The sequence below is a fragment of the Amblyomma americanum genome, chromosome 9, assembly GCF_052857255.1.
Source record: "Amblyomma americanum isolate KBUSLIRL-KWMA chromosome 9, ASM5285725v1, whole genome shotgun sequence".
Classification (NCBI taxonomy): domain Eukaryota; kingdom Metazoa; phylum Arthropoda; class Arachnida; order Ixodida; family Ixodidae; genus Amblyomma; species Amblyomma americanum.
In genome coordinates, this window is record NC_135505.1 from 140,267,819 (window position 1) to 140,548,208 (window position 280,390).

The 280,390-nt window shown below is 46.5% G+C and overlaps 3 protein-coding genes across 19 annotated transcripts; 1 reads left to right on the plus strand and 2 right to left on the minus strand.

Annotated features, from left to right (window-relative positions):
• Positions 1-8,331: 8,331 nt before the first annotated feature.
• On the minus strand, positions 8,332-213,703 carry Prosap (SH3 and multiple ankyrin repeat domains prosap). 15 transcript variants are annotated; one of them, XM_077637751.1, is made up of 16 exons: positions 193,152-193,240; positions 169,365-169,454; positions 116,898-116,951; positions 44,291-44,447; positions 35,451-35,522; positions 33,982-34,107; positions 33,096-33,276; positions 32,005-32,303; positions 30,652-30,934; positions 25,953-26,222; positions 23,827-24,012; positions 20,938-21,121; positions 19,981-20,054; positions 19,642-19,766; positions 17,968-18,343; positions 8,332-16,070 (listed from the first exon to the last, which is right to left on the minus strand). In XM_077637751.1, exons 2-16 carry the CDS (start codon positions 169,430-169,432, stop codon positions 13,492-13,494), a joined length of 5,034 nt encoding a protein of 1,677 aa, XP_077493877.1. In that variant the 5' UTR covers positions 169,433-169,454; positions 193,152-193,240; the 3' UTR covers positions 8,332-13,491. The 15 variants fall into 15 exon arrangements, with proteins under 15 accessions (XP_077493877.1, XP_077493874.1, XP_077493875.1 ...); XM_077637748.1 differs by lacking the exon at positions 193,152-193,240 and adding an exon at positions 178,637-178,776; XM_077637749.1 differs by lacking the exon at positions 193,152-193,240 and adding an exon at positions 178,628-178,757.
• Positions 213,704-232,285: 18,582 nt separating this feature from the next.
• On the minus strand, positions 232,286-254,658 carry LOC144104630 (protein LTO1 homolog). 3 transcript variants are annotated; one of them, XM_077637764.1, is made up of 7 exons: positions 253,941-254,549; positions 252,352-252,411; positions 250,444-250,509; positions 245,174-245,279; positions 244,056-244,126; positions 243,801-243,915; positions 232,286-242,638 (listed from the first exon to the last, which is right to left on the minus strand). In XM_077637764.1, exons 1-7 carry the CDS (start codon positions 253,952-253,954, stop codon positions 242,549-242,551), a joined length of 522 nt encoding a protein of 173 aa, XP_077493890.1. In that variant the 5' UTR covers positions 253,955-254,549; the 3' UTR covers positions 232,286-242,548. The 3 variants fall into 3 exon arrangements, with proteins under 3 accessions (XP_077493890.1, XP_077493891.1, XP_077493892.1); XM_077637765.1 differs by lacking the exon at positions 252,352-252,411 and having other exon boundaries at positions 253,941-254,545; XM_077637766.1 differs by lacking the exons at positions 250,444-250,509; positions 252,352-252,411; positions 253,941-254,549 and adding an exon at positions 254,593-254,658.
• A 209-nt stretch (positions 254,659-254,867) lies between these two features.
• sotv (exostosin glycosyltransferase sotv) lies at positions 254,868-275,676 on the plus strand. Its single transcript, XM_077637763.1, has 11 exons — positions 254,868-254,946; positions 256,716-257,040; positions 259,168-259,365; positions 260,264-260,467; positions 262,290-262,485; positions 263,197-263,336; positions 264,692-264,917; positions 265,561-265,744; positions 267,232-267,398; positions 269,078-269,221; positions 271,353-275,676. Exons 2-11 carry the CDS (start codon positions 256,742-256,744, stop codon positions 271,701-271,703), a joined length of 2,109 nt encoding a protein of 702 aa, XP_077493889.1. The 5' UTR covers positions 254,868-254,946; positions 256,716-256,741; the 3' UTR covers positions 271,704-275,676.
• The last annotated feature ends 4,714 nt before the right edge of the window (positions 275,677-280,390 follow it).

Consider the following 280,390-nt stretch of genomic DNA (forward strand, 5'->3'; position numbering starts at 1 on the left):
ACTGTAGTTAGGGGCGACTTCAATGCGAAGGTGGGCAAGAAACAGGCTGGCGACCAGGCGGTAGGCGACTATGGGATAGGTTCTAGGAATAGCAGGGGAGAGCTATTAGTAGAGTTCGCAGATAGAAATAATTTACGGATCATGGATATCTTCTTCCGCAAACGAGAGAACATGAAGTGAACCTGGAAGAGCCCCAGTGGTGAGACTAAAAATTAATCGACTTCAAACTATGCGCTCACCTAGGCATCGTTCAGGATGTGGACGCACCCGGAAATGTGCTTTGAAGCGACCACAGAATGATAAGGTCTCGAATTAGCTTAGACTTGAGGGAACGGAAGAAGCTAGTGAAAAAGAAGTCCATTATCGAGTTAGCGGTAAGAGGGAAAGTAGAGGAATTCAGGATATCGCTGCGAAGATATTCAGCTTTAACTGGGGAAGACGATGTTAATGTTCATACAATGAACGATAATCTGACAGCTATCATTACGGACTGCACCGTAGAAATAGGCGGTAGGACGGCTCGACAGGATACCGCCAAGCTATCTCAGGAGACGAAAGATCTGATTAAGAAACGTCAAAGCAATAGGGCGTCTATCCCTACAGACATAATAGAACTAGCAGAGTTATCGAAGTTAATAAATAGCGGACATAAGGAAGTTTAAAACGAAAAGAATCGAGCATGCTCTAAAGAACGGAGGTAGCCTAAATGTGGTGAAGAAGCTAGGCATGGGTAAAAACCACATGTATGCGTTAAGGGACAAGGAGGGAAATATCATTAGCGATATGGATAAGATAGTTAAACTAGCCGAAGAGTTCTACACAAACCTATACAGTAGCCAATGCAATCAGAACGTTAATGATAGAAACAGTAGCGCACAGCAATGCGTCATACCTCCAGTAACGAAAGAGGAAGTAAAGAAATTCTTAGGAGCAATGCAAAGGGGAAAAACTGCTGGTGAAGATAAGGTAACAGCAGATCTGTTGAAGGACGGAGGGGAGATTGTGCTGTAAAAACTAGCCACCCTGTATACGCAATGCCTTATGACTTCCAACGTACAGTCGTCAGCACGTCTGTCTAGAGCGCTCGAAAGGGCCGCTTTTCCTGCACGCGCGATGCCTACCGATGACACTCGGTTCGAGATACCTGCATCTGAGCATGCACCGTTTCACTGATTACGCTGCCTGCTGCTTTATCGCCGTTTCGGTTCACAGCCGCTATCGCCAACGATCACTGGTGAAGGCGCTGCAACCTCAATAGCGAGATCGAGATAGCACGTCTAGGAAAATTTTTTCATGCTCTAAACTTTGACGCACATCATTTTCTTTGTCAATACATGCGCGCTTTGCGATGCGCAAACGCATTACTGCGCACTTGCAGTAGCTAGCAATGCATTTAAAAGCCATGTGCGGTTTCGAAAATGCTGCACATGGGTTTCAACGATGGCTCCGCGCTTGACGCTGCAGGAAAGCAAAGCCATCTGCCTAATGGGACGAGCGATGACTCAAAGAGCCACACGTGCAGCAACAGGGTGTCCGATGGTGACAGTGAACAGAGTCCTGCAGGCCTATTACAGAGAAGGTCGTCTTGCTGATGCCGTCCGAAATAGACATCCAAGGAGGACCACGGATGAAGAAGACCGATGGATAGTTAGTAGCAGCCGAAGTTGCGGACCCTTTTCTCAGTGCCCGCGAAATTCGGGACGAACTTCAGCTGAAGCATGTTTCCACGGACACCATCCGACGCAGGCTTCACGAAGCAGGTATACAGAACAGAGTCGCTGCACAGAAGACATACCTTCAAGGATCGCATAAGCAACAGCGCCTCGAGTTTGCTTCGGCTGTGGAAGAATGGACGCCCGAAAACTGGAGGGCTGTAGTTTTTAGTGACGAAGCTACTTTCTGGACACGCTGGGACCAGCAACAACGGGTGTGGCGCCCTGTGAAATGCCGGTAAGACATATATTCGCAAGACTTTTTTATAGTAGCTAGGCTTAGTCCGTAAAGACCGCAGTGATTAAGAATGGTAAAGGCGCAGAAATATAAGTCGGTAGGATTTTCATAGGCTCTAAAAAACCAGTGCACATTTCCGCTCTAACACTGCTTCTTAACTTTAAGGGTTCTTTAATTACCGCTTTAATCCACTACGTTGCGGATACGGCGAGGACTATGTGTTGAATGTGCGGTCAAGCGGCCGCACGTCAGTCAACGTCTGGGGAGCAATAAGCTACAAAGGACTTATGCCCCTGCATAGAATCGAAGGAAGAATGACACCTGCTTCCTACGTGGACACGATACAGACGGGCCTTTGTCCCCTATGTGCTGGATGGGCCGTTCCCGGATGGATTCTTCCATTTCCAGCAAGATGGAGCTTCCGTACACACTGAAAATGTTGTTAAAAGATTGTTTGCACAGTCTCGGCATTTATCCTTTGGATTGGACGGCAAAGACCAGATTTAAACATTATAGAAAATGTATGGGGGTTAAGGAAAAAAAAAGGCTTTCGCGACAGTCCAGCCTCACTACAGCGAACTCTGATCAGCTATGGGAGGCTATTCAAGGAGAGTGGGAACGTCTTCACAGAGATCCGACTGTAGTATAGAACCACTTTATGACTCGCTCCCAAAAAAGATTTTAGGTGTGAAGCAGTTTTTATTGAGGCAAAACGCTAAGGCGCCCGTGTGCTGTGCGATGTCAGTGCACGTTAAAGATACCCAGGTGGTCGAAATTATTCCAGAGCCTTCCACTACGGCACCTCTTCCTTCCTTTCTTCTTTATCCCTTCCCTTAGCGCGCGGTTCAGGTGTCCAACGATATATGAGACAGATACTGTGCCATTTCCTTTCCCCAAAAGCCAATTATTATTATTATGTGAAGAAGTCTGGAGGAGCCGCAATCGGCTACTAGGAGCCACGGACTTTTTCTTCCAGGGTAACAAGTGCTACCTGTTACTTTCTTAGGAAAGCGTCTTACGGGATGTTGTATTCGTTTTTTTTTGTTTTTCGAGCATGTTCACGCATGTGTATAGCTTTAATAAAGCGATATGAATATCTGCACGTTCTGTGCGACGGTATATCTGAGCGTGACAGTCAATCGGAGTGACCACAGTGTCTAATTCCTATAGCTGTCCGGCTTATTTAATGATCATGCTGAAGAGCACAGTCTGCGATCGCATACACAATATCCACCCACTTGCGACAACGACAAATTGCCAACCTCTGTTTGAAAGTCAACTCGCGAACAACTGATAAATATGGAACGAAACTGATGCGCGTCAAAGATCCAGATGAAAAAAAATTTCCCTGACGTGTTATCTCGGCCTTGCTATTGCGGCCAGCAGCGCTTTCAAGGGTGATCGTTGGCGATCGCGGCTGTGAACCGGCATGGCGATAAAGCAGCAGGCAGTGTAATCAGTGTGGCGGCGCATGCACAGATGCAGGCTATCTCGAACCGGGTGTTATCAGTAGGCGTCACGCGTGCAGAAAACGCGGCCCTTTCGAGCGCTCTAGACAGACGTGCTGACGGCTGTACCAGAAGCTTGTAAGAACGCAAACATTATCCTAATTCATAAGAAAGGAGACGCCAAGGACTGCAAAAATTAGATCTGCTTACTGTCCATTGCCTACAAGGTTTTACTAAGGTAATCGCTAATAGAGTCAGGGCAACCTTAGACTTCAATCAACCAAATGATCAGGCAGGCTTTCGTAAAGTGTATTCCACAATAGATCATATTCACACTGTCAATCAGGTGATAGAAAAATGCGCCGAATGTAACCAACCCCTATATATGGCGTTCATTGATTACAAGAAAGCATTTGACTCAGTGGAAACCTCAGCAGTCATTGCGGAATCAGGGCGTAGAAGAGCTTACGTCAAAATATTGGAAGGTATATATAGCAACTGCACAGCTACCGTAGCCCTCCATAAAATCAAACAAAACAATTCAGTAAGAAAGGGCGTCAGGCAAGGAGACATGATCTCGCCAATGCTTTTCACCGCCTGTTTACAGGAGGTATTCCGAGGCCGTATTTGGGAACAGTTGGGATAAGAGTTCATGAGGAATACCCAAATAATCTGCGATTCGCTGATGACATTGCCTTGCTGAGTCCCTCAGGAGAAGAACTACAAAGCATGATCAATGAGTCAGACAGGCAGAGCAGAACGGTGGGTCTAAAACCTAACATGAAGAAAACCAAAGTAATGTTCAACAGTCTAGCAAGGGAATAGCAGTTCAAAATTGGTAGCGAGGTGCTGGAGCTGTATTTTGGCTACATAGTGCCAAAATACATGCGCATTTGAGGAGCATGCTGGCAAAGCAGCACCTCCAGTGCACGTAATCATTCGAAATAGCCATATTTTGTCTAGCCACAGCGGCAAGAGTAATCGCGTTTTCTGAGTTCTAAAAAGTCGTATGGCGGTTACTAACGGCCGGTTGCAGATCTCGAATTTCAACCAGGCGCCCAACTCTAATAGAAAGTATCATTAGAAATTAGTTCATCCACTTACTCGTTATGATTCACAGATTTTCAGATGTCCGCCAACGCTGGAAATATCATGCCGCGAAAGCCATATTTTTACTTCAGAAATGCTATTTTTGAAAATTATTTAAAGCCTTCGCCGAAACCCCCAGTGTGCGGCTCCCTCGCTGGCTCAATACCTACAACTGAACTGCGTATTGTGAGCTAAGCCTAAAGCTGTATACGCGCCGCAAATCCTCGCTCACCACGCTTCAGTCACGAACAAAAAACCCGATGGCGACAACCCACGAAACCTCTCCTCTGCATGCTGCGTGTTTCTTGCTTACTATTAACCAATACTCGCGGAAGCAGGGCGAATGAACCTTAAGTTTGCTCTGACAGCCCCGAGAAGGTTTCACGGAAACACGTCGCCCTCGCCGCGAGGCCTTGCCTCGCACTCACCTTCGGTGCCGAAGGCCTGGCTCAGAGGTGTATTCCTCGGCAGTCGTCGGACGGTCGTGGGTGCAATGGCTTTCCTGAGTCTCCGGAAGACGGTGAAAAGTACGGCAATCCACAGGCAACGGGCACAAAGTCCCGTCCAGAAGCACTGCCGCTTGTACTACGGCGAAAATAAGTTCTCGCGGCTGGCACCAACGAAGAAAGAACGGCGGTCTGTCGCGGGCGCATTTCTCACACGCGAGACAGCCACTCGCGCATGCGCGTTAGTCCACTACAGGCCCTTTTGCAAAGGCGGTCTGCGCCGGTGCTTTTATCAGAGATAGAAGATTTCCACGTGGGCATGCAGGAGCCGGGAACAGTGACAGTGCACTGCGCCGCGCCGCTGCTTCCATGGGCAGACGGCGCGCATCGTCGCGTTTCTTGCGGCCAGACTTTTTTTTCCTTTTTGTTTTCATCGTCTGCCCCTGGCATGACTCGGTGAAGCGATATCAGTACTGCTTCGGAAGCGCAAGTTCCGCCATGGATGCGCATTCTAGAGCTTGGGACACGCTTTCCGTGTTCTCTCCTGCATGCGCTTTAAATAAGCGGACTGAAAGGAGAGGACTAATTTTTGCATCCCTTCGTGCTAATTCAAAAACCTAATGGGTTATAATTGGCGCACATCAAACGAAGCGCCTTCAATGACCATAGGAGGCAGTTGTGCGTAATGCATTAAAACGGCGAGACACTATCAACTTTTTCACAATTGCCTTCATGAGCGCATATTCCCTCTGGGCTGTGACAGCAGCGTTCTGATTTGCGGCTTTCACACATGCGTCTACTGCGCGTGCGCGTCACAGTCCAAGGCGCACGTGCGCTCAGTCAAGTTGTAAATAGTGAAAAGGTCTATAATAATAATAATAATAATAATTGGTTTTTTGGGGAAAGGAAATGGCACAGTATCTGTCTCATATATCTTTGGACACCTCAACCGCGCCGTAAGGGAAGGGATATAGGACGGAGTGTACGCTCGATTTTCTGATTTCTTCAGTGGCTCTAGACAGGCCGTGTTAGCTCTTCGTGTGTTCCTCTCATCTCCTTGCTTGATTGCTTCTACTAATGGGTGTGTGACGGCAGGTGGCTCTTCTTGCATCGGCTGTCTGCAACGGGTAGCAGTCCCCGAGCTTAGAGCTGGCGAGGAGAACAAATGTCTCACCTCTGAGCTCGTGAGGCATAAAGTGTTTTTGGACTCATGACTGCTTACGGTCGTGCTCGTACTTTTCTTTCCTTTCCTTTCTATTCTTTTTTCATGCATTTCTGCATGTTTTTAAATTCTTATATAAATTTTGCATTTAGTCTTAATAATAATAATAATTGGTTTTGGGGGAAAGGAAATGGCGCAGTATCTGTCTCATATATCGTTGGACACCTGAACCGCGCCGTAAGGGAAGGGATAAGGGAGAGAGTGAAAGAAGGAAGGAAGATAGAGGTACCGTAGTGGAGGGCTCCGGAATAATTTCGACCGCCTGGGGATCTTTAACGTGTACTGACATCGCACAGCACACGGGCGCCTTAGCGTTTTTCCTCCATAAAAACGCTAAGGCGCCCGTGTGCTGTGCGATGTCTTTCGTCATTATTTTTCGTTTTTGTTTAACAAGTTTCCCTCCTGCCCTGATGCTGCCATTGCAAACGGAACATGGGGTCAGTCAAGCTGCCTTCTTTGTAGCCTTTCCCCCTTGTTTTTGCTCCACAACCTCGTACCTGCTTGTTTGTGGAAATAAATCAAATCAAATCAAAATCTATACCTTCTCCGACTCGGAAGACATATAGAGTACGACAGTGGATGCCCCAAGGTCGTGGACGGACTCCCAAAAATTATGTTCCGCAAGATTTAGACCGCGTACGGGCCTCAAGTCTCCGAGCATTCCAGCATATACCAGGTGCAATGAGCAAGCATTTCCATTCACCTTAAGGAGGTGTCGCGGCAGCATCAGGCTTGAGTTCCTTCGACAGGAAAATAAACGTATAGCCTCTCCCGAAGAGATGGTTCTTGGGCAAGTTTACGAGGTCCGCATCAACGACATGGAGAATGCCCTGGCCAGCCTCGGACGCCCTGGAGTTCCTGTTGAGCTTCGGCGTATATGCTTTCATGTAGGGAACTTGCGCTGAAGTTTGCGGTTTTGATTGCAGCGCCATAACACACTGCCTAGCGAGAAGAGCAAGCAGTTTTGGGTAGTACTCTTAGTACTTTTCCGCGCAACCTTCAGGCGCTTATTGGCGTGAGCCTCCGCGCTCTGTCGAAGGCGCACGTGCCGCGCGTCAGCTATCTCGGCTACGCCGAGAGAAGCTGGGCAGCGAATGCTGTCAGCCGAACGCGGGTGCCTAATCGCGCAGAATGTGTTCTCGCGTTTGCAGCGGCCCAAGCGGCTGAAAAAAGCAGTTTTGAGTCACCGAATGGAACAATTGCAGCGCCACCTTGGCAGCGCAGGTTCCCTTGCTTAAGCCTACCGCGTGTACTCTTCGCCACTGAGGGCGTGTTTGTAATCTTGATCGTCTTTCTCCCGGCTTCCAGAAGATCTCACATTTCTATGCATACTGACTACGTTGGGTCTGCACTCCTGTGCTGGAATTTTTATGCTCTGACGACTGTATTTTCATGCATTCGTGTATTGTCCGCAACATTTTTTTTGTCTGTTTCATGTGGCTGCTTCATTATTAGTACGCCAGTGCCAAGACCAAGTTTTTTTGGGGAGGGCACTCTAATAAACTCTGATTGCTTTATTATTATTAAGTATTCATGATCCCTTTCTAACGGGCAACATGTTACAGCCTGCGAGAAATCGCAGTAAGCTCTATGGAGTGAAATGTTCGTAAAGAGCCACGGAGCATTTAACAGTCACTTCCAATGGTCTCTCGAAGTATTTTAAGAAAAATCATGGATTGTACTCTGATGATTGTGATCTCATTTCATTGGCGCAAAGACCGCCGTAGATATTGTGTTTTTGTCTGCATGAGGTGAAGTGAAAGACCCATTTCTCAAGCATTTCACTTTATAGAGAAGCCCAACACCAGCCCAGGGTAAAGCTTGTGGCCAGTGGAAAACCGGTGGGGACCCGGGGGCACTGGGTATCGAACCTTGCACCTTCGACTGTGAGGTGGTTGCTCAAACGAGTATGCCACCGGTGCAAGTAGCTTTGAGACAACTCTTTTTGGTATTGGTCGTTTGCTTCCTTGCCACTGGTCGGCCTCACGACGTCGACACCACAGCCAGCGAATAACAGAGCGTGTTTAGCAGCCAGTCACGACGTCACTAGTCATACCCACCAATAGCTGTAAACCCAAAGAAACACGGAAGAGAAAGCATAGCCAGAAAATTCGGCACCTAGGTTTAGCTGCTGGAAAGCAGATTTAATCAGGTAACAAATTGAAGACAACGCAGGTAATATTTTAAATCGACTTTATACTGTAATATGTGTATACATATTACATATACACATTCACGCGCCGGATAAGATATTTATGTACAATGCCACCGCAAATCAATCCGCGAGACTTCGATACATAGCAACACTCTCATCAAATATTCGGCGTCTATATGTACAGGCGGAGACGATATATTTAAAACTGCGTCGCACTACACGCATTTCCCTTTTCAGCAGGCAGGGATGCCAAATATATTTCTCTAACGCAGTAAATTCGTATAGACGTTGAACCTAAAGCTTGCTTTCGAAAAGGAGCAGCATAGATAAGCAAACACCTTTTTTAGATAAACAACGCATGAACTAATTTACACAGATAAAACGAAACAGGCGAAGGATGTCAGCTCAATATGATAATGCTATACAGGTGGGGACACATTTGCGCTATGCACACAAAGAAACCGAAACTATGAAACATTATTGCACAACAAAGGCGTAAGAAACTGAACTATCACACACTTTACGACCTGACCCGAGCATCTTCAGTAGCCTGACGTCGCATGGAGAAGACCGGCACAAAACATACTCTTCGCAGCCTTCCACTTGTGCTTCGATGTGTCCTCGCTCATAAAGTGCGCGATAGCGCGGTTTAAATGAAAAATCACCCAAAGACAATTTTTCCATCACTCTGAAACTACGTCCCTTTCAAGCCTCATGCCTCCGCAAATGGTGTTGCATTACCACGGCGGTTCATTTCCATGCGGGGCACCTGTCGATGTGCATTACACCGCGTGCAGACACCAGTGCGCCCGAGGAGCTAGGAATTCTAACTATACGCAAGAAATCATGAGAACATGGTGCACTCGCAGCATATATATTAATTTTCGACATTTAGCCTTCACACGTGATACTAGAGCTTATCACATCATAGTCTGGTTTCATAACGAGAAATTCGCTACCCGATGCTCAGCGGCAATCTGGAGGTGTAGAAAATGGGGTAACGTTGTTAGATTTCCTCAAAGGCTCCACCAGTTATTTAAGAGATAAGTTTCCTTAGTTTATCTCCAGGGCTGCATCATCTCTCCTGACACATGTATCGGCGCTTCCGGTCGGCTGTAAAATTTCCCTATTCTCTAGTTTCAAAAGTATGGATTTAATGGTAAACCTTATCACTCGCTGCTAAGTCAGCAACACCTTCCAACGTATTGCAAACTGCGTTTGTCTTAAACTTCTTGAACGCAAACAACGAAATATTACTTCGGAAAGACACAGATAAAATAATAGCGAAAGAACCACCGCTTCTGGCGAGTGGAAAATTTGGGAATGTGCCTCTCTCGAAGAGCTGGCACACGAGACAGCACAACTGGTTTGCAATGCTGTTGAACACGTGCATGCAAGATTTTGTTTCAATTCCTAGATCATTCCCAGGTAATGACAGAGAAGGCCAAGCGAGTGGTTCAAGAAATGAGACCTATTCTGAAAGCAGCCCCCAAAAAGAAACATTTCGCCACGTCCTCTTGCAGCATGGCCCGAGAAGCAGTTCAAGCAGCCGTAACATCCCAACCATTACAGGGCTACAAAGCGATGAATTGGGGCACTAGCATGCACTCGAAGAAACGGCAAAAGTGTTTTTTTTTTCACACGCACTCAATCAATGCAGTGCCGTTGGTGTGCAGCACGTAAAGAGCAAACCTTTCACTCATGCAACCAGCACACGGTTTCGACGACGTGTAACGCGTACTTCACTACTTTGCAACCGTTTACCCAGAGACGTGGGGCTTTTCGATTCGCCAAGAACTTAGACTTGTCCTGCCCGTACTTTGGCGGTGGAAGTGCTTTCTGAGGCATATCACGTGGCACGAAGAAATCCACACAAAACGATGCTGCCTAGACACTGTAGTAACCAGAGCAGCTCATCCGATAAAGTTTTAATGCAATATTAGACGATATTGCACTTTCTTTCTCTGTTGACACGTGGGTCCATCCGGGAATCTTTATTCCTCTCTATCTGGTCCTGTGCCTGTTTTCCAGTCCGTTCATTTCTCGGTACACTTGCCTTCATTTGTCCGCATGAAGTCACATGAAGACAAGAATGTCTTTATTTGCATGTCTGTCGGTTCTGTATATTTATTGATCTGTATGATGTCGGTCTGCCAGTCTGTAGGTCGATCAGTTGGCTCTTCATCCTGCTCATCTTGGAAGTCCGGTTTTCATTCTTTTCTTAGCGTCCATGTGTATTGTTCTGCCTTTTTCTTCCTGCATGACTGTCCGCCTAGCCGCCTATTTCTGTCTGTCCACCTCACTGTCATCCTTACAGTCGGCTTTCCCTTTCCTTTGCTCGTCAAGGTGTCCTTCCTTCTCTCTAAGTACGTCTGTCCGTCTATCTTTGTCCGTCTATCCCCTAATCTGTGTTTGTCATTCTCATTTTCTACATACCTATTCCTCTGTCTGGCATGCAGAACTTCGGATATTCGGAGTTGTCCTAACTTGTGACCGAGCTCTAGCAGTTCATCCTTTAGAGCTGCCTTCATCCCTAACTGCTCATTGTTACTGTTTCGTGCCTAACTCCGGTGCAGTTCATTCTTTAGAGCTGCCTTCATCCCTAACTGCTCGTTGTCAGTCTTTCGTGCCTAACTCCGGTGCAGTTCATTCTTTAGAGCTGCCTTCATCCCTAACTGCTCATTCAGTTTTTCGTGCCTAACTCTGGTGCACCAAGAGGTCCGTACACCCTCGAGCCAAGTGATATGCCCCTCTTCGCCTGTGTCTCCTTACGGAGTAAATCCATTTAGTGACTCGCAAAAGGTTGTGACCCCCTTTTTTCATGCGTCGCCGTAAGTTTCTCCACGAATCCGGCCCCGTATCTTTGGTGAATTGAGCATTGTTAGCGGCACGCTTATCGAAAGTGTTAAGCGCCTGCGCCGCGAACTGTATGTTTGGACCGACACTCGCCTAAGCGGCGGTGAGGATTTGCCAAGGTAATCGCCACTCCTACTCGAACATTGGCTTTTCTTTCACTAGAGAGGGAAAAAAATCTGGAAAGGGCTCCCACCGGTAGTGATATTGGGGTCGGTTAGCAAAATTCTCCATTTTTTTTAGATGCGCGCTATAAAGTAGCACACTAGACAAAACTGGGGGATAATCTCTTCATGCTTGATTAATATGGGTTGATATTATTAAAAGAAACTGATAGCCATCTGGGCGCCAGCTTCGCTACGTGAACGAAGGTAGGTGCCAGAAGTTCGCGACAAACTCCAAAACTTTGTGCAGAGTGTTGTTGATCTTCAGTGCCTTGAGGTTCCTGAGCAACCAAATTTTTTTTTTTGCAGGAGTTCCCGAAAAGTATAGTTACTATTGAGGTCAAATTTATATTTCCGCAAGACGTGAGCGATGACACTGATAAAAAAAATTTTCAGCTTCTCTCTTCATGAGATGAACGCCTATGCACCGTTTAAGCACAAAGCAAATAACCATCGTCTGTCAATTCACTTGTTCTCGTCGGTAAACGGGACCAAAAACAAACCTTTTTATTCTTGGGAATGGTTAAGACGATCGCCTTAAATGGAGGACGTCTCTTTGGCTTGTGAAGGTTAGCCATTATCTGACGTAAATATAGACTTAACAGGCATGTAGAGCCCGTAGTCTCATACAGGCAGTATTGTAGGCTCTTATCTGTAGATGTGAGATAGAAAAATTGGCGTCCTCATTCGGTACAACCCTGAGCAGGTCAGCCCATTCCTTGTACACAGTTTCCCATTGAAGTGCTCTAAAATGAACTTGAGGATGGTCGTGGCAGGTGTAAGACCATAAGTGAACGAAGAGCTAGAAACTTCATTTCCCGTTTCCAGGTAGCCTCAATAAATTATACAGCAGATGACCACAGAGAGAGAGAGAGATGGCACAGGAGACACAAGTTCAGCGTGGTGATCGCAAAGCTTTGGTATGCAATATGTTTTTCCGCAAAAATTAGGAAAAAGAAATACGCTTTTCTGCTGGCGCATCAAATTCACCACAGCACATTTTCACACAACAGCGAAACAAAAAGTTGGTCGATTGTACTCCTCACGTTGACATCGTTGCAGCGATCACCACACGCGTACGACATGGCAACAAGTTTGGACACAATATCACACTCCGTTATACAGGAACAAGCAAGGTAATATATTATCGATAAATTACTCCGGCAAGACGAAACGTACCAACAGATCGCACGTCACAACGGAACTCAGCTTACACAAAAAGCGTAGGAGCAACCGAAACGCCAAGCAGCGTCTGACAGTAGCGGGGATTATGACGGAACCTACACACTATTTACAAAAACTACGGCACAGGCGGCAAGTGTATACCAAGTGCTAGCTCGCATACAGTTGGCCGCAATATAAATAGGAACAAGGGCAGGTATCGAAATTTCTCGTCAAGCGTATCTTTAATTTTTTTGAACAACCAGAACTCGTCCGTTGTCATTCCGTGGAATAAGCAGCGCAGTGCCCTCGGCGTTCCGTTTTGTATTGTGGGCAACTGTAGAAGCATTCAGAGCGAAATAAATTACTAGCTTGCGGTCACGTCCCTGGCAGGGTGAGCCTTTTCAATGTCATCAAACAGGAAATACTAGTTCCGCGCGCTTCACCGCCGCTATGTAGTTGAATCGCCGCTCTGACACAAACCGCAATTCGCAAGGCGTTGAACACATTGCGAAAACCTCAAGCAGTTACGTGTCCTTGCAGCGACCACAAGTAATGAGTAAGCAGGAAGCACAATCAACTTCACTTAGAGAGTGCAAGCGATGGCGCCAGTGGCGAAGGTTTCATGGCGTTTAATAACTGCAGCCGCTATTTAACGTGTGTGCCCCAGAGTTTTCAGAAGACTGTTGCTAGGTGCGAAATCAAGCTCGTTCGGACAGGTGAAGGATGCTCCATGAGGAGGCGGAAAACACAGAGGGCACGTCTTCATTTTCTCTAGATGTTCCTATAAATTTTTAAGATTACATCTCTATTGTCAAGGTAATCAATTCTTATTTCTGAAATCGCAGACTACGGCAACGCTGTGATCATCGCTCCGCACGCCTCGCTGCGCACTCTCTAGATGTAGTCAATGTCAAACTGATTGGCTCAACTCGTAACCATGGCGCTATCGACTACAAAACCGTTCCGGCAAGCTTAGTGTTCGACAGGTACGAAGGAATGCCTACTTCATGTAGCGCCTGAGCGAACGCTCCATGTTGACCCTGTGGCCAACCTGCTTCACCCCCAGCCCCATGAAGTCGTTGGAGTCCATGTTCGCCAGCTTCACCCCCGTGATGCCGGCCTCAACGAAACGCGGTCTGTACTCCTGGAGGAACAGTGACTCCAGCCAGTCGCTCACGTCCCTGGCGCTCCATTCGACAAGGGGCTTCTGCCTGAATTCCCGCTGGACCGACTTCAAACGGGCCAGGTCCCCGGCCTGCCGTTCGATTGGGACGACCAAGACCTGGGGGTCGGTCCGGCGTCCCAGCGTCCCGTATCCCGGACGATAGACGTCGTGCACCGTGGGCCGCGGGTGGTGGTGCGCCGAGCTTGTGGGCCGCAGAGTAGCCGCGTGGTGCTGCGGAGAGCCGTTGTAGCGGCAGTACGCTGCTGGCAGGTGCTGCTGCTGTTGCGGCTGGTTCAGCTGGTGGTACAGGGCGGCCGAGTGGCGCGCCATCTGCTGCGACTGCGGGTGATGCTGCGGCGGAAGCTGCGGCTGGTGGTGGTGAGGAGGTGCCTGCTGATGGTCGAAGCGACGGTGGTACTCGTCCGAGAACTCGGGTGGCGGCGGGGCGATGGGCTCAGCCTGTTGAGGCCGCAGTCCGTGAGAGAATTCGGGTGGTGGAGGGACCAGTTCGGTGAGGAGGTCAGCCTCGTTGACAGCCGAGAGGCCCAGCGAGTCAACCTGGAGCCTGATGAACTGCAGGCTCTCGTCTATGCTGCGTTTGAGGTTCGAGCAGTCTGCGGTGGCGTCGGTCGCGCGCGCTCCCTCCGCTCTCCTCGTCGCGTGAACCTTCTGGTCCAGCCGGATTTTAAGCGTCTTCTTGGGAATGCCGCCCAGCACGGCCTTGTCGGCTTGAGGCTTCCGCACGGCCTGGTTGGCCGCCATAGAAGACGTCATGGACGCTGCTGACACCGGCGGTACCGCCTGTTGCCGCCCTTGCATGTTCCTCTGGTTGAGGTTGGCATCGAAGTTCGAAACCACAGGCGCAGCCAGGGGAACGAGGTTCTCGGCGGACTGCCGTCGCTGGAGGTAGTAGGCGCTGAGTCGCTTGGACAGGGCAGCCTGGTCGTACGACCGGAGGTCCTGCCTCTCCACCTCAACGTCCGACGACACGCCGCTGGAACTGTTCTCCGGCTCATCGTGGAGGTGGTGGTCCTTGTGCCCCGCGTGTTTTGCGGATCTCGGTGCTGTGTTGCTGCCTGCACTTCGCTTTTCGAAGGCGCTGATGTTGTCACGCACCGACCCCGCGGACACCTCCAGGACAAGCTTTTCGGACTCGAGTGGGTCCCTCTTGATGTGAATGATGGTCTCTTGAGCCCTGGACGAACGGGGCTCGAGCGTGTGACTTTTGGCTGCAATCACCTTGGCGTCTGGTTCGTGGCGCACTGGGACCGTCGTCGCCGTAGTTGTCGCAGCCCTCTCCGGCGGCGGAGGCGCCTCGTCGCGCCTTGAACCTCCGGGAGCCTTGAACGTCCCCATGTCTCCTGACTTCTGCGCCTTTGAGGCCTGCTCCTCTTCTTCATCGCTGCTGTCGTAGTCCGGCTCGGGAATGTAGGGTGGCTTGTCTGGAGGTGGTGGCGGTTCTTCCTGAACAGCCGCAGGTCCTCTTACCTTCTTGGTTTTGGCTCCGCCTCGCAGGGTCCCCGTGTCCGGCGTGGGCTGCACCACTCTGAACGTGGAGTAGACCACATTCTCGCGTGTCTCCGACGGTTCCCTGTTTTGAATCCTCGGTGGCAGCGATTGGGATCGCGTTCCGGACCCGGGCGGGGCTGGAGTCCTGCCTGGCCGCGCACCGCCGCGAGCCTCGGCACTCGTCTTGTACGCAACGTGAGTCAGGGACTCGGGAGACGCGTACAGCTTGGCGCTGTCTCCGGGCCTGAAACTGGACATGACCTTGGAGTCCGGGATGCCGTCCACGTTGGCGTAGTCACCAATCGCGTTCGAAACATCAACCTTCAGCACTTGGCCCACGGGCGGCGGAGGTGGAGGGTGGCTCGGAGGGGGTTTTCGCGAGCTCTGACTAGCTTGCTCCGCCGGAGGTGGTGCCGCACTGGGCGGCTGCTGCTTAACGCTCGTCTCGGCGTATATGCGCGCCGTGGGCTTCTTCCAGATCTCTTCCATCTTTTTCCAGGCTTCGCCGTAGATGGCGAGGTTCTCTTGACTCCGGCTCCGTCTTCGGGCGAGGTCCGGCTCTGCTGCGTTCAACTCTGGTTCGCTGTTGAAGTCCTTGAGGTTGGTCTGACCCGCTCCGCGGGCGGCCCTCTTCATCGCGGCGACGCTGCCGAACACGCGCGGTTTGCGCTCAGCGCTCTGACGCGTGAGGAACTCTTCGAGCTCGGCGGCTGTCATGCGGGAGGGTCGGCTGCGAATCGATGCCGTCTTAGGCGCCTCCGAGCCAGCCGTCGCAGTCGCGGGCGCGCTTGCGCTGTTCGAGACGGGCGCGGAGGCTCCGTTTTGCTTCGGTATGCTTTCGATGGAGCTGCTCTTGGTGGAGCGGCCCTCGGAGTCGTATTCGTTTAGTGTCCGGTCCAGGACCTCTGTGGCAAAAAGAAAGAATAGAACAAAAAGCCCTTGTTAGTGATGCGCGTATGCAGCATTGCACAAGGGCATCGAGAGTCCCTTATACGAGCCCTCTTAAAAGTTACATTCCTTGAAAGTATACTCATTGATAATAGATGAGGTTACAATGACATAGCCATGCAGAAATAGCTCCTGGCACTATGAGTGCATGCCCGCCGGTTTTTTTTTTATTTATTTATAGCGCGCTCACACCACCGAAGTGTCATTATGACTGCGGGAGAGCGAACTGCGTTTGCAATTAGCTGCTACTGCATGCTGGCAACGTTCTCTTGTCCTCATAACTCAAAATTCAAGACTTGCATATGCATGATGCATTTCCTGCGAGTTTTCAGACGTTCGGAATCCAGCACAACATTGTTTGCAGCCTACAAAAGTGCCTACAGGAAGCAGTTCTAGGCAGCAGAAGAAGAGACAGTTTCTGTTTTGCTGTCCCCTCACTCAGAAAACAAAGGCTATGTTCGGATTACGGAGGACCGTGAGGAAGTGAAAAAAGTGTGTGGCCGCCATACAAAATACGATAAATGTTAGACGAATGAAAGAGCAAACTGCGCGCTGAATGCTGGCGTTCCGAAAGCTTAGCGCCGCTCTTCTTTTCTGTTGAAGATTTGAAGGGCACACAGCAAAGAGCAGCATCCTAGGGCATTTCACACGGGGCTGATGTGCATTGAATGAAATGAAAATAGAAGACGGTGCAGGACACAATTGGCAAACACTTGGTATCATGAAAAGTGAAGCCATGCACATATGACAAAAGGGGTGGCAAGCAGGTTGTCCTGGGAAAGCTGCGTGATTGCGCACATAGGGATGTAATACAGCGGTTGCGCTTGGCACACAGTAAAATAACTTCTCTTGCTTCTTGTATTGAGTAGAGATTCCATATTCGACAGCCCCGGAATCCCAGAATTCCAGACAGCCACCACAATCACTCTGTGACATGCACCTGTACAGGTGGGAAGGGAGGGTGAGCTCCTTTTCTCTACCTTCAGGAACCCTTTAGTGAGACTGCTCTGTGAATCTGCCCAACAAAGAGTGCACAAGCTTCACCTGAGTGACCAAGGATTCTAAACAAATTAAAAACCTCCGAACTTGCGCACTGGACATTTAAAAATAATAAAAATTGGCTGATGATTACGATAGTCGGCAATATGAAATTTGAGCACAGATATTCACACGCCATCTGCCATCGTTGGCAGGTGGGTGTGTTACGGTGCTAGCCACCCTCCGGGATCTCCCCGTGGCAGGCACCATCCAGTTGTCTATTACTCCACTCTCGCCATGGCAGGTGGTGTTTCGCTCTGCTATTCCCTGCCAACACGCAGGAACCCGCCACCTGGCGTGTTACGCCGACGACGCCTATGACGCGGAACACAGGAATGGGCGCCTAAGGGCCCCGCTCTAAAAAAAAATTATGAGACACTTCGGCAACTTAAGTGTTGAGAGGCGAAAGCCGACCATTCTGTGACAATTTTCACTATGCCATGAGGAGTTGCGGTGGATGTGACGTCACACCGTTCCCGTGGCTATATTGACGTCCACTCTATTTCGACGCAATTTTGACATTCTTGACAATAATTAATTATCTAATTACTCTACAGTCATCAAACGTGGCTTCTAGGTTAACTTCTTCCTCCTCTATCTGAAGCAACCATTGGTTTTCTCCTATCTTTTTTTTTAGTTCTCGAGTTAACGCGTGTGACACCATCTGTTAACGGACGGACGACCGTATGAGCCATTAGAGGCTTTCGCCTTAAAAAACAGAAGCTCTCTCTTTCTCGAGAACGAGCCCACGCCACTGAGCGTTTGGTGACGAACGCCGCCGGAGGGCAGAGGGCAGCGAACCACACGCGCACGTACCAATGTCCGTGAGTCCTGCGACCATGGACTTCGCCCTAGCCCTTCCCACGGAGAGGGTCGTCTTGGGGTCCCTCTTGGGAGGGGCTGGGGCCTTCTTCGCCGACAGCTTGCGTGGCAGCGTGGCGCACTGCCGGTACCCGCCGGCGATCGAGCCGTTGGCCTGCGGCGGCGCCACGGTGCTGCTCGAGGGAGCCGCGCCAGCCTCCGAACCGGGCGCCGACGAGGGCGCCGAGGAGGGTGTCTGCTGCGGCGGACCGGTGGCCCCCGGCACGGAGCCGGACACGGAGACCACCGTCATGGCGATCAGGTCGCCCTGCTGACGGATGATGTTCACCACGCACTCGTGGGTCGCTTGAGACACGTCTTGCCCGTTGATCTGCGATGAGGAGTACGCGAAAGCAGGTCCCGTTAGGTTCGTGGTACGCGTGGCATGTGCATGAGTTGAAAAATTCTACGGAAGATTACGATACTCCATAATGCGAAATATGAGCGCGGCTCTGTAGGTGTCTCAAGCTGTGTAGGCTCATTGTTTTGCTTTTCTCGGTCATCGGCACGTCTGGCGATGATACTAGTTCTTATTGGTATCAGTAGATGAAGACAACGACGTGCATTGCACTAGAATCCGGGCTGCATCGCCCTGCAGGGTAACCATGACACCTTTCGCAAACATCTACTCAAGCACTTCATTGATAACGCTTAGCACGTCATTTATATAGTCACGATTCATATAACTTCGTTTTTAGCTGCTTGAGACAGCCTCTTTGTTCTGTTGATGTGCAGCTTTCGTCATGTATGCCTCATATACTCTTTTGCTTTTGTATAACTTTTTGTGCATTTCCCCTATTTTTGTTACATGATGCCTAGATGTTTTTTTACTTTTATCTCTTTTTGTGAATTGCGAAATCGTATCTGAACTCACCTGTTTTTTGTGTTTTGCTGTACTTTACTATGTTTTTTTATTTCTAACCTATTTTGCACAAACTTCTGTATTTTCCCCCCTTACACAATGCCTCTCCGGAGGCCTGTAAGGTATCTGTATATAAATAAATATGTATATTAGTCCGATAGCAGTATTAGTCGAAGAAGACTATGGCTCATTCGCATTCTCTTGGCCACACAGTGATCTACAAGTTCCGAAGCAAAAGAAAACACCCCTAGCTTTTGTCTCCAACTTCACAATCATCAATTCCTTTCTTCTTGTTCCAATGGATTCCGAATGAAGAGAGCAGCTCGCTCAATTCTATCCTATTCCTACGTTTCCTAATGTACTTTGTCATGTTTTAATGCTTCGAAGTTGGAGGTGCGCATCGCTATAAAAAAATACCATTTTCACCAGTTTCGTCATGCGAAACAAGGCAACTTGTTCTTCGACACGTCCCCATGGAATCTAAAAGAAAAATCGCAACACATCGAAAACAGACCAGTTTTTGCTTTCAAGTGTGATCCCAGCTGTGCTAGGAGAGCTCCTGAATACTCCAGCATATGCTAACACTAGCGAGGACAGAAGAATCTGCTGGCATAAAAACTGTAGCTTCATCAACAAAAGGTGTTACATTCTTGGTTCAAAATAATGTGGGCAATCATGTTTTGCGCATCTGCCTTCTCTCACAAAAATATAACCCATTTACTGTGTACTTCCAGGACCATATGGCGAATGCCCTTACGTACGCTCACCTCGAGTAGGAAATCTCCTTTCTTGAGGCCGGCAAGGTCCGCAACTCCACCTTTGTCCACGTCATCCAAGTACTGCAAGCTAGGCCAATTTTCCGTTGGCTGCCGTTCCATCAGTGGACTCGTGGCTGCACCCAAGAACAAACATTGATCAATCACCCTACCCTAATTGTAGCATGTTTATGATCACCCTCAAAAGATGCTAGCCTCGGGACAGGATCTTTACACCCTTAACGAAGAAAAAATTTGTAGAGCATTTCGTGCTGCACAGACTTCAATGTTCTCTGGCACGTTCTAGGGGCTTAGAAGCGATGCCTTATTTGTTGGGATCAAAGCTCTCACCTTTGACTCCTCTTAGGACGAACCCAAAACCCTTTTTGCTCCTGTGCAAGACAACCGTGCGTGGATCTCCATACCTGCAAAAAAACAACTATATGTTAGCAATCGCTCAAATTTCATCATCATGATGCAACATGGTTCAATGATGCAGTGGGATGATGCAATGCTGATGATGCAATGCTGATGATGCAATAAATCGCGCGAGGGCAGCTTTGGCCAAAGAGCGCCTTGGCACAAAGTGTTGGCGTCTACACAAGGTACGGTAGAAGAACTATTTTCCAAGCATTTCACCCCAAAGAAGCCGAGCATGAGGTCAGGAGAAAACTTATACCCATTAGGAACCGGTGAGCACAATTTTGTTCCAATTCAATTTCTATTCAAGTTTCAATTCCCAAAGCATGGATGACTATCCTCGGTGTGTACGTACGTGTGTAATGAAGTGCGACACCAAAGTCCTGTGCACATGTGGGTTGCCCCGTCCACGAAAACCTTGGTCACTTTTCACCCTCTTCAACGCTTACATCACAAAGCGGCTCCAAAGGTCCGGCCTGGCTATGACAGTGACTGAGCAGCCAGTCCCTTGCTGTTTTTTCAAACGTTTTAATTTTTCTTTGAGGGCTATGCAAGGGGCAACCGAGAGCTCAAAATGAGTTAGGATGCACGAATCACGCCTGTTTAGTGATTTCATTCTCGAAATTTCAACACCAAAATCTAGGCTTAAACTGCTGGCATATTCTTGAGGTTAGTGGACGACGGCGCTTCTATGATGATGATGATGATGATGATGAGACCAGCCCTGACCATTGCAGCTCAATGGCCAAACAGTGTGAAAGTCAGCTAGCCCGGGGAGTGTGGGACCAATCGAAGAATAAATTTATTCATGTGTGCATGAAGATGGGCAGTTCGGAACTTCCGATAACTAAGCTCTGTGTATGAAATGACAACTCGACAGGTACTCACAATCTCCACCGCCTCGGCAGCGTTGTAGCTCCCGATGTGACTTGCATTTCTCGGCGACCTTTGACGCGACCCTGGGAGGAGGAGCCCCTCATTTTCACTTCCTGGACAGCGGCGCTGGGGAACATCCCCTGTCGGCCGTCTCGCGTTCGTCCTTCCAGCATACCGGTATCGCTTACTTCGGTGACTGAAAAGAAACACAGAAAAGGCGTCAAGCAATCGAACAATTTTAGTCCCAAGTTTGTACCACCCTAATAAAGGTCGAATATGCTGGAGAGTAAATTCGCACACTACAGATTTGCTCACGATATGCGCGAAAACGCAGTCGCTGCCAGCACAAGAATAAAGCAGTAATTTCCGTTGTCACGCGAACTCTTCTAGATGGGCTTCAGCTCACAGCTTTGCTTGTAACTTTGACAACATTTATTTCGCAACCGGTGACCGCGTGAAGGCAACCTGAATGCCATTAAAGCAACCTGGTTAGCAGGCAAGGAAAGGGAAATGAGGGGCTCATTAGGGCACATAAAAAAGGAATCCAGCAGCCACTGAAGCCGAGGAAAGCAGAGGGCAATGTTCCTCATTTTTATTTCTAATGTTGATCAGTGAGCATTTAGTAGTGTAACCATTTTTTTTTTACCTGAAAGATAATCAACTGCTTTGAATGCAGAAGTAACAGCCGCGCCGTGTCAGTGAGATCTAAACCCACGACATCCGCATATCGCATGCGGTGCTTTACCAAATTCTGAGCTACTACGTCGGCTGTCCCGTTTTCTACTTTTGACGGTACTGTGCATGTAACCAAACGTTGGGAGTGTTCATCAGCGCCAACCTCGACCATAGCGGTGGACGTAACGTCCTGCTATAGCGCAAGTACCACGTAGAATATGATCGAATCGTGAGAGAGGCACCTGTGTGAGAACCCTTTCAATTTCACATGGCACCAAGACTGCTAGAACCGAGAACCCTGGCAAACCTATCTAGCAGATAAGGATAAGGAACCGAGGGAGCTTCTTACAACGCACAAGCATAGCGGAATGTTTATATATTTTTAATTTGCGGTGTACATGCGTTGAAGGTTGATGAAGGGTGTTGAAAAACCGCCACGTTTAAGCTCCCCATCAAGCAAGCATTCCTAGTTTTTCTTGCCAGTGAAGGCTTTTTATTAGAAGCGATAGCTAAGGTTTTAACGCGATAGCGTTAAGGAGCTCGTGTCGCAGAAAAGCCGGTCTCGTCGGCGTCGGCCATGAGCGAAAAGTCTCTCTTCCTCCCCGTGAGCGAAAAATCTCTCCTCCTCCTCCTCGCAAATGTACGCCACTGCCCCAACAGATGGCGCGCGACTGCAGCGCCTCCCGCTCGTCTCGTTCTGGCGCAGTGGAGCCGTGCGGGCACGCAGGAATCACGCGGTGAGCGGCGAACAACGCAGCGCACATCCAAAGCGCGTTCACCACGAAGCTTGCGGCTTGCCGCCCGTTCGTTCCGACGCGGAAGCTATGCTGGCGTTCGTGTCATCGGGTTTGTCGAGAACGATGTTCCGACGAACTACGACTACAGCTTGTGTCCCGCGCGTTTCGGCAAGGCGCCTGGCAGCGCTTCTACGTGGTTTGCCGCTCCGCGCGTCCGTTTCACCGTACGTAGCAGAGCGATTTGTCTAACGGGCAAGGCGTCGCGCCGAACAGGCGTTGGCGTTCCATGGTCTCCCTGGCAGTGCTGCAACACGCTGTCGCGTTTTAATAAAAATGTGTCCACAATTAGCGCAGAAACTTCCTTCGTTTTACACAGTGCCATTATAATAGTTTCGTACATATACCTGTAATAAGTTTCCTGTCCATGCGTTCTAATTGTCGCCTTTACCCCTTCCTTATTTCCTCATGCAGCTGCGGACTGGAACGACACGTTAAATGGCATCACTACAGACATGTGCTCTGCAGCCTTGCAAAATACTGCTTATATTTCATTCCGCTAAGGTTACGAAATCAGCAATTACCTCACGTGATGCATTTCACGGTAGCGAATGAACTTAAATTAGCTGACTGCCCATCAATGAAAACATAATACAATTAATCTTTCAGTTCTCTTCTGCTGCACTGTGCTTAGTCTTTCGTGACATTATCTGACGTTACATGTAAGTATTCGCAAGCTGCAGACAAGCAACTAGGGATGAAAACGCAAGACACCTGTGTGCTGTGCGATGTCAGCGCACGTTAAAGATTCCCAGGTGGTCGAAACTAGAGTCACTAAATAAAGACTCAGAGTACCGGCACTCTTTTCTCCTATTGTTCTGCGCCGCCGCCACGATCATTGGCCAGTTTGCATCACGTGATATCTGTTTACCCTGCGACGGTTCATGGGGGCTGCCATTTTGTGGCTTATGCGTTTTCAGTCGGGCAACTGTGGTAGTCCTAGTGCTGCCGGTGACCGACTCAGTGACCAGGGATTCCGCGCCTCGCAGCATTTCAGCTCCGCACGACGAAAGCATAAACTGAAGGCAACAGCTGTACCGTTTGCATCTGAGCGGCTCCATGCCGTACGGCTACGATCCCCGCCGCAGCGCAGGGTGGCTAACAGCGTTGTTTACAAAATGGCCGGGCCAAAGTTAGCGGCGAGGTCGCCGAAGCGGCAATCTGGCAACAATGATAAACAACAAAATGGCCGCCCCTGCTTACCGCCGTGCTGCAGTGACGGTACTCTAAGTCTTTATTTAGTGACTCTAGTCGAAACTATTCCGGAGACCTCCACTACGGTACCTCTTTCTTCCTGTCTTCTTTCACCCCCTCCTTTATCGTTTCCTTTACGGCGCGGTTCGGGTGTCCACCGATATATGTGAGACAGTTACTGCGTCATTTTCTTTCCTCGAAAACCAATTTTCAACTAGGGATAGGCAAGTACCCTCACCTTGGACGATGTCACCCGGGTTGAGGGACAGGTGGCCCTGGAGCGGGCTTTGGTACTCGGAGACGCAGACGCAGGTTGTGCCCACCGTGATCACTTCGGGAGTGTCGGAACTGTCCGTGCTCGAGTCACAGCTGTGCGCGCTGTTGCTCGTACAGACACCCGATGATTCGCTTGTGGCGCTCTTGTCTGCGGGTTGCACAGCGACACACAAGCAGTGAGGGCTTCTGAGCGGAATGTGCAGAACTTCGAGCGACGACTGCATCGCAGACCAACAAAGGAGCTTGAAATATGCAGTTGCATAAACGGAAAGTTGAAAAATCAAAAGTTCAAATGAACAAGGGTGAAGCCTTTTTTGCACGGTGACCCATGATGACAACTAAGACACTCTGCCGATTTATCATGTTGAGTTTCATTTTCGTAGTTCAGATTTGGCTTGTACAACATCGTCAGTCAGTGCTTAGGAGAAAGCCAACAATTAGACCACGTCACACACACAGATTGCAAATAATTTGAGACTTGGATATCTGCATCCCGAAAACCACCATACAAAATGCAATAGTTCCGTTAAATAAGACTATCTAAAAATTGTCTCCACACAGGTTAAAGGTCAACACAATTTAGAGACAGCAGTCAAGACTAGTCCATGAGAGAATTGAAGACGAAAAGGTAAGTCAGAATTATGCTGCCACTGCCTTTAAGTTCGTTGCGTCACAATAATGCTGCAGAACAGAGAACAAAGAAACGTAAATATGCATCCTACTCTACCGCCAAGAATTCATCTTGTATCTATGCAGCAATGTTTTGCACGCAACGCTGGCAAACAACTTTTATGCACATCAGTTCACTGCACGGAAAGCACCACATACTTTCTGACGACTTAAAACCAAATTTCATGCACACATTCAATCGCATGCATATTGTTGGACATTTGACATGCAGAAACCAAGCAAAACTCTTTCCAAACTGGCATCTCAGAACGGGCACGCTGAGAGAGCCAAAATTATGGTGGCCATCGTGCAAAAACTGAAGCAACAAATATATCTCCACATACAATCACCAAACACGGAAGGATCTTTTAACACACTGAAAAAAAATCTTTTGAACAAAAGATTTGATGCCCCATTGCAAACAACAAAGTTTATGCGTAAATTATCAACATCTGTTATTAGAAGAGCCGGCTTCTTGAAGCCTGTTTAGAAACCCTATTAAATTCTTTTTTTATACCCGGCATGGTCAATTCCTGCTTTAACTATTGGTAGTATGTGCCAACGGTCATTTAGGAGCACACAGCCTTATAGGTACTTCTCCTTGTGAAAGTGTTCAAAAGATTAACAGAAACACCGGAAAAAACATACATCATCACTGCTTTCCCAAGATTCTAGTTCCCAATATCGGGCTGCGGTTGCGGTCTGCCTTACAATACTGGACTAGAGTATAATATTGAAAGAGAAGGCCTCATATCGTATTCCCCAATTCAGCTTAATGTGGCCGCAATGGCAACATGCTTCAGCATTCCGTCAGCAAACTAATAGACATGGCCAAGAGAATGATGGAAATTAAACATTTTGGCACTAATTTGGGGGGCATACAGTTTACTACACTACGCTGGAGTTTATGTACTAGTGACAATAACAAAACAATCTCGTTCCTAGCATACTATGGGTCCTGTATCTCATCCTCTGTTACATCACCATTTCGAGGCCACAAAACAACATGCTTCGGCATTTCATCTGCCTTAAAACAACACAGGAAATCGACACTGTGCTGTCGGATGGCTTTTAGCTCAGTACGCACCATTAAACACAGCATATTTATGACCTAATTGATACAGATTACTGTAGAGCCCACCAGGAACCTGACCACAGGTGTTCACGCTGCCGTACATGAAAATCAACCACAATCCCCTTCTTGGATGGTACCAAGAAAAGCGAGAGCTTTACTCTCCTAGGCCTACTTTCCTAAGCCATCTTTCATAGGCCTACTTTCTTAAGCCTTCTTTCGTAAGCCTACTTTCTTAAGCCTTCTTTCATGGGCCTACTTTCTTAAGCCTAACCATCCGTCGAGCCCCCTTGGGACGCCAGCGAACAGAGCGCAGAGGAAGAGGCAGCGGCGAATGGAAAACCCACCGGTGGCCGAAGAGGCCGCCGTGCCCGAGCTCCCCTCGCTGTCGTCGGCGTTCGCGTGCGACGCGGCCGAGGAAGAGGCCATGGACGAGGCCTCCGACGCGGTGGACGCGGCCGAAGAGAAGGGGGGCAGCGACCGATTCGATGGACACGGCGACGGCGGCTTGGCGCCCAGCACCACAAGCTCCAGCCTCGGGTCGCTGTGCGTGCGACTCAGGGCGGCGCTGCTGGCCCTCCGCCGAGGGTTGTACGTCGGCGGTTCGCGGTACGGCACTGCGCCACACACACACACCACAACACACCACACCATATCGGACCAGCCCGACTCAGGTGGCGTCCCCTATGCACATGCTCTAGTACTACCACAGCTACTCACTACTTCTACGTATATCACACGCACGAGCCTCTAGAGGTGAACGATGTTACGTTGGTGTTGGAGCGGTGTGGGCTGTTAGCATGCGCAGTCTCTTTCGAAAGTAAGTAGGCCACTTAACACGCATCAGCACAAGAGCCATCAGGCCGTGTTATCGCACCTTACTGAATGCTGATGTTCCAACACTGACATATTTTCCCAAAATGAACATGTTTTACGTATTCTTGGAAAAACAAATAGACCACAAGCGTCCACCGGCTGCGATCAACACTGGACAGCAGCGATAAAACAAGCGAACAGAATGTATCCCAGCAAAAAGCGCCCGACACTGCGACCACCGTGTGCTACAACACAACGCAAAACCTAAAACTGAAGACTGGTGGATACCAAGCCCTAACTGCTTAAGTTTACTTCCTCCCAGTACAAGATTCATGCAGCAGGTGATAAAGCAACGTTATTTTTCACATATTTTTTTTCGCGTTTCGAAGGTCGCTTCGGCGCCTCCGCGCACTGGTTAATACCCCGAACGAGCACTCGGTGCGACAAACAACACAAGTGCAACCAAATCAACGGAAAATAACCGTTCCATTATGCCATCCTTGTTGTGCCTCTTGCATTTGCTTGCTCCATGCTTGTTCAGCAAAGCTAAGCCAATCTGCCCCTCAGTGCAAGGGTTGATTGTTCCAGGGTATACCCGATGTTGTGTTGCACGCTGGAAGCTAGCTACGACAGGCTAAGACTGACCAGCTTCAGGCCCGAATAGAATCTTCCACGATCGTGCATGATTGTCCTTGTAATGATAGTGGATGATGCGTAAGTTTGAAATTCTGCCCACTACGTGCAACCATCACCCGTTGTCGAATATTATCCTGCATAGCATGAAGAAGATCAGTGAATGTTCTGCTCAGCTAGTTCCAACACCTGTGTTGTCCGTTCCTCTCTTCGTCCTGCGTTTGCGCTGTTCCCTTTCAGTAAGTCACCAATCTAGATTTAGACCACAGGCTCAGCTATCCTTCAGTCTTAGGCCTCATGGCCAACCGTGCCCGCATCCTTTGTGTACATGCGCGAATTACATCGAATAACACCCCTACGTTCCACCGTACAACGTTGACAGACTGGCCGAAATGATACTGGCATGATGTCCTCAAGAGCAGACAGCATGAAATTGTAAGAGGGCCTCCCCATACGCGCACTAGCTGTCAAGAATTTATAGAACGTCGGGAGAGCCAAAGAATTCATAATTTTCTGACCCCATAAATCCTCTCCAACCATGCGCTAAGAGGCCTGTGAACCTTCGCAGGGTAATGCAGTTTTATCTATGGTTAAGAGCCTTTAAAGCGACCACATATTGAAGCCGGACAAGCTTACAAGGGATAAGTGCTTCAGTTTCCACACTAACTGCTCCACTAAAGATGCCTTCCGGACATGCAGCTGAAATGACAGCTTGCATAAACTTTGACTAGTTTGCAGCTTAAATTTACACACCTTATGCAGGCAGACAGCTCTCACTAAAAATGTATCCTTTCGAGACACGACATGTCATTTTTTAGTTGTGCATGTTAATTGTGCTTATGTTCAACGCGTAAACACTCATGTGTTTTCGATGTCGAGATGTAAAACCTTCAACTACATCAGAAACCAAAGGGGTGGGAGCCCTTTGTGTTGGGCTCTCACATTAGAGGTCTGATAAGCTGGAAGCTTTGTTTTGGTGTGGAGTTCACACTTTTAGAGTTCGCGGCGGATATCTCCTCAGGCAAGTGATTATTCCGTAAAAGTGCCTTTGCTGTTTACTAGCCGGCATCGCCAGTATTAAATCGTATATGGGCCTTTTTTCTTGCAATACTATTTTGTAGTCAAATTTATGCACGCAAAGCAAAAAGAACCACGCAGAGTAAAAATGTTCAAAATAATGAAATATCTAAAAGATACATAACTTTTCTTAACGATTGAACACAGTAGATGAAGTAGCGCTAAAAACACTCATTTTTGAAAATGAAGCATGCACCGTGAACTTTACAGAGCACGTGCGAAGGTACAGCGCTTAATGGTGCTTGTTTTTTTTCATTCACATCTGGATTTGGTTGATATAAGGAAGAGCCACAGCAAATTACTCTTCGTTGATTGTACATAAGTCACAAAGGTGCGAAAAACTTTTCAACATGCTCACTGAAGTGCGATTCATATAAAGTGTGATATATATATATGCTGTAAATTTCTCTACCACCAATTAAAAAGTTTGTGCTTAAATCCATATCGCAAAAATTGAAATCACGGGTACCTCAGCTTTTCATTCTACCTGTGAAAGGTTCTAGTTTCATGAAAAAATTCAGAACAATGTTGTAATTTCGAGCAAAATGTGGCACACACACAAAAAAAATATCTGTGCCTAACATTCTTCGAATGGTTCCTCCTGCACCTGTGTCATGTCACATCATGCACGCTCATGAGTATACATTTAGTAAGAAAAAAGTGCTCATAAGAAGCCGATTAGAGGCGCTCTTGTTCAACTACTGTAATAAGCCATCAATCAGTAAAAGAATAAGGTATGCTGTGAGTTTCATTTAAGCAATGTCCACTTCAAACTTTCCAGATGTGCAGAGGTTCTTAAAAGACCAATCTGACAACGAAAATGTATTTGTTCCTACAACTGAGTGACATTTCTCCAGGCAGAAAAAACTGTTGGTTTACTTATGACTCATAGTTGTAGCAAGGAAACAAAGCACTGCAGAAATAAGGATAAACTGTGTTCAGTCTATACTTATTGCCAATCTTGCATTTTGTCAGAACACAATAAATGCTAATTGTTGGCAGCAAAATCATTTAGGCAGATACTGACTACTTTCACAAAATGATGGTATTGCACATTTAGACATCATAAAGAAAGACATGATGCATACTACTAAGCAACAACACTGAAAATTAAGCACATGTTTCTTTTCGCAGTTCCCAAAGCAGTATTTTATCAACTTCATTTATCACCAAATATTTAACCCATTCAGCAGATGATGATGATAATAGAAGAGGTTCTAGTGATGAGTTCCTTATACAGAACACCTCTAATTGTATGTGCAAGTCTTTTTGCATCTGTTCTCAAGGGCTTGTACCAGTTTTTAATGAGGTGGTTTACATAAAGTCAGCCTCTGCCTTTTGCAGGGCTGTTGCATGAAATACCATAAACTAGAGAAGTAGTGACTGGATGCTAGATTTCAAAACTTGTATTATTTCAGAACTGAGAGTTTTAAAACTCTCTACTCTCATCATGCGATGTAAATAGATTCAAGGGTCATTTCACAGCAATGGAAATTTCATGACCACCAGTAAAATCACACTCAGACCATACCTGCCCCAGTGAGAAATTTTATATGTTGCATTAAAGGCTTCATTCAGCGAGATTCATTATCTTCTCAGCCAGACACAGAAAAAAAGCTACATATAACTTGCAATAACAGAGTCACAAGAGTAAATATGTACTCTAGAAATTATCAGGAGTGATCATAAGTTTTATATAGGAAATACCATCATCCCTTAAGGTTTTTATATTGCAAACTCAAACAAAAATGATGAATGAAGCATATATCGTTTAATATCCCAGAGCATGCATTTTTGTGGGAACATACATGCCCCATGAAAAGAAACAAATACAACAAGGGCATGCATATCGTGCATCGTTCATAATGTGTGCAGTAATGTTGGTGAGAAGATTCAATGCAAGACCACTTGTTCTGGTTCGGAGTCAGTTAATGGCCACTTGGACTTTAACGCAAAGTTATTGCGCACCATCAATGCCTGCTCACATCTTTTTCTGTGTAATATCTTTCTCCCAACACCAAAGCGTACCAATTTGGATACTTTATGAAAACAGCCAAAAACAAATTTCGTCTTAAATATTGCAAACCTCAGAATTTTGGACACGATGTAAGATGCAATGAACGTTGTGTACACCATGGACAAAACGTATCAAAGATCTGATGTGGATGCTGGTGATTTGCTTTCACAAGTTTTGCCAAGCCCACGAGCAGCGTTCTTTTAATTTATAGTGACTGTGCACTCCAAAATGTTTCCGATAATCTTTTTTTTTTCAAATCCTAGCCTACACGTTGCCTAGGCCCAAGATATAAAGGCCCACCAGTCATCGGCGCCATGCTGTTCCTCCTTGCAGAAGCAAGAGCCTTGCACTAAATGGTGGCGAAGCTCGCGAGAGAAGACAACAGGCAATGGGTGAAAAACGGCGAATCATAGTGGAAATGTGCAATGCGCACAAAATAGATGTGTGAGAGAAGATGCGAACAGAGATTGATGATTCCATTGGACAATAAAGCGAACACGCACCGACGTCCTCGGGCTTGTGGTTCCGGATGACATCGGCCAGCCCGAGGTTTCCGGCGATCACGGCGACCTGGTAAGGGTTCTGGTTGGCATAGTTGAGGGCGGCCGGATCGGCCCCCCGGAACAGCAACACCCTTGCACAGCTCTCCCGGTCGTTGACGGCGCACACGTGCAGCGGTGTGTTGCCGCTCGCATTGCGCGCGTTCATGTCCGCCCCGTAGAACAGCAGCTGCTCCAGGTGCTGAACCAGCCCGTGCTTGCACGCCTGGTGCACCTCTTGCCAGCCCTAGGCCAAGGCAGAGAGAAAAGAGGGATGTTGCCTCGTATTATCCCTTCTTTGGTCATGCTCACGTAAAACATGGCACTAGCACTAGCAGACAGAAACTATATTACGAGTTAGACATCACGAATTCTAATTTCTCCTTTGGTCCTGTTGCGTACGTTGCCTTCAGTCTTTGTCTGTTAATTCTGGTACCATGTGTCATCCAGTTCAACTAACTAACCCAGTTGAGAGCGTTGTATTTTCTGATGCAAATTAGTTGTGGAATAAACTTCTAACCAGTGCTTTGAACAATTCTGAACAATTCAGAGATGCATATTTTTGTAGTGTGCAAGACTAATTTCGGTGCATTTATTTTTTGATGCATTCTTGTTATTGGCCCTCTCCTGTGAGCGCCCTCAAAAGAGTCAGCACATTAAAAAAGAAATGAAAATAATGTTAGAAGAGTATTAAAGCTGCGATCATGGTGTGACTTGCGGCACCTTGGTGTCGCTTAACTGCAATCCTTTAGTGAAAGGCAAAACATCAGGATATCGCTGCTGGCATTCTCGAGTACAAGTACTCTGCTCTCCGAAGCCAAATGGTCATTAAATAAACAAATGTAAAGACAATAATAAAGCAGCTTACTATATAAGCATCGGCTTAACTACAGAAACGTCCCGAAAAGCATGAACCGCAGCAGTGCAGTTCTAATTGAAAAAGGACAGCCGCTCTGGTCCGTAAACTTTAAGCTTCAAACTTCAGTGCTCCGCGTGAAGTTTATGACTGAGAGCAACCTCGGCAGTCGCTGCTCGAAGATGCACAAACTAACGCACAGGGCCCTCCTATATGAAAAGGAACAACCGGTTCGCAAAAAAGCCGAACGTTTTGGTTGTTTCGCTACTAAACTCGAAAATGGCTTTAGAATATCATAAGCCAATATGAAGACTAGTTAGGAAATAACAAGAACTGTGCTTGTCAAATAAAATTATGGCGTGACCAGTAAATGCATGCGCAGAACTTGTTCCCTTTCATATGTGCAGTGACCTGTGCAGGCACATAAGTCCGAATGTTGAAAGCCCAACGATGGCGCCCACCTGAGGATCGGCGACTCCAGGCAGCGCGTGGTCGTGTAGCAGCGTCTCGGCGAGCTGTGGGTCGGCGTTCCACAGGACGGTGTAGTAGAGCGGCGTCAGTCCCCGGGCGTCCTTGTAGTTGGGCGACGCGCCCAGGTCCAGCAGGGTCTTGAGGGCCTCGAGGTTGTTCTTCTCCACGGCGCGGTGCAGCGCCGTCCGCCCGTCCTTGGTGCGGTAGTCGAGCAGCGCCCCTCCGTTCACCAACGCGATGATCACCTTGCTGGGGCTCTTGAGGCCGGAGGCCAGAGTCAGCGGAGTCTCTGCGCGCCGTGCGTGTGTGTTGTATAACAGTCATCAGATACGGAATACCGGGGGACTTGCAAGTTGCACTAACCAAAACCTCTTCTTGCCTACGGCAGTGCCCGCAGTCACGCTCGCGAACTAGACATTCACTTATGGAGGCGACGAGTAACGTCATCCCGGTAGACATTGCAGAAGTAGGCTCCGTTCCTCTCCAGCAACATTACGAGCACTTGCACATGGAAGTTTTGCTATCTATGTAAGCGACACGTTACAGGAGCTAAAGTGGCTTACGACAGTAAGAGTCTGTTCCCTCATTAACCGTCAACGCTGCCCGCTTAACGATATTACTTTATTTGGGCAAGACTCCTAAACGGCCAGTCAGAACCACCTTGCCCCTGAAGCGATGAAGTCACGCTCAGCTTTCCTCCTTCTTTTTATGGATTCGTGAAAGGATGCCCATGAAAACTTATCACATCCTTCGCGCTAAAGCTGACGTGTCTCAATATGACGTATGAGTAAACAGCTGTTAACCAGCGCTGTTAACCAAGCCAAACAGCCTCAGAGGTGAACATCAGCAGGGCGAAACCTGTTCCGCACGTATGGACCCAACCCTCAGCATTTTTTGGAACATGCACCACAGCGACATTGCACATGACCCCGCTAGTTTCAACTGGCAACATATTTCTGTATCTCTCTAATCATGGGCAAAAATAAATTAAACCAGTCACGCACAAAGCGTACCACCGCAGTGGGCGCGAACACACACATGCTGGGTTCATTGGGCCGCGATTAATGCCCGGCTCACTGACCTCCCGTGTCGGGACAGTGGAAATTCGGGTCGAGTCCCCTGGAGCAAAGCTTGCTGATCTTCTCCACGTTCGAGTTGCTCACGTGATCCAGCATTCGACGCAAGTTGGCCCGCGTGTGCAGCTGCTTGATCTGCTTCTCTTCCACGTTGATCATCTTGTAGACTCGCCGCTTATAGCGCAACTGCACGCACGCGCAAGAAACCGCGGGGATCAGAAAAGGCTGTCATTCATCCCCGAAGCAGAAAAGCACCGTGCCATACAAATTCTGAGAACGCCGGTAACCTTCAACAAAGATATATTCCCCGTGACGTTAAGCCGATGTATATGACGATGTATTATAAAATGGAATGCTTTTTAGCATGCCATCCATGATAACTATCTCAATAAGCTTTTGAAAAGCATACATTTTGTGTATTGTCTCGATAGCTCTTCTCTGGAGGCGTAACAAGCAACCCGGTCCTCTTTATGACAACCTTTCGTAACTAGTCAGTGAAGTATCATGGAATCAATAATATCAGCCTCTTCCAGTTGTGCGGATTTGCGGAGTGCGGATTTGTCGTACTAACGGCCCCATCGAAACGCAAAAAACAACATGATAGAAAATCAGTTCAGGGAAGATTGCAAGGTTATATCATTGCGTAAATAATCATCCACTGAAAACATTTACGAGCACCATTTGAATCCGATCAGGAACCGTCCCTGCGCCGTTAATTCAACGTCGAGAGTACATGGCATTTATCCGTGCTTCGTTTCAAACTAGCAATGTCCACAAAAGCGCAAGTTTAATGCATCAAGCAAACTTATCAGTTTTAGTGTGCTTATTGATTTGCTTCATAAACCAAGTTGTGTAAATAGCAGCAACTGTAGCGAAGAGAGCAGCGCTCACCTCTAGGTAGGCGACAGCGTCGGAGAGAGGGTAATCAGCGATCGGCCGCTCTTCGTCCAAAAACTTGCCCGCTTTGCCGTTCACCGGAGGGCAGTAGAGGCCGTAGTTGAACCCTTCCTTCACCTCCTGAAACAGGGCACAGGGGCGCAGGGCTTGACTGCCCATCTAACCGCACACAGCAACAGCACCCCTGAACTTCAAAGGCGCCTCCCGCATGTACAGTCAAGGACAAAAGTTTACGGGATACGGAATTATGTATTAAATAAATATACTGGAGCAGTCATGTAAGGCAAGTCAATGAAAAACACAGAATGATGACAGAACAAACGTTCTTTATCCCCTGGAAGGAATGCCTGCTGACTGACTAGCGAGGCAAAACAAAGATATTTTGTTATGACGCAAATCCACATCCTTAAACATATATGCCTCTAGGGGCACATTCCAGACTTAAGAACTTTTTGTACCTGGCTCTTGTAAACTGTCCAACTGCGATCGAGCGACCCAGGCCCAAGATTACGGACTCGAAGTCCCTGGATTTATGTAGTGCTTAATATGCAAGCGGGGGGCAGAGGGGGGGGGGGGGGGGGGAGAAGCAAGCGGTCCATAGTGTGAGCCTGCACCTCGAGTTTCTGAGCCTGCACCTGGAAGGGACATGCACTTTACTCTGTACAACTGCTGGAATATAATGCAAAAAGCTGTGCAGAGTAAATTGCCCCTCCTCGGTGAACACCTTAGCGGTACTTGCAAAGATGGATGCAAACAGCGAAATACTTCTTTGTCAAGGTTGCAATGACATACTCGTGCAGTCTGCCCCACCCACAAGCCGCAAACGCATCGTCAGAAGCCGTCTCACACCTCCGAAATGTTTCTGGAGACAACGAACCTGAAAACGTATATAATCTCCGCCCAGTGTCGCAGAAGCAAACAGCAAAGGTATCGGCTATACCCGCCAACATCAGCCTGACACGCGCGTCGGATTACGGGTGCCTAAAATCATAGCCCTTTGGTCTGCACTAGCGATGCCACCCTGCAATACGCTAATCCTAAAATAACGTCCCATTTGGTTATTACTAACATAGGCTCTCTAGCCTCCCCTCACACCGTTCATTCGTTGTCGTTGATCCCACCACTCCTGCATCATCGCGAGCCACCGACTGGTGTGAAGATTGTTTATAGGTCTTTTGTGATGCACAAGTATTCTCGATATCCACTGTTCCACTAATTTTCCTTCTCTCTTTGGATCTTTACCCATCACCCGCTTGTTAATGTAGACGATATCAGCCGGGTGTGGTTAGCATCAATGTTTTTCTTCCTAAATACGCTCTCTTCTCACTCTGAGACGTCCCTCCTACCAGCACATATCTCTTTATGTAACAGCACGATTCGCTTTGGTAACACAATCCTCAATCTTTCGTAAAACTGAAGTCCTGAATATACACTATAGTTGAAAGACTGCCAGCAAAACTCACCTTAGGCAGCGATGAGATAATGTGCTGCTTGATGTCCCATATTAGCTCGTCCTTTTGCACGTGGAAACATTTCTGAAAAGGAAAGAAAAAACACCCCGTACACACGTGTCAACGAGTGCACAGGACGTGCAAGGCGCCCAAGCTCCCGCAGAGAAAACACAGGCGTGCGTGGGGAAAAACTCCCCTAACGGTCACAGAAGGACAGTGGCAATGGGGCAATAGGGACGGACGGGAAGTGTCCAGGGACGACAGGGCAGTGCACGTACGCACACTTCCGGCGTCCTGGCCAGCTAGCCCATGTCCTTGCAATATTCACGGCACGTGAAGAATAAAGTAAAAACAAAGAAAGTACTTTCCGGCTGCCGCCAGGAGGCGGCTGAGGAAGAGTTGGTGCAGGCACGCCACCTAACAGCGGAGCCTTAAAGTATTCAGCGGTCCCACTTGTCCGCATGGCTCCCGTCAGTGCGGAGGGAAACTATTAACGCCCTGAAAGTGGAAGCAACTCACTTCCTTGCATCGTTGTTGTTTCCGCTGCGTGTAGATTAAATTTGCGCGACGAGGTAAGCAACGTGCTGCGCCGTACGCCGAGAAACTTTTTACGCAAACACGTAGAGCGGAGTGAAAGCTACGTGTAGCGGCAAGAGAGCAGAGGAAGTAAGCTCTTAATTGGCTGTAATGTGCTAAGTGAAATTAAGGGAGCAAAAGCGGGGCCAGAATGTTAGGAGCAGAAGTGAAGGGAGCGGAAAGAAGACGCGGTTTGGGAGGGAAACGACAAACACCCGCTGGGAGACTGGCGTCGATTCTCAGCGAGGTGTGCGCTTGTTCCGTGATCGAGGTCTGAAGAGACGCTGTGTCATCTGAGGAAGCATGCAAATCATACAGACGCGAGGAAGAGCTCTGTCCTATATTTTGGCTAGGCGACCGTCTGAATACGCACAGTATAAAAACCGAGGACGTGTTGAAGCTGCAGGGATATGCCTATATTGGATTTATAATACGCCTATATAGGAGTATTAAAGGAGTAAGCTATACTGAAGCGCAGTCCCTTTTATAAAAAGGAGTGCGCTAGCAGGTATGTTACTCCTTTTTTTTGCGGTTTTGCGTTTAGAGCGTACTCGACGTGTAGGACTGTACGCATTTCGTTTTTGCCAGTGCTGATTGCCTGCTCTTTAAAAATCGTCAGCGCGATGGCCTCTAAATATAAAACTTGTAAGGATTAAGTAAGTCTTCATGCACCATATATTTAATTCCCAAGACTGGTTCTGAGTCTCTGGGGCCTCAATCGCCGTTTCTAATGCCCGTCTGAACGTTATTTTTTTCTCCTTGACCAAAGCGATCACATATAGAAACTAGTCATGCTTCCTTGATGAGACTAGGGACGTAATTCAAGGCATTATTACAATAATTACTGAAGGCAGATTTGGCGTGCAGTTTACGGCGACTGTTTTGTGAAACTGTAGTGAGCTATACTGTTCACTCTTTGCCTCCCTGTATAATGACCGCTTAAGTAACTATATGGGCAGCGCTTTAAGTGATCATGAACAAATTGTCGCACAAAGAAAATTATCACATCAGGCGCTGCAGTTCATGCTGCCGCGATATAGGAGTAAAAAAGGCGCCTTCTCTGTTCAAAGTTCTGAAGCCAACTATGATAGTCCATAGTGCTTATGCGCCGTAAAACCCAGAACTAAGACCACTTCGGATTGCTTAGATTCGAACAAATTATGGCAGCACCCTTCGAGTTCCAATCGTAGAGAACCTGCCATAAGCGAAAGGAACTTCCAAAACACAGCTTAAGCCCATTTTATACGAACTGAAGACAAGTGAAATTGAAATGATTTAAATTCTGCAGTTTGGACCTTTTTTTTTGTTGCTCGGAGTGAACACGTATGTGGGCATAAAAGCGGACTCTCTCGTTAATGTTCCACCTGTTGTCACGTGGTCAAAATGCGCCTCGGGTTGAGTGGATTATAAGGGCGGGTGTTAGGGAGTGGTGGCATAGCTATCGCTATCACTTTCTAGCCGCCACAGAAAAGCTAGAAGTATTTCAGTTTTCTTCCGCCGTGACCACGCTATATAAAGATGCGCACGGCGGCGAAGTACCGGGCTACTCCGCTGGTCCGCCTGACTTGCCTGCCGCCACCTATCGCCGAGCCAGAGAAATGAGTTTTCGTAACGCTCGCGTACGCCGCCGCTCTTTCACTCTTGCCGCATAGTTCAGAGCTAGCCGCACAGATGGCGGTGCACTTCAACCCGCCATCGCGTGCGGCGGGCCATTAGCTAACGCCTGCGCTCAATGTGCTGAAACAGCAAGCAGTTATCGACGCTTTGCGAATAATATATTCTCAAGCTCATTCATGGCACACCGCAGTATCATGTACTGTGTGTGGATACGTGCTCTCTACAAATCTGAGCCGGTTAATGGAAGGACTTTGGGGTAAAGCATTGCCCCGAAAAAGAGATTTTATTTTTGTCTTCAAATTTCGACGCCATAGAAGGAGTCAAGAAGCCGTCGATTCAACAAATTATATAACCAGACCCTGCAAGAGCCCATTCCAGGTTATGAACAATATGATTACTGACAAGAACTAAGCAAACAAATTTAACAACACGGGTGTGGCGCCTCGCTCCACCACGATACTAAACAAAGCTCTACAAAGCGGCTCTCAGCGGAAGCGTGATTGGTTCAGGTGCCAAGAACCTCGCGCGAAACTAAGCAGCTGGAGAAATAAAAAAAAAGCGGTAACGTATGGATCGCCGCTGACACGCCAGAGTCTAATGGTCCTCAGGCACACCACCGCGTCGCGGGACGCAGAATACCTGCCCTCGACGCATGCTACGCGCCATTTTTCCAAGTAAAAAAAAAAGAAAAAGGGGTCTTCCTCTTCCGGGCTGAAGATCACTTTCACACAATTCATGGCGTGGTTACGTGCGGACAAAATGGCAAAACCTTTAGTTCGGCATTTCGTACATTGCACCACGACACGAGCCAGACGGCAACACGCGAACTCTCTGCTGATGGCATGCTCGGAGGCGATCCTGGCGGACACGCCTGAAGACACGCCGTGCTAAGGGTGTGGTTTGACAGCCACGTTAGTTCTCTCCTGTACACTTTTTTGTGAATTACAACCGGTTCTATGGCATAAGCATGAACTCAATGCATAGGGAACTGAGGATAGTACTGGTTTGGTTTGTCCCCGTTTAACGTCCCGATGCGACTCAGGCTATGAGGGACGCCGTAGTGAAGGGCTCCGGAAATTTCGACCACCTAGGGTTCTTTAACGTGCACTGACATCGCACACGAGGGCAGTACTAATATGTGTTATTCGTTCTTCTCTGGCTATGGCTTGTCCTCTTCTATGCCATGATAAACGTATGGAAAATGGCTGACCATGAAGTTACGGCCCCAGAAAACCGCCATGGCCCGGGAATATACAGAGGTATATGTATCCCACCACACCCAGCCTCAATAAGTGGGCTCATCAAGCGTCACACTTGAATTATAACACTAAACGCCCATTCCCGAGGACGTCTTTGGTCTAAGCCGACTTGGAGCCTAAAGGCCTAGAAAAGCGCTCTAGAAAGACGCCCAAACCGCAAGTGCTTGTAGCTAAATTTTCATAAGTGTGAGCCGAAACTACAAAGTTAATGGTCGATAGTCAACGGGTCACTGGGTGACAAAGATACTTGAGCTACAAAGAACGCCGGACAGTGGAGAGCTATACGAATGAATTTCGATTGAGGTGAGATTCTCCGGCGTCGAAATCTCAGGCCATTGGCGCCTTTGCAGTTTACCTCCATCGAAAGTGGGCCTACGCAGGCACACATATTTTAACCCCCTCTCCCTCTACATTCTTCGTCTTCGTTTCAGAGACAAATTAGAAGCGGTAATACCAGCGTTTTTCATGAAACAGTACAAGTAACTGCTAGTTTTTACGGCCAGCTGTCTCAATTGGAGACAAATTTCGATCCCTTTCCACATATAAGGCTACAAAGCCGCACGAGATTTCAAGCACCTTCTTGCCTATGCTGAGAGAAGCGGCACGCTTATAACAGGCCCTTTACGCCCTCTTCAACGACATCACTGCACGGGGGTTAGAGAAAACACACATAACATGCACATTGAACAGAGGACGCACTGAAAGGGGTCGAACATTGCATGACGGCGCGTTCCCACAGTCGAACTCTCCGATTCCAGTCATAACAGCGTACCCCGAGAGACCATGCAGACCACTGGCGCGAAGGTTTACGGGGAATGGAGGGGGGGGGGGGGGGGGTACATTTTTGGCGCTCAACAAAACTGCAGCGCGTCATAGAAAAGAAAGCATAAATAAAGAACACAGACAAGGCGCGGCAAAAAAAAAAGAAATAAACGAGTATGCGGCTGTCACCAACTTTAGCTGCGCCCGTCGCATCTGACATCTCCTAAAGACGGTAGCTGGCTAGTAGCCCCCACCAGTCTTTCAGATTTTCATATGACAATTTGTTACGCTGTCCGCGCCTTTTGATTGATTTCTGCGTGTGCGCATGCGCTATGTGTGTGTCATTTACATTCGCTATACCAGTAAAGAAAGAAAAAAAATGAAAATAAAAGGACGCGCCATTATGTCAGCCCTCTGCCGGCTCAAGGCATCGAGTTTCGCACGTATACAGTGCGAAAAGCTATTCACCGCGCTACTTAGTTCCGTGCAGCACTGGAACAGCCACAGCATGGCCCCTGGTTGGCGGATTCAGGACGAAAAAAGCACTCGCGTCCTTTATGCTCCCGCCTTCTACAGAGCAGATGACTAACAACCATAGGTATTAGGTGTACATAACTTGCTGCCAAAGAAAAGTGGCTGTTTTTTTTTTTCACATATCTCATGATTCGGTGCTTACTAGTAAAATGCCTTCCATGATAACGCTGCTCGAACGGAGGAAACACTACTTCGCGCAGGAAAGTAGGCGCGCCAGCTTCGCCGCGATACTCTCAGCCTTCGCCAGCGCTGCGCGGATTTAAGGAGGCGCCGTCGCGGGGTCGTGCGCCTGACAGGAGCCATCGCCGCGGGGCACTCCATTGTGCGGCGAGCGGGTGCGAACGCGAACGAAGCGCCGGAAATCGATAAGGAAGTAATAAACGAATCGATAAATGTCGCGCCTCCGGTTGTAAGGATGCATACCATGAGGTTCGTTGAAAAGAAAAGAATGTATAGAAGCACCAGTATACCACGGCGACTACTCTGACGCTAAACGAATGTTTTAGCGTACAGTTATAGCGTTACCACTCACGTCGGACACGGGAAGTGCACGTGTTTTAGAGTGTACCCGTAGTTAACGAGTGGATATGCACGTTGCCTGTACAGCACCGCACGCATGCGCAGTAACGGTAGCGGAGGTGCGGTAATGATTGGTCAACGGTCCACTAACTGCGCGTGCACAGCCAGCGGCCTACGGCAAACTTTCTGCCGCATCAGTCGTGTGTGGATAAAGAGGCGAACTTGGAAATTCGCATGCCAATGGCATGCACTTTAGACTCGGACCATAGAATGCTCTGTTTTACCCGAAAACTGTATTCAAGCTCTATAGATAGACAGATAAAGAGGAGGAGGGAAAGGCAGGGATGTTAACCAGAAAGGGGTTCCGGTTGGCTACCCTGCACTGGGGAACAGGGATTAGGGGACTAAAAGGAGGAAGAGAGAAGGGGAAAAAGGCATAACACACACACACACACACAACGCTGTCACAGTTTGTCACTCAATCCAGTCGCTCTCAAGTAGGCAAAGAGTGCCTAGTATGCCTTGAGGGTAGTCGACCGCTGTGGCCACGGACCGAGGATCTTTTGCTCTGTTAATGGGCGAGGATCGAGGCGGTCCAGGGCACAACACAGTGTATGTCTTGCACTATTGGCTTAAAAAACTTCTGCACTGTTTGAAATATAGAAATTTGGTGTGTGCACTGCTTGCTCAAATCTATCTGGTGAAGAAGACCGAATAAGCAAATTAACCACATTTGTGACTACTGATATAAGGAAGCGAAATCGAAACTACTTGAAAAGTGAAGCCGCAATCTGTCCTCCGAAACAATGACTCGTTTACATGCGTTACATGCTGAAACAGCGTAGGACATTTTTTTTTACTGAAAAATTATTGCGATGGACTGTCATACTGATGTCAAACCCGAAAACTAAAATAACCCCCGATGCGAACCAATGAAAGAGCGAAGCATTTTACGTCACGCCATTATTTCGCGTGATGCCCAGTTTGGGTCGCCAGCGTCGATAGGTATCCCTCGTGATTCCGCGGTTTATATATGCACTCTAGAGATTAAACTAAAGTTAACAGTTGTCTATGGAGTATACTGTAGAGGCGTAATATGACAGTAATTATTCACCAGCATCCACCTAAACGCATCCATACGGCCACAAAGGAAAGCTATACACCTTGCATAGAAACTTCGTAGCAAAAGAAAAATTCTTTCCGGGGTTCGAACCCGGGGCCACTGCTCCACGGCAGCAGTCGCTCTACCAACTGAGATAATCGGGACGGCAAGCTTATGGTAGGGCGACAGCGGATTGATCAACAACTCGAAGTGGGAAGAGTGTTGGTACAGCAATATATGACATGCGCCTTAATGTGCCTTTATTCCTGTAACACAGAGGTCGCCACTATAGAAGTGCTGCCATGCGCTTTCAATAAATAACGTTACCGATTTCGTAACTGTGTGTTCTAGAAGCACGTACTGCACTGCAGATTGCGTGAGTCTTGTTTCCTATTGTCACGCCGCACGAGAGCGTTTCGTGAACTCCCGACCGCCATGCACTCTCTGCACGCCCCTCTTTCATCTGACTTATCCTTTCCCATTTTTCTTCTACGGCTGCCTTTTCAGGCATCGCATGCGGTATAACCGGTGGCTGCAGCAAGTTCCACGCCACACACACCCTGCAAACAAACGCCCTCGTCCGAGTAAATAAGGGTCAGATAAACGGCCGTGTATTATACAACCACCCATTACGGGACAATATCCTGCAGTTGCAAAACTTCCCGGCCCTCTTTCTTTATTCGCCTCCAACGTCTGGACCCTGGCACGAACGAATGTGAGCAGCGTTATTTCGCGAGCCGCTCACCAAAAAAACTGTCTTTCACCTCACAATTGAACGCTCCGCAGAGTTGAAAAAGGCACTGTGTCAAGCCTGACCTTTCCGTGATCACTTCTTTTTTTCGTTATTTCCTTTTTCGTTTCTTAATCGCTTTTATTTATTTCTTTTTCTTTGGTTATTTGTTTACTTGGTTTTGTCTTCTTCCCTCTCATTTTTCTTTCTTAATATTTGCTATCTATATTTACTTTCTCTGTTCCTTAAGCTTCTTACCTTGCTTTATTTTCTCCTCGTGACAAAAGCGAAACCAAGTTGCTGGCAGTAAGCTCACTGCTGGACGTAATTCATAGAGACTCACTTTCACCGCCTTGCTTCCACGTAAAAAAAAAAAAAAATGCCACAGAAAGGAAGGAAGGAAAGGCCGACAATAACGCGACAGAATGACTCTCTCCTCCTCCTCTCCGTCTACGGGTCACATTCTTCGAACGCAACAATACGGCACCCCGCAGCTCTCGCAGTTTTCCCTGCACACTAGGTTGCCCGTATACGAAGCCGTTGCCGTGCGGCGTATGACTTCCTCCTCTCCCCCTGGAAACAGTAACGCACTGGCTTTTTCTTCCGCGTGGCCTTCTTAGCAATGCGGACAAGTACACACACAAGCAGGCACGAACGTATACAAGGCGACAGACATTTCCCGCGCCGCGGAATTCTCGGGAGCCTTGGGCGGCGCCTGCCGCCCCCGAAGCCATGCGCGTAATACGCAAATGACGGCGGCCGTGCCAAGATATAGCGGGCGTAATACACCACCGGGCCACGGCCTCGTGGTATTTTGCGCACAGCCAGCGCGCGCTCCACAGGCCAGCGAATGAGATAGACCCGGCCATAAGGCCGGCTCCAATGGAGGAAGGAGGAGAGGTCAAAGTATGTAATATCCTCGCCAATCCTCGCGTACTATTAAAATTAACGCTTCAGTCGGACGCAAGTCTAGGAAAGGGCAGCTTTTTCGTGTCGAAGGACCCCCTTCCAGACAATGGTGTCGGCCGATTCTCATGAACCTTTAGCGCGGCAATGCAGGGAACCCTAGATGAAAGCGGACAGTCCCCTCCCCACGTTGTCGGGGATAATTCCCTCCCTGCATTGCAGTGCTACTCACGCTAGCAGGCCCATGAAAATCGGCCGAAGCCATTGGCTGGATGGGGGTCCCTTGGACAGGCAACAGCCGCTTTTTTCATGATTTGTACCCGACAATAGTTTCTTTGTTTTTCGATGAAAGGAACGCCAGACAAGGTTGAGGTCCAGCGGCTTGAGTGGACGAACGCTTCAGTGCAAACGCGCAACCAGAAGGACAACATAACGCGATGGGCCTTGCTAATGAGCCTTGATAATGCACCTTGATAATGCGCTCATCGCCAGGCGCCCGCAAGCAAAAGCTCTTTACTAAAGACGTCAAGGCGAAGTTTAAGATAGCCCGTTATTGAGCAAGTCGGTCGTTCATTATCACAGATCTGGCTTAGCACGCACCAACAACGTCTAACAAGGGTACAAACAAGGCAACACTTATTGTGTTCCCTTCCCATCCTTCTTTGTGGATGCGCAGTGAGCTATGTGACAACGTCAGGACGTAGAACCCTACCACGGACTAGTTATTTTACCGGGTGTATTTTTTTCTACCGTACGGCAGCGGCATACTTCGCAGTGTTGTCATCGTTGCCATCATTAGGAACGCCGGAACGCAGACACAGCAGGGGGCGGGAAAGGTGCCGCTCACCTGTATGACAAGGTCCGGCACAAAGACCTGCAACGGCACCAGCTGGTCTTCCGTGGTCACGGTGTCATCGACGGTCTCCATGGCGACCGCCTTCATGACCGTGCCACCACCGCTGCTCGACGAGCCCACAGGCCGCGACAGGCTGCTACGCCGGCGCCTGTGCAGAGAAAAGAAGTACAAAGACTTATGGGACGTCCACAGGATGTCTCGTTATGCAAAGTACAAGAGAAAACAAGAAAAAGAGATAAAGCTTGATGGCACGTCCCCAGGATGTAACAGTGGGACGTCCATGGGATGTAACGGTGAGACATCCAAGGGACATAATGGAAGTTTCAGCGGAGTCGTGGTGACATGTAACAGACATTAATAGATCGCAACGGATCTTAATGGTTCAATGTTTTGCACAGTCTTTGTATGCTGCTGCCCTGTATACGGGCATCAGGCGCCCTCAAGCTGTCAATGACAGCTTTTTTGCTTGATGACCTTCCAATTATTCGTTGGAAAAAAGCACTAATATTTACTGACATTGGTACATAATGGGTCAAAGCATCCATTCATCACGCCACCTGTTTAGATCGATCATGCGACCGTTGACAACGGGTGACGTTACACTGCTGTGTGGTGACGTCATTTACTGCGGATGACGGCCACAAAATGTAGTTAAGGACTCCCAATAACAGCTGATCGCCGTTCAAGGTCCATGATATTGAACAGTCGGTATACTTCTTTCGCTAAACTGAGGATTCGTTCTAGCCGAGTAGCAGACGCAGAAATTCCAAACGGATGCATCTCAAAATGAATTCCTCGTATGGTGTGTCGCATTTGCCAACACGAACGGGTACAAGCATTGCAACGTATTCAGAAACGTTACTGGCAAAGCAACAACTCTGTAAATAAGCCGGGCTACATTTTAATAAAAACGTCTATTTCAGACGTTTATCCTGTAGTTCAAGGAGAATCTCGGGATGGGAACAAGTTAATGCAGACGTTGTTACGAAACACGACGTTGCATTTTTTTATTTAAAGCAGGTACTCTGCAAACAAACCTGCTTAAAGCGGATTTCTTTATCTTGTTCTTAGATTCAAAGGTATCAATTGCCGAAGTTTTCGGCTGAAGCAACACACGTACACTGCAGCAATTTCTGGTCCGATCTGCAATACTGAAGAGTGTCTATCGTTCTTTCCCAAGTGGGATGCGCGCGCGTTGCGTAAGCGCGCATAATGAGATACCGAGTCGTAGAAACGTTTCGAAGATGTCTTCCAGATCTGCACCAAAAACGCAAACCAAAGCGTCTAAGAGTACAGCGAAGCGCCAGCCCTGTCATTCCCAGGCCAGCGTTGCTGCTTTGAAGTCGCCGGATTCCAGTTGATAAGGTTTGACGGGCACGTCTTTCCAAACGCCCGAGCCACCTCGGGATTTAGTTTCGAACCGCGCTAAAGAAAAAAAAAGATAAGCAAGAACGAAGCAGAACACATCAGAACAAGCGCTTAGAATGATTGCAGCAAACGCATTGTGTTGAGCAGTACGCGGGCACAGGAACAGTGCGACGGAGAAACAGAGAAAGACCACAATACATGACAACACCGTCGTCCGCGGAACAAAGATTTCCTTCGGACGTAGAACAAAGGGAAATCGAAGTTTGCGGACCGTAGGAACATTTGCGCGGATAGCCGAGGCATGTCGGGGCGTAACGTAAAGTTTCCCACGAAGAAGCTCTTTGCCCGAAACTACAGTCCGAAGAACAAATCTGCCTTCAGAGAAACAAAGACTAGGATGAAGAGATAAACAGAAGGGACATTTCAATCTTCGGGAAGCGCCACCCACGGACAGCTAGCTGCCCGGTCGACCCGCCAGGATGGACAGCTCTGAAAAGTCTACAAGTCGAAGTACGAATTGTGAGCGAACGAGTTCGTTTGTTTTACTTTTTTTATTTACAGGAATTTTTAACATGATTTGGTGTGTGCTAGCGGCTAGTGCGACAGGCACAGCTTGGTTATCTAAAGAGATGAATGTAGAAGAAAAGATTTAGTATATTTGTTATAGCAACAGAATTGTGACTCGAATGCGGAAAATAAAAGCTTGAGGAGTAGACGCCAACTATCTCGGTGCCTTTTTTATCGGTGGTTGTGAGGAAGGAAGGAAGGAAGGAAGGAAGGAAGGAAGGAAGGAAGGAAGGAAGGAAGGAAGGAAGGAAGGAAGGAAGGAAGGAAGGAAGGAAGGAAGGAAGGAAGGAAGGAAGGAAGGAAGGAAGGAAGGAAGGAAGGAAGGAAGGAAGGAAGGAAGGAAGGAAGGAAGGAAGGAAGGAAGGAAGGAAGGAAGGAAGGAAGGAAGGAAGGCCTCAGACGTTGCTGGCACATACCCACTACGGGGGAGTGGCCAGGACACAGGCGGTTAATTGCTGGATACAGGAAATTGTGAGTTATGGTTGCAGGTTCAGTCGCCTTGAGATTGCATGGTGTAGCCCTAAAAAAATTCAATATATGCAGCCTATGAACTGTCTATGGACTTGTTATGGACTGTCGGAACAAATTTCTGCAAGAGGTAACCTCTTCCAGGCATAACGTTACTGTCCTACAGTCAAAATAACTCGGCTGATGATGATGCTAGATGGAATATTACAAGACCCTTGTTGTGCGCGGAAAATGAACGAGCCAACTCTACTGAAAGATAGATGGCATGATAAGGCGCCAATGCTCTTGTGTGTCTTGTCTTTGGAATGCGTCATATTTTGACAAATATGGGCCTGTAGTTGTGCGTACAACAGCTGCGCGCGAATAGTCTTCATTCTACCACAGAGTTAGCTGCATAAAAGAATAATAGGCTCCAACAAGATCAACTTCAAGCGGCTCTTATATGCACAGCAGACTTTCTCGAGGGGTATATAGGCGGCGTCGGCGTCGTATGTTGTAAAAGAACACTGTCACGGCGACATCTGTCGGCTGGTAAGAATACTATCGAAGTACGCCCTTAATAGGCCCTCTCTATGGTGCGCCCCCGTTGTCTCGTGATCAAGGCGATTCACTTTACTCCCGTCCTGCCTTGTCTTTGCCGGATTTCGCAACCATTCTCATTCAGATTACTCAGCGAATGTTCGGAGTTGGGTCATCATGGATGCTAGTTCACATGCAACATGGCGTATTTGCACGGGTCAGCGTACAGTCTTTGCCAAAAATACACAGCCCAAGGCGTTTGCTTCCAAGCTGTGTAGCAGGGCTCTTAAGCGCATTTGATAGTCCTATTCTAGGGAGGGTTGAGGATTCAAGTTCCTCTCACCTTCGTGAGATTAGGGTTCCTGATAATGGAAGAGAAGCCGCGCTGCGGGGCTCAGAAGCAGACCCCTTGGGCTGTAGACTTTTGTCAAAGGCTGTACATCTGACGGTAAGGAATACTCCGCAAATTTTGTTTTCCGTGGCTGTATAGAAAACATTTAAAATAGACCTATGATATTTTTTTTCACTATGAATACTTTATGCAGTTCTGAGAAACAAAAAGAAAGAAAGCAGCTGGTAGATCGACGCCCTAAGCCACGTAGTTCGGCGAGAATCCGCAGCGGTTCCGCAGTGTCGCTGCGGTCGCCAAGGGCAACGACCATGGTTTCCACCCTACTAATGTTCCTCCCTTCCTCCCCTTTCTACACATGCAGGCACGCAACCTGGCCGCTTCCTACCCTTCCCTGAAAATCGATCCCCGGGACCCGAGGAGAGAAGGAGAGAGAGAGAGGGGAGAGGAAAAAGACTTCATTCAGAGCGCAAAACGACACGGAAAAGTCGTACTACGTGCCGTAAGCCTGCACGTCTCATTCCTTTCGCCTCCACTCGTTCCCTCCTTTCCACCTCTTTCCTTACTTTCGCTACTTTTTTAACCCTGCGCACGCCTGGCCTCGCTTCCGTATCGACGTGGAAAGAAACGTTTTTCGCCTCGCCTGGAGATTCCGTAAACCCCACACGGCTTGGACTTTCCAAATGCGACCCTTTTTTTGTTTTGAACTCTCTTTCACCGAGTCTTTTGTTTAGAAAATTTTCATACTCTTTTCGGCTCTCGCTACAGTGTGCTTTCCCCTACGCGTTCCAGGTTTTTTTTTTTTTACGGTGAATTCCTGCGGGACTTCGGCCCGCAGTATAGTGGTGCCCTCTGCAGGGAGTGCCTGCACTCATGGTCCATGAAAATCCATTTACGAAGCCCATTGCGAATGAAACTCGTGAAAGATACTCTGTTGCCGTGTGTACTGTATAGAGTCGACGTGGGAGGCGCATCGCAGGTACGAAAAGTGGCGCTCCCTCGTGAGACTTCCTGCACTTGCGAGGAACAAAGAGTCTGTCGGTGATCGCGGAAGTTTGCCACACATCGCGATTTGAGCTTTATATACATTTTGTTTTGGCTGTCTTCGTTTGAAGAACAAGCTACCCCAAAATAGAAGCCCGACTTACGTCCACCTTTCTTGGTTTAATCATTTTAATGGCGCGAATCAAGAAACTTAGTTGCCACCCTTTCATGCTTATGATACGACCGTTTTTTTTTCTTTTTTAACACGTGCAGTCGGCAACAAAGGTTTAAGGGATGCAATGTGTGCCGGCCGGGAAAAAAGTTCTGTCCTTAGCCACTCACGCCTATTCCCTCAAGCGCCTCGATGTACTGGGGGCGTTAACGGTCTAACTGCTCGCGTCAGTACCGGGCAACTGGTCGCGAAGCAATGTAGCAGTAAGCAACGTAGCAGCACGCATCACATAAACTTTGACTGGCGACTGTACATTGGTAATATCTGCAGCAACATTCTTCTCTTCTGGTCTAGTATCCCAAAACCAAGACATGCCATTTATATGCTTCAAAAGCTAAGCCTAAACATCCAAAAGCTCTTAAGCTTAAGTCAGAACTGCGCAAGCAGCACAAGTTATGAGCGCAATATTGGTAATATATTGGAAAATGCCGGTCCTACATAGGTCCTGACTGAAACCATTAATTTCCAATATTTGGCCGATTACCTGTGCTGCTTGGGTGTTGTAACGACAAGCGACACCTTTCTCCCTGCTATATTTCAGCTTAATAAATTGATGCCCGTCTGGAAAACGAAGCTCTCAAGCTGCACTGACTAACATGTCGAGCGCATGTGGAGCACTGGAGAATGACAGAGCTGATGAGTTTCAACTTGGAAGGCGCATCACTAGAGCGCGGAATCACGATGAAATGGGAAGTATACCGCAGGCCGAAAGACAGCACGCCATGAACGCAGCATCCAAACTTGCCAGCCGCACAACGTAGGACATGTAAGGCTCTTTGCACTTCACTGCAGTTGTTAAGGCAAAAGCCTAACTAGCCAAATTAGACGAAATTCCGTCGGCAACCGTCGTGGTTAAGGCCGAGAGATGGTCCCAAAAAGATGGCGTCACAACAGACGCCCCAGCAGCACCGCAAATCGGCCCAATATTGGAAATTAATGGTCTTACCCTGACCGATTGTGAGACCAGCTTCTGCCAGTATAGATTCGATATTGGGCAATATTGGAAATTATTGGTTTCACACTGGCCCTTTGCAGGACCGGCTTTTGCCCATGTAGCTCCAAAATTAAGCTGACTATCTGTGCTGCTTGGGCACCGAAGAGGCGACTGCGATGATGGCATGCACAACATAGATACCAAGTACCAGATACTAGATTAAGTGTGCAAACAGATACCAGATACCAGGCCCCTCTACAAGGCGACAGTCAGCATAGACACGAAACGCGCAGATAATACAGCCTTCGTTGCTTCTCGACTTGTAAAAACAATTTTGTCGAATTATTACAGCATTTACATTTGAAACACCATGACACATCAGCTGCGAAAGACAACAAGGCAGATAAAAATGAGTACAAGCAACATACAAAGACAAGCAAAACATTATTTTTTAGTCACGTAGTGAGCGAAGCTGGCGTATTTCACATATAAGTAGTGATTCTTGAATAGAACACCGCTTTTATAGTAATGATTCAGGGGCGTCAATGTCAATTTTTCCATTAAGGAAATTGTTCAAGGACCTATAACATTCCATTTTTCTTTATGATAAGTACAGTATTCTGCAGTACTCACGTCTTATAATGATAATTCCCGTAGAAATATTCGATTCTGAATTACTTCGCATTTTAAAGCAAGTCAACTTATATTTATACTTATATGATATACCTATATTATATATGTTATACTTATATTAAACATATATTTATGTAGATACAGCAGTCGTCAAGAATAATCCGGAGTTATCTCCCACGCCATGCTTCATAACCAACAATGCTGCTTTGTTCCGAAAAGAAGGCAGAAGCCAGCCGTCACTTAACTTAATCACTACCCTGGTCCACCACCGATCGAACAGTAGTTGTATACAAAAAGCACCACGCAAGGCACCATTACTGTCAGTCGCGAACAAAGAACGCATTGCCACCAAGGGCCTAATGCACCGTTTCAACGCAATCGATGCCATACACGGCTTCTACAATGGCCGTAGGTAAGAAAAGACAGCAAGAAAGATGTAATTCGATCCACACAACAAGGACCGTCACGAAAAAAAAACAGAAAAAGAGGACATTCTCCGTGAGAACACGGCCACTTCATAAGAGGCCGCAGTATATAAACTCCCTTTGCAAGTTCACCCACAATCCGTTCTTTAACGGCCTTTTCGTAACGGCAGACCGGGACACAAATCGATCCGCTGTGCAGAACACGACGTTTTTCATTCATGGCTCCCACACGTTGCCGCTCTCCTCAGAAGACGAGCAGAAATCGGAGGATTGCCGCGATGGGTGTGGGACATCCGAGGGACATCGAGGTCAGTCGCAGCGGTGGCGCCATCTCGTAGCGAGCCGACGCGACTACAGCGGCAAAAACAACAGCCGAGGCGGCGAAAAATCTGGGCTATACGTTAGCAAAGCCCCGCCGCTCGGCACATGCCCCGTACATAGATCATCGATTCCAACGGGGTCATCTGCTCTCCCTCTGGGAGTATACGTTCCCGGTGAGGTCTTTCTATTGTTGCTCCGTGGTTTTTGTCTGTCTTTGTTTTTGTTCGTTCGTCTCATCGTGTGACGCTAGCGCAGTGCTGTGTTTCTGGAGCAAGGACGGTGGAGATAAAGAATTCCTCCGCTTTTGGGTCATTCCGCCGCTGTTAAACGGAGAAGAACTCATCGACCGACTGGGTGTTGTTCCGGCATGAAGAACGACTCTGGGCGGACACTCCCTCTCTTGTTTTTATTTCTTTTTCTCTCATCCTGAATTATCTATATCAAGGTGCAATCTGATCTGATGTAGAGGACTTGGCGAATGTGTTAAGGGTGTCAGAGAGGACTAAAATGCGAATTAGATTGACAATGCGACAATTCATATATAGCGAGTCAGTAAGGCATTACGCTTTCACCTCACTTCGGTGTTATCAGTGCAAGAGTGTCGTTAATTTTCAAGCGCGTTACGAGACAACGCGCGCACAATATCTATAGCAAGTATCTCCTCCATTAGTTAACATATATAGATGAAACAATGCGGCTTTCTCGTGACCATTAGCATACAACTCGCAGTACTAATCATATACACCGTCACTGACGACAGGATATTTCCTGGTTGCCCTTGATTTTCTGCATGGCCGCCGCAAAAAAATTTCGTTGAGTATTACTTGAGGGCACTGCTGTCAATATCATGATCAAAGGAAGCGCGCTCCAGCGCATGAAGTCCGACGTGCCAGGTCTTACAAAAATATTTACCTCAGATCCAACAGAACTCAATTGATTGTAAAACATTTTATTCGCCGGGAAGAGCTTGGCAAGAGGTCGCGTTAAGTGGTCGAGAGTACATAGCCCTCGACGACTTTGTCAGCCCACTCCACCGCCAAAACTTGCGTTCTGGGGTCAGAGCTAGCCAGCACGGTCTCCCACCGCTCGAGAGAAGGAGCTGTAACTAGATCACCCGGAGGTGGCTCTATTTTGCAGTCCCACAGGATGTGATCGTAGGTAGCACGTTGGCCACAGTGTTTGACAAAATCTTGAATTACACAGTTTCTATTTACCGCCGTAAGTTAAGCAGACATGTTAATTCAGGCACAAGCAGGCAATACGCAGGTTCATAATAACTCGGAAAACGAAAAACAACTTGCATTTCATTTAAATGATACTGAATTACGGCGGGTTCAGTTTCAAGCACTACCGGCGTTGACGGAAAGGATCACAGATGGCGCCACATGGATTCAACGTCATAACATCACGTGGCGAAGCGGAGACCACCAATCGCGCGCGCGTGCGCCATGACGTCATACCCACCTACAATGACTGCCAATGGCCGGCGCGGCAGAGGCAACCAACGCGCAAGAAGACGACAGAGCTCTCCTTGAAAGTCCTGCTCGCGATGACACCGATATAGCATGGAGCCTTCGGCATCATCGTCGTCAGCATCATCATCGAAGCTAAGCCAAACAGACATGTGCTAATAACAAATTATTCCACCCATGAAATTTCTCGCACACTGCAGTGTGCGAAACCGGCACAATGTGCTAGTGCGCAGCAGTTAAAAGCAGGTGCAAAAAGCTTTCCCGTACTCACTGCATGTGCGCGCAGCCGTCGAGACCTGGCTTCAAGCGAAACGCACCCATGCCGGCCGGAGCTAGCTGAAGCGAATGCGACAACGTGATTGTGGCCTCGAGCCAGAACGTACGACGCGCGATGACAGGGCAGATAGGATCTCGAAACAGAGGCGACCAACGGACGGTAAATAGAGAAAAAAGTAAAGAGGCGAGCTCTAGGACGCAACCGCGAATGTTACGTAGTGACGAAACAACTCGCGCCGCCATAGAGAGGATCGCTACCTGGAGCCCACGCGAGGAAATAGCCCCTACGTACCCGTACGCGGATAGCCCGCTCGGCTTCTATTAGACACCGGCTGTTGCGTCGTGCATAGCCACTCCTAAAATGCTTTTCCCGGATAAACGGCTGCAGCTTGCTCGCTCGGATACTTAGCATGCAAATGGTGCGAGGCAGTGAATTTGGCTGATACCAAGTTTTGGTGCAGTGCCTGCACAAAAATTATCAGCGCCATCTCTCGAGAAAAGGAAGCATGAAGGCAGATGACACGAAATAAAAAGTGCATCCCCCCCCCCCCCTTTTTTTTTTTCAGGCGGCAATGAATGACGCTGCCGTTGTGTGGTAAATTTATAGGACATATTTTGTTGCTAAGTGGCAGTATCCATCCGGATGCCAACCGTCCTTGCATCCCCGAGGTCTTTTAGAGATAACGAAATGGACGTATCTGTGGTAGACATTAGTAATATAAGGTTAAATAAGGTAATTGTCCTGCTTAAAAGCAGGACAATTACATTACGAAACAAGATCAGCATTTAAAATTGCTGAAGCCTAGAAGTACATAGAAATTGTATTTTAAAAGGAAGGGGGACTTTTAGTACATTTAATTTTGCCAGATTGGTTAGAAAAACGCCAAAAAAAACAAGTATGATTACATCTGCCACCACCTCATTTCAAAGGGGACGCTCCCAAAATTTATCCAGCAATCCATCAACAAGAAGAATGGTAAATAATGATTTCTCGTGTCTCAGTATGCCTGGACAAGGCAATTTACAAAATAACTATGGATTTCAATTTGTTACGCAATCCACCCTCCCCCCACTCCCTCGCCCGGAAGATGTTGGTAAAATCCAGAACTATTTTCTCTCTCCGGCATAGCCGCATACTGTGGGGCCTTTTTATTTATTTATTTATTTATTTATTTCAAAATACTGAAGGCCAATATATTGGCCCATGCAGGAGGGGCTATACAAGGCATTTCACATGACAAATACCAAAGGGATACATGAGATTCCAATCAATGAGAAAAACAACAAAATAAAACGCCCACTCACTCAAGAAAATGCTTCTCAACAGCTTAACTGTAATTGGAAGACTGGAAAATGGCCTCGGGAAGAGAGTTCCAGTCGGAAACAGTCCGTGGAAAAAAACTGTGCTTTAAAGAGTCAGCCCTTGCAAAAATGGGTTCGAGCAAATGAATTCGTGAATGGTGTGTATTCATCCCGACCGAGAGATGAAAAACTCCATCCAACACCCCGGACGCAACACAACATCAAAACGAACGTTGCATCCAACAATCCTCGCCGACAAATCCCACTGCCGCACAAAATCTGACCGCAAATTAGCACAGCGGTGCCGCCGGTAAAGTCATCCTAGGAGGGTCTCCGAGCGACACAGCACTCGTTAGTCGTTACTATACGCCCCATCAGTACAGCTCCTGCGGCAGCGGAGCTATAGTGAACATGTTGGCGCCGTCGGTGTAGTCGTATACGAGCTCGTGTAGCCCCGGTACGGGTATACGCCGGGACGTCCGATATCGCAATCAGGCGACGGCTCATGTAGCCACCACCAAACGCCATCCTATACAGAGCCCCGTGACATCCGCCGTTCCCATTGTGTGCGGAGGGGACGCACGCATTCAGGCCGGGAACGAACAACGCAAGTAATAAATGAGGATGAAGGTCTGCTGCCGATGTGAGGTTCGTCCTTCAGACAGGGGCGACACGGCGCGGCGGCCGAATGAAGCGGGAAAGCGAGAGCTGATATCGGCCATGCCGGAGGCAGTAAACAGGCATGAAACATGCACTACTAGCTGACTATCTAGAAAGCTGAGCCGGACTCGCGGATGCTGCAGATGGTGTCAGTCAGTGACCAATACTGAATGAATGAATGAATGAATGAATGAATGAATGAATGAATGAATGAAAGGAAGGAAGGAAGGAAGGAAGGAAGGAAGGAAGGAAGGAAGGAAGGAAGGAAGGAAGGAAGGAAGGAAGGAAGGAAGGAAGGAAGTGTTTTGGTCCCGGAGTTACATACTTCCAGGTTAGCAGGCCGATTGCAGTTAACTACCCACACTGACAACGGGCGGCCACGTTTCTATGGCGGCGGGACGCAGACTGCGCCCATGAGGTGTGCGATGTTAGTCCACGTTAAAGATCACCAGGTGGTGGAAATTAATCCCGAGCACTTCCCTGCTGCACCTGTTTCTCTATTTCTTTCTTCGGTCGTACCTTCCTCCCTTCCCCACGGCGCAGTTGAGGTGTCCACCGCGATGTGACACAGATACTGCGTCGTTTCCTTTCACCAATAACCAATTTTCATTTTTTTTTACAAAATAGCAGGAAATACAGAATTCTTTCCGGCACAAACTGGAAGAAGAGGCCGAACAACGCTTCCATAACAGGACTTGTCATCGCACAAACGAAAACAAGCGTTCTTGTCGAAACGTTCGTCTAGCGGACCGAGACTTTCCTGCCACCCCGTGTTCAACACACTAAACAAATTCTCACCCTTAAGGGTGCAAATCAGCTGTCCCCAGATGAACACTCTTTTGGGGGTTAAAAAGGGTGCAGAGATCACCACCCAGCACCCTTCAGGAAGGGTGTACAGCATGAAAGTTTAGAGGGCGCGCATCAGGCCAAGGCTTTTGCTTCATGGGTGGATCAATGTGGAGCACCCTTCCAACATGTATTCGTAGAGGTGTTATGAAAAAATAGTACCCTTTAATGAGGGTGCAACCATTACATCCTGTAAAGTATCATTAAGTGCATCCTTCCTTAGGGGTGCTGATCTCTGCACCCTTTTTAGCACCCAACAATTGGAAAAGGGTGTTCGTCTGGGCACAGCTGATTTACACCCTAAAGGGTGAGAAATTGTTTAGTGTGAAGTTTGCGCTTACCACTGAGAAATTGGGTTAGCGGGAAGCTCTTCCCCTACCGACTGACATCGAGAAGCCTTGATTTCACAGTGAAGGCACCCAGCAGTGAATCGACGCCAATCTGCTCGAAACTATTCCCACAAACAATGCAGGCACAGCGCCCCACTGGGAAGGCAACAATGAGGCGCAAATCATGGGAACGCGTCACATGTCTCGTCTTTGGAGGCGTCTGCTTAAGCGCCTCGCGTAAGCAACTCGCTGAAAGCGCGACCCGATTCCCAAGCAGCACCCGGCACGCATTCTCGAGGAGCCGAACGGAACACACTAGAGCCAGAAAGAGTATACATATTCATACAGGCGCCTCTGGGCTTAGTGCAAATGCACGTCCGCAAAAACACACACGCACACAGTCCATTTGAAACTCGAACAGCGGTCGACTCCGGCGCAGAGGCTAATGCAGCGAGAGCACTCTTCGTGACCGCTCATTGCACACAACAGGAGCAACGCACGCCCAGTAGCGCGCGAACGTCACGACACGACTGCAGCCCGACTTCTGGCGTGCCCAGCTAAAGCGAGAAAAATCGAGAGGCTGTGCTATAAAGCGGAGTGTCGGTAATTCAAGCCCGTAGGGGAAAAGAAAATGTGTTCGAATTAAGCGGAGTATGAATAAAAGACAGTCAGTTCGAGTAATCCGGGCGTTCGAATTATGCGGGTTCGAATTAACGAGGCTCCACTGTAACGACTACTCTTTTTTCGATTCCGTTTTAATTTCATCGCTAATTCTACGAGGGCGCAGAACAGCCAATGACGAAAGAGGACTAAAATCAAAATGGAATGGAATTACATTAGAATCGTCAGATTATCTCTGCCATGACCGTGTCTCTGCTTAGCGGGACGTCCTAAACGGCTGCAGTCAGCCTGCATATTCACAGGAGTGCCTAGTGGTAGAGGTAAAACGACAATTCAGCCCTTCAATTTTCTAACCACTTAAGTTCCGCAGTTTACAGCTTTGAGAGTTTGTCGATTTTCTCGCTTAAGACACTTCAAGTTAACGGATTTCAACTTTACAAAGAATCATCACAGGCAAGTCACAAATAAACATAATCCGCCCCGTGCCTGTAGGATGTAGGTAAATAATAATGAAAAATCAATCCACAAACGGAGCCGCCTGACCAATTTCATTGTGAAAACCCCTGGCAGCCACTATCAAGATTGCTGCGTATAATGACGCCGTAGCGTCGCGTATTGCTCTTACCGATAATGTCGAAAGATGTCACCCCACAGCGAGGTTTCATAACTCATTGTCATCCATAACAGACAAGCCACTTAAACGCCACCAACGGATCCAATTAACTAATGGTCACCTTTATGCTGACTACTGAACCCCAAAGTACAGTAACACATTCTGTGTTCACAGCGAGGTTTCATAACTCCTTGTCATTTATAACAGACAACCCACTTAAACGCCACCAACGGTTCGAATTAACTAATGGTCCCCTTTATGCTGACTACTGAACCCCAAAGTACAGTAACACATTCTGTGTTCACAGCGAGGTTTCATAACTCCTTGTCATTTATAACAGACAACCCACTTAAACGCCACCAACGGTTCGAATTAACTAACGGTCACCATTATGCCGACTACTGAACCCCAAAGTACCCTCTTAACACATTCTGTGTTCCGCATAGAAGGTTGAAAATTGTAGCATATTACATGAATCCCCCTTCAACTTTCTTTTTAGTTCAGAAATCCGTATACAGAGCAATAGACAGTAAGCCAGCTGACAGCCTAGGGCCGCAGTCGCGCTAACACGGAAAGGCCAGGCACGAAAACAAAAATGAAAATTGGTTTTGAGAAAAACCGCGTGGTTAGGGCGCTCGGCTACTGATCCAGAGTTCCCGGGTTTGAACCCGACCGCGGCGGCTGCGTTTTTATGGAGGCAAAACGCTAAGGCGCCCGAGTGCTGTGCGATGTCAGTGCACGTTAAAGATCCCCAGGTGGTCGAAATTATTCCGGAGCCATCCACTACACGGCACCTGTTTCTTCCGTTCTTCTCTCACCGTACCTCTTTTATATCCCTTCCTTACGGCGCGGTTCAGGTGTCCGCCGATGTACGGGACAGATACTGCGCCATTTCCTTTCCCTAAAGACCAATTATATTATAGAAAAACCGCGCCATGAAGGAAGAAATGAATGAGGGAGTGAAAAAAGAAAGAAAGAGGTGCCGAGAAGGGTGAAGGCGAGAAACATAAAACAAAACACAAAGAATAGACAGCCCCCCCCCCCGCCCCCCTTTCACGCCGCAATCAAGTTCGCGTTCGCGGCAACTACTACACGGCACGCCTGCTGTCTACTGCCGCTGACGCCGCCGCAGGCCCTCGGTGAGCTTACAGCGTATGTGTACAACAAGGCGGAGGCATCAAAGAAAATAAATAAAAGCCAAGCCGTGCCTAGGCGACTCTCCCAGCGACTCATTGCGGGAGTTAATGAGGATGTTTGGCCTGCGGCACCCAGCGGCAGCTACGTCGGCCTTGCCCGCTGTCACGAGACCCATATACGCACATCACCAAGCTGATGATGATGACGATGATGATGATGACAGCTCCGGCGCTCCCGTGCCCGTCCCAGCGAACCTGTCAAAAAGGCGTTTCCCACCGAGTTCTGACTTCAAAGGGACGCTTCGCGAGTTTCTTCATTATATTAGTATTTTCTATTACGCGTTGGGCGAACCTATCGCCGCTCAACGGTTTCCTGTCGGCAGAATGGAACCGAGTATAAAATGGAAATGCTCCGTTCCATTTACCTCCGTTCAATTCCGGTGTTATCGCTTTTAGTGTTACTTTAAGCGAGGATTTGCTTAATACGAAGAACGGTGAAACACTGCGGATGCTTTGGAACGCATAAACACTCCGCTCACGTCACCGAAGTGCTATAATGCGAAGCGTAGGCGTCGAGTTAAGAGGGCAAAACAAAAAGAGGGCGTGTCGGTAGAAATCCAGTAGGGCTCTACAGAAATTCGCTCCACAGTTCTTGGCGCACACAAAGCATTTCACCAGAACCCCGCTTCCCGCTTTAATACACGATACAGCTATATAGCGACAGATTCTCAGCGGTCTAATCCGTTATAAAAAATGGTCTATAAAAAGTCTATAGACTTCTTATAGACTCTATTGACCTCCTATAGATATTTCTTTTTGTCCATTTACAGTCTATAGACTGTCTACAGACAAAAGTATACTAATTGTATACGGCCGTAAATCTATAGATTGTCTATAGCCCGTCTAAGGGATTTGTATTGCCTATAGACTATTCTCTAGCATTTGTCCATAAACAGTCTACAGACTTTAAAGACAGAAGTCTATGGACAGTCTATAGACAGTCTGAAGAAATCTTTGTAAGGGATACGAGTGGTAAGACAACGTTCCCCCAATTTTTTTTTTCTAAAGAAAACCAGTCAAACGTTTCGCGCAACAAGTTTTCAATTCGCAATTTCAGTGGTCGTGGGAGGGAGCCGGAGACTCAAAAGTACGAGCAAAAAAAAATACAAAAATCTCGCACGCCACAACCACGCCTTCGACGCGTCCTTGAATCTAAACGAGTGCCAATGTAAATGTGGCAATTTCAAAAGGTCACACACGCTTCTCTCTCGCGAACGCTCGCATACGTTCACAGAGAGAGAGAGAGAGAAACCGCGGATACAAGGAAAGAATTCAGGCGGTGTTTACTTCGAACAAGTACTACTGCGCACGTCGCAATCTACATATTTGCGTCATTAATCTAACTGGCTCGAGTTTCAAGACCAGGGTATCCACAGGACACGTGCAGAAGGCTCCCAGGAATTTGAGTCCTGACGACGTCGTCAACGCATGCGTTCAAGGGAACATTCTCCGGCGAGTTTCTGCGCATTCAGAACGACCGGTTGGAATTCGAATATACATGCACACCTCTATACGGCACGTAGCGATAAAGAACTGCGCGAACCGTACACTCGTTATCATTTGCATGCCAACGAACGGGCGAGGCGACTGTAAATTACCGTTTCCCCACCGCACACGTCGTTAAGTCCATCTCCAAGTAAGCGCCCGACTACCTCGGCCAGAGAAAAGATCGACTCGCAGGTGGCCTTTAAAACGAGCAACGCGAAGCGCCACAGGACAAAAAAAAAGTGAATAAAAGCGAGGAGGTGGGGTCCAGGAGGGTGAAAGCTTCCCTTAGAGAACCAACCCCTACGGTCCCGCCAACGCCTTCATCAAGGTGAAAGCGAGATGTGAGCGAGTCACGAAAAATCGTGATGTGGATCGACGATTAATTTTTTCTTTATCTTTTTACCCCGGGGGCTGGTCGAAGACAAAGGCAAGTAGATACCCCCCCCCCCCCCCCACACACACACACACAAAAAAAAAACTAACAGGCTTTCTCCTCTGCACTGAAGGAAGTAGGAATGAAAACGGAAGAAAAGCTGGCGGTTGCCAATGAACCCTTCACGCATCGTATAATGCCGTGAATGCTGGCAGCGAAGTAGGGTCGACGCCTGCAAGAATTGACTCCAAGTTGTTCGTCGACGGCTTTTACGCGTTTTCGCGTTCAAGGTTGCCGTTCGTTTAAAAGCTTTAGTGCTATGCGTATTGAAGACAAAGCTGACAGAGTGCAGTAACGGGTCGACGGAGGGCAATTGTTTCAAAACGCGAAGCGTTCAACAATTGAGCTAGGTGCGATCCAGTACAGAGTACAATCGACGCGATGTAGAAAGAAGACAACGATCGTGTGGGTTATAACAATTATTTTCCCTCCAATTTTTTTTCTCTCTTCGCCGCCATTCAAGCTGGCAGATCCCGACGATAGCATGGACTTAACGCCGCTTGAACTAATGGCGCAAGGTGAAAAGAATCAAAATGCAACCACTAAAGAGAAGGTGTACAACATTCGAATCAGAGCGAAAGCACGGATTTGTGTTTTTATTCAATTATATTAATGCTTACGCACTGATATAATTGGAATGGGATCTTAATCCAGACCTATGATTGAGCGCTTCCTGAAGCGGAAGGAATAAAAACGAGTCCTCAAACACACACGCTTTCAATGATTTCGGGTCAAACTACTGCATCCTTCAAAGCGTGTTGCCCCCCCCCCCCCCCTCCAACCTTTCTTACCCTTCCAGAGAAGACGAAACACATTTTATTTTTTTTGTCTGACACGCAGTGCACAATAGGTGTAGCCGCTTTTTACTTTGCCCAGCTTTAACCTGCTCGAACCTACAAAAACGTCGCCATTCCGGTTTCGCGATTTGTCAGGTCAAGAGGATGGAGCCTCGGAAACGTACGGCACGTATGACAATCGAGTACACAAGGTCGGAACGACGAAGCGTTGTTTAGCCACAGCCTGAGCCGATGTATTAATTGATCACAGCAAAAATACTCGTGTCCAAATTTGAGAGGAAACACTTCTAGGAGCATACACGAGACGTCGCCATGTAAAGTACCTGACGTAATAGTATAGAACGCCATAGCAGAACGCCAAGATTGATCGGGGCCGTGGAACGCTATGGTGGAATCCCACGACGGATCACTTCGATCGATTCCGACAAACCGAGTTTAATAAGACCCCAACATTTTACTGCTTTATTGCTGTTTCCTTCTTGCGATTCAAGTCTGATTCCTTAATGCGGGTAAAATTCCAACCAGCGACCTCATTCCGTCCTGTCGCGCTCGTAAAAACATTAATGACGGCGGCTTACAATAAGAATGTCTTTCCGTATACGCAAAGCCAGCAACACCTCTCTACCTTCGATCAAAGTGGGTAGACATACGCAGCTACGTAGGCAATCGAAGTCTCGACGGCAACGCACGATACGGTCCCTTAGCACGCCACCTCAACGATTCCCACGCTGCCAATCTACACGGAACAACACGCGAGCAACCGTTCTTCACCAGCCCAGCTGCCCCCCACATCCGTATATATAGTCAAGCGCTTAACGACGATGCGGGAACGTTCTGACACAATTTTCCCGGCCGGCATCCAGCGCCTAGTTCCATTAGCGAAACGAGGCTTGTAGTCCGTGCATTTATTTCGCTTCTTTCTGGGAGAATCGAACCGCTACAGCACATAACCCCAAGGCAGAACCGAGAACACAAACACGCAGGCAGACCTGCGCCAGACGCGAATTGGAACACCTTTTTGCGCGGCGGTAAACGTAAACACATAACACGCACGTTTTCTACGGAAGTGCCGCACACACGCTCATGGGGAGCGTACGGAAGCCATTCGCTCGCAGCCGGGGGTATAAAGAATAAAAACAACGTAAAACTCGTTTCTGTCCCCATAAATCCTTCCGAAAGGCTCCCCTGCTAGCAGCCGTCCCCTGGACACTACCGCGGCGGGCTTTTATTTTTTTTTCCCCAAGAGCCAGTTGCCTGCCACTTCTTGAGTCATTTTCGCGGCCATTTCCTCGTCCGCGCCACGAATCGCCACCGCGCACTGTAAGAACAGCGGTCCACGCTGCCCAGACGCCCACCAACTACGGTAACACTTATTCACTGCGCCCAGACGCTTGCGCGGAAAGTACATGAACGGCCTGTGTAGCGGCGCAAGGCATATGGACTCGTCCGGTGTCCTGCCCACGTGATGAAAGTGAGTGCTATGGCTGCGTATGTCTTCTCCGACATGCCCGACGAAGGTAGTTCGAGACTTGACGTTTCGACGACCCGTCGCGGTTGCTCAGTGGTTAGGACGCTCGACTACTGATCCGGAGTTCCCGGGTTCGAACCCGACAGCGGCGACTGCGTTTTTATGGAGGAAAACGCTAAGGCGCCCGTGTGCTGTGCGATGTCAGTGCACGTTAAAGATCCCCAGGTGGTCGAAATTATTCCGGAGCCCTCCACTACGGCACCTCTTTCTTCCTTCCTTTCACTCCCTCCTTTAACCCTTCCCTTACGGCGCGGTTCAGGTGTCCAACGATATATGAGACAGATACTGCGCCATTTACTTTCCCCCAAAACCAATTATTATTATTATTATTACGTCTCGACGCCAGCGACGTCAGCGGTCCTGGTACTACGATATATGTCATTCAAGGATGAAATGCGATAAAGCTGTCTAGTACAGTGGACTTCAAAAACTCACCATTCGCCTGACTTCGCATCCAGCCGTTTGCACCAGCACATTCGGCTCATTCGTCCCATTACGATGGCTGACGAACGAGAAACTGAACTGGAAGGCGGAAGGGGACACACGAGCCCTGGCTCTCAAATGACACATGCACGATTTTTTTTTGCGTGTGTTTGGATAATCAAGCTTCGATAGCGATACGAGACGCTGTGAGCAAGCAAGAAAAGAGTCATAGCCTTGCAAGAAAATATCAGCCGTTACTGTACAAAACTGCATGCTTGCGCTCCGATGTCAGCTGTACAGATTATGTGTGATGGCTACTGCGCAGCGATACAGAAGAATGGACTAAAATAAACTACAGTTGTAGTTAGTTATAACGAAGTTGAAGAGGCCCGACGATCAGTTCTTTATAACCGTCGCTTCTTTATTAGCGGATGGAAATGTACAGCGCTAATAAAGACGAGGACCACAAGGAAGACACATGAAACACACGAGCGCTTGGAACACACGAGTGCTCCTGTGTTCCGTTGTCTTCCTTGAGTTCTCGTCTTTCCTTGAGCTATACATTTTCATCTCATGAATCAACAACATGCCCAAACTGCCACCTTAGTTCTTTATGGCCCGTGCTGGCCGAGCTTCCAGGGGGAATCGCCATTGATTCGCTATATTCATGACTTCGATATAAATAGTTTCGTTATAACGAGGTTCGACTGTATTCACTATTGCGTCACGCTTGGACGTCGAGACGAAGAAACTGGGCGAACAATAGGTGACAACGGGGCACTTCACTTCCTACTCTTGTACGCTCATAAGGAGGGGGGGGGGGGGGGGTATTGCAGATACGATATCGCCCGAAAAAAGAAAACAGAGGCCACACGAGATAGCCCAGATATGGGCGCGCGCGGCTTCGCAGGCTTGCATGATTGGAAGACTGCGACACTGGATGCTCACCTTATCATGCTCGCGCTTGCCCCTGGATACTCCAACTGTGAAGGCTGCTACACATCCCATCCAGAGATCTACTATCTACAAGATAATCGCCACAGCCCGGAGCCAACTTGCGCCGATAGCACGCGAACAAACGTGTATACGACTGGGACAAAAGGTGATACGTGGCGGGTGAATGCTATCCCCCCCCCCCCCTATTCCGATTGGAGGCGCTCAGTCGGCACGGGCTGCCCCAGCAGCACAGGTACACCAGGTACCGGCGAGCATTGTGAGCAAAAAAGCAACGAGGATGTGCTTCATTATCCCCGCAGGAGCACACCTATGTACGCCGCAGACCGGCGACGCTGTAACGAGCCACCGGTGTACGCAAATCGCGCGTACACCGGCACGCCGGCGCTCCCCGATTGCGGAGTGCGTACTGATGTAGTACAGGCGCGTGACCACGCCAGTGCAGGAGATGAGCCAAGGAAATGAATATACATACGAGGAAAGAAAAAACGGAAGAGAGAACTAGCGAGGAAAGAGCTCCCAGCCCGCATCTATAAGTGCCTAGACGTTCAATTTGTTGCGTAGCGTAGCATGCAGGGGCCGGCAGAAAGTTACGTGGGCGGATGAGATAAGAAGTTTCCGAGGATACGGTGACCGCAGCTGACAAAGGACACGGGAGAGGCATGGGAGAGGTCTTTCGCCCTGCAGTGAGCTGTCAGGCAGATAATGATGATGATGCGGGTGAGCAGACTGGCAGTGCTTGCGCCGTCCACTAGGATCGCTCTGTGCCGCAGTCTTATAAATGAAATGTAAAAAAACGCGGAAGGTAAAAACTGGATTAATTCAATGGAAAATTTTGTTTTGATTTGATTTGTGAGAACTTAACGTCCCAAAGCGACTCAGGCTATGAGGGACGCCGTAGTGAAGGACTCCGGAAATTTCGACCACCTGGGGCTCTTTAACGTGCCCTGTAATCGCACAGCACACGGGCCTCTAGAATTTCGCCTCCACCGAATGCAATTCGACCGCCGCGGCTGGGATCGAACCCGCGTCTTTGGGGTCAGCAGCCGAGCGCCATAACTACTGAGCCACCGCGGTGGCGATCCAATTCAATGGAAAAGAAGCAGAGTGTAGAACTAAGTCGATACTGGAACAGGCTTATGAGGAAGAAATCGTTCTATGACAACTCGAGAGCGTGTGAACAATACTCCATGCGGTTAATAAGGTCGTGCTCAGATCATGACATCTGAAACAAAGTGAGGCATAGCAAGCATGACCCGCATCCGTGCCCAGCGATCAGATACATCGATCGTGCCTTCAATGTGCTGCGAGGCGCAAACCGATTCTCCGCTGGTTCAGAGACGTCCTCCTTAAGCACGCCTCTTTGCTTCAGTGCCTGGCCGCTCGCGTAGTGTATACATAATAGGACACGGTCTGACGAGCGAGCGACAGGGCATTCGTTGGGCACGAGTTGTTGCGTTCGAATCGATTTGCTCCGCACAGCGAAACACGTGGACACGGCGCGCCTCGATGGAGTTGCATACAGCTGCACGACACAAGTAGCGAGCGCGTGAAGCGCAGACCAGCTGAGTCCGCGTAAACAGAAGGTACCCATGTGCATCCAACATTCTTGCACAAAAATTTTAAATATTGGAAAGCTGTGAGGAACTGCTATGGAAGTATTGAAGGTAATGGTTTTATTACCTCACGTGACTTTGGTGACAGGACAGCCGCCTGTTTTACCCTTTTATAAAAAAGATACACCACCGCATACAGCCTAGCGTGTGAAAATATTGTGACACACACTTCTAGCGTACAAATTCGCTTTTCTCCTAACTACGCAAATCTATCAGTAAAACACGTTGCGGGGCTAGTTGGAGATGAATTTTTCTTTTTTGAAATTAAACAGCGCCATTCGTCCATATATGTAGCGCTGTTCAATTTCAAGAAAACGCAAATCGGCTGTTAACCAAGGCACCCGCCACGGTGGCTCAGTGGTTAGGGCACTCGGCTACTGATCCGGAGTTCCCGGGTTCGAACCCGACCGTGGCGGCTCCGTTTTTATGGAGGAAAAACGCTAAGGCGCCCGTGTGCTGTGCGAAGTCAGTGCACGTTAGAGATCCCCAGGTGGTCGAAATTATCCCGGAGCCCTCCACTACGGCACCTCTTTCGTCCTTTTTTCTTTCACTCCCACCTTCCCCTTTCCCTTATGGCGCGGTTCAGGTGTCCAATGATATCAGACAGATACTGCGCCATTGCCTTTCCCCAAAAAACCAATTATTATTATTATTATTATTATTATTATTATTATTATTATTATTATTATTGTTTGTTGGCCACGCGGAGTATACAAGCTTCTATAGGCACCGAAAAGACAGGGTCGCAGAAAACCAAAAATAATAAACGGCCTTTAACGAGCGGGAATTCTCGGGTTTTAACCAAAAAGTGCGTTTCAAAAACATTCAATACGTGCTTTAACTTGAGTTTTCATAGTGATAAAGGTGGAGACTGAGCTTTCATGACACGAAATGTTGAAAGCAGGGCAAGAGGGACGTGCCTCTGGCGGCCTACAACTAAACAGTGAGGAAAGCACAGGATAGAACGAGCAAGACAGTGAATATGGGGAGGCGAATACGGCGTAATACAATGAGCGATACGCCCGAGGTGTCCGAGACGTAATGCACACGGCCACGCAAACACTAATTAGCAAACACGTAATGCAAAAGTTGTCGAAACACCACCTAGAGGTCACATTCCCTGGTGGTGTTACTCCGTCTACAGCGCAGCATTGTCAATAGTGTTGCAAGCTCAGTATCTATAGCAACGGTGCTGAAATAATAATAATAATAATAATAATAATAATAATTGGTTTTTGGGGAAAGGAAATGGCGCAGTATCTGTCTCGTATATCGTTGGACACCTGAACCGCGCCGTAAGGGAAGGAATAAAGGAGGGAGTGAAAGAAGAAAGGAAGGAAGAGGTGCCGTAGTGGAGGGCTCCGGAATAATTTCGACCACCTGGGGATCTTTAACGTGCACTGACATCGCACAGCACACGGGCACCTTAGCGTTTTTCCTCCATAAAAACGCAGCCGCCGCGGTCGGGTTCGAACCCGGGAACTCCGGATCAGTAGTCGAGCGCCCTAACCACTGAGCCACCGCGGCGGGTTGCTAAAACCTGCTGCGCAGAATTTTCCCAGCAGGGTTTTTACTTTTGCCTTCGTTGCTTTCATTGCAGTCATACCAGCCAGGGCACGCCCATTATAGGAAAAAAATCTCTTTCTCCTTGTTGCAGCAGAAAGAGACCTTTCTGCTGAAATATACCCACCTAACTCTTCAGTGTAGAAGCATTCAGTGTCTCTGTTATCAGACACCTTCCTCCTGACCAAAAAGTAATTCACGCCTTTACAGCCACCTCTGCATATTTAGAACTCGTGTCGGCCGGGTGAAGACGCTACCACGGATTGACTTTCCCGGAGGGTAAAAAAAAAATTTCCAGCCCTCCTGGCTATATTTATATTAAAACAGCACAGGACGTGGGAGGCCGGTAATTACTTGTCCGCATTTCGCCGCTATGAAATGTATAAGCACTTGCGCTGTTCTCAAGCAATTTTGGGCGTCGGCACTTAGACGCTGCGGAAAAGAAGCCGTTTCCTTACCGACTTTCTTAACGTCCACATTTCCTCACATTCGTACAGTCGTTACCTTAAGGACTTTCGGTAAGCCATACACTGAAATGCGCCCAAAAGGAGAAAAATTTTCTCTTCCCCCACAACCTGGAAAAATCGGTTAGTAGTATCCTCAGAGCTCGGCGCTTGCATGGCATGAAGGAAATAGAGCGTCGGATTGTCATCCGGTGTTATATGTGGGTGCCACGCACTAAGCTGCACATGGCTGAGAAACGCTCCGTAGTGCAAGACTCCGGATAAATTTCGAGCACCTGGAGGTTTTCTGCCGTGCATCGACACCGCGTGCACCAGCACAACGGCACTTTTGCGTTTGATACTGAACAATTCTGGACAAGGGCATTTTTGAGCGGGAAACTGTTCATGAAGGCAATTTTTTCATATAATGTAAGAATTCACTACAATAATCAATATATCCGAAGATCACCCGACGGAAGTCGTTTTTTTTTTCTTTATTGACGTTTTTGCTATCGTCAAAAGCGTTCCCCATTGGTTTCATATATGGCAGTCTTAACTGCTCGATGCGATCGATCGAAACACTTTAAGAAAAAGAATTTGCAACACATCGGAAGAATGGACCATTGTTTTCAATATTTTAACAAGAGTATCCTATAATTTTCTACTTTTCAAAATTTTCGTCCGGGAATGATGGGCATGTGCGTCCGAACTGAAGCCGCCGCGTCCTGGATCTGATATAGCGTCCTTGGGCTCATTAGCTAACCGTGACAACCATTAAGCTACCGCGGCTGGTAGGATTGCTAATTACTGTGACAGAACATAATACCATCGCGCTTTTTCATCAGAACCTTACAGGGCACCTCAGCAAGTTTCGTGCTGAAATTACTCTTTTTGGTTCGTTGGTTTTGGGGTGAAAGGAAATGGCGCAGTATCTGTCTCATATATCGTCGGACACCTGAACCGCGCCGTAAGGGAAGGGATAAAGAAGGGCGTGAAAGAAGAAAGGAAGAAAGAAGTGCCGTAGTGGAGGGCTGCGGAATAATTTCGACCACCTGGGGAGAATAATATATCCACTGCCTGAAAACAAGCTACCATAACGTCGCTTCCCTCACAAATGCTTTCGATGTTGGAGAGACCGTACGAACTGCACCTTAAATTTTGCGCAGAGGAATTGAGGGTGTGACGTCACCGGACACGCTCCTCTGTACTTGAATCTAAAACTTCTGGCTCTCCGCTGGCGCGCTACTTCCTTACTACAAGCGGTAATCAATTTCCAGTCGACTCCCGATTATTGGAACTCTAACGGTGCTGAAAACCTGCTCGAATGAAGCGCTAGCCTTTATTTTAATGTATCAGATGCTAACGGGCCAAATCGCAAATTCGATTAAACCGGAATTTCGAATTATGCAATTTCTTACTACCGAGATTTCGTTGTACCCCATACTCGTCGCGGTAGCTCAGTGGTTAGGGCGCTCGGCTACTGATCCGGAGTTCCCGGGTTCGAACCCGACCGCGACGGCTGCGTTTTTATGGAGGAAAAACGCTAAAGCGCCCGTGTGCTGTGCGATGTCAGTGCACGTTAAAGATCCCCAGGTGGTCGAAATTATTCCGGAGCCCTCCACTACGGGCACCACTTTCTTCTTTTATTCTTTCACTCCCTCCCTTATCCCTTCCCTTATGGCGCGGTTCAGGTGTCCGCCGATATATGAGACAGATACTGCGCCATTTCCTTTCCTCCAAAACCAATTATTATTATTATTATTATTATTATTATTATTATTATTATTATTATTATTATTATTATTATTATTATTATTATTATTATTATTCATTGTACCCAGAAAACCGCCCATTATAGCACAGCGTCGGAGTAAAAGCGGCATATACTTCATTCCGGAGGGCGTTTCAAATAGGCAATAGAAGAGAAAAACCAGACAGCTGATCCAGCCCTTCCATGTAGCGTGCAGAAAAAGGGCATTCGGCGCTGGCTTTTTCTTTTTTTTTTTTTTCAAAGCACCGCGCCGTAAACGGCATGGTGTGCGGGTGAGCAGAATGTGACGGCCTTTATTCTAGCTAAAGCGCTCGGTAGCTATATATATACGCCCACCTGGCGTAGATGGCTCGCACGGTTTCTGCCAAACATGGCGACGGGTACAGGGCGAAATGTGCCAGGAAAAGAACTTGGAGCGGAGGCCGGAGGTTCCTTGTTTCCGCGGAAACAAAATCCTCATTCGCGAGCGAGCTCCGGCGTAAGCCGTAATAGCGCACCGGACAGGCAGTCCTCTCGGTATTGTTTGGGCGAAGGTAAAATCCAGGAAGACCAGGGATATAAGACTAGATCTTTAATGGAGGCGTAGGTAGGCAGCTTGGGATTTCCGGGCTTTAACTATAAATAGAATAGCTGGAACATGGGGCGTTCTGCCTGGCACTCCATGCCTGACACACGTGTGGATGTCCCAGTATATATATATATATATATATATATATATATATATATATATATATATATATATATATATATATATATATATATATATATATATATATATATATATATATATATATATATATATATATATATATATATATATATATATATATATTTCAGACAAACAACACAGACTTTCTGTGAGCTCAGTACGGAAGTCGGGCTCAGAGGGTTCATTACAGTGTGTTTAAAAGAAGAATATTCAGAGTGAGTTCCTATAACCTATCACTGTACTGAGACGTATAGTGAGTGTTGAGAGAAATTTATTGAAAACAAGCCAATAGAAAAGAAGAAGTAACAAAGCATCACAGAGAAAAAAAAGATTAGCAACTCGACAAATGTAACAGTAAAGAGAATTCGTTCAAGTGGCGGGGCTTACGAAATTTCTTTAGTCGTCCTATAGAGTGTGCGTAGACCTGTGTCAATAACGTTTATAGACTTTTTATAGGTAAATCGTGCTATCATACAGACTAGCTTCTAGACAATAAGAATCCTAAAGGCAGTCTAAAGACAATATATAGGTCATGCACATTTAGCAGAGTTTTGTGTATAGACGGTCTACAGAACATAAATACAAAAAGAAACACGCGTATTTATAGGGAAGGAAATAGTCTATAAGAAGTCTGTAGAAAGTCGGCACACCATTTTGATAAGGGGCACTGGATAATTTATTCATTCTCGTGCGCGCACTAACCCTCACAGATGACCAACGTTCGCTTTCTCGATGCTCTAGTTAAATTTCTACGTAACGCATAGGAAGAACTTTTCGCTGTCACTGTATACTCCTTGGGTTTTCGTGTTGTTCACTTCTCGGAAGCCCCATTCCCATAGCAATACTATTTAAACCAAGGATGAAATAAAGATACAAAATAAATATCTAGACCTTCAAAAGTGCTACTGCGAGGGACCGTAAATACGCAGGCAGCGGCGGTGTTGCGGGGAAGCCTGCCTTGGCAATAACTGGCCCCCTTATTTTTTCCCTCATAGCGACTTTCTCCAACATGTAAGGCCTACACCGCGACATACAGTGCTGTAGTGTTACTGACAATCAGATGTAAAGGCAACAGACAAAGTCACCGTAATCAGTGATGCAAGACTCGACCGTATATATAAGCCTTAACAGGTCAAAATCTATGTCTGTCTGTCTGGTGCTGCCAGGAATAAAGAAAAGGAAATCGCACAGGCCTGCTCACTGGCTCAAGCCGAGCCACAATCGCTACCATGTGCAGATAGTAGGAGAGTTGAAAGATGGGTTAGAAAGACAGGATAGTAAAGACGCGCTAAAGGCAAGACCGATCCCGGAGGTAGTGCAATACCGGGCCAACCGGTGGCGGGAGTGAAGCATCCTTCAAACTCTCCGCCACATTTCCGAAAATAAGTCCAATTGAACCCATAACAGATACTCTACGGGGTCCGGTCAAAATCTACTTGCTCACAACATCCACCTTAAGCGCGGACCGGTCGACGAGCAAAGCACCCAAGAGGACCACAAGTTCGCTGAATGAAACATTGCGTAAGAAAGCGCACGTGTCGTCGCAGATAAATTAGAGACTTACTTTCTAACTTTCCCTTTGTTCTTTTTTTTTTTTCATTCCGAGCCCTTGCGTAAAGGCGCGACACGCCCAATTGGTCTCTGACGCTTTAAAGCGAACACTTTTCACGTCCCTTTCGTAACCGTTTTCACCCACGCTCGGCTTTCGCGGAAAGCCCGCCAAGGTAGCGCCGTGAACAAGCTCTTTCGCCGAGACCTCCTTGAGTGGTCTTCGAGCGAGCTCTCGGTGGCGTTTACAGGCCTGCCTTTTTTCCGCACCCCTCTTTTCGCAATCAACGTCTGCAGCCTATCACAAAAGTACACGGGTCACTGGCTTTGCTACTGGTCCGGGCAGCAGCGCGCCTTTGGCGTCTGCCTGCGCTCCGAATATCTCGAGAGTGGGGGTTAATACCGCCTTCAGTATCTCCGATTTCAAAAGTTACAGGGTTGCCTCAAGAGCTGTATTGCGTAACTCAGTAGCAAATAGCACTACATAAATTGGCGGTGGTTTAGCTCTGGTTAAACCTGGAGTGACGCGATAGCTACAGCTGGCAGAGTGGAACTTGGTCACGTGACCAACCACGTGACGAACCACGTGATCAGCAACGGCGCCGCGCCGCCGGCAGCTTCTCCGCACCACGTGACCAACCACGATGAAGGATCGAAATGCTGCCGTAATGTAGCTATCGCTACAAAAATGCGACTCTTCACCTTATGTACAGATAAGGAAATAGATAAAGAGGACCTAGATTCTGTCATTCTTGATGCCGTAGGCAGCATGAGAGGGTTATCGCAAAGCTTCCGCCTTCACCGTTCGACAACGTTCATACGTGGCACTCGCGGTAATACGTACAGGACCTACTACGTCCGCCGGTATGGACGAAGGTGGCGCTGGAGAACAGCCTCAAGGTTATGTTGCACTATAAATAAATGCCCCCGAAAGAAGAGGATTGGCCAACCGTCGCCTTAGCTTAGTTTGTAGAGCACCGGACGCGAAATTCAGAGGTTGTGAGTTCGGATCCAACCGGCGGCATTTTTTTTTTTTTTCAAAATACTGCAGGCAGCAGTGCTGCCCAGGAAGGAGAGGGTTACAAAAGGTAAGCTTGCAAAGAACGCTCAAAGGTATTAATGTTAGTACATTCAACAACCGAAGCAGGCAGGCGATTCCATTGTTCGATTTTGCATGGGAAGAAAGATTTTTGGAACTGCTTAGTCCTGGCATTGTATGGCCTTATCACTTTTGTGTGGTTCAGCCTTGATCATCTTTGTGGTGCACAAAGTAAATACGAATCACGTGGCAATCCTGTTTTGTTATGATATAGTAAGTGCAAAAATTTTAACCTGGCAATCTGTCTGCGCATCTGGAGCGTCTCCAACTTATGCTGCCTCAGCATATTAGTAACGGAAGAACGTCTCCGGTAATCGGATGAGATGAACCTGGCTGCATGACGTTGGATGCGCTCCACCTGCTCGATGTTTTTTACATGATATGGATCCCACACAATAGAGGCCTACTCTAGGACTGGTCGAATCATAGTGCGATATGCTACAAGTTTTACGCTCGATGGGGACCCTTTTAATTTCTTATGCGTTTGTTTTTTTCTTCTGTCTTCTAATCACTTATTTTTGACAGAATTACCAAATTAATCTCCGATAGATGAACACCACGGATTAAAAAAATCCCCTTGCCTTCAGTGACTGTTGGCTTCCTTCATTATACACCTCATGTAGAGTGAGGGGTATCGCTAGATAAAGCACTTAACAAGTGTAAAAAGGTTGTGTTGCAGGCAAGTTGGTTATCTATGTTGAAAAAAGTGTTTCAGTGCGACCAACAAGGACGAGACAACGGAAGTCTTTGGTTATATGTACAATGAAAAGGCGTCTCCATTTGGTCCTGCGTTGTACCTGTCCATTGTGAGATTTTTCTGCTAAATTTGAGCATCAGTCAGCGCTTCGCTTGACAGCTGCTACGTCGTGACAGTCTTAAGTTATGCTGGTGGTTTTGTTTGGTTATGTTAAGAAAGACCCGGGTAAACGTTCCTGAAAATTTGCCTGAAGAAGCATCATCTGTTCTCACTGACAGCCCTAATTCCTTCAAGGCGCTGCGTGATGTGTTTTCCTCCGTCGCCTCATTTTTGGATGTCGCACCGAAGCACTTTTTCAATATTCTCAACAGGTGCAAAACAATCACAACTGCTGATGTCAGTTGTTCCACGTGGGTATGACGTCGTGTTCACGTATACCAGCAGTGATCTCCGTACTTGTGATGTGACAATGCCGTGACGTCATCGCGCTTTCTGTCGCGCTCGTCCCGCTCACCGCCGGCACCGGAAACCTAAGCACGCGACTGATCCACCCTTTCTCACATTAAAACCCTCTCTGTGTCTCAAAAAGAAGAAGAAAAAACTTTATTGGCGCCAAACATTAGTCGATTCAGCGGGACCCGGGTGTATTCATGTTGAAGTTCCGAGTCTTCCAGGGGTGGTGCCCTTATTCCAGGGCCCGACTGAGTCTTGCTACCTCATACGCATGCTGGACCAGTCCTTTTTGGACCGCCAGCACGCTGCTGGTGAGCAGGCTCTCTTACTGTTCCGCATTGGGCTCTTTTAGTTTATGGAATGAATAATTGTTGTTACACTCCCATGTAGTATGGTATAAAGTGGGGGTGGCTCCACACCACTTGCATGTGTCCGCGTACTGGTTCGGAAACATTGTGTGAAGTATGTGTAAGTTATACAAGCTTCCTGTTTGCAGTCTACGCCAACCGACTGCCTCATATTGCGTTAATAGCTGGTGTGGTGGAGGATACGCAATCCTCTGCCCTTTGTAGTGATTTAGGATTTCCGCGTACGATGGTTCCACCGTTGTGGTGGGCTCAGGGTCACTTGATGTATCTGCTCGGTTGGTAAGCTCGCGAGCTAGATCGTCGGCCCTCTGATTCCCAGTCACCCCGGTGTGGCCCGGCACCCAGAAAATTTTGTGCTGAATTTCTTTGTTCGGGGGCCTCGCCTGAAACACACTCGCACACATTTAAAGCTATAGACACCCAATTTTAATGCATGTTTGATATTTAAAATGACGCGTTAGACTTTAGAATAAATGGATCGCCGCGTGGTATTGGCCACGTGATGCAGAAAAAAAAACTGCAATTTAAGCGCTGATACGTCGTTTGTTTTAATTCCAGCTCTCGAGAAACTACGTATCAGCGTTTATATTGCAGTTTTCCCGTGCCTCACGGTACCCGAAGTTCAAGCGGACGTCACAGCCATTGATCGGTCGATGAAACCAAAACAGCGTCAAGAAATTCAATTATAAATTATTTAGTGGTCCAAGGCGAATGCGACGGGTTACACCGTGTGTACCAATGTCTAAAGCATCGCTTGAAAGAGGAAAACAGGAAAACAAAAATTTGGCGTCTATAGTCCTTTAAATTAGGCCGCAAATATTTCGCGCGTTTCTCTCCAGCCATTTTCAGAGCGAACATATATGTCCACTCCGCCAGTGCATGGCAGAAGCGTGGCCCTATAGCGGGCGTGAACGCTATACGCGCAAGGAGGCGGTGCAGTTTCGCGCTTGACTTGGCTCCGAATGGGCGTATAAACAAACGTTCCACTCGACGTCTTCGAGCGGAGACCACCGGCGGAACGCGAACTGTATGCACATACATACATACCGGAGACCCGACGGACCGTTGTTGGCGCGCACCAACCAACCCAGGCGTAACTGGTCAACAAACCGTGCGAAAGGACGTTCGCCAACAACGGTGCCGCGGTCCTGTGCGTCTTTAGGCGGGCGCCCATGGCGTTACATGGAGATAGCGTCCCAGGTCTGCTGCTTTCTATGCACACACGTTGTGAGCACAGGACACCAGCTATGTTCTGTCTACTTCTTTCGCCATCCGCGTTCAAAAATTCAAACTGGCTCGAATATATGTACGTAGTTCTTGCCGCCGCGGTGGCTGAGCGGTTATGGCGCTCGGCTGCCGGCTCGAAAGACGCGGGTTCGATCCCAGCCGCGGCGGTCGAATTTCGATGAAGGCGAAATTCTAGAGGCCCGTGCATTGTGCGATGTCAGGGCACGTAAAAGAAGCCCAGGTGGTCGAAATTTACGGAGCCCTTCACTACGGCGTCCCTCATAGCCTGAGTCGCTTTGGGACGTTAAGCCCCCATGAACCTAAACCTGTACGTAGTTCACACTGCACAAAACAGTGCAAGGCGCCTGTGTGATGTGCGATGTCAGTGCTCGTTGAAGATCCCCAGGTCGCCGAAATTATCTCGGAGCCCTCCACTACGGCACCGGTTTCTTTCCTTTCTTCTCTCAGTCCCTCCTTTATTCCTTGCCTTACGACGCGGTTCGGGTGTCCGCCGAGATACGTGAGAAAGATAGTGCGCAATTTCTTTCGCCCGAAACCGAAACTTCCGTTTTTTTTTTGTTGTTGACGTAAAAGAAGTTGAAGCAAGCAATGGCGCGTAGCAGCCTCAAATGAATAATCCTGTACACAGATCGCTGTTTCAAAACATTTCGTTAGCTACAAAATAACCGACACAAGAAGGGAATGGTTCTCACTTACAATAAATCGCAGATTAAGTCTATTTTTCCACTTATGACAGAGCGATCATCGCGCAGAAGCTGCCTGCCTCCGCGTACAGCCGTAAATAGCGCTCTAGAGCCAACAAAACACAAAGTAACGCATTAAAACAAAGCAGCCCACTGAAGAAGCCAGAAACTGAAAAACAAAGTGCCCAAAAGAAAAAGCTGGTTCGTGCCACATCGACCGTATGTTTGAACAACGCGTCTAACCTCAGAGGCCGACAGTTTTGACAGGCGGAACACGCGTGACACATTTAACACTTCCACCGCACGCGACACGGAGAATTCCCTTCTGACAGCCCGACAGAAAAGGGAGGCACAGGCCAGCCGGTTTGTCGAAACACCCGGTCTTTACTCTTTACACGCTACATTTTCCTCCAAACGCGGGACTTTTTTGTTCTTTTAATTTTTTCCTTTCCTACGGGTGTCCTCGACACGAACCAGCCAGAAAGTTCAAAACATACGCACTTTAGTTTTCTTTTTTTTTGTTTTTTTCCACACCATCTCGGTGTTTGCAGACGACAGAGTTGACGTCATCGCCCTTAGGTTTCTGGGAACGGCCGTTTCGTCGTTTCGTAGTCGTCTGCTGCTCGATGAGGCGGACGCCATCTTGGGGTACGACCTTGAACGCGCTCGGCAGCTAGACGGGAGTCAAGCTGAAGGAAGACGCGTGTTCGTTGGTACGCGTCTGTCTTGACAGAGGAAAGCAGACGAGGCGATCCTTTCCTGCTGTCCCGATGGGAGCGTCAGTGATGGACCTCTTAAGAGCCGGAGAACGTTTGTTTGAACTTTCAGACCGGCTGCTACGGGTTCCGAGAACAAAAATAAAAAAAGAAGACGGAACAGACCAGCTGGAAGGGTTCATGAATACGTGATTGAACGCACAGAGAAACCCAGTCACAGATGGGCAAAGCCTCCAGTTCTCCTAGCGTAAAACCCGTCTTGAGAAAGCTCTTCCGTAGGTCTGCCTTCCAGACGCTTATAGAACATCCGAAGAGCTTTTACAAGGCGACCTTCCGAGTGGGACGGGTTGAGAGGGTGAGCCAGCCTGCTGTCCCAATGCCAGACTAAACGCTAGGGGGCGGGTCAGTGAGTGCCTGCACGTAATTATCTACGCCTGATGTAAGTGGCGAGGAAAAAGGAAAAACGCGCAGCCTGGTGCATGTATACTTACGCAAGCAACTTCGGTGGGAACAGTTTTGTATCGCGTGTATTCTTTTGTCTGCCGGGGTAAATACAATCGCGCGACTAAGTGACGTCGCTTTGCGAAGAATGTGAAATGGAGTTGCGCAACGACGCCTGACGTCAGGCCACTCTTTTCGGCTCCGGGTCAGCGATGCGTCCGTCAGGACTGAGGAAACAATGCAACATCCGAGACACGTCTTTCTTCGCTTGTGGTGTGGGTGTAGTCATCTATGTCCAACGTTCTTGGACAAAAGTTTTGAATATTGAAAAACTGTAAGGCACTGTTGCGGAAATGTTGAAGGTAATGGTCGATACTTCCGATGAGTAGTAAAATCTTGTAAAGTTTTTCCACCACTCGCATCGAGCAGTTAAGACTGCCATTGAAAAGAAAGGGGAACGCTTTTGACGATAGCCGTAGTGGAGGGCTCCGGAATAATTTCGACCACCTGGGGATCTTTAACGTGCACTGACATCGCACGGCACACGAGCCCTCCACTACGGCACCTCTCTCTTCCTTTCTTCTTTCACTCCCTCCTTTACCCTTCCCTTACGGCGCGGTTCAGGTGTCCAACGATATATGAGACAGATACTGCGCCATTTCCTTTCCCCCCCCCAAAAAAATTATTATTATTATTGACGATAGCAAAAACGTTAATGGCAAAAAAATGCAAGCCTGCCGACGGGAGATGTGTGGATATATTGATTGTTATAGCAAAATCTTACAATATATAAAAAATGTTTTCATTAAATATTTCACGTTCAAAAATGATTTTGTCCAGTGTTGTTGGGTACGTTAAGGATGCGAGTAAAATGCGATTGGATGGGAGCGGTGGGGGCCCAAAGGAGTTCTTAGCGGCAGTTCTTTCCAGGAAAGAAAATAGGATACACCTCACCTAATACAATCGTTACGGCCGATCCTCTACATTTCTTCATGGTATATTTATGCGTTACAGATCATTTCTTCCCATAGATCCGTCACCCGTTGGCCGATGTGTTCGCACCGCAAAGCCCCACGGCTTTCCAGACACTGGTGACCTCCACAGCCCAGCCAAATAAATTAATAAATAACCAACGTCAACGGTTGCACCCAGCTAATGATAGCTTGTTTTCAGGCAGTGGATATATTATTCTATCGGCAGGCGTCGCCTATTCCTTTTTATTTTGTGGGCACTGCTCGATGCAAGGTGTTATATTGACCGCCATGATGCAGAAGCGTATAGGGAGCTGCGACGCTTTAAAATATAATCGCTGTCGGTACGCTGATCAGGCAAAAAAAAAAAGGTTTTCCCACAAGGCAAGACTGTCTATTGTTTATTTTCCGCTTGTTCCTGAAGACGAGCTCAATTTGCGCTGTACGCCGCGGGGTGTCGCACGGTCCTCCCTTTTTCTCGTTTTGCTTTAAACCTTGAGGCGTCACGCCGTAAATTCCTCCCTGACACCACAGGCTGTGTTAAAAACAACATAACATCTTCCACTGCTATGTCAATGCAACACCAACAGAACAGCCATTGAGAATGTGAACAAAGGAAAAGAATAAGTATACAAACACGAACTAAGGGCAGATCACGGACCTACGATGACGTCTTGAATTTGTTTCGAAGCGTCTCCACATAAAGTAAACAGAGACCAGAACGCACGCAATAGAATCTCGGCGTTCACAGGCAGGGGGTGCCATAATTACTCTAATTAGGCGCCGCAGGGGGTCAGCACCGGCGGCACGCTGGTCCCACGGCGCACCCCGACTAAACAGTCCGCTTATCTACTACGACGGCTAGCAAGAACTGTCGCGCCCCACAGAAAAGCAAAAGCAAAAGATAGGGGGGGGGGGGGGGGGGGGGACTATCTGGGACGCCGAGCGGGTTACATTCGCCGGCGGCTTTTCGGCATTATGGTTGCCTAAGAAGGTACGACACGCGCATGCGCACTGACCCTACCCTTTTTCTCTCCGTCTCTTTGTAGCTTGTTTGTACCGTGCAGTGGACGCGTATGATGGAGAAGGGAGTCGGGTCAATGAAGTCGCGAAGGGACGCTCTCAACCGCAATGCACAGTTTTACCTCAATAATTGTTTTTTTTTTTGGGGGGGGGGAGGAAATGCGCATTATCTGTCTCATATATCGTTGGACACCTGAACCGCGCTGTAAGGCAAGGGATAAAGGAGGGAGTGAAAGAAGAAAGGAAGAGAGAGGTGCCGTAGTGGAGGGCTCCGGAATAATTTCGACCACGTGGGAATCTCTAACGTGCACTGACATCGCACAGCACACGGGCGCCTTAGCGTTTTGCCTCCATAAACACGCAGCCGCCGCGGTCGGGTTCGAGCCCGGGAACTCTGGATCAGTAGCCGAGTGCTCTAACCACTGAGCCACCGCGGCGGGTAGAGTTTTACTTCAATGAACGCGGGGTTTTTTTCTGAAATGTTCGGGCGTTCGTAATCAAACCCGACGTACTGACGGTGGCACCGGTGCTCGAGGCCTAGGATCCTCCGAACTCTCTGTACACGAACTCTGCACTTTATCCGAGCTCTGAACACGAACGAATTGTTTTTACAGAAGCCTGCTAAGAACCTCAGCTAAATCAAATTAAGTTAAACTCTGTTTATGTCAAACGTGCTTGCAGTCCTACCTAGAGAACGAGGTATAAAGGTAAGTGTATCGCAATTATGAGAGAGTCTTTGCGAAAATGACGAAGTCAAGGTTTTGCATACCGAAAGAAATCCTACTCGGTGGTTAAGAGGTAGCTTGCTGAGCAGTAAAAGAGACACTTTCAGACGCATGCTCTGCCTCCAACTGCCACATCGCCTTCAGCTTTTCTTTGAAATAAACACACGTGATTTTCCTTACTCAAGTTGCCTTGTCGGGTGTTCCATACCGCACACAAGTAGTTTTCCATCAGGAAGCAGAAACAATGAAAAAACCGTGTTTCAGACGTGCTTAATTAGATATATGTCTTTATCCTGCTTTTACCCTCGATTTATGTTCTCTAAAATTACGCGTGATTCCACCGTCGCACAACGTTCGAGAAAAGTATCTTCAACAAACTTTTCCTATTAGTATCAGAGCTGCCGTCATTACAAGTTTGCCCACACCTCGGCTGACAATCCCATTTGGCTGCGTACAGAAAAAAAAAATGAAAATCTCAGCTTTCTCGATTTCTTCAGCGGTCCCGTACGCGCCAATCGCAGTGGAAAATACTGAAATCTGAAGTTTCAGCTGATGTCAGCAAATGCTGAACGAAAACGATGAAATGCCACCCACTGGATAGAGCGATGCAAAAAAAAAAAACGAGGCATCTAGATAAAAATGCCACCTAAAGTGCAATCATATCCTTAATACCGAGCCACTTTCATTCAAGCTGTCATCTGGCACTAATTATTCGGGACCACCTCGCCCGTGCCAATAAGATCGCGGGGCGTTTAATTATTTGCAGACGCGAGCGCCCCCCCCCCCCCCCCCCCTTACCGAGAGCCAGTGATACTCAGATCGAGGCCTGTGTTTATATAAGGAGGCGAGAGGTGATCGATAGTTATCGGCTAATCGATGGAACGGCGCGGATCCATATATTACGGGCAGTGCTGAAACCTCGCCCTATAAGCGGGCGTCGGTGAAGCTGATATCAGGAAAGCTAGAGCTTAAAAGAACGAAAAAAAAATGATAGAGTAAGTTTCCGCAAAATACACAATCAGGACTCTCGGAATCGTTATTACGAGGCGATGGAAGGGAATAAAGGGGAAAAGAATGTTATGAGAGGGAAGTTTTAACGGTTTCGTCGACGTACGTATTAATTATCGAAAGACACGAGCGGGTAAATTTATCGTTTCTTTTTTCTTTAGGCTATGCAACTTACCGCACACAAAAGCGTTATTCCACGCTCAATACAGGAAATGAGAAGACGTCCGCGAGAAGAATGATGGAAAAGGAACAAAAATGGTAAGATGGCGATTATAGTTCATGAATGACAACTTGCCAATACTCCTCAAGAGAAGAGTGTACAACAGCTGCATCTTACCGGTACTCACCTACGGGGCAGAAACGTGGAGGCTAACGAAAAGGCTTCAGCTTAAGTTAAGGACAACGCAGTGAGCTATGGAAAGAAAGATGATAGGTGTAACGTTAAGAGACCGGAAGCGGGCAGAGTGGGTGAGGGAACAAACGCAGGTTAATGACACCCTAACCGAAATCTAGAGGAAGAAATGGGCTCGGGCATGGCATGTAATGCGAAGGCAAGATAACCGCTGGTCCTTAAGGGTAACGGAGTGGATTCCAAGAGAAAGTAAGCGTAGCAGGGGGCGGCAGAAAGGTAGGTGGGCGGATGAGATTAATAAGTTTGCAGGCAAAGGGTGTATGCAGCTAGCAAAGGATAGGGTTAATTGGAGAGACATGGGAGAGGCATTTGCCCTGCAGTGGGTGTAGTCAGGCTGATTATATTATGGTGATAGTTATCCCTAGTTCATCCCTGTCACTTAACTTATTTTTTCACTCTAGGCGAAACTGAAATTGTTGCCCTTACTTACATTACCCACATTCACACGAACGTGTGAACTAAAGCGAGAAAGTTATTAGTATTGTTTACGGAAAGAAAGTATCTGCGCAAATTGTAACCAACTGCTTAACTTCTTTAACCAAGGATGCTTCCCTTCGTTTAAAAGTATGTTGGTTTGTTGTTTGTTTCACGCATTTTCCCCGCCCCGGGCAAAAAAAAAAAAACCCGCCCAAGTACTCATACTCCTCAACAGAATTCTGGGTGCCATTTCGTCAACCAGACTGAGACAAGCTGCTTTAAGTCAATCACTTGTTTTCCTTCAAAACTGCACTAATCAATGGTACGCCAGCATTCTCGACGTTTTTTTTTTACCCACGAGCACCGCGCGAGCCTTCAGCGAAGCTGTTTAAGGTGAACGATGGGTCTCTGCAAAATAGTTAAAGGAAAGGTGTCTGGTCGTCTGCAAGGCAGGCCGCCAACCGAACTGATCCCGTACAAGAAAAGAAAAAAAAGAGAATGATTAGAAACATACAAACAAAAATCGCACACTAAAAACAGAAGCAAATAACCGTGTGCCCCCATTAAACGTCATATTAGAAGGTTTGAAACAGCGACTCAGCAGCACAACGCAAACATGTAATCAATTCCATTAACACATCTTCATTAAAACAAAGGAAAAAGAATTAGCTACCACATCACCATACATTCATTATTGTTCTGCATTTTTTCGCCGCTGCAACACCGCTATGCTGGTGAGTTCGCCTCGTGTTGTGGTGTTTCGGCATAATAAGCGAATTTCCGAGAAGGAACAAGGAACAGGAGACCAAAGAGAGGTTATTCGGAAGGATAAAAAAGCGAAATTATATTCGTATCTGCTTGCATTATGGAACGGGAATATACATAATTAGTGTGAGATTCGAAAAGGGAAGTCACCGATCAAAAGCTTTGATGGTGTCGGACGGGTTTTTCTGGCTTCGTGCTTATTTAATCAAATCAGCAGGTGTCCTTGTTAGGAACCGCCTGAATCACATTCTGTCGCCTGTGCCGACTACTCCAGTTTCTGTTAAGTCAGCTTGTAATGTATTACAGCAGGAACCCCTTTATTCGACTGCAAGGCAAGAGCCATGACACCAGTGCAGGCAACGAGCATGAACACGAAGCAGTCTTGCTTGGGGCCATCCGCGCTGCGACGAATTTATTGCGTGCCTGTTGGACTGAACTTATTTGTTTGCGGCATCAAACAAAGTTACCTCGGGTCAACGTGGGTTACGTGCTTTGCGCGCTCACGGGAGTTTGAGCCGACCGGCAGGCAGCCGGGTGCTACGCCAGCGGGGCAAGGGGGGAAGGGGGAGAGTGGCGTGCTGTGACAGTAACACTCCTTCCGGGAAGACCAGAAGGGTGCGTCTTCCTGTAGACTTGGATTGAACGGACATTACGGCGCAGCTCCCGAAGCTAAGAGGGAACTGTGGCATCCGGTTGTCCAAACAGGGGAAACCGAACACCAAGCGTCATCACTGCATGAACACTGCGGCGATGCGCTGCAACTCCGCTTCGGAAGCGGCACTCGTCGGAGTAAGACGTGGAAACTGCAAAAAGTTTCGACCTCAAAATTTCGACCTCACCGAATGGCGACCTCACTCAACCTTAAACTCACGAGTGTGGTTGAGGTCCGATTTGCTGACCTCACTCACAAAATTTCGAGCCGTCGCCGACCTCACCTCAACCTCACCTCCCGGACGTGAGGTTGAGGTCATTTTGAGGTTGAGGTCGACCTCATGAGGTTGAAACCTCATGAGGTTGCCCACCTCTTCTCCGCAGCGTCCCTCCAAAAGGCTCGTCACCTTCGATTTCCTGTCCAGCCTTCGCTGCAGTGCCACAGAAAGTCTTCCCCGAGTGTAGTAACGACAGATAGAGGTGACAAAACAAGACATTGTGAATGTGTCAAAATGTACTGTCAGAACAAAGAAATAAACGATTAATTTGGCATGACACTAGCAAATAGCACGACCTAGCCTGTTCAACCATCTATTATAGTTCATAGCAAGGACATTTTAAAGAACCCGCCCCGCAATAAATTTCATTATATTTATGTGATCCAGACGTGATTAGGTATATGCCAACGGGGCTCGAAACGTGCGTGTTACCCTAACGAGTCCTCTCATTCCTCATATTTTTCTCCGCGTGTATGCCCGTGTGTGAGAGTGTGAGGAAAATGCGAAGAAAGCAAATGAGACACAGAAGAAAAAAGAAAAACCGGCGGCGAACGGCGAGATACGAAATTAACGCCGTTGTAAAATTGATCGCTGTTTACGCGAATTTCTAAGCGCGAAAGAAGCGGCAATAAAGAAGGGAAACGAAAACTGATTAACGACCTGCGCGCGACGGCATACACACGCTCTCTCCGCCGGTGCACCGATATCGCCGCCCTTGGACTTAACGGGCGAACTGCGCAATTAATAAGTATCAATCTTTTACCTTTTTATCTAGTTCGGTTTTATTCACAAAAACGCCACCTTTTTTCCCTCAGAATCACTCATTTTGCCATCATTATACCTCGATTCATTTATTTTTTTCTGAATTTTTTATCTTTCCTCGAAACAAAAAGCGCTGCTGGTGTATTTGCGGAACAACATGAAGTTCATGTATGAAAGAAAAAAAAATCGACGGCTTCGTTCTAATGGGAGCATTTAGAAGACAATGAATGTACGCCCGCTGGAAATAGTGGGCGCTTTTAACGGCCAAGGTGTCGGCAGGAGCCGGCGCGGGATATTATTCGTAATTCGGGGAGACATTAATACTCTTTTAGCGCGCCTTCCGTTATCCCTTAAGACCTCACTGCATCAATCTTTCGACACCAGCTGTTCTTGCTGCCTGAGTCCGCTGATGATTCCGCGCACTTAGCACAGCGATAACGCGTGTACGAGGCAAAAAATAGTTATGTGCAGCCTGTAATGAACACACCTTTATAAAATTGGTCTGTATACAGTCTATAGACTTCTTATAGGTTTTATTGCCTTCCTGTACATGCTTCTTTTTGTCTATTAATAGTCCATAGACTGTCTATGGACAAAAATCTACTAAAAGTGTATGGCCATAAACCTATAGAATGTCTATAGACTGTCTATAGGATTTGTATTGCCTATAGACTGTTTTCACCGGTTTGTCTATTGAGAGTATGTCAGAAATCTATGGAGTCTATAGAAATTTTCGTAAGGGCAGCAGAAGAACTAACGCGTGCGCCATCGATGTCCGACCTGCAACCACCTTAGTCTTTCCGACGTTATGACGCCCTTGCGATGGCATATCACCGCAATTTTAATGAAAAATCTTTGTCTGTTAATCACTCGGCTTTCAGGAATCGCAAAAACGTATATACAGTCGAATCTCGTTATAACAAAGCTGATGGAAAGAAAGAATGGACTTTTTAGTACTATTTAGTGACATGAGCCAAGTGCGGCACCAATCTTCGATGCGAACAAGATCTTCTTGAAGGATGGTGATGTCAGTCTCATTATTAATTGGGCGGTAAAATACACAATGATAAGCAAATAGTCGAACATTTGACCTGATGTTGGAGGGTAAGTCATTTATGTAGATAGGAAATAGAAGTGGCCCTAAAACGGTACCCTAGGCAACGCCAGACAAGACATGCACGAGAGAGGCATGACGAGTGTGAATTAGCGTAGGAAACTACGATCATTCCGAGTGTCACAACCAAGCGATGTTTAAAAGCAAGCTCTTCAAGCTACACGCGTCAGACGCCTACAAGAATCGTCGCGTATCGCAAGTTGTGTACGGCTCGAAGGCCTCGACAGTTACTAGAGGTGAGCACTGATTCTTGTCCTATCTTTTGTCGTCGGCGCCATTTTGTTGACCCCTCACGGGGCACAATACACTCCGGTCAATAGAGATGCTTATCTCGATGCGTTCTACGCGCTTTTAAGTGGTCCTACCGATAAGACTGTTTGTTTATGGTCTGGAATCTCTCCGCCTGAGACGCGGACGGAATGCGGCGAACGTGACCCTGTTGTAGAGCGAAAAAATTTCCACCGGAGCAAGTTGCGAAAGGTCCGCACTGTTCTGGCGAAGTAAACAGGTATTCAAGACGGAAAACAAACGAGAAAAAAGAAAGAGCGAAGATAACGGTACGTTTCATGGCTCTAGGTTCGCACGCGCCGAAACGCAACTTCCACGCTGGTGCTTTTGATAACTCTCAACCGGCAACGTGTAATGCGAGTGCCGTACACTCAATACTTGGACATTTTACTCGTTCCAAACATTTTATAACACCTGGATCATACTTGAAAGCTTCTGGTTTCTAAGACATCCAGCTTCCTTTTCTTTAATAGTAATAATTGGTTTTTGGGGAAAGGAAATGGCGCAGTATCTGTCTCATATATCGTTGGACACCTGAACCGCGCCGTAAGGGAAGGGATAAGGGAGGGAGTGAAAGAAGAAAGGAAGAATGAGGTGCCGTAGTGGAGGGCTCCGGTATAATTTCGACCACCTGGGGATCTTTAACGTGCACTGACATCGCACAGCACACGGGCGCCTTAGCGTTTCTCCTCCATAAAAACGCAGCCGCCGCGGTCGGGTTCCAAACTGGTTTTTTAGTTAGGCAACGCTGCCCCTGCTGATAAAGAAAGGGGCTGTGTTGTGTTGTGTAGTGCAGTGTCTTGCTGTTGGGCTGGGTTGGGTTGAGTTTAGTGGCCCATGAGCATCAGAAAGGGTCCTCTAAGATTATAATATAATGCAGCAGGATACCGCCCTTCTGTTGGAGCTAGAGCCTGAACAGATGGCACGGCATTAGATGTACGCCGCTTCAAGCGTATACATTTATGCTCCTACTAGAGAGACAAACGGACGAACGGAAGAGTTTGCATATGTGTCGAGCAGGCAGTCCTGAAGACCTGACCATGGAAAAACTTTTCATTAAACTCCACCTTACTGTCCAATTCAATTCAACTACGGGCATCTCGCCCAGGGCTCTGACGGGAGGTGAAAGGCAACGTGAACTACCACTTACACCAGCGACAGCTCTCCGGGCATCCGGCCTTTCGCGCAAAAAACCGTTCGCACGAATCGTGGCCTTCGCTTGAGCGTGCAACATCGCTAACCCTTATTTACTTGCAAACTTTTTTTGTGTGGTTCTCTGCTTCCAACCTTGCTCCTCAACTCAGTATGTCTTATTAGTTTTCTCACTAGTTCCGTTCAGCGCTGCGTCTAGCCAGCTAGAGTTCTCCTCTCAACATCAACTCCCTCCTTCGCGGTCCGCATTCTCGCGGTCGCGAGATCCTCGAGCGAGATAACACGAGAAAGAGAGCGCACGAATGTATACTTCCTTCTTAACTTTACCCCCCCCCCCCCCCCCCCCCCCCCTCACTCACAGAAAAAGTAAACGCTGTGGGTTATTCACTTTGCGCCGAAGAACACCCCTCGCTACTGACCGGTTCAGCCTCTCGGGAAGACGTGACTTTCCTCCGCAGCTCTTTGATCCGTTTCTTGTTTTGATGCTTGTTTGTTTTAACATTGTTTTTATACCGCTCTTAGCGGACGTTGCGGCTTGCATTGAGAGAGCACCAAAGCCTTCCCCTGTGCTGAGACAATTGACACATACACGCTCGTAAATATCAAAACAAGCAAAATGAACGCCTCCGACGAGACAATGCAGTTCCGCGAACCCTGATGTTCGTAGAAGAAATGCGGCTGCTGCTGCGGGCATTGTGAGCTCCGGGGCATCAATTTCAGCGACGTGCTTGCGCATGTTCGGGATGCGCAGTCAAGGAAGGATGCTGAGATTGAATTACTCGGCGTCGGCAGCCTTAAAGCGCCCTTTCCGAGAAGGGTGTACAATGCTTACAGCATGTTAACGTAACATATATTCAAGGAGCTTGTTCGTGTATCCAAGACGCCGCGTGGCTCGAGCTATATAACGAAGCTTTTTAGCATACCATTAATGAGCCCCGCTACAATAAAGCCAAGACCTTCTGGCAACTGTGTCTTTCTCTTTAAGACTGAAATAAGCGAATGCGATTGACTGCAGGAGCGACAATAGTGCCAAACGGCGCAGTTTCTTCCATGGTCTTTCATTTCACCACCTCAAAACTGGAAGCATGTCTTCCTCCTTTAAAGTGACTGACAAATTGTGAGTGGTAGATTGTGAGGTTTAACGTCCCGATGATGGACGCCACAGTGGAAGGCTTCGCATTAGTTTTGACCACCTGGAGTTCTTTAGTATGCGCCGGCATCTGAAAACACACCCATACAAAAAATGTCCTATGGCCGGCTATAGAATTTTAGCCCAAATAGCTATAGACCTTTCCTATTTCTGTCTATAGCTGTCTATACAGGCTGATATATTTTTCTATAGAGAGCTTAAGACAATTGAATGGTTCCAAAGCTATAGCTTTAGTGGCATAGATTTTTCAATAGCTGGCAATAAGCACCTATATGGGTGCTTATAGACGGTCATAAAAGGCCATAGACGGACATAGCTTTTTCCATAGACGCCCATAGGATTTCTTTGTATGGGCAGGGTCATTTTTGTGCTCAACCTGCATTGAAATACGGCCGCAGTGGACGAGGTCGAACCCACGACTTTCGTAAAGAAAAAAACGCACATTTGAACATATTTGAGGAACGATTCGAAACGGTCTCTTCGGAATCAAAACTTTTTTTTCTTCGTAAAACATGGCCGGAAAACAACAAAAAAGTGAGAGGGATGTGAGGATTGTTGGCGACTTGAAATCACGTTATCACGCTAACCGGCCGATTAAGATAACCGCTCAGAACAGGACCAAGATAGAGCTTTGCGATGCCGACGTAAAGGGCCACCGAGGAAGCAAATGGGGCCTCCTTCTGGAGTCTGCCATCATTAACAAAAAAAAAAAGGCTTGCGAGAGCGTTAAAATAAAATAAAACGAAAACGTAAAAGTTTACACCGCTCCTAGCTCTATACAACTTATCAGATGGGACGTCCGCTCCATAAATGCCGCCTCCCGAGAATGAACCCAAGAGCTTCTTGGGGGTAGCCCTCCTCACAAAGAAGCCCCCATTGTAGTCCCTTATCTCTAGGCCGGTGCTCACTCAACTCCTTATCGCTCGAAGTGAGACACTTTTACGTTCGCTGTTTGGGCATGAAGCTGTTGGGATGCCCGCTGAGTGAAAGGACACGGCATCCGGTGGAAGAAAGGAGGCCTTTGACGGCGAATGCCCCTCTGGGGGGAGGCATCCAGACATTGGCACGGCGGTTCATCGCCTACAGGCAAGGGCGCCGGAACAGCATGTTCGGCCGCTTGTTTGTGTGAAACGGAACAAAGATTCGATATTGTTTAATGCTGCTCCTTCCGATGAACAAGCTAGGCATAGTTCCTGATGATCAACCACGCTAATGATACTGGAGGTTTCGTGGCGATGTCGGCATTTGTCCAGGAATCTTGTAATGGACAATGACCGGCTGTTAGATCATTTCCGGTGAGAGCGGGCCATTGAACAAAGCCATACCTACAGCAAAAGATGTCGACAACGGCGATATGGCCATGCTCGGTAGTACCAAGTGAATCGCTCGAAACTACCCAGAATGCCTTAGGGCGCCATGTGACTTTTGAAATGTTCCGTCGAAGACCATGAAGTTGGCCATAAATCATGACTGGACTCCAATAATCCTTGTGCTTGCTTGCACTGTGGACACAGTGAAGGGGTATACCCTTCAAGAATTGTGCTATTGGAAAGGCACAGCACACGCAGTTTTTCTGACGTGGTTTTGGTGTGGAAACCTGTTACATACGTCCTTGAGCGCAAGCGTTCGCATGAGTACTTCAGGTACCAAGTAACCACCGCTAAACACGGATTCCTTTTATGCATTTCAAATCATTTCAAATGGTGTCTATGGCCTCAGACTGCAGTCAGTCGCCTAGCAGGGTGCCGGAAATTTACCTTGCGACCTGTTAGCAATTGACAGGCAGGAAGAGAGCAAGAATCCACTTGACGTGTTACTGATAGAATGCCGTCCTTTTCCAAGCACTCAAGCAGGAGCCGAACATATCGAATAGGAAAGCAGTTTACCCAAAAAATCACACACACCGCTATAATGTACGGAAACCGGGCGACATCCTACGTCCTATACGAGTCTGGTCTACCAGGCAAGCTTGAACTCGGTACCCAGTCTTTAATTCCGTCAGAAAAAAAAAATGGAGGAGGGGAGATGCTTCGCACGGACATTATCTTATAGAAAGGAGAATATATACCCGGGCAAGACCTCTGAGCCTGCAAAATGAAAAAAAAAGAGGGGGGAACGAAGGAAGGAGGAAAGGGTACGTCTTTGCTTCCATCGGACGTGTTCCTGTGATGCGTTCCCATAGAGGACTCCTACTGCGTCGGGTCGAGAGAACAACCACTCCGTTCAGAGACTGCAGCTTGCCACAAGAGGGAAAGGCGGTGGCTCTTAGCACCAAACACACGCGTTCACTCTCCCTATCACTCAAATGCACGCACGCACACGCGGAGGCACTCACCCTGAATTTACATGCATACGTACAGTTCATAGCAACTTTAAAGGGAACACACAGTTCAAGTCAACTGACTTCATTTCCCAGAAAGTCCTGCTCGGCTTCCTATCGAAAAGTTTTATAAAGTGCGTATAAATAACCAAAGGTATATTTTTTCTCCACAGAGCCCCAAAAAGCCATTGCAGTCATGTGTCTACGCTAAAACTTAAATATTCTTCTTATTTGTACCTAGGGAATAATAGTTGACTTCATGTAATAGACTGTTCCCTTTAATGTTCCCTCGGTCTGTACGCGCGCGCGCGCACACACACACACACACACACACACACACACACACACACACACACACACACACACACACACACACACACACACACACACACACACACACACACACACACGCACACACACACACACACACACGCACACACACACACACACACACACACACACACACACACACACACACACACACACACACACACACACACACACACACACACACACACACACACACACACACACACACACACACACACACACACACACACAGCCGCCCAGCTCTGACTGACACACACACCCAGAAGGAAGCGTACAATGTGCCTTCGAGAATGCTCAGGCAGGGGGAACAGCGGCCATTTCCGGTAGCGCACTGCGGCAGCTCGTCGCCCCTCGCGGTTCCACAGCGAAGCCGCCGAAACAAAACAGCGCGAAAGGCGACACGCGCGTCGAGCTGAAGCAAAATAAAGCAAAAGCCGAGGGAGAATCTCGCACGTGTGGTGGAGATCGGCTTTCAAAGGCAAGACCGACCGGCTTCCCGTCCATCTGCGTTTGGGAGCACGCGCAGCAGGCAAAGCAAGGAAAGAGCCAAGCCAAGCTAGGCGTCCCGCGTGCCCGGAGGTTTATTAGGTGCGGTGAAAGCGCCCCCCCCCCCCCCCTCCCCGCTCCACGAAAAAGGAGAAAAAAAGGAAGGAAGTCTGGCTGGGCGAATTCCCGGAGGATATGACCGCACGGTATGCGGAGAACGAAGTCGATGAGCGGGCTGCTCGGAGGGAAAGGCGAATCAAAGCGCCTCCCTGGGTCTTTGGGGTTGCCGTGGGCAGCTGTGAGATCCCGGGAACGGATCACAAGGCAAGGGCGACGTCGACATGGACAAAATTGGTTGAAGAATTTAGGGCCTTTTCTTTCATGAAAACTACTCTAGGGAGATGAAGCGCTGATTTTTATAAAGTTCGCTTAGGAATAGTACAGTCGGGGACAAAAGTCTCTGGACCACGTACATGTTCCTCAAACGAAGCCGATCCCTTATAAGAATGGTCTATAGACAGTCTATAGACTTCATATCAACTCTATTGCCTTTCCATATCTATTTTTTCTCCATTCATAGCCTATAGACTGTCCATAGACAAAAGTCTACTAAAAGTGTGTGGGCATAAATATACAGATGCTCTATAGACTGTCTATGGGATTTGTATCGCATATGGACTATTCTCTAGGATTTGTCTATAGGCAGTCTATAGACAGAAGTGTATGGACAGCCTATAAACTGCCTAAAGAAAGAAGAAAGAGTAATCTGTCTATAGACTGTCTAGAGGCCATTTTTGTAAGGGCAAGCATTAAATACATGCATTCCACGGCGGTAGTTGTTGAGTGTATAGCCTCATATGATACCCTCAGCAATCATAACAAACCTCCTATCGCAGTCGTCAGCCAGGAACTAATGAGTACCTGTAGGACACAGTCGAACGCCAACGAAATGTTAACGGCACCATTCCACGCGGGCATTCCACGCGGGTAGAAGCATTGTGACCTGAACTAACCTAACCGGCTGTAATGACGACATGCAGAACATCAACAACTTCGCCATTGGCAGCAACGTCACGCAGTGCAGAACTCAATAACGACGGGAACCTTCCAGGCATAACTTACGCTCCACGCTTGGCCTGGAAATGTAGCGCAAAATGAGACCTCCGTTCACATAATGGCGGCGTCACCATCGATGCCATATCGTATAAGGCATAAAAAAGAGTGAAAAACACCGAGTTGACTGTGCACGTTGCAACACCGCCACTACCAGTACTTCGGGACATCGCCCAGATAGTGTAGCTAAGCCGTGGCCTATAACGTTCTGTTTTGCAGCCGGTCGGTCATTCTCTTTCTTTCCTACGTCACGGGTGACGTCAGTGCACTATTTTTCAATGTTCAAACACACGCGCCACGTGTTGGCGGCTAGGGAAACTAGAAGCGCTGATCCCGAACTCCTGGATGACGCGATAGCTACACCACCTCTGTTGAGCGGAAAACTGAGACGGTCGCAGTTGTTGTGAGATGTCCACATGCGACTGCGCTTGAGCGCTGAAGTGAAGTACGTGTGGAAATACTCGAGGTTTGAGTTCCAGGAAAGAAGCGCTATACGCTTTCGAACACTGTCATCACTAGTAAGAGGCAACTCTCTAAAACCGCTCTGCACAGATAAGACCCTCGATTCGATGACTGCCATATGTACCATGGAGTTTATTAGCTCCATACGCAGAAGAAAAAGAGGGATCAAAGTGGCTATTCTGTAGAAATTTTCCTTTTCAGAAGAGAGCGAAATACCTCCCCCCCCCCCCCCCCAAACACACACACTACCCCGCCTCCCTTACCCTTACAAAATGGTCTATAGACACTCCATAGACTTCTTATAGACTCTTTTGCCTTCCTATAGATATTTCTTTGTTTATTCATGGTCTATATACTAGACGCTTTTAGCATACCGGAGACGTGGTACCGGAGACGTATACCGGTTTACCGGACCCCTCTCGCGCATGCGCAGAGGCATTGTTCGGGTGAGGGGGAGCCACTGGGCATGCGCAGCCGGCGTCGGGTAAACCGGTATACGTCTCCGGTACTACGTCTCCGGTATGCTAAACGTCTACTGTCTATAGGCAAAAGTCTACTAAAAGTGAATGGCCATAAATCTATAAATTGTCCATAGACAGCTTACAGGACTTGTATTGCCTATAGACTGTTCTCTAAGCTTTATCTATAGTTTATATACATTATAGACAGAAGCCTAGGGACAGTCTACAGACTCCCTAAAGAAATTTTTGACAGGGTACATCCGGAGTTGCTCAGAAAGTTCAAGTGCATTTCCTTCCCTTGATTTTAGCTATAAGGCTATAGGGCATACACCGCAGCATCTAGACCGAACATCAACAGCGCGCAAATTACTATCGGGAAGGACCCTACACGGGCTGAACAAGAAGCAACCAGTGCACAAAAATGCGCTGCCACTTTAATCTCTCGCGTCCGAACACTCAAGGACAGCCCCAAAGTACACACCACTACACGCCCGCCCATTGGGTGTCCGCTCAAATCTTCGCCCCGGCGTGGCGGCCCAAACATTCCTGGACCCCCCGAGGGCCTCCCACGGCGTACCACTGCAGCACCCTCCAGAAGAGCACCTTCGGCATCGCCATCACCGCCCTGAGCAAACGAATCGCACTCGAAGCTTGCAATTACGGCCGAAGGCATGCGCCCTGCGCAACGCCGATGTCACCTTGCCTCGGGTCTATCCCACGCTTTTGGCTCTCCCGGTCCCTCGGGGCAAACCCACGGCACCGACGTATATGCTCGGCCTTAGCCTACAACAAACCGCAGCAGAGGCAGCGATTCATATTGCCCTGCCTCCCTAAATGTGTGCAGCATTGTTATAGCTACTGCTTCCAGGAGATGGCCTGACCATCATGCAGATGGCGCGTAGCAACTCGGATGTTCCTCTGCGTCACACATCTGTTTGTCTTCCCAAACCCTCGTTATGAAATTGTCTATAGACTTTCTATAGATTTTTATATACTGTATTGCCTTTCTATAGATATTTCCTTTTGTCTATTCATAGTCTAAGATTGCTTGTAGAAGAAATTCGACTAAAAGTGTATGGCCATAAATGTATAGACTGTCTATAGATTTCTAGAGAATTTGTATTGTCTATAGACTAGTATATAAAATTTGTCAATAGAAGCTCTATAGAATTTGTAGACAAAAGTCTACGGACAGTCGAAAGACTGTCTGAAAATTTTTATGTAAGGGACGACGCAAGCGATCCCACGTAGTAACCCTTAGGCTTGACTTGAACTTGATGTCGGGTTAGAAAAATTACTAGGAAAAAAAACAAACTTGGCGCTGCCCCGAATTCCTGTTAATGTTCCCGGTTCACCTCAGTACTGCGGGGCTGCAGTTAAAAAAAGTGAATTGGATCAACTATTTCGTATATAAAAACACGGAATAAAATATCCCTAAGTGATATATCAATATCAAAGCTGTGACGATAAAGGAATCCAATGTTTCGATTCGACGATAGATTCATTGTTTTCCGTGATTACCAGATCTCTACGCTGAATTTTAATCTTACCGCGTTAAGTTGTCCTGCGCGTTTTGCAGCCAAACAGGCTTTAACAAATGAGGAAGTTTTGACAAGTTTGTTAGGCGGGACGCATGCTGTATGTCAGCAGCCGAAAGTCGGAACTCTATCTTAAGCTCCGCTCTGCACTCCAGAGTGTTTCATTTCATTCAGTACACATTTTTAACAAAATGCATTGGTAACTACAGACCACTACTTCTCGCTAAGGGTTGTCTGAACTTCGTGCAAGCCTATTTGTCATTAATAACCGTTTATTTCTCTAACATATATACTAAATTCAATCTCATTATAACAAAGTTGAAGGGGCCCGGCGATTACTTCGTTGTAGCCGTAACTTCGTTATAGCCCTTGTTCAACGAGCTTCCAAAGGGAATCGTCATTTCTTCGTTATATTCATTATTTCTTTACAAATCATTTCGTTATAACGAAGTCCGAATGTACTTACAAATATTTCTGACGTAATTAGTATCAAATAACGTAAGACACCCTGTATATTGAACATTTAGTTGTGCATCGGAGCTGCTACGCCGGCGATTACTTCGTTATAGCCGCAGCTTCGTTATTGCCCGTGTTCGCAGAGCTTCCAGGGGAAATCGTCATTGTTTCGTTGTATCCATTATTTCTTTATATACCCTTTCGTTATAACGAGGTTATACTTTACTTACATTCAAATATTTCTAAACTAATTAGTATCGAATAACGCACAACACCCTGTATATCGACCGTTTATTTGCGCATCGGGGCTTCTTCGCCGCTGCACAGTTTTACTGATGCAGCGTGTGTGCGCCCTTATGCGTAACGCAGGCGTGCGTAAAACGCAGGCGTATATAAGGAACAGGCACACAGGCCTTCGACCTTGGCTATATGCCGCGCAACCAACCGACGGAGAGCTCTCGCACCGCTCGATCAAGGGCGCGAGCTGTTGCCTCAAACGAGAGCCGACGCGCGTTGCATAGCGGAGGTGTCGATCCATCAAGACCCATGCAAGACGGGTGCTGCGGGAGGGCGGCCTCCCTCCTCGACGGTCGAAGAGGGAAAATGCGAGGAGGCAGAAGTGCGCATGTATCCGAGGCTGCAGCCCTCGATCTCCGACTCTCGCGGCAAACGAGTCTGATGTGTGCGTGGGCTCTTCTCCATTGCTTTTCTTTTATTTCCGATACCGCAGGGTCTTTTCCGAGACCTTGGCATGCGGCAACCCTAGCAGGCGATAGCGGGTCCTATGTTATTTAACGAAGAAATCCGCAAAGGGGCGCATCGCGTGATGTAAGGATTAATGACCTCAAAGTGGGAAGGCACGCAAGAGAGGATATCCGCACTTACTTAAATCGCCTTTAGAGAAAAATGAAATATACCACCCCTCTGGAAGAAACTTTGAAAGTTGCTTCGAAGAAAAGTGATGGAAGTGCCAGGCATTTGTAGTAACTTACAACTCAAGTGTGTGTCCTGTGTACCCTGCAAGTAACGGCCAACGGACATGTGGAAAAGTGATCATCTCTCTTTGTTCTCTTCCCTTTCTATCTTTCCCTCCGTTCCCCTTCCCACGTGTAGGGTAGCATACCGGGCGCTGCCTAGTTAACCTCCCTGCCTTTCTGTCTTTCTCTCTCTCTACAACTCAAGAATGCAGCGGCGAATGCCCCTCAAAAGGTGCCTTTCAACAAATGGCGTCGTGCGCCTTTTTCCCCCAGCCTCTTTTCAACTTCCCTCCTTAACGTTACCGCATCCCTAGCCCGACCGAAGTAAAAGCAGCGGGGTGCGGGTTGTTCGTTGCTCGGGCTAAGAGTGGCAAGCGGTCAAGGAGGAAGTTGACAAGAGGCTCAGGGCAGAGGCCCGTGTCTTGGACGAAAACAGTGGCTAAAGGGCCTCGTTTGAGGGGTGTTCGTGGCTGCATTCTTGGGTTGTAACTGACTATATTTACCAGAGAATAGGGATTCTGAAAAGAAGGATTCGACCAGAGCATTAACAGAGGAGTTGGTGGCACCCGCCACCGTCATGTTTCAAAGGGATGCTCAAACCATGCATACATCCATTGAAACGGATCAGTGTAACTGTCCACGGTGACCAACATTGTATGGGTATAGGTTTCACAAGCTTGACGGATTGCGGGATTCGTCAGAGCGCATTTAACGTGAGTAAGACACGGTCGAAACGCAACGTCGATGCCATGGGGCCTGCAACAAAGCGACCAAAACTGCCAAAAATTGATCTGTTGTAACATTTGTGCTCTCGTGATATTCGAAACCTCAGCGATTCACTGATCTATAGTTGCGAAACGTTCGCAGAATTTCGCGGTCATATTGTTTTGCTTCTCAACCATATGGCACAGCAAAACACCGCATGCATGGCTGCTCACCCAGAACTAGGACGCGATTTTTTGCAAATATTCATGATTGTTGCAAAAGAATAACGACAAGAAAGGTCCCGTGCAGCTACGTAATAAATAAAGCCATGATCTAAGCCTGCGCTCTATGCTTCAAAATAATGCACGTCGTAGCTGCAAGTCTACGCACTAAGAAGTTTTCACAAGCGATATAGTTGAACCTCGTCATAATGAAGTTTAAGGGTCCCGGCGATTACCTCGTTATAGCCGTAGCTTCGCTATAGCCCGTGTTGACAGGAATTCCAAGGGGAAGTCATTCCTCCGTTATTCTTTTTATTTATGCGATTTTAACGTCCCAAAGCGACTCAGGCTATGAGGGACGCCGTAGTGGAGGGCTCCGGAAATTTCGACCACCTGGTGTTCTTTAACGTGCACTGACATCGCACAGTACACGGGCCTCTAGAATTTCGCCTCCATCAAAATTCGACCGCGGCGGCCAGGATCGAACCCGCGTCTTTCGGGTCAGCAGCCGAGCGCTATAACCACTGAGCCACCGCGGTGGTTCTTCGTTATATCCATTATGTCATTATAAAAAGTTTCGTTATAAGGAGGTTCGAGTTTATATAGTGAAGTGAATGGCTTGCATGGCTACAAAATGGAAAGCAAAGTCTTGCACGTTTCGTCATTCCTTCGGACGATGAAGAGGAGTGACAGGGGTATACGCGACTCCGTTTGCTCTAGAGAAAGTGCTCTGCACAAATACAGTTGTAAAATGCAAAACGGAGGATTGTTCAAGTGCCTCTCGGATAAACCGAACCATACAGTCTTCCCAAGCGCGTCCTCACATGGAGCCAAAGCCAGTATCGGCCACACGGCGGCTACAAAGGGGGCGATATTCACCGCCAGTGCCGCAGTCAAAACGCTCTGCGTAGCCGTCTTTTTCTCTCCCATGGCAGAGCGGCGCCGTCTATAATCGCTGGGAACGGCGTCTCGCGCTTGCGCGAAAACGCGTGAGAAGATCGCGGCTGATCGCTTCAGCAGCGAGGCATTTCTAGGTCGACACCAATGTATACCGCCGCGTGATTCGCCTTATGCCGCTCAGCTCGGCTGAACATATCCTTGACAGCCGGAGGCTCTCTGCCTCGCACTGAATAAGCATGCGCTCAAGGCTTTCTCACACATCTGACCGCTCGCAAACGGATACTGCACAAGCGACGTGCCATTCGTGAGGATTTAGTGTTGAGTCCGATGATTTTCATCATCATAATCATCATCATCATTTTCTTTTATAAAACAATACATAAAAACTTGATTGGACCCATATTGGTAACGCATATACTACATAGTACTCTGAGAAGTGATATCGACCTAACCAGCGTTGGGCCTAGAAAATTTACCGAAAAGCAAGCTGCACGGGTAGAAAAAAGAAACGCCATTATTTTTTAAACCTCTTATTATGCGCAGTTAGGCAGTGGATGGAAAAAGAAAAGCCTCAGGACCGCATTTTCACAGGAAACCGAAAAAAAAAACACTAATTACGCCATCTTTTCGAATAAAGCGCATAGCAGCCGCTTTAATGGGTGGCGCCATTTGACTGCTGCGCCTGTTTGTTGCCACCATTTCCCTGCTACGTTACTTTTCGAACACGATGCTCCGGTGGCTAGGCTCGGACAAATTTCGATGTGATGACGCCTGGTGCAACAAGCACCGTTTTCTTTCTACAAGCCGCGAGACGACCTTCTAAAATTACTTCTAGAAGGTGAGTTGGTGGCAACTCATTGTATGTAGCGTTCGGATGCCCACTGTTCATTCGGCTGCTAAAAACTCATTCATCATCTTCATCAGCCTAACTCGCCCAACGAAGGACAAAGTCCACCTTCATATTCCTCCAATCAACCCTGTGCTGCGCTTGATTGATATAGTCTTATATTTTTTTTTCGTCGAAACTTTTGTCCAGTGTGTGTTTATTTCTACAATGTTCGCCCCTCGCCAGACGGTATTCCGTCAAACTCTGGACTATATACCCACTGCCACCCCCTGCTATCTGCTTGGCTGCTCTAGGCATGTCTTTTGTTGTCCTAAGGGAGTATCTGTCATGTGTTCTCCGCTCCTTTTAACGTCAATCCGTACATTTTTCTGATTTCCATTTAACATTTTAAGCAAGAACAACCGGGCACAGCATTGACAGGGACAATTTAATGACAACCCTGTATCTTGTGCGATACTGCGGCCAAATTCATGAGCGCAGCCGGCCTGGATTATTTATTTATTTATTTATTTATTTATTTATTTATTTATTTATTTATTTATTACCTCAAAGACCCCGGGGACGGGGCATTACATGAGGGATGTGCATTACAGACTACAAGATGATGGCCTCGATCTTTTTCTTGAAAACCACGGGGCCGGTAAGGTGTATACGGCTTTTGGTGGCAGATCGTTCCAGTCCCGAGATGTCTTGAGAAAGAAAAAAAAGATCGGAAACGAGATGTAGTTCTTGCAAGGGAAGCGTACGCGGTCTTGTTGTGGTCAATGCGGCTGGAGAGGCGATGTGCTGCTGATATGATTGATGCTGCTAAAGATGAACGGTAAAACTTATGGAGAAGGCAAAATCGAGAACCTTTTCTTTCTCGCTTCCACATCATGAAAGGCGCTCTGTTACTGTCAATTTGCGTACTGGTTCTATTCCCTAATAAAAATTTTATCACCGGTGCAACAAAGTCACCGTTTAGAAATTCCCTCGTGTCAACACTCAGTGGCTAAATATATATATATATATATATATATATATATATATATATATATATATATATATATATATATATATATATATATATATATATATATATATAAAATCACCAAAAATTAAAGAAATATAACAGGATTTAATTCACGACGTTTCGGCTGGAGGACCAGCCTTTTTTGACACTCGAAAAAGGCTGGTCCTCCAGCCGAAACGTCGTGAATTAAATCCTGTTATGTTTCTTTAATTTTTGGTGATTTTATATTATATTGACCAAATCAGCTGCCAGAAATCATTTTTGGTATATATATATATATATATATATATATATATATATATATATATATATATATATATATATATATATATATATATATATATATATATATATATATATATATATGAGGGCAGCCCATTCGAGTATAAACTAAAATCTTACGCGGGAAGCGAGATCCGGCATTTAATGAAATGGAAGCAGGAAGGAAAGAAAGAAAGGTCCGAACGCTTCTTCGCGCTGTTTCCTCCCACGCTGTCGAGCATCGGCCGGCTGTACGACACACGCCGCCGCTCGTGAAGCGCGAGCATCTCGAAGCCATTTGGGGCAAGCGCTCTTCTTGGCCCCTCCATCCTTGGCCCTAAAAACAACTCGGTCTCGGCTCCTTCCTCCGCAAGCGCCGAAGCGTCCGCTCCGTTACTGGCGCCGCGAAAAGAATGCGCCGCTCGCACGTCGAGCAAAGCGCGCGCCTTCCCTGAGTACACACAAACTTCATTCTCGGCTCAGTGAAGTTGCGTGGCTTGGTTGGACGCTCCTGCACATTGGAGAAAGTTGCCAATGCAGGAACTTTAAAGCAGCCTCTTTTTTTCACGGAACGCTGAGCTTAATTAATTCTTTTCTCCAGGTATTTATGAACAGACGCAAGCTTCGCTTGAAAACTCAGGCGAGTACATTGCACTTGTCCATTTCGCCGCAGTCGCTGCCAAACCTTGAGGCGTGTGAATACAGATTCAGTAACTCGTTCAGTCGACTAAAGAAAACTGATTGATCTTGGACGTTCCCTTATAAATGTGGTCTATAAACTTACATACTCTAACGTCCTCCTATAGATATTTCCTTTTCTTCTATTCATAGCCTATTGAATGTCTATAAACAAAAGTGTATACTAAAAGTGTTTGGCTACTAAATCTACATATTGTCTATAGACTGTCCATAGGAGCTGTATTGCCTACACAATAGTGTATCGGCCGCCGCGGTGGCTGAGTGGTTATGCCACTCGACTGCTGGCACGAAAGACGCGGGTTCGATCCCGGCCGCGTCGGTCGAATTTCGATAGAGGCGAAATTCGAGAGGCCCGTGTACTGTGCGATGTAAGTGCACGTTAAAGAACCCCACGTGGTCAAAATTTCCGGAGCCCTTCACTACGGCGTTTCTCATAGCCTAATTCGCTTTGGGACGTTAAACCTCCATAAACCAAACCGAACTAGTATATCGAATTTGTCTATATAAAGTGTATAGACTGTATAGTCACAATCTGTGGATGGTCTATAAACGGTGTGAATGATGAAATGAGTTTATTTCCTCCCGTCAAGGAATCAGAGGGCGATGAACACTTGAGTCCTGGCCGCCGTCATATTCCGTTGTAAATAAATTTTTGTAAGAGAATTCCTCGAAATAATGACGTCCCGTCCATATCTTCAATAAAACGCCGCAGAACCCCAGCGTCAAATGCGCAGTCGTGAACACCGAGTGCAACGGACTACGCCGTGGTCCTGCCTCTCAGCGCCAACCAGGCCACGACACATCGCACTGACCTCTTGGCGATAAGGGGCTCTCGTAAAATGAAAAAAGAGCGGACTGAGACAAGAAGGAGAAGCCTTTATCTCAAATGACCCTTAACAACTGCTCCTTCACGCCGACCCGTCGTAAAACATGCCGGCCGGCACCGTCGCGAAGACACCATTACACCTCCGGCGCTAGTGCCAAGTACACGCATTGGAGCCCGCTCACACAATCTGACGCGGAGAGAACTACGTTCCCCAAATCACCACCTAGCGGGGCAAAAATCCAACACACGCGCACAAGACAGTCGGCGCTCGGCTCAAGGCGTTATCGCGCAATCCGTGTCCCAAGGTCGTGCGCTCGAGTCCTACATAACACCACCTCGAGCCGGCGCTGGAGAGACCAAATAGACTCGCACCCCTGCGTGCTTCTGCGTGTGTGTCCGCGGAGCACGCCCGGGGGTTCGAATGCCTTCCAATCTCCTTGCCCCCCCCCCCCCCCCCCCCTTCCTCCGCTCGTTCCTCAAAAGTGCTTCCACGCAGTCGACCGAAGCGCGCCCGTGCGGCCGTTCCACGCTCCATCGACGACTAGAAGAATCGAAGGGGAAAGTGTAGCACTGCGCGACAGTTCCCCCAGCCGTAGCTCGCTCGCGCGCTCGGCCGGCGGGGGGGGGGGGGGGGGGGGGGGGGGGGGGGGGGGACCTGCTTATCGACAAAACGGATCGCTGCTCGAGCACGCGCGCACGCATTGAACCGCTCCGGTGCTTATTCATTTCTCAGTTTCCCTTTCCTTCGACGCAGCCAAATTCCTCCTCTCCCTCTATTCGTACCCCTCGAATCGGTCACGAAACGGAGCTCCGCACGAGGCTGGTGGAGAGTTAATCTGCGAGCCAATTAGAGCGCCCTGGAGAAAGCGGTGCTGCCTCTGCTTTGTATATACAGCACCGAGAGGCAAAGAAAGAGAGCGGACGAAGAAGGAAGGAAAGACGCGAGCACGAGTTGACGGACACAATGAAATGCTCGGTGCGGTGGCAGGGCCGGCTAAGGGCCTCTCCGCCTCCGTTCGGCGCGATTCAGATTGGCTCCTTCAAGGTTCCAGTGTAAGTGGTGCCGCACGCGCGCACTAACTATTTATATATATATATATATATATATATATATATATATATATATATATATATATATATATATATATATATATATATATATATATATATATATAGCCACTGCGCAGCTCGGAATACCTCTTCTCGCCCCCTAAAACCCGCAGCCTGCTTGCGCATAGCGTGCAGTGGTGTCGAAAGGTCTCTCCTCGGCAGTGCTACGATGTGAGCACAGCCGGATACAACTCAAGAACGAAGGGGCTTTTGCCCGACCAAGGACCCGCTTTACAGCCAATGGCGTCGGTCGATTCTCATGAGCCCTGCTAGCGGGACAACACAGGGAGCGGCTTGACAATGTAAGGAGGGGACGATACCTGACCATGGAAGGAGGGGACCATCATCCCCTTTAGTGTGCCACTCCCTTTACTGACAAGCTAGCAGGCTCATGAAAATATGCCGACGCCATTGGCTGGAAGGGGGTCCTTTGATGGGGGAAAAGCCGCTTCATTCTGAAGTTGTATCCAACTTACAATGAAGGCGTTTGGCCCGCGAGACAGATTGCGAGGGCTCTGGACCGTTGCCGTCCTTAAGCATATGTTGCGAATGAAGATGCACGAGATTGTGTTTGTCAGGAGATAATCGTTGTTTCAGCTAAATTTGTTGGCCACGCCTCTGTCTCTAGAACCCTGTAAGTTCTAACTATACCTATAGAATAACTATAACTATAGAATCTTACTAGATTTAAAGCAGAACCTGCGAGGAAGGCATGTCCGAGCTCTACGAAGTATGCGTGGGAAAAACACGTCCGGCATCAGCGAATAAAACTGCCTTTCACAGAAAGGATGCCTACATATAGTAGATTCACATAAAATCTGCGCAGTGCTGTTACTAACGGGTTGTTCAATAAAAATATGAAAGCTAAGTGGGAAATTTCATTACATCTTAAGCTCACATCAAAAATTTAACGGCGTTTTTTTTTTAAATCACGGCATATCTCAGAGCCCTGTCGGTCACGCAGTGATGGGACTATGAAAGCCTCACAGCTCTTGGTCATTAGATTCACACCGTATAATTTACCAAAGCCAACGCTGCATCTGAGTCTTAACCACTCAAAATTGCCTGCCAGAAAGGAAACCACTCTTTGCACTGCAAGTCCTCGAACAATAAAGTCGCCATGACCCCCAAAAGTAGAACGGCCAAGTGTCACGCCCAGCGCCATCAAACTCCCAAAGCGGCGTCGTTATAATGCAAGTACCTGACACAGCAGCGTCACCGCGGGCATCCAGGTGAAGCTCTAACGGGTATATATGCCTCACGCATCACGGACCCTACCACAAGCGAAGCGGAGTCGTCTCGACAATTCCAGAGGGTCCCGACCTCCAACGACCTTGTCCGCATAAATGGAGACCGCCGGAGGACACGGCCATCCGACCCGGGCATCATCACACGGCGAGGTCAGAGCGGCCTTACGGTCCACACGCGCGACCGCTAAAAGACCGTATAAGCTCAGACCGACGGACGTACGCTTAGCCCCGACGGAACGCCCGTACACGTCTGGTCTGGTCTATTCCGGGAGGGAGATCGGGGGAAGACCGTTACAGAACGGCCCGCGCAGCGTGGTCTACTCAAAGGGGTGATTAAAGGTTCGCGCCCCGCCCACGCCTAGCTTGGCGGCCACGGCGATCAGGTCGACAATGCAGCCTAGGAGGAACAAAGCTTAAATGAGCGGCGGGAAAAACCGTTACCTCCAAGGTCCCTAAGAAGGGGAAAGCAGAATGGCGGAATGAACCAGAGCCGTGCTCCAGAAACAGCGCGGAACTGTTCGAAAGGAGCCGGCCGGAGACTTCGAGGAAGAAGCGTAATGCGTTACAGGCAGTGCTATGTCTAGCAAGGACGGAGGTGGGTTAAAGAAAAAAAAAAGGGGGGGGGGGCAGCAGCTGGTCGCACGCCTCATTGTTCGTATAAGGCGGTGATGACTGCCGTTGCATTCCTTGCACGCGGAAGGAGACGCAAAACTGGGGCGAACGTTTCGAGCCGCGTGGGTCAATGGCGCGCTTCGCGTACTCCTCGGGTTTTGCCGTGATGACTGAACTGTTCTCCTTTTGGAACGCCGAAGACGCCTGGGACAGGCAATGAGGAAGTGGAAAACGGTTGAGACGGCGTTTACTCTAAACAAATTTGCGTGATTTCATTCATAAAGGCTCCGGCTTTTAGTCCTGTACGGCCACTGGCCATGCTCCGAAATACAAGTCGAACGTGGCTTTGACAGGCGTGGCCTTTGAATACTGCTTCATTCAATGTGCAGTAAATGCAATAATAGTTATTAGTATTACTATAACTGTTGTTGTTTCCAGAGAAGGCGGGAGTTTTCAGGTGCGATATGTTAGGCGACACGGCTTACACGGGAGCAAGTTCCTTACACATTTGCTGCTGTAAATGAACAGTGCGGACATAGCACGTTGCTCAACTTAAGCGTAAACTCCTTCGCAGATTAATGCAAATATTATTTAATGCACGTTTTCTTCGACGATTGACGTACACTAATACTGAAAACGCATTAAATGGCAGATAAGCGTATAGACATACCATATGATGGTGATTATTTTCTTCTATTTGTACAAGGGCAGCTTCGCCAGAAAGCGTCATGGTAAGTTTGTTTCGCCTGCTGAAGGTACAGATATGATGACGTTAATTAATAACAGAGGTTATACATAGGAACTGGTGTGTAGGACAAGAGCCTAAAAACATCAGAAGGGGACATAGGAAAAATAAATGGAGAAAATTGCGTGTCCAGTAGCCTTATTGCAAACCCTGTACCTTCGCAAGAGGATCGAGGCTCTGGGGACACGTCAGTGCTCAATCGTGACTAAGCCCTGGAGGGGGAAGGTAGACTGATATTAATAACGGTATGTTATAAGATTAAGCAGCAGCCAGGCCTATGCTAAAATCTAATTAACACGGCATCAAAACGCGTTCAGAGCATGAACTAATACGACATCGTGTTTTTTTTGGCTCATGCATCAATTGAGAAATTCTATTTAAACAGCGCCAGCTATACCGGTGACCCTCTCCCTTGGTAAGTAGCATCGTCGTCAGCGTCCTATCTGGTGACTGAATTTGTGGTTCCAGGTCCGTAACAAAATTTATCTTCAGGGCTCATTTTGTGACCCGTAACATTTTGAAAATCAACTTTACCTGTAATACATGCATTCAGTTACAGAAGGCCATAAAAATAATTCCTCAAAGAGGAAAATAATTACATGCTTCATCTTCCCCTCCACTGGATGTAAGTTTGTTTCTCTTTCTCCTTGCCAGCTAAGAATTTCAAGCAACGCGTTTCCTATCAACTTAATTAAACATATTATTATATGTTCCTGTCATCAGCGGTACGCTGCAAAACACTCGATGAGTTTAATTGTACTCGCGTGCTCGACGATGTGGTGGTAAATGCTGCACTGCATGCTCTCAGGACAACGGCTATTGATGTGAGCTATATGCACCGCTGAATCATGGAAGCATCAATTCACGACGTAGCAACAGTAGGGCAAAATGTACTAAGACAGGCCGCAATCTTGCATTTCCGCATTGCCATTTTTCGCCACATTGCATCACCAAAAAAACGGTCCCCTTCTATACTTAGCTATGTGAAAGCAAGGTATAACAAATACGTCGGATAAAATCAAACAAAGCAGGGAATAAGCTCGGGCTGACAAATGGACAAGCCTCCAACAAGCAGCTTTCAATCTGCGACGACCAACGGCTACAACAGGGAACACTCCGCGTTCCAAGACGAGACGCACAACAGAAACAGGTCCGCACATTAAAGTCCCTCACAGAAGTGAACAGACACACCGCCGCCCGGGGAGTGGCGTCCTCGACAGGATGCCCTGGCGCACTCGACAGGACGGAATAGCGCACTCGACAGTGTGGAATGGGCGTCGAACGCGCAGCGCAGGCAGCGTGTCACTAAAGAAAAAAAAGCGGGAATGCAGGTAAAGCAAACCTACGGAGATGAAAAGATGATCAGAAGAAGGAAGCCACCCCCTCCTCCTGCAGCGACGGAAGAACGACTGAACAAAGAGACATCACAGAGAAAAAAAAAGCGCGGCGAGAGCATCGCTCGGAGATGATTTCAGGGTCGTGCAGAAGGTCTCAATCCCGCTAGGCGCGCCGGCGTAGAGATAACGGCCGTGAAAGAAGGAGGCGGCAGGGGGTAACTCGTGGAACGCATCTTCTTCCGTGTGCGGCCTGTCGTTGATGCAGCGAGCGCCCGCGCGGCTTCTAACTGCTGCCGCCAGGTGACTGGCCGCTGGTCGGGCCGGGCAAAGAGAGGAAAGGGCCGAGAGCGCATGCACGATAGCTGAGACAGCGGGCGGCACTGACAGCGCTTCTTCGCCGCGATAGAAATCAATGTCACGCATACGTCCGCCGCCGCCGCCGCCACCCGTGGCACTGCCGAGGAAAGGAAAAAGGAATGCGACCGCCGACGCTGCCTTGTGTCCGGGCTGGGAGAAGGCGAACGTTCGCTCGCGGGGGAGGGGTTGGGGGAATGCCAGAGGACGTTGATACCGGAATGCCCTGTTTACTAGCTCGCTCTGCTTAGAGCATTGTCATGAGAGTTTGCGTAAAGTGGGCAGTATAAGTTTAAAAGAAACATCAGCAGCAGCACTAGGCCTAACCACGCCTGTTACAGGACAAATGCATCTCCCATATCCCTCCAATTACTCTTCCCGTGATTCAACTGCGGCCACGTTATCCCCTGAGACTTCCTAATTTCATCCGCCCACCTGATTCGCTACCGCCCCCTGCCGCGCTTGCCTTCTCTTGGAATCCATTCTGTTACACTGAGAGACCATATCTTGTCTTCGCAATACATGACCTGTTCATGCCGGTTTCTTTTTCCCCAATTTCGGCTAGGATATCATTAACCCGAGTTTGTTGCGTGGCCTACTCTGTCTTCTTCCTGTCTCTTAATGTTACACCTGTCATTTTCCTTTGCATAGCTATCTGCACTTTCTCATTTTAAGATGAACCCTTTTCGTTAGGCACCACGTTTCTGCCCCATAGGTGATTACCGGTAATATTTAGCTACCATGTGCTTTCCTCTTGAATGATATCGGCAAACTGCTGTTCTACGCCTGAAAGCGCGTGCCAAATGTAATTCACCACCTTTTTGCTCTCCTAGTTATCTCATTCTCCTGGTCCGGTGGCTACACGCTCAAAGTAGATGCATTCCCTTGCCACTTCCAACGCTCCGCTACTTGCTTTAAACTGTTGTTCCCTTCCTGCCGACTGTAGATGCAGTCTGCCATTTGCAACGCTTCGCTGCTTGTTGTAAACGACTGTTGCCTTCCGAGACAGTTGAACATTACCTTAGTTTTCTGCGCGTTGATTTTTAGACCCATTCTACTGCTTTGCCTGGCTAGTTCCTCGATATGATTTGCAATTTGAACACTTAGTTACTTCATTAGCACATCTGAGATCTCTAAGGTGTCCTCCATTAGCTGTTCTCATCAGTTCTTCCCAATACACCGCAAAACAGTGCTGTTTGTCAGTTCATCGGAGATTTCTCGACAGTCTGAAGTTTCTTGGCCTTTGCAAAATGGAATGCATGTCGCGAACACCATATCTAAGCTTCATGTGGAGTCGATATTCTAATTAATAACATTAAGGAACAAGATTGCCTTATTCCTAGCATTAAATGCCGCGTTTTCCGACTTTTCAGTCACTGCGGCTGCTGCCAAAGAAAAAAAAACATTCGTAATGCGCGAAAAAAATTTATCTACCGGAAAAGAACACGGTATAGTAGGACAAGCATTCTAACTTGCACCAGTATAGGCAATGTCAACGTTTTCATAACCCGGGAACTTACCTAACCCAGACAAGCCACACTTATGCATGTTTAACTATGCAAAAAATACTAACGGGTGCCTAAGGGTCCCAACAGTTATTGCAAACAGAAAAACCCGAGTCAGGAAAGTGAACACTTAGGCGATTACATTGCGAAAAGAAAACAAGATCAAATGAACAAAGTTAGCACAGCGTAGCGACTTCCTTCGTAACGTAACAATATTACGCACTATTTCCGGCACGTCATCGTGACCTAGCTACAGCTCCTATTCTTGCAAGACCCGAAGGGAAAACTAGAATACACCTGAGCCGGCAACAACACGGGCACGCCGAACTCACTGGCATGCCCCGACACAGATCTACGTAGCGAGATAAAATTTTAATCAATGCAGAGCGGAGTTACCACGAGGAAGTCAGCGGCTGTACCTCGCAGGGGGCGCATTCCGCACTCCCTTTTTACAAGTACTATTGCACCGTTGTATCGCGGGCAGATCTACAGCGTAAGGCCCAGCCCGTGCAAGCGGTAGGACGCTGATGCCTCGAGGCAGAAACACCTTCAGGAAGAGGACGTAGCGGGAACGATGAAAGTTGCCGGGTGCCTTCCCCGTACGCAATGCGAGAGCGTATACGTAATGCCCGTGCACCGTGACACAACGTGTTGGTGCGTGGTAGCTTCGCCGGCCTAAGCGGGACGCCGCCGCTTGCTATTCGGAAACACTTCCGCGCATTAAGTGAGGGGCGCCGAGCCGAAGGCGAGACTGGTGGATCGGCTCGAGCGGTTACCGTATAAACGCGAATTTAAGCGTCTCATATATGGTTGGACACCTGAACCGCAACCCTTACGGCGTGGTTCAGGTGTCCAACGATATACGAGACAGGTACTGCGCCATTTCCTTTCCCCAAAAACCAATTATTATTATTATTAAGCGTCGAAGGTTTTTAGTCCACCACGCAACTATAGAGCGAACTGATACTACAGTTAACGGCTTTCATTTAAAGCGCTGGTTACAATATTGCTCCATGTGTAATTCCCTACGAACCCCAGGTGGTCGAAATTTGCGGAACCTTTCACTACGGCATCGCTCGTAGTATGTGTCGCTTTGGATTGTTAAACTCCCATAAAGTCATAAAAGTTATAATTCCCTACTTACGCCCGGAACACCACATCGCTGCCGTAACTTGCCCATCAATGTTTACGACTGCTGTCAACGCGTACCTTGTAAATCCCGCCGATTATGTAACACACCACAAGGGGTCTTTGAAGAAAACAAAGTGATGTGATGAGTGGTAGGAATTCCCCGTGGTCACGAGTGCGGGCAAAGCCTATCTTCCGATAATCCCGATGTTAATCAGTCGATATTGCTGCGTCTAATGAACGCGCTCGCTTAGCGCAGTGGGGTAAATTCCCCAGTGTTCAGATAAAATCCCGAATGGCTCCTGTCCTTCACATTAGTATGCGATTAGTCAGTGCTTTCAGTAATTAACAAGAAATCCCTACATATATTTTTTTATTTGCGAATTTCATAACCTCAATTTTCTTTCCCGCAGCTTATACAGATTAATTCAAAAGTATTTCGTGATATTTTTTTCACCTTTTTTTCTGAAGCGCAGTACTTGACAGAAAGAAGCGGGGAACACTATATTCCTTCGCACAGGAAACCGGCCAAATCCTAAAGAATTTCGTTCATTATCACTGTCCACTTTCTCCTATGCGAGATGCAAAAAAAATCCTGTGTAGTGGATACAGTACACAGAAGATACACTACTGTGTACTGTATACACTACACAGTACTGTGTATTGTATACACCAGTGTATACACTACACAGTAGTGTATACACTAGTGTATCCATGGTAGTGTATACACTACACAGTGGTGTATACACTACAACAGAAGCAGCCAGATGTATACACTACACAGTAGTGCATGTATACACTACAATAGAAGCAGCCAGATGACTGTCTAGGATGCTTAAATGTGTTAACATTCCTTAATGTCATTTAACATCAACTGCAGTACGCGCATTTTAAGGAACCTTATACTGGCGCTCCTATGTCGCAATGAAAGGTTCTGTTCGCTATTGACGACAACCTCTTAATTTCAACAATCGTAGCGGCTTCTCGAACACCTCGCATCAAGTTCTGACCCAACCGCGTCCTCTCCAGCTGCCACCTTGCGCAACAAATCTCGAGGGCCAGTTAAATCCGCGCTGACACGGTACTCCCACTACCGCCCTGAGCTGGCGGGGCGGAAGGAAAGGGTCATCGACGGCGTCCGCTTCAAATTGGGTCCGCGGGCGACTCACACGAACTTCGCCGGGGGCCATCCGCTGTTACCTCGGACCGAACAGCTACGCGTGGCCAGTAAAGTAGTCTAACGGAGCACTGCCGGAGCTGACCCCGTTTTCGGTGGCATTTTCACACGTGTCACCCGCCGACCCCCCGCTGGCGTGGTAAAAAAAAAAAAAGGTTATCCGAAGTGAAAGTTATCGCGCGCTCTATTAACGTTCTTTTGCAGGTGGTGTAGGGCGTTGCCTGGTAACCCTTCGATGGGGCCATGGTTATTTTGGGTTACTCATAAGGCAGAACGAACAGCGCTCATTTAGAGTCCGTCGGTGGCGCTGCAATCGGCACCTGGCTTTCGCTTCATTCGGGTTAGTGATCCTGGTTATAGAACAGCAGCGAGTTTTAGCTACCGCCGTCCATCTGGTCTAATCGGTTGCATCTCCAGCTGGGACACTGCAGGCTCTGACCGGACTGTTGACACATCTGGGAGAGTCTAAATATACCCGCGTTTCGTGTGGCGCACGCTGCGTACGGCGTTCTGATGAACTATCGATGGTAGCTCGACGGCCACTGCTTTTCAGAGCGCCATCACTATTTCAAGGCATAATAATAATTGTTTTAATATTAATTGGTTTTTGGGGAAAGGAAATGGCGCAGCACCTGTCTCACATAAGGGCCGACAGCTGAAAGGCGCCGTAAGGGAAGGAATAAAGGAGGGACTGAGAGAAGAAAAGAAGAAAGATGTGCCGTAGTGGAGGGCTCCGGTATAATTTCGACCACCTGGTGATCCTTAACGTGCACTGACATCGCACAGTACACGGGCGCCTTAGCGTTTTTCCTCCATAAAAACGCAGCCGCCGCGGTCGGGTTCGAACCCGGGAACTCCGGATCAGTAGTCGAGCGCCCTAACCACTGAGCCACCGCGGCGGGTGTATTTCAAGGCATAGCTCACAGTTTTGGTTTTTGATTACGTTTTATGGGGCTTAACGTCCCGAAGAGACTTAGGCTATAAGGGACGCCGTAATGGAGGGCTCCGGATAATTTAGACCGCCTGGGAGCCTTTAACGTTCACTAACTGACATCGCACAGCACACGGGCCTCTAGCATTTCGCCTCCATCGAAATTCGACCGCCGCGGCAGGGATCGAACCCGCGTCTTTCGGGTCAGCAGCTGAAAAACCATATACATGAACTGCGCCACCGTGGCGGATGGCGTGGCTGATAGGAGGCGGAGCGGTACCGCAGTCCGCTAGTGTCCAAAAGTTCGCCGTATTTCAAGGCCTGATTTCGATTGGGAACTGCCCAACCACGGCGAAATTATTAAAAAAAGCTCTGGTTGCAAACGTCTATGACGTCATCGTTGACGCCTCCAAGGAATATCGTTTGTCGACTCCGGTACCAGGGGTCGGGCTCGCTAAAGGAAAATGAGGCGAAGAAAAAAAATTGAATCTAGAAAAGATTTCTATCAAGATACTCCTCCACACCTATTATTGCAGCATCACTTTTCCTTCTGACCGTTAACATTGTGACCGCAGTGAATCAAACCTATCATAAATTATCTTTCGTAAGATCGTCGCCACAGCCCCCCCAAAAAAGGCCCAGACTCGTTTGAAAAAAGACCCGTTTATTCCCTGCTTTATTTCCCTATTTCTCCATCTTTTTCTTCCCGTCTCTTTCATATCTTCTTTCTTCCCTTTTTAATAGTTCACCTTTTCTTTTCGTTACGAAATACTGCTGGAATCCCGCTAACACCACCGTCACGGAACAAAGGAATCAGGCGCGAAGAAGAATCGCCTCCCCGGTTACGCCGCGATGACTCGATCGTCACCTCGGATCACTGCATCCCCACCATCATTCTCAAACTACACGCGGGTTCTTCGTAGGAGTTCAAAAGGCGCGGGGTCATCAGAGGACACTCGAAAGAACACCAAGCTCTACGGCGGGCCGAAGCACCCCGCACACATCCGCCTCGGCTCGCGAATTCGTGCGGGAGCGCCATTACGCCACATTAAACATCTTTTTATTTATTTTTTTCACTTCTTCCTTCCCCCTCGAAATTCGAGCGAAAAGTGCAAAGACGTAATACCGTATAGAACTCTTGATTACGTAACGTCGATTCAAAGGGTTCCAAAGCTAGCGCTCTCCGCAGCCTCGCCTATACATCCTTCTCGCTTGGTTGGATTGCTAAAGAGAGCCACGCTTGGTGAGGCAAATACAAAAGTGAGCGGGAAAGGGGATGACGTAGAGGAGGGTGGTAGGACCAAGCAGCGCCATCTATCGCCGATTGTCAGAGGCGCGAACAGCGGGAGCGCTTTCGTTCGCACGACTTTCTCTACTTGGTTTCTCTTTCCCTTTGTAAGTACGTGTTTGCCAACGGCCAGGGACGAAACAAATCACCGCCAGAGCAGAGTTGGGGCCTATGTGCGTTTGCGAGGGACGATGCGAGCCCGCTTCGGTATACGGCTCAAACTCCGCATGCGGGCGCGTGATAAAACGCAGGCCTATATGTATACGACTGCGCAAGCGGTGTCTCTTGCATCCGTCCTCCATTTCTGCGCTTTTCTTCGTCGTCTGCCCCAACCGACTTGCGACGCCATGTTTGCTGTACCCGCCAAAAATGTCAGTAAGCAGGCCCGAAATGAATTCGTATTGTAGAAAGCAGTGGGCCAGCGATGACAACGCCGAAGTTACTTGCGTCTACGTTATTTTTCATCGACTTGCGTCACTAGATTAACGGCAGCACGCATCCGTGTTTCACTGTCGTCTGCTCCAACCGGACACCGACGCCATATTTGTTACAAGCGCGCACCACACAAGTCAGTAAGCGGCCCTAATATGAAACCGGGTAGCAAAAAGAAGTAGGTAAGGGATGCCAGAGGCGAATTTACCTACAGTAGGGTTACTTTTTCACAATGTTAGTTGCTATCTATGCCTCCCCTCTCGACCTCTGCACGTCCGACCTGCCCCAGTGGTTTTTTTGTTTGTCTGTTTGTTTGGCCGTCTGCTTCAACCAGCATTGGGCGCCAGTTTTGCTTAGCTCTGCAGAAGTCAGTAAATAATCCAAAAAGGAATTCCCGTTGCGAAAATCAGCTAACAATCTCGCTGCCCCAGCTACGTTAGGGCCGATTAATCTTTACAAGGTTACAGCATTACTTCTACTCTACTGTTACCCCCCCCCCCCCCCGCTCTTTCTCAACTGCCTTCGCGTTTGTTGGTCGTCTGTTCCGGTCTGCCCCCGGGCATGCAGCGCTAAAATGAGTTCGGATATCAAAAAAGCGGTGAACCAGCGATGACTATGCTGAAGTTATTCACATCAGCGAGCATTAATTCTCACGAGGTTTCGCCATTAAAGCTGAACAGCGGTATAATAAGGAGCAGGAAAGTGACTAATTATGTGCGGATGCAGCAGCGCAACTTGCGAAAGTTGGTTTCGCGGACGTTGCGCCACCTCCCGACGTTGCGAAAGGTCCTTTTCGGAGAAGGTCTGGCACGGAATGTGTTTCTTGAAACAGATCCAAGCGAGGGTGTTAGTCATGGATGACGCATATCATTGTGGTCCTGGTGGCGGGCCTCAAAGTCGGCTCGTATACAAAGCCTAGCAAGGCCGGTACAGTTGTCAAAGTGGACTACAGATACCAAGATAAAGTATGAATCGGTTGATTAGACTTAAAGGATTTCTAATGTGCATTTCATACCAAAGGGGTAGATTTTGCTAAGAGCGAAGAACAGCTTAAGCTTCAGCAATTCCTGGTGAACTGCCATAAACTCTTTCGCAGTGCACCAGTGATTACCATTTTAATATCAACAGGTCCAGTGGTCGCGTCGAATGAAAAGTTTGAAAAAAGAAACAACAATGGGAGCTTCATAAAAAACCAAGCACATTGTCACTCTGAGCACTTTCTTTAGACTCGCGCAATATCAGTGACAGAGTGCAAAGCGCGAAAACCAACAATACAGCGGCGAAAAGACCATTCACTGATGTCGTCACAGTTCTGATGTCCTGCCAGTCACAAAACTAAGAATCAGTGTGACACGAAATACAAATTTGTAAGATTGATTGCGAGTTTTTGCACAAGAAAAGAAACAAAGCTGTGTCAGCTCAGAAAGAACAGAGACGGACATGTGTACGTGTGCATGCGGTTCTTAGGCTGCTATGAAGAGATGAAACACTAAAAAGTCAGGCTTAAAGACCCTTGATGGCTGCAAAAGCAATCCCAAAAATGTTCCTTGGTTACTTAACTACTTACGTTAGGTTTTATAGCGTTCATAAGCAACTGAAGCTACCGGCCATGAGCGTTGGGATGCTTGGCAGGCTCTATAGGGCCAAATTTAAGGGCGAAACCATTCATACGAAGTTACAAAAAGAAGAGCCTTTTCTTTCTTTTTTCCAGTCGACCCTCGGAAACAGGTGCCGTGATTCATGTCCCTGCGCCATGCCCCATGATTAACGCGCGTTAACTTAAAGGATCTGGTTTGCGCATCTGTGTCACAGGCCACGGCATACATCAAGTAACAGCGCGTAAAAACAAACGCGTTCGCTTTCCATACTGGCCCCATGGAATACATGGCGGCTCACGCGACCCTGCGCCCCGCTCCCCTCATTTTATAAGCGAAATTCCTTTTTTTTTTCTCCGCTAGGGCCTGTCAGGGCCAGCAGCCGCGCGCAAGCATATCGTTAGCGACGCCGTGGTGTGCACGCAAGGTTCAAAGAACAAGAGCCGTCGGAACCTCAAAGACCTGAACGCATAGGGCGCTCCTAAACTTCACGGCAGGGGGCAGGCGCGGCGCGCCGGTATGTGGGAAAGTTGTGATGTAGGGGGAGGGGGCGAACGCCGGCTTCCCGCAGTGCGTGTTAAGGGCGAAAGTGAACTCCCTCCACTGGGCTCCTGCAGTTTTATGCGCAGACCCTTTTACAGAACGAGATAAGAAGACAGAGAGGTATGTTGTCAGGCACAGCCCCAGTATTCTTATCTGATGACCTGCACTTCTCCATCTGTTTTCATTTCGCTTTTTTTCCTTCCTTAAACCTCTCACAGCCCGGCAGTTATTTCCTGTTTATATTATTCCTTGGCCAACAAGCCTTTCGATGGGCCCGCTGAAACAAGCAGTTTGCTATCGGGAACAGCGCAAACAACAAAACAAGATAAAAAAAAACTACGGGAATTTCTTGCATACCATATATGTGCAACGATATGCTTTCCTGAGGTATGGTGAAAGAAATCTTCCGGCTTTACTTTTCCGTTCCTTGGTTTACAAACAACTACAAATCAGAAATTTCGGTGTAACCTCGATCGTACGTGCGGCGATATATTTTTTGCTTACTTTTATCTGCGCACCTGTGATGAATGTGACACATAACCAGCACATGTGGTTAATCGCTACCAAACTCACCATTCATTCCTCAGCCCACCTTAATTATTCTTCTCAACGACCGTACTATGCTGTCGGCAGTCAGTTAAGGAAGTTCCAGTCAGCTGGTAAAAAGCTAGAAAAATATAAGCAAGGTGAACAGCCAACTAGAGAAACAAGCGTCAATGCGGTGGGACGCGTACATGAAGACCGACGAAAGAAGCGGCCTTTTCAGCTGATTCTACAAAACGCACGCACAACCACCTAAATAGTAATATGCCGCACTGCACGCAACCTCGACGGCAAGCAACAACGAAAGCAAAGAAAGACTGAATACTTCCACAGTCTCCAAGCCCCAGATTAGCCGCCAGCAGAAGCGAGGAAACGCAGCGCAAATCACGCCATGCACAGCTCTTAGATTCTCATCAAGACCAGCCGAGGCAGCCCGCAAGTTCCTGCCCAAATCAGAGAGGAATTCCTCTTCAAGGCAAGACCGCGGGAGAACTGCGCGGCAGAACAGCGCCCGGAAGCGGGAGAGGGGGATGACTATGGGTATTGGGAGGGAGCGCTGCATGACACACACAGGTGAAGCTTAAAGAAGGCAGCGACCTCAGTTCAAGCTCAGCCCCGTACGTACTTGGCGAAAATTCTCCTCGCAGCTGGCCCAGCTCGTAATCCACGGGGGGATACCCTATAGCGTTGCCGAAAGAAAAAGCTCAGAGTTAGTCCAGCACCCCCTCCAGAGCCCAACCCCCCGATGGGCATTCTAATTCTGTCTTACAAGTTCCGTGCATTGCACCCAAAGCTGGACCTCTCTTTTTCTGGATCATTCGGTGCCCTTCTAGTCATTGATCGCTCCAGTCTTTGATACGTCAATCAGCGAATGACACTGCGCTCAGTCGACTATCGTTGGTGTCACAAGGGGTCGCCACAATCTGCAGAGGTCCAACAATAATGACTCGTTACAAGAGTATAGTCCATGATGCTGATCTATCCCGACAAAGAAGACATGACGGATTATCCTTCCGAACACGTCCTCCCGAGGCAGTCCATGCCTCCGCAAAGGAGTAGCTGCATAGGCTTTTTTTATGATACAAAATTGTCGTATTTTAATCCAAATGAGCCTTGGTCTGCAGATTCAACCTAAAAACATCGCCAGACTAGAGGTGGTGGTTCTTAGAACGAAGGTACCGAGAACTGCTAGCATAGTTTGGCAGAGCGAGATCTACAACGATCGAAAACTCGAGGCGACCTAAAGGTCTGTGTTAGTCTAATGCGTTCAGGGCGCTCAGCGTGATTATAGGCTCGTTAGAAAGCTACTCTCTACCTCTCAGGCTCCCAGAGGACGCACCGCGGACCATTAGACAGGCCACGTTCACCGCGCCTGCGTAGGCCGATGGGATTGTCGCTGCCTTCCTACGATTCGCTACGATCTGTCTCATCCAAGCGAGATTTCGACACTGCAAATTTTCAAATTACGGGGGCCTTTCCAGTTGCCGAATGCGTCCGCTAGAGCGCTTCAAAGAGAAATCTCCAGTTCGACTTCCCAGTTCTGGTCATTACGCCATTGCGCCATCATAGTGAGCCGGCAGCCATGCTCGGGATTTCTTAGTTTCCGCTTGGCTGCACATAATTCGAAGGCCGAGGGTACCAGACATGGCTGCCGGTGAGCGCACCCCCTGTCGGCGATGCCATTAATTCCGCTTCCCCTCCGACTTCTCCATCGCCCATCGATGGCTCCGGTTGGGGAGAGAGGGCGCTGCGTCTCGCTAATTAAAGGCAGCGCTTCGAGCGCTGCAAATGCAAACGCGAAGACACAGGCTAGCTACCGGTGATATAAGAGTTTGCGAAAGAAGCCATGATGGCATGGCTCCTAGGGTGTGCCGAAACTGCGGCAAAATAGATTTGAAGTGGATACTCTGATGTCTAAAGGCAATCAGTGGATACGGCGCGTGACATGAAGTGGAGGACCTTCCTTGAAAACATCAACTTCACGTAACCAAATGGAACACGATGAAAACTAAAGGAATATGACAGGATTCTGCGCGGTCTTCCATAGTAAGGAGGGCACATCGCAATGGTCGACCCTCCGCGGCGAAGACGTGCCCATTGCTGGTGCCTGAGGACTAATAGGAGGGTGGGAACAGGTAAGTGCGGAGAGCGCTTAATTAAGCTAAACGTCATCAAACAAACAGCTGGTTAAAACCGTTAGCACAAGAACGCAGGTGACTGTCTAATAGAGCGCACGGTGGAAACGCTGCAATCATTTCGGCAGAGGCTGGACATTCCAGAGCCCGCATGGACCACATGGCCAGAGATAGCACACATTGGGCAGCGGACACACATCTCACAAGATTTCAATACATGATGATGATATTTTTTTTAACTGGCGTAATGGCAGCTTTGGGAATAGGGCACTATGGCACATGGAATTTTTTGTCTACACGAGGTGAGGTCAAAAACCCATTTTCCAAGCATCTCACCCAAAAAAAGGCGAGCACCAGGCCACGGGAAAAGCTTCTACTCATTGTATCATCGCTGGGTACCCGGCTGCACAGGGATCGAACCCCACACCTCCAACATATGAGGCGGAAGCTCAGACCCCCACGCCACCGCTGCGGTAAATTTCAGTGGGCTGTCTACACACTCTTTATGAACTGTTTAAAAGAATTTATGCCAGGGCCCACAGAAACTTCATAACACGGGCCCACCGCGAAGACCTTCTTATTGAGCTGGGGTTAAACGCTCAAGTTCGTGGTCACACGAAACGGTAACGTCTTCTACACCACAGAAATACCCATATACGCCGGTATGCAACAAAAAGAGCCCCGACAGTTTTGGCCCAAACTAATGGCTGATAGCAATAATGGATCTCCTCCGAAAGTTATTGTAAGAACAGCGGAAGACCCTCAAACCCTAAAAGACTCGGTGCAACAGTTCGCGCAGAAGACTGAGCGAAGCGCTACAACTCGTTCAACTGCTCTTCACCGTACTCTAAACAGAAAGGAGTAGAAAGGGAAGTAGACTCTCTTCTAGCGCACGTATTCTAAAGAAGGAAGAGCGCTAGAGGTCACTTTACTCCCTTTTTACTCCCATATAGGTGTGTTCCAGTTTAGAGCGATATACTCCTTCGCTTTGTCTGCCTAGCTTTAACTTTGTAATGCCTCGCCAAACTCGCCCGTTTTGGTTAGTTTAACCCGCCGCGGTGGCTCAGTGGTTAGGGCGCTCGACTACTGATCCGGAGTTCCCGGGTTCGAACCCGACCGCGGCGGCTGCGTTTTTATGGAGGAAAAACGCTAAGGCGCCCGTGTGCTGTGCGATGTCAGTGCACGTTAAAGATCCCCAGGTGGTCGAAATTATTCCGGAGCCCTCCACTACGGCACCTATTTCTTCCTTTCTTCTTTCACTCCCTCCTTTATCCCTTCCCTTACGGCGCGGTTCAGGTGTCCAACGATATATGAGACAGATACTGCGCCATTTCCTTTCCCCAAAAATCCAATTATTATTATTATTATTATTATTATTATTATTATTATTATTATTATTATTATTATTATTATTATTATTATTATTTTAGTTTAACGGCCTCTACGCCGCACACTAAACAAATTCTCACCCTTAAGGGTGCAAATCAGCTGTCTCCAGACGAACACCCTTTTGAGTGCTAAAAAGGGTGCAGAAATCAGCACCCTTCAGGAAGGGCGCACAGCATGAAAGTTCAGACGGCGCGCATCAATCCAAGGCTTTTGCTTCATGGGTGAATCAATGTGGAGCACCCTTCCAACATACATTCGTAGAGGTGTTATGGAAAAATAGTACCCTTTAATGAGGGTGGAACCATTACATCCTCTAAAGTATCATTAAGTGCACCCTTAAGGAAGGGTCTCTGCACTCTTTTTTAGCACCGAACAATTGGAAAAGAGTGTTCGTCTGGGGACAGCTGATTTACACCCTAAAGGGTGAGAAATTGTTTAGTGTGCGGTATGTGCGCCTAACTGCACTCAATTAGTGCGCGACTAGCAGTGAGCAAGCGCAGTGAGGGCGAAGAAAAATGAGGAGACAAGGCCGCCGCACGTGGAAACCATTGGAGAACAACCACGAAGACGTGTTTCTCTTTTCTCGGGGGACGCCGGCAAAGAGAGCTTCCGCACCTTCCGATACCCAAAGAGAGAGAGAGAGAGAAAAAGAAGTGGATGAGGAGGAACATCTTCCTCTCAACCTCCTCGCCGCATTCCTCGTAGGCCACATCGGCTCCGCAGCCTCCAGGGCGCGCCCGGAGCGCCAAGAACAAAAGCGATAATAGTAAAACTGAAAGCCAAGATGAAGCAGGCAGCGGCCGAAAGAAACTGGTCTTCTCCCCCGGTCTGCGAGAAGGAAGAGCGGCGCAAAAGCCAAGGAAAGCCTAGTGGAGTGTGGCGCCAGCAACACCACCACATCCACAGGCACCTTCTCCTAAGCCACGGCACGGGTTTCTTTTTTATTTGTTTGTTTTTTGTGCCGGAGAAGACAGCGATGCGGGATTCGTTTTCGGTCCCGCCGCCACCTTTCGGAGCTTATTTTGTTTTCTGGCTCGGCCGCCTCATCTCACAACCTCAGCTTATCTGCCTTTCTCTACATCTCATTGCATAGATTTCTTGTTCTTTTTTTTTTATGCACGTCGGATGGTCTGGCGTGCGGTTAATTCGCTGTCACGCCGCCGCCGCTGCAGCAACTTCGTGCCCCCCTCACCCCTCTCAGCTCCGCTCCCTTCGTTCTATTACCTCAGATCACCCTCCTCCTCCTCCCCCTGTGTTTCGCTTTCCTTCCACCTCTTCCTCTCTCTCTGCTGCGTTGATGAGGAAGGAAGCCCCCTGTGTGTGTGCCGCGTTCACTTTTCCCTGGCTCAGGACGCTCATTAAAACCCTCGAGCGCTCGGCGCCGTTCAGACCGCCGCCTCTCCTCCTCCTCCTCCTCCTCCTCCTCCTCCTCCTCCTCCTCCTGCGCATCCCCTCTCCCCCTCCAAGCAGGAAGGCATGTGCTGCGCGAGAACCCAGCACTGCTGAAGGCACACCCGGTTGTTTCTTCAACGCATATATGTTAACAAGCCGGCCTACCCGCACAACGTCTACACATACTATATAAGCCTCGCCACGGGTACAGGCATGTCTTATTTCGTAACTGGAAGGTGTTCTTCGTGTTTTTGAACGTCTTTCTTTCTTTTTTTTTTAGAGGGGGGGGGGTAGGAGAGGTCTCTTGGCCTCGAGCATTACATGCGAAATCCGCGCGGGCACATGTCTTGAGATTAGTGGGGCCGGCGTGCGCCTAAGTCGGTGGGATTTGGCGCCGGGGAACTAATTAGGCTTCCTTATGTCCCCTTTACGTGGATAGCGGAAGCCGGGATGTTATTTACTTATTTGTTCTTTTTTTTTTGCCGAGGTGTACGCTTCTAGAACTTTGCTCAACATGATCTTCGGCTCTTCACTGTTCGTTTCTTCATTTGCTGTTTAGCAGCATATTTAATTAAAACTAAGCTAAGAACTGTAGCAAGCGGCGAAAAATGTGGTAAGTGAAATTCACAAAGAGAAAAAGCACGGCATACACTAGAGACATACTCTTTTAAGCACATTTGACATGCGTCAGGATATGTCCAGCAAAAGAGCCACCAGTAATTGAAACCAAGGAGAAAGCACAGAGGAAGGTTAATTTTTATTCTTTTTAATTGTGGCGCTGAGTACGGTGAGAATTAACGGCGCGAACATTTCATGTAGAAGATGATTTTGCAGGCGGTAAAAAAACCCGCGAGCTGCTGGTGTGATCCGAACCCACAACCTCCGCATGCCGTGCAGTGCGTTATGCCAACTAAGTGCGTTTCAGTTTTGAGCTGGGTTCCTTTCAAGAAAGCAAGAAAAATTAAACAAATAAATAACCTGCCCAAAGCGAACTTTTCATGTGCGTGAAAGGCGTGGGAGGGATCAGATATCATCCGCTTGCGTACGCGTGAATGCGGTACCTTGATTATCTATTCAGACAAACGAGGGCGCTAGGACGTGTATTAAACCGTGGTATACGTCCTCTCCTCACCTTTAACGCTTACGTGGTGCAGTTCGATGCGCCAGGAATACCCGCCGCGCCGTCTTTTTACGGGAGGCTGTAAAAACCTGGCAACCGTTTTAAGTATCGCTGGCTCTCGCCGCACAGACCGTAACGCCCCTTACGCCCTCTATTTTAGACAGGGGACGTCAAATACTGCATGCCAGCGCGGCACAGCCCGATTCGAGACGCGAGTTCGGTGAATAAATTTAAGTTTCTTTTTTTAAATTCCAGTGTCGCATTAAGTAAAATTCAGTGGTACAACGTGTAATTCGGGGCGCTCACTCAGGCTTTATATAATTGTTCCAAGCTGCGTGCTAAAGCAGCGATGAACTCTTTTTTTTTCTCGCTAATATTGCGTTCGCTAAGATCCTGACTTAATAATAATAATTGGCTTTTTGGGGAAAGGAAATGGCGCAGTATCTGTCTCATATATCTTTGGACACCTGAACCGCGCCGTAAGGGAAGGGATAAAGGAGGGAGTGAAAGAAGAAAGGAAGAATAGGTGCCGCAGTGGAGGGCTCCGGAATAATTTCGACCACCTGGGGATCTTTAACGTGCACTGACATCGCACAGCACACGGGCGCCTTACCGTTTTTCCTCCATAAAAACGCAGCCGCCGCGGTCGGGTTCGAACCCGGGAACTCCGGATCAGTAGTCGAACGCGCTAACCACTGAGCCACTGCGGCGGGGCTAGATCCTGACTGCATGTGTACATTTATGGAAAGTAGGTACAGATTTCGTCAAAAGTCCTTGGGTCACGCGCGGTGTGCTTTTTCAAAGCCAAGTAATTCAACACTAGAGGCACCGCAGAAGCTCCATATTTCTGTAGGGTGCAGACAACCCTCTCTCTTTCACCTTTCAGTACAGCCTAAACAGAAAGGAGTAAAAAGGGAGTATGTCTCTTATATAGCTCACTAACTTTTATGCTAGGTGACACATTACTCCCTTTTTAATCCCATATAGGAGTATTCGATTTCTGAGCGCACCTTTTGGCCTTTAAAAGAAGTCCCCCAAAGCCCTCCGCTATAAAGCTCGAAGATTATCCGCTAAGACTGTCCATATTAAACGCTTAACAAAGCTGCAAAACAGTGCACATAAAACGAACAGACTCACAACGTGTTTTTTCCTTTTTTTTTTGTACGCGGCGAAGGTGAAATAAAAGGCAGCGTGTCCCCTCCCCGGCTTTGATGACAAGAAATAAAACGTGCCACGCCTCTCGTGAATAATTGTTTTTTTTTATATTACTTCTCCTTCAATTACCCGGAGTAGTGCGCAACCTGGTCCCGGCTTAATCGTTCGGATTGAATACGATGAGAGCTCTCTTATCTCGCTTTCTGTGCTTTCACTTGCCCGAGCCGCACAGAACAGATTAAAGCGAACACACGCATCCACGAAAATGAAAATGGTACCCTCGACGTTACACTGACAGACATATAGAGAGCGGGGTGGGATTACAGGAGAAACTCCGAGTTAATTATATACGTCCTAGCGGAAGCTAAAGGGAAGAAACGGATTCAAGTGAGTGCAATAATACGAAAGTTCGATAATCTAAGGCTCGGTTAGATTATAAAGATTACAGGCACCGAATTTTTCTTGCGTGTTCTGTTCAGAATGAAGCGTTAGACATTTGTACAGAGGCATTGGCCGCTGGTATTCGCTTCCGACCGCTAAATAACTGATAACTGAATATCTCCTTGACGTTGTTTCGGTATTGATTTCAAGAAACAAACAATGGCTGTGACGTTTAATAAGCATTTAGGTCACATGAAGCATGAAAAAGGCTAATGTATTTGCGGATACGTAGTCTGAATTCACTTCAAAGATTAGGCTAGCCTGTTTGCAGAGCTCAAACGACAACCTACGACGTATCAGCGATTATATAGTAGATTTTGTTATCAAGTTACACGTATTTTAAACACTTTTACACGGCACAACCACCGTTCGGTTGTTGAAACGGGAACGCAGTCAAATAGAAATTCAGTTGTAAATTATTCAGCGGTAGGAGGCGAACAGAGCGCAGTGATTCATCTATTCTAATGACTTAAGCCTTATGTTTTCTTCTAATGACTTACTCTAATGACTTACGCGTTACCGTTGTCTGAAGCGCTGTATGCAAATAGGTTCCGAGGCCTCGTCAGGCGTTTGAATACGATTTTTGCCTGGGCTGTGCAGACAGCATGAACAAACTTAATGTATATAGGCATGCACACCTTACCTGATTCTGTAGAAAATCAATGAACGAATGAATTACAGGGAAGAAAACATGAAACTAAAGTTAAGCGTCTATACTCTTTTAATAGAGTGTATTCGTTCTCGCATATAGCCTGGAAAAGATACGTCCAGCCTAATTCTGAATGAGTAAATTGCACAGTGAGTCACTAAATCTCAAGGAATGTGCCCCGCGTAAAAAAGAAAATAAATTCATTCCTGAAAATTGTACTATATAAATTTCTGACAAGGGCTGCGAATGTTGTGTTCGTATAATTTACTCCCATGTCTATTTCGCGCAAAGCTGCTTAGCTTTCTACTCTGCTGGTATGGATACGTTGAGGAAGATTTCATGACTAACTACTGCCATAATAGAGATCAAATGCGCACTGGTAAATTCGCCGGACCTATACGTCTAGATCTAGTATACCGATATTCCAAGAATTCTTTTCCCACTTCCATCGTGCTCTCCCCATTTTTTGCTCTGTTTAAATCCAGTAGCATGCGTCAAGAATCAGGAAAATAACGACTCGCATCTTACCGCCAGCTTTTTAAAAATAATTTTGAAACACTTCGTGCTACACAGGAGCACAAACTATACCTTCACTGTGCAGCTACAGCTGCACGCGTTTATATCAGGGTAAGATTTTTTTTTCTTTTGTAGAACAGGATTTCGTCCCAGACTTCTCGTCATTTCCATCATACATCCTCACAAGTAAACAAAACGCAACGAAAGCGTACTAAACTCAACCTCAATTAGTGCCCCGGCGGGACCCGTCTCCACGCTAATGACTTCACCGCATTACAACTCGGCTCAGACGGGGTTCATCAACATTCCCTCGGGTTTTCCCCGTTCCCAAGTTGTCACACGAACAAAGCTCTCCCCACTCATTAAAAGACTTCGCCTTTGACAAACAGTCGCCCAGCATACGAAAAACAGCAGCATGAATGCTCGGTGTATATGGTGCCCCTCAAGCCTTCCTCAAGTATAACCGCACCAGACGACAGGGTTGATGAATAACTCGCTTTTCCCTAAAACAATGTCGCTCTAATGGCGGCTCAGGTGTCCCGCAAGGTGGAAGCGGGAAAGAAGGGAACGGGGAAAAGGACGGGGGAGGGGGTTCGTTAACTAGAGGCGGGGAATTACGGTGCGGCACCGAAATGAGGAATAATTAAGACGCCTGATTCCAGCATCCATCCCCATACCATGGGGAGTATATACATCATTAGGGCCGACCAGCATACCCCTTAACAAACCTGGGGAGCAGCTTCCCGGCCATAGGGAAGAGGCTATGTACGATACCTAGAGATTGCGGACAGTGCTGGGGAGGCTATATAAAAACTACCTCCGAAGCGAGTCACTGGACGTCTGGTCTGGCCTGCTCAGCACCCCTTATATAGACTACATACTACACACAGTATTTGGGAAGTGTTGTCCGGGAGAGTGTTTTGTCCACAATGCACGCGATGTCGTCTGATCGAGAACAGAAGCAGACGATAATTAGCAGGCGGGGTTTGAGACCACCATTCCGAGTCCTTTCAAGTTCGTCGGAGAAAAAAATGCACGATGCGGGAGTTTTGCAAGCTAAGCAGGGCGCTTTGCTCCGCACTGCGAAATAGCCTGGAGTAGTTAGTAGCGTCCACAACGCTGCACGCTTTTGGTGGTACGGAGTAAGCATAAGCCCCGTGCACGCTTAGGCCAGACGCGCGCTCGCGGATGATGCCTGCCAGCGTAATAGGCCCCGGATGAGTCAGCTTGAATCACGAGGGAACGCGGCGGAAAGGATGCAGGCTTGACAATTGGGGATAGAGGGCGGAGGAGAGGGAATAAGAGAGAGGGAAAATAGGAAAAAGGGAGAGAGAGAGAAATGTTTGCAAGGGCAGCTCTGGTAAGAACGAACGCTTGGTTATCCAACCGAAGAAGGGTGCAAGGCGGTGGTAAATGCGCACGATATTATTATTATTATTATTATTATTATTATTATTATTATTATTATTATTATTATTATTATTATTACCGCCACCATTGTTACTGCTGATAGTAATTATATCTTTGTGATGGGCTTCTTTAATACAACAATTTATTGTCACTCCACCACGCGCTGTTTTAGGGAGCGTCTAATGATAAGTTGTATACTTTTATGCACGTCAGTCGTGATTACTCAACATTGTACTTCGGACTAAGCGACCTTCATTTTGATGTTTTTGATGAACGTTTAGCTCGCTGCTAGGTTTGCTTACCAGTTTCGGCCAGGTCTTTTGCCTCTTCGCTACGTAACCCACACCCGTTTCGTCATAAAGCTATATCCCGTACAATGACATGGCTTTATTGTGGGCCGTGTCACAGGGCCATGAGGGTGCAGTATGTCGGAAGCGAAAACCCTTGCGCTCACCTCTTAGCCAAATAGAACGGCGTCCAATCGTATTAGTGACTGAGTGCGTTCATAAGAACCATGCAAGCCTGGGGCCTATGATAACCTGGCTCGTATAGTGTTTGCAGTAGGACAGTATCATAACCGAAGGAGGCCTATAGACCTATGGACAGTCTAATGCAATTGGGACAATCACCCTGGGGGATATATATTTCAACGAGTAGACCAATTACACATTCACAATCACCACAGCTCACCTGCGGCAAAAATGCGGCAGTTTTCGTGACGTCATTCCTCTACAGTCCTGCAAAGCGTCATAAGCACGGAAATCTTTATGTGGGACCCCTAAGGCATCGTGTATGTCCAGTGGACAAAAGCTATAAACCATGCGTCCCATGGACGACAAGAAATTCTCCAACCCTAGGTTCTGAGTACAACCTTGGCTGATCCTACGCTGCACGCAACAAGAGTGATTAGGCGCAGGACTATACAGCGGCGGGACTGCCGACGCAAGAGCCACTGCACAGAGCGTAAACGTGGATCGTCCCCCAAAACGCTCCCCATGGGGAGAACAAATAGGGAAAGGAGGACCGAAAGGGAAGAGTGTCCTCTACGAATGGGGACAAATAAGGGCAAAGGGGGATGGAAAACTGTACACATAGGCCTCTTTCCTCTCCAGTCACAGAGAGGGAACTGAGGCGTGGGAAAGGGCGGGGGAGGGAGGGGAGATTGTGAAGGCACCGGTGGGGACGGTAGGGAAGTGCGCGCCCGGGCGTGGGGGGCTTTGCCTTGTCGCACTGAAGCGGGGAATGCCCTCGGGGAATCGGAAATGATGACGCGTGGGCTGCGCATTCGAGCGAGCCAACTTCACATATATAGCGTGCCGAGCGGAAACGCCCACCCAACTTACATTTTTGCACCGGTGAACCTTTCTCTGCGCGTCTGCGCGAACTTCCCGCGCTTCGCAATGTCCTCATTGGCGCGCGAATAATTGCGCGCGCATGCTCGCTCGACCGGAAAGCGCGCGAAAAAAAGAAAAAAAAACGCGGGTAGCGTGCAATCCGGTGAGGTTGCGCGGCGAATCAAAGGCACATATGGGGGATTCGATACGTGAAATGTGAGAGCTTATGCCCGCCGCGAGGGCTTCGCCGTCGGAAGCCTTTCAGTTCTTTCCAGTTTAGAAGCCTTTGCTTGCCTGCCTTCCCGCTCCATTCATTAGTAAAAGTTTTGTCTATTTTTTTTTCCCTCTGCGAAAAATTTCTGCGTAAAGCGAATCTTCTCAAGTTACTAGGTGCTGAAAATAGTTGATTGGCGGCGAAAAAGAGGGTTGAAAACGCAATTTCGCGCCACCAACGCGGGCGCGATGGTCGATAAATGAGGGTTGGAAGTGCAAAATGCGTTTCTGTCTGTTTTCTTTTTTTCTTTCCAGAGTAATTCATTTTTTCTTTCGCCAGTCTACCAGAATGTTTGCTTCGATGTCTAGCCGAACTTTCTTTCTAGCTTGTTTGTTCGCATTTGCACAGAATTCCAGAGAACAGTGATTACGAGCAACGCTCCTTTGAAGCTAATAACCCTACGCAAGTTTATTACCGACGAAAAACCTTTGTCACGCCTTTTCAGACCTAGCGAGTGATTTTGTGGACGCAATATCCTAAGGAGACGCCACAGGTAACATCGTCTGATTTACTTCTGGCCTTAATTAAATACGCACATGACTTTCTTAAAGGCCTTTTTTATCCCTTCCCTTACGGCGTGGTTCAGGTGTCCGCCGATATGTGAGACATAGACTGCGCTATTTCCTTTCCCCAAAAAACAATTTAAATTCAAATAATTTTTTTTAGATGACAGCGTGAAAATGACCCTCGGTCCCGAGCACCTGGTGACGCCAGTCGTTTACGAATAGGGTGTCGTTCCGGTCAGGATCGCATTCGATCGACGCCTCGAAAGCAGTTAACAAATGAAGGTACCAATGTGGATAGGAGAATTTATTTGAAAAAAAAATATGCAAGCCAGGTTATGAAGAAATACCCTGATGTCAAAGTTATCGCTTTTCTTGCCTGGTCTCAACACTATAGGCTTGCAAGGCTCTGGCCTTGCAGCCTCTCTTTTTTATTGGTTTTTGGGGAAGGAAATACCGCAGTATCTGTCTCACATCTCGGCGGACACCTGAACCGCGCCGTAAGGGAAGGGATAAAGGAGGGACTGAGAGAAGAAAGGAGGAAAGAGTTGCCGTAGTGGAGGGCTCCGGAATAATTTCGACCACCTGGAGATATTTAACGTGCACTGACACCGCACAGCACACGGGCGCCTTAGCGTTTCGCCTCCATCGAAACGCGGCTGCCGCTGTTGCCAACACGGCAACCAGACTGGGTGTTAAAAAACGCACACCACTCAGGACTGTTTCAGTAGGAACGCTACGGGCAGAAGGCTGAGAACAGCCTTTTGTGGGGCTAGTTGGTATTCCATGGTGTACGTTCAAACAGCGCCCACAGACAGACAGAGATTGAGCGAACCGAAACCGAGATTGAGGAACAGGCAGAAGGCAAAGAAAGGCGAAGTCTCTCTCAAGGTATCTGTCGACCCCTTTCCCTACGTGCACGACCCAGGCGCCTCGGGAGACAGCGCTAACGCGATCAGAGCCTTAGCGGCAAATGACTCGTGCCCCTGGATCGGCCAAATCAGTGTCGCCGCAATCCGGCGCGACAAAAGAAGAAAGAGCGAAGCTCGCCAGAAGCCGACGACAGATCAAAGCTCCATTTCGAGCAGTCCGTACCAGACGAGGACGACGTCACGTCCCCACCCCCAGCATACGACCACGCGAAGCCCTCGGACTTGTTCGGCTTGGCGTCAGTGGATAATGGCGGGTTCATCCATCACACGCGACGATTTCGAAACGACGCGCCAGCCTGCGGGTGCAGCCAAGTATAAGGGAACAAATGCGCCAAGAGTAATAAGAAGAGGGGGAATGGGGGAAGAAGAGGGAATGGACTCCGGGGCAACGCCTGAGGAGAGCGCGCGCAGGACAGCGCAGCGGTTCGAGCCCCCCCTCACCGGATCGATCATGGTCGGCCCGGCGCCAGTCGGGGTGCACTGCCCATTCGTTTTGGAGCCGCAGCAGCAGTCGCGAGCAAAAGTGACGGGCACGGAGAGAGGGGGAAGAGAGGAGGCGGGAGTCTCGGTGACGTCAGACGACGTCCGGTACTGATCACGTGACTTCCGGAGGAAACAAAAAAGCCTCCTGCACGCCACGCGGAACGCCCTGACATGAAGGAACGGGAAAAATCGGAAGCGATGCGAACAATGCTGTCGTCTGCTACTGTCTTCAGAGTCTCTTCGTTAACAGTTAGAAAAAAATGATTACGTATGTTTATCTATGATGAATTCATATCTCGGGGTAAAATGGTAGGAATATCTCCAAGCCACTGGCTGTTGATAAGGTGAAATTTATAACTGGAGCGCGGAAGATGTGATGACGTCAGACACGTCCTGTACAGATCACGTGACTTCCGGAGGGGGAAAAAAGGCATGCTGCATGCCACATGAGGAACGGGAAAAGTCAGGTGCGATGCCAGCAATGTGGTCGATGATGGGCTACAGCCTTTGGAGTCTCTTTGTGCACAGTTAAACAAATGACGAATACATACAATCTTCGGGTAGAATGGCAGGGATATCTCCAAGCAACGCTATTGATCACGCGAAATTTATAACTGGGGGCGCGCAAGTGGCGATGACGTTAGGCAACGTCCGGTACTGATCACGTGACTTCTGACAAACCAACGATTGCATTAACTGCACGTCACACGGAGGAAACAAGGAAAGCCACATGCAAGCAACGGCGGTGCCTTCTGCTGCTTTTGCAGTTTCCCCGTTTCGTGCAGGAAAAAGAATGGCGAAAACATATTTGCCGATCAAAAGGGAGAGGTATCTGTAAGCCGCGATGTTCAGGAGGCAGATTTTTTTACTAGGAGCGCACAAGTGACGGTGACGTTAGAAAACGGCTGGCACTGGTCACCCGAGTTTTGTAAACACTACTGGCTGCAGGCCACACGTAGGAAAGAAAGCCATGCCAGCAAGGGTGTCGTCTGGTACTGCCCTCGGAGCTTCGGAAAACAAATGACGAAGAAACAAATGTTATAATATCTACATATACAAGATACATGTTAGCTCACAGGTTGATAAGCAAAACATCAGACAATCGGAGCAATGAAGTCGCATGATTTTGTGTTGCACGCCGTTGTCGAAGGTTTCAACCCAGGGATTGCTTCGAATCTCACATCATGACAATCACGGAATATAGCGTTGCTTAAGCCAATTGGACTAAAATTTCAGTATTACTCTCACCAATAGACCGCATTGATCACACCATTGTAAAACTGTGCCTGCAGCCTGGATATCGAAATCTCGCACTCACTGACCCAAAGCTTTATGGGCCGCTGATTTCCAGGACACCTTCGGCTTTCGGAAGAACTGCGCACTTGTTTTCAAAACATGTATATGGTGAAGAAAGGAAATATTCAAGGCGCCATCTATAGCTGATTAGGCCATCGATAGGTGACGCTTCCCTCTGCTGACCTTCAGAAACTTGCCGCAGGCCGTCCCCGAATGTGGACCCACAGTTTCGTAACTTGCGGGTATGAAGAATCTGCGTTTTAGGTAAATATACCTCGCGAAAAGACCAAGTTTGTGGCAGTGACAGCTACTAAATGTATACACCTTTCCGTAACTGATTGTCCTAAGCAATCGTTAGGTCCCCACTCGCCTGCTCTTTTACGAGTAGCCTCAAGCCCAAACAGCGCTTTATTTCGATGACGGGTTTATTCACAGGGGATCGATTCGATCACTGTCCGCAACGGCAGCGAGATGTCAGAAGGCACTCGGCGCATTGTGTCAGCTACGAACAAAAATTTAAATAAACACCACCCCCTTTGTGCTTTCTACACATTTTCACCCTCGTAATCCTTTCCCTTTTATTTCCTTCTCCCTCCGCCTCCCCCTCATACGCTTCCTTTTTCCGCCTCTGCTTCCGCCGCCTGCTTCCGGTTCCTGATCTCTTCCGCTTGTGTCCAGCCTCAGATTCTTCCTCCGTTTATTTTTTTTTCTGTTCTTTTACTGACTCCTAGCGGTCCCTCGTTTTCCTCTTCTTTCAACCCTTTGAGGAAATGCCCGTTGACCTTCGGAATAATTTGAACACCCCTGTGTTCATCTCCTTTTCAGTTTGAGAATGTTTTATGCAAGCAACCGACCCTTTCACCTCTTCGTCAAAGGCGGTTCCTTCGTGGCATTTTTATCGTACCTTTACGATTAGTTTCTTTCTGAATTTTATGCGCCCATCTTTATGCAGTTCTCCCTTTCCTTCTGCCACCATCTTTCACTCGTTCTTCTAAGATGCCTTCCCGGCAACACGTGCGCCGGAGTACGGACGGATAAGAACCACGCAATCGCCAAAGTGAAGGTCACGTTTCGTACGCTGTTTCCTCAACATTACTCACCTCCCCCCCCCCCCCCCCCTCCCTTTTTTTCTCTAGTCGTAGAAACTGTTCCGCATCTAGCTGCAATAAAACAACCTATCCGAGATTACCGGCCGATGTGCCACGCTCGGGAAAGGTTTTTGCTTTCCCCGTGTCCACTCGACGGCGTATGAAAAGATTAGCGAAGACACGAAAGAAAAAAATTGCCGCTGAAGCAAGGCAAGGTGCTGGTTATCCTTCCACATAACTTGATTTTTTTTAATCTATTTTATTCACCGTGTTCCAGTTAAGGAACAGGGTACGAGGAAATAATAAAGAATAAAAAGGTAATAAAGAAAAATGAGTTGGGAGGCAGCATTTTCCACCAAAGCCACTACATGATCAAGTAATTAGGAAAACGAGCTGCAGAATTCTCTCGTGCAGTATTTCATGGTATACTATGAGAACATTTTGATTGAGTTTCTGAGGTTTAACCTCCAAAAGTGACTCAGGCTATGAGGGACACCGTAGTGGAGGGCTCCGGAATATTTCGACCACCTGGGGTTCTTTAACGTGCACTGACATCGCACAGCCCTGCACGTGCCTAGAATTTCGCCTGCTTCGAAATTCAGCCGCCAAGGACGGGTTCGAACCCGCATCCTTCGGATCAGCAGCCGAGTGCCGTAACCATTGAGCCACTGCGGCGGCTTAGTAGTAGTAGTAGTAGTAGTAGTATTAGTAGTAGTATTAGTAGTAGTAGTAGTAGTAGTAGTAGTAGTAGTAGTAGTAGTAGTAGTAGTAGTAGTATAAGACATTTATTCGACCATAATTTACAGGCCGAGCATATCCACCGCATGGGCGACAAGTCGACGCTGGTCAACTTCAGCGCCAAGCCAGTACAGCCAGGCGGCGATGGAAAGGGACGTTCGCTTTATGAACGCCAACATAATTCGCAGAAGCGTCCATGTTTAAAAGCGCGAATGCTTCTGCGAACACTACCGAGAACGGCCGTAAATGCAAACGCTTCTGCGCGAATCTCATTCTGTTCGTGACCCGAGGACACTGTAACCGTTGTATCGAGGTATAAACCCGGCGAAAGCGCCCACAAAGAAACAAAACAAACCAATTCGCACATAACACACACACGAGGGAGATCGGCGGCCCGGCGGTCGGAATGTCGAAATCTCGGAGGCCAGCACCGGTCACGTATTCCTCCACCTTCCCTCCCTCAGGGACACCGCACCACTGCGTATACGGCGTGGCAATAAAACAGGCTTTGCGTCGATGCACCCTCCCTCTCCCCCTCTCTTTCCTCCTAGCCTGCCTCTCGAGCCGAGCAAGATTGCGCGAGAGCCCCCAGCAAGCGAACAAGTTCGGCCATGGCGACCGAACGACCCGACAGGCACAAACACAACATACACACGTGTCGTCGTCGGCGTAGTCGTCTTTGGACGCCACGAGCCACTCTCCGGCTGATCGCGAGAGATTGCAGGGGGGAAGAGTGGGGGAGATGGGGGAAAGGGGGGTGGAATCGATAGCCTGCTTTCTGTGCCGCCTTCTTTCTTTCTTTCCGGCGATTCTTTCGCGTGCACTTAACGGAGTCGAGCGGTTAAGATGCGAGTGAGGAAAGCGGCAGGTTTCCCATGTCAACGAGGCTTCCCACGGAGGCACGGAAAAGAAAGGTGCGTGAAAGCGGAGACAAAAATCTTGCCACAATTCCAATTCTTCGCTCGCCCGCACTGACGACACGATTGGCAGTGACCAATGGGAGGACAGCAAATTATCCAGCACGCACAAAGCACGGTCGCACAGCACACGGGCGCCTTAGCGTTTTTCCTCCATAAAAACGCTAAGGCGCCCGGAACTCCGGGTTCGAACCCGACCGCGGCGGCTGCGTTTTTTGGAGGAAAAACGCTAAGGCGCCCGTGTGCTGTGCGATGTCAGTGCACGTTAAAGATCCCCAGGTGGTCGAAATTATTCCGGAGCCCTCCACTACGGCGTGCACCTATTCTTCCTTTCTTCTTTCACTCCCTCCTTTATCCCTTCCCTTACGTCGCAGTTCAGGTGTCCAACGATATATGAGACAGATACTGCGCTATTTCCTTTCCCCAAAAACCAAAAACCAATTTTCACCGGCCGCTTCGTCTCAGAGACTGAAATGTTCAAGTTAACTGTTTGTGAGCACGAAGTGGCGGATTCGGCTTTAACTAGCCTGCTTGTTAGTGGTTTCGCGGAAAGGAAATTGCGCAGTAACTGTCCCACTTCTTGGTGGACACTTCAACCGCGTCGTAAGAGAAGGGAGGAAGGCCCTAACAAAAATTTCTTTAGACAGTCTATAGACTGTCTGTAGACTTATGTCTTAAAGTCTATAGACTCGCTACAAACACTAGACAACATTCTATAGGAAATACAAATCCTATACATCTATAGCTTTATGGCCATACACTTTTAGTGGACTTGTCTACAGACGGTCTATAGACTAAGAATAGACAAAAATAAATATGTGTAGGAAGGCAATAGCGTCTATAAGAAGTCTGTAGACTGTCTACTGACCATTTTTTGTAAAGGCGGAGCGAAAGAAGAAAGAAAGAGGTGACGTAGTGGAGGGCTCCGGAATAATTTCGACCACCTCGGGATCTTTAACGCGCACTGGCATTGCAAAGCACACGCAGGTCTTTAGTGTTTCGCCTCCATCGAAACACGGCCGCCGCAGCCAGGTTCGAACCCCGGTGCTCTGGCTCAACTGAATTCAATGCGACGCGCCTCAACAAAAAACGAGCAAGACGACCGCAAGCGTAAAATAATCTGCAGGGTCACCTCTTGACACACACGACAAAAAGGAGTCAGTTGATGGGTGGGTGGGGGAAGCTCAGAAGCGCCAAAAGTGCTCTTTGTCGAAACCAAATCACCGCTCAAAAGAAACAATAGCGAGGGGCTCGAACGCGCTCGTTCAACCCGAGACAGCCCCGTCATCATCAACATCACCGAGACAAAAGACAAGCCAGAGTCGTTATTTTTAGCCGCTCCTCCAACACACCTCAGTGTGGCCGTCTCAACGGCCTCCATTAGCGCAAGACCGGGCAGAGGAGAAGGTCGCAGCTCGCGTGAACTTGCCTGGTCAGTGCCTTTGGTCACCCCGTTTCTGTGTCGCCCAGAGTACGGAGAAAGTGAAGGCGGTAGAATGGGCCCAGCCAGCGAACTACTCTTTTCTTTTCCTTCCTTCTTCTTTCTTTATTTCTTTCTTTCTTTTTCGCTCTCTCGGCGCGTCGTGGCAAAGGCCGAAAGCCCCTAAACTCCGTCTCCAAGCAGGCCCGCATTGTTGTGACCCTTCCTTGCTCAAAGTGGGGCGGACTTATTAACGCGTTGCTCTGAATGCGAATGAGCATAGGCGCTGAACCGTGCACGAGGAAGCGTTGGCGCTGAACCCTGTTGAATCCTTTTCTGTACATTTACATATTTTTCGCCACTATTTCTCTGTGTTTTGTCGGAAATGCTTCCGCCTAAGGTATTTTTAATGCATATGTTATGCAGCATCGTTATGAAAGAACCGGCGGCTTATAATTTGCGGTAAGTGTTTGCCAGTCCGTTCAGGTCACTGACGCGAATCAGACCGGTCATCTGGCGTGCCGTACAAAGCGCGTGACGTTTAAAAGTTGCGTTGAGATTATCTGGAACCTTCGTCGCGGAGACCACCTGCCGTCCGGAGGGCTCGATGATCTGGTGTTCAGTGCTTGACCATCGCCTTCCGCCCGAAGGCCTATCTAAGCTATAGACCATCAGCTAAGCAAGCTATGCACTATGCGAGTGCCTGAAACTGCACACACACACACACACACACACACACACACACACACACACACACACACACACACACACACACACACACACACACACACACACACACACACACACACACACACACACACACACACACACACACACACGCACGCACGCACGCACGCACGCACGCACGCACGCACGCACGCACGCACGCACACACACACACACACACACACACACACACACACACACACACACACACACACACACACACACACACACACACACACACACACACACACACACACACACACACACACACACACACACACACACACACACACACACACACACACACACACACACACACTTTTTCTGGCTGTTTGCTGCTCTGATAGCCTGACACTCTAGCCGTCGATGAATCCATGAGCAATGACTTATACTACGTCGTGCACCAGGCAGCGCGTAAGAAAAGCCTATCGTGGCTCTCTATCGAATCTTCGTTGTCTACCATGTCATCCTGTTGACAGATGCTCTCTTTGGAAAGACGGAATGTGAGATATCATTGAAGTAACACGGTGGTTTGGGCTAGTTGGTTGCTATTCATAATGGAGACAAGTTTCGCAGCATGAATAAAACGCACACAGAAGACAAGGAACAAACAAGACAGGACTGTGCTGCGGAATGTGAGATACTGTTCATATCACATAGTACTTTTTTTCTGCAACTAAGACGCGTTAATCTGCAAGTTACTGCACTGACAATATCCTCCAGAGTTCCCAGGATCAGTCATTCTGTACATCGCGTCTTAAAATCTGCAAGTATCTGTGAATTAATGGCACGTTTGGTAGCCTCCAAGTCGCCCCATAAACCGCATACCGGGCACTCCGCAGTCCGAACGTAGCTGCTCCTTACTATGACGTGCACGATTTCCTGAGCTCTTGATAGAGCCTATTTAACCATTAACATTTCATCACTGTGACTCGTTCAGTGAGATTAGCCTGAGACCTCTGCCCCAAACCGGAAGACCCTTATATAGCCGGAAGCTCTCGATGGCGCTGAACGCGTGCATCCCGAAGTCATTGAACGCCATAACACACACTACCACCAGCCCCGGGGGACGCAGAAAAACCCGTTACGAAAGCACTCTCTCTATCGGCAGCATTATGCAGTTAAAAGTGGGCCAGCAGATGATGCTCCCTTGTTCCACTATACTGCAAACTGCGTATGTGAAAAGGTCTATTGCATGACATTCGCTTCGGGCTACATACACGTGAGAACGAGTCCCGCTATGCGCGCGATCGCTCGGCGACTTCGAGACCCCAGAAACCCATTCCACAGCCACCTCCTCGCCCCCATGCTTCCGTCCCATCCTCCCCTTACCTCTGCCTTCTTACGTGCTCAGAATCGAAAGCGCAAATTAATGCAGCGAAGAAACGACCTAAGAGTCTCCGTCCAGATACGATACCCGTTGCTCAGTAAGAAAGATCAAGGGGGGGGGGGGGGGGGGGGGGTTCTAAGGCCGAACAGCTCGCATACCCGCTCTTGCAGTGAGACTTATATATAATAGACGGCAATGAAACGTGCTGAAATGAAAAAAAAACAACAAGAAACCGAGACTGCGTAGTGGTCGCAAAATCAAAGCAAAAAGAGGCAGTGGGTGAAAAATAGAGGCATAGATGGAGAGAGAAAGCAGGGATCAAGGAAAAGCAACTTTATTCCAACGTATATATCAGGTGCGAGTTAAGCGAAGGCTGAACTGGTTATACCAACGTGATGTGGTTTCCAAACGCATATGCCATCACGGAAGTATATATATACGAAAACAGACGACCGAAAACATACGCCCGAGTTATGTTTTCTTAATCATCTGCTTGCTCTATTTTCGTCGTCTGCCTTTTTGTGTCTGTTTGTAGTCTTTCTATCTATTCTATAAGACAATATAAAGCGGCCCACATAATACTCGATTCGTTTTTGAACAGAATACTCGAGGTCTGTGTTTTTTTCCACTAGAAGTGACGTCCGATTTTAGAAAGCTCTAAGGGAGGAAATGGAAACCCTTCCACGACCCAGCATGAAGTGAACACATCTTTGACGAGCACCTTCTCGAGACGACACATTTGAACAGTTCCCACGTTTGCCTCGCAGTATACCTGAAAGTTCGACACCCGTATACAGTGTTCATGGGCTTGACTAGAGATTAAATGGCACGAGTATGCGACCGGATAAGTCAAGGTCAAAAGACCACAATTTTTGCACCATATTAGTCGCAGATTTTCGGCTAATAATTAAAATTCGGGAGCGGCAAGATATGGATTATTTGGTGAACTCGATTTTTAGGGGACTGCAGTGGTTCGAGTGCAAAGTGGTTCGAGCATCCGCCAGTTACGCGGAAGGCGCGGGGTTCGACTCCAAGTGGTGCCGATTACCCACTGGTTATATACAGGTGCCCTTAAGCAATAAAAAATTCAACATCATAGTTATCATGGATTTTTATGGGGCAGGTAAACTTGACACTCAGCAACATATGGCATTTTAAGAGCTCGGCACTGTGTAATCCCGATTTATATCCAGCGCGATAAGACAGCCTGCGAACGCCTCAGCACCGAGGTTGCAACGCCATGCAAGCAAGGACTTCGCGCAGAAAGAATACGGTAGCGCCTCGATGTTATCTCCGACACCGCGATAAGATAACGCCAGTCTCATGCGGAAGGTTTCAGCTGTCGTTCATACGAACAACGTAAAAGCTTTCCGCCCACTGATCACTTGAACGGTAGTGTTACGCATCAAGCCACATCGTCGACGGAACTCAGTTCAGAATCAGAATTTTATTAGTCATATAGTTGATGATAAGAGATTGATATGCAGAAGTCGTCGACTCATAGTCGACGACTTGAAAGGGGACTTCCTCTTCTCAATAACCTTGAGATAACTAAAACAATGTGCAGCCCCTAAAACACGTGATCACGTCCTGCATCATTAGTTACTGTGAATGCAGTGTCATTCGTTAATCGCTTTGTCTTAATTATTCGCCATTCGCTTAATTTAAATATTTACAGTTTCGGCACCCGCTTCGCACTGATCGCCAACTTAAAGTAAGAACCGACTGTACACCGACAAGACAATTAGGGTAGTGGCGAGCTTAGATTCAACGTTCGATAGCAGTTTTCCTAAATGCCTCTTCACACGTTCGCGCCTTTGCAGTTCTTTGTTGAGCGAACTATGCAGACTTCTAGCTGCGCTTGTCAGGGCAGCACGGCAAAGCTTTGTGTTATTAGAGAGCAAATTATACCCCCCCCCCCCCCCGAGTCAGCCATTACTGTGAAAGGGGAAGAGGGGCGACCCCCGCCCTTTCCCCAAGCTATAAATTTCAAATAGGAAAACCTTTCTCAACCCCACACTTCGACGAAAAAAAAAACCCTGAAAAATGCATGGTCCAAATAGGACCGCCGCCCCCAACCGCCCCCTCCGAGAGAGACCCAAAATCCGCCCCCGAACCATCGAACGCCATCTTGTCAGCTCAAACATTCAACTATAGAAGCGGCGAACTAAGCTCGACTCAACTGCAGTGAAAACCTAGCAGCAATTCGCTTTGCCGGGTAACGCCACTCAACTGCCGTTAAAGAGCTCATATAATGCTATCCAGTCTAAAATGGCCTACACTCTTCGATTTCGCACCCTGAACACAAGTCCCAACAGCGACTCAGCTGCGCGCGTCCCCGCGTATCATGTCGGTACTCATCTCGAGCATAACGTCCCGTTGTAGACTTCCAAGCAGGATAACCGGGGTGTATGCGCACCTTTCTGATCCGCTTAGGCGCTATCTATACCCGCATACGTGTATGCGAACTGCCGCGACTACGCACTAAGCAAACCCGTCTCGGCGTACGAGTCAATGAAGTCGCCCCCGATTATCATACGACCCTGAGTCGCCCCCTGCGACCCCCTGCCGCGTGACGACACCTTGGTGGCGAGCTTCGAATCTAGATAAGAGTCTCACGGAGGGAGGGAGTGCTTCGCGTGTTACAGAGATTTGCGTAACGCCCTCGAAGCTCGCTCGCGCTTTGGCGAGCTTGTCACCGATATATAACGACAGCGCATGCGAAGTACACGCGCACGCTTCTAGGCCGGAGGCTCCTTATCTTGTCCTCATTTTGCCTTTTTTTTCTTTAACAGGCTTTGTTTTTGCCCCGTTCCCTCGGGAGCTTTCCATGTATTCAGTGTAGCATGCTCCTCCAAAGCCTCAACGAAGGCGAGGCGCTTCTGCTGCATGGAGCACAAATATGAAACTTTTTTTCTTAGTTTATCGGCTCCTCTTGACGTACCTGCTCTTATTTCTTTCTTTCCGCACTTATTTTTTGCTTCTTCATGCCCTCCGTATCACTTAGCGCGCACTCAAGTCGCCCAGAACTCGGGCCTCTCTGCGTAATGGAGGCAAAATGCAGGGGCCCTGTACTGTGTAACATCAGTGCAAGTTAAATATCACCAGGTGGCCGAAATCATTCCGGAGCCATCCACTATATGGCACCTCTTTCTTCCTTCTTTCACTGGCTCCTTATGCCTTCCCTCGGGCATGGTTGAGGTGTCCACAGATAAGTGGTACAGTAAATGCGCCTTTAATTTCTACCCAAACCAAAATATTGAAGATTGGATCATGATGAAAATACTTTATTCAGCCCAAAAACAAAAGTGCGGATACTTTATATCAGAAGTCCATTGGATTGAGCTACAGTCTTGGTCCTGCCCGTAGACATCACCTGCACCTGTAGGTCCGGGCTTGACAGGATCTCCTCCCATCGCTCAGTCGCATTATCTATATTGGACAGCCTTGGGTTCTTTTCGTAAGCCCGTATCATGTGGTACAGGTCTGCCGTCATCAAGCAGTGAGCTCAGTTGTATTCGTATTTTTCGCGGTCGATTTCGGGACTAGTTTGAAGACTAGGCCCTTAGCACCCAGTGTTGGCTGGCTTGCGCACTTTAAAGCACTGGCTTAGCGCGTCGACTCAGACCAGAGCTGTCCTCAAGTCGCTTGTTGTTGACACTCAAATCGGTCGCAACACCGTCGCACTGAGGCACAGTTTTAGAAAACTTCAGCTTCGACAGCCCAAGGTGGCGACGAATGTACGACAATCGCTTTGGGCCCACACCCTATAAACAGAAAGGAGTAAAAGGGAATAAGCTGTCCTTTTGCGCGCTCCCTTTTATAAAAGGTAGTGCACCAGATGACAACTTTTTTTTTACTCCCATATAGGCGTATTTGTGTTCAGAGTTTAATGAAACCGATTGCAGACACAACGACCAGCGGTTTCCTTTTTCACTTCCATAAGGCCAGATGACTTTAGGCAGTACCGCAGTGAAGAATTGATCGCACCTAGAGACACATGCGACCCTACACAGGACTATGGCACGACTAAATGCAGTTGTTCAGAGGAATGAAAAGGAAAAAAAAGTTTAGCACGCGGAAACGCAAAGCCCCACATCAGGAACACAGGCAGAAAAGGGCGTGCGCGGACACGGAATGGCGGCCGGTACAAAAAAAGCAAGCCCACCCCCGAACGGAAGGAGGCCTTTCCTGCCTTGGATCCGGAGGGTCCAACGCTTCTGCCCCTGCACCAGAGCCAAGCAGTTCTCTCCGAGCGTACAGCAGAAGCCCGGGGGAAGCAGTGAGGGGTGTGATGGAGGGCGAGGGCGGAGTACTACGCGTGTGTAGCGTGCACGGGTGCCGCAGGCGGAGGGCGGGGACCCCATCCGCGGAAGGGCGCATAGCTGGTCGTCGGTCGGGCGTTGAACACTTGCTCGCACCGTCGTGCCTGCTTCTCCCATGCCGTAGTGCACACACGCGCATGCCTACGGGGATTCCCTTGAGCGGAGTGAGGGCTGTAAACGCCTCCTCTGCCGGCCGTGAAGATGCGGGAAGGAGTGGGTAAGGAGAGCCTGGTTGCAGATGGGGCTTCGAGGAGTGAACTTGGGTGTACGTGCGTGTCACTCCGGAATTGAAACCCCCCGAGTGCGACGGCTTTTATTTTTGGGTCTCGGCAGCGGGCATGCGGGCGAAGCGGGCTCCGCTCTAGCCGAAACGAGACGGGCGTCCCTTAGACTTCTTATAGACTCCAGTGCCTTCCTATAGATATTTCTTTTTGTCTATTCATAGTCTATAGACTGTATATAGAAACAAGTCTACTAAGAGTGCATGGCCATAAATCTACAGATCGTCTGTAGACTGTCTATAGGATTTGTATTGCCTACAGACTGCTATCTAGGGTTCGTGGTTAGAGAGTCTATAAACTTTATAGAGAGAAGTATGTGGACAGTCTATAGACTGTCTAAAGAAGTTGTTGTGAGGGGTTGTGGTGTCGTGGTCCAAAGATCCTTGACACCTCTAGCGTAAGCGTCCGGTCCAAAACGGCAGGCAACGTCATCGGTCAGTGCATGACCAGAGGTCGAGCTCAGATCTTCTATTTCATCGCAACTCGTATAGGTGTCTCCTGAAAAGACTGTTACAACAGAGCGCAGAGTATACCAGTGAAAATTGTGCAGCAGGGTTAGTTAAAAGCTGTCCGGGACACGGGTTTTGCTTTAAGGCCCGCCTCGATGAGAGGTTTTATTTCGCCATCGGAGCAACGCGGAAGTTATCGGTCGGGACATAATACGACACAATTTACCTCAAAGATGGACCATCTTGAGCCTATAATTGAATGAAGAGACAAGAGGCTCAAAACAACAAGACTAAAGAAGGAAGCTTCGAGAAAAGAGGCAAAGAACACAATACAGCGGAGACAGGGGCAGCTGGGACCGTGAGGGTTCCAGGTGAATGGGTGACCCTCATCCAAGTCGCGCCGTGAACGAATGCCGCAGAAAGATCACTGTTCCGCTCCACAGCACGCGAGACCCCCATCCATCGCTATTCTACGCAGGAAAAAAAACGTAAAGCGTAAGTCTCGTCGCATGCCTGCACTTACGCCACTACCACGGTGACGTGCACTCAAAAGACAGCCCGATCGTCCTGAACGCAGTGGTTCGATACAAAATATCGCCGCTCTAAAGTCACGCCGCACACGATCTCCAGTGCGAGGGGGGGGGGGGGGGGGGGTGTTGCCGGCTTTGAAATGACTACCTCGGAAGAACGGCCAGCCCAGCGAACAGCGAGTGCGGGAGATAGCTCAAAACGGCGTCGGAACTGCATCCGAAACGGCGACAACGGAGTGGTGAATGCAGAATTCCGAGCACAGAGACGCGTCAGACCCGACCCGTCGATCATGGTGTTATCAAAGCTAGAAGACTGCCCCAGCAGGTGCGGACACTTCCGCGTCGTGCCACCGTGTCTTTACCGTGTCTTTACCTGCATATTCGTGCAGCTTCTTCTGCGGCAAGGCCCGATGACGACGTTTTATTCTTCGGTTTGGTTTCCCTTGCGGTGCTAATGGTGCTTAGTGCTGGCGCTGGACTAAGCTGACTGGTCATTGATTGGTAAGACCTTTGTCCCATCACCATCAGCCTGACTACACACACTGCAGGGCAAAGGCCTCTCTCATGTCTCTCCAGTTTAACCCTGTCCTTTTCCAGCTGCGCCCACCCTATGCTTGCAAACTTCCTCATCCGCCCACCTGACCTTGTGCCGCCCCCTGCTACGCTTGCCTTCTCTTGGAATCCACTCCGTTACCCTTATAGGACCAGCGGTTATCTTGCCTTCGCATTACATGCCCCGCCCAAGCCCATTTCTTCCTGTTGATTTCGACTAGGATGTCATTAACCCGCGTTTGTTTCCTCACCCACTCTGCCCGCATCCGGTCTCTTAACTTTACATTTATCATTTACAAATATTCTTGTCGGCTGATATGAAGAAGGTGGTCATAATTATTCAGACAAGATAGCACTGAGGGGTGCCGACTGTCACGTATAGTGCTATCAGTGTCTCCTAATGGCATTAAGGGAAGACAAAAGAATGGGGAGTTTTTTTGTGTCTTTTTCGACGCACAGCCTGCGAACGCGGACTTTCTAATGGTGCAGCTGCGCGTCCGGCGAGACGTGGAAACCAGCCCACACTTCTCTATTTCTTCGCCAGTCGCGGTCACGCGCGCGCCATACCACTGCTGTATACACCGTCCCAAGAACCAAACACCCTTCCCATGCACTCGTCGGCGAACCCCTGAACGCTAAGATCTTAACGCTCACTTCTTCCTGCAGCCCGACGCCTTTTTCTCTTCCTCGACGGTGTGTAACACAGCAGCGGCGCGCGTGCACCGGGCTCACGGGGAGACGATCTCCAACCACCGCTTCCGTGTGCGCGCGCGCCTCCCGCGGCACCACCGGCAATTGTGTTTGTCTGGAGCTGGGCGACGTGCCTGAAGCCGCGCGGCGCCTAGCCTGCATTGCCATAAGCATCGCACGAAGCGCAGCGCCGCTCATCCGTGCACACAGGGCGAACACGTTGCGGGAACGGACGCGCGCGGAAGCCGGTGCCAACGGCACCCGCTGTTTGCCCCAACAAACAAAACCGCGGCAAGACTGGAAGACACCGCCGTGATGTCCGCGGAGCGGCAAAGGCGGGGCCACACGAGCCGCAGAGAGAGAGGGGAGGAGGGCGCAGAAGAAGACCTTGCGCCGAGGCATATCGGTGGGTGAGAGAGAAAAATGATGGGTGGAAGATTCGGGAACAAAAAAAGAGAGAAAACAAGACAGTGGCCGACTTTTCCCGGAAGCCCCGGAGAGTCCAGGAAAGGCGGCATCTGTCCTGGACTGGAGGAAGTCATGCGTGGAGCAATGGGTGCAGCCGTCCTCCCGCTTGCAGAAGGAGACGATGACGGCGAACTTATAGAGGAAGGAAGAAGACAATGTCGGAAGAAGAAGCGACTGCCGGTGACTTAGGGGACGTCGGAATAAGCCGACGGGTGTCTCGGGCGTCGTTTTTCACTGATATTCCCAGGCAGAGAGACGCGAGCGCATGCATCGTTGGAGGTCGATGCACCTGCTTGGGTCGTACGGAGCGATGCATTATGCGGTGGCCGTGGGACTTTTTTGGCAGGGCGCTGTAAACTGTTACCTTGAGAATCGATCCAGCCATGCCGCCTTACTCTTGCCCATAAAGCGCTCCAAGCCCCGTTTGTACCTCAACCCACCCAGTAATGAACCATTTTTCCCGGAGGAATAGCTGCATTCGGAAGTCGCATGTGCAGATACAGTACAGCTATCGAATAACAGACCATTTCCTATTTTTCTTTGAGAAATATCTGGTCAGCATGTAGTTACGTACGTCCCTATGATATGACCGCGCAGGTTAAGTAAATGGAAGTGCTGCGGGCTTTGCTAATACAAAGTGTAAAACAAAGTAGAATACCAATATGAATGCCAACACTCATTTTTGTGCCCAACAGACAAATGAAAGGGGTAATCTTCACTAACGAGAAAGCAGACCGCCGGCAACGTCAGAGTCATCACGGCCAACTCATCGCCGGGTACGGAATTAAACACAGCGTACGACAGCGCTCCCACTTTAATTATTTCCTTCGAACCGTATTAAAGCTGCTCTTCATGCCATGTTTCCGCATGATATCACGCTTTGCGATGGATAAAAACGACGGTTAATTATTAAGGAGAGTCAGTGCCACTACGCACTGTACAGCAAAGGCAACTAATCGAGGCGAGAATTTCTGCTCTCTTCACTGGGTCACACGACAAGCGCTGTCCCCTCTCAAACTCCCGTCTACAACGCGCGCTAAGAACAAACTGGAACAAACTAGCCCAGTAGCAACAAGTGTTCTTGAACTACACTTTGCTCCCCCTCAGTTAGTACATGAGCCACAAAAGCGATAACCAAAGCCCCCCCCCCCCCCCCCCTCTCCCCATTCCCCCGCACCATTCTTCCAATCTTGGATAACAAGTGCACTTATCTGGACCACGTGGCAAACACGCTTATGCGGCCTATCTGGCCGCATGACCGCAGACGAACTATTTTCGAGAGCATCCACATGTCCCTTATTGAAATCCACCATCAGGAATAACATTCTCTTTAGATAAGAAGCAGGGAATGGATAACATAATACGCCGAAGGTGACGCTGATTAACTTACCTCGAACAAGGTCCTTCCAACAGTTATCGTTATAACAACGAGAGGGCCGCCTGGGGCGCCTGCCGGCGACGTGCTTTTCCCGGAAGCCCACATACGAGGAAGAGTCTTACATCAGATGGAAGCCATGCGTAGAATTACACGGACATTCTTCTTTTTTTTTCTCGCAGACGACACTGACCTCGAGTAGGGGACAGTATAAAGCGGACGGCAGGCGTTGCGCGTCGGTTACGTCGCGATAAGCATAAGCGTACTAGTGAAAGCGAAGGGCTATGGAGGCAAAAAAGCAAAGAGTGTTTACGTTAGCGACGGTTGATGCACTTGGCTAGGTCGTTTATTGTTAGAGTTGCCTGAAGCCTGTACGCACAGTGGTTTGAAGGACTGGGAGTAGCTTTCTCCGGGTCTAATGAATGTGCGGCCGTGTGGGACGAAGGTCCTATATCTCCTCACCGACCGCTGTGGAAGACGAGATAAAGGGCGGACAGGGAAGGTTCAACACAAGCGCTCTCATCTTGGGCATTATCTGTTAGGACAAACGCTCGAGAGGTCTAGCGCTGCGGCGGTGTAGGAGTAATAAAAAGCTAAAAAGAAATGATATGCGCAGAACAGGGCTCTTATACGGCGTGCAGTAAAGCAGTTGATCATTGCCCCTCGTAAAATTGTGCAAGTTGTCGTTGCACAAAAATATTACATTGTTCGCCTAGAGTTATTCGTTTTGCATTGATCATTATGTATTGATAAGAAAGAAAGCCACTAATGTGAGTCCCTGCATTTGAGACATTACGGTTCCTCCTTACTGAGCATTTCATTGCAACATAAGCTAGTTTTTCTTTCGCGCACATGATTTACGACTACAGTAATCACGTGAAAGATTACTTAACGCGCCTTCGATGCGTCTGTGTGCTCACGCAGTGATTATCCCCATGAAGGTTGTGCTTCTTTTGACCGTACAAACTGTTCCGCCTTGACGAATCAATGAAACTGCCGACTCGTCTCATTGCCAGCATCACTTCCACCATCATCGCAGATTATTGCACCTAATAAGCGATAACTGGCTGAATTTTGTCGGTTTTTTATTTTCTCTAGTCATTTCCTTCTCAACGCCTTAGGACATTGACGGCACCGAAGTAGATAAATACCACTGAAGGCAAGGTATGGGATACCGACCTGCGAAGAACCTGCCGTGAAATCACGGCTTCCAAAGCTCACGAAAAGGGAAGCGCTTCGGCACAGAAGCACCGACCGTCGGCCAGCTCCAATGTCCCCCTCGCCTCACGTCTGGCCCAGGGCTCCGAAGCAGAGCGTAACATAGAAACATATAAACCACTCCGAACAGCATGATCACGTCCAAGACCTTCGAAAGATACACGCATCTCCACGTGCTTAGCGCGGGCCTAGTCGTGACTAGACCCTAATGACCGCGTCCGTGTACGCAACGGACAGTGACAAGGACCCGCAGGGAAGCAGGCAGGCGCTCGTCCCTCCATAACACACACGCACGCGTCGGCGTCGTATATATATATATACATAGCTTTGGCGATCATGCATTTGGCAGGTGCCACGGCAGACTGCCTCGGCCGTACTCTGCCCGATTACTTGCTCGTTCCGCAACCCCCCTACTCTCTCGAGACTCCGTTCCTCGACAAGCTCATTTACCCCCAGCCACCCGCTAATGGCTCCTCGCATCGCGAATCCTCGGGACTGGTAGCTGAGTGGCGGAGTCGCAGTCGCGAACAGAGTCGTGAGCGACCAATCGCTCGAGGGGAGAGTTGTACAAGACGTGCACGCATTGAGGACGCCTGTGAGTTTCCTCTAGGGATGGCACGGGGAACTGCTGGAAGCGTGTTCGTTGGTGAGGCGTATTACGCGTGAGCGGACGGCGAGGGCTGCAGTGAACTTGCATATATTATACACGCAGTGACCGGAAAAGCATACGCCGCCGCTACGTTTGTAGAGGGCCCGCTATTTATTGCATCGTGGGACTTGCTAATAAGTCATAGAAGGGGCTAATAAGTCATTGGCCGAGCTGAAGAAGTTCATCCTTTGAGACTCGCGCGTAAGTGTGGACGGTAGAGACAAAGCATCTGTACATACACTGCGCGTCAGTCCGTAGCAAAAGGGGGTTCCTTTAAAAACATCAGTATGCCTCAGTATTCGGGTATATGAAGTTGTGCCTGGGGCTGCACATAGAGCACAGAACGCATTCACAGCCACCGCGGTGGATCAGTGGTTATGGTGCTCGGCTGCTGACTCGAAATACGCGGGTTCGATCCGGCCGCGGCTGTCGCACTTCGATGGAGGCGAAATACTAGAGGCCCGTGTACTGCGCGATGTCAGTGCACGTTAAAGAAGCTCAGGTGGTCGAAATTTTCCGGAGCCCTCCACTACGGAGTCCCTCATAGCTTGAGTCGCCTTGGAATGTTAAACACCTTGAACCAAACCAAGTCAAGCGTTCACTTTAAGTTTGGCTTAAACGTGTCGCGTCCGAACGACTTGAGGGAGGCCGCAAACATTATAAATTAGCGATAAAAAGGCCAGCGTGACGATGCACTGCCACTCGGCGCACGAAACGGCGCTTCACAGCTCTTTGTCACTTTCCGTACCACTACGTTGCCACAGCTTCAGAAACACTGAAAGGTCACCTTAAGCACGTATACACCTTTTCAGCATTGTATGCACCTTTTCAGCACCGTATACACCTGTTCCACTCTTCAAGAAAGCCCACATCGACAACGGTACGATTCCAATCATCAATCCGGATAGCACACCGAAGGACGAATCAAACCACCCAGCAAAGGCATGCAGACGCGCACCTCGGTTTTGTGTTGCACTCCAATGCCAAACCGTCGATTGCTTCTTCTTTATCATTTCTTCATTCTGCGGCGTGCGCTAACGAAGCAATTAGGGGTTAGTCGGCAAACGCGAAAGCAAAAGGAGCAAAGGCAGCAGCACTGTTCTGCGAAAAGGAATCCAAAGCGAAAAGCAAAGACCGTGTAACACGCTAAAGCGACTACAGTCGACAAAAAAAAAGAGAAGCAAGATAACAAAGGAGATAATTAATTTCGCAGCCATTGTAGGCATGCAGGCACCTCACTGCCATCACGGCTGCGTGTGCACTCTGCATGCAAGGCACACCAAAGCCAAGCTGGAGAGGCAACTCGCCGTTGGAAATCTCGACACGGGAGAAAGTAGCGAAGGATAATGTTGTCAACAGTGCATGCCTTCCGCGTAGCAGTACTAGTCATGCTTTAATCATCCCTTTTCCTCGCGGGACAAGGTTTCTTTAAACGGTGGACTATTGCCTACTCCTCTTCGGAGGATGTTTCGTCCGACCCCGTGCTATGAATTGTTGTTGTTGTAGTATAAGCAGAACGTTCAGTTGGGCGAGTTGGTATATATGCATCTTTTGTAAAACAGCGCGAACAACGACGGACAAGAACAAGGACACGAGAAAAAAGTAGTATAGTAGTAGTAGTATATTATTAGTAGTAGTAGTAGTAGTAGTAGAGTCAGGAGTACTACAGTCTGATACAACTGGACAATAAAGCGGCTTCAAGTTCCCCGTCAAAGGGCCCACTTCCAGCCAATGGCGTCGGCCGATTCTGACGACCCTGCTGGTATGAGAATGCAGAGTGCACCGCAACAATGCAGGAAGGGGACTATCCCTGACCACGGAGGGAGGAGACTGTCCCCTTTCATCTGCCACTCCCCGCATTGTCACGCTAGCAGGGTCATGAGAATCGGCCGACGCCATTGGCTGGAAGCGGGTACATTGACAGCGAAAAGCCGCTTTGTTCTTGAGTTGCATCCAAGTATAGAAATAGTAGTAATATCAGTAGTTGCAGTAGGAGCAGTAGTACTTGTCTTCTTGTTGTAGTATAGTGCCGAGTATTAGCAGCAGCAGCAGCAGCCGCTTCCTAGCTCGTGCGCGGCGTCACTAGGCCTGCGCGAAGTGCAGGGTGTAACGCAGTAAAAGCGCACAAGAAGAGACTTCTCGGCGGATCGAGTCCGCGTGGCGGCGGCACCGCGGCGCCAGTGGCAACCGCCTCGGGGGAGTCTCCGTCGCATGCGGAGAGCCCGAGCGGGTCGGTCGACCCGGCGAGCGAGGTCAATACGTCGTAGCTAGGTGCCCCCCCCCCCTCGGAACGTGCGCGTACACGTAATCACAGGGGATGATGTTGCCGCAGCGGCCAACGTTCCTGCAGCGCCGTGGAGCACGCCGGCGGCGGCAGCAACAGCAGCCGTCGGAAAGGGAAGACTCTTGCCCGCTTGAACACTGCCGGGGCTGGTGTGACCACGTGACCATGCACGCGCCGCACGCTCCCTGCTTACGGCCGCTTTCCCAGCCGCCTGCCTGCATTTTCAACTTCCTTCGCGGCGAATGTGCAGTCTCCAAGATGATGCACTATAGCCTGCGATATTTCTAGTACAATAATTAAGACTGAGGAAAGAACAGAGAGAATAACTATAAAAAAGAAGTAAAAAAATAATGAAATAGAAAAATAAATGAAGGAAGAAATCAAAGAAGGAAGGTGATTTGATTTAACCGCGCAGAGTAGCTGGGTTAAATAACGCCAATTCATGCCCGATGCGATGCCCGCTCATAAAGTGGTGCAGCCCCCCGTTCACTGAGGCCTTTACATGCTGTCTTGTATAGTTCTTTCGGCGCTCCCGAAAGGAGATCACGTTGGGCCAGCTAGCGAATAACACTACGATTGGTAACGGAATCTGATTCTCTTTCCAAAACAGTGAGGAAGAGACTTCCAGAAAACGAGCAGAGCTTTTACATTGAGGCAGGCCTTTGAGTCATCGCTGTTAAACTGTCTCGTCTTTCTCTGGTCTGATGAGCTTCAGGGTGGCTCTTCTGCGCGCTTTTAATTACGGGCTCAACGTCTTTGCAGATATCAGCCCAGCTCAGCCAGCACCGACAGATCCATCAGTGGGACAGTTCGCTCGCGCGTTGTTTCAGAATGGTACACACCATTCAAAGTTTTTCCTCCTCTTGACAGCGCCGCCAAAATAGAGCTCACTCGATTCAGGTCGTCGTGCTCATCGGAAAGTAGCAGCTACAAACGCGAGCGCAAAGCGAATAAGCGACCATCCATGACAGCCTCTAGTCTTCCGTTTTATGTTACTTTTTTTTTGTTTTCCCTGCCTTTACAGGTACCACGCTGGACGCGCGCGCCTTGTTAGAAGGACAGTTCCCACAAACGCTTCCTGTTGGAAACGGTTGTCGCTAACGGCTGGGAACCGCTTTCGCCGCTCTCACGAGGCGGAAAGACAATGCAAGGAGAGAAGGGAAGAAGGAGAGGTGAAAACATGCGCGACAATCGAACCGTGTTCGGGCCTATTCAAGGAAGCTCCTTCCGGGAACAGCAAAACGGCAGCCGTGTGTCGAGCGAAGCGCCGTTATAGTCCAGATACATGTGGGACTTTCATATGGGACTTCACATGTATACAGGACGTATTCTGGACGTATACGGGACATCTGCATATGGCACTTCGTCGTCAGCGTACTAAGCCAGAACCGAAAACTCCCCTGCTAGGCATTGATGAGTTGGGGTTGTATGGGGTTTTATGGCGCATAAGCAACTATGGCTATCATGCGCCAAACACAAGGTTAGATGATGCTATGTCAAGTGTACAGAGGTTACATTATAATAGATTTAAAACACTGGCTTTCTTTAGAAACTTACAAACAAGTGAAAATTCGACGAGTGTTTGCTCGCCTAAAAGCAATGCGGGATGAAATGGAATGTGTTCATTGTAAAATACCGTAAAAACTTTTTGTCTAAGTTCTTCGAGATGCGAACAAGAAATTAAAATGTGATTTACTGTGAGCTCTTCACCACACATTTCACACACAGGTTTGTCTTTTTTTGTTAATAAGAAGTTATGGGTGATGTGTGTGTGACCTATGCGTAAACGACATAAAATTACTTCGATAAAACGCTCTTTATGGTGGCATGATTTCCATTCTTTTATAATGGGCTTTATGGTATGCAGCTTGTTGTGTCCTTCATTTTCCCAAGAAGCTTGCCACTTGTCTCTTAGTCTGCTATGCACTAATTTCATGTAATCCCTAGGAGGCAAATTCACATGTTTTATTTCCATGGTTCTGGTTTGTGCAGCACACATGTCGGCTCTCTCATTGTCCTGAATGCCAACGTGACTGGGAACCCAGCACAATTTTATAACATGTTTTTGTGTTGTGACCTTTACTATATTATGTATGATGCTTCCAATCAGTGGCTCCGTGGCATTTTTAGAGTTTAATGCTGTAAGGACGCTCAGTGAATCTGTATAGATGATGCTGTTTTTGATGTTTTCATTTGTTATTTTCTGCACCGCAACACTAATAGCATAACACTCCGCGGTGAAAACTGTAGCACATGAGGGAAGTCGTACTGCATTTTCATTTTTTCCTTGTATTACTGCGCTTCCTACATGAGCATGAGTTTTTGACCCGTCAGTATAAAATGGAGTGTAATTTCTGTATTTTTCTTGTAGTGCTAGATATTCTTGTATTATCTGGTCGTGTGGTGTACAAGTTTTCCTGAGGCGTGTTAGTGTGACGTCACACACTGTGGGAAGAGTGTACCACGGTGGTAGCGCTTCGCATCTTGGGGCAATATTTTTAATCTCATTTAGTATGTTTAGTGCTTGGCATTTTTCTTCGAAGCGCAAGAGCAACGGCTTAATTGCGTGAGGCTTGTTGTTGAAGAGTATTCTGGATGGGCATTTCGTGACGATTGAGTAACAGAGATGTTTGGGGTGAGAAAGGATTTTGAGGATGTATGTACAAGTTAGTGCAGTTCTTCGATCTTCTAAGGAAGGTTCATTCGTTTCCACATACAGACTTGCTATTGGTGAAGTTCTGTAAGCACCAGAAGACAACCTTAAACCAAGATTGTGGATAGGATCTAGTCGTTTTATGTAGGACGGTCTCGCTGAGCCATATACCACGCACCCATAGTCTAACTTAGAGGGCATTGATGAAGTCTTCCAGGTTGGGTCTGGGTTATCCCCTTATAAAAATAATAGACTTCTTACAGTCTCTATTGACTTCCTATATAGCTATTTGTTTTTGTCTATCATAGTATATAGAATGTATATAGAAAAAAAATTCTACTCAAAGTGTATGGCCATAAAACTAAAAGGTCCCCATAAACTGTCCATAGAACTTTATTGCCTAAACGCAAGCCTGTAGGATTTGTCTATAGAAAGTCTACAGCCTTTATAGAAAAAGATTATGGACTGCCTGAAAAATATTTTAAAGGGTCTCTGTCTGGGCTGTTGTCCAGATTAGCCTGCAGCACGCGTTCTATGTCGTCCTGCAATTTCCAGCTGTGTCTGCATGCCCATGAGGAACGCATAGTATACGTTCTAATGGGGTGAAGTGGGTAGGGACACAAGACAAATATTTATATCACTTCTTCACATGAAAAGGGCATAGGGTCTGGAATATGTCAGCGGGCCGGAACCAGCAAACAGAAACCGTAGGTGTGAAGTAAAGATAGAAGAAGCGCCGTGTATATCTACAGAGTTGGATACTTCTGAAAGGTATTGCCGTTAATTATTTCAGGGTCTTCTTGATCTCAAGCGGCCACAGAGCTTTCCAACCGACCGGAGATCCTTTCCGGCGCGGGCAGCACCCACAGCCAAGACGAATACAAAGCAAAGCCGAGGGCGCTGCCAGCGGAAAGAGATGCGACCGAAGGAGTTTTTGAAGAGACTTGGCTTCAGGAAAGGAAGCGAGTGACCAGGGGCTTTCGTGCCAGACAAAGAAATAAACAAAAGCAAATGCAAGTTTCGCCAAGAGCCAAAACGAAACTATGAGATACGTGAGGCTGGAGAAAGAAGGAAAGAGAAAGAAAAAAAAGAAAATCAAGGCAGGAGACAACTCAGCAGCGCTGCAAGGACACAGGGCCTGAAAGGAGCCAAGGCAAGACAAGGCAGAGTCCTTTACGAGAGCGCGCCCGGCGCTAAGTGTGCAATCTCCTCTCCTACCGTCCAGAAGACGGCGGGCGCCGAGGCAGGAACAAAAGGGGCAGAAGGGGGGGTCTTCGGGCGAGCAGCAAAGAACGCCGGAAGTGGGTCACCGGAAGTGCGGACGGCGACAAAGCGGCCGCCCCTGCGGGCAGGCACAGAGGCACGCTGTATATACTATACGTCTCCATCAACGGCGTTCGCTTGTGTCACGCGTTTCGCCGTCGCCTCTCCCACGCTGATACCGCATTGCCTGCTCCTCATTCTCTTCCTCCTACTACGCCTTCGCCGTATTACAGTCGATTCTGCAGGCTGGCCCGGCGGCCAGTGGTCTCGGCTTTCACGCGATGAAGTCTTTGTTTGACGCCCCCCCCCCCCCCCCTTCCTGGCCTTCGTGGCGAAGCATTGTAGCTGGCATGCGTGAGGGCGTCGAATACAACTAGACGAGGCCGAACCATTGCCGTGACGGGCGTTTACAATCAATGAAACGCCGCACAGTCTCGGACTGGCAGCCTGGAGGTCCGTTTTCAATTTTCGAGCGAGCGCTTGCTGTCCGACACTGAAGCGTCAATCCGAAGCCTTCTAATTTCAGATATTGAGTATATATGGTATGGTATGGTATGGTATGGTGCGGCAGGTATGGTATGGCATCGTAAGGTGCGGCACGGTATGGTATGGCATGGTAAGGTGTGGTAAGGTGTGGCACACTGTGGTATGGTATGGTACCATGTTTCACAGTACAATGCGCTACGGTACGATATGCAATATGGCACAAATTGTAATGGTACCGCACAGTACGGTAACTGTAAAGCCTTGTAGGTTGCTGTTGTTGTTATCCTCATAAAATGGCGCATGCCCACACATGGGCATCGGCCAAGAATTGAGATGCACAGAGAGTTTCTCAGATGAATTTTTTCATGGACGAAAATAAAAAGTATGCGGTTAAAAGGAACACCGAAGAAAAAAAAAGTTGGACTGAAATTGGGACGGTGCCGCCCTCTAATCACAAATTGGCCATTGTCACCGCAAACAGAGGAGTTTGTGGGGGGCGAGTGATGAACTCCATTGCCTCTGGGCTATTACTGACTGTTCCATGTAATCATAGGAACGTAAAATTTGAAGGCTGAGTGTCAGACAAGCTACCTCTCTGTAGACAGAGAAGCCTTTACTTTGAATGATTTGTCGAAACAAGGCGCGCTTTGTGTAAGTACACCAGACATGATCTTGACGATTGGAACAAGGCAAAAAAAAAAGGCGACTCAAACAAGAAACACACAGCGGTTAAGTAAACTCCAGCTCAACGAATTTGCGTGCACGAGTGGCGACCTAAATCAGGGACCTTGGGAAGCATTGACTGGAGTCTGCCGAAAATGGACACAGCTCAGAAATTTTGAATAACCTGTTAGGCCTATGTTTAGGCCCACGTGGTTTCCAGATGGTCATATCTAACATTATGTCATCTTAACATTGTCACAGTTTGCACCTTGTATGTATGTCTGTGCGTGCTGAGTACAACGAATGGTATTGCCCGAAGAGCCACGCTTTCGCATTTGAGGACAACTTGGAGGCATCTGGACGTCGACGCCGAAACCGAATACCGAGAGAAACCCGAACGTGAACGGCGATTGAGGTCAATCACTTTCCTCGCCTCCTGTCTTCTTGCTTCCTCAAGAGAAGAAAAAGACAACGAAACTCAGCTGCGACACAGCTGGGCCCAAACTCCACAATGGCGGGAGACACAGCGCGCGTAGTCCCGGTGCAATGACCAGGCCATCGTCCTGCAAGTCCCCCCTAACGACCCTCCGGGACACAAGGCAAGATGACAAGCAGGCAGCTCGTGCCAGGGTTTGGGACCGACTGGGGAGGGTGGGGGGGGGGGGGGGGATGTGTGAGAAAAAAAGAGGACCAGACGCCAGAAGCCTGGACAGTTCATGCACGGACGCTTTATAGTAAAAGGGAGTCCCTGGATCTCGGCGTCGTCGGCAATATACATACACGGGTAATGCATCTGACCAAGTTCGTGCCTGGAGGGGGCGATTAGGGAGCGAATCGGCTTCTAGGTTACGCGGTCGCCATCGACGTCGTGGAGGCGGACTTCTCCAGAATATGACGACGTACGGAGACCGAGGAGGAAAACGGAGAAGAAAAAAAGGAGAATAGAATGAAAATGGCCGATAGGCTTTAAGAAGAGGACAAAGAATGAATACTACCACGCCCGTCGCTGCAGCTGCTGCTTTCAAGCACAGTTGTTCTTTGTCTTGGTTAGTTTTTTCTAGGCGGCTGACGGAAACGAGGGCCATGGGAACATTTGGGTATAAAAAGTGCCAGCGAGCAGAATGGAAGCGATAGAGGGCACAACGAGCGCTTATGGAAGCGAGGCGAGATTTTGTCTGGCTGGACGCCAAATGGAACATGCGCCGAACAAGGGGAGAAAAACGAGAACAGGACGCCTAAGAATGCATTTATTCATTGGAATATGTTCCTTATCCGGGTCCTGCGGGCCCACTTCCGTTGTTTCACCCCGGAAGCACACTTTCGACAAAAAAATACCTGTATAAAAAAGACGAAGGAACGCCGTTGAAAAGCCACAAAATGTGTCGCACGCTATGAACAAAAGTCAGAGAGGCACATTTTGGAAGAGTCCTGGTCTGATCTAAGAGACAAAACTGGATTAAGGTCTGGGCGGATTGACGGATATATAAAATTATGGATGAGGGGCCCTATCTTATACTCAATTTCCGTGTTGATCATTTTGCTCTTATAGATCCAAGCCGGTCAAAACACAATGGGCTTGACTGGTAGCGCCTGGCAGGCGGCAAGAAACAATGAAGCTTTCTTATTTAAAGTACAGGTACAGCCTTCGTCGAAAGTTTATAGGCTAAGGAAGCATGCACCTAAGCAAGGTAGTGAGGATCTTGTTACATCCGCAGAAGTCCTAACCTTCGGAGTACTGGCCTCAATACTTTTGACAACTGCTGTATTTAATATGAACGGAAACAAACTGTGAGCATTAAGCCAATGAATACGTTCTAAGTTCAAGTCAAAAAAACTTTTTCGGTCTGTTCTAAATAGTTTATCTCTGGATGACGCCACCCGTGATAGATTTCCAACTTTCGTGTAGGATAATGAACAAAATTCATTCTTTTGCGCGAACTAAGTGATCTCTTTCCTATTGAAGCTGCCTGTAAAAGAGAAATATAAATACGCCGAGCACCAAATTATCTCAAACCAACAACCAAGAGAAATAAATAAGAGATTAAACAATCGCGGATGGCAAGAAATCACACCGCGTTAATTACGGCATAATATAATAGTTGCAACGTTTTCTATATCGTTTTATATATAATGTGGAGCTTTTATTTATCTGTTATCTCGGAATAATTTCGAATCTACAATACGGCTCTCAATCTCCGAATCTTCAAAGCTTGGTATTTCTTCTAATTTCTTCCTTTGATTTGTAGTCTTCCTTCAAATGTTCGTGTACTTTATAACATTCTTGCTGTTGTCCCGAACTTTTACAACCTACTCTCGTACAGTGTTTTTTCGTGTCCTCCCCCTCCCCCCCGCAGATAAGTAAAACCCTTTGTAGAAGGCCTTTAAGGGTATTTCAATAAATTAATAAACAAATACCCTTTCCAATCGAAGCATCCTGCAACGTAACCACGTAAGAAAAGTTTCTGACGAAACGGTTTCACGCAGCGAAGAAAATGCTTTAATAACGCTTCGCCGCCCGGTTCGGGAATTCACACCCGTGTCGAATCTCGAGAGTATAAAACTTATCTCAAAGCCGCCGCCTCGCCCTCTGCGCACCAAGCCAGCTCGAGCAGGCTTACGAAACGGCCGCTCGGTCTTCGCTTGCGTAAAGCCGGCGAACGGCCGTGAACGATTACGGCGACGACCAGGTCGCTCTCGAGCAAGGCGCTCTTTTCTGCGAGCGCTCAAAACACGCGAGCAAGGGCGGAACCCGCCGGCTCAACTCGAGCGGAAATTTGATCCCGCTTATATAATCGAGCTCACATCGCTCGGCCCAGCAGCAGCAGTGAGCTCGAGAACCGACGCAGCCGGACAAGAAAACAAAAACACAAGACACGCATAGTTTCGGAGTCGATGAGCGCATCCGCTCATTATACAATCCATGGTCCTTTCACAATTTTCGAAGGCCCGCCATAGAAGTAACCAAATTGGCCCTCCTAACCTCCAGGTGTAGCTAAGAACCTTTTGCACGTACCGAACAGGCATGTAAAAAAGTCCAGAGAAAAAAAAAAGCGAGAAACGGCTCCGGGTATTATACCTTCTCGGTGCCTGTGAACCGGAGCCAAAAGATGCTTAGAGGCCTCGCAACTAAGTTAGCAACGCATCCCCGGAGGGAACGTGGCATTTAATCTTCTTCACCAAGCACTCCTTGAAGGGCGAGGCGAAGCCTTCTTCGATATAAACACTTTCACGTGCGCGCGATAGGCGTACGTGCCTGAGATGCGAGCAACGCTCTTTCTCTCTCTAGCTTCAGCGTGGTGCAATCTGGAGTTAATCGATCAAGTAGTGCTTTCGCGATGTTCGCTGCGATAGTGGGTGAAAAGCGGCTCATACAACGGCCGGATCTGTTTCTCCCTTCGCCTTCGGTGGAATGACTGCGCTAATAGCACCTCGGAATAATTTATGCCCTGCTCTGTGGAACGAGACTGACGGAAGAAGCGTGAAGCCGAGCGAATTTGTTGGACAGTTAAATCATTTTTTTCGCCGCCGGGTCGGCTCAGCCGAGAGCTCGCGTTCGGGAGAGAGTCGGGCTATTCACTTCGTTAGTGCGATTTGTGCTGCTAAAAAGAGTTAATAACGAGCAAGAAACGAATCACCTGGACTCTGCACGCTTTCCCAGGGGCGAAGAATTAAGAATACCTGCGCCGCACACTTTTCGCTTCTTACAGCTATCGTGCACACCCTCTCAGAGCCACGTGGTCCACGGACCTGTACTGACGTCATGTGCTGAGCTAACTACAGTCTAAACTCTTTATAACGATATGATGGGTACAACGAAGAAATGACGATTACCCTTGAAAGTTCGGTCAACACGGGCTATAACGAAGTAATCGCTGGGCCCCCTTCACCTTCGTTGTAACGAGGTTCAACTGTATAAAGGTAAGTGGCGGCCAACGTGGGGAAAACTTGACATGCGTGCTACCCGAACAGTGGACGCTATAAGTGGTTCAAAATGTGAAAAAACTTGAACAACACATGGGCGAAGCGATTGACAGGCTCTAAGTGCTCCCCAAGGGGAGTAATTTTGGACAATATTTAAGTATACCACATGAAACTATGAACTACTATATGAACTGCCCGACGTAAGGAAAGCCGCGGGAATAGCCGGAAAAGCAAATAGCGGAAAGAAATCGCTTTCAAAGAAACTCACTTTCAAGTTGCATTCCAGTCTTCTTTACAAGATGAATGGAGCTCAAATTTAGTTTCATCTGTGATATGGTTTGATGCTGAAAGAATCACACTTCACGATGCTTCGACCACGCCCCTCCGAACCATCTCGCTGCAGTTGCCTTTCCTAGGCTGATCTTAAACTCAAGTGGCGTTTTCTATGACTAGCATTCACAAGTATGCGCTATTCGTTCCAGCCGCGAAAACCAAACCATCTTCAATGTAATTTCCTTTTGTCATTAATAAATTACAAGCTAGCCCAGCCTGTGCTATGCCGTAGTCGACGATGAGTCCAGGAAGAAAATGCCTCAAAGGACTCTCAAGTTTAGCAAGAACCCATCCGCTATCGACACAAAGTAAGGTCCGTAAATCAATACACCTTATTTGCACCGTCCGCTGTGCACATGTGGTCTCTGATCAGACAGCCTAGGAGAAAGATCAAAGGTCCCATGTAACTCGTGATCACTGAGCACAAGAGCAAATCCTTTTCCGCGGCCTACCAAATGCGCGCTGCCAACCGGCAACAAGCCAATCAGCCCGACTCCCTCACACCAACAAGAGGAAACAAGAAAGGCAATAGCCTTGTTTGCTTCCATACAACGCCCTAGCGAAGCAGTGGAAAGACAGTAAATCCAGGCAAAACAAAAGGAACTAAACAATAAGGAGATTTGAGACGGCCATTGTTTGGATTGAATTTGCCCGGGCAGGGTATTTACAATGAACGCAAGCGGCTCAGGGCAGAACATATCAGCATTGCGGCAAAGCCGCAGGGCGACTGGGCAACGGACACAACGTCGGTCTCCAGACAAAGGAGGGAGGAACAAACAAATACAGAAAAAGACGTCTCACGCAATCGAGCCGACCACGATAGAAACTGTCTCGCAGACCAGGTCAAACAAAGAAATATCGCCTGCAATCGAACCTCCTAGGAGCACAAACAAGACACCGCTGCCACCGCGAATCTTCAAAAGATACAGGAACCACCACAACGTCAGCACACGCCTGTGCCTGCGCGGGCTTGGACAACGTATTCAAGATGAAAGAGCTAAAGAAAAAGGGAAGGTGTAGTTTGGCAAATAAACAAAGGATGATTGAACGGCCAATCGGTCTTGCCGCCGCGGGTGCCCCGTGCCTTTCTTCACTGCGGTGAGCCTGACAGCGCCTGCGGCGAGCTAGCCGGCACTCGTTTGAAGCTACAGCCGCAGGCGTCGAATCACAAAAGCGCTGCCTCAAGCCTGCCTGCGTGCCTGGAACACAGCCGAAGCAGGCAATTCGGTAGCCATACTGCAAACGGAGGAGTGATACAAGGCATGACCGGAGGCAAGACGTGGGCAACATACACTATAGGCGGAGCGAAATAATGTATAGAGACAACGTGACGCTGAGCGCATGCGGACGGTAGTTCAGCCGCTGTGTTGGTGGTTCAAAATGACACGGAGACGTCGTGCGACTGTCTGCGACGGTGGTTACTATAGCCGGGAACAACACAAGAACGAAGCGCGAACACCCCTCAAAGGAGACCCTCCAGCCAATGGTGTCGACCATCTGCCATGACGTCGCGGTTAACCATTACAAAATTTTTAAGACAGTCTATACACTGTTCAAAAACTTCTGTCTATAAAGTCTATAGACTAGTTCTGTAGACAAACTCTAGAGAACAGGCTATAGGCAATACAAATCCTACAGACAGTCTATATATAATCTGTAAATGTATTGTCGTACAGTTTTAGCCGACGTTTGTCTATAGACAGTCTATAGAGTATGAACAGACGAAAATAAATATCTATAGGAAGTGAATAGAGTCCATAAGAAGTCTATAGACTGTCTATAGACCATTTTTGTAAGGGAATCCCCTAGCGTAACATTGCCGATGGCTGGAAGGTGCCTCTGTGAAATGGAATTAACCGCGATGCCATGACAGTCGATCGACGATATTGGCTCAAGGGTCTCCCTTGAGGAGTATTTGCCATTTCGTTCTGGAGTTTAATTCGACTATAGTGGCACTGTATGTTGGCGGTTCTTGTATTCAACAGATACAGCATACAGAGAGGCAAGACCATGTAACCTGGCGGCGTAGAATAGCGATTCAGAATGAATAAAACTTTATTTATGGGCAAAAAGAAGTAGTGAGTGGAATCCTCAGTCCAGGTCCCCATTGTAGATGGCCGCCTGTTTCGCCAGTTGCACCAGTGCTTTCTGGTCCTCCAGGCGTGAGCTGGTCAGCATCTCCTCCCACTACTCAATTGTGGGGTTTCTGATGAACGCTAGATCCTGTTTATTTGTTTTTTTTTTTGGCATGCCTACACCGTATGAAATGTATTCGGGTATTCTTCGCAAAATAGAGCGAAACAGGAGACTATACATGCACTACGACCACGACCTTGGTGCCAACTTTATAGAGCTCGTAGGACCGAAGGGACCGTATATTGTTTCTTCTCCTTCATCTGTCTATCGAAGGGTGTCAGATAAGACTGGTCTTTCTGTACTGTTCGTTCTTTACTGCCCATTTGCTTCTTTCTTTCACCTAATCGTCTCTCCTCCTCCTCTGACGGCCCCTTGGCAACGCATTGTTGACGGGACAACCGCAGCACGCGCGAGACTCCGGAAAGTGGTGTCCGTCCCAGTGACACCTAGGGGTCAAGTTAGGGCGGCCGCTATTACGCCACCCCATTGGGAGCTACGTGTTGGAAGCACCGTCCCAAACTACGATGGTCTGCGCCGTGGGTCAAGCTGGGGACAATGCTCCTCGAGGAATGTTGCGGGTCGCGAATTCCTCGGCCGCACCGATATCGCGAAGCCATTGTTTTGCTTTGCGCGTTGACGCAAAGGTCGCACGGACGTTGACGCACGTTCGAACGGCTGTCACTTCACGTATACGATAAAAGTACGATCACGTACGGTCTTTGTGATCGCTAGAGTCACAGCAGACTATAGGGAACCCGGGAACGGCGGTCTACCGGAGCTCGGTGGCACTGACCCTTACAAAAATTTCTTTAGACATTCTGTAGACTGTCCATAGTCTTGTGTCGATAAAGTCTACATACCCTCTATAGACGAACCCTAGGGACTGTGGTGTGCGCGGGGATATAGAAAATTATATTATGTACCGCCCAGAGTACAACGCGGAAAGGTATGTGATGTTCGCTTCCTTCAAGAAGACAGGAGCCATTCACAGTACCGTTCACGACATTGTCTACCCGAGTGGAAACCAGACATGCAGAAAGGAGGCTACAGTTCAGGACATTGTTCTTTCCGAGTGGAAACCAGACATGCAGAAGGGAGGCCGCACGCCTTCTTTTAACATTTCTACGGGACACTGATCTTGTCTCTAGTGACAGCAGGAACGGACTATGGTCTACTGTGATTGAATGTGTGCGTAGATGGAGTCTTCTGGAGTGCACTATATGTTCTGCTGCGAGTGAATGTGCGCATGGATGGTGGCACTGCAATGGACTATGTTCTACTGGGACTGAATATGCGCATAGATGGTGACTTCTGGAGTGGACTTTGTGCTACTGTGAGTGAATGTGTACATAGATGGTGACTGCGGTAGTGGAATATGTACTATTATAAGTTACTGTGCGCATAGCGCGCGCCAGATCCGACAGGTTTTAGGTCATTATTAACATATAAGTGACGCTACGGTGGAGCAATCACCGGCAGAATAAGCAAGGCTAATCCCATCTGTAGCATACAACTCAACTCAACAGTCTATAGCCTATTCAAATCCTATAGACAGTCTATAGACAATCTATAGATTTATGGCCACAAACTTTAAGTAGACTTTTTTTCTATAGACAGTCTATAGACCATGAATAGACAAAATTAACATCTATAGGAAGGCAACAGAGTCTATAAGAAGTCTATAGACTGTCTATAGACCATTTTTGCAAGGGGAGGAAGTGCAGGAATCCCGGGAATCGCGTGCCAGCATGTACAGTGTGCATCGAATTCGCGTACTCGGACGGTTGACATGCGGAGCGTTAGAGCACTTAAAGCTGCGCAAACAGTACCGCATATAACCGTCCCAGTACGGGCCGGAGAGCGCCGCGAGCCCGGGTACTTTGGGCGCCCCTTTTCCCCAAAGGCCAAAAATAAAAAAAAATCAAGGTCGTTAGAACTCAGTTGTGGGCCCATTTAAGAACTGCACGCGCACAAAAAAAACTTGAACTAACGGTAGCAGTGATCGAGCCCGGATAAGAAAATATATCCTCACGAAAAAAAAAGCAATACCGGTCTAGCGGAAAGATCTTATAAAGCGTATTCGATATACCGAGGGATTGAAACCCAGCTCCACCGCACGATCGATTGAGCAACACGCCCACGGTTTCCGAGCCGCCCATGCAATTCGACACACTTGCGCGCAGGAAGCCAGCCTTACAAAAATGGTCTATATGCAGTCTATAGACTTCTTATAGACTGTCGCCTTCCTATAGATATTTATTTTTGTCTATTCATCATCATCATCATTTATTTTCCCTTAAAGGCCCCAATGGGGCATTACATAAGGGCATTACATTACAATACATTACATTACATTCGTAGTCTATAGACTGTCTATAGAAAAAGTCTGCTAAAAGCGTACGTATGCCCAAAAATTTATAGATTGTCCATAGACTGCCGATAGAATTTGCATTGCCTACAGACTGTCCTCTAGGGATTACCTATAGAGACCCTATACACTTCATAGACAGACGTCTACGGAAAGTCTATAGACTATCTAAAAAAATCGTTGTAAAGGCAGGCATGAACTAAAAGCGCGACAAGCGAGGAAATAAAGTAGAAGCCAGAGTAAACGCGGGGGAAAGGAGGGAAGGAGGAGAGACGTGACGCAGGCGAACAGCCCCTCTCCGCACGCAGCTGCGAGAGCGCCGACATTAAACAGAGAGCTCCGGGTGGCGTCCATGGCGCCTGTACCGGGCTTCACGAGCGCGGATTCGAACACAATGCCAGCTTGAGAAAATAAAACAAAAAGATAGAGAGCGGAGGCTATGGAAAACACCTGCGACGAACAACTGCGTTCGCGTATTCTGCCAAAGCATACATACGTGCGCACCGGCAGGTAGCACAGCGACAGGTATACGCAACGGAAACCTGCTTGCAGAGTGCACGGAGGAGCCACGCGGCTTTTTTTTGTTTTTTGCAGCGACCATTCAACGTGGAGAACGCCGTAAAATTGTAAATTGTGGGGTTTAACGTACCCGCCGCGGTGGCTCAGTGGTTAGGGCGCTCGGCTACTGATCCGGAGTTCCCGGGTTCGAACCCGACCGCGGCGGCTGCGTTTTTATGGAGGAAAAACGCTAAGGCGCCCGTGTGCTGTGCGATGTCAGTGCACGTTAAAGATCCCCAGGTGGTCGAAATTATTCCGGAGCCCTCCACTACGGCACCTATTTCTCTCTTTCTTCTTTCACTCCCTCCTTTATCCCTTCCCTTACGGCGCGGTTCAGGTGTCCAACGATATATGAGACAGATACTGCGCCATTTCCTTTCCAACAAAAAAAAACTATTATTATTATTATTATTATTATGTTCGAACCCTCCGACCGCGGCGGCTGCGTTTCGATGGAGGCGAAACGCAAAGGCGCCCGCGTGCTGTGCGATGTCAATGCACGTTAAAGATACCCAGGTGGTCGAAATTATTTCCGGAGACCTCCACTACGGCACCTATTTCTTCCTTTCTTTATTCACTCCCTCCTTTATTCCTTCCCTTACGGCGCGGTTCAGGTGTCCGCCGATATATGAGACAGATACTGCGCCATTTCCTTTCCCCAAAACCAGTTATTATTATTATTATTTTGTTTAACGTTGCATGATGCAGTAACTTAATACAGGCTTCGTTATGCTAATGTCATACAACTTGTATGATATTGTACGATATATGAGACAGATACTGCGCCATATCATTTTCCCAAAAACCAATTATTATTATTATTTTTATTATTATTATTATTATTATTATTTTGTTTAACGTTGTATGATGCAGTAACTTCATACAGGCTTCGTTATGCTAATGTCACACAACTTGTATAATATTGTGTGACATTTGTATGACATTGCGATTTTTGACAAAATGAATGACATTCTTATGACAATTTTCGTACGACAAACCGTATGAGCTTGTTGAATCATACGGCTTTTTTTCGCTAGGGACGGGATGTTGGGAACGCCGCAGTGGAGGCCTCCGGAATAATTTAGACCGCTCGGGGATCTTAAACGTGCGCTTGACCTCGCGACAGTACAGAGACGTTTTTCTAGTACACCTCCATCGAAATACGCGTCCTCCGCGGCAGAGATCGATCGAACCCGCGACCTTGGGACCAGCAGCAGTACTCCAAAGCCACAGCGGCGCGTGAGACAGAAAAGTAAAAAAAAACACAGATGAAAAAAAAAGAAGATATTCGAGGCAATAGAGACGATAGATCCCTTCCTGCTGTTCTGCCGCCGCTTCTCTCATTTGAGGAAGCGTCCTTTGCAAATTCCATTTCATCAACTGGGCTTGCCTGTGTCTTCCGCGGTTGTTCTTTCCATTGGCGCTTCTTTGCTTGGACGAAGCGACAGGAGTGTGCGCTCTGCCGTGCAAATTTTTCTTCAAGAAACGCAGCGACTCCCATTCTAATTTCTTTTTCCCGCCCTCAGTCAGTAAGACATTGCAACATTACAGGCATTGTGTACTATTATGCACATTAAGCCACTGTCCCGTCTTCGATCTCCAAGTTAACTGGACCCCTTTCCTTCCCTCTTCCAATCTCTCAGACTACATACTATTGCCACTGCTTTTCCCGTCAAAACTTTCCTGTATCCAGCAATTAACCGCCTGTGTCTTGGCCACTCCCCCGTAGTGGGTATGTGCCAGCAACGGCTGAGGCCTTATTTCCTTCCTTCCTGCAGCGTATGCTCACTATCAGAACACACCAGCGCTCCACTCTAAACAAGAATACACCTACATGGGAGTAAAAAGAGTTATCTGTCCTCCAGTGCCCTTTAATAAAAGGAATGGCATTAGCGGACACCTTACTCTATTTTTACTCCCCTCTGTTTAGAGTGTACTCGTAGGGATGCGTCGCAGCGTGGGTTCACTGTCACGCCACACCAGAGCTAATGGCAGAGACGCGTTCCCGGATGCACCGATGATGACACTTTTCCGTTCTCTGCAGTCGCCTGCAGTCAGAGGATTACGTCTGTCCAAAAAGATTCGCGTCTACGAAGTTTCACTTTCGCTTATGATGCATGAAACCGGCACGTCACGAACCTGCCACAACCGGACACAGAGCTCAACGCGAAGCGGCGAAGCCGTGCCCACAAATCACACCGTTGAAAGCAGCGCGGATAGCACAGACACAAAACAACGAAAAATAACAACACAAAGCCGTCACGTTCCCGTAGGTTAAATTCCTTCACATCAGTCGCGTAATCAGACAGCAGCGATGTAGTAGCGCTTTTTTTTATTTATTGTGATGACAACTAGGCCGCGTGTCACTTGCCCACTTTTCTACAAAACGCACGCGCGCAGGCTGTTGTTTAACGTCGCAAGGGCGTGAGCATGTGCGACAGGTGGTCGTTGACAACCCCCCCCCCTCTCCCCCCCCCCCCCCCCCCCCCCCACGGTGAGAGCTCCACAACGCGCGTTCAGAGGACGATCTGTTATGTTTTCGCGGCTCTCCGGGAAACAGTGCATCCGCATACAGACCTCGTGACACCGAGCTGAAAGGTTGGTCGCCGATTCTGCATTCACTCAGGCGCCTGTTGACCTTTGTGCCTGTTAAACGCAGGCGAAATAACGTATATGCTTTTCCAATCGCTGGCTAAAATATCTGCTTTCTCATTACAGAGCCCTCTCTCTCTTTCCAATGCAGAAACGTATGAATGACGTGTTCCAGGATTTAATAAACCGTAAACAGGACTGACACTCTGATTTCTAAAGATTCAATTCAGGCGAACATATATGTGGCGTTGTTATCGCAGTACCTATATAGGCAAATTGTAGCAGTGGCAAAACAAGGTTTCAGTGACGCTAACCAAACGGCTCATGTATGAAGAAAAAGGAACGCCGACCAAAAGGTTGTTGTTTGAAACGAAGACGTTTCGGCTCAAGGCTTCCGCATGGAAGCCGAAACGTCTTCGTTTTAAACAACAACCTTTTGGTCGGCGTTCCTTTTTCTTCATACATGAATCTTCTACCCGACCAGACGAGTTTTCGTCAGACTTTAGATTTCATAACGAAACGGCTGTCTCAGCCAAGCAAAATGACAACTGCATCTATCGTTTCGTTATTCAAAGTCAGGGCGGGGCGCTCATTTTTTGCGCGGAAATTACTGGGGCCACTTATCTTTTCACTTGTCTCGTAAGAGGCACCGCTATCATTACAGGAGTGGCTGCCCGGCCATTGTTCTTTATTTACGCGGACATTCCGGCGTGGTCCACCTGTTTGTCCGACGTTCCGGAAGCCCGTTACTATGACAACACACACGCCGATTACAATGAGGGCCCAATATTCCGCCAGTGACGTTATCTTGGTATGCGGTCGCGTCCCGCCGGACCTCACCAAAATTCCGCTTCAGGCGTCGAGCGCCGCGAAGGCGGAATTCGTCGACGCGTAAACCTCCCTCAGTGTAAACACTTCATCAAGACTCGTTCGTTATCAGCTGAAGGAGCCGCTCCGTTATCTAGGCATAATTGCGGGAGTTGGCAGCAACGGACTGCTATTTAGCCCACACCTGTGTCCTTGCTATTTTTGCCGCTGACTCAGTAGAAATGGAGTCAATAATGCAGCCTCCTCCAAAAACGGTATCACATAAACCCACAATATCTATAAATGCACACACGTATCCAAAAAAATGATTACGCATGATTACTTTCTCTTGGCGGATTACTCACGTTCGCCTCATACTACGGCATTAAAATATCATGCTGAGTTAGATAAGGTCTCCCATCGAGCAAGGTTGGCCGCGCAACATGAAATATACCATTGTCCATTTCTTCATGACAAATTTCTTTCACTCAACGTCCGCAGTTTTTCCACCCGGTGATTTCAAGCTTAAACGCACCACATGACACGCCTTTAGTTATGCCAAATAATTCATACATCGAACCATCACTAACTGTGATGCAACTGAACTAACCATAACCGAATTTAAAGAATTCGGCAAAACGTGATATTGCAGTTTAGTAACCACTGTTGGTTCTCTTTAGTTTATTTTCTGTGTTAATCACGTTATTCCTGAATTTTTTCCGCATTACGTATGCGCGCTGGTTGGTTTTTGCGCGATTTCATTGATCCATTCGTCTTGCATGTTGTACTACTGTTCGTACACCATTTAATTCTCCGGATCGAGAGCTTGTGGAGGTGTCTTGAATACCTAGGTAAACGAACAAATAAATAAACGCTGAAAAAAATATTAAAGCGAAAGCAAGTTGGCCGTTTTTCTCATTCATATGTTGCTTCGCGCACGGCTAATTTGCGCGGTATATTATTTTATTTCCAATATTTGACTTCACCGATGGTCTTCCGTATTTGTTAATCTAATACTCCCAAAAGAGGGCATAAATAATAAGTAATAAATAACAAGTACAATAAGCAAGACTATATAAGCAAAGCATCAACATTATATGCATTAACGAATCTACCCGTTGTAGCAAACTTATTTTGGTTCATAATTTGCTCGGCACAATTTTCTTCGGTTAGCGTGGCTAACCTCCACTGGACTCAAGAAACTGGGTTCAAGATTAATTTATCTTAATTGCACACCACTTACTTCTTGCAGGGTCGCCAACGGCGAAAGTTGCCAAGATTCTCGGATTCGTCAGACACTGATCCGTCCATCCTTCCGATATGGCGTAGCGAGCTGTAAATGCAAACCGTGCTGTGTGTGAACATTAACCGCTGCGTTTACTAGTGTAGTACGTCACGAATGCTCACCTCAGGTTTGTTGCCTTGGTCGCTACTCTCTGACAGTTGTAAAACAAATGGTTTCGAATCAAGTGAAATTGCTAAAAAAATAATTTGATCACTTTTTGATTGTGTGCAATTTAGCATTTAAATTTAGCATTAACACATAGAACCAAGGCGATCACAAACAAAAAAGGTACACATAAACCAAGCAACCAAAACATAAGCAAGTGTATTAATTGTAAACTCAAGCAACAACAAAAGATACGGAGGAATGTGCTCACACAAGCAGGGAATTCTTAAGATCGCTATGAAACGAGAATTTTGTACATAATTCAGTAAATAATCTTTTAAAGAACCAAAAATTCCCACTGAAGATCACTGGAACGTTTACATTTCATGAATGGGACTGATTAAATGTAGCAAGTAGAGGTCCTCTTCGCTCCTTCCGGTATTTCACAGTTTTCTGTCTTTTCTGACAAGGCTGTGGCAAAATATTTTGCGCAAAGATTTTGCACCATGAGTATTTTGCCACTTTCTTCGGAAAATCACTTTTTCTAATTTTATTCACTTGTTAAAAGCACATTTAGCAATAATGACGAATATATATTCAGGAAGGTGTTGGAAGTAAACGCAGGGCGAATAAAATTCGAAGGGGAACATTGTTAATTGAAAACTAAAAACAAAAACTAGAGATTGTAAGTACAAACGAACTACATTACCATTTTCCAGAACCATTCATTGCGCCTTCTAAGGGCTAATTAAGTGAGAAAGTCTATTTAACTTCCCAGACAAGAATTTCCCCATTCTCCTAAACACGCTTCAGTAGTCCTGTTTGCGTTTCATTTTTCCAAACAGTACAGCGAAAGTAACCACACCAGTTAAATTTTAGGAAAAAAAAATGCGAAATATAACTCTGTTGTCCCGTCGTGCTGACAGCTTTTTTTTTTTAACGTTGCACAGCTGCTGCAGTTACCACACAGCAAGTTCTCTCGTGGGGACATTGTGAATGCGCCATAAATATTACAGAAAGCGCTGTACTGCAAAGAATGCCTGCCGTTACAAGTGTCGAATTTGAGTCCGTCCCTCAATAACCTGAAATCAAAAGACACTTACAATTCGTTCCAATTACGAGGAGTTCGAGCTAAGCAGCGTCTTTTTGATGCACCTGATGCTGACGATACCAACGCGTTCATTCGAATAAACCTGAAGCTTGAATTAAGCGAATTTGAGTTACTGACACTCCACGGCATTACACGAGTGCCCGCGGTTGCTTAGAAAATTTTCTGCCGTCTTTATCGTCGTGAAAGTATCGTTGTCCCCTTATAAAAGTGGTCTATAGACACTCAACGGACTCCTTATACAGTCTATTGCCTTCCTATAGACTTTTCCTTTTGTCTATTTACGCTCTATAGACTGCTTGTGGACAAAAGTCTATTAAAAGTGAATGGCCATAAATCTATAAATTCTCTATAAACTGTCTACAGGATTTGTATTGCCTATAAACTATTCTCTATGATTTGTCTATAGACAGTTTAAAGACTACATACAAAAGTGTATGAACAGTCTACAGACTGTATGAAGAAATTTTTGCAAGGTTCGCCACAGCTCTCGTGACGAAAACTCGATTTCTATGTTTTATGACGGCTCACCTAACTTTGGATCCAGGTGCTCGCAGACCGCGTCTTCCAATACGGCACACGACGCGGTACTTCGTTCATCACCGTATTAAAGCACTATGACTAGAGAATCTCGACGGGAGCTTCCTTGCCGGGCACCGCCATAAGTATTCACGTTCGAACACGGCCGCGCCGTTCCCCAAACAACGACGCGGCGGTCGCTTCGATCACATCCGCCCCCCGATAAGTAACCTGAGAAGCTTGAAACGTTATCGGAGATGGCGCGCGTGCTTCGTCGCGCCGTCGTCACACGCCACACGCACGGCGGGTGACGTCTGTGCCTCATGCCTTCGGGATTCTCTTTGCGATCGGGTGAGTCACGCGCAAAGTGCCCGCGCTGACATACTTTATTTACCGGGCGCGTATGTAACGTCCCGGAATGCGGTACTGCACCCAAGCGCTGGAGCTGCAGTGTGCAACAAAATGGCGACTGCGCTCCCAGTCGAAAAAAAAAACGCAACAGAAAATTTTGTGTGGTCACAACAGATTTTTCTGTAATGTTCGTATCCATGAATTCGTAGAAAGAACAGAAATCTTTGTAGTAATAGAATTTTGCAGATTTACTACAGAAAACTACTACTACAAAAAAACTGCAGTACTAAAAAAGAATATAGTACACACCAGAAAAAAACTGTCGTTACGAAAAAACGTTCTGTCGTAGAAAACTGCAGTACTACAGAACAATAGCACCCAATAGAAAAAAAAAACCCTGCAAGAAACTGGGACAAAACTAAGCTTGTCGTTCGTAACAATATCTTTACCTCGTTTTAATTTTTCTCTGCCGTGTGACCTTTATACATAGCAGTTGAACCGCATTATAACGAAGTTAAAACGTGCCCAGCGATTACTTCGTTATAGCCGCAGCTTCGTTATAGCCAGTGTTGACCGAGCTTCCAATGGGAATTGTCATTCCTTCGTTATATCCCTTATTTCGTTATAAACAGTCGCGTAACAACGAGGTTCGACGCGCAGTGCTTTTTCCGAATGAAGCTTCACTTAATCATCAACGTTCGTGGTATCCGTCAATTTCGACCTGTCCGATATCATTTTCGCGCGCTTTTTCCACCGGTTCTCGAATGCACACGCTAGCACTGTTTCTACAACACTCAGCGTCGACAGCCGCTGAGTTTGCTGGAGGCTGGAAACTAAGCTTGCTTCAGCAGGCTTTGGATGCACCACGCGCAACAAGTTTTTCCCGCGAAATACGTATGCTACGTACACGATAGGCTTTCGAGACTCGTCCGCAACCGCTCCACAGAAAACGCTGGGTCTAGCGCTCTTTGCTTATTTTGTTACTGCGGCTGCATCCGCCCCAGCAAAGCCGTTGCTGGCGTATTTTTCCGCCTTACATACTTTCGCTTTGACGAAATCGCAGCTGTTTCTGCGGCTTCCCGAGCAATCGTACATCAAGCGTATAAACGTAGAGCCTGGTTCTTAATGATGCTTAGTACACGCAATGTGTTTCTTTGATCTTAACATCGTATACGGTTCTTTCATGGCGGCAAATGGTCAAAGCGAACGCTGCTATTCTGCCTTAATATTTTCTCACCTAACAGCGCTTCATTGTGGTTATTAATGTACACTGAACATTTTATTTCTTCGTCCATTTCTTACTGCAATTTTCTTTCATTTACAAATTACTGTTCTTGCCGTAAAACACTTTTGAAATATTTTCTGACTTTTTGTGCGTGTTTCTGTCCTGCCTATAGAAATCCCGCCAGGGATTGACAGTATTTCTAAGTAAATAAATAAATAAATAACATTTAGGAAAGTTCGTAATCATTCATGACAAAATTAATGCAACCTTGAAATAAGCAAAACCACCATGAACCGGACAGGACGTCACTGCCGGCAACAAAAGTTACGGGATTCAGGTATAAGAAAAGAAAATTATTCGGAGCAGTCACGTGAGCGAATCGATCGAAATCTATGAAGATATTGTAAAATGCACATAATTCATCTGCTGGTAGCGATACCAGGGACTAGGTCGCGAAGCAGCGCAAAATTTTTTTTTTTTTCCGAGAACACGCGTCCTGCAAACCTTTGCTGCTAACAGTACGTGGCCTGTTTGCTTTGTGTTCGTCTTGTCGGGTATTAGTGGACGTAGGAAGTACAAATAATGGCTCGTACGGTCTGCGATCTACTTTCGCAAGTCGCAAGAAAAAGTGCACCACTGTTAGGGTGTCTCTCGACCGAAAGACCGGCTTAGCCACGGAAGTGGCTCGACAACACATTTAAGCAACAAAAAAAAAAGAAAGAAGAACACAGTGTACTGAGGGCTCCAAAAGTGCCAGTCAGCGCGTAACACAAAAATAACGACGTACTGAATGGACGCAAGCAATCCCATGGTAGTTGAACTGCCGCCGGCCAAGTTCTTCCTCGAAACGTAATATACGTACTATAGGCCGTACATACAGTACATCTACTTACGTACAAAACTCGTGTGTGGCTATCGTTTGAAATAATGCCTGAAAGATTTGTACAGCTTTTGCCAAAAGTAACCAGTCTGCACGGTTTGCTTCTCATTCGAATAGTGAAGCCCTTACGGCTTCCCTAAAGATAAAAAAGTTCTCGGAAGGTAAGGACAAGGGTTCTCCTTATACATACAGCGATTTAGAGATTGAGGGCTGGCATAATAGCTTCGATATACGACTGAGAATCAAACCAGGCAGCATGGTTACTTTGGGCAAAGACTGTACATGATAACTGCTTAGCTAAATAAGTAAGGTTTTAAAAAGTAAGTTGAAATTCATGAGAGACATGCATAATATTAAAGGAGTGGTTTTGTGGGGGTCAGTCGTCGTACGGGGCCACTGCTTTATTTTACCTTCAATTACCTTCCGGCACAGGACTAAGGCATTCCCTTATTTCCTTTCGGACAGGACATGGAACACTATTCGGGGCAATCCGCTCCGTACCGCACAGTACACGATTCTGCTGCCTGTTGAGTCATCGCCGATATACGCACCGGGGGCGCGTGCATTAAACCTGATCACCCGGCATCGCGTATAATGGCGCGGGTTTATTCTCACTCAAAAGAAGAACACACCTGCAGGAGCACGCCCCGTCGTCCGCGATAAACGCCTGGTGTCCGGCGCTTATTGATCACGAAGGTGGGATCGATTTACGGCAGGGGGCTCGGAGCAGGGCAGATATACGAGTCGAGGAAGGGAGAGGGTGTACGGTTGAGAAGTTCCAGGCTCGCCGCAGCCAACCATAACTGCGTGTAGGGGAAGCCTGCCTGCACGCCGGTTTTCCCTGCTGCAGAGGGCTCCGGGGGAACAAAAAGTGAAGGAAACCAGAAAAGGCGGATATATAAACAGCAGTTAGGAAGCAGTAGACACGTAACGCGATAAACGTGTGCTTGCTTCGTGAGACCCTGCTGCTTCTCACAACATCAAACCCCCCCCCCCCCCCCCCTCCCCCCGACCAGACCAATCCGCCGGTCGTATCTACAGCAGCGGATGCAAATATTGAGCACCGTGACTCCTGGTAGGCGGAAGAACAGCAACCAGCTGAAAGACATGCACTGTGTGTGTGCGTACAGCCGTGAGCACAGTGAAAGGGAACGCTTTATGGGCATATGCATCCGGCGCTTGCTCTGTCCAGGTATAAATGAAAACCTTAATTCCTGCAGTGCTTTCTTCCTGAGCAGATTTGGTCCATGCGCATGATTTTCTAAATACATTTACACGTTCGGTGCACATGTAAAATCAAATCTGAGTGTTGAGTAAGAACTTAAGTGTTTCTTTTCACGACTGTCGTACGTGCACCTGACACTATGGGTGTGTAACGTGAAATTGGTTTATGTCTTATATTGTTACGACGAAGCGGAAGACGAAGTGGCCTCTCGCGTGAGGAAGAGGAGGTTGATGCGACTCCCTGTTCGCGTTGGTGCTCCCTGCTAGGAACTATTCAGTCTGAACCCCTTACGCTTGTAAAGAAATGTAAATAGTATTGCCCTGTAACATCCTTGGTGGAGGTGCATATTCCTCGCGAATGTTGCCCGTAAACATGTATAAGTTCGCCGAGGGAAATTAATCCCTAATTTAGTTCAAAGGCCTAGTGGATTAGGACGTCCACTCAGCTTTGTCGGTATAGAACGAAGGGAGATACGATATTCAATTCGCCATAAAAAAAAACAGATGCGCCGGAGAACTATATACGCTCAAAAACTGTTAATTGTAAACAAATTACTTAGCGGCACTCTAAACACGAATTAGTATGTATGGGTGCAAAAATTAAGTAAGCTGCCCTGTACCGTACTCCCTATTAGGGGCAGGTTATGGTGCTCAAGTCCCGGAGTAAATTTCGACCACTAAATGTACGGAATGGTTACTCTTGGCAACGGAGGCATATTCCGACCCCAAAGCATAGTAATGTCATGCGGTTATCAATGGGAGGGGGCTTTTAAATTCTCGCACCGGTGATCCTAAGGTTAGCAAATACAGGAGATTGAAACGTCGGTTAAAATCTCCGTAAGCTGCTAGAACTTCGCATGTTCTCCGGAGGGAATTTGCTTCTTTTGCAAACTGTAAGTATTCCGCATTTTTAGAGATGGAACCCTACGCCAGTGCTTGGGCAGCATATCTTGCCCCTAAAAGGATCCGGTTCCCCCTCCCAGTCCATTTTTTACTCTCATATAGAATAATGTCTCTTTAGAGTGTACTTAAAAGCTAAAACGTCCGAATACCCATCACGCGGCTGGAAAAAACGCACAAAGCTATCCTTGCATTCCAACTTCATCTTTAGAGTGTTATTTTGTGATGAGGACAGGGTTAATGGAAGGACACGGGAGAGGCATTTGTCCTGAGGCGGATGTAGACGGGCTGGTGACGATGATGAGTCTAATCGTCATAAATTTATAGAACGCCAATTTGTTTATTAAGATGTTTGGTTTATGGGGGTTTAACGTCCCAAAGCGACTCAGGCTATGAGGGACGCGGCTATTAAGATGTCTTCTTTTTTTGTAGTTTGGGCGCATTTCTTGAGGTGTCATGGTGCACCGTGTAAATCACACACTCAGAACTGGGGTGTATGTATATACGTGTTTCTGGCTTTTTGCAAATACAGCAATGAAGTTAAATTCCTGCTATAAAATTGCGTTCAATAAACTTTCGACAGCGGATGTACAGCTCGAAGCTCTGGCTTGGTGTCGCACAAATAATACCGCAACTTTTACCAACAAGTTCAACAGAACAGTCGAAAGCAAAGCAGGAAACACGCAGATAATGGCCGCCATAAGCCTGCCTAATGTTCTTCCATTATTGCAAAAGGCTGTACGGTGAGATCCTTTCGACACGGCACTGTCCCATAATGAAGTCACCCAGAAGTTCTCCGACAGCGACAGTCCCGACGTTCGGATGCACTAGATAATGCATGTCACGCTAATGAAACGCGTATCCCGACAGCAATCTTTTATCTCTTGCTTTCTTTATATGCACTCTTTATGTTTTGTTTTGCCGACGATTCTATAGCGCATTACGGAACGCCTTTACCGAGTACCAGAATCGCGTTACGCAAGCCCTTCGTGATCTAAAGTCTTTACGGATGACCTTTTTTTTTTTCAAAACCGTGACACAGAAAACGCGATACCTGAAGCTCTCGCGTGTTCCGAACACTAGCAAGCGTCCGACAGGTTTTAGTGACACAAACTGCTTAACTGACAGACAGGCTACGCCGCTAAATGTCATGCCGAAGAACATTATGATTGCTTCAATGACTTTCGCGTTCTAACGTTCAGCTGCGCATAGCATGTGTTGGACGTCCGCCTCTCACATGCGCGGGAATAAAAACTGGAATAAGGTCAATGACAGTTCAGACTCTTCCGTACCTGCGGCTGACGTCAGCACAGCTCGCGTCAAGCGCTATAATGGCGTTGCGGACGTCGAATTGTCTTGGCGGAACAGAAAGCATGAAAATGATTTTATGAACGCGACCGGCTCGCACACACCTGCCAAACCGCTCGGCCCTGTTTAATTTGAGAGCTCGCACTGCGCATGGCTCTCGACGCTAATCGACAGAGCTCAAAGGTACATTTCCGACTGTTTTTTTCCTCTCCTATTGGGCACTGCGGCCTAAGCAAAATCTAGTTTGCGCGGTTTATGAAGTAGAATATTACAATACTCGGATCGCGCGACATCACAAGTACAGGCCAAGTAGTGCCATGATCAATGTCGACAGGCCATCAAAATTAGTGGGACAATATTGGCCAAGGTATGCGGGGATCTATGCAATTTCGGCGGCCTATCGCAACAAGCAGGCCGATGTTAAACAACATATGCCAGGATATACACATTTCTTAGAAGGAATCGTTACTTGTGGGACAGTATTGACCAACACATCCCAATATATGTGCTACACTGGCTACCCATCACAACCGGTAGAGCAATATTGGGCAGCCAAGCCAAGTTTGTATACATTGTCGGGAAGCCTTCCCAACTGCCAGTGCAATATTGACGAACTTATACCAAGATATGTCTGATGTTCACTGGCTATAAGAATTGGCATGACAACATCGGCCAACGTATGCCGTAATGTATGTCAGCCTGGCTAGCCATTGCAACTGTCCGGACAATATTCGCCATTGAATGCCAGGTTGTACGTGATGCTGGCGGGCCATTACTTCTCGTTGGCAATCACTGAGCGTCGTTCACGAATATATGCCAATGTTGGGGATTGAATGGCATGGCCAGGCCATTAATGGACGTGTTCTCGAATCGCATCTCCATTATTGGTCACGCATTAATAAGAACGTGCCACCGTAGGACCACAGATCGCCAACGCGTTTACAATATCGTGCCGATGACGTGTGCTACCTGGGAATTGTTCGCTTTAACATGAAAAAGCTGATCATTCATATGAACCTACACTTCCTAACGGAAAGCCTGAGCTGAACATGAGATGAAGTCAGCCTTTTCACGGTTAGACCTTAGATGATGTCAAATTTATTTCTCTAAATTCATTAAATATGCAACTTTTTAAATGTGGAAAATGAACTAAACTAAACCCCAGCAGTCTTCTGTGAACCGAATGAAATAGTGAATATTGTTTACGTGCAAGGTTTATTAATCAAGTATAAGAGATCAGAACAAGTTTAGCGCGAAACGCACGTGACGAACGTTTACCTTGTACCTAAAACCGGGACCGTGTTAGAAACCAGGAGCATAAATACTAGGCCTTAGAGAGGCGGTTAGTAACGACGCAAGTGAAAGGCTTTATATGCCTACAGAATCCACGCAGCTTGCAGCTCCACGCGCGTGCGTCGTTTTGTGCCTCAGAAGGAAAACAAAAACACAAACGGTAAGCACGCAGCTGCGTCGGAAAGCGTCTGCTGGATAGCGGCGCGCCAGCAGACGGTCGGTCGACCAACCGGCCACAAAACAAAAACCACAACCCGAAGCAAACCACGAAAGAAAGAGAAAATAAAAGGCGCTCGGCAGGCACACACCTCACTCACCCGTCAAACGTTCGATCAAAATCCTAGCGTTGCGGCAGCGCCGGTCTGCTGCGGAAATCCACGGTGATGAAGCAGCGAAGGAGACGGTAGAGGGTTCGGTGCGACGTTCGTCATCGTCGTCATTTTCCGGTTGCGATTTGCAGAAACAAAAATCCACCGGCCGTTGTCACCACCGACGACGACTTGAGAGGGGTTATCTAGGTGTGTGTGTGTGTGTGTGTATCACCGTGACAACAACCACTCGACCACCGGAAAAAAAAAAAAAAACGCGCGCAGTTGCGCACACACGCCCACCACGAATCTCGCACGTCGGGATGGAGAAACGAAGCTTGAAATAAAAGGCGGCGTGAGGGTAAATACAACACTCTGCGTGATGGTGAAGAGGGCACCAGATGAGGGGGCTTTGTCGTCAGGAGAAACAAACCGTTGCGCTGTTGGCACTGCGGCAACAGCAAAAAAATCCACTGCGCGCGCCGTGTAAAAACGCAGCCGACGACGCAGACGGTGCCGAACGAAACGAGTACGCACGCGCCCTTTTCGTCCGCTGCGGACGCAGCCGCTGCCCGCTGCCGCAGGAGCAGACGAAACGAAACAACGCTTCAACTCTCGGTCGAGGAACGCGGCGCCACACTGCGCATGCGCGAACGCTACCCAGCGCCGCGTCGCGGTGGGAACGCAAGACTGCGCCGGTAAACAACAGCAGCGCCACACCGCCGCCGGCGGCGGGAGCCGGCAATCGATTTTTCACGCCCCGCCGCCGCACAGCACGCACGCAATGGGGAGACCGGCCTAGCGAAACACACCCGGTGAACGTTCGGCGGGAGTTCGCTGCCGGGGGTGAAAGCGAAATTTCAGTGCTGCCGTCGCCTTTGCGCCCGCTTCGGAAGGCCGTGAATTCCGGCTCCCCCTTGGCTGTCTTATGATTGCGATCATAGGCGTTTTTGTTGTTAGACGATAGGCATCTCATCTTTTCTGCTTTATCGTTTTCAACGTGGTCCTCCGCTTACGGCTTACGCGCCATTCAGTGCACTGCGTATGCGATGCTTTCGGCGATGTAGAATGGGCGCGATGCGGTTTTTTACGACGTTCTTTATTCCGCCTTGTTGCACTTGGGTTACCCTTAACGAGCGAGTCGGGTGCAGTAATGCGTGTGCAATAATTCTGTTCAGCCAATTCTCTGGGGGTAAACGGGGTATGGGGAGAGCGAGGCAGGCGTTATTTATTGGGCTGTAATACTCCTATCTCTGGCACGTACGTCGTAATAATCTCTATCCCAGCACGGACAGAAACGTGCCGCTGGATCTACCTATCATTCTGGAAAGGAATAGAGAAGGCCTGAATATCAGGAATGGTGGAGGTCAGCCGCAAAAACGTACGTGACTATAGGGAGCTGAACGTTTCGGTTTTGTACACAGCTAAGTGTACTTGGAACAGTGGTAGTCTTTCAGACCGCCATTTTGGCAAAATCTGGCGCAGGTAACTTTTGTACACGTGCAATAGGAATCACCCTCGATGCGCCAAATTCTGTGCAGGTATATACACTATTGGTCAGAACTCTTAAGGCCAAAGGGTTCGCTCTTCAGCCGTACAATAGACCGCTTGCAGCAAACCAAAAACGCTAATGAATCACGTTAGGTAGTGGAAAACCCTTGTAGTCATGTTTCAAGACCATTGAGTTTTTATGGGCGCCGTAAGTCTTGCACTGCACAATGGAAAAGAAAAACGTTTGTGTAAAACAGCAGATCAATATTCAATCAGGAGAAGATGCGGTTCCATATTCTCGATGCACTTTTTAAAAACTGCATTACCCTTCATTTTCTAATTTGTTGATAACGCGTATTTATAAACATTATGGTTATAGCGCTTATTATAAGTTTATTTGTGAGCTGGTTTATTCTAAACTTTTATGGTTCTTTTTAATTTCATTTGATTTACCTTTATTGTACACAAAAAACAGGGTGGGAACCGCAAAGTGCTTCTTCAATACAAATTTTCTTGTCTCAGCCTATCACCGGTTATATCCGCCTCTGATCCGGATGTAGTGCTGCGTTATCCGTATCGCAAGTCTCAACACCTGTTGCACCCTAGCATAGTCTTATCTGTCGCCACCGTTATCTCAGGCTGGACAGTGGCCGTGCACGTAGACGTCTGAGTCGTTTTTTTTTAATATTTCCACCACACGCCGCAAGAGACGTTGCGCACGTCCAATGCCACTGGGCAAACATCCTCCCTACACGGCTGGCCTGACGGTGGCATTCCTAGAATTATATTTTTTCCGTGCTACGACAGACTCTGACCCGTACGTGCCTCTGAATTCAAGGGTAGTACATCATACGTAGAATTACAAGCATCTTCCTCCAGTGGAAAAGGCGCCAGCGTCCTACTGTATTTTCATCTATTTTTATGCAGAGCTAACGGCCCCGATCTTGTTACAAACTCTCTGCACGAAGAAAGACAGCATTCTCAAACGCACAAAAGTACTGGCAGAAACACAGCAAAGATACATTGATGCATCAAGGGCGATAATTAACACGGTAGATTAATTAGCAACAATCAGTCGATCCTCATCAAATAGAATGCCTTCAGTACCACATAAACGACATTGAAGCTGCTTCTCTCTCTTAAAATAAGCGTACTGTAAACGAGTAATCAGTGGGTTTCATCGGGCAATTTTTGTCACAGAAATCAAGGTATTGTATTTAGTAGAGACACTTAAAGGAAATAGCACTGCCAGGGTTTAGATATTGGGTTACGATTATGCAGGGCGCTTATCTTATTCAATACAGATTAATTAGTGATTACAATACATTAAGCAGCCACTCGGTTATCGGTAACAAATATGACTAAGCTTGGTAAGTATAAGCACCTAAAGGACGTAGCACTGACAGGGTTTACATATTGGGTTACGATTATGCAGTGTGTTTCATCTTATTCAATACTAATTAATTAGTCATCAGAATATATTAATCAGCCAGTCAGCAGTCATAAATATGACTAAACAGGGCGCCTGCGTTCTAAATGACCCTTTCGGAAAAGCTCTGCTCTATATCCATTATAGCACACTTTATTGAAAAATGGACGTTGAATAAAACGAAGTTAGAATTGCAAGTTAGAGTTGAACGAAGTGTTAGATTTGAAAGTACAACTGTCTTAAGTGCAGTTATTTATTTTTAGTGGAGTTGTTACACGGGAAATTTAATAACACAATTAAAAACAGGATTACATGAAGTGGCCTCTAATAATGCGTGAGATCTCACCAAGGTATTTGGGGATGTCCATTACCGCGCAAAAAAAAAAGAAAAACTTCGATATTCAGATGAGGTGGAGGGCTCTTAACGAATGATTTCATATACTGAATTGATTCTAAAATGTTTTGGCGCCAATAAATAATGTGGATATTTCCTACCCCAATAGAAATCCAAGTTCGTTAATTTGACAGAAATAATGTTTGTTAAATGAAAAAAAGATCACAGGAGCATTAGACCCATAAAAAGCAGTATATAGCTAGAGGCCATACCACCGATCCTGATCGCGTACATGTCCTGTGGGTGTAATTAAGGCAACCTGCCGATGTGACTGCAGACCCGATAATTACCGATTAGATTACTTCTCCGAAAGCCGCGAGCTATTCCTGGCAACACCCTACGCACGTTCAATGGCGAGCCGTCCGTGCAGTCGAGCTGAGACTTGCTTTCGCAAGAAATCCGACGGTAGTACTCTAACGACATACTCGCCCATCATGGCTCTGAGGTCTAAGCACTCCGCGTTATTCTGCAATAGAAAACAAATTTAAAGCCAACAGGAGGGCAATTACCCAAGCAGCACAACTAATCGGAACAATATTGGAGATATATTGGCAAATGATGGTCCCACAAAGGGCCAATGTTAAACCATTATTTTCCAATATTGGGCAAGTTACCTTTGCTTCTTGGGTAGCCATCTACTTTTATGCGAAAAAAAAGTTTGGCAGAGACAATACTGCTCACGTGTGGGAATTTGAAAGCATTACACTCCCTAAGTGCATTGATACCCATCCACATACGCACCACCTACACAGACACACGCGCGTATGACACCGCCCGGAAAAGCTGTACCGCGAACGGCTGCATAGCAAAGTTAACACGAAAACTGGTTTTTGAGGAAAGCGAATGGCGTAGTAACTGTCTCGCATCTCAAAGGACACCTCAACCGCGCCTTAAGGGAAGGAGGTGATCTAAGAAGACATACAATTGAAGGTTTGGTTTATGGGGGTTTAAAGTCCCAAAGCGACTCAGGCTATGAGTGACGCCGTATAGTGAAAGGTTCCGGAAATTTAGACCACCTGGGGTTCTTAAACGTGCACTGATATCGCACAGTACACGGGCGTCTAAAATTTCGCCTCCATTGAAATTAGAAGGAGCATATGTATTCGGTTCAGATCCCTGTCGCAAGCTGGCCTCCAACTTGACTAGCACATATAAGCTATACGCAACGAGAAATCGTGTGACGTCCCCCCCCCCCCCCCCCGCCCCTCGGAACGCTGTACGACAAACGGTTGCGTCATAATTTTGTACGAATGTATTCCAGAAAACTGGCGCCACATTATAGTCGGCTTGGTGTGGGCGTCGTGCCCCCGCTTGATGATTTGAGCCTATTTTTCTTGCAATCGGTGGGATTTTCTATGCCATCTGCGAGTACACTTACACACTAAGTACACGCCGCCGGCTTTTCTCGTAATGATACTAGGAATGCTTTCGGATTAATAAATAAACAATATATTATAAACAAACATGACATCTAATAAAGTATATTACTACCATATAGTACACTTCAGATGTTCCCTGCACGCACCAAAAAAAAAGGCCCTCATTCAAAATTTAAAAACGTCAATAAATTGATTGCATGGGTTGTTGGCCGTCAAATGACCAGGCAGTGAAAATGTGGAATTAAATTATTGAATGCACAGCACTCCGTTTTTACATTCATTAAAGTTAGCATTCATTTTACACTTTTTACGCATTGCATAAATGTATAAAACTGCCAGGTTTGCTGCGATAAATATTCATACTGTATTACTGAAACGAGCAAATCAGACTAAAGCCCGAATGTGTAAACACAAGAAAACTGCGCGAACATAGTCGAGCGGACAAAATAAACTAGTAGTAGAAATGGAAGTCATTTCATGACTGGGTGATGTAGCAATACGTCCTGTTTAAATCTGGGTTTCTTTGCTGCCAGCGTTAGCTTTCGCAGCGACTGATGTTGCGACAAACCTTCTGTATAGTAGCTAGCATCTCAAACTCTGGCAAATTCGCGTTGAGAAATAAGTTGGGAAATATTGTTTGTGCAGGTTTCTTAACATTTCATAATTTGTTTTTGCCGATCGGAAAGAAAAACTAATTAAATTTGTACAGTCAGCATCGTGCATGAGAAGCAGGGCACAACTGGAATAATTTCTCATCCGGCTATTGCCAAACGCCCCGCCATATTAAATAAGCGTGCCACTCAAATCTTTCAAGCAGCTGGTAAAAGTTTGTTTCGCAATTAAGATAGTGTGAGAAACTCTTTATGGCCTGCCAGGCTCAACAAACTGGAGGCGTTTTATCTTTTCTTTGTGCCACTCTAATCAAAAGTTGTTTCCCAACAAACAACAACGGGAGGATATCAAACAAGCGGACGCATACGAATGAGGAAAAGGTGGGGATGGATGGATAGATGAATGGAGGAGTGCGAGGGGGAAGAGGAGGGAAAGGAGAGTCGTCAGAACTGCTTCTGTGGCACATGGCGAATTCGATGGCAGCCCGAGGGAACCCACGAAATCAATCGTCCGACGCCTCAAGGCGTCCCGGGTCCTGATGTTTCTTTCATCGACGACCATCGACCATCGGGAGAAATCAATCCCCTTTGCCACGCCCCAGGCCGGGTTGGATTGTGTTCCGCGGTGAAGCCTCCGAGGACGTGAAAATAACCGAGCTACAAGGCCCACCCCTCCCCCCCGTCAAAATAAGGCGCCCGAGAAATGATCGGTCGCCGCATGCAGCTTCGATTATTCTCTTCTCCTTTGCAGCTTTCCGTTACACGTGCCGAACTCGAAAAGGATTGCATATTCTGTTATTCTCGATGAACGGACAGGCCGCGTGCGATGACACCTCTTTTAAAAGGACACAGATACAAAATTTCTAATGCAAACAAACGATGTGGTTTATTCCATGGGGGTGAGGAAATGCGTTCGAGCAAGTTTCTGCCGCTGACGTTGAGTGGGGCATAGTTTAATATGATTTTAATGTTGTCCGAGGAGCGGCTCGGCATTTTCAGACACATCGAGTGACGTCCAGGTACACTTGCCCCGATTGTTGTACGGTTACTTTAAGATCAGCTGTGAACGTGGTTAGGCTCAAATACGATGATGAAGATGTATGATTATGTATGACTTATACACGCATCTTAATAAACTCCGAGCCACACGCAAAACAAAACTAACTAGAGGAAAGAAGGAAATTTCGGCCCACTGAGCAATAATAATAATAATAATTGGTTTTTTGGGGAAAGGAAATGGCGCAGTATCTGTCTCATATATCGTTGGACACCTGAACCGCGCCGTAAGGGAAGGGATAAAGGAGGGAGTGAAAGAAGAGACGAACAAATAGGTCCGTAGTGGAGGGCTCCGGAATAATTTCGACCACCTGGGGATCTTTAACGTGCACTGACATCGCACAGCACACGGGCGCCTCAGCGTTTTTCCTCCATAAAAACGCAGCCGCCGCGGTCGGGTTCGAACCCGGCAACTCCGGATCAGTAGTCGAGCACCCTAACCACTGAGCCACCGCGGCGGGCCACTGAGCAACGTTTCGAGAACAGCACTTGCCCATATATCTGGGCCCAAACGAAAACAAGTCTTACTGTCGAAACGTTTGCCTGTGGACTAACCTTCCCTCCGCTCTTATGTTAGAGCCATTACTGCCATTACTTCCAGCTTCACTGCTCACTATCTTCCGGGAATATCTAAACCACGGGGTATCTCGCTTTATAATGAGGAAGTAATGATTACTCACTGACATCCACCCAATCGCAGCCGTACGATTAAGAAGGAAAGAATGAGTGATTACTCCAATGTTACAAATCTGCTCCACCTTGGCGGATTCCCCTGAATCTGACCAGTACCTCGGTTTATGATGTTCTGAGTGTTGGTACAGTATTTCCCTTTCCGACGCTCTGTGCACTCTTTTCTATACAGTATTCAAGAAACACGCCCAGTGAACTTTCCCGTCTCAAAACTGCGTCATCACTCATAGGACGAAAAGGCGGAAAGTGATTTGCAACAGGTACATGCTGTTCACGCTCCTTTTCGTTTCAAGAAATTTCTAGACAAATTTACTTATATGGCATCCTTGAACGATTGGATACTTCTATACTCCGTTTCATATATAGCAGGCCACGCAGAGGAGGCCGCGAAACCATATTACTCCGCCACGTATCATTTGGCCTTCTCGAAGCCTCGGCGGCTGTTTGGAAGAAAACAAAGAGCGGTATAAAACGAAGCGGTAGCACTGAGAATTACGGTCGAAGCTGTACTTGGCTCATTTGGCTATAATTTGCGCTGAGGGTGAACTACTTTTTTAGGCGCGGATGCACTAAGGGTGACTCGCCCTACCAACCGCATATCATGCCGCCAAAGTCATTCCTGCTTCTCGAAGTCTCTGAGTTGGAGGATGAAAAGTGGCACGAGGTTAAACAAAGTCCAGGATATTGCCATTCACGGCACTTAATATCTGGCGCAAGGAAATATGCGTGTGCTCACTTTGGTTGTATGGCGAACTACTTTTTGGGCGCGGACTTGGCCTGCGCTAAACAGGCGCGCTGGCTTTGGCAGCGTTGCCTGCTATGTTTGAAACAGAGTTTAGCATAGCACGGACCACGCCCCGCCACTGCGCGCGCGCTTATTGGTCCCGACGCGGCTGGCTTGCAGCTTGTTGACGGGAACGTGGCGCCATCTGGCGCCCTAAGGGCGACCTGCGAATGAGGAGTGGCGTCTCGCGGTACGCAGTAACGGTACGCGCTACGCTAAATGTAGGTACAATCAACCTAGACTTACTTTATACTGGGGTTCATAGTCCTCCTAATAGCGTTGCAAAGCACTGCGAGGCTTTTGCACAGAAGGAAATATGTATTCGTGAGAATTTTTCAACATACGCTGTAATGGTCGTACATTAGGCGCATGTGGCTGCCTTTACTTTTAAGTGTGAACGGGCTCTCTTACAAACGAAGAATCTTCCATGTAGATGGGCACGCATTATCTTAAAACCAACGCAACTATAGCGCCATCCTGGAACACGCTAATTACATGCTCAGAATAAAAGTGTGCTGGCACCGACTACGAATTCCCGCGGAAAATGGCGCTTCACCGAAACCGCGTCAGGAGTGAAACCCAAATAAAATCGCAAAAAGGAATGACACTTGCATTTTAAGGGAAACTCCTCTACGCCGCTTTTAATGCGGACATTCGCTCCTATACGTCATTTCCTTGGAGCAGCCTCGCGTTAAAGTTACGCATATAACGGCCTTAAAATCTACTCTTATGCACAATTCGATGTGTATAATGCCAGCATTGCGTCTGCAGCCCGCTGTTAATAAAAGGGCGTTGTAAAGTTTAAGTGCATGCAGCAGTTGATTACGCGATACTCACACTTACTTTTTGTTTTTATTTCGCTTTGTAATTTCACCTTTTGTGGGAAAACAACAAACTTATTCCACATTATAATGGCGTAAACTAAGACACCACATTTCACGTTGCAGCCAGACAGGAGTGACAATAAAAATGCTATCCTGAAATTCCAGTCGCCTGTATACGCAGAGCTGCAGGTGATGGTGGACGTTAAAGCACAGCCATTGAACGTAATATCGTTACAACGCTCAAGGGCTCATCACTGTTCGAGACTAAGCGAATTGCATTCTCCGAGATTCGCGCAACACGCGCACCAGATTTGTACGCCTCAAGAATTAGTACAGACGAGCGCATTCGGTTAACCTACATAGCACGCTCTTGTCCACGGGTCTAAGCGGAAAAGAAAAGCAGAAAAAATCCCATTCTCCACTTCCATCGGTATAGAAAGAGCCTTTTTTTCTTCTTCTTTCAGCCGTTATTCACGAAACCGCCGGGCCACAGCGTATACGAGCGGGTGGAGAATCCCGATCCTGTTTAACCCGGCGGAATGCAGAAACTTGCGCAGAGTTTTCTTATTTGCTTTTGCTTGTGAATCGTTCTATTCTATACGTACCCACGTAAAGGCGCGATCGCATCGCTCAGTCAAAGCCCACACATTCACACACCCAACGCGAGTGCGTTTACGGCAGTCGTTACGGTACACCGCTCATCAGGGTTGGACAACGGTGAGGGCCATCACCCGCTCGAAACACGCTCAACTGTCTGCTCGACTGGACTCGCGCTTCGAAGCCCACTCACGCTTACACACAAGGGAGCTTCGAGCGTATAGTGCGGCAAGTGCTATATAACGCAACCGGGCCGCGCATTCTCTAATGGACACCCACCACGAGATGGCGCGGGTGCGTCCACGATGGCGCGTGTTCGGAGGCTGCCAGTGATGCATGCTTAAATGGCCACAGCTATATTACACTCCCCCTGCTAATACCATGCAGCGTTGTATAGGTTATGAGAGGACGCTGAGCTCCATGGTCATTATATGTGCGACTCAAGTGCGTAAGGCTGTGATGTGCGAGTCCGCTACGCTAGCGCTAACGCTTTTGTGCTTGCCCTACACAGTGTACACAACACTACAGCGAGGAATGGGCAACATGGTAAAGCGTGGGAGCATTTTATCCAAATGTTTATGTAAGCTTATGTCCGTATATGCTTTTTTTAAGGCGCTAGCACTTAGAGTGGCTATTGCCCGCATTTAGCCGTAGTAGTATGTTTGTTTGCGTGTTTCAATGAAGCCTTGGTTTGTAACAGAGCAGGCTGCTCACCTGCCAACCGGGTTGTGAGCAAACTGTCCACCGTGGCAAGTAACAGTTCCATTAATGATTGACCGCGAGAGGTTTCTCGGGAAGGTAAACATGGGTCTCGGAAGCCCCATTGGTGGCAGCACCTCTACAAAAATTTCTTTCGACAGTCTAGAGACTGTCCATAGATCTCTGTCTATAAAGTCTATAGACTCTCTATAGAGGAACCCTAGAGAACAGTCTGCAAGCAATACAAATCCTATAGAAAGTCTATAGACAATGTATAGATTTATGGTCATACACGTTCAGTAGACTTTTGTCTATAGACAGTCTATAGACTATGAATAGAGAAAAAGAAATATCTATAGGAAGGCAACAGAGTCTATAGGATGCCTAGACTGTCTATAGACCATTTTGTAAGGGCTGCCATCGCAGAGCAATGGCGCATCGCTTAACCCCTGCACCACTGCACCAGGTGCTGCACGAGGACTCCCAGGGATCTATGAATGGAAAGAATGACCAATTCCGCATATATGGACGTCAACTCATTATCGCTATGCGACCAATTTCCATCAGTGAAGAATGGATCCGAACCGAAGTGAACATCGGTAACCGAAGTGAAAATCGATGTCCTAGCGTACCTAAATCTCATTTCGCCTAGCGGCGCAAATCGACCGTCGTGTTTTAAATATACGTCGAAGATTATATCGATTATATGTCCAGTGTAGGTTGAAGGCCTCTCAATAGTTATCCCTTTGCTGCGCCGGCTGTGACCGCCCTATTCCAAATCCGTTTCTCTTACCTACCCCCCGTCAAGTATGCTCACAAGAGCATACTCCTTTTTGCTTCGATTCCTGTGGTGTCATCTCAACGGATTTTTTTTTTCGCAGGACCTATGTAACGGCACCGAAGCTGTCGCCACCCTACGTTACAGCGAACTCAGTTCCAGGTGCGGCTATCTGCTGGGTTGGCCCACGTCTGAATTCCTCCAACAACATCCGATCTTGATCTATTTCATCGGGACTTCGCCGCTTTCAAGTAAAACTTGCGGAACGTATCAAGGTCGCTATATCTGTTAATTGTTATCCAACTATTCTTTATTCTCTATTAATATTATTCTCTTCTCCATTAGTCACAGCGCGCACCACAGTATGGACCATTGGCCGTTAGTGGGAAGCTCACAATAGATAAATACAACACCCATCTGAATATATCAAGTAAACATTAATAAAAGTATGTGTAAATTTGACAGGGGTATATAAGATAAAATCTTAACTACGGTGCAATAAATTTATAGGTTATGTTAATCTTACAGGTTTTACAGGATATGATTAAATAAGATTTGCTATAATTAATTTTATTGGTTTATGTAAGTTTTATTTTGCCTACATAGCCATTTGTGAGTCTACAGAAGCCTGAACGTCTACATGCGTGCACAGATAAGCCGGCCTAAAAGTAGCCGCCGCCTCCAACGAACATCGAGAAAAGGGATCATGGCTGGCGTTGCGGCGCGCGGCCTTGGTGGTTAACGGAACGGGACGCGCGCAGTGGCATCAAACTGGCGCGGGCACTGCATGCACGGGATCGCGGGGCACTGAGCCCTCCTCCTTTCCCCACCCCAGCAGCATGTGGGTCAATTAAGAGCCACAGCGGCCACACACAACGCGCAGCGCGCACTCGGCGGCAGCGGCTGCATGCATCGATATTCCATTTCGCCATCACCACGCTCCGAGGATCCGGAGGCACGCATGCATTGCGCGCTCCCAAGTCACGAGCGAACACTGCAGCTGCAGATGCGAAACACCGGATATCTGGGCCAGCCTCTTTGCCGCGATGTGGCCGCGGGTGAACCGAAAGGGAGAGGGAGAGGAGGAAGTGGTGCGGAGAAGGGAAGGACGTATAGGAACCCGAGATTTCTAGGGTGGTGTCACTAAGGGGGCAAGGTTAACCGTTTCCGTTGAGCTTTGCTTTGCCGCGTCTAGTGGTTTATTTAATGGTTTGTCTCTGTCTCGAGGCCTTACTTGCCTTATCTAGTGGCTTTTATGGTCTTTTCCTTCCTTCGTGTTGCCTATTGGCTTTGCTTCATTTATCTATCGTGCTTCGTATCCGCATGAAGGCTTCTCGCTGTCATATCTACCGGTTATAGAACAACCTTGTGGTTCCTCCATCCATCCTTTCTTTCTTCCTTGATTCACCGCCCTTAAAAAATTTCTTTAGGCAGTCTATAGACTGTCCATAGATGAATGTGGTCAATTGGCCATGTTGGTGCATATTTGAAGAAACGACAGCTCAAAAGAGGCAAGGACGGAGGTGAGAAGGCAGGGACGACCCAAACCGCACAGGTAATTGGCTCAATGTTGGAAAGGGATGACCTCATATTGGTCCTGTTTAATACCAATATTTACCAATATATTGCCAATATTGGGCAGATTATCTGTGCTGCTTGGGTACAGGGTCAACACCGTCCCTGATGTCTCGTCTCCGTCCCTGTCTTTCTGGCTCTGCCGCTAGTGTCCATTGACTTTTTCTATTACGTCTATAGACTTTCTATAGACGTATTCTATAGATTACTGTATGGGCAATACCAACTCTGTAGACCGCCTATAGACGATCAATAGATTTATGGCAGCGTATCCTTAGTGGTCTTAGTCAATAGAAAGTCTAAAGACCATGAATAGACAAAAGAGAATATCTATAGGAATGCAATAGAGCCTATAAGAAGTCTATAGACAGTCTATAGACAATATTTATAAGGGCGCAGGTCTTTTTCTTTACCTGTGTAACCATGTGGTTACCCTTGGCAACAAGCTGCCAAGCTTTCCTGGTGCATTTTTCGAGCCATCTGACTATCCACCCTCTCTCCTAACCCTTCCCGAAATAGGAATCTTCAATAAGAGTAAGTGAATAAATTGAATAAGTTGAATAAGGATTTCCTTGGAAACCCTTCTGTGGCAGTGGAGTTTCGATGGCTCTAAGATTTACACTCCCGTCATCTTCTAGGCTTCGCAAGCGTGCTTCAGTGAAAAGTACGCCCAAAAGTTGGTCCGAAGGGCGGGCATGTTCAAGTCCAAAAACGGTAATAGGAAAAAAAAGTAAGACTGCCGTCGGGTGATATGCGGATATATTGACTGTTATTGTGAAATCTTACATTATATGAAAAAAAATGCGTTTATAAGCAGTTGCCCGCAAAAATGTTTTGTCCAGAATTGCTGGATATTGAACGTGAGTGACGCTGGGCCGCTCATGAGAGGACTTCGTGATAAGTGAAAACTCAACTTGCCAGCCTTTCATTGTCCTCTCTCAGTGAAACTATCCGGTCACTCCAAGTTTCTGAAACGGTAGTTGGAAGCGAAAAAGCTCTTTTCTACAATCCACATTGGCGAACGTTTATACTGATTGCTCGACTGACGACGTCCTGCTCTTTATGACATTTATGTACTAATAGTAAGGGTTAGTAAGAGCTGTTGTAGCTAGTAGTAGTAGTAGTAGTAGTAGTAGTAGTAGTAGTAGTAGTAGTAGTAGTAGTAGTTTTAGTAGTAGTAGTAGCAAGATTATAGAAAAATGCGAGTGTCGATGGGCACAGTAGCTGCCTTACTGAACAGTGGAGACCTGACCCTCGAAAAGCAGGCTATTAGTTCAAGCTCACACTTCAGTGTGGTTTGTAGTCTATTAATTTGAAATGCATGTAACAGAAAGATGTTTTCAGCAAATATTGCAGAGGATGCCACAACTGTGCTGCGAATGACAATGGCTGCTATATTCCCTGCTATTAGGTTTCGAGAGATGCTGCTTACAGAAGAGGTTCAAATATGATTTTCAGAAGCAGCTTTTCAAAGGAAGGCCGGAGAGATGGTAGAGACATCGTTGTGAGAGATGCCCTCATGGAAATTCTTTACTGAGAAATTGTTGACATAAACTAATTCGGCAATGAAGAGAGTGGCCTAGTGATATCCGCGTAATATGCTAAAGGTCGGGGTATACAGACGGCGCTCGTATCTTCTTGATGCATATGGCTCGCGGACCTCAGTGTCATGACACGCTTATCGCATACCGCAGCTTTGCGTGCGTTACAGTCGTGCTCCATGGTCCATATTCGTTCTCCAGCCCCCGCATCCCTACGCCTGTTCCGCGCAGTGCATCCCAGAAGGCGCTGCCAAACACCGGACCGTGTGCGAAACGTTGCGTGGCCTGAGGATATCTGGCGAAGACTTGAGCGACAGGGGTATCGCACTTGCTGCGGTGTTGGTTGCGAGAAAGGAGAGGCTGAAACGCTTCTGTCCTAACAGCGATCAAATCACAAAATCATGCATGCGGCTGAGGAAGAGAACAAGCGATGACGCAGAAGCAATGAAAGAAAAGAAGGCGAGCGCATTGCTTAGAGGGGAGACCTTTACCATTTTGTTTCTTTCTGCGCATGCGCAGTTTGTCGGAGCGTATGGATTTGAAGACGTGAGGTCGGACTCCATACTTCGCCAAGAGGTGGCACTAACAGCTGTCGCTGCAGAAAGGTGACACTTAAAAATGGCGTCGCATGATGAACTCGCTTATGTGTGCCGTGAACGGCGCAGTGTTGACTCACCGTCACGGCATCGCGGAGTCATCTCCGGGCGCCTACGTCGCCCGCTGTTGTGAATGTCACCACGCCGCCTCCCGTCCCGATGGTACGACACCCTTCGGCGAAGAGGACACTGCAACAGAGACACATCATCATGCTCTAAGCACAGCTTGCATGGTCGTGATGAGGAAAGTGATCTCGTGTACTGCATTCGCGTATTTGGAGGCCTTTCTTAAGTGCGGAAGCAGCCACACAAGCTAAGGACGACCCGGACACCTCTGACAACACACTTAAGTTATAATGATTTCTTACTATCTATAGGGTTTGTTGCTGGGTTAGTTTGTTTCCTTCAATCATAATGGAAACAGGGTTTGCAGGCGAAGGCACAAAGACGAGAATGACACCCAGCGCTGTGTGACTGTTTATGCGCGCAATTTTTCTTAAATTTTAAGATTTCACTGTAAAAATCATTATATCCACAGATTTCCCGTCGGCAGCTTTGCATTTCTTTGCCATTAACGTTTTTGCTGTCGCCAAAAGCGTTCCCCATTGGTTTTCTACAGCAGTCCTAACTGCTCGATGCGACCGATGGAACAACTTTAAAAGAAAGAATTTGCTACGCATTGGAAGAATGGACAATTACCTTCAATATTTATGTAAAAGTGCCATGCAATTTTTGCAATATTCAAAACTTTTGTCCAAGAATGTTCTACGTGATATTTGTAATTGACAATTTAGTTGAAATGCTCGTTTATTTTTTTTTTCTGCCATTCTTACACCAGCAAAAGACTTTCCTTATTGACTATGGCTTCACTGATATTGAGATCTTGTTATACAAGGAGTACATTTTAATGCGTCTTATGTGCGATCAGTGTTCACTAAAATATGAGCGTAATATCAGCGACGTTCATAACACAGCAGATAACTTAGAAAAACTATTGTTTTGTAGCTAACTGAATTAATCGTGTTACTTCAGTTACTTCACTGCTAAAACGGCGTCACTCTTTACTAGTAACTTTTTCGAGCGCAAACACTAGATGGGTCACTAGCGAAATAGACGAGTGATGTGCAGATGAAACCTCGGAGTAACTCGGATAGGTTTAGGCAAGCTCTGAGGTTCGTATCGCCAGCTGCAACCAATGGGATGAAGCTCGGGTGAACTTGGAGGAGCGTCGCGCCAGCTGCAGCCAATGGGAGGAGGGCGCCACGTCAGCTGCAGCCTAGTGGAGAGAGGTTGCACATGCATATGACAACGAAGATGTGAAGGACGAAGTCGCCGGATGAACGTGCCATGCAGCAAACGGTAAATCATGGATAACGCCGGTCCTTCGACAGATTCCGAACTCCGCTCGGTACCACCCACTCTCATTCCTTATAAAAATGGTCTATAGGCAGTCTATAGACTTCATATAGACTATTGCCTGCCTATAGATATTTCTTTTTGTCTATTTATAGTCTATAGATTGTCTATATAGACAAATGTCTACCAAAAGTGTATGGCAATAAATCTATAGATTGTCTAAAGACTATCTACAGGATTTGTATTGTCTATAGGCTGTTCACTAGGGTTTGTTCATAGAGAGTCTATGGAATTTATATACAGAAGTCTATCGACAGTCTATAGAGTGTCTGAAGAAATTTTTGTAAGGAATGAATTATTGACATCTAGTCCACAGATTCGAAAGCCACTGTCCACTTATGCACTATTGCCTGCCTATAGATATTTATTTTTGTCTATTTATAGTCTATAGACTGTCTATAGACAAAGGCCTACCACAAGTGTATGGTCATAAACCTACAGATTGTCTAAAGACTGTCTATAGGATTTGTAATGCCCATAACTGTTCACTATAGGGTTTGTCCATAGATAGTCTATAGAATTTATATACAGAAGTCTGTCGACGGTGTGAAGAATGTCTGAAGAAATTTTTGTAAGGGATGAATCTTTGACATCTAGTCCACAGAGTCAAAACCAACTGTCCACTTTGTAACAAACGGGCAGCTAGATGTGCTTAAAGGGATTGCCTTAAAGAGGTTGTATTACAGAGCGCATGGCGGCGAACACCGCCTGTAAATTTAAGTCTCCTGCTTGAGTCGATCACAACGTTTTCTTTTTTATGGTCACTGCAGAGCATGCACTGGAAAAAATTCACAGCAAAGCATGCAACACCTGTGCTGCACTAGCAAGTTTCTAAAAGGTAAAAAAGAAGTGATACAACGCTGAGTAACAAGCTGGAGCATGCTTCTACCTTTGAAAGATTAAGCTGTCACAAAGTCCTGTTCAAGATACGTGCCCTAATTACCTTAAGCTCTAAATAAGTTTCAACACGCAGAAAATGCGTCAGGAGAACATCTTTCGCGCCGAAAGCGCGTAGGCACGGTGTATTGTTTCCGTTTAAACTTTAATGAAACTTCAAGTACGCGTCTTCGGGCCGCTGCTGAAACAAATGGCTCCGTTCGAGCTAAAATAAAAGCAAGAATGTGTGTCGTCAAATTGAATAAACCAAATCCCAAAGCAGGAAAACCGTGCTGATCGAGAACGAGACTGCCGACTGCTGCATCAAAAGCGTGCAGCACAGCGGAAACTGCCGCCATCCAGTCAGAGGATGTATCCAGGAACCTGGTCGCACAAAGTAACGGCGTGTGATTGGTCAGGTTTTTAAAGACTCCGGCCAGTCACGACTTGCTCTTTCGGGGCAAGATGCCCTGTGGATCCGAGCCTTGATTGTTCAGCGACCGGGGTGGCTCTCGTGATTGGTCAAGGTTGAGAGGCGACGGCCAATCCCGAACCATCAATACGTGCGACAAGGTTCACAGACCCGGCCCCTGATTGGCCGACAACGGCTTCGCACCCCGCGACGCTGCACGCTTTTACTGAGGCACGAAATCGACGGTGATTGGTCGATCTTTCAGGTGGCTGCTCGGGTGAAGTCGAATTCGCAATTTCAGCTGGAAGCAAATCAAACGGACTAAGTGAATCAAGAGAGGAAAGATAAAAATAAGGGGGGAAAACGGGGAACGACAGACCGAGAGGGAGGGATAAAGCAAGATAGGAAATAAGGAATTAAGGAAGAAAGAGAGAGGAAGAGGTAACGAAAAAGGCAAAGAAGAAAAGGGAGAGAACGAAAGAAGGAATACAAGAGGAAAGAATTCAGTGCAGTAGAAAATGAAAGGGAAGAAAAGGAAAGAACAACAGAACAAAAGAGCGACAGAAAGACCAGGAAAGCTAGCAAGACAGAAATGCTAGCCAAACAAACGATGCAAATGGATAAATGATTCGTGGGAGAAACTGCTTACAAGCAAAAATAAAAGGGGAGGGGGGGGGGGGGGGGCAGAGGAGGTATTTACAGGCAGAAAAACTAGATGGAAATGGGGACAGCGCGGGAGAAAACCCGCCCATGTCTTTCACTAATGAGCCTCGAGCGCAGAAGCGCGAGTATTTTTTGTTTGTTTGCCCATCCTAAGTCGAGCAGCGCTGTTAAAAAAGTGAAGTGGAATGCGAGATTGAGCGGAGCAAATAAAAGGCGTTATACAAATGGCAATCAAATCCTCAACAATGTCGCTTCCTCCCCCTGTGTTTCCCTATTCTTCTTCAACAGGGACTCGCTTGTTTGTGCATTCATCTTTCCATACGTTTCGCATAGCCGCATACACGTCGCTTCAGAAGAAAAAAGCTAATACATAAAATTCCAGTAAGTTCAATGACCCTGTGCTTTCCCAGCAATCGCTGATTTGCCCAGGAGTCCCTGATATACTTGAATTTCAACGAGAGAAATAAAAACATGCAGATTTTTTTCCCCTTGCCCAGGGCGAAGAGATAACAGCGATGACTTTAACGCAGCTTAACCGTCCTCTACTAGGCAGAGCTCATTGATGATACCTAGTTCCGTGACTCCATATGTTGCAAATCTATAAAAAAATCTGCCGCTCTGATTGGGCCGAAGTTTGGTGGATAGCAATTGTCATGTGACTTGGGGGCAGAAAAATGGACTATGAAAAGCCTGGTCAACAAAACAACATATAAAATATTCGAGAGTGGCCACTCGACGATCAACATCTCTTTACAGTCAGAGCCCATAATAATAATAATAATAATAATAATAATTGGTTTTGAGGGAAAGGAAATGGCGCAGTATCTGTCTCACATATCGTTGGACACCTGAACCGCGCCGTTAGGGAAGGGATAAAGGAGGGAGTGAAAGAAGAAAGGAAGAAAGGGGTGCCGTAGTGGAGGTCTCCGGAATAATTTCGACCACCTGGGGATCTTTAACGTGCACTGACATCGCACAGCACACGGGCGCCTTAGCGTTTTTCCTCCATAAAAACGCAGCCGCCGCGGTCGGGTGGCTGCGTTTTTTGGACAGCGATTTCATTGGCCAGATAGTTATGGCGGAAGTTACATCATCGATTTCGGCAAATACAACTGTGACACCATCTACCAAAGAGAGAGCGAGGAGTCCCATATAGACGTATACAAAACTTCCGCGACTTCAATATGAAGGCCGAATTATTTTGTCCTACATGTTTCTTTTTTTCTGTGTGTGCACAACTCTAAGGCTATACGCACGAGTTTAAACCAAGTGGGAAAATAAATGCATTTTTATCTTGAAAGCGCACTAAAGACGACATTGAGTTCGTCTTTTTATCGCGGGAACTTGATCTAGCCGATGCGATCTTTCTTAGAAACTTTGAATTATTATCCTGAGTGGCCTATTTCTCTATTAATTTGAATTAAGCGTCCCGGCTCCCACCATTTTATTTTTTTAACTGACCTCGGAGAGTCGGAGGAGTCAACCAACTTGGTTGCCATGGCGAAAAGCATGAGGAAAAAGCCGCCGAACAAACGTCAAAAGAACTACGAGACACCAGGCAGTCGATTATAGCAAGAACTAAAATTGGTTGGCGTTTCCCTCATTGTCGTTTCGTCTTTTATGCTAGAAGCTTCTTTCCGAGCTTCTTAATTCGCAAAATACGCCCAACGCATCTTGAGCGTGCGTACCAGATCCAATGCGACCAGGTGAGTTCACGCAATCGGTATCTGCTGTAAATAAGCACAAAGTCTGAATATCATCCCGGCTGTTGGAACGCGAGTTAAGACCACTTAAAAGCTGAGGCCCAAGTGCAGTCGACTGCGCCCGAAGCTCGCCAAATCGCCGCGAGCGCACCCATAAACGAGAATCCGAACGCGCCAAGCGAAAGCTTACAAGCGCCTCGTTGGAACTGGCGCGAGACGCAGACGATTCTCGCATGACGACAACGAAGACGACGCTCCCGCTCGCGGCGCCCTCTGCAGTGCACTCATCCGAATTATGTAAAGCCGATTAGGAGAGGGAGAAACGCATTTGAAAGTTCACTCCCCTGCCTCCAGACGCCCTCTCCACCGCCAATTCCGTTGCATCTGCCGTCATCGTCATGCGCTACAACGCCACCTACAGGCGACAGAGCGAGCGGCGTAATCCGATTGGGGCCTCGCTAATCCGGCGCTGCGCATGCCGGCGTGCCGGCGACCCCAGCGACGAGTAATGGCGTATGGCAAGACGAGTCTGCGCTGCTAGCGTCGATATAGCTTCGGTGATAAGGAGGCAGGAAATAATTTAGGAGAGGCCGTTACGTCACAGTTTTCGAAGCCGGAAGTGAGGACTCCGCCATGGCAGTTGGCTCGTCACGTTTGCGCATGCGCCGCAATGACAGGCGAGCAGACGGTCACGCGTAGCGCCGCGCTGCCCATAGAGTATCTCAATATTACCTAGAGCGAAAGTTAGCGCCACAGCTATGCGGGTTTCTTAAAGAGCCCTTCATCCACCACGGGAATGCCGGGAAGACAAGGTTTCTTACTTGGCTTGGCTAGTGTTGACCCGAAAACGTGGATTCTGCCTTTGAATCGGCAGCTACGCGGATGTGCGACTCGATGCTTTCTTTGTGTGCAGATGGGATTATTTCAATAGCGGGCTTTTCACTTCTTCAATAAATGTAACACAAATGCTATAGGCTAGTTAGGAACTTTCACAGGAGAGTCGTATGAATACACGTTTTTCACATCCAACAACAGCCAAGCCAAATGCGAAACCTTACCTTCCCGGCATTTCTGCGCTTCTCGATGAAGGATGAACCGCAGTGCCGCCTGCTTTCCCTCTGGGTAATATTGAGAAATTCTATGGGGCTGGCCACAGCCGACAGACTCGCCGGTGATGCAGACGACGCCGCCGGCGATGCACCAAATAATCCCAGCAGTGCTTGAGAAAGCACGTTACTTCCGCCACATCTTTTATCGTGCAAATCTAACAGCGAAGGTCTATCCTATCCTTTCCTTCGTCCATGGTCGGCGCGAAGCTCCCCGACTCATTTCTCTTACCCCGTACCTCTGCAATGACGTCAAAGGAAGTGACGTCGAGTCCTGTCAATGAAGAACCTCTTCACTCCACCTCTGCCGTTTTGATTCAAGATGTCAATACTCACCCCTACCCTCTAGAGTACTGACGTCGAAGCCATGTACGGGTCGCTCCAGGTGGCAGATAGAGTGCGATGCACCCCAGCCCGTACGTAGAGTTCGCCTGTGTTGTGGTTGTACACTTGTCTGAGCGCCCGGAGCTGCAAATGGCGGAGCAGTCAATGTGCGGGCTCTTCGCGTTAAACGACATACGGAAAAGGTCTGGTGTTGTCTAGCTTAAGCCTGTTCCGCATGAAGAGCGCTGTTTGTTAGCGAATTCGCATGTGCCTCCGGAGTACCGTTTTTCGATTTTCACAGGTTCCAAAACTTTCGAACGACACTTCTAACCCGGCGTGCGCACTCAAAAACAGTAGACAGTTTTAGCTGTGCGTACGCAAGTGCTTGCGTACGCAAAGCGCTACGGCGCTGCGTGCGTTACGCTGTCCGCTCCGAAGTATAGTTTTAGCTGACCGAGCGGTACCGTCTGTCAGGCGCACGTAGCGCCATCTATTGACAAGACGTCAAAGCACATCAACGCTCGGTTGAAGAAAATTTCATCCGTGATTACTGATAACTAGTGTGAGTGCATTGGGAGTTTTTTTGTTCCAAGAAGAAAAACTATGCAAACCGAAGAAAATGTAAGATGAGGCTAAAATTTAGAAAACTGGTTCGCCAGGTGTCGTTGCTACGAGGAAAACTAGAAAATTGACAAGCAAATATCTGGACAGCAGTAAGGGGGCAAATCAGCATTTATCGGTTAAGAAAAAGGTTAAAGGAACAGAGAGAGCGTTGTGGAAAACATGGATGCTGACGAAATCGGCACTGGAAACATACCGGACCTTTAAACAGGAAATTGTCAAAGAAAATATCTATGATAATTGTAGGGGAAGTTCTTTGCTGTTTGAGGCCAGGACTGGAGTTTTGCGGACTAAGACGTATAGAGTCAGGTACCAGGAGATAGACACTTTGTGCATTGCGTGCGGAGAGGAGGAGGAAACGGCTGAACACTTGATACTTTTCTGTAAAGGGCTTCACCCTACAGTGGAAGGCAGCGGGGCTGATTTACCCAAGGCATTGGGGTTTAGGGATAGTGAGGGGAAAGTGGATTTTAAGAGGTTAGAAGTAACCAAGCGAAGGTTATCTGATTGGTGGCTAAAAGCAAGACAGGAGTAAAATTTCACAAGACATGGCTAGGTGGCTTGAGCCACCGCCCGATGTAAAGGGTTCAGCCGTATCCATCCATCCATCCATCCACACTGCATTCAGTTAGGCCTAGGTGCTTGAAAATCGCCAAATTATCTGAAAAACAGGGGCTAGTTATCGCTTATACCGCTACGTGTGGGCAAGAGTAGGCGAAATAAAAGCGAACCGCTACCATTTGAGCGAGCTATTGCGTCGGAGAATCCAGCGGCGACATGTATTTATTCCGAAGCGGGCGAGCAGGGCGCCGCCATCTTGTCAAAGTTAGCGTACGCAAGCCACGCAAGCGCCGCAACGCAAAGTCCGCTGGCTAGTGTACGCACGCAAGACGCAGGGCGTGCGTTTGCGTTCTGCGCATGCGCACTACCGTCTCCGCAAACTCCTTGCGTACGCTAAGCCGTTGCGTACGCACAGCTAAAACTGTCTAGTGTTGCTTGCATTATAAACATGTACATGTCTCTGTGATAGGTGCTTTCAGTTTCTTTTCGATCTAATAGCTGCTTTAAAAGTAGCTTGAACCTTCAACAACAGCTTCAACAATGGTGCACAGTTTTAGTGGCGTAGAAAAGCTATTTGTGTTATCAAATTAACAAGTGCTGCATGCATTATTATCAGTGCCCGAAAATGAAGAAAAGCGTGGTGATTGTATGCACTGCTGTACAGTCGGGTACAAAAGTCTCTGGGCCACGTGCTCCGGAAACGAAGTCGATTACTCTAATATTAGCTGCCAGCTGCAGACCACACTTGCAGAGGAGAAAGAACAGGATTTTAGATTTGACCTCCTCGAGTGAGGTCTCGAGCCAGCGGCTAATAATAGAGCTATCGGCTTCTTTAACAGAGCACGTGGTCCAGGGACTTTTGTCCCTGACTGTACAAGCATGCACTTTCAGCAGCAATCTGCGATAGCTTCGAAATTACAAAGCTCCCCTTCAACCCATGCACTGCCGTGGACAGTCGTTAACCCCGGCCTTAACTTTAGGCTATAGTTGGTATCAGACGAGATGCGAACGGGAGAATAGAAACTCAGTAAGCTAAATAAGGTAAACCTTAAAATAGTGCAGTTACTTGCGTGGTTATAACTGTTAACTTGCGATGACTACATTTTGAAAATTGTAACACTCCTTTCGTATTTCAGTTTCTTTAGCATTATTTCTTTTCAGGTGAAATTAATTTTTTTTTTATGCTAAAGGTAAAATTTCTGTGCTGTATTGCGTTAGAGTTTCACTCGATGTCTAAGTACATGTACCGTATAATACGTTAAACGCGAAAAACATTGCGCCTCATCGATGAACGGCCAGGTCAGCCAGCTATTCTGCTGCTGCTAAGGTTATATTTGACCCGAGTCTGAAACTGTCCAATAAGTGGGCATGTCACCTCTGTCAGATCCATTTTTGTCGGAGACCCGAATGGAAGATGACGATTGCGCGATGACAGACTGACCCATCTTTCCTGTTATGTCACCTCGACTGAAATGTACATTACCGTTCCATCCATAACTGAGGTGTAAAAGTGTACATTGCAAAACTTGTGCTACAAATACGACTTACATACGTATAGTAATTAATTCGAGAGGAAAAACAGGCGAAATGTGCTTAACCGAATGGCGGTGGAAGCTTTCACACAACTAAATCAATCGTGACTCGTGCAGGCTACTGCAGCATTCGCTGTTATTTTCTTTTTTGTTTAGCAGAAGTAACTCGCATTTGCAGATGCTGGACGCTTCCAGAATACTGGGCATGGTCACTGGCCTAGCTATGTACCATCTTTGCCATAAGTAACCAAGTTGCATTGTTTGCTCATGTCTCGCATAGTGGAGCCCTTTCCGTTTCCCAAAGATCTAAATGTCTTAAAAGGTGAGGACAATGGTTCTCCTTACCTTACGTAACTTTAGAGCTTGAGGCGTGGCATAGCGCTTCGAAATACGACTGAAAAGCAAACCCTGCAGCTTGGTAACTTTTTGCAGAGACGGTGCATGAACACCCACTAATGCTCTGCAAGTGATCACTCCGGAGCAGTGAAGATAAATATGCGATAAAAAGGGTCTGCTATAATGCCACATCAGGGCGTGATAAGAACTTATCTCGCAGCTAAGCAAAGTCAAGATCATATCGCTTATGCGCTTACTGCCTTTTTTTTTTCTGGTGAAGTATGATTGTAGCAGTGCACAGGCTGTGGAGTTCTTATCTTTGCCTGTTATCTTGTTATGCGAAAGTACTCAACCGCATTTACAGTCTTAACAGTGCGTAGCCAGATGCGCTGTTAGCTTGTTTTTGATGGATAATCTTACAAAATATCATTTTAGGAATGTGGCCGAAGAGCCTATACCTGTGTAATTAGAGCAATCAGACTTTTCAATGTCCTTTTCACGAGCTTTCAAGTGAGTGTCGACGAGGTTTGGCCATCAAAGAAACTGCTTTCAAGAGTGTGTTTACTTTGTGAGCCCACTTAATGGCGGGCCTGTAGGCGGGATAGATGGGTCATGGTTTACGCTGAGCTATACTGCGAACTTCTGAAGACTCATTAAGGAGAAGCCCAGACTCAAACTGAAACACAACAAAGGGAGGTTAACAGAAATAAAAAAATAATTTCTTTACTACTAATAAGCTGACTTTTTCTTGTGGATTTTCAGTACCCCCTGCCCACAGCGAACAATATCCTTCGTTAATTGGTTGTTTGGTTCGTTTAGTCAGTCACGTTTACGTAACCTAGTTTTAATTTAGATGCGGGACAAGCAATCGTATCTTATTATAACGAGGTGATCCACAAATGCTAGCCGCAGGACAGACCTCAGCACGGACGACGAGGTTACTAAAGCAAAACAGCTAATGAGGAGCAATAAATAATAAATTTCAATTAGCAACACCGAAGAGCCAGGTGCTCGGATAACACAAGTTAATGAGTTTGGCTTAACAACTTGAATTAGCGGAGACGGGCTGTTTGAGCAGCAGTGGAGCTAAAACAGAATTGCGCTTTACAACAATTTTGAGCGGTTATCAGTTAAGAAGCTTGGTCAAGATCAGTATTCAGGTGGAGGTTTATTTTTTACTCTCATTAACTTTCGTAGCAACGTCCACTAACTACATTACTCAAAAAGGGCTCCTCCCTTATAAAAATGGTCTATAGACAGCCTATAGACTTCTCATAGTCTCTATTGCCTTCCTATATATATTTCTTTTTCCTTATTGATAGTCCATAGACTGTCTATTGACAAACGTCTACTAAAAGTGTGTGGCCATAAATCTATAGATTGTCTATAGATTATCTATAGGATTTGTATTGCCTATAGACTGTTCTCTAGGGTTTGTCTATAGAGAGTATATAGACTTTATAGACATAAGTCTATGAACAGTCTATAGCCTGTCTAAAGAAATTTTTGTAAGGGCTGTACGAGAATTACCGGAACCGTTCAACCGATTTTCTTTACGAGACGTGATATCTGTTATGACAGTTCTTCAAGATGACAAAAATAAATTTAATATTCACGCAGTCACTGCTTACAACTTATGATGGATAGAACGAAGCGGCGTCACATGGGTTCCCACGAAGACATTTTTATACTGGGCACTGTCCATGAGTCTAGTAATGGGCACGCGTCATGTTTCATTTACAGTCGGCCGTCAGTAAAAGCAGCACAATCGAAAGGTTTACTCTATGTGTTCTCAGTATGCAAGAACCTAGAGCGCTGTTTAGGCGCGTTAACCTTTGATGCATACCGAGTACGGATAAATACTAACTTATTTAAGAGCCATTCGCTCGTTAAAAACACCCACTCAAGGAACATATTCGATATGCAACATACCCTCTCAGTCTACACAAATAAATACATCTCATTTACATCGTGCACTCATTATGCAAAACGAGTTAGTGAAGATTAATCTGCAGGCAGCCTGGATGGAATTAAACAGGAGAGTAGCTCGCTGTTCAGCCTTTTTTACGAAACAAAATACTCTAAAGTCGATATCGACATCCCTTAAGCATGTCTGACCAACTTGCCCAATCTTATACGCTTCTTTCTCACTGTAACGTTTTCGCCTCCGCCAGGGACAAAGTGACAATGAATGCTGCTGCAACCGTCATGGTGCTTAGTTCCACCCGTGCTCAATTCATGCACATCTCGTTAGTCAAAACGACGCGGTTAGTACATCAATATTTACAAAGAACGCGTCCCGTTTTACAGATCTTTTTTTGTGTGTGATGATCCACTCAGTCGGCAGAACAGACACCTAAATTTCTTAACTTTGGCGTTCTGCATGCACGTTATAACTATTAAGAGAAAATTGATTATGAGAACTGGCTTCGTCTTACCTTTCGGTTTATTCGAACTGATGGCCCCAAAAACAACGTCTGTGTACCGGGCTCTCTTTAGTTCGAATTCCGAATGTCTTGAATTAAAATTAGTGCTGTGGTACCCTATGAGTTGTTCGGTTTAATTGTGTTCATTGTATTTTACACAGAAGTTGATACCAGCTTATATTCTTATTACAGCCTCTCTTCAAGTGGAATTTATAGTTGTTAACCTATAAACCCCCAAATTAAGGCCTTCAAACCTTTTAGTCACGAATAAACCACATTACAATGTTGCACCATTTTGTGTTTGGCGTATTAGGCCTCAGCTGCCACTGGGTTATTAAACCGCAGCTACAACCAGTACTATTGCCACCGATACAACTGCTACTGCTAATAATAATAGTAATAATACAAATAATATTACTGTAAAGGCGTTTATTCCAAGAGCAGGCCGATTGAAGTCGATTGAAAAGCGTCACGACGGATATATTCACAGGCTGTTCTTATGCTTGATCTCATAATAATTGATACCAATACTAAAGTAACTATTACAACTGATACTGTTGCAATTTCTGCTACGGCTACGATCCCAGCGGGAAGGCCCAGTCGCAAAACCCTTTCGAACGGATCACTACAAATGGCACATTGTCTTGAGGGCCTTCTTCCCGCCTAACATGGGCACTATACCCAGACCTCACCCTACTAACATATACAGGTTGTTTCGCCCTAAGACTTTACACAATTTTCAAAAATAGGCTTTCTGAGTTAGAAGAGCGCTTTTTTCGGCATAGCTTTATAAGCTGTGTAGTGCATCAGAATATAGATAAGATATGCTAAATCTTCGTTAGTTAATTAATACTGAATAGTTATTTTTTAACTATTACCTTTAGGCTCCTTAGTTATTAACAGGCGCGTAGCCTCCGTGAGTAATATCGATATCAGTTTAAAAAATTTTGAAAACGCGGTTACCCTTTTGGCTATTTCGACGAGTTATGTGCACTGGAGAGGTTGCTTTGCCTGCAAGCTTCTCGAAAGCGGATGTATTTTGGCGCGATGCATCCAAAATTTGTTGGGCCGCAGCGGTGACGGTAACGGCGTTTTCGAAATTCTAGAAACTGACATGAATAATACTTAACGGTGGGCTGCACAGCTCTCAGTAATTAAGGAGCCTAACTGTAATAGTTAAGTCAGCTATTAAATATTCGTTAAACAGCCTGCTGGTTAGCACGCCTTCGCTGTAGTGTGATGTACTACATTGCAGACATTGCTATGCCGAAAAAAGGGCTCTTCTATAACTCAGAAAGGCTACTTTTAAATATTGTGTAAAATCTTAAGGGTAACCCCCTGTATATGCCCAGCGGGTGAACGACAGGTTTCCTCTTTACGTTGTACTATGCCAGCAACTTCGTTCACCCCTGACAAGATTCCTGTACAACAGTCTTTACAAGAATAAATGCGTAAATAAAGGGGGACGGTCGAAAAAGACAACGACTCGACTGCCTGCAGGGTAAATCTGATTAACCTCCTTTCCTTTTGAAAACCACTACACTGCCCTCTTTGGAGCCATTATTTGAGCCACGCTGGGCTGAAGCCTACAGCGATGCTCTGACGTCACAGGACATGCTCGCCAAACAATAGACGGGTCATTTTTATGTACTATAGCGATAAGAAGGCTACAAGAAAAAGTTCCAGCTTCCGTTTTCATTCGGCCCTGTTACAGGGGACGGAGACTGGCGCTATAGAAGCGACATTGTTGAGGCGTTCTCCTCTGATCGAGACAATGGAGCCTCACAAAAGGACGACCAAGGAGTCCCGCTATTTGGCGCGCGAGTGCTGACCGCGCGCAACGTCTTCGTGAGGGGAAAGCACAGCGGACTTTTTCTCGTGAAAAGAAGAGTGCAGGATAACGAAAGCTATAGAAACAAGCCACCAGCTCACCGATCTCAAAAGAATCTCAATAGAGAGTCAACAGAGTGTCTTCAGACTCTCAAAATGAATTTAAGTAGTATGGAGGACATTTCTTTTAGCATTTGGGAGGGGCAGTCTATCACATTCATTCATTCATTCATTCATTCATTCATTCATTCACCCGCGGCTTGAGACTGTCCCAAATTAGAACAAAATTTTCCACTGTCCTGGCGAAGCTAAGGAAAATTCCTGTCGTAGCGACGCTTTCAGAAGAACGGCAGTCTCCTATGGGTTAATTAAACTGGTAGGCCTTCTATGCTTTTAGATTTATCTTGCAATTATACCATTCACTAAGGATAGGTGCCCTGCTTTCGAATAGACCTGTATATAGCTGAAAAAATAAATGAATGCCAGGTAGAATCCCCTCCCCCCCAATTTCTCAGCCAGACAAAAAGAAGGGGATCTGTGGCCATTGCAGAAATTTTATAGTTGCAACAAAGACAATTCCTTCGAGATTACAGAAGATTTAATGGAGCGTTTGCAAATTTGGTATTTATTTCAGTAGTATTTTATCGTCAGTTCTGAGACTATAACACGAAGGACAGGGATTATGCGAATAAAAGCTAGGAATCCATATAACAGGCTGATATAAACACCCAACTGCAAAAGATGGGCAGCATGAAAGACAGCAAGAGAAATTTGTTTCACATCCAACAACAACAAAAACAAATTCAGGTCAAAGTTCAAAACGCTACATGAACGCAGAACACATACAGAAAGAATCGCGAGGCAGGTAGGTTGTTTGCAACATAACGATAATTGTTGCTTAACGACTTGTTGTCGATGACGCGTTGAATAATTTTAAATTCGCGTATTAAAGGGCAATGCCGACGGTTTTTCTATCTTGACTGATATTACTTAAATTTTCACGGTACGTTCCCCGCCGCTTTCTGGTCCTCTTTGTGAAGTTTCGCAGCGGAGCGGTGTTTTGTTGCAGCGAATATGAATTTATAAATTTCCCATTTCGTGGTCTCAATCGGAGAGATTTCTACGGGCAACCTTGAGTACGTGACGTCGCTGGGCGCACGGCCGTTGATATTTGCTCTGTTTGATGACGTACAAAATTTTGAGCCGTCTTTTGGTCATTTCCGACAAACGATGACCCAAGATCTCGCTTACAGTCCAGTTTAGCCAATCAACGCGCACACGATAGGTTTTGTGACAGTTCCCATGACGTCATCATTCGGTTTAAACGCAGTTTTGGTTTCGGTTTACTGGTTTTTGATCTTTTAAAGTTAATCTGCATGGTATTGTTAAAACGTTTTTTTTTTCTGGACCAGAGCGAGAAGACTCTAAGGAATGTGATGTTATTATCAACTCTAAATGTTCAAAAGAAAACCCGCAGTAAGCCTTTAAAAGGAGTATTCAAGGAGTGTTTAATAATAATAATAAATGGTTTTGGAGGGAAAGGAAATGGCGCAGTATCTGTCTCATATATCGTTGGACACCTGAACCGCGCCGTAAGGGAAGGGATAAGGGAGGGAGTGAAAGAAGAAAGGAAGAAATAGGTGCCGTAGTGGAGGGCTCCGGAATAATTTCGACCACCTGGGGATCTTTAACGTGCGCTGACATCGCACAGCACACGGGCGCCTTACCGTTTTTCCTCCATAAAAACGCAGCCGCCGCGGTCGGGTTCGAGCCCGGGAACTCCGGCTCAGTAGTCGAGCGCCCTAACCACTGAGCCACCGCGGCGGGTAGGAGTGTTTATGAAGGAACAGTAATTAGTGTTTATGAAGGAACAGTAATTATGAGAGTACACGTAGAACAGTTACCTGAAATTTTTATTCCTGTTGATAACCCTGTCTATAAAAAAATCATCCGGCGGTATCTACGGCGCACTGACCTCCCGTAAGTCTACGCATGCACCCTGAAAGGGCAAATTTTGCGGTCTTTTGAAACTTCCGCCAACAATACCGTGCAGCCGTTTCTGCGACCCATACAGCGTGAACCACTGAGTGCTACCTGCAAATTGATACGTCTAATTAGGGGTTCGTTAATGAGCCGACACCTGTTGTACCTTCCATAACGCTGCACCGTTCTAAGATCGACGGGGCACAGTTGAGCGCACACGCTAAGTTGGCGCCTGAACTGCAGTGTTCCGGCGGTCGTCTAACACATAGCCGAGGACGTAGTCGCCTGAACGGCCTCGCGTGGTGTTGGTGATTTTGAGGCCTCCGTTGCGCAAAGCTACTTAAACAAAGGGCCGATTGCGTGCTACGCTGTATATCGCCTGTACTGCTGATATCATCATGCTTAGGCTGCAAAAGTTATACGTTTGCAACAAGTAGCTGGAATGAACGTATAAGCGCAGATTATGATGTGGGGCGCTTCATCTACAGCGAACACTAATTAACTTTAAAGCATACACAGCTGAACCTCGTTATAACGAAGTTGGAGGAGCCCGGCGATTACTTCGTTATAACCCGTATTGAGCGAGCTTCCAAAATGAATCTTCATTCCTTCGTTATAACCATTACTTCGTTATAAACCGTTTCGATGTAACGAAGTTCGACTGTATAGTGGAATATTTGGGAAGAATGAAACTAAAGTTTTATTCCTGATGATAACCTGTAGATGGTGGTGGCAAAAATGTTTAACTGACACTTTGGGGGAGGGATTGATATGGTTGGGGTTCTAGCCCAGGACTCCATTGGCTGTTGCTGCTGCCCGTGCTCTCTCGAGGAGTTGCTCCTGCTTTCCGATGTTTGAGCTGGACAGAGACCCCTCTTAACCCTCAGTCGTTGAATGAGCTATTTGTTCAACTTGTGGATTTTCTTTGCAGGCCGACACAATATACGATATAGGTCCGCCTTCTCCCCGCATAACTGGCATTCTGTAGTGAAAGGTGCTTTGTCGATTAATTAAACGTTTAAGTAGATGTTCTGTAACAATTGATCGCATCGCGTTTTAAATGCATTGTATTGAATATTTTGCAGCAAAAAAATACTATGAAAGAAAATTTTCCAACTACGAGGTAACAAATTTAGGAGTGCTGCCTCCGTCTTTACACTGCGCCATAATTTGTAGCGCAAGAAGCGGCTAGCAGAAAAATTAACGAAAGTTGTATCGCAAGTATATACTTGTCTAAAACACATTAATCTACGAAACGGCAATAAATAAACAAAAGCACCATGGCAAAATTAGCATGTCCTGATATTACGCAGTGCTTAAAGCTTTATCTAAATAAAGTTTGATCATTCATTCATTAATTCATTCATTCATTCATTCGTTCGTTCGTTCGTTCATTCATTCATTCATTCATTCATTCATTCATTCATTCATTCATTCATTCATTCATTCATTCAAAACAAACACTCTCAAAATTAACCGAGAAATAGATCGCCGTCAGTTTATTAACAGGTGAATAAAATTCTTTTCTTTACACCATGGTCGATATAAGCAGCTAAAACAGTGCTGCACTGATCACGAGGTCGTGAGTTTGGTAACCTTTCGCGGCACCGAAATGCAATCATCATCATCACCGCCCAAACCAAATCTACTGCAGGAAAAAACCTTCTGTCAGTGACTTCACACTGTGCCTACTTTTATCCAGATGCGGCCAAGTTATTTGGGCAAATATGCCAAGCAGTAGTCATTCCATCCTGCTCTGGGCCACCTCCGTTATGCTCTCCCTTTCTTGTTATACCAACCGCGCCACTATATTCCAAAAGGTCACTGTTTTTCTGTGCTGAACATCATATGTTTTGCTCATGTCCACTTCCTGTTTTTATTCCCAGCTAAAAATTCCTCACCTCGCGTCTGCGCTCTAAGCAGCTGGAGTTTAGGTTTTTGTAAGCTATAAGTGAGACAAGTCCTGCCTAATTACTGCCGGAAATTACGTACCGACACTTAGACAAGAACTAAGGTCGACTACTTGTGGCTCAGCTCTGCGTGCTTGGAGCACTCCATCACTACTCGCACAGAAACCTTCCAGCTGCCACCGTCACCATTTGCAGACCAGTTCAGTGAACCAAAGATATTTTAAAATTCCTTATCTACATTGCTTTCCTTACGCCCTTTAGTATCACTCCTATCAAGTTCCTTCCAACCTCCAACCGCAGTGTTCGTTCCATTTATGGGCTAGTTGTAAGCCTCCAAGTTTCGGCCCTGTAGGACAGATACAACATAAATTGTCGCGCGATTAAAAGGCTATCGAGCTCGTTCCGGCGGAAAGGACCAAAAATGTTTCTTGTAATTACAGTCGACTGATCAGGAATAAAATGAATCGCGCAATATAGAGCTACTTTTCGGCTAGTTAATTTCTTTTATTTCTTTCACACTTTTTGTTAAATAAACCGTGTAAGACCTTTTAACTTTGTCAGGTTAAGCTTGAAGTGGTGACCTTCTAATCGCGTCATACATTATAATGACTGTCGTACTTAACAGGGAAACTGAGAAATAATGAAATTGGCTTTTGTGTCGAAGAATTCAAGTTTTACCTCGAATCTAAGAATGGCACAGAGAAATAGAAAGGTGAATAATAATAATGATAATAATAATAATAATAATAATAATAATAATAATAATAATAATAATATTAATAATAATAATAATAATAATAATAATAATAATAATAATAATAATAATAATAATAATAATAATAATAATAATAATAATAATAATAATAATAATAATAATAATAATAACAATAATAATAATAATAATAATAATAATAATAATAATAATAATAATAATAATAATAATAATAATAATAATAATACTTTTTTTTGGAAAGGAAATGGCGCAGTATCTGTCTCATATATTGTTGGACACCTAAACCGCGCCGTAAGAGAAGGGATAAAGGAGGGAGTGAAAGAAGAAAGGAAGGAAGAGGTGCCGTAGTGGAGGGCCCCGGAATAATTTCGACCACATGGGGTTCTTCAACGTGCACTCAGCCTGAAGCCGCGTTCCTGCTTCTGGTTGAAACCTACTTTTCTGTGCGTTAAGAGCCGGTTTAACAATTCCTAGTGTTCCCTCTAAGTATGACACATATTGTGCGTTGGTTAAATGCTTTCTTTTCCAGGAGTGTGGCTAACCTACTCAATACAATTTCAGAGCTTCTTATTCCCCTGCTCATTTCTCTCTCACTACTTAGATTTGTGGTGATAATGCACGCGCCACATTCTACTGCTGGTGCTGAGCTTTGAGCAGCATGCGTTAAAAAAACATGCCGCCTGATTCGAGACTAGTTCGATGTCCTCCATTGGAGTTAGTTTCAACCCTCAGCACAGCTCAGTAATTTTCTTATGACTGAAGTGATAAAAACAGCCTTTGAGTTGTACGCCCATACTGTGTGAAAAGAAAACAGTGGCAAGCATGTTTTAGGAGAGATAACAAAGAGCTCGAATCACGCGATTTGCTTGAATGAAGCCCTCTTTTCATCTGCCCATTCCATGAACAGACTTCATCAGCTGCATTTAGACGCGCTTTCGTAAAGGCAATTTTAACGAGGCAAGCGTTAATTTTTCACGCGCTCGCTTGTAAGCTATAAGAAGCTCAGGCAATTAGGCGCTCGCTATCAACTCTTCCCGCATTCTATGTCGTTTTAAGCGGCGCTGTTTTAAGTGCATGCTGGGATGAAAGACGAACACCGTGTAACATAACGATTGATAAAAGGGAACGCATGTGAATCGGAGAAAAGTAGAGACATTTATCCTTCCACTTCTTTTCTCACAGGTATACTCTCAACGTGCGTTCACCCCCTCACAGCAATCCCAACTCGACCTCATGCTCACCCCATCGGAGATAGCACGCCCTCTTGAGCACCCATTCCACTACCCACATGGCCGTAATGTCTCAAACCCATCCTCAACCGATTACAAACCGGCCCACAGGTGACAGCCGGAGTTTTCAGTTAAAACAAACTCCGAGACCAACGGCGTTTATCTCAAAGAAACTCCCTCTTTGAGCAATCATGGTAACAAAAAACCCACATCGTTCCTTCTACGTAACTTGGACAGAGCTGAATAAATCTCGCCAAGCAGTGCATTATTCATCGGTCTGCCACCGCCACAAGTGGCATTCGCCGAGCAACACGTCCTAGCCACCACCTCGCATTGAGTTGCCCAACACCCTTTGAAACAGTGCGCAAATTCATCCGCTGCATCCAAAAAAACGCGCGCCTCCTCAAAGACCGATCCACAAGTCGATCCAGGAAAGGTATATAACTACCCGGTACCCACTGCACTCAGCTCCGAGGCGTGCCGTCCGTTCGCTTCCTCTTCCCGGTCTATTCCCGCCCTAGTCGGCTACGTGCTCCAGATAACAAAGCAAAAATCTTCCAGCTTAGCCGGCTATGCGAACGAGCGTTCGAGAAATTCAAACCCACCGTTATCTTATCTTGCAATCGTCTGCATCTGGCGCACTCGAGAACGGCGCCAGTTCGGCTACCGGCTTGAAACGGGCAGATTAAAGAGTCGTCCGGCGCCGTTGCAACTCACGCTGTGCACGGTGGGAAAAAAGGAGTGAAAGATGTGGATGCTCACCTGCTCACTTGAAACGCAATCCGGGCTGGCGCCGTCGGGAGAGCACGGAGGGAACGCTTCCCGAACGCCCCCGAGAGCACGGTGCAGAAAAGGAACGCAGACCGCAGTGGCAGAGACGGCGAGGCCCCCGGCGCTCACCGACCCCGTCGTCGTCTGGCAGACGGCGTTCAGCGCCCAGCCGACGACGCCATCTTTGCATTCCCGGAGCCGAGGTCCCGGATGGAGAGGAACATGGGGAGAGAAGGGAGTGCGTGTGGGGAAAGGGGGAGAAAACGAGGGACGCCCGTTGGCCGGGCAACGGGATGCGGCGTTGTTATTGGCGATTTTTCCCCGGCCTCCCTAGGCATCGATCGATTTCCTTTTTCCCCCTTTCTTGTCCTTCTCGCCGCCAGCTATGTCGGGAGGAGCCAATTTCGGAACCGGAACACCAGGGGTCACTCGGAGCTTGGAGCTCCGGGAAGGGGAACGCCACACTACGAACAGCTTCAATTGGGGAAGTTCAATCACGGTTCGAGGCGGGAAAAAGGGAGCAACGATGGGGATGGCGGGAGGCTGGGCACGAATTGTTCTTTCCTAAGAGGTGCACTAACTCTCAATCATTCGTCATCGATGTGTCTGGTACAAGCAGGAAAACGCGTTTATTAAATATAATTTTGTGACAGCCCACCGATGCGATCTCCCGTAGGAAATCTCGGTCACCAGATTAGCCAGAACGTTGCTTGATGTTTCCGAACGCTTACGCGTTCCTTCTTTTTGCAATGAATTTTTGCCCGCCGCGGTGGCTCAGTGGTTACTGCGCTCGACTACTGATCCGGAGTTCTCGAGTTCGAACCCGACCGCGGCGGCTGCGTTTTTATGGAGTAATAATAATTGGTTTTTTGGGGAATGGAAATGGCGCAGCATCTGTCTCATATATCGTTGGACACCTGAACCGCGCCTTTAGGGAAGGGATAAGGGAGGGAGTGAAAGAAGAAAGGAAGAAGGAGGTGCCGTAATGGAGGGCTCCGGAATAATTTCGACCACCTGGGGATCTTTAACGTGCACTGACATCGCACAGCACACGGGCGACTTAGCGTTTTTCCTCCATAAAAACGCAGCCGCCGCGGTCGGGTTCGAGCCCGGGAGCTCCGGATGAGTAGTCGAGCGCCCTAACCACTGAGCCACCGCGGCGGGTCGTTTTTATGGAGGCAAAACGCTAAGGCGCCCGTGTGCTGTGCGATGTCAGTGCACGTTAAAGATCCCCAGGTGGTAGAAATTATTCCGGAGCCCTCCACTACGGCACCTCTTGTTCTTTTCTTCTTTCACACCCTCCTTTATCCCTTCCCTTACGTCGCGGTTCGGGTGTCCACCAAGACGTGAGGCAGATACTGCACCATTTCCTTTCTTCAAAAACCAATTATTATTATTATTATCAATGAATTTTTGAGCTTTGTTGTCAGCAGGAAGCCATATGAAATTGAAAATTGGTTTTGGAGGGAAGGAAATGGCGCCGTATCTGTCTCGCATATCGGCGGACACCTGAACCGCAACGTAAGGAAAAGGGTAAAGAAGGGACTAAGAAAATAAAGGAAGAAAGAGCTACCGTAGTGGAGGGCTCCGGAATAATTTCGACCACGTGGGGATAAGGATAAACCGAATTCAGGATTGATTCTTCGCCCTCTCGATGAATCAATACCATAAATGCGACACTGCAGGACACGGAAATGCATTTTTCACGTCCCAAGTTGAGTGAATAAATGTTTTGCTATGAACCTCCTTTAATGCTCAAACACCCTCATGGTTGATGAATCCGCGCGAATTATATTACCAAACGCCAGCATCAGGCCAGTTTTTAAAATGCAAGAATGACGAATGCTTGTTTATCCAGTACGTGTTACGTCAAATGTGTAGCGCATTATTTTTGCATTGCATAATGGTGTCATTAAAACATTGGTATGTATACAACTGCGTACCTCAAAGGCCCGCGGTGTTCCTTTGACACATTAAAATAAGATATTTAATAAATCATGTAAATATAGGTTTGAAGATAACCAGTTGGATGGCACTTCCATTTTCTTGCGACTCTCCCATTCTCATGTGTTGCGGATGAAATAACAAATTGAATTATTTTATTACAGCGAAAGCTGTTGTACGGACGATTCCACGGCGGATTCAGTGGCGTAGACCGTCAACGGTATAGACTGTCAACACCCGGTCACGTGACAATCACGTGACCAGCACCATGTACGGAACCACGCTTCCGTTGCGATCGTTGTGGTTGGCAGATTACCTCGAAGTTCGAACTGCACGCTACGCCTTAGGCATTAGCAAGAGACAGCCGGCTATGTATGCGTCGACAGCTTTCGCTGAGTTCAAAGCGTTACGCAGGAGAGCGCGCACAATTGAAATTATTAACGTGACAGCATTAGCCATCACATCATGCAATTTCGCGTCCTGCATTAGTAAAAAAAGTCTCCGATTGGTTAAGACGGTGATAACGTCACAAGGTCACGTGGCCACGGAGCGAAAACTTAAAACTAAAAAAAAAGGCAAGGGTGACACAAACAGGTTGGAATTAACGGAATCTAGGCGGACTCACTCAGCGCATGTTCAAGCGTGTGCAAATAAAGATGCGATGGCAGTGACAGCATTGTGTATGTGGTCAAAAAACCGACGCAGACGCATAGAAATGTAGCAGCAAGGTTGGTTCTAATGCCGTCGCATTTTAATCTTAAGCTGACATAAACGTAACCATAATTTTTGTTATTAAACTATTGAGCGGCTGGTTAAATGGAATCAGGAGGTCCAACTTACAGGGAAGTCATTAAATAGTAATCAGTAATCACTAGTAATCAGTTTCCAGTTTGAGGGAAGAAATGCCTTGAATCGCTTCGTCCGAAAATGCTCTGCATCCCGTGCGTAAGCGTCAGTTACAGAAGGTATCCCATCTCCTCGCTCCTTTCATTACCGGATCAGTTTCAGGGAAGCAATTAGACACAGTTCCCGAAACTCAGTGACGAACAACTAATTAGTCGGAACAGTAGCCGCCTACCGCATCCTCTTCTCTGGAAGTCGACGATCATTTCCGTTCCCTAATTGAACAACCAATACGAAAAACAAGCAGCAGAGCTGTGACAGCACCTTGTGTCCAGCCTTGTCCTTTTTTTTATAGCCGTAAGAGGAACTTTCAGCTGATAAAACGGCGTGATATGTTGTAACATAAAAATTGGCGGTGGTTTAGCTCTGGTTAAACCTGGAGTGACGCGATAGCTACAGCTGGCAGAGTGGAACTTGCTCAGTTGAATTGCAAAGTCAGTCTTTCGCCGCTCCGTTTCGCTGGGCGTTTCTTCATCTTCGTCCCACTTGACACGGCGCATGCGCACAGCTGTTGTAACTCGGTGTCGTCGGCGCGCCGCGCCGCCGGCAGCAGCAGCTGCTCCGCACCACGTGACCAAGCACGTGACAGCGTGGCGGCGCCGCCACGCTCAAGGCTCGAAATGCTACCGTAATGTAGCTATCGCTACAAACTCCAGCGTTTACCTGTTGGCGGAGCACTGTACTGAGTAGATGATATTGATCCATAAATATCGTTGTCTGTACTGCGAGGTGGATGCTTTATAAAATGTTCTGCCTGCGGCACTGCTTCAACTTCGCCTGAAAATGACAGCAGTTATGGCGGACAGAGAAGGCCTGGCATTTAGCATAGTCGCGTAGTCGGAATTGGAATAGAATCAGAATTGGGAATAGACTGGGGAATGAAAGACAATGAAGTCAGAATTAGAATTCAATTAGAACTGGAGTTAAAGAAGCGTATTTCCTCTGAATCAATCCAATTGGTCACCCCTAAATTTTTTCTTTCGAAGTTTTGTGAAAATACTAATGTCTATGTTTGCCGAAAATTTCAGTTATATGCTAGCCGGTGAAGCATTACGCTGAGGAAACAGCACGCACGCTAGGCAAACTTCTTCAAATGAAATTATTATGGTAGAATCGCTGAAATACTGTTTTCCGCAAGCTTGTTCAGTTTTATGTATGCGTATGTGCTTGTGTGTTCATCCCACGTGTGAGCTCTTCGTGACAATGTGTTGCAAATTAGTGGCCTATGTGACCACTTTTGGAACTTTATTTGCATGCTATTTATTGGATGTCCTTTGCATTTTTTTTATTTATGATATCTTCAAGAAACTGCTTTGTAACTCACTGGTTGTGTGTATGTGTTTTTTTTTGCACGAAATTGTAGGGCTCCCTACTTATGTAAAAGGTCTAAGGACAGTCAGACGCTCGGTGCGTTTGGTACCGACCTTGACATTTTATATTTCTGTGAAGGAAACACTAAGAATAAAATTAAAGGAGAGGCAGTGAGCCTTCGTAATATGTGAGTCCCTTCTCTGTCTGCGTACCGTTTTCTGCACAGAACTACATCGAATAGCTTAAACTGTCCTTCTCTCTTTACGCCTCCAATACTGTAGAACAGCTTAGAACGTTCGATAATGCCTTGTAGGTTCCCCGAGACAACTGCATCTATTGTCATACGCCATGTTGTTGCCATGGATGAGAAAAGTGCACCCTAGCGGCAAATCAAACCGTGGAACTGGTGATATAAACTTCTAGACAGCTGCTAGAACAGAAGGTTAAAAAAAAAATTTGATCGCACTAGTTGCTTCCTCGTGGAAACGGCAGTTAGAGTTCACACTCTCTGTCCCCCCATCTCAAAAGTTTTCTTTATTAGTGCAGCATTATTCAGAGTGTCTCAGTTTTGCACCGAAGAAATAGCTAGTCATCTCTTTGTGTGTGTGTGTGTGTGTTTTTTTTTGCATGCGGCTAATTTTTCGCCACGCACTCTTGCTGTAACAGGCCTCACCAAGCTATTAATTAAAGCAATGCTACTAATTATAACATACTGATGTCGGTCAGTTATGTAACTAGAAAACAAGTCGAGGGCATTCGCACTAAAACCGTTGTGATCAGGTCTCTTTTAGGTCTAAAAATACCGCCAAAATATTATTAGTCTAACACGTGTGGTCTCACTTTATTGAATGCATGCTTGAGACAAAAATTTTCAGCCTTTTCCTTCTTCCGAGGTGCAAAAGAAAATTAATTTTTACTTATGCGAAGAACTTCAATATACGTGAAGGACATTATGCGTTGCGAGTATAATTACTCCTAAACGCCTTCGATTGTATTTATTGTTTTACGAGTAGGAGGAAGAAATGGGCTTGGGCAGGGAATGTAATGCGAAGGCAAGATAACCGCTGCTCCTTAATGGTAACGGAGTGGATTCCAAGAGAAAGTAAGCGTAGCAGGGGGCGGCAGAAGGTTAGGTGAGATGATGAGATTAGGAAGTTTGCAGGCAAAGGGTGGATGCAGCTGGCAAAGGACAGGGTTAATCAGAGAGATACGGGAGACAACCTTTAGCACAACTTATATCGGTAAATAAAAAATTCCGACTGCTTCTTCCTGATAAGGATGTACCCATTCTAATGAAACGTAGCTGCAGCGCTTTGCATAATGGGCTATCACAGGCTGATACGGTTATCACAGGCAAATCAAAAGAAATCGTTCACAAGGGTCGGCAGCACTTCAGCGGGTACCGTTCCGTCAAGCCACTGCTTTTATCTAAAGACACAGCGCAGAAATGAATAGTGCAACGAGATAAAAATGTCTCGTAATCTGATTAACTGCGTGATCGAAAGCGCGTGAAGGTAAAAACTGCACATGCCGCATAATTATAAAAGAGAGAACTTTATCAAACGTGTAGTCAACGGTTGCTTCACAGGTTTCAACAAGAAGCATACGATTTGAACTTTATTTTTAACATACATTTACTTTTGTTATCTAAAGATAACTATGCAGCAGGCGGTCAAAGGGCGAGAACCGGCGGCGAGAGTTCCTGGCTAGTTAGAAAAGCAAGAACAAAATACGGCATGTTACAAGCTATCCAAAATGCATCCTAATCAAAAGAACAAATGGCGGAACGGTAAACTAATATGGCTAATGTACGTGAAAAATACTATAGTAGCAAGGTTTTTGTTATACTTTTCAAGGTATCAGGGGATCCTGTTACTCTTCATCTTCATCTGTCTGACTGCACCCACTGCAGGGCAAAGGCCTCTCCCATGTCGGTCCAATTAACCCTGTCCTATGCCAGCTGCGACCACCGTATCCTCGCAGACTTCTTAATCTGATCATCCCACCTAACCTTCGCCACCGCCTGCTACGCTTGCCTTCTCTTGGAATCCACTCCGTTACCCTCAAGGACCAGCGGTTATCTTGCCTTCGCATCACATTCCCTGCCCAAGCCCATTTCTTCCTGCTACTCGTAAAACAATAAGTTCGCTATAAGGCGTTTACGAGTAATTATTCTTGCAACGCATTATGTCCTTTACATATTTAAAGTTCTTCGCATAAGTAAAAATTAATTTTCTTTTGCAGCTCGGGAGAAGGAAAAGGCTGATAGTTTTTTGTCTCAAGCATTCATTCAATGAATTGGGACCACACGTGTTAGACTAATAATATTTTGGCGATATTTTTAGTCCTAAAAGAGACTTGATCACAACGGTTTCAGTGCGAATACCCTCGACTTCTTTTCTAGTTACATAACTGGCCGATATCAGTATGTTATAATTAGTAGCACTACTTTTTGTATTCTTCTCTTATAATGATGTGCCCCAGAGATCAGTCCAGGGACCTATCACTGCGATAGCATTATACCAGTGGCGCTTGGCGAAAATGCTGGCGTTAATTGTGTGAAGCCTCCTTGAGCGAAACCTCCACCTTGCAAAAGCACCACGCACCTCCACTCACCTTCACGCGCCAGAAAAAATTCTATCGCAACCTTTAGAGCAAACGCTTCGAAATAATTATCGAGGACAAATCTTACTGCTATCACAACTTTCTCGCATCAGGCTTCATGATCGCCAGGTATTTTTTTTTATTGTCCCCCCATGTTAACAATTTTCCCTCGGTCCTTACCTCTGCAAAAACAACTACGCGGTGACATGTACGCGGAAGATACCGCACCATTTTTTTTTTGTTCAGGTGACTCCGTTCATCATATAAAGTACACTATAAGTAAGGAACTAATTCGTACTTCATCAAGGTTAAGGGCAAATAAACTTACACTAAGCAAGGCCAAGCTATCTGCGTAATTTTTCACTTCAGAAATACTCATGCTAACAGTGAATGTGTTGCACTGCTCCTATAAACTACAATTGTGTCGTAATCAAATTAATTATACCAGCGTTCACTGCAGTATTCTTTCTTAGTGGTTTTGTAATCAGTACAAAATTCTCAAGTTTTGTCTTGTTTGCTGCTGCTTGTGTGTATGCATAACCTGTGGGCCTAGACTAGCTTAGGCAAATGGACGAACAGTTGTTATTTTACTCTTTTGTGAAGAAAATAAGTGTGTCTATAGAATATGTTTGCATAGCAAATACTTATCCCAGCGAAAGCCCTTGGCTGCTACATTGCTTGAGACAGGCGCTATAAGCGTTCGACCATCCAGAACCGCATCAGTGAACGATCGAGCTCGCAGGGTTTGACAGCGTCTTTCGAAAGCGTACGTTTCGAAGCTCCTAGCTCGAAACGAGCGCCCACACATAAAAAAAAAACTTTTCTTGCGTGTTCTCAGAAAGTTACGAAAACCAGGCAAAGCGCAAAACAACGAGCTTTAAAAAAAATACAAGATAACGTTCTTTTCACAAACGTCGAGAGCTATAATCATTATTCCCCTGTGGCAGGAAACAGAGGTCAGCTCACGATACATCATTTAGAAAGTTTTTCCTGCCTCTTATTTTATTTGCTTTTTGTTTTTGTTTTTTCACTACAAACGCGCTGCGAATGCCGGAATGGAAGGTCAGGTTAATTCTGTTGGTTGTGTTAGCAGGAGGCGGCCAGCAAAACATTATATACTATGTACAAGTGTATGGCAATTTGGTTTCGAATGATGAGATAAGGTTGAGAACGGCCGGTAAAATTGTAATGTTTGCACAACGTATATCTGTTGAAATATGGCAAATGTGATGCTGCTCTCAGATTTCTAACTTGCACACTCCCTCCTTTATCCCTTCCCTTACGGCGCGGTTCAGGTGTCCAACGATATATGAGACAGATACTGCGCCATTTCCTTTCCACCAAAAACCAATTATTATTATTAAGCAATGCCTCATGGCACGGAGTACACCAGAGACCCACAAGACTGTTCTTGTAACACTGATGCCCAGGAAAGGTATATCGTTAGAAACGTAAATAATAATTACATCAATGCTTTGTTGCGCGAAATTTTCTTACACAAAGAGGGAAATGTCACATTTCGCTGAATGCAAGGAAGGAGATAATTTTGGGATGGCACTCAGGAATAGCTTGTGTTTGGGTTATCACTGAAAGTTACAATAACATTAGCTAACTAAAACTAACTCTCAGAAGTCAGTACAATACAAAGAACACAAGTTGGTAAACATTATTCCGAACCCCTCACTTACGACCACTCTTTCAGTCCGTCTCCTGTCACGCCTGCTACAATGAGAAAATATAAATCAAAATTTTATACTTAGCAAAAATTTATTCTCTGTCCGTTTCTGGCTATGTCGATGATTGTCCGCGGCCGAAAAACGAATTTACTGCAGAGAAAATCTTGACTTGAAATGTTTAATTTCAAATTTAATTGAACATTTTTCCCACCACTCGTTTCAAATTTGTGACATCAATTCCAAAAAGGACTCCGTGATGGCCGTTTGTAAGTGAATGGTGTTGCAGCCTGTGGCCTCACGGATCCGAGAATTAAAACTGCACTGAAGGACCACAGTTTGCTTGCAAGAACGGCGATGGTGGCGACACCTGCATTTAATTGTTTGACCTCTTCTATCTCCAAATTCAGTTAAAATAGTATCTACGTGCCCCGCCGCGGTGGCTCAGTGGTTAGGGCGCTCGACTACTGATCCGGAGTTCCCGGGTTCGAACCCGACCGCGGCGGCTGCGTTTTTATGGAGGAAAAACGCTAAGGCGCCCGTGTGCTGTGCGATGTCAGTGCACGTTAAAGATCCCCAGGTGGTCGAAATTATTCCGGAGCCCTCCACTACGGACCTATTTGTTCCTCTCTTCTTTCACTCCCTCCTTTATCCCTTGCCTTACGGCGCGGTTCAGGTGTCCAACAATATATGAGACAGATACTGCGCCATTTCCTTTCCACCAAAAAACCAATTATTATTATTATTATTAGTATCTACGTTATTGGAACGAAGTCATCTGTATCGATACGGGCCAACAGCAGCTTGTCGTCGGTGTTGCTTGAAATGCTCCCTTTACGGCACGGTTCGGATGTCTACCGATAGCGTAATTACTACGCATTTCCTTTCCTGTTAACTGATTAGTACAGTTATTTCATAGGGCCGCTGCACAAACTGACCACATATCGTGTGTACTGCGATGGAGGTGAAACGCTAAGGCGCCCGTGTGCTAATTATGTGGTGTCAGTGCACGTTAAAGATCCCCAGGTGGTCGAAATTACTCCGGAGCCCTCCACAACGGCACCTCTTGCTCTATCTCTTCTTCTGCTTCCTCCTTCCTCCCTTCCCTGACGGCGCGGTTGAGGTGTCCACCATGAAGTGACAGTTACTGTACCATTTTCTTTGCTCAAAAACAACTAACGACAATTACTGCGCCGTTTCCTTTCACCAAAAAACAATTTTCACTCACACGCGTAAAATACGCAGCATATGTAATTGACAGCTGATCCTTCCACCAAATGACCAAATTGCCAATCGATCGTCGACAAAGACGTTGCGGGTTTTGCATGGGCAGCTAAGTGAACGGTAGATCGAATGGATCGTTTTGCACGCAACAGCGAACTGCGAAGCAGCAAGTGACTACCGCAGAAGTGAATGTCGAGGAAGGCTGCCGTCCGGAAAACAGCGCTCGCCTGTCGAAATTACTCCACGACCACCGAATGTTACGCAAACGGCGGCAGAGCGAAAAGCGATGAGCGCAAGAGAAAATTGCCCTTTTCGAAGAGGACGCGAAACCAGTAATCATTCGCTGATGGCCGGCGTTAAAGTCCAGCTCGTGACGCATCATTAAGAGCACCCCGCTTTAAAGCCTTCACAATAGGCACTGAAACAACTTAACAAGCGTGACTCTTTGAAAAGGGGTGAAAGTACCGACAAGCTATATATAGTTTAGATCGACGGCGGGCTTAAGTGCAGAAATGAGACTCTGCGGGCTCGACGTTCAAAAAAGCGGCTGCTTATTCGCTGCTTATTCGGTTTTCATCCAGTTTTCTTTTTCAGTTGCCAGGCAATTGCCGTACAACAATATAAACTCCGGCGACCGCACCGCTCCTTACGGGAACACTACAGCGATGGGAATTCGCAAATTGCGGCGAGGCCTCGTGTGTTGGCTTCGCCCTCCTTTGTCTCTGCTTCTTTCAAATCTCTATTTTCTGTGAGTGTCCTTAAAGACCGGAGCCGTACTCCTTGATTGCCTGATCGAACGATGGCACGAGTTAATGATTCAGGAGGGAATTTCTTGTAAGTCAGTGCATGTATAAATCACCAAAAAATGAGAAAAAACGTAACAGTTTATTACACGACGTTTCGACTGGAGGACTAGCCGTTTTCAAGTGATCTTTGTTTATCTTTATATTTAATAATCAGCTACCAAGCAAGCATTTTCTATAGCATTTTCTGTGCGAAGCACTGAGCACAAGACTAAAGTAATATTTTAAGAAATAAGTAAAAGTACAAAGTGCGAATTCAAATACGTGAAACATACAATTAGACCACTTCTAGCCCCCCCAAAAATAGACGCGTACTATTGCTTTAAGTCTGTTCAGGAGGCGCGCAGAATTTAATTAGGCGTATTATTAAGTGTATCTGATTACTTGGCGTGGGTCGCCAATCGAAGCAAGCAAAAAAGTAACGCCCACTGAAGGACAACGGTTAAACATGTGCCCACACGTGTGCCGTCCGCGATACAGGCAGTAGCCGTTCTGCGGTCATATTGAATATCAATTCTGATGAAAACGTGAAGAAAATGGTGGCGCAAATGTGGAGTGCTGAAATTAAATTTCGGCCCATTTTTGTAAGCCAGAATGAAATTACTCGAGACTGGCAGAGACGCTCCGAGAATCGCTGTCTTAGCGGAAAACCAACCCAGAAACAAAGGCCACAGCTGCAGACGTTCGCCCGCATTATGTTCTGATAGAATCAACCTTATATTCTGTAACCAAGTGGCCCGACGTGCCTCGCTTGAAATGAAAACGCGAAGTTGTTTAGCCAAAAAATCGACATATGAACCTATTTCTCAACCGCTGCTCTCTCTCTCTGCAGTTAAACACGCGCGCGCGCGCGCGCACACACACACACACACACACACACACACACACACACACACACACACACACACACACACACACACACACACACACACACACACACACACACACACACACACACATACATACATATATATATATATATATATATATATATATATATATATATATATATATATATATATATATATATATATATATATATATATACATGAAGAATCTACATTCCTTGACCTTTCGGGGGCAGTTTCACAAATAAAAAAAGCAAGCTGAAATGTGATCGAATTTATATATATATCAAGGGACTGAAATGCCACGGTCGACTTAACAGTAGGTGCTTTAATTAATTTGGCAGGCAATGCCACAAAGAAAGAATCCTTAATTCCTCTGGCATCTCAGTATTCGGACGTAGTCACAATAATTACTAAGTTAGCTGCTTAGTAACTCTGCTATTTAGAAAGTTCCTTAATAAGAGAGTTTGCTATTGATTCAGTGAGTGAATGATACAGCCAGCTATGTGACGTTTACAGGCTCATAAAACAGCTCGTGCCATCACACCTTGCCGCAATAAACGTGTCCAGAATGACAAGTGTAGTAGAATATGTTTTAGGCGACAATTGCAACATGGAGTCTCCCTAAAGCGTATGTGCTCCAGCTAGGGAGATTCCCCTGAACAAATTGCACTAACACCATTTCCTCTTCGTGTTGTCGATCAGTTCGTCCGCGCCCTGCCATCTGCTAGCCGTCTTCTTGGTTAGCTTAGTTAATAAACCGAATGCCCCGGATAGGCGATGCTCTCGGGTTCGATCCCGATGCCATACCTCGTTCAATTGCGAGGTTCCTGCTAAGGTATACGCTTTTATTTGCAGTCTTCTGGCTTCTCTAATATGGATGCGGCTAAGTTATTAATTGTTCTCTTTAAGGTAGGTAGTAATGACACTGCCGATCGGGCTCTGCAGTAATACTGCAAGGACACTTGGGTTCTTTTTATAGGATGGCAAAGTGGATGTGGAGGGTTGCAAAGAGGAGGAGGAGGAAAGGCAGGGAGGTTAACCACACGAATAACCGGTTTGCTACCCTGCACGGAGGGAAAGGGGTGAGGGGAGAAAAAGATGAAGGAGAAAAGACAGTTGCAGGAAATTAGTCACTATGTAAAGTCACCGCGTTCAGTAAAGTCACAGCCTATCGTGCAGGCCAGAAGTCTTCATAAAGTTGAGCAGTGCCTTGGAGGCCTTCACCGCCGACGACCGCCGCGGCCAGTGGCCGAGAATCTTCGTTTCCGTCATTGGGCGCAAGAATGCAAGAATTACAAAACAAGTCTATGCTCTTGTTAAATGAGCCTGGGCCTTGGGACTATATCCGAAGCGGGTGGTGGGTATGTTGGTGAACATGAAATCATTCCAATGGCCGAATTTTTCGCACAAGAGGCGATGACAGCGCGTCCACAAGCGTATTTTCGATAAAGTATTGCGAGGACTGCCCGATGAAGACTGATTACGCACGGACTATACAGCCTACACTTCATCAAACATGAAGCGTCCCTTAGGCTGTACGAGGTAGATCAAGAGTAATATCCGTTTAGAACAATCTGTTTTTTAGGGAAGTCCCCCAAGGCGAAGTAATTAAGATTTGAAATAATGGAGCAATTTCACACTAGCATCCACCCCTCCGTATTGGGACAATTGGATAGATGCGAATGAGGAAGCATAGACCGTCATTTGTGTTTGTGGCCAACATTTGAAATCTTACTCCTCCTGGGTGATCTCCAAAACGCAATGGGCGAATATCGTTGCCTTTTTCGCTATCGGTCCCCTCCGTACCTCGCCTTGCTATCCTCTCCCTGTCCCGCCGGCCGCAGCTCGGGTGCTTAAGACATTGGATAGTAATTGCCCCGGTTGACATCTTTCCTTCCTTTTTGTATTCTTTTCGCAATAATAAACCACCACTACTACATTGTTCTTGCTGATCAATTCGGCTTCGTCCTTCCATCAGTTAGCCGTCCCGGTTGTTGGAATATAACAACTGCCTTGGGCTGACGGTGGTTCTGAGTTCGAGCCTCGGACCAAGACTACTCTTTTCAATTACGAACTTTCTGTGGAAGCTTTAGAGCTATTCTTTGTAGCCGCGATTAATGTTACTACTCTATTATTTCCATTAGTTTCGGTAACAACAGGAAACGTGTTTGCGACCGTGAGGACTGTTCAGCTAGATACGCTTTGCGCATTTCGGAGGACGGGCATACTCGAAACTGAAGGTTGCGTGACAATCCACCGTTGTATCCAGTCTATTCCAATCTGCTACTAGCTGTTCCCCGTGTTTTAGCTAAATCCTTCCAGCCATTTGCACGTTGCTTTCAAACGAGTTGGCTTTTTTTTTCCTGCCTTCGCCGAAACGCATTACCTATAGCTTTTACAAATCTAGTCCAACATATGTTTTCTTCGAAGACAGGACAAAAGTATACAAATAAAAAGAGAGGAAGGCAAGTTAAAGCGGTAGCTATAGGTAAGCGAAAACAGCGCAAGAAGATATGAGCAGCGTCCGGGTTATCTTCATTTCCCTTTGTTTCTGGTCTCTTCCGATTTTCCGTTTGTGTATGCAGCCGCCCGTATTTCCGCCAATGGAAACTGCACGTACTGCTATAGCGTGGGAACGAACTGCACGTGTTCTTGATCAAGCGATCCGTTTCTGCAGATATGGGGCTCCGCTCCGTCTCCCTGCACTTCTGTTCAGGATCGAAGCCTAAATTAAGGCTTGCCGCGATGATTCGCATGTACGTGGTACTCCCGAACAAAACAGCAACAGCCCGGAAATGAACTGGGGCTCGCGCTCCGTCAGGGGAGAAAGAATTCCAGGATGCACGCTACGGCTTCGCATGATCAACCGGAATAATAGTGTGCCGCTTGCTGTGCCGCTGCCTGAATTCAGGCAGCGCCCACGCGAAGACGCAGGGCACTTTCAGGTCTATTTTATTCACCACTGCACTGTAACTCGCCGAGTTAATCGTACCGGTTACAACAGAACAAATCAAATCGGGACATGACCTACAACCTGTGGAAGTGAGTACGCAGAATTCGTCCCCTATCAATGGCAGTGTCAGCTATTGGTGGCGCCCTCAAACATCTTTGGAGTGAAAGCTGCATTTCTCGCATGCAAAGTTTGCGCTTCAAATGATGCTTGGATCTGACCTCTAACTGGAGGCTCGCCGCAGCTGTGGCTATGACGTCATATCACGTGACTTGTCGCAGCTGTTATCGCTCGTTCCACCTCTCGCTCGCGCAAGTTGTGTCACGTGATTCGCTCTTGCTGAATAAAGGACAGCGTTCGCGGCTAATGTGGTACCACCCCTGCGCCAAAGCTAAACCGTGTCTAACCATACTTAATCGAGCTTTCGATTTGTACAACCTAGTTAGGGCGCTCGACTACTGATCCGGAGTTCCCGGGTTCGAACCCGACCGCGGCGGCTGCGTTTTTATGGAGGAGAAACGCTAAGGCGCCCGTGTGCTGTGCGATGTCAGTGCACGTTAAAGATCCCCAGGTGGTCGAAATTATTCCGGAGCCCTCCACTACAGCACCTCTTCCTTTCCTCTTTCACTCCCTCCCTTATCCCTTCCCTTACGGCGCGGTTCAGGTGTCCAACGATATATGAGATAGATACTGCGCCATTTCCTTTCCCCAAAAACCAATTATTATTTGTACAACCTGGCTCAGCTGAGTTGAGCCACAGCCAATTTTTTTCCCCTCTAGCTATGGCGCGTAATCAGAGGCGGCCAAATTAAGGACCTCACAAAGCCCGACGTCACCTCGTTGAAGTTGTAGACCCCACACTCACCACAGTTTTCAGCGGCAATTCTAACCTTGCCTCAACTTGACGTAGGGTTAAAATTTTAGAGATCACTGACCTCACCGATTGCAACCACCTCCCCTCACGCCGGGGATGAGGTTAACTTGAGACCGAAGCCGATCTCTTCAAGCCCAAACCTCACCCGAGGTTTCGACTTCCGCGCCTTAAACGAAGCGTTGGCACGAGGGAAACAGGCGCCGTAGTGCAAGGCTCCGGATTTTTTTTTTTTTGACCCCCTGCGGTTCTCTAACGTCCGCCGATATTTCCCAGCACACAGGAGTCTTTGCGCTTCACTGGTATCGAAATACGGCCGTTTCTCGGACGCCACGAGGCGATGAGAGCGCAGGCCATCTGGACTATAGATCTCAGTGCTATACAAGACAGGAGTATGACCGGGAATACTAGGTGGAAACTAGCCATTAACCTCTTCTTGTCTGTCGTCCTGTCATATTAACATGCACCAGCTCCTCAGATCCGGCGAAATTAAAAGGAACATAGACCACCGGGGAAATATTTGAACAAATGGTGTAGTAACTCTCTCACTTGATGATGATGATCAATTTTTATGGCGCAAGGGCATCAGCTGCCAAAGAGCACCATGGCACAAGACTTTCTTTTCTTCTGCTCAAGTGGGCTTAAAGACCCATTTCCAAAGCATTTCATCCTAAAGAAGCCGAGCACCTGCAGGCAGGGGAAATCTTGTACCCATTGCATCACAGGTGGGTACCCGGCAGCACTGGTGATCGAACCTCGCACCTCCCGCATATGAGGCAGTATAACTGTCTCACTTCCATATGGTCACCTCAACAGCGCCGTGAGGGAAGGTGGGAGTGAAAGAAGAAAGAGGTGTCACAGTGGAGGGCTCCGGAATAATTTCGACCACCTGGGGATCTTGAACGTGCACTGATATTGCATAGCACATGGGCGCCTTTTGATCGAAGTCAAGGAACAGTGGTATAAGGGGGTGTGCATGTGATGTCAGAGGCGCCATGATGGTGCATAGCCTTCAGTGTGCTGATGGTCCACCAACATGGCGGTCAGTGTGTCTGCACAAGCCACGTGTTACAGATACAAGAAAGCCTCACGATGAAGAACGATGCAAAAACGCATTTTGTGGCAATCATGGAATCCTTTTTATTACACAATCAAGAGGAATATAAACGTGCTGGCAGTCCAGTGTTCCCTTTTTTTTCTACATTTGGAACTGCCATAATTAACATGGTGAAAACAACACTTTTGCACATAAGGTTGATTCAAAGAGAAATAATGTAAGCTCGGCACATATTGGAAACGGGAACTCAAAATATCTAGCAATGACAATAAGTGGAATGATGTCTTCTGTACAAGAGCTAGTAAGTCAATGTGAAAAAAGTAATTTTTGCAAAACTGTTATAGTTATTAATCCCAGCACTCAGGAGACTAATAAAGGAGTAATGCATTTTAGTCACTGTTTAAACGAATTTTGGAGTCGTTTATAGCCCACATAATGGCTAGTTTTCGTATCCTTGCAGGCAGGTACTTTTTCCGTCACTGCAAGACATTAAGAGATTCAGAGTCCAACTGTCACGCCTAGCAATAGCAACAATAAAAACAAAAACCATGAACATACCGCGCACAGTCATAAATCACAACTTTGTTGAGCTATCCTACACTACAAACACAAACATAACCGAGGATTCCATACAACAGGCAACAATTTATACTCAATTCCCAGTAATTTCAACTCAAATCAAACCTAAAATTTGTTTTTAAATGGGTATTTTTAATGCAAGCGATGCTGACAAGTCTAAACTACACATTCGAATAAACCGGATGTTGAATTATGCGAACCTGATTTAACAAAATTCCACTGTACAACCAAACACAAATAGTGAAATGCTATGAATATGTAAGCAATGTCCATTACAACAAAGAATTTGTAATTGTCAAGTGCCCTTATACTGTAAAAGTCAACACGTATGCCACGTATACACAGCAGTATTCCCCTTTCTTTGGCTGTTTGTCACAAAACCCGTCATATAGAAATGGTGTTGGAGTATACCGTCTGAAAACGGAGCGTATATAAAGAGCTGCTGACGATCGCCGTACAAGACGCGATTAACTACATGTTCGTGTTTTTTTTTTCACAGGCTACACTTTGAGGCATTGTCATACACGGATCTGTGCCAAGAACAGTACACAAAAACCTCATCGTGGCGCATGTTTACATACTAAATCGTTCACGGACCAGCTTGGCTTTAACCATGACACCCATGCATGCAGAACAGGGCTTTGTTACACTTAACTCTCCTGGTGAAAACAAATTTCTCACCTGCAAGCCACATATTGCACTTGCAACACCTGTCAAGTAGAAATCCCAGCATTTGGACTCAGAAATGTACTAGTTAACCAGAAAATATGCTTAAAAGTTGCAGTTACAACAAAAAACCTGAAAAGTAGAAAATGACGAGGTGAACGATTAGCACTGGTTAGCTACGTTTTAAACCACACCATTCATATTTTCATTTATGTTTAAAGCTGTTTCCCAAAAAGTGCGAACCTCTCGTCTGCATGTTTAATGGCTGGACTGATGACTGCAGGTGAATTATTGATCATTTGTCTGAAATAACCAAAAACAACCTTGAATTTTTTTTCCCCTAAGCATTGCATATCGATGGACATACAGAGTGTGACGTCAAACACCCAAGGTCAACGTAGAACCTGGCTCGATTGAGGTCATGAAACTGGAAAATTTTAAAATTCATTTGCACTGAAACAACGCCGCACAGCTGCGAAATTTCGCATAAAGGATCGGAATGCTCCAGAGGACCTACCGTGAAAGTTTCAGTAAAATATGTGAACGTCAAAAAAAACAACCTCGGAGTTCATTAGCAAAGCTGGCCATGGGCTACAGATGGCGCAGAGTTTTAGCACCGCAATATGATAAGCACAGTAACTGCGACCATGTGGAAAATGTGGCTGGACAAGCCTAGCAATGGTAGTGATGGCTATGCATAACCGTATCTGGTGTAAGGCTCCCAGGCTGTGCTAAAACTCTCGCAAGGGAGACGCTGCAGTCGAGAGCTCTGTATTAATTTTGAGACGCTGCAGTCGAGAGCTCTGTATTAATTTTGATCACAGGGGCTATACGCCGAAAGACGCCAAGAGAGACTGCGGAGCTGCCCAACAATAGCAGTGCCCTGTAAATGTCATCTGCTTCCAGCCAACCAGCCTGTGCATTGAAGGAAATAAGTTAAAAATGTGAGGTGGTGACACTTGGCATCTCAGTTCAACCAATGCTGTTAGGAGACAAGAGCAAGCAATATTTGAAAAGAATAATCAGGTCTTTTTCCTTACAGCTGGTTGACCTGTCGACTTCTCTATCTGTCATCACTCTACAAAATAACGGCCCTAAAGAAACTGAAAAAATCGGGCTTTAGTTATAACGATTTCATTTTGAATGCCTATACTTTTTCGTTCTTTGTGATTGGCTAATGCGACAGCAGGCCCCGCAAGTGATCGGCCTTAGTAAGTGACGAAGAGGGAGCACAGGGTGTGTCGTCGCATGAGCCAATCACAAAGAATGGCAAAAAAAAAATGGCCTGGGTGGTGATGTTTCGTATTAACCTGTTTACCCAGCACAGCTGTTGTACTCTTCTGCGATTTGTGAATTTGCGATTGCTCATCTTCGTTTCGAGGCATGTTCGCGGCGACATTCTGGTGCCACGTGGCTGTTGGGAGGGCTCTGTCTGCATTGTCTTCACGGTGTACGGTCACATGGAGCACTTGCTCAGGTGAAGTCACAGTTAGTCATTACGTGACAAGCAATGCTGTTATGCCAATGCCAACAGACACAGCTGGAACGATGAGCAACTGCGCTGTAATTACTACCACCAGTCTTTTTTTCACTGCACCTTTACAGAACAGTGCACAATTCGAGACTTGACTATGCAAACAAATTTGCAGAGTTCAACCCCTTGGAAGGCCATGGCCACACCACAAAACAAGATTCTTTGAGAGAAAAGCATAGCAAAGCCCATCCTAGACACGCTACTAGGGCTGTGCTCTTTCTCCACCAGAAAAGGGAAACGCTTCCGCAACATCTGAAGTGCTTAGCTCACTTAACGGAAAAACTTAGAAGCAAGATACTTGCTAGCCACAGATGTCGGCAAGAAGATCCTAAAGGCTGAATTTGAGCAAGCGGCAATGTTTTATCACATCTCTTTACATTTCTTCTTTGTTCAAAATGAGATAGACAGCTCCTGTTGCTCTGTGTTTTATAAGAAACAAAATGCCAACTTGCAGCAGGGGCCAACGCATGCAGGTATGCGTAGAATGAGCAGGGAATGCTTATTCTGCTTGCGAGTCCACATAAAGGCTCACTCAAGCTCTTGGCTACCATCGACTGAAACAATTCTACACAAGAAACTCTGCAATAATACACACAGTGCTTTCTATGCTGCGAACACATCACGCCGTGTATGATGAACCACTTAAGTCGTACTTCCTAGAAACTCGAGCTGCATTATCCCTTTCCACCTATTTGCTATACAGAATGTGAGACCTAGAACTGGTTTTCAAACTCACATGATGGAAACATTAAGCTATACCACATGAAGCTGTAAACACTAGTCTTCGACCAACACATGGCCCCTATAGACGACTTGATCTTGACGCCACGGAGGCCGTAATGGTCCACCATTTGCGGCTTCCACTGTGCAAGCCAGGATGACTAGCAAGATGCCTCGACTTCCGTCCTGAGCTTGGTTTACCATCATTGCGGCCACAGCGACGTCACCACAAGCCATTCATAGCATTAGCCATGTAGCATTCAAGATAACTCTTTGTTGTTCATAAAACTTGTCATTCAAAAGATTTCTCTGCTCTTTTTCATTAGGATTTAGTGCTCCTCAAGTAGGGCACAGATGAATACTGGAATGCAAGGTTTACAGGCTCGATAGCTGCAGTCAAGACTAGAAGAGGGTGTCATGCTTAACAGTGCAGTACGCTATAGTACATCCATGAGTTTTGTTACAGCAATGTAACAGCAACATCACACTATTCACAGCATTTCAGTCCAGTGCTTTCAGTTCTGATCACTGTCATTATCAATGCTAATAACTGCTTGTATAGGCTGAACATGGCAATGGGGCATGGAGGACAAACCACTGTGATAATGCATCAGCAATAGCATGACAGGCTGCACACAGTGATATTAATGTGAAAACACCAAGCACGCATTTCAAATATCAGCCCTATCATAAAGTCCATGCAAATAGTCCCTTCAATAAGTGTTTCATGAAAACACAAAGTTATAGTTTTTCCTATATGAAGCACTTCATGCGGTATCGTTTTTAGGTCAAATGAAGAAATGTGCAGGCATAGACAAAAGTAGAAAGAGCGGGCTGCCCAATTCCAACACTCCACATGTGCTGCTTGGCAATTAATACATTAAGGTTTGGAATTTCTGCTGGAAAGGCATGAACGCAATTACAGCCTGCCTGCTCCATTTGCTTTTATGACCACTTGGACGTCAAGCATTGCCCTCTCAAAATCTACACTTAATGAATGTTGCACAAAAGTATTTACTACAATGCAATATTTAGAATTCCAAAAAGAATGATGCTGGAGGCTAGAACAATAAAATTTCTGTGCCTAATGTATCTGATACAAGCTTCTGCAGTTGTTGCATGGAAAATTCATTCAACACGCTTGATGCAAATCCAAGCTCGACATTAACATGCAACAAGTCAATCAAGTCATGCAATAAATCGAGGTCCAAGCACAAAGGGGCTACCACATGTTCCATGGCTTAGCTTTCAACTGTTAACCACACAAAGATGACGAGAAAATGCAGAATTGTAAAAAGTTCCCTGGGCGTTCGTCATTTCTAGCTCAAAATTGAAACACCATGCATGGCTACCCATAATATTTAATCCTTATTGCGTCCACAAAGTCAGGTCAATATGCCAGGCATCAATAAGCCGTAACAGCTATTCAAGCTTCAGGGCAGTAGCTCTAGTAATGCGTTACAAAAAAATAAATGAAAGTAGAGCTGGGCCACTACCACAGCTCCAGTAAAAATTTTCACAGAAAAATTCAAACAGGAAGTTCATTTTTATGATGCATGCAACAATAGAGATGTAATAAATTAATAGATGTATGATGTACGGTGAATGACAGGACAAGTATCAAATCAAGTGTTCTAAGAGCGTTTCCATGGAAAGTGCAAGGCTACCTAAAGCTGCCAGTAATAAACATTTTGCTCCAAACACCAAACCTACATAAACACAGGTGAGCAATTTAAAGGGACCGTGAAATAATTTTGATGGTCACACTCTAATGCAAAAATCTGTAGAAAAGGTCTTTGTGAATATCTGAGTCAAATTTAAAAGCTCTGCAAAGACCCTACAGTTTACAAATTTTTGTTAAAAACCAATTAGGGCGACACTTCGCCAGGCGCTCTTAGCTGGCCCTCCCCCTCTTACATAGAGGAGGGAATTGGGAGAGCTTTTTCATTAAGCCTGGCCAATTGACATGTTTTCTTAATTTTTCTGCAGGCGCTTGAGTGCATCTCGAGTTCAGGGGGAAGAGACGGATTTAATCGTTGATATTTTCACTGTTCATGAAGCTAGCTTAAGAATTTTTTCACTGATGTGACGAGTGATGGAATACTGATCGCTTGTGGGCTTTTTTTTAACCTTCGTAAATATCGTTTCATGGCCCCTTTAAGAGTAACTATCTTCACAATAAATGCAAAAGAATTTCTCTTGGTCAGTCAGAGCTCTAGCTACCCGATTCTGATCACAGCATGAGTTAATTTCAGGGAAAAATTGCAGCATGACAGGACAACTGAACTTTTTGATATTGCGAGCACGAAGGAACAATAAACTGGTCAAATTTTACTGGAGCAATCAGACCATTTCAGTTCGCGCAGCCATTTTACACACATGCACGCTTTTGTACTGGTATTGTGTGCACGGCAAATTGGCGCAAAAGATGGCAGTGAAGTAGACAATATTGTTTCATCTACTGCCTCTTACATGGTGCACTGGTTACAGAGAACGCCACTACAGCTGCTTGCACCAAATGGTTTAAGCAGCAAAGGCGGATAACATTTCACCAACAATTTATGGAGCAAAGAAGGCTTAAGACTGCCAGAGAGATGTCGGAACAAGTCTGAAATGGCATCACGGTAGACAGAGTCGAATGCACAATTTTATAATACTGGACAGCAAGTACCGCTGTTAACAAGTGGGCATATTAAGCCTACGACGTACCACTCACCTGCCGTGTCAAATTAATTTATAAACAGGCCTGTTAAAGACAACACAGTGCTTTTAGGATTACAACGTTTCATCACGAGTCAAAAGTTTTAATTTACACATTTACGTGCTGCTCGACACTTTTATTTTTTGAACATTCTTCCCCAATTAAGTAGCCCCTGAAGTTGAAAGCCAGCTGGCAAGTTCTGCAGCACAAAACACCAACTCTGAATCTTTTACAGGGATAAACAAAATGGTGTACTAACTGTCAAGATGACTAAAAATTATAATAGAGAAATCAACTGGATTAGCAAATAAGCACTCGAGATTGTGAAATCACTTTGTTTTCAATGAAGAACACGGTGCCAGAAACTGAATAAAATAATATTAGTATTATGAATTATAAAATGTCTGCATGGACATGTTGAAGGACATGCTGACATGCACACAATTTTGAACTATGTTATACTGTTTGCTGTGTATACTAACAACAAAAAGCATCCCAGTTGCAGTAGGAGGAGTGCTGAACTTACCTCAAACAATGAAACCACTGCTAGGTGCAACATGCTTGAAAAAAAACCTACAAACTGTACATTCGATATGTACACAATTCTTTATCATCTCAAGAGTGCTGAACCACACAAGAAGCCCACAGCACAGCCGTCTGATGCAAAATAGCCAATCCACTACAAGTAAAAGGCTGTACAAAAAAACCAACCACCAGTAGACACGCCTGCGCAATGAGAGATTTAGTGACAGCTATTTACAATGATGAATGCCTTGTTCGTGGCGACGTCACTTTCTGTTTGCAAAGGTGCAAGTGAAAAAAAAAACGAAAATTAGTTTTGAGTAAAGGATACGGTGCAGGAGCTGTCTCCCAACTTGGTGGACACCCGAACTACACCGTAAGGGATGGTATAAAGGAAGAAGTGCCATAGTGGAGGGCTCCTGAATAATTTCAACCACGTGCACTGACATCACAGCACATGGGCGCTTTTGTGTTTTGCCTTCATTGGAACATGGCCACTGTGCAGGGGTTCGTACCCGGGAACTCTGGCTTAGTAGCTGGGTGCCCCAACCACTTAGCCCTGCAAATATTAGCGCCATTGAGCACAGAGGGTGTCACGCCCTTCTGCACCTTATTGGTACTTAGTGTTACGCCAACATGACCACAGAATTACGAAGCGTGCCCTTGCTGTCGCAGTCAAATAAACCTGATCATGACCATAACAGAAAGCAAGGAATTGTCACACCAGATGTTCCAGGCCTCTCTCCGGCAGAACTAAGCCCCGCAAAAAATGAGCATGACCACAAGACTACTACACACACGCGCACACATACCTCACCACCACAGCACACGAAAGAATATGACCAACAATACAGTACAACCAGCTCTATTGAGCACATCATCAGAGAGAAAGAGAGCAAGTGCAGAGAAAAAAAAATAGTGCAGTGGCAGCGGCCGCGTGAACATGGTGCATCACATGTCGGACAAGAAACAATGCAACACGTCAGAAACAATGGAACACTTCGAAACGGAGGCTGGCCCAGAGAGAAGCACACCAGCTGCCACGCCATGCGACAATTGAAACTCTCCTCACGCGTGTGTTGTGCGCAGCAACTTCAGAATGAAAAACGCTCTGTGGCTGAACAGTCTTGCGCTGAAGCAAAGTGCTGTGGATTTAATGGGCATACTTCGATGCCCTAAGTCACCTTTAGAAGCAGTACCGATAGTGCAAGAAATGGGTTCTGCAGTTCCAGGTAAAGTATGAAGTACAATAAGACATCAATGAAACTTCAAACACAAACCACAAAAAAAAAGAACTGCATAAGAAAACTAAAGAGTTGGACATAAATCTAAGTGTCAGTGCAGGTGCTGAAACACACTAGTTTTTTTCTAAATTTCATTTTGGCTGTCGTGAGCAAATAAGCTTTTTTCGGTTATGGCCGCCTTCGACCACTAAAGCTCTCACCAAACCCCACAAAAGGAACGTCGACCTGCATAAACTATACGCCTAAAAAATGAGAGCCATTCAAATGTCCCAAGTCCCTTAAATGAACTAAAATTCATCCTGGCCTAGGATTTCAAATGGCGACCATTGCCAGACCATGCTACCATCTCAGAAGAGAACGAAATGCATTGAGAGATAATTTCAAACAAAGGAAGAAGGCTAAGTGCAACAAAATTTTGGTACTGGAGATGGCCCAAACACCCTGTGTCCTTCTGCTGCTGAAGGGGATGGGATCCGGAATTTCAGTTTAGAAGCACAGGAAAAAGAAAAGCCTTTTCACATGGGTGAGTTGAATTTCTGTAAGACTCAATACAACTAACACTGCAGCGTGAACAGAAAAGATGAGCCCTGCTGGCGCACAACACTGCTATTTCTCGACAGCAGCTTAATGTACACTCAAGCACAAGCTGGTGACACACATCGGTCAGAAAGCAAAGATTAGTGCTTATGCAGGCATTGAGTCAAGCCCTCTTTCTGGCAGCAAAAACACTCTGGGAACCATTCGGTGACAAGAAGTGTGTAAAATGTTTGTACATGTTAGCAGTTAAGCTACTTCAGCTGCCGAACCACCCGCCAGGCAAACGTGAGGCAGTGGATATATACTGAGCTCACAGTGTACTATGGGTCATATCAGAAAAAAGGCAGTCTGTATACATATACATATATGTATATAATATAGTTTTGACGCAACAGCTTAGCGACTCACCATACAAAGACGTGCATACATGTCCTTGTTGTACACACTGGTGGCAAGGGCACCAAAGTACGGGGGAACCTTACAATGACATCACGCAACGCCGCGGCGCAGTTGGTGGTACAAAAAACAGCAGCAGCAGCAGTTGCGGTTTCCCGGCCTGGTCCTGAAGCACACCATTCTCATGCACCCCCCCAAAAGCCTGCATAGCGCCTGTTGAAGAAATCCTGAATGTATGGCACTTCTTTGCTCGCTCCAGCTCACTAGAACATCTGAAGAATGAAAAAGAGCCTCAGCAACCACACGGCACCACAAATGCATGACACCCCAAACATGTGGCACCCCAACTGCAAGTGGAACAATTTGCATGCACTGCATAGTAACAACTTAACTTAATACAGGTTAGGAAGGCACAAAAAAGAATAAGCAGCACTGATAGCCGCACGCTTGTCCATGTGGCTCGTCCTTTTTGTGTCTTCCTCACCTGTATTAAGTTGTTACTACGCAGCGCACACAAATTGATCCACTGGTCAAACCACTAGCCTGTAACCAAGCTGTATCTGAACTGCACGATACCTTAACAGAATGGCACCCCAAACACGTGGTACTTCAACACAGCTGCATTGGCAAGGGGAAGGCAGTGCAATGCCATCACCCTTTGCCCTAACAATGTCGTGCCATCACATTCTTTAGGCTTCCATGCGTGGCCACATTCATGTGTACCTTTTAATGCTGGTCAGTGGCATTAATCCTGAGAACCAAATCAGGATGTGTTCTTTTGGTAGCAGGCAATGCTGATGGCCAGTAGAAGACATCAAAGCGTATGTTGGTTTGGTTTATGGGGTTCAACGTCCCAAAGTGACTCAGCCTATGAGAGACGGCGTAGTGAAGGACTCCGGAAATTTCGACCACGTGGGGTTAACGTGCACTGACATCGCACAGTACATGGGCCCCTAGAATTTCACCTCCATCAAAATTCGACCGCCGCAGCTGGGATCGAACCTGCGTCTTTCGGGTCAGCAGCCGAGCACCATAACCACTCAGCCACCGCTGCGGCTTAAAAACGTATGTTGCAATTTAATGGTAAAGTGAACTTCAAAGTGTTGCAACAGGACATGACACCTCAGTGCTTTGGTACTGCTTCACTGCGCGCTACTGCTGCTGCTGTTGTCCGTTACATCTGTGAGGCCCTCTAGACAAGTGGGGCCGATTGAGCACAGCTCAAAGAACAGACCGTGCAGAACCAACACACACTTTACAGCAGACAGCTGTGTAAGGCAGAGTAGTTAAAGCCATCAATGGTGGATCAGTTCTTCCTCAATAACTTGTCTGGTGACCAAATGCAAAACTGGAAACTAGTGCAGTGCCACAATGTGCAGTAATGAACAACACTCATTGAATTGAACCAATACAGTAAGCAATCCATAGAATGGGAACTACTCTTCCAGTTTTTGCATACAAAAAGAAACAGAAGGCTTCTGCTGACCTCGTAGATCTTTCTTTGTTTATGCGACATAAGCACGCGTAATGTTATTTACCACATCTACTGTCTACCCTCCTAAAATAATGCCCTTGAGGTGACATAATATACAGTAATTAGATAAATCATAAATAGAACATAACAAATGGAAAAACATGTACTTTAGAAGAAATGTTGAGAAGACATACTTTATACGCACAAATAAATAAAAGGAAGCATTTTTCACTCTAACACAAGCAAATTCATAATTCTGCATTTGTGTTTAGAGGCAGAGGCTCAAATATCACAAAGTGTTCAGCAGTATTCAGTTTTTGGCACACAACTTTGTAAGTCATAAGGTGTAAAAAAAAGAGGCAGGCAGTGGCACTAATACACTCCTTGTGATAGAACCGAATTATCTTTTTCCAAGCTAGTTATCCATCTCAATGATCTGCCAGCACCCTAATAGATAAAATCCCTTTCATACTCAATAAATAATAACTTCCGCAACAGACCACACTGAGAGATAACCCAGGTGGCACTCCATTAATGCACCCACAACAAAGAAACTGGCAGATGTGCAAAAACAAAGTTTAATAATACATGTGTCTTCTGAAATGACAATAGAAAACCTTCAAAAATGACAAAAGAAAACCACTTGTCAGAAATTCTATGTAACAGCTTGCCAATGGAATTTTTCATCGTTCTTTTCAAGAAGACACTGACTTCACTGAAATTTCTAACTGGACTAATTGGTTCATACTTTTTATATTTCGAGATCATGAAAAACAAGACCCACATACGACAAGATGGCTGCTGACTACCAGCGTTTTCCTTCAGTCAATCTGCAGCCAAAGCCATTGCCTCTTGGACAAAAGTGATCTGCCAAACTGAAAGAAAAAAACATTAGAAAGGTACAAGGAGCAAAGTACTAGAAATATTTAAGGCTCCGCCAATTGTCTCTAGACTACGACACTTTGGCCACATGTGGAGAGATTAATAAAATGACAAACATGCAGCCTTGCCATAGAGAGGCAGAAGACAGAGAGAAAAAAGTGGTAGAGGAAAGGCATAAAGAGGCGGGTGTTATAGCAAGCATCTTGAAGTCAATCTTAGTACAGCAGTGTCAACAGAGAAAGCAAAAAAAAAAGAAGCATCAACTCGTAAAAGAAACTGTAGAAGGATAAAAACCTATAACAAAGAACCTATGTAAACAATCAAAAACAAATCTTAGCAAAACAGCGTCAAATATCACAGAAAAAGCAGAGATAAATGTGGAGAGAATGAGCAAACCAAGCAAAGGAAGAAAAATCTAGTAAAGAAAAAAAAATCAGCCTAAGCATGTTCGTCACTTTTATGAAGACCTTTTCCTCTGTCTTTTGCTCTATACTGCTGCAAACAAGGGCTCACTTGACTGTGTAAGAAGCAGAGGTTTTCAGCACTTGCCTTCTCACAGATCAGCAATTTGCAGTGTTTCAAGCCCCAAATGCCAACTCTACATTAGCAGCATCTTTAAACTATGCCCGGCTTTGTTCTTTTTATTTTGTTGATCATATAATTTACTTTGCACAATAAACTCTCTACAGCCAAAGCTCTTACAAACAGCTTGCAAGGAAGTTACTATCAATCATTAGGACACCTTTCTTAATGAATGCCCATATTGCCACACTGAGTGAATGCAATACTGCAGAATCAGAAGCACTTCACGAAACGCAAAAAAAAAAACTCAATAAAAATTCAGATTTAAAGATGGCACATTCTGCAGTTAGCATAACTGTTGGCTCAATGCCAACATTTAATCCAGTGCCCCTTACCAGAACTGTAATTTCCAATAACAACAGCCACCAAAAATGCAATGACAGATGCCATGATCTCCCGACATGCAACTCTGGAGCATCCTCATGATGTAACTACATTGATGATGTTTGTACCAGAGAAAACAAGTCTTCAAGAACTTCCTGCCTGCTTTCGAGCCATTCTGCTCATATCAGTGAGAGCTAAGCATTACTTCCCGGCAGTCCAAACGCTTCTGGCTATCTCACGACACTTACAGACGCAAATCCTCTCCTGAAGCCTCTTCAAATTTTTCTCTTCCTCTTTTTCAAAACGCCCACCATCAAAACTTACTGCACGCTCTTGAATTCCAATCTCGCCCCCATCAGGAACGTTACCAGAAGAACCGTCATTCCTGTCAGTCGAGTCAAAGCAAAAGTGTCCAAGAAGGAGCCACCATGCTCAGAGTACACAGCACGGCTGTGTTGAACTCGTCGAAGCCGGCGCTGAGAACCGACGCCGCTGAGGTCTCACGGGATGTGGCGTCACTCTTTGAGCATTGGGGGGCGACGGCGATGTGACAACAACAGCGGCAGTGGTGGTGGCAGGTGCGGACTCTGTTGGCGGCGACGGCGATGACGTCACTGGTGGGACCTCCTCAGTTTCGGGGCTGTCGCTACCCGCACCGTCCTCTGCGGGAGCCTCCCCGGAGGTCAAAGGTCATCAGAAGGACATCTCGGGTCGTGGTGACGACGGCTCCCCTTCCGGGTGAAGTTCAGACTCTTGCGTGTTGATGTTCAATATCGACACAACCTGCATATCAGGGAGGACGACAAAGACGGTCATATGGTGAAAGGCATGTCATGTGGAAGTGATTGCACGAAACACAAGACTTCAAACACCTCACAGTGCACAGGCTGAGAGACTGCACTCAGGGGAGAATTCTCAACTTAGGGTTTGGCTGGTTCCAGCTGGGATCGGGTGGCACAGGCTGAAAATCTACTGCTGCCAACGAGATACTTCTAAATGAACCTGGACATTGTGCCTATGTAAAAGCACTAGAACAAGAAAACCCACTCAGTACTGCGCAATTCCACTAGGAACCAGATGGAGCCAAACTGCACTACATCTTTTTGCAACTGTGACCAGCCTTATCAGCTTTTTCAGCCTATGGTTCGATTTATGCCTCAGCTTGCCTGGTGTGAGATACAGTATTTTCAGCTCGGACCAATGCTGCTCCCAGTAAATGTAACAAGAACCCTTAGCAGGACTAATTGGAATGCTAAATCATTCGAACTGGGGCTATCACATACACTTTAATATTCTCACACTGGCTACTAAAGCCTAAAAAGTGCATTTTCAAAGAGACTTTTGCAGTCAATGTGTTCATCTGTAGGTACCATTCGCTATAAAACTGGCTACACACTGACGAACAAAAGCACCACTGATTTTGACAAACAGATATGCTAGAATATCATGTTCGAGATATCTCATACAATGGGACCTACAGGCTGCAAACTGGCAATTCTAACCGAGCCTAGGGCCAGTTCCTCATAAGACCCATTCTGACCAGACCAGTTCAACAGGAGCTGTTATCCCTGGTGCCCATTCCAACTACAGCTAACTAATCTGAAACCCATACAGAGTGAAACCAGTTCAACTGGTGGCAATTACAAGCATAGCCCACTCAAATGAAACAACTGAGAAGGGTACGAGCCAGTTCAACTGGGATTAGTTTGACATTTTCATTAGGATTATGTGCTTTTTCTTTTAGCTAATGCAAACAGTTCCATGCGCTCCATTTGGAACCGTTCAGCCATAGAATATGACACCAAAAAGAGTTCTGAATAGTACTTTTACTACGAAAAGTTTTACACACTATTTAATAATCCCAGAATTGTATAAAATCCTTCCCCCTCATTCAAGATTGGCTACTGCCGCTCCAACTCTGCAACAAAATTTCACTCTTCCTCACCTGCTTGAACTTAGCTCGGATCTTGTGTAGCTTCTCAAACATGTCCTCATCTGCTATGTTGACCTGGGGAAAGTTCTTCGTCATCTCAAGAAGTGCCTTTAAGGCCACCATTTTTCTGAAAGCAGTGCAAAGACAAATTAGACACTCTCAAGCCTGAACCAAGGTCATTTTGTATGAATGCTACAGGTCACTCAAAAGCAACCCCCAGGGGTGCTTATGAGCACACCGGGCAGCCCAAGAGAATGCACCACACACCTCTGCTTTGCAATCTCTTCACGTTCCAACACTGTGATCCACGCATGAACGAACCCTTGATAAAACCCCAGCTGAAACAATGCACAGGAATGCACAAGAGGTTAAGAGAATGCAGTCTGATGGTTATCACTTGATAAAACGAAAACAGTGTGGAAACGCATACACTAACAAGTGCCTGAATTTCAGGGAAGTGTTCTTTTTTTTTTTTTTCTGACACTGCAATAAACACCTCAATTCAGCACAAGACACCCAGGTAATAAGGTGGCTGTTTATATGAACTGCATGCACCCGAGACTTGACTACTATTTTTGCAATGCAAGAAGCCAAAGTAATGCTCCTAGCCCATACTTTCAGGAAGAGTAAGAAATGAGTGCATTATGAAGCAACCACTTAAGATCAGGTGCTAGAGGTGCACTTTTCAATTGCCTTAAGCAAAACAGAGGCCAATACAAAGGCACAAGGATGTCAGTTTTGATGGCTACGCCAGGCAACACTTACTAAGAAGACTTTTTACTCTTTGGCTATTCATCCTCACAATCATCATCATCAGCCTATATATACTGCAGGACAACAACCTCTCTCATACCCCTCCACTTAGCCCTGTCCTCTGGATTCTTGCAAAGCCTAAATTAGTGCTCAGAATGTGCATTAAAATGACCTTTAAGTGTGATATTGGTAAAATTTTTCATTATTTCAAGCTTTACTTCCTTGCCAAGCTTTAATTCTCCAGCATTAACTCATTAGGTTGGGCAGTAAAAATTGGGCTAGTTGGTAAGTCACGATTTGGAGGGTGGCTTAGCGTGTGAGAAACAAGGATATGAGGTGCTTCCTGTTTTTTCAATGCTCCGTTGATCATTTTTTAGCCCCCAGATTATCTTAGTTCAGTTTACCTTGACATCTAGCCGCCTCCTCAAATCAGTGGATAGCTGGGCATGAACATTTGGTCCATCGTGCACGTCATTTCACTTTCAATTCTTTCAGTTGCAAGTTAGAGCTCATCCTGTGTCCCTCTCCTGTCCTTGTTTCTTTCATGCTCAGCCCCCTCCAAATCACTAGGTTGGCACCCGGGAAAAAAAAATATGCAAAACCTGTCCAACGAAATCCACCAAGAGACGAACCTCGGTGGCAATCTGTGCGCCCCTCTGCAATCCGAGCTGATAGCCGTCTCTCCATCCAACTTCTTCTCCGAGGCTGAAACCACGAGTAAAGCCCATCTGCCGATATCTGCGCCGAAAACAAGTGTGGTGAGCTACGGGTCTGACAGTTAAAAAGACTTTCAAAAACGAGCAGCACCCGACTGACAAACCGCGCTAAAACTTCACTCTTCTCGACTATGTATTAACTTCCTGTATTCTATGAATGCCTTACTTTAAAGTTGGACAAACACGTAAGAAACAAAATGGCAACACAGGCTCTATTGTTCTAATTGCTAGCACATTCATTCAAGATTGAAGTGAACATGTTGTGCGGTGCCTATGACACAGAGTGACATATAGGCTTTCTGTCTCGATACCTTCACAGAGCAACCAAGGCATTCCTTCCACTCCGCGACAAGAAATCAAGAGACGAGAGTCAGCTCACATGTTTGCTCAAACGTAATTACAATAAACTCTTATTAATTCGGACTCGCTTCATCCGAACTATCAGTTTCTTCAAATTGATGCTTTAGCCCCAACAACATCAAGTGTATCAAAAAGGCTCTTTTTAACTTGAACTCTCCTTAATTTGAACAAGGTTTCAGTTTCCTTCGAGTTCGAATTATCGAGGACTGACAGCATAATACTACAGGCTTGAATGTTTCATCGGCATTAACCACTTCAAAAAAAAAAAAACATTCCGGAAACATGACACTGGTCATTCAACCTGCCTTCAGCATGCAAAAAAAAACATAAAAAGGAATGTCACGTGTGCGCAGCAACTTCACTTAAGATTGGCCCAATTAATCTGAGTTCAAGGCTGCTTTTTCTGTGACTGCCACAACTAACTTGTATTCCAATGCTATGAAATCGTATGTAGTTACTTCCACGTGACTGCTGCAGGCATGTGCAATAAGCTGGAATGCAAAGCGAAGACACATATGCCGTACTTCTCAATTTTACAGCGAGATATTCCTTTACAACTGGTTTATGAATATGTACTTCAGTAGACTCTTTACCCAGAAACATGAATCAGGCTAGTTGTACATTGCAGCTGAAAGCAGACAGAAAAAATATTTTGTTTCGTTGACCAGAGTTGTTCATGTTTCATTCTGGCCTGACTGCACATTACACAGCATACCGAGGGTCACACTGCAGCATCAGTGTGATTAACCTCACCTGTTACAGTACACAATATTAATCATTCTAATAACAAGTCCCACACAAATGTCTTGTGCTTTTGGCGTAACACCTCAAAAGGTAGCCTGCAGACACACACAAAAAGTTTAGCACCGCGTCATTTAGCTACCTTGTTGTCTTGCCCTCTCTGCAAGGTCAATAATTCATCGTCGAAAACGGACATGCCAACTTAAGCACCTTGAATGCTTGCCAAAGGCAGAAGCAAACATTCCGCCCCCTGTAGCTCAACAGAGCGAAACTTGACTTTAAAAGGCCAGCTGGTCTTTCGAGCTTACCTTAGCAAGTGCCCAGAAATGTGAAAGCTTTGCAACACTAGCACTTTGTGCATTGACTTGCATCAGCGTAGTGATACGATGCTGCTGACGACTAAAAAGCCAAGTACATTCTTGCCCCGTCAAATTTGCTTTTCTTTCCAATCTGAAGCCCTTTCAAATTCAAATCAGATAGAAGGAGCGACAGAGACACGAAAGAGGATATTAGGAACATTCCGGCTACTCAGAGAAGCAACAGCAAAGAAATAAAAACCACCTCTCAGGTGGGATACAAGCTGGCCTGCTGTAGTGTGCTTTGCAGTAGCTCCCCTCCTACGTACTCGAATACGGCCTAAAAGAGCTCAGGGATGGTATAATGTATGATTACCCAGCCGATTCCACGCTATTTTTGAATTTCCTGCTCCTCACCATTGGCTAAGTGATGCTCTGCATTCGCTCTCAGTTATAGGCTGAAGCCTAGGGCATGGCTTCACTCAGCCAATGGCGAAGGGGAGGAAACAAAAAATTGAATCAATTCAGGAAGAGAACAATATATTACACCACCAACCCAGAACATTACGACAACGTAATATAGAATCTTTATGATGGGCTGCACACATTTCCGAGAATGACGAATTGACATAATGCACTGACTGAATGCACAAGCGTGTCTATCGCTTAACATTCACTTTATAAGAATCAAACTGTTTTACTACATTACCTGCACCCGTCTCCACTGCACTGCCTCAGCAGTATGTAAAAATAAATAAATGGGGTGCTGTGTGCAAGTACAACGCAATGCATGTTCAGTTGTTGCAAGTCTGCTTGAAACTGTGAAGGACAGTTAACGCTTTATCCAGGCACTTACAAAAGACAAAGGGCCATGTATTCTAACAATGCAGTGTGAGCCGCAGAAAGGTAGGTAGGCAAGGGTTGTTGGCCCGGCCTACTTACGAGACCCCCTAAGAATAACACACCTGGAAGGCTTTATGGTTCAAAAGAGGGGTAGTAGCATCTCACAAAGAAAAGGTACTGCAATAATCAATACTGCCATACCTCAATAATCACAGTGAGATGTTGCTGCCTGAACGTTCAACACAGCATAGTGGAAACGGTGACATGTCACGGGGATCTCTTAACATGACAGCCAGTGCACTTTACAATGAATGTTAAGCTCCTTCATCATATGCCATTTTGCACTTTGCCTCATTTGAAATAAGACCATTTTTAGCAAGGCATCTAACTCGAAGCCAGATTAGTTCAGACCATCAAACCAGACATACCCTGCCTCATAATGGTTAATCCATTCACTGGTGGAAAGACCACTGCAACATGCCACCATATGTGATGGCGGTATTAGCAATCCAGTAAGTATAGTCATCTAAGTAGAAGCGTGGCCTAGTTGGTAACTTATCATTACCAGCGCCAGGTGGGTGCCGCTCTCGCAGAACAAAGGCCTCTAATGACCCTCACCTTGCACAGATTGTGGCCACCCTATGCCCCCAGTTTGTATTCAATTAATGCAGTGGATTCTTTACTGCTGGAAATGTGTTTCCCTTCCCCAGTTGTCCATTCTGTCCCTAAATTAACCCCCATCAATCTGTCCAATCAACATGTGATGTGTCCTGCGAAGTCTATTTTCATCTCCTAAACTTCATCCAAATTATCAACTCCCATACTTTCTCTCTTCTGCACTTCTCACAATCTGCCTTTTAGAGTTATGCCTACAAATGATATTTTTACCACAATACTAGTTGTTAATGACAGGCTCCAGCCCCCCTGCCTGAGATCGCTGTCCACATTAAACGAAATCATCAAAAACACAGGTCACATAGATTGGGTAATAAAAAGAAATAAAAACAAAGCACCCAACCCATACTACCAGTTGGCACCAAACCCATGTCATATGTGACCTATAAGTTATATGGCCCACTGTTAATGGCCCATAACCCATTGGTCACGAGTTCTGGCCTACATTCGGCGACCTACAGACACTGGGCCACATAACCTTTGGGCTATCGGTCATGTGGCATATAAGTTATATACCCCAATGCTGATTGCCCATCACCCATGGGTCATGAGTTCTAGCCTACTATAACACGACTCACTGCCAATGGGCCACATACATAATTAAGAAGTCATGCGACCTAAAGGTTAGGTGGCCCATTGTTGATGGTCCATAACCCATGGGTCATGTGACCTATGGATTATGTGACTGATTGTTAAATTCCCAAAACTAATGGGTCATAAGTTAAGTGGCCCACTGTTATATGACCCACTGACAATGGGTCACATGACCTTATGAGATATTTGGACCACTGACGATGCCCAGCCACAACCCATGGGACATGAGTTATGGGGTCCATAGTCAGTGGGTCATGTGACCCATTAAACCCCCTCGCACATGATTATGACCCCAACAATCTTCTTATGCACCATGACCCATTAATAGCTGATGCTGGAATGCGTATCATGTTATGTGAATGCCGCTTAAACTTTCCCTCAATCATCCGCTATGATGTTCCCGGGCCCCTTTCAAATTTTGAAGCGAAAGCTTCACTACGCTAGGTTTTCAAGAGGGCAGCAGCAGCGCAGTCACGTGACAGGTGTCACGTGGCAGGTCATGCGAGCTACTGACGTCATCACAATCTGCCCACCGTGGCAGGTGGCAACTGCCCCATCGGACTGTAAGTAACCTCCCTGCCATGGCAGGTGGAGATTGAATTGATGATTGGCCGAGAGGCCACATGACCTTTTAACTTGATCTGCTGATTCAGCCATGTGATCTCGAAGCATCCCGTCTAACCAGCGACGCCGAGTTGGTTTCAAGTGAGACGGAGCGCCGGCAGACTGACTTTGTGATCAGACTCAGCGAGTCTGACTTGGCTACATGTGCATTTCATCGACGCCTTACAGACAATCCGTTCGGCAGTGTGTGTGACGTTTGTGAACGTAGCCATGCAAAGGATGCTTTCGCTTCTCACTAGGGCTAACCAAAGTTTAAACCATAGCTAATTTTTTTATTAGCCTCCGTGTGCAGGTACTAGAAGAATATAACTGATGAGCAGCAAGAGAATGCTGCTAATTTCAGAATAGTTTCATTGGAAGTCTGTATACTGTAGCTGCTCTCTGTTCTGCCTTATTGTATGCAGTGAAATACACCAGCTACATGATCCCACAAGCCATAAAGAGCGCCTAGTTTCAGTTGCAGAAACTAATAAATGCAAGAGCCTAAGTCGATCGCGACGAACAAACTGTGTATAACATGCCCAAAAGCGCACCACTCCTTGTGTACCCAAACACTGCTGTCATGCAAGTTCTAACCAGAACTGGTCCAAATGCTAGAATACAGCCCTGGTCAACCCACAGCCTCTACACCAATCTCCATTCCACATTCAGCTCTCCACAAAGGCTTCATCTACCACCTTCTATCCTGCTCTGTTCAAAGCTTGGATGTGCTCCAACTGTTAGGAACTCGACGGAGGTTAATAAGGCTGTATGACAAGACATTCAGTGGCAGCGGGACGCTGTGATGAATGCGTCGTTTGCCATGCAACATGGTGGTGCCCTCTTTGCTCGGAGGTGAGTATAGCGCAAGCACTAGTTGCCCCTGCTGGGAACAGAGGATGCCACAAAATTCATAGCGTAACAAAAGACCTGTCTCTGCCCTTCATTTCTCCTCCATGCTACGCCAACGACGCCGCAGAAATGGGAAGCGTGCCTTTAACAGCTGTCGCTGTAAAGGAATAGCAAGAACAGCTGGACGATGGCACACAAGGCGACTGTGCTTTCCTTGCGTACCTCTGATCAACAGGTGCCGGCCCTTCTTCCGAGTTGCTATGCCTAGGTTTGGGATAAGCCCTAGGCCTAATGCATTGATGAGGGAGGAGGGTGAAGACAGGGCAGAGAGAATGAAGGGATGGTGGAAGTGGGAAAGAAAAGGTCGGGTGCACAAGGGAAGGCAGAGGTGGAAGGGAAAGAGAGAAAAAGGGACAAAAGAGAAAGACAGTGCTTGATGAGACTACAGGGCTACGGTGCGAGTAAGACGGCAAAAAAAGAAAGTGAGTGAACAAGCCTTCAGCGTGCCCTCACAAATGAAAAAGCATCCTGGCTCCAACAACACTGCAAAGCAAAGGTTTCTCAAAGAAAACTTTACAATAATCTCACAAATTACACTGCTGACACAGCACTAAAAAAAAAAAAAGATGTCTCTCACATATAGCCAGCACAAAAATTGTCAAAAAAAGTGGCGTTAAAAAGCCAAAAGCAGTTAAAAAAAAGACTGAAACAGCGACCAAAAAGTCTGACTGCACCAAAATGCAAAAGTACCATCAAAGTTGTTGGTACAATGATGCTAGGCTCAAAATACAGAGGGAATCATCGTTTGCCAGGAGAAGGAAAAAGTTTCCTGACACTGACTGCCAGAGAAGAAAGGCACAAAAGACAGTGCAGCTACTTTTGAAGCAAAAGGAAAAGTGAAAAACAATCCGTGCACAAGAAACAAAACAAAGGGATCAAAACTAGGAACACTGTAACCAGCATCATAAGAATACTACTAAAAAAATACCTACAAGTAGCTATACTGAAAGCACCAATTCTGCGCTCAAAGGAGCCAACCACTATTCACAGTAAAAAGACGCCAGCAAATTGACAACCATGCCACAGTCTGAGCCTCAAAATGATATTCAAAAACCGTGCAGAAAAATGCGGCTGCTGCTATAGTCTAAGCAACGCATACCTATAAAGCAAAAGTAGATATGCTGGGCACCTTCATGTAAACTGATGGGGAATCTTCAAAAGAGTACTGAAAAATTTTTTCGAGTTCTGGTTCATTTTTTTTCTTCTACTTCCAAGAAACTGACCCAGCAACTTTCTTTTTTGCACTAAAGCCAACCAATTACTGGAATCCTACTTGTTCTAGCCTGCAATATAATTTATTACACTGCTGTTCATTATGGCCAGCTCGCATTGTAGTGGGCCAAGTACACTGTAATGCCGCATGGCATCACTCTGGCAACACAAATGGCCACACAAATGGCCGCAATGCAGACTAGCAAAGTTTCAATGTCTTTTTTTTTTTTAATTTCGTATTTGGAGTACATTACATGGTTACAGATCTATATAGCAGGAGACCCATAAGTCAAAACTGAAAATAGGGCCTTCTATAACTGCATAAACAGAGCACAGGTTTACCACATGCTCACTCCTTGGACAAGTTGCCATAAGCAGGCAAACTGCCAACATCAGCGCTGTTTTTTTGAACGCTGGAAAAGATTATTGACCTCACAGTGTGAATTCTGGTATGCTGATGTGACATCTACTCCCTTATAGGTAGTAAATATATTCTGGGTAGTATTCATTACTCAGTGCTTTATCGATAGTAACAACATGTATAACTAAAACAAGACCACACAGATATCCTAGCTCTTCGGGCTTTTATGTCAGTACTCCTTCAAGAGCCTCCAAAAGCAAGTAATCAATGCCATGCAAAGTGCAATCAAAAAAAGAAAGAGTGCCCGCAGAGGCAGTTAACCACTGTATAGAATAGAATGAGAAGAACCAATCAGAAGGTCAAATGAGCAGGCAATGCATTCTTCAAATAAAAACCAGAATCAACAAACAACTCTGAGCAGGCCTAAATATCTTGCAATGACAGGTACCGAGAAAGACAGAGCAAGAAGTTGAGTGACAGTGTCGGCGCACAGTTACCTGGCGTCGACGGGAGGGCCTTCTTCCGAATAGCTGTGTTTCGGTTTAGGGTGCCGAACCCTGAACCAACCAATGGTGATGAACAAAAAGAATCAGAGGTGACGCGAGACCCAAAAAATGAAGAGGAAGGTTTCGACTAGTTTAGAGTCGAATTCGGAAATGGTGGTCCCCAGTGAGTCTTAGTACTTATGGACTTTACAAAAACTGGGAGCTCACCAGTCCCCAAAATTTGTTCAAAAAAGCCTAAGTGGCAAGATGCATTTAGGGGAATCCCGAAGATGCAGTAAAAATCTAACAGGGGAACCAAACAACCTGAGTGCAATGGCGAACCTATTATTTTCAGGCCAACGCTAGCTAACCTAAAAAGAAAACTGCACACCTTTCTCAAGGTATGGCTGAACAAGATCCTTGTTAGTCTGGGGATGAATTCTGGTCACCATGAAGGATTCTGACAAGCATAACACATTAGAATAACTTCGCCTTTAACATGTTGACCAGTTGGACCTTATTACCTATAATCTGCCTATCCAGATTAACTTGTGTTCTACGAACACCTGCTTACACATCAGAAGGAATTTCCCAAATCATTTGAGAAAACTGTGCAGATTTTCTTTGCAGCTAATAGGCAGTCAATTTTAAATGTCTTTTAGTTAAAATATGAAATTTTGTTCCAGCAGGTGCTTCAGTGCAGTCGTGGGACATTCACATGCCAAAAAAGCAGGCTTTCATGCATACATGGTTAGTTCCTGCTCACACCAATAATATAGCAACAGCAAGTTTGAACTACAGTCCCACCTATCGTTATTTCCAATGTAGATGGCACCATCGGTCCCACCTATCGTTATTTCCAATGTAGATGGCACCATCGGTCAACCAAGTGGTGCCATCTAGTAAGAAAAATAATCCATAAACTGTGGTAACCTCGCAGAAAAAGCATGCCTCTGGTATGCTAGTATCCGACAAAAGACTTCACAGTAGCTCAAGTGTTGGAACTGTCCCTTCAAAGAATTACACCGTGCATTAGCATAACATTACCCCTTACCGCCCTTTTTAAATCATTTCGAAACAAAATAAATCATTAACGGATATTAATTTTGCCTGCATCCTGGTATCCTTGAGGTATTTCGATTTCCATCTAATAATAATGGCCTTGCAAAGAGCTCCTATCAAATGCCCAAGCTTTGCAAGGAATGAAACTTAAAAGGCAGAGGTAAGTATCGTTTCACTGCACAGTCGTGAGTAAGCATAATAAACGGCCAAAGTAGCGAAAAAAAGACCCCCTAGATATAATATTTCCAGGCACTAAAATTAGCATTTCAGTTAACGAACAAATGTCGCTACGATCGTAATGTAATGGAATGAAGTTGAGGTGCTACGACCAGAAAGCGCTCGCAGTACGTTGGCATCGTAAGACATGGTCTGGCAAAATGAGAGAAAAAAACCAAAAGAAATACAGCTTCTGTACATCAGTACATGACTGCTGAAACGGTATTATGTCATGCAAGGAACTGCGTGCGAAGTTATAAAAAAGTGAAAAAAAAAAAATGCACCGATATACGCGTTATTATTTAACGCCGAAGCGAACCCACCTCTGAAATTCCATTTTTCTTCTTGGTGTGGAGTATTCGAGGTGTCTAGGAGTCGAAGCTTTTTTTTTTCTTAGCGTCAAAGTATCCCGAAGTGAAAACAATGTTTTGGAACGAGTCCTTACGATTTCACAACAGTTCCACGCACATAGCGCACGCAGATAGACACACACACTCCGCACACCACACGTTACTACGGCACAAGGAGTGGAAGGAACGCCTGGTGACAAAAACAAAACAGAGTAACGAGAACGATGGTATATGTATCGAAGGATGAGCAACTCGAGCCGTCAGATTAAAGCTGACAGGTATCCCATTCCCCTAGCGCATCTATCTGTTGACACAATCGATTACAGAAAACAATCCGGTTCACATATATGGTTGGCCCTGTCAGAAAGGTGAATATTTTGTCCAAAAGCAAGAGGCACGTTCGCGTGAGAAAAGGTCACAGGGAAATAAATATTAAGCGTGAAATGTTTTTCCAGCCAACGCTAGCTAACCGAGGCGTACAGTAGCATTAGTGCACAAGCTTTTTGATCGTTTCAGGCCACGAGAAAACGCTATAAACGCACTTAAGTGTAAACATAAAGCGCCCTACAAGGAACTACGACGAGAATCCAAAGAAATTTTAAGAAGAGGAAATCAAAAAACGCACTTTTCTTCGGCCAACACTATGTCATCCAGCACGTCGTTGAAATCCATCGCCATATTTTCAGTTTCGGGAGAGTGGTGGACGTCAGCCGTGCCTACAATAAAACAGCAGTTGCGAATCCTGACATTTCCTAATATTTGCATTGGTTAGCGTGTACACTCATCAGTAAATGTCAATAAAACTTTATAAAATTTTTGCTTGCAACAAAATAGAGACTACTGGATAGAATAGACGAGGAGAATTGATCGTGAAGCGAAGTACGCCTGAATCAGTACGTCGGCCATTTGAAGTTCATGGACGTACTCTGCGATCGGGCCAGCTTATGGCTCATGAATCTACTACATTGACTCAATGACGGTGAGTTCGTCAATATTTTGCTCCGCGTACTCGAAGCTGGGCACGTCGGGAGGCTAGTAACACAGAAACTTAGCGCTCGCATCAGAGTTCCTCAAGATCGGAGCGCTTGAAATTGTGCATTCGCGCGGGCCTGTCTCAATCAGGTGGTCACATAAACCGAAACTTCAAAAGCCCCGTGAACTTTGAGTCATGAGCGGCGCTGAAGGTGTTCCGTGTGGTCTGTGGTACGAGATAGAGAGTATGCCGCAACTTCCCGCAAACTCTGCAGTCGCTTAATACAGCTGAAGTGTCGCATGCGATGGGATGTCAGGTTTGATTGATGGATCGAGCGTCTTTGTGTTACATTGGGCGTCGGCACCTTTAACTAATCCGCGCGCGGGGGTGAGGAACGAAAGAACGTGAGTGAAATGCCATGCTTTACTTCCATGATCTGCTTGCAAATGTCGTATATTTAGCCGAGCACGGGACTTGAGAAGAAATGTGTTCGATGCCATAGCAAACTCCTGATGGTGTAGCATGAGCAGGGTGCGGTTTTCTATTTATTATGTTAAAGTGCCGTAGCGAGGAAACCTCTTATAACTGGTGGTCTGGATCTTCGCACCCCGAAGCAGTGCCTTGACTGTGACGAATGCCTCAGTGCTGTGCGCTGGAGAAATTGATCGCATTTATCGAAACGTGTTTGAAAGGCGTACAGATAGCTTAGTAATACTGGCAAGAAAACAAACAAAGCCTGTAGTTAGGTTAGCAGGCTCTGTGAGTAAGGGCTGACGACAGCACGCTTGTAGCTTCTGACAGGTGCTGACTAAATGGCAGACATTGAGACCAAACGCAAAAGGTACAAAGCACATACTCGTCGTAGCACCATTATCAATTATTTATTTCAATATTTCACTGTTTTGTTCTTTATGCATCTAGCTGTTCCATCTTTTCAACTTTTCTTTTATGAAAGTTTCACAAACCAACCGTAAAGACGCTGACCAAGGTAATTTGCAACTGCCATTATGCCCATCTGGGAGCACATTCACTTACTTTCGTCTCATTTTTCAGCACGCCTATTTCTTTCTCTCGCGATATTGTAAGGACACACACATATGTGCCATGCTGACCACTCAGCATGGTGCACTCATGCGCATGGCTTCTCTTTGGACCTTCAATTCCTCAGATATTTTGCGCATACTCCTTCATAGTTGCTAATGATGCAGGAGTGCTCAAACTGACGGTGACAACCATCCGAATAGCTAGGGGATGAATTTATTGCAGATTAATGCACTCTTTGGTTGGGAGAGCATGGAAACTGGCTTGAAAAATTATTCTGAAGCCACTTGGCCTCTGACAGTACAGGTGCTAAGGATTACAACTACTGGCATCCTACGAAAATTTTAGTGAAATCGGTTCATTATCTTTTGAGCGTACATATTTCCTTGCAAGCCACGGTGGCTCAGTGGTTATGGCGCTCGGCTGCTGACCCGAAAGACGCGGGTTCAATCCCGGCTGTGGCGGTCGAATTTCTATGGAAGCGAAATTCTAGAGGCCCGCGTACTGTGCAATGTCAGTGCGCGTTAAAGAACCCCAGGTGGTCAAAATTTCCGGAGCCCATCACTACGACATCCCTCATAGCCCGAGTCACTTTGGGATGTTAAACCACCATCAACCATAAACCAAACAGTTCCTTGCATCACTTCTCTGTGTTACAAGTTTAAGAGATGAACTAAGGCCATGAGGGTAACCCTTTTCATCTATTGTTTTCTTTTTTTTTTCATCTGTCACAGGGTCACAGGACCATCCGAACACCACGATGAAGAGTGCAAGCCCATCATGGAAGGCCTGCAGTGTGGGTTCGGTGGCCTGTTATGTCTTGACAGCCATTGCCCTTATTGGATGTGCCCTGTGGCTGTTCGCGCCTCTTGAAAGGCGCGGAGTGGAAACTGAGTTTGTGCCTCAATTTCTGGAGTCCTCATTCGATGTCATAGTGCCATCAAACAGCCCTTTGGCGGATGCGAGGATCGAGTCCTGTTCGTACTACACATGCTTTGATGTCTACCGATGTGGGCACAAGCACGATCACATTACGGTGTACATCTACCCATTAGTCAAGTAAGTGTGAGAATGACAGATAATGTTGAAGTAGATGTGATGACAAAACATATATGTTGTGTGTGTTCGTGCTTTGTCTTGTTGCTATTCGTCTTTTACGAAATGTTTTGACTGATCAGTTGTCTTTTATGCAGTTGTAGCGCCACCTACTCAATGCTGCATAATTAGGACATGTGATGCATTTTAAATAACTAAATAAATAAAACCTTATGCCAGAAGCAGAGCTTGTTCAAGCAGCTGAATTGTGTGCATTGTGTATGTGGGCTAGAGAGCTTTAAAAAAGAAAGCCTGTAGTATGAGCACTTTATGTTGTGAAGAGTATTTACAAATCAGATTTCAGATGTGCTCACCAAGTTGTGTTTTTTTTATTTTTTAGCTACCACTTTATTGATGTGCAAGCGAAGATTACAGAAATTTCAGAGGAATATTTGATAATTAAATTAAACTAGTGCAGAAAGTTTGAGAAAGCTGCTGTCTATTGTATTATGATCGACTTTCATCATGATTGCCATTGCAGTTCCAACTAACTAATGTTACCTCTAGCTAGTCGTCTTTTTGCTATTTTAAAATTGAATAAACAAAATTCTAGTTATGCACTCATTCTCTGTTGATGTCAGCTTGTATCTATAGGCATGCTCTGATAGTATTGTTAGTTTAATACTATTTTATAAGATGTAGTCAAAAGGGACAGCTCTAGTTGTGGCATCTCTTGAAGCTACATTTAATGGCAGTCAAGGAAGGCTACTGGACCTGATTAGTGACTGTGCATCAGCTTTGTGTACTGTCCGAAGTTTTGCTTTAGTATTATTTCTGCGAAGGTCTTCGTGACCAAATGCTGCCACAGGGTGTTCACTGCAAGAGGTTTTTAGGGGGTGTCCACTTGATACAATGTTAGGAAAGTGTTAAATATATTGACAATGGGGCAGCATCCTGTAAGAATTAGGGGAAGAATGCGTCGAGTTGTTTCTATGGGCCAAACTGCACATTGTATATCGACTCATTATGGCATAGTCATGGTGTGCTACCAGACTCATCGGTAACATGTTCTCATAAAGCTAAAACTCTCCAATGTTATAATTAGTGCCACTGACTGCTTTGATTTCTTTCTAGTGAAGCTGGGTGGATGCTTACTGTTTCAACATTGTGTGTGGATGCTTAGCATGCACATTTTTTGTTAGCATATTCCATGCTATACTGCTAACAGTAATGATGCTTAACTTCAGACCAGATAAACTATGCGTGCTGAATGTATTTAGGGTATTTTCAAACATTGGTGTGCTAGTACTGAAGCTGTGCAAGGTGTTAAAAGCAAAATTTTTTAAAGTACTCAGAACTTTTGTTTAAACAAGAGTTTGTATGTTAAGGATAGTTAAAGCCTAATTTAATGGCCAAACGAATTAAAAACTCTCATACCGTTCATTAAGGTGCCTAGAATGCGTATAGGCTGGTTTGAATGCAAATAGCATCATGTAAAATTTTTTTACTGCGTGCTGAAATGTTGTTTGATGACTTTGTAAAATGCATCATGTTTTCTTCCTTCCCTCTTTTTCTGTTTCTCTCCTTTTTCATACACAGCCTCCTCCTTGTAAGCATTGAACAGCTCTCGTGCAGTTTTCATTTTTTGATGCTTGCACCTTTCATTTTTTTACTTACTCTGAAACATGTTTTTTCTCAAAATTTCTGACTTACTGATACTGTGAGGAAAAGGTTACGGGTCATTTGTTGGTAATTCAAAAATAAAAAAGGTATTTAAACTGCAGCTATTATTAGGAGTGATTTATGGCAACACCATATATCACAGTGCGTCAGAAGCGGGCTTGCTTTGTGTAGTGCTTCTGTAACTGTAAGAAGCCAGGCATCAAGACCCGCACCTAATTAGTATTTGGCTCAAGTATGTAAATCGACCGTCATTTTTTTTACCTTTCCTAGCTTGTAATGGCTTCCATTTTCAAAGTAAGCAGCCTCTAAAGCACTGGAACGCTGTAATCTGACAGGTCAGGTAAACTCTCTGTGTCCTCAACGTTCATTTAATTCGTAATGTAATATGTGTCAGTGCTGTGAAGCCAACATTTTGACATTGCTTGGGAATGCGTGTAGCGACACTGTTGTCGTTCTTGCCTGTCGCAGCTACATCGATGAACATGGGAGTCAGCTCGCCCGCCAGCCTTCCCGGGAGTTCATGGAAGTCTTGGAAACGATCCATCAGTCAAAGTTCTACACTCCAGACCCTTCGAAGGCCTGCCTCTTTATTCCCTCATTGGATGTGCTCAGCCAGGATGGCCTGAATTTGAATGCTGTTTCCCAGATTCTCAACTCGCTGCCATAGTAAGCATTGCATGTTGTTCAGCGTAGCTTGAGAACCTTGGTAATTAGAGGTCAAGTTAGAGATCAAGTCGGTGGTGTAGGCCCTAATTGCTCCCGACAGCGTTGTACGAATGACAGTTGGAAAGAAGCGTTTATTGTTACGTCACGGGAAATGGCAGGTGTTCGTTTCGATTGACCTCGATTTGCCGGCCATGCTCGGCTAATGCGTAGGTGCCAAAGCCGAGAGTGGCAGGGATAGGAAATGCTCTGTCTGCCTACTATGGAAGGTGGTGGCTTCAAGCGCTTTGGTTCACATTACTGGTGGTGTTGATTATTGAGGCTCCGATATCGACATGGATTGGGGCATTACTGTGAAGTATTGCTTGGTGACGAGTTGCAACCCAACACAAACATCCATTGTAAAAAATGTTGTGGAGCAAATTTTACCACAAATTTAGTCCACTGCAAGTAAGCGATGGTCTTTTGTAACCGGGTCGGTTGAAACAGAAACATGTTGGATTTAAAGTTTGTGATGGCCAAACAAAATTAGTCAATGTCTGTAATATCCAGCTGTTCGTTTTATCTGGATCCATTGTAACGAATGTCAACTGTACTCTTAAAACAAATTATTCAGCAATATTGTTTACGAACATTTCACTTTATCAGTTCGTTTCCATGTTCGCTTGAAAAAGGTCGAAACTATGTGATTTTTCACTCTCTGCAGCTTCTTTTTTTTCTTGGCTTTTTAAGGAGTCAAAAATGAAGTAAGAAGTAATTTTGTTTCTTGCAAAGTGAAACACTCGTTTTATGCCACAGAATTCTCCATATTTTTTTCACTCCGTAGTTTATTCTGCAGTAAAAAGATGTGAGTATATCATTGGAAAATGACGTTTGACTGATCTTGTTGCCTTTTGTGCAGCTGGAACAATGGCACAAACCATTTGCTCTTCAACATGCTTCCCGGAACGTCACCGAGCTATGCAACATCCCTTGAAGTCAACACCGCAGAGGCACTGGTTGCTGGCGGCGGATTTGACTCGTGGACTTTCCGCAGGTCCCACGATGTCGGCATTCCTGTGTTTAACCCAGCCAGATATCATCTCGATCCATCACTTGCAAAGAGGTATATCGCTGGGCTTGCTTGTCAAAGTGTATATGTACGAATTATTGCCAATGCTACCACTACTACGACTGCTGTTAGTACTGTAAATAATAATAATAATAATAATATTAGAGGAGGTATACTTCAACTTACATTTGGAGTCAACTTTTTTTTGGCCAATGAGGGGCGAGAGCTTTGGGGTCGACTCATATGCGGCAATGTACCATATACATTCCTCGTTATGACCTTTGCAGAGTTTTTTTTAGGACGTGTTCACGAAATCTCCGCATAATTTACGCACCCCATTTTGAAGCCTTAATTTTAGGAAAAAAAGCTGCACAAATTGCTCGAGTAAATACGGTAATATGTCTCCGAATATGTGTATAACACTTAGCCATATACAGCATTGAAGCTGTCTATCTTTTTGCAAAAATGGCCATCCAGTATTGGGAAAGTCGACCTATTTGCGGTTTCTGAGGCAGGTTTAGCTAAGCCACAGGTATCAAGCACGACGTGCCGATTCTCATTTCTACCGTCGTTGATGGACCTCCACGTGCCAGAAAAAGATTGTCAGGTCATACACGCATAATCTCTGACCACGGCAAGCGTCGGGCACCTTGGCATAAACTGGCAGATAACGTCACCTTTAAATATTCTACACAGATCGGTTCCAGTAAAAAAAATTTTAAGTGCGCACCGTATGCCTGGCTTGTTCGTGATGGCGGTCACTTTCCCAAATGCCCAGCTCTTCCGCTAACCTCCGAAGCATGCATCACGCCAGGGGCTGAATTACGGAATGATCAAATCACAAACCTATCGAAAACACATCAGTTACCCCGCTGCGATTGTAAGATGTGTCTGCTAGCATATAACGACCAATAGAAGCAGGGCTTTTTGACCGTTTTGTGACTGCTTTGAGATTGTGATCTTTCCGTAATTCGGCCCCAGGATCCAAAACTACAAGACCGTTGGCAGTTGGGATTGCTGCTTTGATAATAGGCCATACTGAGTGCGAAGTGAAGGCACGGAAGTTGCACCTATTTATTGCCTTTCATCACCACCTGCCTGCGACTGCTGCACTTAAGTGTGTGTTGTCGCATGGTTGTCAGTATAGTTGCGTGTACCATGATGACTATATAGCCCACTGGAGGTATGTTAGGAGCAAAGTTGATTATTGACTACTTCACTATTTGACTGATTATTCACTTAAGCTTAGTCTAGACTGCATTGTGAGCAGTTTTTTTCACAGAAGCAGTGTGTGGTATGAAGAGGAACCTGCGGGAATTTATAGTTTCAATTTCAGATCATTACTTCATTTCGCTTTGAATCTAAGCTAAAGGACCTTTTTCAGGTAGTAGCTATGAAAAGAAAAATGATAGGAAGCAATGTCAAAAGACGAGAAGGGGGCGGGATGGGTTAGGGAATTAGCCGCACTTGATGATATTCTCACCGAAATCAAGATTTGTGCTTGAGCAGGGAGGGTATGTAGTACAAAGCAAATACACCACTGGTTTCTTAAGATAATGGAGTGGTTTCCAAGAGAAAGAAAGCATAGCAGGAGGCAACATAGAGTCAGGTGGACAGATGAACTTAGAGAGTTTGTGGGCATAGGTTGGCTGGAGATGATGCAGGACACGGGTCAGTTGGCAACTAGTGGTAAAGGCTTTTGTCCTGCATTGGATGATGATAGTAATGGTGGGTCACCTTTGAGTAGCACCACCTCTGAAGGAAGGCTCTTTTTTTGTTGGTAAGCTTGGACTGAGGAAATGGGAAGGGGGTGTGTCAAGAAGATTCTCATTAACACTGCTGACTTCGTTTTGCTTTTTCTCACTCATCTGTGTAGGCCTGATCGACCATGGCTGATGATCTCGTCCCAGACACACATTCACTTCGAGTTCCGTGCTGAGGTGGCGCTATTGGCTGCAGCACACCACGACGTGCTCAATCTGACCAGCTGCGGACACCATGCCTGGAACGGCACGAGTGGCAGGTTGCGTTGCCACGGCCACAGACACTACAAGTACCCGGAGGTCTTGACGGTGAGCTCTTCTGGCTGTGGTTTGAAAGTGAGGAGTGAGCACTGTGACTTGCAGTCGCAACATAGTAGTGTGTTGGCTTAGCCGACGGCATTGGGCTAACATACTCAAACCGATGTGACGAGACCAACTTGCAATGTATTTTCATGTCCTTCGTGTGGTTCACACTAATGTTATTGGTATTGCCAGAAGCTTCATCTTCCTTTCTGAATTTTATAAAGAACATGTAGAAGCGGAAAGGCATGATCAAGTTCCCACGGTGTCCTCCGGCCTTTTCTGGAATATATGGATCCCTTGTCAAAGTTCACTGTCTTGTTTCCATTAAATTACGGTGACTGTGAGATGCAAGAACTTTGTCTTGTTGCTGCTGTTAGCATCCTTTACAGTAAGTATAGTGAAAGGAAAAGTTCATGGTAGCTTGCCAAGAACTTGGGTTAAGGCCGCCATTGACTGGCAGTTTGGGTGGCATTGTGTAGCTCGTATTTACTCCTTGGGTGTTGCTAGGGGATGTGAAACTTTCTGCTCTTAGTAGTACTGCACCCTTTGTGGATGCAGAACTCGAACCCTGGGTCAGTGGTGCCATGTTGATGGAAACTTGGGAAGCATTGAAGGACCTGTTTTCTGATTGGCTGAGAGGCCTGTTGGACCGGATGTTATAAAACATTTAGTTAGCTTGCAAAGAAACATCTGTGTACTTTTTCTTTCTTTTTTCAGGAGGGAAAATTTTGCTTGGTCGTTCGTGCGGCCAGGCTTGGTCAAATGACGCTTTCCGACTCCCTTTCGGCTGGCTGCATTCCCATCGTGGTGGCCGATGAATATGTGCTGCCCTTCTCGGAAGTGCTTGATTGGAAGAGGCAAGTGTGCACATTCACTGCCTGCTCATAAGTCTACTTGCACACCATTGCAGATGGTATGGGTTATCATGTGTGGATGATATATATATATATATATATATATATATATATATATATATATATATATATATATATATATATATATATATATATATATATATATATATATATATATATATATATATCATCCACACATGATATATATATCCATCCACATGATATATATATATATATATATATATATATATATATATATATATATATATATATATATATATATATATATATATATATATATATATATATATATATATATATATATATATATATATATATATATATATATACATATATATATATATATATATACATATATATATATATATATATACATATATATATATATATACATATATATATATATATATATATATATATATAGTTTATTGCATAACTTAATCTTCTTTAGATGTTGCCTACTTTGCTTACGGCAAATTAATTTGTTCGGCATGCGCTTAGTGTATGTTGATAAGACTTGCCAAAACATTTTTCTGTACCATATGATGGCGCATGTGCTTTCACTAAACTACCTGCATCAGTTACTGTTAGCAAGGAAGGGAGCAATAAGCGTTTTTTTTTTTTATCGCACTTGCATAACTTGCATATTTTACACATTTCACACTCTAAGACCAAGAGGTGTTGAGGCTACATTGTAAATATTGGCCGCAGGCAAAGGCAGCAGCCGTGCGGCATCTGTATGCAAGTGAGTTCGCAATGCCTTTGCATTCGCTATAACTGAGTCTTGTCTCAGCAGGTGTTCATTCTTTTCTAGTGTCTTGATTTGATTGTTATTAAAGTCTTCATCTCTTCAATCTGCGACTCTTCTTATAGCCTTAGTGCGCATCATGGTGACAGCATCTTTGTTCATATGTTGTGCGAGTGTTGAAACTGTGAGGCTTGTGCATGAAAGGACAATAAAATAAAATAGGGGTATCAGATAGGGTGTATTTCTTAATCCGTTTACCCGCCGCGGTGGCTCAGTGGTTAGGGCGCTCGACTACTGATCCGGAGTTCCCGGGTTCGAACCCGACCGCGGCGGCTGCGTTTTTATGGAGGAAAAACGCTAAGGCGCCCGTGTGCTGTGCGATGTCAGTGCACATTAAAGATCCCCAGGTGGTCGAAATTATTCCGGAGCCCTCCACTACGGCACCTAATTCGTCCTCTCTTCTTTCACTCCTTCTCATCCCTTCCCTTGCGGTGCGGTTCAGGTGTCCAACGATATATGAGACAGATACTGCGCCATTTCCTTTCCCCCCAAAAAAAACCAATTATTCTTAATCCGTTTTGTCCCACAGGGCAGCAGTGCAAATCCGTGAGGACGAGTTGCAGGATGTTGTTGGAATCCTGAGGGGTTTCTCGGAGGCCCGGGTGGCAGAGATGAGGTCCCAGGCACTGCTCTTTTGGGAGCGCTACTTCAGCAACATGGCGAAGATCACAATGACAACTTTGGAAGTCGTCAATGACCGCTTGTTCCCGCATGTCGCGAAAGGCTATGAAGATTGGAATGACCTTCCACCCGGGGTATGCCATCCTTTGTCGCTCGACATTTGTGCGCTTCTTCGATTGCTCTCGGGTTCCACCTAAATGCTGCCATATACGTGTTCAACTCATGCGCGTTTTTTTCTTAAACTGCGATTGCATTCCGCTTACACTTAGTAGCTGCCATACATGATTGATACTTCTGTACACATTTTTATTTGCGTTTCGCTTAAACTTGATTAGTGTCACATATGTCCATTAGAAGTCATTGTGATAATGTTGCAGTCAAGTCCAGACATACCGAGGGTGGGTCTCGACACAAGTTATATACTTACTGAAATGTAGTGTGAACAAGATTGTAATGCAAGGGTCACGGTGTTGTGGAAGAGGAAAAAATTATTCAACAATATAGATTTTATTATAACTCCTTTATATAACTGTAATAAAGGCTTAGTTGTATTGCAGAATAAAGGAGGCTATAGATAGGCCCAATTTCTACAGGGCATAGTCAGTACATTGAGAATACCTGTATTGCTTCAGTTGTCTTTATACTCCATTACCTTAGAATCTTTCTCCGTACTTACGACTTCGAATTAATGTTTAATGTACTAAATTTTTTAAAATAATTTCCGGGCACACCTTGTATGCTTGGCTGATGCAAACTGTGTATTCCTTTCCCAAACAGCTTGTGCCACCAGCACCTTTTGCCATCCCATTTGTGGCTCCACGGAGCCGCGGCTTCACAGCTGTGGTTCTTACCTACGACCGGGTGAACAGCCTGTTCAAGGTCGTGCAGCAACTCACCCAGGTGCCCAGTCTGGTCAAGGTCGTCGTCGTTTGGAACAACCAGAGGAAATCACCGCCTCCAGGTAAGTTTGAACTTGGCCTCGGCTGATGTTCGCTTCAAAATTGGCCCCGTGAATGCCTGTGACTGTGTTTAAGCCAGATCCAAGACTGACAGGATGGGTGTCTGTCTTTCTGTGTGGTTTTTACACGTGTAAAATCAGCGCTGTTTTTACCTTTTGTTAGACAATGCTCCACCAACTAGACCAGCAAAATGTACTGTTAAACGTCTATGTAAGTCAAGGGCGTCACACACTGACTAATTTGGACGCTGCGGGATTCCGAGTGAGGGCTGTGTCTAGATGCAACTGACACGGCAAGCGATAGTCCAGACGGCCTGACTAAAACCTGAATTTTTTGCTGCAGAATCGCTCGCACGCCTCCGACGTGTGCACAGTGGTGGCATGATGGCAAACAGAAGGCCCCGTCCCCGACAAGTCACAGTGGAAAGTTTCGGTTTGATTTTCCTAAGCTTTGCAGCAGCCCACATCAGCCAGCCAACCAAGCCTAGCTGCGCGCCGCTTTGGGCGCTGATTGGCGCATTTTGCTAGTTTTTTTCTAGCATTTTTTCTTTGCCGCTTCGACACCGCTTGTTGCTTCCGTTCGCATGGTTCTTCCAGTGCGCCAAAGCTGCGTGCACGCCATGTGCCTCTCCACACGCAAAACTACTGCTTGTGAGGTGTGTAACGAAGTAGTTGTGGAGCTCCACTACTAAAAATAGTCATTGTCGCTCTGTTCTAATGTCTGAAGCAAGCAGCAATTGTCCAGTCTTTCACAAAATGCACCTGGATACAAGTGGTTGGTTTTTCTTTTTCAAGGTCATTTGATGTTTCGAACTTTTGGATAATTCAAGCATTTTTTTCCGGTCCTTTGAAGTTCAAGTTAAAGAGATTTTATATATTAATGCTAGAACTGGAGCCATCACAGAAACCATGTTTCACAGAAGACTTTTTATCATTTCAGTGCTAGGGTAAGAGCAGGAACTCCTTTCAAAAGCTTGGTACAGTATTCAAGAAAAAAATAGGAATATACCAAGCTGCGCTGTATGAAACATTATTAATCTGTACCTTCCTCAAGGCCTGCCAGTGGCATGCGTTTGTGTTTAATTTGTTCAGGATGTGTTTAGTCGAACTCACATGCATGACTTTCATTTCTGGCCAATTAAATGTTAGGGGCTTCACTGGAAATTTGAAAAGATTTGCAGACCTTTGAACTGCTTGTAAGGACCTCGAGGGTCTCCATATCATTGAGAGTCACTGGTGCACATTTGCTGTCTAGTTTTTCAAACTTCACTAGGTATGGAAAAAAATTTTTTAGAAATCTAGGAGTCCATAAAAAACAAGACTCCACCTAATTGTATAGTGTTTCTGACTGTGCAGCTGTCCCGAATAATCTAGATGTCCGAACTTCAGGCGTTCAAAAAATCATTTCATGATGACCACTGTGGCAGCAACGAGTCTGAACTTTTTTTGTTCTCAATTTGTTTTTCCTTTTTGATTTCATGGTAAAACAGCATCTGCCTGGCCCAAGCTGAGCAAGCCACTAAAGGTGATCCGGACAAAGGCCAACAAGCTCAGCAACCGCTTCTACCCATACAAGGACATCGAGACAGAAGCAGTGCTAGCCATCGATGACGACATCCTGATGCTCACTTCGGACGAGCTGGAGTTTGGCTTTGAGGTTAGCGGGTGTTGATTTAGCAGTGCCAGCTTAGCGTCTTAGCGTTTTGAATGTGGACTGAGTATCAGAGAGTGTTCTGCACAAGCCATTCTGAAAATGAAAAGTCGAATTTCGATGGAGGCGAAATTCTAGAGTCCCGTGTACTGCGCGATGTGAGTGCACTTTAAAAAACCCTGGGTCATCGAAATTTTCGGAGCCCTTCACTACGGCGTCCCTCATAGCCCGAGTTGCTTTTGGACGTTAAAGCCTCATAAACCATAGAAGTAGAGAACAGTTAAACATGGATATGAATTGAGAAAAGTGCACTATTTTTACCTGTATGCAGGTTTTCGCAGGTGATTCCTGTAAGCGCCCGTTACTCGAAGTCGTAAATGCGGAGAAACATTTCACGATCACGTTGATAATGTCACTGCAGCAGCAGCTACCACAGGCTGTTATGCATGGGATATGGAGTGTATGGGAAGAATTAAGAGTTGGGAGCAGCCAACCCTTCCTGCACATCCCCTATCTCAGTCGCCTCAGCCACCGTTGCCCTAGCAAATGGGCTCTTCGCCTTGCATTACTGGCATTCTCCATCGTCCCCGCTCCTGCCACATATCTCCATTTGGTGCCAGAATTGCACGAACAACCAAGCAGCAGCAGCGATGAGCACGCACCGCTGCATGCAGTTATTCTGCACGACCTTGAAACGTGAACTGCCGCTTTATGTGATGCTGCAAAAACGAAAACTGTGGAGGCTACTGTGTTTGCCACACAGAGGCGGTGATAGTGCTTGAGTACAGCATTGTATTGACTGTGTTTGCTCATTACGTTCGTTGACGTGTTTCTAATGACAGTTTGTGTTTTGACATCGTGAAGCTTTCTTGTGGTTTGGCCAAATTTCAAGTAACGCAACGCCAGCTAGTTGGCATAGCAAGTTTGTTATATGAAGGTGAATCGCTGCAACACGTTTGTTACTTCAATAACACTTCTGTTGGGCCTAGTTGTTGTCCTTTTGTTTCTCTCGTGTACGTGGTTTGTCTAATGTTTTGCGCACATCGATCATCTGTATTATTACCTTTGTTACATTGAGCGCTCAAATATACACGCTTCACTGGGTATGGCGTTGGGGGAATGGAGAACTTTCATACATCAAGGTGTTTGGTACATGGAGGTTTGTTAAATTGCTTCGCTTAATTCCAACTGTTTGATCTGAACAAATTTTGGGATCCTTCAGGTTAAAATTATCAAGATTTAATGGTAAATCTATTGCTTACTGTGCATAAAGCCAATGCTAAGATTTCTGCAGTTATTGCATTTCTACATTTCTACTCATTGCATTAATAGTTTGTTCAATTGCAAAGCACTTTACTGCTTCAGTTGCAAAGAACACTAGAATGAAGGCTGGACTGTTGCAGATTATTTGTAGTTATAAATTAAGAAGCCTTGCTGTACTGTTCTCTTCCGCTTAGTTGTGTATTGGGATGTGGATTTATGTCTCTCTTACTGTATTTTCACATCATTTGATAACTGTTCTTAAGTTGTCAGCTGCTGTCAGGAATTTGACTTAAATGACGCAGGAATTGATAACTGTTAAATGACTCGGTGTGCTGCCGTGCCCTGTCTTAGGTATTTTATTTGTTCATTATGAACCTAAGTTCACCTGATGTCCGCGATTTTTCATTTCTGAATGACAACAGGTGTGGCGAGAGTTCCCAGACAGGATAGTTGGTTTTCCGTCTCGCGTCCATCTATGGGACAATGCAACATCCCTGTGGAAGTACGAGTCAGAGTGGACCAATGACATCTCCATGGTTCTGACCGGTGCAGCGTTTTACCACAAGGTATGCCTGCTGTGCTGTTCATCTGTGCATTGATGCGGCTATCAGTGTTCTTAATTTAATGGATATGCGTTTAATGATGATTGTATTTTATTTATATGCATGTTCTAGTTTTATTATAGGCCAGACAGGCGGTTCCAGCACTTAACCATATAGAGTCGACGACCGATTTTTCGGACTCTCTAGGGACTACGAAAACGACAGAAAAATCGGGCAGTCCGGAAAATCAGATTTCACCGAAAAAAAATAATGAGCTTATTACCAATATGCTGGAGGAAGCGGTCAGTTGTATTGCACACATTCTAAAGCTCCTCATGATTAAATTTTGCCGCGCGACATGTGCATGGATGACGGGCGGCAACCGCTTTCACGAGCTCGGCCTGGCTGTGCTGCCCTCGGCATGTCGCCGATGAACGCACGTGTTGGGACAAAGTCTAAACGGGGAAGCGAACATGCCGCTGCGGGAACTGCGCTGCGCCCGCAGTACGATGGGCCCGGAACGAGAACGTGAGGATGGCGAAATAATAAGAACCGAGGAATGGCCAATGCGAGCGCTCCGTCGGCGTTGGCCTTTGTCATTAGGCCTAGCAACTAGAGCCAAAATCCATCATATCCGGCGATATGCACTCTGCGGTGGCTTGCGTATCTTGCCTGTCATCTAAACGCCAGCTGTTTACAGTTTTACTATAGAAGAGTCAGTGTTTCGGGGAATTTTGCCGCAGGTACGCTGACCTTGCTTTGAAATGCACCACCATTTCCTCCCGCGCTCGCTGTCTCCGTGAGGCTATACGCCTTTCACACGCTTCCCTGCTACCTCTTGCCGTATTCAGGTTGAAAGACTCAGCACAGATTAGTTCCGCGAACTCTGACTACAGTTCAAATTCGAGGGGCGGAAGACATTCAAGAACAGTATGAATTCGAAACCACGCGGGTGCAATGTGCCGACTCGCACAGAATTTCAGCATCGCAAGTTAAGAGGCTCCTTTTAAGCTAGAGTTTCGTTTTGTTTGATGAAGTTTTCAATCTCTCCTGCAGCTTGAATTAACGAGGTTCCACTGTACACATTACATGGTAGCTTGGGTATTGGTGGCGAGTAAACGAGGCCCGAAAAATCGAGCAGTCAGTTGCGGTGCGTCCGAAATTTCAGGCGCTCTTGTACATTTGCTCTATGGGCCATGTCGCGGTGCTGCGAAGGAGTCCGAATTATCAAGCATGTCGGAAAAATAAGGCGTCCGAATTTTCAGTCATCAACTGTAATAAGTGGCAGCTCAGTACTGGCAGAACATGTTGAACAAAAGGCAAAGCTACAGCGAATCGAAGCGAAGAAAAAAGTCTGCCTGAAATACTTAAAGGAGTATAGACATGAAATTTTAGTTTCATGTTTTATTTTTTATAATGATGAGAACATAAGTATACACGGATCACATTGTGATAGTGGCCTGCCACTAGTAGATAATTGATAATTAATAATTGAATCAGATCTTCTTTTATGCTGGTATGGTTTAAGCTTCAATTACCAAATGATGCCTTTGATGAACTTCAGTATTAGGTCATATGAGGCATGAATAAAATGCTGTGTAATTAATACTTCCTCTTTCATCATGATTCGGACTATTGAGGCAGGCTTGCTTTTTATATTGCAGCCTTTTCATGCCTCACGTGACCTATTCTGAACCTTTGATGACACAGCTATTGTTCATCTCTTGAAATTGAAACAGATGAGAGAAGAAATTCAACTACAAATTATTCACCAATGTCTTACGCCGCCGCAGTGGCTCAGTGGTTATGGTGCTTGGCTGCTGACCCGAAAGACATACGTTCGATGGAGGCGAAATGCTAGAGGCTCATGGACTGTGCGATATCAGTGCATGTTGAAGAATTATCCGTAGCCCTCCACTACGGCGTCCCTCATAGCCTGAGTTGCTTTGGGACGTTAAACCCCACAAACCAACTGATGTCTTATGCATCATTACAACAATGAAGACACGCAACCAAAAGCTTAGCATTATAGCTTATTTTGCACTGCTAAAGAAAACAAGTATACAGTATGAAACAGTGATGGTGGTGATAATAGTGCCAATAGTAATAGTAGTAATAATAGCGTCTTTTTTCTTTGACTCTTCTGCCTGAGCAGCATTACAGCCACGAGTACTTCGACCGCCTTCCTGCCGACATCCGGCGCTGGGTTGACGAGCGGATGAACTGCGAGGACATCGCCATGAACTTCCTTGTTGCCAACATCACGGGCAAGGCCCCCATCAAGGTCGCGCCCCGCAAAAAGTTCAAATGCCCCGAGTGTGCCCGTCTTGACAACCTCTCCAATGACCTGCAGCACATGGCAGCCAGGTCGGAGTGTGTCAACGTCTTCGCTAGGGCCTTCGGCGGAATGCCGTTGAAGACAGTCGAGTTCCGGGCGGACCCTGTGCTCTTCAAGGATAACTTCCCGGAGAAACTGAAAAGGTTCTCCAACCTCGGAAGTCTGTAGTAGGCAGTATTCAGGTGTGGAAAGGAGTACAGTTGTTCTCAGTATAAAAGGGAACACCTTGGTAGATGCTGAGCAGCCAAAGGCACATCAGATGCATAGCACTTTGTCGATGGATGTTCTTGGGTATAGCTTTGTTAGAAGAAGAGGCAAGCCTTTAGAAGGGGGAAATGAGGTGAGAGGTAGTCCCGAGCGAGGAGGAGAATACTTTTTAGACAGCTAGTTGCGGCATCTGCAAAATACTTCTATTCTGGCCCTAACACCAATCCTGCAGTCTCCTCTATAGATGCAGCTCTCAGAGGCTCCATGAATGCTGAGCACTTAGAATATCTACTGGGAGATACCAAAAAGGGCAGAAAGTTTGATTGTTCAGAACATAAACTACTTGCAAGGTTCATTTGTTCGTGGTAAAACTACTTGAAAAACACTGAAAAGTGTGCTTGGCTGTCATAAAAGGGAAGTATTGCTGGTTGTATGCATATTGATGAGGTGTTTCCTTTTATATTGTGCCAGCCTGTGTATAGAGCTCGCTGTTCCAACTGCATTTGTGCCCTGTAGTGCCGAGATTGAGAGGCATGGCCCATACACTGGCGACAGAGTTGCTGATATGCACTTGGTGCATCAACATGCCATAAATTCACTAACACTGTTGGAACAATTGGATGTGCACCGTTTGCTTCTGTTCACACCTGTACAGTTATGAACGAAAGTTACGGGACTCCCTTCCATTGGCCCCTCCCGTATCAAACCACACATTTGTCCTAACTGAAGAGGCCAGTTCATGCTTTTCCAATGCAAAACAACAGCAGCCTCTTCAGTTGATGCGAAATCATAGTTGAATATAGTATGGAAGATATCTTTCACTCGCGTGTGTTCTGCGGCTATATCCGTTGAATAGGGGAACTGGTGCTTTTGGACAGCTCCCCGTTGATATGGCCGGCATGGTGGTTATGGACTTGTGTGAAACATTGAGGGCATTGATAGCCAAGCTGTCAAAACCTGTGATAGCTGGTCGATGCTTATCGCTTTCCGCTTTCGTAATGCGTGTTTGTTACGCCATTCTTCTCTCAAAATGCCGCTTGTCTTGACTGGTGAATCTTCAGTCTCAGGTATATGGGGCTTGTTGAATATACGCTGCGACTGTTGCAAACGGGAGAAATATTTCGTTTAGTTATTAGCTGACTGACGTCTGTTCTGTAAAATAAGCGTCAGCCTAAATTTTGTTGCTTGAACAATCCACTGGCCGAAAAGCAATAAGCAGTAATGGGAGAACAGGAGTTCATACTGAAGTACAAATTCTGCTTCTGACCACTCTTCTTGAGGTTCTATGAGCTTCTGCCAGTTTGCGGGATCTCTTGTGTGTTTGCGAGTGTTTTTGCCTGCTAGTTGCTGTACTCTTGACAGGTTAGCCGTTTTCTTGTTCCGCATATGGTTCTACCAACTAAATAAGCTGCACTTGAAATCAAGTTTTGTTTAACAAGTCGGTGAGGTGAACTTTCATATTGTCTTCGGCCAGTGTGGGAATAACTTGCTTTTGTAGTACTTAAGCTGCATTTCTTAACAGTGACAGTGTCACAGATATAAGTGGTTAGTTTTTCAGAAGAGGGCGGGTGTTGTCCTTCTGTGGAAGTGTTTTGCTCTGCACTTGCCTATTAGGCAACAATTGCCCCATTTTTTCTGTACGATGAGCACATAGCTTTTCACAAGCAGTCAATACAACTTATTTTGAATAGCGAAACCAAGATGTTGTGCCAGAGCTCGCGAAAATGAAGCATTCGAAGTATTTTTTGCGTGCACATTTTAGAGAAGCACAGTAACTGGGAGGGCACACTGTGTCCCAGTTTAAAAAAAAATACTTGGTGGAATCTACGTATCCTCTTAAATCGATTCTGGTCGATATTTTTATTTGTTGTGACTGCACTTCGGCATGAACTTCCGGAAGACCCTCTTTAAACTGAATGTAGTTGATGGAATGATGTTTTCGGATATTTAATAATGTAAGTTTTGCTTACACCGCTGTTAATGCCGTCGTGGTTTAGGACTGCTGTCTGCTGCTTTTACCACTACCGTCACAGTTTGCGAGTGCAGTCTTTGGTTATTTGTGCTGCACTGGCTGGCGTCAGTGTGCTTGTGATGTTTGAATGCATTTTCGAGGCAGATCTGCTCTAGTTGAAAAATGCTTGCCCGTCTTGGACTTGCCATTTATTGCTTTGATAGTTTTCGACATTTTGTTCAACCGGTTAAGATTATTTTCCTTGTAGCTTTTCAACTTTGCCTGCTTAAAGACTGCGTGCAACTCATTTTTTGCAGCTTTTAGCATATATATATATATATATATATATATATATATATATATATATATATATATATATATATATAGTTTTGTCTTGTATTAGGTGTCAGTTCAGGTGGCAGTTCTCATTCCACTGATCAACATTATAAAGCAGGATGTTCTCTTGTGTTCACGGTTGCTTTACATGCTTAATTTACTTCTTGTAGTACAGTTGCCATTGTCTTGTGAAGTGTCATTGCAGCCCTAAACCAGTTGTATAAACTGAATAATTTTTATAATTTCTTTTTGGTAGAGGGAATGGTATTGTATATTGAACATTTCTTGACCACATGGTTTCTGTAAATGTACGTCTGTACTGGTCTGTGCCGTCATCTTGTAGCTAAAACTTATCAGCTGTTTTCTGGCTAGCGTTGTAATTCATTGTTATGTCTGTTGTAGGTTGCTTGCTTTTTCAAAGCACGAGTACTGAACAAAAGACCACAAGCGGCCTCATAATTTTTTTCAAGCTCAGGCTATTGGGTTTTGCCTGAAGTGAAATGAACAGACAGGCACCTTTAGTGGTCTTATTATGACATATCACGAGCCAAAAAAACTGGAGAACTATTTTCTTGCGAGTAACTCAAATATAAGAAAAACAAGTTATCTTGGATTAGCATACTGAAGTAACATATCTCAAAGACGGCCCTGCAATTATTTTGTAACATAAACACCTCTAGGTATAAAGGCTGCAAAAGAAAAAAAAAAAGAAATTTAGCCACTGATAAGCATATTGTGAAGTGTTTCTTTTGAAAGCATTCCAGAAAGATCCCGAGAACAAACCCTACCACCCTGTATTCAAACGTTTCCCATCTGCATATTTATTCTATGCAGCATCTGCATTTTACTGGTTTCTGAAAGTGAGACTTCTTCAAAGAAATTTTTTTTAGCAGAAAGAAAAATTTTTGAAGCCTTTCACTCAATATTTTTTTTGTGACGATTTCCACTGTTATAAAGATACAATGTGTGTGTGTATTGTTTGTTCTACAGAGACCCTTATTTCAAGGATGAAGATTGAAACAGTAAAGCGAATGTATGTTTTAGCATCACTCACTTGATGCATTGATGAAGCATATAATAACCGGTTGAGCGACACCTTTGGCAAGATATGATGTGCAATACGTCTTTGAAGAAAGTAGTCGAGACCGTGTCGTCGGTACAAGCAATTTTTGAAGCGAAGGCTTTCTTCACTCTTTACTATGTTCCTTTCTGCCTGCATTCCATATTTCCTTCTTTGTATGCTGTTTCTATATTAATAGCCCTTTTTACAAATCTCTTTCAAAGGTACTCAACTTCGGTGTTCATGAATTTGTTATTTTTGAACAACTGTATTTTCTGCGTGACAGCATATTCTGTGTGGACTGTCTTGCTACAGGCTGCTGAGATTTCAAATCTTTGCGAACAATAACATGCCAGAGGCACGAGTGTTAGCCTAGGTGTTGTTAATAAACCAACGCCTGCAACACATATCAGTGGTACGTAGTACTTGTCATTGTGCAATACAGTTTTTAAATATGAAGAGAATTGCTGCATTAATAGTGAACAAGGTCTCGTGCGCAAGCCACAACCAAAGATGAGAAAAGTGCCACGGACCGGTTGTTAAGGGAATGTTCACCAATGAATAAAAGCATCTTTATTAAAAAAGTTTGCGCTAGCCTGAAATGTGTTTCTTTTAGAGTGACCACGCCATTTACACGTTATACCTAACAAAAACAGACTGTACATAACGTTGTGAAGCTTTATACTGTGAATAAATTTTTTTTCTATGCCTTTGTTGTGCAGGAACTATGGGCAAGTTAAGGGTGAAATTAGTTATGCTTGGGTTTAGCTATTTTTATGCCAGCGTACTGAAACCAGCATAACTTAAGCAATATGAGCATTAATAGAGTTGCCAGTGATTTTACATTAGTGTTACGTTTTACATCAGAGGTCAATTAGTGTTTATTAGGGGTGTGCAAATATTGAAATATACTGAATGTGTGTTCAACACAAAAAAGATTTTTTTTTTTAATGATAAGGCAAATATTGCCCCAATTTTTTCAAATCGGTGTATGGTATTTGCAGCCAAAATTAATACTACACTGACTCAGCACCATAAAAAATGTCATGCACAGTTATGTATACTGCTTGATTAGCATAACAGTATGAAACTAAATGTCAAGCAAAACGATTTAAAATGAAATCCATGAAAAGTAACACGAGTGACAGCTAAGATAACATGATTGGTAGTAAAACCTCTCTGACTTGAAGAGGCCGGAAGAAATTCTAGAGTTATCCGAAGGTGAAATTATGAAATTCCCCTCACCTAAAGAAAAAAAAACAGCCTGCAGAAAATGTGCTGAAGTTTTGTGTGTGGGTTCTATCGCAAAAAAGATGAACAGCCCGTGACGAGTGCACAGTTTTGGCGTGCTCGAAGAACAATGCGGACCTAAGCGAGAAGAACACACATCGACGTCAAAAAGGCGAGACTGCTTCTAAAAAAAAAAAATTACCAGTGACGCGCTAGTTGGTGTCCGAAAGCAGCGCGCAGCTGGGTAGACTGCTAGCAAGGAAGCTTATAAACCGAAACTATGCAGCCAAGTAATTTCTTGGCCCAGCGAGGGCCCTACTATTGTCACGCCTTCCTTTCCGCACACATCGGATGTGGATGGGCTGCAATGCAACAGGCGGGATTTCCGCATGATTGTTTGCTTTGCCGGTGACACCTCGACTAGGCCCCCTCTTCAGGAGCTCCATACGTAAGCCGCCTTTTTCATAGTATGTGCACCCTCTACGGAGTGGCAAAAATTTGTCTGCTGTTGACTGAAAACAAACACACGTGGGAGACAGGCGTGATCTGTCCACAAGGAGCCAGCTGCACCTACGAAGTGGCAACTGCGTGCTTGACAGCTGCCGCCATCTGTCGCATGCGCCTGTCACAAAGAGGAATTGCGCCATTGTGAAAAAGGACGATTCCGCAAGAGGGCTTTCCAGCATACCACACCTGATGAATGCAAGACGGCGGAGCTCACACTAGAAAAGTTTTTAACCCTTTACTGCATGACTTTCTGTTTCATCACGAAATTATTTCAGGAGAGACAGGCAGCCAAACGGATCAATGTGTGCACATGGAAAATTGGTTCAATGGTTTCGTACAGTTCTTATTGACCCAAAATAGGTATGCTGCATATTTGCAACAACATGCAAATAAAGAACACATTACAAAAAATGAATACTGCGCTCGGTGAGAATGAAATACAAATATTGAGTATTGAATCAAACACAACAAAAGCGTCACTTCGCTGTGTGGTACTAGAGAAAACAATTGCTCTTGTTAGTCGGGCAGATACGCATAGTACGCTTCGAGCAGAAGCTCATACAGATTGCTGTGCATTTGGGAAACTTGCAATGCTCCCTCTACTGGCTTCAAAGGACCCAGTGACCAACCTGAAAAATATAAATGCAATTATTAGCATTGAAACAATCGCCTGTTCCAGAAATTTTATCTCATCGAGCCCGACATCCTGTGGGTGGGTGTGGTTGGCCCCGACAGTAGCACCCGTACCAAAAAATTCAGGCATTCTACAAAAAAACATACTCTAGGAAAGAAACTTACTCTCAGGATCATCGTAACTACCGGAAAGGTCACTGTCTTCGCTTTCCGAAGGAATCGCCCGGCCATAGAACGTTTTAGGATGCATCACCTGTTCTGACAAGAAGAGACTCCATGTGCACGTTGCATATTCGCAACATAGCAACTTTCACATGTCAAAAACTAACCGCTCCAAAATAAAGTTTCGTGGCTTCTACACATTAAGATTGACAAGTATCAAAGCCCTAAAAGTTTCATGCACTTCATCTGGTTCAAGAACTGAATAAAATTGTGTAAACTTACCGGTGTTACTGCACGTGAGCTCGCCAAGTTTCCACCATGTTTGTTCGGTAATAATTCCTCTGAAGAAGTAGAGATGGCAGCATAAGACGGCGCGCGTTTGAAATGTATGTTGCAGAAATGCAACAGCGAGCAGAGGAAGCTCCAAATAGAAATTCCTTTTGTTCGTGGAGCCATTTATGGTTATGTTGCATATATGCAACAACATGCAGTAGAGTTTAAGGCCACAAGACAAGCGTCATGGGTGTGGGTGTCAAGTATGAAACACGATGGAAGGATAAAACAAGTCACCGCACGCTTTCGCGGTGCGATTGTTCAAAGTGGGTAGTCAGTCATCTTGCTTTCATCTGTGGCATGTGGGAAAGCCCACTTGGGAATGTCGCATGCGGTTCAAGCTACAGCAGCGTCTGAATGTGAGCGGTCCGCGGGATAAGCGACACAGAAAAAAACCGAAGATGACGCCTTTGAACTGCTTTCATGACAATTTAAACTCGATTTCTGGATATTTTTGCAGATATATTGTGCATGGTTTTCGAATCGAATATGAACCGAATAACATGTTCGAAATTGTGAATATTCGCACACCCCTAGAGTTGTTCCAGTGTTGCATAGCTTTCCTTTGTAGCCGCATGGCTGCAGTTGGGTGGATGCTAATGAGAAATTACTACACCATTAATTGCCTTTGCTGGTAGCCAACATGTCTAGAGTTGGATACAACTCAAGTCTGCAGTGAAGCGCTGCACACATTCCCGGCCGCCACACACAATTCCTCCTCAATGAAAAAGCAGGCAGTTGTTAAAGCTTTTCTTACCCCCACCCCAGAAATATAACCACCAGACAGAATTGTAAGCGCAAGAATATTGATGTCTTTGACTTGTTTGATATAGTCAAACATTAAAAAGCTGACTTCGTTGACTGTTGTGTTTCGTCGTTGGAGTAACACAGGACGCCGTGGGCCAAGGCTCACCATTGTGAACATGCTGTTTTCTTAAGTTGTGTCCTATAGCTGCATTGCTAGAAACTACCCCTTTAACTCAAAAGCCCTATTTGTAAATTTTGCTGCCAGTTCCTGCTAAAAAGCACTAGGTATACCATGAACCCTATGGTCAGATGCAACTTGTTTGCAGTGAAGTTCTGCCCACATTCGGGACCTGCATACACAATTCCTCTGCCACAAAAAAGTACTCCATTGTTTAAGGTTTTCTTGACACTTAAACAAGGTCATCACAAGATGAAATTATAAGCTCAAGAATCTTGGTGGGCTAGTTTCATATAGCAAACGTTAAAAAGCAGATTCCGTTTAATGTCGACTGATTACCACAGTAGTGCAGGACGCCACGGATCATGACCCATTACTACCAACAGCAGTTCTTCTCAAGTTGTTTCCTACCATAGAAATAAACATCGAGCTCTGAACTGCTTGAGATCACTAATTAATGGTCCAACATATGAGTCCCTGCAAAAATAAGAGGTAAAAAATGACTGAAGAGGAACATGTAAAGTGGCGACAGCGGTCTGCTACAGAAACAGCGGATTCTAAGGGGGAAAAAAACGCGAACGTGTGCAGCCAAGAGTCACAAGGAGCGGTGTGGTTAGAAAGTTTGCTGGAATAGGGTCGCCGCGACCGGCGCAGGGAAGGGATATTTGGAGAGCAATTGGGAGAAGTCACTGTCCTGAGGTGGATGTAATCATGTTAAGATGATGCTAAAGATCGCAATGGTTCTGCTTTCTTGAAGGCAGCCATACATCTGTAAACAATTTTGAAAACGTAAATTTTCTGTCGTTTTTATAATCGACTACGAAGTGTTTTATGTAGACCCGGGAACCGAATGGCCAACCAAGAAAATCGCAGGCATGTTTCAGAACGGCAAAAAAAAAAGTTTCATAGAATTATTGCTTCATTTTCTTGAGAAACAGCAGAAATAGCTAAGATCACTGTCTCCCATTACTAACACCTTAAAAACAAAGGCTTAAAAGAAGTTCGCACTTGCCTAATCGTGTTTAGATGGCATGCAGTTGCTAAGCGAAATAAGGCAGAACATCAATATTTTTGTTAAAATCACAATGTCCATTATTGAAAAAACCAGGAGGGGACACTTAAGCTCCGCTGTAAGGGTATGACACAATAGTGTTTAATGAGGTAATGCCCATATATGCAGAATTGGCCATTTTCTGCTTTACATTCAGATTCCTGGGGGTCCTCATACCACTTCTGGTGCAGTGGTGCAGTGGTTAAGCGATGTGCCACTGCCCTGCGATGGCAGGTACTCCCATCAGTGGGGATTGTGGAAGTAATGTCTTCCTGACCAACCTTTCGGTTCCGATCATTAACTGCCATGGTGGGCAGTTTGCTCACAGTCCTATGGGCAGGTTGTGATGATGTCACAAGGTCACGTGACCTATGAGGCCCACCTGCCACCTAGGCTGCTTCTTGGGATTTTCTGTGGATTTTCCGCTCACAGCCAACAAGGAGGACCCCTTCTTTTTTGC

Coding starts and splice junctions, on each gene's coding strand:
- Prosap (XM_077637751.1), bottom strand. CDS start 169,432: ATGGACGGATCAGTGTCTGACGAATCCGAGAATCTTGGCAACTTTCGC. Junction 34,108..35,450: donor TTATCTCATCGCTGCCTAAG/GTGAGTTTTGCT, acceptor GCCCTGTTTCAG/GAGGTGAAGGAAGGGTTCAA. Junction 21,122..23,826: donor CCCGGGTGACATCGTCCAAG/GTGAGGGTACTT, acceptor GTTTCTTTTCAG/TCACCGAAGTAAGCGATACC.
- LOC144104630 (XM_077637764.1), bottom strand. Junction 245,280..250,443: donor CCGGCACCTGTTGATCAGAG/GTACGCAAGGAA, acceptor TTTTCGGCGCAG/ATATCGGCAGATGGGCTTTA. Junction 243,916..244,055: donor GAAGAGATTGCAAAGCAGAG/GTGTGTGGTGCA, acceptor CACTGCTTTCAG/AAAAATGGTGGCCTTAAAGG.
- sotv (XM_077637763.1), top strand. CDS start 256,742: ATGAAGAGTGCAAGCCCATCATGGAAGGCCTGCAGTGTGGGTTCGGTG. Junction 259,366..260,263: donor ATTCTCAACTCGCTGCCATA/GTAAGCATTGCA, acceptor CCTTTTGTGCAG/CTGGAACAATGGCACAAACC. Junction 260,468..262,289: donor GATCCATCACTTGCAAAGAG/GTATATCGCTGG, acceptor TCATCTGTGTAG/GCCTGATCGACCATGGCTGA.